This window comes from Microcaecilia unicolor, chromosome 14 (genome assembly GCF_901765095.1).
Source record: "Microcaecilia unicolor chromosome 14, aMicUni1.1, whole genome shotgun sequence".
Lineage (NCBI taxonomy): Eukaryota > Metazoa > Chordata > Amphibia > Gymnophiona > Siphonopidae > Microcaecilia > Microcaecilia unicolor.
Window position 1 is genome coordinate 52,017,152 of NC_044044.1, and position 280,546 is coordinate 52,297,697.

A 280,546-nucleotide genomic window follows, 5' to 3' on the forward strand; every position below is an offset into this window, starting at 1 on the left:
CCCCTCTCCAATCGGTTCAAAACTCTGCTGCCCGTCTCGTCTTCCGCCAGGGTCGCTTTACTCATACTACCCCTCTCCTCAAGTTGCTTCACTGGCTCCCTATCCGTTTTCGCATCCTGTTCAAACTTCTTCTACTAACCTATAAATGTACTCACTCTGCTGCTCCCCAGTATCTCTCCACACTCGTCCTTCCCTACACCCCTTCCCGTGCACTCTGTTCCCTGGTTAAATCCTTCTTATCTGTTCCCTTCTCCACTACTGCCAACTCCAGACTTCGCTCCTTCTGTCTTGCTGCGCCCTACGCCCGGAATAGACTTCCTGAGCCCCTACGTCTTGCCCCATCCTTGACCATCTTTAAATCTAGATTGAAAGCCCACCTCTTTAATATTGCTTTTGACTTGTAACCACTTGTATCCACTCGCCTTCACCTACCCTCCTCTCCTCTTTCCTCTACCCATTAATTGATTTGTTTACTTTATTTTTTGTCTACTAGATTGTAAGCTCTTTGAGCAGGGACTGTCTTTCTTCTATGTTTGTGCAGCGCTGCGTACACCTTGTAGCGCTATAGAAATGCTAAATAGTAGTAGTAGTACTTTACATAACCATAAAATATAGAGAAAAGAAAACGCAGAGGACACAATCTTCTATCTGAATGGGAGGAAAGTGAAGAGTGAAAACATAGGTTTTGATGACTTGTTTAAAGGCAAGGAGAGAGGATTGATTCTCGATGTGGAACAGTAGATCATTATAAAGTTTAGGTCCGATGTAACAGAAGGCTGTGATGGGAGGTGGAGAGATGATGTTGATTGGCTGAGGGAAGAACCAGGAGACCATTATCAGCAGAGTGCAGGCAACCAAGGGGAGAAGCAACAGCAGCAGTGACCAGGTTGTTTGGCAGCGGGAGGGAGGCAGATGCTGCTGTTGCTGTGTGGGATTTGAAAAGAGGTGAACAGCCACATCAGAGTTGGAGGTGCCTGATAGTGGATTTAGGATTTGCAGGTCTGTGGTACTACTGTATCCATGGCCACCAGAGGAGAAGTTCTGGTCTGTTTGTTCTTTTTTACCGGTTGAAAAAAAGAAAAAAAAAGTTGCAAGGACATAAGCATTTTAGATAAACATCTGGCTTTGATGTGGAAATACTGGGTGGATGTTGGCTGCACAAGGCTCTTATAGGTCAAGTCAATTGTTCTCAGTCTCCATCTGCTGGTAGACGTGCATAAACCCTTGTGTCTGGACTGCTCTAGTCTGACATGCTTTCTTGTCTCAAATGGCACATAAATAGGGAGAAGGAACAAGCTTTTACCTTCTTCCTGAAGTATAGCAAGTCTTGCATTGAGTTGAAGCCCTTCAGCAAGGTGGAATCTGGCCTCAGTCTTTGTAATGCTGCTTAGCTCAACTGATACAGTGTATATACATTGATTGAGCTATGTCTGCTATTGAAGTTCTTACGGGACAGGAATATCAGAGAGACCTTATAGGCCTTTTCATTTCAATTCTTGGTCTAAATCTTGCCTTAAATGTAAACTGTTGACCACTGTATACAAGAATGTTTTCAATAGTGATTTGAAAGTAGGTCTGTTGAAGGCTTGATCAGGAACAAAACTGTTTATTCACAGTCTAATTTTATGGAACCAACTTGGCATACTTTGCATCACTGAATCATGGTTGTTAGATTCTGACTTAATTCTAGTCGACAGGAAGATACAGCTGTGATAGGTGAACTACAAGCAAACACAGCAAAACAGGCAGGTGGGAAGAGTGATGGAAGAACAATCCATTCATCACCAAGTATATCTTTATTTTAAAAATGATCCCAACGCAGTTGAGATGAATTGCCTGCATCACAGGTCTAAACACTTCAGTGTCTGATTGATGCACTGATAACACGGTATACAGCTTGCTTTGCACCTGATAGAACCTTGAAGCATACGTGCTAGGTGGTGAAATCTATTTTTTCGTTTTACAAGACCTGTAATATTGTAATCTGCCTAATATCTTAGACAGACTATAAATAATTGAATAAAAATATAAACACAATGCTATAGGGGCAGGCATAACCATTGGAGCCATCACAGGAGAGACATGCTGTATCCAATTGTTTCACACTTCCTCTCTGCACTAAATTGGTATGATATAGAATTCAGGCGCCTACTGAGGCAGCAAGGGTCCTGAAAGGATCCTGACACCAGGTTATAACACATTGCCAGGCTTTAGAGTGTTCTTTTGCAATGTGATATGGCAGGGGCTGGGGCTGGGGCTCTTCAGCTTGGAGAAAAGACAGCTGAGGGCAGATATGAGAGAGGTCTATAAAATGAGTGGAATGGAACGGGTAGACATGAAGCGTCTGTTTACGCTTTCCAAAAATACTAGGACTAGGGGGCACGCGATGAAGCTACAAAGTAGTAAATTTAAATCGGAGAAAATTTTTCTTCACTCAACATGTAATTCAACTCTGGAATTTGTTGCCAGAAAATGTGGTAAAGATGGTTATCTTAGCAGAGTTTAAAAAAGGTTTGGATAGCTTCCTAAAGAAAAAGTCCATAGACCATTATTAAATTGGACTTGGGGAAAATCCACTATTTCTGGGATAAGCAGCATAAAATGTTTTGTACTTTTTGGGATCTTCCCAGGTCTTTGTGACTGTTGGAAACAGGATGCTGGGCTTGATGGAACTTTGGTCTGTACCAGTATGGTACTTATGTAGGTTGTGGTACAGTTACCAGATGGCCTTCAGGCTGTGGAATAGGTTGGGTTACTGTGCTTTACCCATACCACATCTGAAACTAGGGAGGCAGGATTGGAGTAGGTTGGATTATTTGACACCCCACCCCTCCCCCCACAAATCATGATGTCATATCCCTGGTTTCTGGTCCTAGTTTTGTCCTGCTGCATACTGGGACTTGTTTGTTGTTAAATTATATACCACACCAGTATCAATAACGGTGCTGGTTCATAACAATTTACACATAAAAATCATACATAAATAATTATATAATACTAGTAAAAAAGGCCTGATTCTGAAAGAAATGAAACGGGCGCTAGCAAGGTTTTCCTCGGAGTGTGTTTGTTTGAGTGTGTGTGAGAGTGACTGTGTGTGAGAGAGAGAGTGAATGTGCGAGTGTGTGTGACAGAGAGTGAGAGAGACTGGGTGCGAGTGTGTCTGTGAGAGAGAGAGTGTGTGTGTGAGATTGAGAATGTGTGCCAGGGCACCCTTCCCTCCCTCCCAGTTCCAGGGTCGTCCCCCTCCCTCCCTCAGAGTTCCAGGGTCTCCCTCCCTCCCAGTTTCAGGGTCCCCCCTCCCTCCCTCCGAGTTTCAGGCTCCCTCCCTCCCAGTTCCAGGGTCGTCCCTCCCTCCCAGTTCCAGGGTCGTCCCTCCCTTCCGCCCTCCCTCCCTCCCTTCCAGTTCCAGGCCCCCTCCCTACAAAGTTTAAAAGTCATCTTCACTTACCTTGTTGAGGTTATGGCGGCCGCCTGCAGCGGTAAAAGGTGTGCAGGCTTGGCCCTTTTCTCTCTCTCAGCTGTGGTCCCGCCCTCATTTCTTGTTTCCGCAAGGGCGGGACCACAGGTGAGAGAGAGAAAAGGGCCGAGGCTGCACGCGTTTTACCGCTGCTGGCGGCCGCTGTAACCCTGACTTGGTAAGTGAAAATGACTTTTAAACATCGGAGGGAGGGGGCCTGGAACTGGAAGGGAGGGAGGGACGATGACACCCTCCTGTTTGATGTTGTGTTGCTTTGCCTGGCAACTATGCTGCGTCCCCTTCCCTCTCAGTGTTTAGCCCTCGATGTCATAACATTATGACGCGTGGGCGGGACAGTGAGACAGATGGTTAGAGGCAGCACGAACCCTACGGACCCTAAGAACCCTTCAGTGCCACGGGAGTCAGCTTCAGAACGTTGGTTGGAAATTATTATATAGGATAATAAATACAAATAAAAATCTCATCTCTTCCTCTATGAATTTCAAACTCGGTGGCTTAATCAGAAGAAATACAAGTTTCTGCATACACTAGAGCAAAAGCAAGGCTGGTCCAGTCTGACCCTGAAGACTTTGAGCCATGTGGTAACATAGAGGGGCATAATCAAAAGGGGCGCCCAAATTTTCCTGAGGATGTCCTCGCAGGACATCCCTGCGAAGAGGCAGGGAAACCCGTATTATTGAAACAAGATGGGCGTCCATCTTTCGTTTCGATAATACGGTCGGGGATGCTCAAATCGCAAAATTTAGGTCGACCTTAGAGATGGTCGTCCCCGATTTTCAGTGTTAATGGAAACCAAGGACGCCCATCTCAGAAACAACCAAATCTAAGCCGTTTGGTCGTGGGAGGAGCCAGAATTCGTAGTGCACTGGTCCCCCTGACATGCCAGGACACCAACCGGGCACCCTAGGGGGCACTGCAGTGGACTTCATAAATTGCTCCCAGGTGCATAGCTCCCTTACTTTGGGTACTGAGCCCCCCCAACCCCCCCAAAAAAAACTCACTACCCACAACTGTACAACACTACCATAGCCCTAAGGAGTGAAGGGGGGCACCTACATGTGGGTACAGTGGGTTTCTGCTGGGAAGGGCTCACATTTACCAGCACAAGTGTAACAGGTAGGGGGCGGGATAGGCATGGGTCTGCCTGCCTGAAGTGCACTGAATCCACTAAAACTGCTCCAGGGACCTGCATACTGCTGTCAGGGAGCTGGGTATGACATTTGAGGCTGGCAAAAAATATTTAAAAAGTTTTTTTTAGGGTGGGAGGGGGTTAGTGACCACTGGGGGGAGTAAGGGGAGGTCATCCCCGATTCCCTCTGGTGGTCATCTGGTCAGTTCGGGCACCTTTTTGAGGCTTGGTCGTAAGAATAAATAGACCAAGTAAAGTCGCCCAAGTGCTCGTCAGGGACGCCCTTCTTTTTTCCATTATCGGTCGAGGACACCTATGTGTTAGGCATGCCCCAGTCCCGCCTTCGCTATGCTTCCGACATGCCCCCGTGAACTTTGGTCATCCCTGCGTCGGAAAGCAGTTGAGGACGCCCAAAATCGGCTTTCGATTATGCCGATTTTGGGCGACCCTTGGAGAAGGACGCCCATCTCCCGATTTGTGTCGAAAGATGGGCGCCCTTCTCTTTCGAAAATAAGCCTGATAGTAAATGATGGCAGGTAAAGGACCTGGGAGTCCATCCAGTCTATCCATCAAGGCAGCCAGAACCATGCCCATCACTTGTGCAGGTTACACTCGTTCATGATTAAACACTGGCATCGCAAACGGCAGGCAGCAATTTGCTTCAAGGCCAACCACATATAGGCAGTTATTTGCGATGGAGTCTTGGAAGGGTGGGTTTGCATTTTCTCTAGCAGCATAGTCACATTTATTAGAAATTCATGATTAAATCAAAAATGGTGCTAAAACATTTTGAGGGGCATAATTGAACGAAAACGCCTATCTCCATGGGCGTTTATCTCCGAGAACGGGTCCGTGAAGGGGTGGACCGAACCGTATTTTGGGAAAAAATAGACGCCCATGTTTTATTCAACAATGTGTGAGCTGGGCGTTTTTGTTTTTCAGCGATAATGGAAAATGAAAGCGCCCAGCTCAAAAACGAATAAATCCAAGACATTTATTCGTGGGAGGGGCCAGGATTCGTAGTGCACTGGTCCCCCTCACATGCCAGGACATCAACCGGGCACCCTAGGGGGCACTTTTACAAAAACAAAAAAACAGGTAAAAGAGCTCCCAGGTGCATAGCACCCTTCCCTTGTGTGTTGAGCCCCCCAAATCCCCCTCAAAACCCACCGCCCACAAGTCTACACCATTACTATAGCCCTAAGGGGTGAAGGGGGGCACCTACATGTGGGTACAGTGGGTTTGGGGGGGTTGGACGACTAATAAGCATTAAGCAGCACAATTGTAACAGGTAGGGGGGATGGGCCTGGGTCCACCTGCCTGAAGTTCACTGCACCCCCTAACAACTCCTCCAGTGACCTGCATACTGCTGCCAGGGAGCTGGGTATGACATTTGAGGGTGAAAATAAAAAGTTGTGAAACATCATTTTTTTGTGGTGGGAGGGGGTTAGTGACCACTTGGGGAGTCAGGGGAGGTCATCCCCGATTCCCTCCAGTGGTCATCTGGTCATTTAGGGCACTTTTTGGGGCCTTTTTCGTGAAAAAACAGGGTCCAGGAAAAGTGTCCTAAATTCTAGCTAAAAACGCATACTTTTTTCCCATTATCGGTGAAATGCGCCCATCTTTGTTCGGCAGATAACCACGCCCCAGTTCCGCTTTCGCCACACCTCTGACACGCCCCCATCAACTTTGTCCGCATCCGCGACGGAGTGCAGTTGAAAACGTCCAAAAATCGGCTTTCGATTATACCGCTTTATTCATTTTTGTGAGATAAACGTCCATCTCCCGATTTAGGTCGGAACTTGGGCGTTTTTCTCGTTCGATTATAAGCAGGTTTATCTACTAATCTGAACCTTAAGATGCCATCCATTCTCCCACTGATACACATAGCATCTGCACTCTTAGCATATGATAATATGCAATACTTGATCTTGGTTCAGCTTTGCCATGTTCAAGACAGATCATAGAAGTTTACCCAACTATGGGACTTGCTTTTGAAGCCCACTCTAGCTGATCCATATCTGTCTTGCCATATTTGGCAACGGTAACCTAGGCTGGGGTGATAATGTTCCCTAGCAGTGTAGTATCAAACATTCTTTATTACTATCAAATATATCAACAACCACAAATTCCTAAAACCTACAAAACTTTCATGCTCACACCACATCCACTCTACTCTCTACACATATACACATAGGAATTTGTGGTGGTTGTTATATTTGATAATAATAAAGATTTTTTGATACTTTAATGGTTGTTAATGATGAAACGTGTTTAACAGTTGATACAGCTATAGTGGAATTTATATACCCTGTTTTTGTAATTTGTTAGCAGTGTAGTATGGGAGGATGTGTATACAACACAGAGCTGTGTTTTCTTGTAATGTGTTATGGTAGGTTACATATCTGGCATAGTGATGATGTAGGATGCGTATACAGCACAGTGGTGACGATGTTCCCTTGCAGTGTGATATGGGAGGATGTGTATATGGCACAGAGATGTGTTTTCTTGTAATGTGGTACAGTGGGATGTATATTTGGCACAGAGATGTGTTTTCTTGTAATGTGGTACAGTGGGATGCATATTTGGCACAGTGATGACGATGTTCCCTTGCAGTGTGATATGGGAGGATGTGTATATGGCACAGAGATGCGTTTTCTTGTAATGTGGTACAGTGGGATGCTTATTTGGCACAGAGATGTGTTTTCTTGTAATGTGGTACAGTGGGATGCATATTTGGCACAGTGATGACGATGTTCCCTTGCAGTGTGATATGGGAGGATGTGTATATGGCACAGAGATGCGTTTTCTTGTAATGTGGTACAGTGGGATGCTTATTTGGCACAGAGATGTGTTTTCTTGTAATGTGGTACAGTGGGATGCATATTTGGCACAGTGATGACGATGTTCCCTTGCAGTGTGATATGGGAGGATGTGTATATGGCACAGAGATGTGTTTTCTTGTAATGTGGTACAGTGGGATGCTTATTTGGCACAGAGATGTGTTTTCTTGTAATGTGGTACAGTGGGATGCTTATTTGGCACAGAGATGATGTTGTTCCCTTGCAGTGTGGGTGTGCATGGTGGGCTCTGAAAATATGTTTATTGCTGCTGTGTTTCAGTTTAGTGCTTTTCTCTGGTGTGATTTTAGCCTGGTTTTTATGTGGTGGCAGTGACATAAAATCATGAGTGGATTGGAACTGGTAGATGTACTTTTGGAAAGAGTAAACAAGTGCTTCACAACAACTAGGGGACTTGCATTGAAGTTACTAAGTAGTATATTTAGAACAAATCGGAGAAAATATGTCTTCACTCAACATATAATTAAGGTCTGATTATCATAATATGGTTTACAAAAAAGGGGTTGAAGAGTTTCCTAAAAGAAAAGTCCCCTAGCGAAAATCCTCTGCTTATCTATTTTACTCTTCTGGGATTACCAAGTACTTGTGACCTAGATTGGCCACAATTGGAAACAGGGTACTGGGCATGACGCACCTTTGGTCTGTCCTAGTACATCGATAATTAATGTACTTATATGCTTAAGGGTTCTGCCAGTGCCACTGAAGGGCAGAGAAGATTATAGTTAATTGGTCGTTTATTATCTGCTCAACAATGCATGGTTAAAGGCAGCTTACAACAACGAAAGCACCACATATAAATAATTACAAGATATAGACTTTAATATAACATAGTAACATAGTAGATGACGGCAGAAAAAGACCTGCACGGTCCACCCAGTCTGCCCAACAAGATAAACTCATGTGTCATTTTTTGTGTATACCTTACCTTGATTTGTACCTGTCTTTTTCAGGGCACAGACCGTATAAGTCTGCCCAGCACTATCCCCACCTCCCAACCACCTGCCCTGCCTCCCACCACCGGCTGTGGCACAGACCGTATAAGTCTGCCCAGCACTATCCCCACCTCCCACCGCCGGCTAAGCTTCTGGGGATTAATATATTTTAACTTACTGTATGTTACAGATTAAATGCAAACCTCTTTCACCCCCTCCTCCACAGAATAAAGACATCCAAAACAGAAACATCATCTCATCCCAAATATGTTATGTTATTCCAGATCTTGTTTTCTGCCTATACCTATTCAGCTCAAGGACAGATCATCATATTTATGAAACAGCCAGGTTTTCAGTAACACTTTGTAATTTCATCTACCACCATTTTCCAGCTGAGTGAAGCCCTGCAACTCAACAATTTATCATAAGTGCCCTTATGGTGCAAATGTTCAGGCAGCTTGTAGGCATCAGCTGAATGCAGAGATGGAGGGACATTTAACATCAGTACATTGACCATATAAGCAGGTGCTAGACTAGGAATTATCTTAAACAAAGCTTAGCTTTTTTTTTTTCTTTAGTATGTCAGCTTTCTTGTAACATAGTAACATAGTAGATGACGGCAGAAAAAAGACCTGCACGGTCCATCCAGTCTGCCCAACAAGACAACTCATGTGTGCTATGTTTTGTGTATACCCTACTTTGCTTTGTACCTGTGCTCTTCAGGGCACAGACCGTATAAGTCTGCCCAGCACTATCCCCGCCTCCCAACCACCGGCTCTGGCACAGACCGTATAAGTCTGCCCAGCACTATCCCCGCCTCCCAACCTCCAGCCCCGCCTTGAGTTCTGTCCTATCATTCAGTGGTGTTCTGTTTCTATGATCTTTTTTAATTTTGTAAATCGCTGAGAGATGGGAATTCCCAGGATTAGCGATCCATCAATCTACAATTACACATAAATAATATTGTAGCTAGCATAAGAAGCCAGTGCAGTTGGACTAGACAATTTGTTTGCTGAGGTTTAGCATATGTCAACCCAGGGAAATGAAACACTTTTGCTGCTGGTAGTGCTTATCATTTTGTAGTGATTAATGAAAGTTACACAAAAGGAAATCTTCACGTTATTAGTTTGGAAAGACTGATGTTCCTATATACAAGTGTGTTGGTGGAGAACTAATGCACCGAGTCAATGTACGATGACTCTCTTTAGAGTAGACAGGCAGGGAGCCAGTGACTGGCTAATTGCAGGATATATACTGCTGGGTAATAATAATCACTCGAGCTCCGTATGCACAGGGGTACAGACGTTTTTATTACCAAGATAAGGAAGAGCTGTTACTCAATAGTTGAATGTGACTGCTCTTAACAAATATCGGATGAGGTTTGTTTTCTACAGTGGGATTTCAGTGTATTATAGATCTGCTTCCAAATATGCAGCTGGGGCTGGGTAGAAGGTAAAGGGATATACACATAAGGGCTGTGGGGACCTGTGGAGGATGAGAGGGGGCATGTGATCAGGTGAAATCTAGAGGGGGATATGGGGCTAAATGGAAATGTGGGGAACTATAAGGTATAGTGGAGAGGCTGTGAGGTTGGGTGGAAGGTAAGGGGATGTGGGATTAGGTATTATCTAAGGCAATATTTGGCCGGGGTGATACATTTCTCTGCAGTGTGGTAGTACAGAATGCATATATATAGTAGATGATGATGGTAGAAAAAGACCTGCATGGTCCATCCAGTCTGCCCAACAAGATAAACTCATATGTGCTACTTTTTGTGTATACCTTACCTTGATTTCTATCTGCCATTTTCAGCACTAGCCCCGCCTCCCAACCACCAGCCCTGCCTCCCCCCACTGGCTCTGCAACCCAATCTTGCACAGTGATTTGTTTTCTTGTAGTGTGGTATGATAGAATGCGTATACAGCACAGCAGTGATGTTCCCTTGCAGTGTGATAGTGTCGGATGCGTAGGTGGTACAGTAATGATGATGTTCCCTTGCACGTAAGGGGACAGTGGATTGGGTATTTTCTAAGGAAATATATGTGTAAGAAGGTATAGGGTTGGATGGAAGTGAGGAAAGGGGGTTGTAGTTTCATGGGTGGATGTGCCATGTGTGTTTGTAGGAAATCTGTTGGATTATGATGTCAGTAGGAAAAATGTGCGTAGGTATATTATTGTGATGGTTGAGAGCAGGTGAGGGGAAGAGGGGTTGGTGGTTGGGAGGCTAGGATAGGGGAGGGCAGACTTATACGGTCTGTACCAGAGCCGATGATGGGAGGTGGGACTGGTGGTTGGGAGGCGGGAAATACTGCTGGGCAGACTTATACGGTCTGTGCCCTGAAAAAGACAGGTACAAATTCAAGGTAAGATATACACATATGAGTTTGTCTTGGGCAGACTGGATGGACCATGCAGGTCTTTTTCTGCCGTCATCTACTATGTTACTATGAGGCATATTTTCAAAGCACTTTGGGAGGCTAAGTTCCATAGGTTTCTATGGAACTTTGGGAGGCTAAGTGCTTTGAAAATGAGCTTGCATGTTACTATGAGAACCTCTGAGGAAGCAAACAAAAACTGACTGTAGAGCAGTGATATTCTGCAAGCAGATGAGCTTGTACAGCTGGGATAAATTCTGCTTTGTGGACAGGTGCAGCCGGGTAGAGTGTGTGGGCTAATTGGTACTTTCCTGCAGTCAGCTGCTGTATTACTATGCTGTTGGGTCTAAGTATTAGATGCTGATGGTTTAGGGGGGACCATATGGTTCTGTGGTGAGATCTAAGCTGAATCGGTCCTGGGTTTGCCCTGTCACATTCAGGGAGATGGAGACCTGTTTTTTTTTTCCTTAGGGAAATTGGGAATACATTTCTACATAAAATGAGCAAAACCAAGCTTTATTCCAGTTGACCTGTGACATGGTGTCATATGCTCACCCTGTGGTGTTTGTGTCTCAGTTCTGTGTTAAAGAGAAATACCTAGTTTACCTAAATGTGAGCAAAATCCAAATAAATAAAATGCAAATCTGGATAGACTTGGGTCAAATATGGGAAGCCTAGTGGAGATGAAGGGACTATAAAAACGTAATAACCTAGAAAGTATCTTCTCGTACTGCATAACGCTCCTTTAAGTAATCAGATTAATGAAGTAATGACATGCTCAAGTTGGACAGTATGTGGGGCCTGAATAAACAGCTGAGGGATTTACTTTACCCTTTTCAGCCCGTCTGTGAAATGAAAGCAGATTAATTCAGAGAGCAAAGCGTAAGGTGTACCCACCCCATTTTAGTAATGCAACAAAAGCGGGACCCTGAAATTTTCCCAATGCCTAACCCTTTTGTAGCAGCCAGTTGTGAGTTTTGGGTCATTCTCCTTCCTTTACTCTACCCCAGGCTCTCTCAGAACTGTGTGCTTGATTTTCCTACTTTGAAATACTAACAGAATAGGTTCTTGCTGCGAGGCATGTTCCAGGGAGACAGGCGTTCAAGCTGCCCTTTCCTGGTTAGCTCCTAAGTGACTGGACTTGTGGAGTAGATCCTCTTGTCTGACTGGAATCAGGGTCTCCTTTTACTGGGGCCCCCTTTGTTTGGAGCCACCTCACATCCTCATCTTGCTTGTGGAAGAACTAGGAGTGTTTTTAGGGTAAATGTTTTGGCCAAACTGCAGGTAATTCTGTGAAAGGGCCTTGGTAGGAGCTTCTCCTATAAAGGAATGTAGGTGTCTATATTCCTTTACAGAATACTGGTGGAGTGGAACGGGTAGACGTGAATCGTTTGTTTACTCTTTCCAAAGATACTAGGACTAGGGGACACACAATGAAGCTACAAAGTAGTAAATTTAAAATGAATTGGAGAAAATATTTCTTCATTCAACGTGTAATTAAACTCTGGGATTCGTTGCCAGAGAATGTGGTAAAAGCAGTTAGCTTAGCGGGGTTTAAAAAAGGTTTGGCTAGCTTCCTAAAAAAAAGTCCATAAGCCATTATTAAGATGGACTTGGGAAAATCCATTGCTTATTTCTAGGATAAGTAGCATAAAATGTACCGTTTTGGGATCTTGCCAGGTACTTGTAACCTGGATTGGCCACTGTTGGAGACAGGAATACTCTGCTTGATGGACCGATGGACCTTCAGTGTGTCACAGTATGGCAGCTCTTATGTTCTTATACGTGTCTACAAGTTAGGTGTGAGTACTTATGCCAGCCACAGACTTAGTGCAAAGGCTCACACATAAATGTCTAACATACGCATAACTTATAGTATTCTGTAAGTTACATCCATAAGTTTGGGCTCTAACTATTCTCCGCTCATGCTCTGCCCATGTGTGTGTACACCTCCCTTGCGAGTATGCGCTATATAAGGTAAGCAAGAATTTAAAGAATAACACCTAGGTAGCATTTTGGCACTTACATGCATTTTGTGTCTGGGTTGGTTTCTCTTCTGCTGCATTGGTTTCGGGGCCTTGCTAGAAATGTTCTCCACCATCATCCTGCTTGGGTCACCATTATCAAACAGAAAAGGTGACCGTTAAGTGTTGGAAGCGGGGGGTTTATCCTGTTTGAATGTTTGAATAGAATTTAAGTTATGTTGTGCAGGGACTGTCTGTTTTGGGTTTGCGTACAGTGCTGTGGATATCTATAGCGCTACAGAAATATGTAGTAGTAGTTTCTAGGTGGCAGACTAACTCCCTCTGCACACCTGGACCCTACTGAATTAAAAGTAGTGCTCCCTCCTCCCCTGATGTACCTTGATGTAGTCTCACTCGCGGAGGTGACATGGTGTGAAGTCCCAGATTCTGCCACCAGAAGATGATCTTAAGCAAGCTCAGTCGGGCCACTCCGTTTTCTGGAGGCAGTGGGTGTGGTAAGAGCGTGCTGAAAGTAGAAAAGTATAAACACAAAGAACCTGTTTTATAAAAGCAACATAGATATTTATGTGCCTTTGGAAAAAAGACTCCTACAGTGACCCCCAGCAGTGTACAAATTTACACCTGCTCAGAAGAAGGTGTGTACAAGAACAGAAGAATAGCCATACTGGGTCAGTGGTCCATCTAGTATCCTGCTTCCTACAGTGGTCAATTCACAAAAACCCAATTAGTAGCAACATTCCATGCAACCAATCCCAGGGTAAGCAGTGGCTTTCCCCATATCCATCTCAATAACAGACTATGGACTTTTCCTCCAGGAACTTGTCCAGACCCTTTTTTAAACCCAGATATTCTAATTGTTTTTACCACATCCTCCAGCAACGAGTTCACTACTACTACTTATCATTTCTGTAGCGCTACTAGATGTACGCAGCGCTGTATACTTGAACATGAAGAGACAGTCCCTGCTCCACAGAGCTTATAATCTAATTAGGACAGACAAACAGGACAAATAAGAGATAAGGGAATTACTAAGGTGGGGATGATAAAATAAGGGTACTGAACAAGTGAGTAAGGATAGGAGTTAAAAGCAGCATCAAAAAGGTGGGCTTTTAGCCTAGATTTGAAGACGGCCAGAGACGGAGCTTTACAGACCGGCTCAGGAAGTTTATTCCAGGCATATGGTGCAGCAAGATAAAAGGAATGGATTCCTCTGGAGTTAGCGATGGAGGAGAAGGGTGCAGATAAGAGAGAGTTACCCAGTGTTTGGTTTTTTTGGCCACCGCCACACACTGAGCAGAAGATTTCAGCCTATTGTCTACAATGACACCTATATCTTTTTCTTGAGTACTGACTGCTAAGGTGGATCCCAGCATCAGGTAACTATGATTCGGATTGTTCTTCCCAATGTGCATCGCTTTGCATTTGTCCACATTAAATTTCATCTGCCATCTTCCAGTTTCCGCATGTGTTTTTACAGCTTTGAATAGTTTTGTGTCATCTGCCAAGTTAATCACCTCACTCATCGTTCTGTTTTCCAGATCATTTATAAATATGTTAAATAGCACCGGTCACAGTACAGATCCCTGTGGCACTCCACTATTCACCCTTCTCCATTGAGAAAAATGGCTATTTAACCCTGTCCTCTGTTTTCTGTCCGATAACCAATTCCTAATCCACAGAAGGACATAAGTACATATGATATTATTGGTATATTTATTTATTTATTTGTTACATTTGTATCCCACATTTTCCCACCTATTTGCAGGCTCAGTGTGGCTTACATGTTACCGTACAGGCGATCGCCAATATCGGTATGAACAAATACAGAGTGATGTTGTGGCAGAGTAGAGTTCATGTGTGACAGACACATTGGGTAATCGTAAGGAGGAAGAGTTGAGTTATGTCCTGCACGAGCTTTGGTTACGTTATGTTGCAGAGTTAGGACATTTAAGTTGGATCGTTAGGGTATGCCTTTTTGAACAGATTAGTTTTTAGTAGTTTCCGGAAGTTTAGGTGGTCATACAGCACCTGCAATCATAACATATCCTTTGAATGTGATTTAATGTTTGCATACTTAATTCCTAGCTCTCCCTGCCAATTTGGGGTCACAGACCATAAAAGTCTGCCTGGCACTGCCCAACTACTGGAGTTGCTCTCAAAGCCCACTCCAGCCTTGATCCTGATCCGTTTTTGCCATTTATGGGACTCAGACTGCAGAAGGCTGCCCGGCATTGATCTTTCTTGCCAGTCTCTGGAGCTGCTGTCAAAACTCATTCTGTTCTATTCAGAGTATTTATATCCAGTTAATATCAATAAAGAGTCTAAGCATGTTATATAAGTTTAAGCCATATACTGGAATTAATCAGATGTTTACTAAAAAGATAAGTTTTCAATCCCTTATGAAATTGTAGATAACTTGAAATCACATGAACTTGTGTAGGTATAGAGTTCCACAATTTACTGGCCTGAAAAGAAAGATCCCTAACAGATGGAAACCCCAACAACAATAGAAATGAGAATTTTCTCAACGTGCTGGATAAGCTATTAACTGTAGAAGGAGAGAAGAACAATTCCCCTGTAGTATAATAAATACAATATAGGCAATCTTAAAAACTATCCAAGCAGAAACTGGTAACCAGCTGTGAGGTCATTGAAATTGTATTTTAATTTAATTCCATCCTTTTTCTATATAGAGATCCTCTGAGTTTATCCCATGCAATCTTAAATTCCATCACCTACCCCGGGAGGACATTCCAGGCATCCACCACCCTTTCTGTGAAACAATATTTCCTGACGTTGCTCCTAAGTCTCCCACCCTGCAATCTCAACTCATGACCTCCAGTTCTACCACTTCCCTGTCTCTGAAAAAGATTACTTTGCATATTAATACCCATGGGCGTAGACTGGGGGGGCGAGGGGGGGCAATGCCCCCCCAAACAACAGTAGTAAAAAAATAAGAAAACAAGCAGGCACGCGCTCCTCTGCGTCTGCTTGGCTTCCCTGCCCCCTCTGTCTGCGTCCCGCCTTCCTCTGATGTCATTTCCTTTCGGGCGGGACGCAGACAGAGAGGGCAGGGAAGCCAAGTGGATGGAGAGGAGCGTGTCCATCTACCCCCTTCTCTTCCTCCCTCCCTCCGGCGCAGGCAGCAGTCTTTTCCAGCGTTCCTGGCAGCGGTAGCGATGTACACGCTGCCTTCGGCTCTGCCCCGAAGCCTTCTCTTCAAGTTCCTGTACCCGCATAGGTGGGAACAGGAACTTGAAGAGAAGGCTTCCGGGGCAGACCGAAGGCAGGGTGTACATCGCTACCGCTGCCAGGAACGCTGGAAAAGACTGCTGCCTGCGCCGGAGGGAGGAAGAGAGGGGGGTAGACGGAGTCACGATCTTGGACCTCGCGGGGGGGGGGGGGAGCAGAGGGAAGGAGCAAGAGATGGATGGGACTGGCAGCGTTGGGAGCAGAGGGAAGGACCAGGAGATGGATGGGACTGGGAGGGGTGGGGAGCAGAGGGAAGATGGATGGGACTGGGAGGGGTGGGGAGCAGAGGGATGGACCAGGAGATGGATGGTATTGGGACAGGTCAGGCACAGCAGAGGGAAGGAGCAGAAGATGGATGGGACGGAGGGGTGGGGAGCAGAGGGAAGGAGCAAGAGATGGATGGGACTCGGAGGGTGGGGAGCAGAGGGAAGCCTGCATAAAACAGAAGACACTGGGACCAAAGCGAATAGAAAAACTAAATGATCAGACAACAAAGGTAGATACAAGTATTTTATTCAGAATTTATTAATTGAAATATGTCAGCTTTTTGAAATGTGCATCTGTGATATTTTGCCTGTAAATTTCAATTCCTTCCTCCATATTAGCATATTCATTAGCATATGTATATATGCAAATGAATATGCTAATATGGGCTCCGCCCATCCTTTGCCCCCCCCCCCCCCCCCCCCCAAATGAAACAGTCAAACTACGCCTATGTTAATACCTTTTAAGTTTTTAAACGTTTGTATCATAACCCCCATCCCTCCTTTCCTCTAGGGTATATACAGATTCAGGTCTTCAAGTCTCGTACATCTTTTGGTACAAGCCTCATATCAATTTTGTTCCAAGACTGAATCATATAGCTGTACATATGATGTTGGCAAGGTGGCCAGTTGCCAACTGCCCTGTTTATGATGCCAGTGTTTAATCATCATGACAAAGTAGAACCTGTTCAGAGTGCCAGATGCAACTCTGACCACCTTGTCAGGCAGACTGGATGCACTATGCAGGTACTTATCTGCCAACATTTACTATGCTACTATGTAAAATATGCTTTACATGCAGAAAATGAGTGATAATATTACTCCTCCATGTCTTATGGAAATGTATGTGGATGAATAAATGAGAGATCTTTAGAAGAAGTGAGTGTCTAAATGGATCATTAGGGATGTGTTAATTCAGCCCTTTTGTGTGTCTTAATATTAAAGAAATGCCTTTTCCAAGACTCATAGCTTGACCTCTTCTTCTGCCGCCCCCACCTCCCTCTTTTTAAGTCCTTAAACAGGGTTGTCATCTTACCCAGGTCAAACAAAACAGCCGCATCCAGTCCTGGTTTTGCTCCATTACAAGCATGGAGAGAAGAGAGTTCACAGTTTCCATGAGGAGGCCCGAGAGCTAGAACGTTATGCCTCAAATCATGCCTGGATCGACCTCTGTAGGTTGCTGTGGTCAAGATGGCAGCCCTATCTTTCAGTCTCATCTCTTAGGAGTTTGGTGCAGACTCTGTATCATTTATATCATCCTCCTCTGGACTGCTTCTGCTTGGTCTATGTTACTCTGGCAGTATAACCTCCCCAGCTCAATACACTATCCTGATGGGGTTTACCAGGGATTTACAGACACATTATCACCTCCTTTCTTTCTGCTGGTTATGCCTTTGTATTTTTCCAGTTCTCCCTTTGCTTGAAGTCAAGAGGCATGATCCCGCCATGATCCTTTCTTCTGCCCTGAAATCGGCGGTACTGCCTCTTATCCTCTTTTTTCCCCTGGGGCGGAAGGGGGGGGGTCTATGTCCCAAATACATGACTCCACCATTGGACAAGTGATGAAGCACCAGGACTGACATTCAACTAATTCCTAGTAACCTCTGAAGGGTGGCCTAGCATTTGAGTACCGGCACCTTTTTTGCTAGAAAAAAACGCACTGGTAACCTGGGACCATCCTGCAAGCAGAATGTGCGTGTGGAGAAGTAAAAGGATGACATAGGGCAGTGATGGGCAACCTTTTGAGCTTGGTGTGTCAAAATTTGCCAAAAAAGCGAGCATAACTCGGGTGGTGTGTCACTTCGAGAAAAATCACTGCTACTAGGACCGCCCCCGGGCCCCCCCCCTACCCGAGATCGCTGCCCACCCGAGGTCGCTGGGCCCCCCCCTCCACCCGCTACCGGGTCCAGAACTAACCTTAAAGCCTCCTTTTACGTCGCAGCAAGCAGCAGCAGGGCAGACCTCTCCTCCTTCCTTCTGTGCTCCGCCCTCGCGGACGTTACGTCAGGCGAGGGCGGGACACGGAAGGAAGGAGTGGCCTGCCCTGCTGCTGCTTGCTGCGACGTGAAAGGAGGCTTTAAGGTTAGTTTCCGGGAGCGAGGAGGGAGGGCGGACCACACTGCGGCGGCGCCGCGTGTCATCGAAAATGGCTACGCGTGTCATAGGTTCGCCATCAGGGACATAGGGTCACCCACAAGCTCCCATGTCATAAAAAAAGCAGGTTTTTCCGTTCCTCCACCCCTGTGCATATATAGACTTGTATTTCCTGCCTCTCTTACAGATTCTTGGCAGCCCTAGGAAAGATTTCCTTCTCAGCACAGACAAATGTGTAGTTTGTTTTCCCCCTGAATAGAGTTTGCAAATGCTGTACTCATCAGGGAAATAAACATATGCCTGCCATATGTGCCACTGCACCAGTCACAAAATAAAAAGAGCTACTTCAGTCACATCTTTGTGCATAGTCAGCACAGGCTGCTCTGTGTGTCAGGTGGTGCGATGACATTTCAGTTGTTTGCAGCGAGGCGCCAGAATCTTCTTCTATATCATTTATCGTTTTGTTTATTAACACTTGTTATACTGCTCCTATTGAACACGAATCAAAATGGTTTACATAAATCATTAAAAGACACAGAAAGGAACTACAAATTATAAAATAAGAAAGTAAAAGTCACACCCACATCATGCTCCCAATTACTATAAGGTAACAGTGGAGGTGTGGCCTAGTGGTTAGAGCACCGGTTCAAATCCCGCTGCTGCTCCTTGTGATCTTGGGCAAGTCACTTAACCCTCCACTGCCTCAGGTACAAACTTAGATTGTGAGCCCTCCTGGGACAGAGAAACAGAAGCCTGCCCTTGCAGATCAGCAGTGCGGCCGTGCAGGCTTCTGTTTCTGTGAGTCTGACATCCTGCACGTATGTGCAGGACGTCAGACTCACAGAAACAGAAGCCTGCGCAGCCGCGTTGCTGATCTGCAAGGGCAGGCTTCTACATGGAATGTTGCTAATGGAGGAGTAGCCTAGTGGTTAGTGCAGTGGAACATCGAACGTTGCTACTATTTGAGATTCTAGATGGAATGTTGCTATTATTGGTGATTCTACATGGAATGTTGCTAGTGGAGGAGTGGCCTAGTGGTTAGAGCACCGGTCTTGCAATCCAGAGGTGGCCAGTTCAAATCCCGCTGCTGCTCCTTGTGATCTTGGGCAAGTCACTTAACCCTCCTTTGCCTCAGGTACAAACTTAGATTGTGAGCCCTCCTGGGACAGAGAAATATCCAATGTGCCTGAATGTAATTCATCTTGAGCTACTACTGAAAACGTTGTGATCAAAATCCAAATGAATAAATATAAAAATAGAGGTAATAGAGTGGGAATAGCTGGGAAAATAATAGAGGGAGAGTTTGCCGTGTTAAGTTCATCGGTGGAATAGAGAGAGTCCTGGAGTCCCTGCTTACTGTGTGATCTGTTAAAGACTCAAAGCAGAGCACATGGTTCCAGTGGCGTTCCTAGGGGGGGAGGGCGGTGGGTGCGGTCCGCCCTGGGTGCACGCTGCTGGGGGGGTGCCGCGTGCCTGTCCGTCGTTCGTTCCATGCTCCCTCTGCCCGGGGCAGAGGGAGCATGGAACGAACGACGGACAGGCGCGCGCGGCACCCCCCAGCGGCATGCACCCGGGCAGGGGGTTCTTTCACGGGGGGGGGGTGTCCCTTCGCTGGGGGGGGGGGGTCGCGCTGCATCCGGGGTGGGGCGCATCGGCGATCCGCCCCAGGTGTCAGCCCCCCTAGGAACGCCACTGCACGGTTCCTGTCCCTAATGAATAGCCTAATAGTTAGTGAAGTAGGCTGAGAACCTGGTGAACCAACAAAAAGGAGTAAATAGAGGAAGCCAAAAGCCGAATGATGCAAAATACTGCCAGTTAGCTTATCAGCTGTGCTGTCCTGCGTTGTATGGTTTGATGCAAATTGTATTTGTGTTACCTTTGTGTCTTGATGAAGGCTTGCCTGCTGAAACACAGCCATGTCGAGTCCTTTGATTATATGCTTGCAGTACTTTGGAAACATTAAACAAGATTTTTTTTTTTATATCATTCAGCATTTGGCTTCCTCTATTTTTGTTTCCTCACTCCTTTTTGTTTTATTTTCTACATGTTCGTAAGGATGTCTCTTAACTAAATCCATGCTGGCTGGATTTCATTATCTGTGCTTATATATATGCTCTGTAATTTTGCCCAGCACCTGACCAGGCTCACCATCTATAATTTCCTGGATCACCTCTGGAACCGTCTTTAAAAATTGCCGTTACATTAGCTACTCTCCAGTCTTCTGGTACCATGCTTGATTTTATTTATTAGGATTTATTTACTGCCTTTTGAAGGAATTCACTCAAGGCAGTATATAGTAAGAATAAATCAAACATAAGAAATAGACAATTACAGCAGTAAAAATATTGAAGTAACAATACAAAGTATGGCATAGTATACTAACAATATCAACACAGTACATAATAAAACATTTTAATAGATTTTAAAGATAAATTACATATTATTACTATACTAACAATAGCATATCTGCGTTTTAAAAAGGTTTGGACAAATTCCTGGAGGAAAAGTCCATAGTCTGCTATTGAGACAGACATGGGAAGCAACTGCTTGCCCTGGGATTTGTAGTATGGAGTGTTGCCACAATTTGGGTTTCTGCCAATTTGGGTTTCCGGAGTGGAGGAGTGGCCTAGTGGTTAGAGTGGTGGACTTTGGTCCTGGGGAACTGGGTTCGATTCCCACTGCAGGCACAGGCAGCTCCTTGTGACTCTGGGCAAGTCACTTAACCCTCCATTGCCCCAGGTACAAATAAATACCTAAGCCACATTGAGCCTGCCATGAGTGGGAAAGCGCGGGGTACAAATAAAAAAAAATATATATATAAATATACTTGTGACCTGGCCTGACCACTGTTTGGAAAACAGGATACTGGGCTACATGGACCACTGATCTGGCCCAATATGGCTACTCTTATGTTCTAGCTCTGCAAGTTTCTTTATTCAAATCTATTAGTACTTTGGATACCATCTGGTCCAGGCAATTTGCTTCTCTTTGTCAAATTGCCCCATTACATCTTTCAGATTTTCAGAGATTTGTTTCAGTTTCTCTGACTCATCAGCATTGAATACCATTTCTGGCACTAGTATCTTTCCCACATCTTCCTCCATGAAGACCAAAGCAAAGAATTCATTTAATCTTTCCGCTATTGCCTTGTCTTCCCTGAATGCCCCTTTTGCCCCTTGGTCATCTAGTGACCCAACTGATTCTTGTGTTGGCTTCTTTCTTCTAATATACCTAAAAAAGTTTTTATTATGTGTTTGCCTCCCACACAATCATTTCAGAGTCTCCAACTACAACAGCCATCCTAACCCTTCTTTCCAGGACAGAAGACACTGGAGACACATCGTCGGTGTGAGAGGATATTTGCATCCCTTGGAGGGTAGGTCCTGGCTACAGGATCACTTCCTGCCTCTCCACAGTGATGCTTTCCCTTCAGGAGACCTTTCTCCTGCATGACAGCACAGACATTGCCAGACTGGAGGAGGGACGTCTCTACTATATCCCTGTAGGCCTCCTCTATAAATCTCTCTGCCCCAGCTCTGTCAAGTCTGCTATTCTAGGCTCTAGAGCTTGGACCCTTTTCTGAGAGCAAGCATCTCTTTGCACCGACTACACACATATGACTTCTCACCAACTGGGAGACAATCAAACGTGACACTCAGGCCCAGATGCACAAAATGTAATGAGCCAGCAATGTGCTTTCTATGCTGGTTCTAGCCAGTTTAGCGAGCACAGAGTTCAGTGAGTCATGCACAAAGGGGTTCTGCAGCTCTTTTCCTATCACAGTAGCAGCCAATGAGTAGCTCTGTATGTGAGGAATGATATCACTGCGACTGAAATGACAGGGACCTGGGGAAAGGAAGAAGCGATATGGATCACGTGGGTGTTGTCTACAGACCTCCGACACAATTGGAGGAATTAGATAAAGACCTGATCGCAGATATTCAAAAGTTGGGAAGCAAGAGAGAGGTGCTGTTGCTGGGAGATTTCAATCTGCCGGATGTAGATTGGAAGGTTCAATCTGCGGAATCGGAAAGAAGTAGAGGGATCGTGGATGCTTTCCAAAGTGTTTTGCTCAGACAAATGGTGATGGAACCCACAAGGGAGGGAGCGACACTGGATCTGGTGCTCACAAATGGGGATAGCGTGTCAAATATCCGAGTGGGTGCCCACCTGGGCAGCAGTGACCATCAAACGGTTTGGTTTGATATAACAGCTAAAGTGGAGAGTGGCCACTCAAAACTCAAAGTCCTGGATTTCAAGCGTGCTGACTTTAGTAAAATGGGGGAATACCTGAGGAAGGAGATGATGGGCTGGGAGGAAGTACGAGAAGTGGAAGGACAGTGGTCCAGGCTGAAAGAAGCTATAAATAGGGCCACGAACCTTTATGTAAGGAAAGTAAATAAAAGCAAGAGAAAAAGGAAACCGATATGGTTCTCCAAGCAAGTGGTTGAGAAAATAAAGGCTAAAGAGTTGGCGTTCCAGAAATACAGAAAAACTCAAGAAAAGGAACATATGGAGGAATACCGGATGAAAATGAAAGAAGCCAAGAGAGAGATACGACTGGCAAAAGCGCAAGCAGAAGAACAAATGGCTAGAAATGTAAGGAGGGGTGACAAAAATTTCTTCAGGTATATTAGTGAAAGGAGAATGACTAAAAAGGGAATTGTGAGACTAAAAGATACTGCGAACCGGTATGTGGAAAATGATGAAGAAAAAGCAAATTTGCTAAATAGATACTTTTGTTCTGTTTTCACAGAGGAAAATCCTGGAGAAGGACCGCGATGGACTGGAAATAGTACAATTGAGAATTAAGTGGATAGAGCACCGTTCACAGAAGAAAGTGTGTATCAACAACTTGAAAAGCTAAAGGTGGACAAAGCCATGGGACTGGACGGGATCCACCCCAGGATATTGAGGGAGCTCAGAGAGGTTTTGGTGGGTCCTCTTAAAGATTTGTTTAATATATCCTTGCAGACGGGAAAGGTTCCGAGGGATTGGAGAACGGCAGAGGTGGTCCCTCTTCACAAAAGTGGTGATAGGGAAGAAGCTGGAAACTACAGGCCGGTAAGCCTCACTTCGGTTATTGGAAAAGTAATGGAAGCGATGCTGAAGGAAAGGATAGTGAATTTCCTAGAAGCCAATAAGTTGCAAGATCCGAGACAACATGGTTTTACGAAAGGGAAATCGTGCCAAACGAATCTCATTGAGTTCTTTGATTGGGTGACAGGAGAATTGAATCAGGGACGAGCTATGGACGTAATCTACTTAGATTTCAGCAAAGCTTTTGACATGGTTCCCCACAGGAGGCTCTTAAATAAACTGGAGGGGCTGAAGATAGGACCTGAAGTGGTGAACTGGATTAGGAACTGGTTGACGGACAGACGCCAGAGGGTGGTGGTGAGTGGAATTCGCTCGGAGGAGGGAAAGGTGAGTAGTGGAGTTCCTCAGGGATCGGTGCTAGGGCCGATTCTGTTCAATATATTTGTGAGTGACATTGCCGAAGGGATAGAAGGTAAAGTTTGCCTATTTGCAGATGATACTAAGATCTGTAACAGAGTGGACACCCGGGAGGGAGTGGAAAACATGAAAAAGGATCTGAGGAAGCTAGAAGAATGGTCTAAGGTTTGGCAATTAAAATTCAATGCGAAGAAATGCAAAGTGATGCACTTAGGGAATAGAAATCCACGGGAGACGTATGTGTTAGGCGGGGAGAGTCTGATAGGTACGGGCAGAGAGAGGGATCTTGGGGTGATAGTATCTGAGGATTTGAAGGCGATGAAACAGTGTGACAAGGCGGTGGCTGTAGCTAGAAGGTTGTTAGGCTGTATAGAGAGAGGTGTGACCAGCAGAAGAAAGGGGGTGTTGATGTCCCTGTATAAGTCGTTGGTGAGGCCCCACCTGGAGTATTGTGTTTAGTTTTGGAGGCCGTATCTTGTTAAGGATGTAAAAAGAATTGAAGTGGTGCAAAGAAAAGCTACGAGAATGGTATGGGATTTGCGTTACAAGACGTATGAGGAGAGACTTGCTGAACTAAACATGTATACTCTGGAGGAAAGGAGAAACAGGGGTGATATGATACAGACGTTCAAATATTTGAAAGGTATTAATCCGCAAACGAACCTTTTCCGGAGATGGGAAGGCGGTAGAACGAGAGGACATGAAATGAGATTGAAGGGGGGCAGACTCAAGAAAAATGTCAGGAAGTATTTTTTCACGGAGAGAGTAGTGGATGCTTGGAATGCCCTCCCGCGGGAGGTGGTGGAAATGAAAACGGTAACGGAATTCAAACATGCGTGCGATAAGCATAAAGGAATCCTGTGCCGAAGGAATGGATCCTCAGGAGCTTAGTCAAGATCGGGAGGCGGGGCTGGTGGTTGGGAGGCGGGGATAGTGCTGGGCAGACTTATACGGTCTGTGCCAGAGCCGGTGGTGGGAAGCGGGACTGGTGGTTGTGAGGCGGGGATAGTGTTGGACAGACTTGTACGGTCTGTGCCAGAGCCGGTGGTTGGGAGGAGGGGCTGGTGGTTGGGAGGTGAGGATAGTGCTGGGCAGACTTATACGGTCTGTGCCCTGAAGAGCACAGGTACAAATCAAAGTAGGGTATACACAAAAAGCAGCAAATATGAGTTATCTTGTTGGGCAGACTGGATGGACCGTGCAGGTCTTTTTCTGCCGTCATCTACTATGTTACTATGAGTGTAGCACTACCGCAGTTCAGAGACCCCTGCTGACATGTGGAAGCCATTTCTTGCCGCAGAAGGGTCCTGGTGCCGGGCACAGGAGACACTCCCGTGGTTAGACTGCAGTTCTATGCTGCTGCTGGGCAGGGGCAGAGCACATCTCTCCAGAAATCATAGGCTCGTAATTGTGCCACTGATAAGTTAAAAAAAAAAAGAGAAGAAGTTGTTACAAATGGCTTTCATACATGCAACTTGCATGCGTGTTTGAAAGCTGTAGCATGCACACAGAGCAGCCATTCTTAATGATTGGCTGCTCTGCACATGCACAGCTGACTGGCTTCCCTCCTACTGAGCTGCTTGCTGTTTTTGCGAGCAGCTCATTTACATTCTGTTTCTTTTGAGCATTGCTTGCTATTTCCAACTTGGTAATTTTTACCAAGGTGGAAATAGCGATAGGTACCTTATCGGGACTTTGGTGCATTTACTTCTCAGTGCAAAAGATTGGATAGCCCCTGTCTCTCTGTTGGACTGCTGCCTGCATCTTATTATTGATAATTTCTTAATTAATTTGCTAATGGAGGTGGAATATGTAAACTATATTTATATTTTAGGGCAGGGGTTCTTAACCCAGTCCTCAGGACCCTCTCTGCTAGGGTATGCTAATATTTAGTTTTTATTTTTATTATTTTTAATGTTATTAGTAGGTTCCTCTCTATGGATCTAAGTAGACTGTATTTCTAAGAGCTAATTATTGGCTGATAGAGATGCCCTAATTAAGGGGTCCTTTTACTAAGGTATGCTAACAATTAGAGCACATTACATGATAAAATGCCCATAGCAATATAATGGGCATCTTATCAGTTAGCTCACGCTAAATCCATTAACGTGCCATAGTAAATGGACCCCTAAATTTGTAGCCTCCTAATTGGAGTGGAGAAGTGGCCTAATGGTTAGTGTAGCTGGCTGTGGACCTTGGGAACTGAGTTCAATACCTGCTGCTGCCTGATGATCAGCAGTGGGTTGAGATCCGGGTGCACCAGGTTCAATTCAGCTCTGAAAGAAAAAGAGATAGGTTAGTCACTGTTCCTTGTGGCCTGGCAGGGGAGAGAGGCTGACCATATCTGCCTTCTCAGGGCAGGACAGGGAGAAACATAGGCCTTCTCATGACTCCTCATGGCTAAATGAGGAGGGAGGCAAGCCCTATGTGTCCTTGGGGCCACACAGTGAGCAAATCAGCCATCCACAGCATCTTGGAACTGGATTTGGAGGAAGACGCTAGGACATCTGCTGTTCCCCCGTTGTTGAATGAGGGGGGAGATGGACCTTCCTGTTGTTCCTAATTTTGTATTTAACAAGTTAGAATCATTTAAATAACCATGTTACATTCCTGAAAATAATGGACAGGCTACAGATCTGCCAAGTTACCCAGTTCCAGAAGTCAGACGTTTTGGCCAGTTTTGTTTTTGAACTGACCTCCCAAAGCAGTGTAGTCTCTGATTCTACTACTACTACTACTTATCATTTCTATAGCGCTACTAGATGTACGCAGCGCTGTACACTTGAACATGAAGAGACAGTCCCTGCTCGACAGAGTTTACAATCTAATTAGGACAGACAAACAGGACAAACAAGAGATAAGGGAATATTAAAACGAGGATGATAAAATAAGGGTTCTGAACAAGTGAATAAGGGTTAGGAGTTAAAAGCAGCATCAAAAAGGTGGGCTTTTAGCTTAGATTTGAAGACGGCCAGAGATGGAGCTTGACGTACCGGCTCAGGAAGTCTACTCCAGGCATATAGTGCAGCAAGATAAAAGGAATGGATTCTACCCATCAGAATTCATACTGCAGGTCCCTTAATGCACCGGGATAGCGTGGTGAAAAATCTAGGACTGGCTTAATATCTCCCTCCTGAATTGGCTAGGTTGGCAGCCCTGGGTATATATACCGCTAATTGTAAGCTAGCACTAATTGTCTGGATGACTTATATATCTGCAATGCTTTTAATCCTTTGGACTCTTGGGGTGTTGTTGGATCTGAGCAAAAAATGAGGATTTCTGATAGTCACCCACTGACTCAGAGATTTTAGCCTTCTTCAACAAAGTTAAAATCAGTCTGGCAGGTCTGTTTTTGGACTGCATTTATATCCATTCAGGAGTCAAAATCCCCTTGCCTGTTAGCTATTCCTTTTTAAGAAACAGATCCCAGGGAAGTCTATAGGCTGCATTGCCCAGGGGTCACGTCTGCTCCAGTCCCTTATCTGGATGAATTTACACACCCCAGAATTAGAGGCTAGCCTCCACCGGTGTTGATAGCTGCTCCTCTATGAAGACTGCCAGCTTGGTTACAGAGCCTAATGAATAATACAGAGCCTGCGGTTGCATCGACTGTTCCTGCGGCATACTGTGCTCCCCTGCCAGCCTGGCTTGGCGTGTGATCAGTAATCCGAGTCTGCAAAACGCAGACTGCAGAACCAAGAATCAATACTGTATGTGCAAGAGAGCTAAAAAAAAAAAAGCTTAAAGGTGCCAGTCTGCATGCTGAGGATAAGCAACAACTAGGGACTAGAGAAAAGCTATGGAAGAAGGTGATGTGATAGCTCTTATGGTGGCAGATGCAGTTAAAATTCTGGGTACAAAGAACCCAGCCACCTCCTAAAGGGAGGCTGGGCACAACCGGGCCGATGGCCTGCGACCTTAGGGAGGGTGGAGGGGGGAAGGGGCGGGGAGAGGAGGGCCCAGGGAAGAGGGAGGGGAACCAGGCAGACAAAGGGTTAAAGCAGGGAAAGGGGGGGGGGGAGGAAAGAGAATAAAAGGAAAGGAAGAAAGGGGAACCGCCCTCGGAAACCCCAGACGGCCAGGTGTAAGCAGCGCTGTCTTACCTGGTGTTTTCCATAGCGATACCGCATCGTCCGGCAGGCCGTGGGCAGCAGCGTGTCCAAGCGTGTGGGGGCGAAGTGAGCGACGCTCAGCACGCGAGAAAGCAGTCGGAGCGTACCGCGAGGCGGCCAGGGCTCAAGCAGGCAACGGCTTCTCATTTTGCGAGCAACGTGGGAGTGGTAGGTGATGGGCAGGCGACCGGGGTAGCACACGGGTACAGGCAGGGAGCGAGCGCTAATTCCAGGGGATCGCTGGGGCACAAGGAGCCTCTTTTTGCAATGTGTGGGGCGGCGGCGGTGCAGGAAAGTGAGGCAGCAGGCGAGCAGTGGCCGGCGGCCTGAGACGCGTTGCGGGCGGGGGTCCAGCTCGGCGAGGTGGCTAGCAAGATCGCCACACGGGCGGGGACGGACAGGGCAAGACCGCGCGTGCAGCAAGGCGGTTGTATGCTGGAGCTTAGCTGCTTTGCTTAACTTCATAGGGAAAAAAAGGGGGTGGGGGAATTACTTCCACAAGTCAAACTAATAAAAAATAACCAAATACCAGCAGGTTAGGAACCCTACTGGGAAGTCCACTTTCAGTGTGAGGAACCGAACCCTAGTGCAACCCAAGCCTCATCTCTGGCCATCTTCAAATCTAGGCTAAAACCCCACTTCTTCGATGCTGTTTTTAACTCCTAAAACTTCAACTGTCCCCTATTCCTGATATGTCCTGTCTGTCCTAACCCTTATCTGTTACTTGTCCTGTCTGTCTGTCATAATTAGATTGTAAGCTCTATTGAGCAGGGACTGTCTCTCCATGTTCAAGTGTGAAGCGCTGTGTACGTCCGGTAGCGCTATAGAAATAAGTAGTAGTAGTGCATCCCTAGCACCCAAGGAAGGAATGTTTGAGGGGTGTGTTAGAAGATTACTGGTGATTGATTGAACTATATAGGCTGGGATTTTAAATAGCGTAGACTATAAGAGATCCAAATGAATTTGTGATGCCCTCTCACTCCTTTTCTTTTGTTTTATTGTGTGTGTGTGTGTGTGTGTGTGTGTGTGTGTGTGTGTGGGGAGGTTTAAGATTTTTGTGAATTGCCATGTTGTTTCTACTCCTTTAACCTAGGAATAGCAATACAGGTGTGCTAGTGTCACCATCGCATATAGTGTGCACCCTCCAGCACTGAAACCAGACAACGCACTTAAGAACATAAGCATTGCCATACTGGGATAGACCGAAGGTCCATCAAACCCACTATCCTGTTTCCAACAGTGGCCAATCCAGGTCACAAAGACCTGGCAAGATCCCAGAACAGTAAAACAGATTTTATGCTGCTTATCCTAGAATATGCAGTGGACTTTTCCAAGTCCATTTTAATAATGGCTTATGGACTTTTCTTTTAGGAAATTATCCAAACCTTTTTTAAATCCTGCTAAGCTAACTGCTTTACCACATTCTCTGGTAATGAATTCCAGAGTTTAATTACTCATCAAGTGAAGAAATATTTTCTCCAATTCATTTTAAATTTACTACTTTGTAGCTTCTTTGCGTGCCCCCTGGTCCTAGTATTTTTGGAAAGTGTAAACAAGCAATTCACATCTACCTATTCCACTCCACTTAGTATTTTATAGACCTCTACCATATCTCCCCTCAGCCGTCTCTTCTCACATCCTCATCACTTTTCTTTTATTGAACTTTCCTCTGTGCCTGCTCACAAGGCTGCAAGGTGTTATACAGGAGGCAAACAGTACGCCTACACCTGAAGAGTGATCTCAAGGAAGAAGACTTTTGTAAACAGGGGATGGTTAGATTTATGCCAAAATTTTCTAAAAGAAAGGATACCTCAGAATCAGTAGAGAAGTAGCCACATTTTGAAATATCTGGGTACAGCATAAACTTATAGCAGATGTTTGTGTGGTGCCTTGATGTGGGCTATGTTATAAATTGTAAAATAAAATGATAAGCCACACATGTCCAGGCAATCTCCTTGGGCAGAAGGAGTTGGAATCTACATCCAGTAGTAGATTTACCACCCAATATTTAGTGTTATTTTACCATCCAGGAATGACTCCTGGCCAATTAAATAGAGCTTTACCGGCTATCCACGAATATTCAATGGGAGATAGCCGGTTATTTCCCACTGACAGTGCCGTAGCGAGGGCGGCTGACACCCGGGGCGGATTGCCGCTGCGCACCCCCCCGGGTGCAGCACGGTGCACCCCTCCCTCTGGGGCGCACCCTCCCCCCCCGAAATGCACCCTTACCTTGCATTGGAAAGTGGGGGCAGGCGGGAGGGCTGATCCGCCCCCAGTGCACGTCGCTGGGAGCTGCGTCGGCTCCGTTGTTCCCTGCTCTCTCTGCCCCGGAACAGGAAGTAACCTGTTCCGGGGCAGAGGGAGCAGGGAACCAGCGGAGCCGACACCCCCCCCCCCCCCCCCAGCGGCATGCACCCGGGGCGGACCACCCCACCGCCCCCCCCTTCCTACACCACTGCCCACTGAATTTTCGTGGTCAGCTTGTAGCGGATAACAGGCTGTATCGTGAATATTCAGTGCATCGCCAGCTAAGTTTGGTGGCCAAATTGGGCTGCCGAAATAGCAGACCTATCTTTGGCCATTTTACACTTAACCAGCCAGTGCAGAATATTGACTTGGCCAGTTATGTTTAAACCAGCCAAAAGTAAAACCAGATATTCAATACAAGTCACCGGAAATAGCCTGGCATTGAATATCTGGGCTCAGTGCCGAACGTGGGAGGTAGCCTGGTTAACTCCTGCAGTTTGAATATTGGGCCCTTACAGTTTGTTTGTTTTTTTAAATTTGTCAGGATTGGCAGATGTCAACAAATGTTATGGCTTATTTCAGCTATGACTTGCAAGTGCTGTTTTAGTGTCCAGATTGGGAGGACAAACTGTAGCCATGTGGTTAACAATGGACTCCTGTAGGGATTGGCCATGGCACTATCATTCTTTGACTTCTATGCAATTGACAAGCCTGACACAGTCAGATGTCTGCTGCACAGGTACCTGGTTGTGTCTCAACCGAAGCTATACTGAACAAGTGGGGAAAGTATGCAGATCATGGCTCATGGAATTCTTTCCAATCTCTCTGCTTGCATGACTGTAGTTGTGTTGTCTCCTTGCATGTCTTTGACTTAGAATGGAGAGGGGAGGAGTGAAGACTGGTGCAGGTTTTTTTGTGAGTTTTGGAGGGCTCACACTTTCCACCACAAGTGTACTAGCTACAGTAGGTTATGGGCCTGGGTCCCCTTCTCTACAATACACTGCAGTGACCACTAGGCTACTCCAGGGACCTGCTTGCTGCTGTAATAGGTCTGGCCACAACATCTGAAACTGTCATTGAGGATGGTATGTACTGTTTCATTGGAAGCGAGAAGAAAACCGAATGGAATCCCACTTGGAACGTAATAGGCCAATGACAGTGGGAAGGTGGAGAAGGCTTGAGAAGAACCAGGTACACATGATGATCATCAAAGGCAAAAACACTTGCAATAATATGCAATACCCAACATGGCGCCATGTTTCGGCACTAAGTGCCTGCCTCAGGGGTCATGAAACATTGATGTATCCAAAAACAGTGTTTGAGTGTAGCACTAGGAAATGCTTCAATAATAGTCAAATGGTCTTTAAAAAGACTTTAATGATGGCAATTCGCCAGTAGCGAACAATAGTATAAACACTTCTTACGCAATGTACTGTTTCATTCACATCTTTGGGGGAGTGGGGGGTGGAAGGGAAGGTCATTCCTTTATTCCTCCAGTGGTCATCTGGTCACTTGTGATTTAGTCATAATAAAAACAGGTCTAGACCAAAACGTCTAAAGTGTAGCCCCAGACATTTTTGTTTTGTTCCATTATGGCAGAAAAACATCCAAGTGTTAGGAACGCCCTAATGCCGCCCCAACATGCCTCCTTAAGATGTGAATGCACTGCCAACAAAATGCATAGCAAAACATTTTTAAAAAATGGGTTTTGAAAAAACATCCAAATGCAGATTTGTGCTGCTTTTTGAACATCTTTCTGCTTCGTTTTTAGCTTGTGCGCACTAACTGTGGTGCCTACACGGTTAGCGTTCACTAATGTTATGCACGCACTAAAAACAGTAGCACACCTTAGTAAACAGGGCCCTTAATGTCAATTAATGTGCAAAATAATGTTTGCTGGGAAAAATAACTCGAATTATAGGTACCTGATGTTAGGTTCACCACTGAGGAAAAGGTTTTATGTGTCATCGTGGAGAACAGGTTGAAATCTTCTGCTCAGTGTGCACTAGGTTCAAGTTTGTTTTTGAAAATTTCTTTGAAATGTGTAATTACTTTTCCTGATATTACTTATACTTTTTTTGAACCAGAACAGTTAGGAAGACTGCTGTTAGATAAGGAAGCAAAATGATTCTGGGTGGTTTATAAGATCTACAGGAGTTAATATAGTTTTAGCCAGGATTTATGGTTTACAAATTAAACTTGATTATCTTTATTGTTGTTGTATAATTTTCTCTCTTTCATTCCTGTGATGTGGGCTATATTATTTCTTATACCTGTACTTTGTACATAAGATGAATAATTGCATTTAAAAAAAAGTACCTTCCACTGCCAAAATCTTGTGCTTCAGCGCTTTATACTTTAACTGAGTTGACCTGGCCACATCAGGAAACATTAATACATTTTGACCATAAAAAAGGTAAAGATTTCTTAGGAAAATAAGAATTCAAAATTTGCATTTTTTGTTGTGCAGAATCTAAAGATACTAACAAGGTGGCACGTTTAATTGTAGTTTCCTGAGAAGACTCAAGAAACTTGGTAAAATCTAAACTATCAGGAGAGTTCAATACATCATTATCACCCTCTTGACTGGTCACCTTAGTACTTCTAGGAAGATAATTAAGAAATATAATTTCATAAGCCTCAAAAGTAAGCTGAAGAATATCCTTAATATACATTTTAAATAATTCATGAGGGGAAAGAAAATGAATTACCAGAAAATTTACTAACCTCAAATTATATGCTTGAGACATGTTTTCAAATGTCGCCATTTATAAACGGAGTGATAAACTATCCTTAGTCGAAGCAGCTCATGCAGATTGACTCACAGCAATTTGGGATTCAAATTTCTCCATTTTCTTATCCATTACTGACAACCTTGTATCTTGATCATCATATTTTACAACAGTTTCCTCAGTAAATTTACTATATAACTACAAGTTATCCTGTAAAGTCTTATCCATCCTGATGACAACTTCAAAGATATCTTTGAACAGAACGAGATAGTCTGAACTGCAGTCAGGGAAACCAAGGAATCCTTAAAAGTCTAATTACCAGAAGAAATCAGTGAAGGTATCTTTACCAAAGTAGTTTGATTGGTAACAACACCTGAAGGATCAAGAGAAGGATAATCTATAGGGGCAGAAGCCCTGGGCTCAAAACACTCCCTTGAGCTGAAGCGTTACCAGTCTCTCGCAATATGTGTTAAGGGGATGGAGTTCTACCCCCCCCGAGGAAAGTACTCTTGACAGATTTGATATCAGCTCTGCAGCAGCTCAAAGATGAAAATCCATAGGTCCTTTACTATCAGGGCCGGAGTCATCGTCTTCTCCCTTCTTTTCCTTTTCCCCATTACGATGGACCGTGCAGGTCTTTTTCTGCCGTCATCTACTATGTATAGTAACATAGTAGATGACGGCAGAAAAAGACCTGCACGGTCCAGACAGTCTGCCCAACAAGACAAACTCATATGTGTTTCTTTTTGTGTATATCTTACCTTGATTTGTAACTGTCATTTTCAGGGCACAGACCGTACAAGTCTGCCCAGCACAGCGGAGCAGAATCCCACATTCCATGCTCCTTCCCCTTTGGTCACCCTCCTTCAGACCCTTGGTCACACGCTCATGGCCGCATCCCTGATATGGATGGTAAGGGTCCTCACAATGATGTCACCATCGGGAAGTGCATCCAAGCTCATTACCTGCAGCACACACCCAGCAGTCCACAAATAATCCCATTGCAGGGACAAAGTGATATGGATAGTAAGGGTCTCACAATGATGTCACCAGCGGGCAAGGCGTCCAAGCTCAGAGTTTGCAGGACACACCCATGCACACTTCCAGCAGTCCTCCTGAGGCCATTTCTATTTGATATATTTGTGAGCAAAATTGACAAAGGGTTAGAAGGAAACGTTTGCATTTTTGTGGATGACACAAAGGTTACAAACAGAGTGGATACCCCAGAGGAAGCAGAAAACATGAGAAGAGATCTACAAACATTAGAAGAATGGTCTAAAGACTGGCAGTTGAAATTTAATGTGAAGAAGTGCAAAGTGAGGCACTTGGGATGCTGAAATCCAAAGAAAAATAAAATTATGGAACTCGCAGACAAAAATAGCTGAATGGGACAGAGTCAGCATGGGTTCAGCCAAGGGAAGTCTTGCCTCACCAATTTGCTTCATTTCTTTGAAGGCGTGAATAAACATGTGGATAAAGGTGAGTCAGTTGATGTAGTGTATCTAAATTTTCAGAAAGCTTTTGACAAAGTTCCTGAGAGACTCCTGAGAAAATTAAAAAGTCATGGGATAGGAGGCAATGTCCTTCTGTGGATTAGGAATTGGTTATTGGACTGAAAACAGAGGGTAGGATTAAATGGCCATTTTTTTCAGTGCAGGACGGTGAATAGTGGAGTACTGCAGGGATCTGTACTGGGACCGGTGCTATTTAACATATTTACAAATGATATGGAAAATGGAACGAGTGAGGTGATTAAATTTGCAGACGACACAAAACTATTCGAAGTTGTCCAAACACGTGGATTGTGAAAAATTACAGGAAGACTTTAGGAAGCTGGAAGACTGGGCATCCAAATGGCAGATGAAATTGAATGTGGACAAATGCAAAGTGATGCACATTGGAAAGAATAATCTGAATCATAGTTACCTCATGCTAGGGTCCACCTTAGGAGTTAGACAATACACTGAAATGTTCTGCCAAGTGTGCGGCGGAGACCAGAAAAGCCAACAGGATGCTAGGGATTATTAGGAAAGGGATGCAAAATAACACCAAGAATATTATAATGCCTTTGTATTGCTCCTCACCTTGAGTATTGCTTTCAATTCTGGCTGCTGTATCTCAAAAAAGATATAGCAGAATTAGAAAAGGTTCAAAGAAGAGAGACCAAAATGTTAAAGGGGATGGAATGCCTCCCATATGAGGAAAGGCTAAAGAGGTTAGGACCCTTCAGTTTGGAAAAGAGATGGTTGAGGGAGGATATGATGGAGGTAACATAGTAAATGAAATGACGGCAGATAAAGACCTGAATGGTCCATCCAGTCTGTCCAACAAGATAAACTCATTTTACATGGTATGTAATACTTTATATGTATATCCGAGTTTGACTGTAGAAGTTCGCCCTGCATCGGTTTTATTCTCCAAATACCGGCGTCACCACCCAATGTCCGCTAAGATTCCATACATCCATTCCTTCTAAACAGGATTCCTTTGTGTTTATCCCACACACGTTTGAATTCCATTACCGTTTTCATCTCCACCACCTCCTGCGGGAGTGCATTCCACTTATCTACCACCCTTTCCATGAAAAAATACTTCCTGACATTACTCCTGCGTCTCCCCCTTCAACCTCAATTCATGTCCTCTAGTTCTACCACCTTCCCGTCTCCGGAAAAGGTTCATATGCGGATTAATACCTTTCAAATATTTGAACGTCTGTATCATGTCATCCCTGTTTCTCCTTTCCTCCAAGGTATACATGTTCAGGTCGGCAAATCCCATACCATTTTTGTAGCTTTTCTTTGCACTGCTTCCAGTCTTTTTACATCTCCAAAACTGAACACAATACTCCAAGTGGGACCTCACCAATGACTTGTAGAGGGGCATCAACACCTCCTTTCTTCTGCTGGTTATACCCCTCTCTATGCAGCCTAGCATCCTTCTAGCCACGACTGTCGCCTTGTCACATTGTTTCTTTACCTTCATATCCTCGGACAACAACACCCCAAGGTTTCTCTCCTGAGTCGAGCTTACTAATCTCTTCCCTCCTATTTGGTATCTCTCTTTTGGGTTTCTACACCCCAAATGCATCACTCTGCACTTCTTGGCATTAAATTTTAACTCAGTAATACAGTCCAGAAACCTACATTCTTTCTTATTTTTAAAATATGCAAATAGTGCTCAGTGACTGGGCCACCACTCGAACTGACTGGCAGTTCTAACATGTGCCATGCCCGTCAAGCCATCATCGCACCAAAAACCTCCTCCCCTACTTCATGAGATTTTTTGAAGCAATGCTTTAAGACGACCTTTCAAATGTCTAATATTACAGTATAAACTGTCATGCATCAATCACATCTTATATGGAGATGGCCATAGGTCTCATAATGTTCGGTGGCTGCCTTGTGTAATCCGTGAAAAAAGGTGTAGTGAAAAGTGCCTTAAAACATTTTTTCATTCCCTTGTAGTTACTTGAGTTCCCATTAAATTTTAACTGCCAGACCCTCAACCATTCTTCTAACTTTCGGAGATCCCTTCTCATCGTTTCTACACCCTCCAGGGTATCCACTCTGTTGGCTATCTTTGTGTCATCTACAAAAAGGCAAACCTTTCCTTCCAACCCTTCAGCAATATCTCTCACAAATATATTAAACAAAATGGGCCCCAGCACCAACCCCTGAGGAACCCCACTGCTCACCATCCTTTCCTCCGAGCGGATTCCATTTACCACCATCCTCTGCCACCTGTCGGTCAACCATTTTTCTGTCCAGTTCACCACCTTCGGTCCTAAGTTCAGCCCTTTCAGCTTATTCACGAGTCTTCTGTGGGGGACCGTATCAAAGAGTTTGCTGAAATCCAAGTAGATTACATCTAGCGCACGGCCTTCATCCATTTTTTTTGTCACCCAGCCAAAGAAGTCAATGAGATTCGTTTGGCAGGATTTTCCTTTGGTAAAGCCATGTTACCTCGGGTCCTGTAACCCGTTATCTTATAGAAAGTTTATCCTTTCTTTCAGTAGCAACTCCATTATTTTTCCTACCACCGACATGAGACTTACCGGTCTGTAGTTTCCCACTTCTTCCGTGTCTCCACTTTTGTGAAGAGGGACTACATTCGCTCATCTCCAATCTCGCGGAACCTCTCCCGTCTCTAAAGATCTATTAAATAAATCTTTAAGAGGTCCTGCCAGGACCCCCCTGAGCTCCCTCAGTATCCTGGGATGTATCCCATCTGGTCCCATAGCTTTGTCCACCTTCAGATTCTCCAGCTGTTTATAAACTCTTTCTTCCGTAAATGGCGCAGTATCCACTCCATTCCCAAATATTCCTTCAGCAGCCAACCACGGTTCTTCACCAGGATTTTCCTCTGTGAACACCGAAGAGAAGTAATTGTTTAGCACATTCGCTTTATCCTCCTCACTTTCCACATAACTATTCTCATTATCTTTCAGTCTCGCAATTCCATTCCTATCTTTTCTCATTTCTCCAATATATCTGAAAAAGGTCTTGTCACCTCTCTTTACATCTTTAGCCATTTTTTTTCCGCTTGCACTTTTGCTAGCCGTATTTCCTTCTTCGCTTCTTTGAGTTTAATCTGATAATCTTTTCCGTGATCCTCTCGTTGCGTTCTTTTGTATTTCTTGAACAAAGCCTCTTTTGCTCTTATTTTTTCAGCTACTTGGTTGGAGAACCATATAGGCTTCAGGTTTCTCTTGGTTTTGTTTACTTTTCTCGCGTAAAGATCAGTCGCCATATTTATAGCAGCCTTTGACCACTGATGTTCCACTTCTCCTACGCCTTCCCACTTCAACAGCTCCTTTTTCAGGTATTTCCCCATTTTCTCAAAATCAGTACGTCTGAAATCCAGTACTTTTAATTTTGTGCATCCACACTCCGCCTTCGCCCTTATATCAAACCATATTGTGTGATGATCACTATTACATAGGTGGGCACACACCCAGATATTAGAAACACTTCCTCCATCCGTGAGCACTAGATTCAGCATCGACCCTTCCCTCGTGGGTTCCGTCACCATTTGTCTGAGCAAGGCACTTTGACAGGCATCCACAATCTCCCTACTTCTTTCCGATTCCGCAGACGGAACATTCCAATCCACATCAGAGAAGTTGAAATCTCCCAACAGTAGCACCTCCCCTTTCATACCAACTAGTAAAAAAGCCCCGTTTCTGATGCAAATGAAACGGGGGCTAGCAAGGTTTTCTTCAGAGTGTGCATGTGGGAGTGTGTGTCCCTGCCCTCTGCCCGCTCTCCCTCCCCCTCCCCCCTTGGAGTCCAGTCCTTCAGTGTTAAGTTTCCTGCTGTTCTGTGTTACAGAGAGTGAGGGCATCTCTCTCCCCTCCCCCTCTGAGTCCTTCACCGTTACAGAGAGAGGGATTTCGTGCTGTGCTGTTTTCCTTCACTCATGGGGAAACCGGATATCTCTGGCACTTCACACTTCCAGCTGGAGGCTTCATAGAACGTTGGTCTTGCCTTTTATATATATAGATCTTTTGAATATCCTCTATCAGATCCTTGTCTAACTTCTCTATTTGTGCCGGAGGTCTGTAGATAACCCCCGTGTGGATACAGGTTCCATCTTCTTTTTCCAGGACGATCCATAAAGCTTCTTCCTTTCCCCAGGTGCATGCTGAGTGGTGTAGAATGGGTAAAAGTGAATCGACTTTTCAATCTTTCAAAAAGTACAAAGACCAGGGGACACTCAATGAAATTACATGGAAATACTTTTAAAACAAATAGGAGGAAATATTTGTTCACTCAAAGAATAGTTAAGCTCTGGAACTCACTGCTTGATGATGAGGTAAAAGTGGTTAGCGTATCTGGGTTGAAAAAAGGTTTGGACAAGTTCCTGGAGGAAAGGTCCATAGTCTGTTATTGAGATGGACATGGAGAAAGCTCCTGCTTGCTCTGGAATGTTGGTAGTAAGTGTCTGCCAGGTACTTGTGACCTGGATTGGCCACTGTTGGAAGCAGCATACTGGGCTAGATGGACCATTGGTCTGATCCAGTATGGCTATTCTCCTGTTCTAACCAAAAAAGGCAAGAAAAGTCTTACACAGAGAAGCACAAAGGTAGCACAAGAGTGTAAGACACCAAACATAATCTCCAGTGGTCAGTTGAAAAATCTTAACTGTAAAATCAGGACGTGATACAATAAAACATCAGTCATAAAGTTAAACAGAGCAGCGTGACAGCAATCTCTAACAAATATGGCCTGGCACTGAAAATTGGGGGCTATTCTAGCCGGCAACGGTCAGCATTTTAAAAACGCTGACCACCACTGGCTGAAAATCAGGGGGTATATTTAATAGTGATTTTTGTCTACAATTTTTTCACTAAGGTGTGATCTCTACCTGCTTTAGGAATCACAGTCACATGTGCTTCAGCACATGTGATTGTGATTCTAGTGGTTTGTGGTACAAAGCATTATAAAATGCAGCCAAATATGGTCAAATTGAAAACCTATTTGTTTCGTCAAACTTTTGAGACTTAGATGCTTAATCACAGCCTGGAACGCAGGAGGTGATTTGGTGTACAGCAATGATGTTTCTCTATATTTCTATTGTTTTGCTGATTTTCTCTATTGTTTCACTCTTTGAGTTTGTAGTTCCTATCTTTCTGTTTTTGGAATACTGAAGAATTGTATACCACTCAGATAGGTTTCTCCTGAGTGCTATATTAAGTTATTAATAAACTTGAGACAACTGACGGAAGCGTTTGAAGAATTCAATAATAAAACTGTCAGGCCCAGGAGTCTTAATTGATGAGAAGATTTAATTGGTTCCAATATTTCTTGTACAAATAAGTGTTGTCAGTTTCTCCTACTTGTGTATGTAACAGCTTAACCAAAATTGTTCACAATTATTTTTATGGAGCAAAGGTTCAGATTGAAACAGAACATTATAATAATTTACAAATAGCTTTACTGTATCATCTTGAAAAGTAATGATATATATATATATTTTGTTACATTTGTACCCTGCGTTTTCCCACTCATGGCAGGCTCAATGCGGCTTACAGGGGGCAATGGAGGGTTAAGTGACTTGCCCAGAGTCACAAGGAGCTGCCTGTGCCTGAAGTGGGAATTGAACTCAGGTCCTCAGTTCCCCAGGACCAAAGTCCACCACCCTAACCACTAGGCCACTCTTCCACTTAGTATTGCATATTTAGATGCTATCACATCTTTTACCTTTAGCTTTTAAGTGCTGAGTTAGCAGTCTTCCTGCTTTATTTTCTCCAACATATTTTCCCATGTTGTAAATAAATATGTCCTGACCTGCTCTGTGACATGATTTTATTTATTTATTTAATTTTTTTGTTACATTTGTACCCCACGCTTTCCCACTCATGGCAGGCTCAATGCGGCTTACATGGGGCAATGGAGACTTGCCCAGAGTCACAAGGATGTTGATGCTCTAATGCTGTAATTTCCATTTCCAAGTTATTGAGAATAAGTGAATCTTGTTAAAGTTTCCAAGAACTATAACTCATAATTTCACCTCTCAGGGCCATTTTGTAAAGGACTTGTGTTGTCTATCTTATTGATACTGAAGAATTCACTAGTCAAAGATGACATTTCCAAGTTCTCTTTTTGATTTACAGGGCTTTTATGCAGAATGCCCCTGATTAGTTGACATCTGTCCAGAAGATACATAAGCCTTTAAGATCCCTTTGATCAGAAAGTGTACAGCTACTCCCAGAGAGGTTCATTTGACTGAAACCAGGTCCTGTTCCTTCTCAATTACTGGGCCTGAAGAGTAGAATGAGTTCCCAGTTCAGACTAGAGTGAGTACAGATGTTACAGAGTTCAAGAAACTGAAAACTTTCTTTTTCACACAGGCCTTTCCTAATTAACAGTGAAAAAACCATGGTTAGTCATAAGTTCAAACTCTGGCATCCTTATAGGAAGAAGAAAAAAGTTTTCCTTTCCTACCTATAATAGTAGCTAATTTAGCTTCTTCTTCTGGGAAGAATAGAAAGGTTTTTAGAGGCTGGAGGCAAAAGGGATAAATGACAAAAGGACATTTTAAAGGACAATTCTGTACCAGGACATCTCCGTTTAAACAACACTTGCACATGTAAAATGACAAAATGATAAAGGGGATGGAACGCCTCTCGTATGAGGAAAGGCTAGAGAGGTTAGGGCTCTTCGGCTTGGAAAAGAGACGGATGAGGGGAGATATGATTGAGTTGTACAAAATCCTGAGTGCTGTAGAATGAGTAGAAGTGAATCGATTTTTTTTTATCATTTATAATTTTTCATTTTACAAGGGTCACTTGCAAACAGTAATACAGAGATGACTGTACATTAATACAATATTAGAAGAAAACAATCTCAACTAGATAAATGAATTATATACAATCTTTTTCTTAGACCACAAAATAAATAGGGAGAGTGAAACAAGACAAGGAGATCAATTAAACAACAGTAAACCAAGAAAAAGTGGTATTAACCTGATTATCCCCAGTTATTATTTATCTAAATCATTATTCCACATTGATCATCTGGTTGGCCTCCTCAAACCCAAAACGGTGTATAGTCAATTAATTTCGTTGGAAACATACTTATTTGTCCAATATTAGTGGAAACAATACACCTGATTTCATTTTCCCCCTTTTAAAACCAGAAATTATTTAACAATACAAACACTTGAATCTCTGATCTAATTCCCACTGATTAAAGTAATCCCAGTTTCACAGGCTTCACTCCTTTTGAATTAATATACTAAAAGGAATCATTTCAGAGGAAAAAAAAACTTTAGGAGTCATACCCGGAACTCTGGGAAAACAAACAATCTCGATATTAATCATCTGTTACAATATTCATTTTATTCAAATTTTTCAGGTCCAGTAACATTTTCAAAATCTTAACCGTTTCCTTTTCCTGTAGAACTTCATTTGCTGTATCAATTTTTCATTCTCAAAGGATTCGATGAGATTATCCATGTGGCTCACTAATAAGATTATATCTGAAGCAAAATTATTTACTACCACCGTTAGGTCCTGGCGCGCCTTCCAGATGATATTCAATGTAACCTCCACGGGAGCCAAAAACTCCAAGCTGATAGCTCTTACGGGTTTAGGAGTGGCACCGCCGACATGGGTTTAGCTGTAAACAACTTCCGTTTCAGCATACACTCCTAACTCCTCCACTCCTTTGGACATGGTAGTTAAATGATTTGAGAGCGATGAAGTTGTTTCCAGGTCCAAGAGCATCGACGCTCCTTCGCCGGCTCTAATCAATGGACTCATCAACCCAGTCATCAGTGGGCAGCTCGTCGTGCAGCGGTCCCACACTTGCTGCACAGGGGACAAAACGCTGGCCATCGGCAGCTGACCCCCATTGTTCCCTTCCTCTCAGTTAAGGTAACTGCAGGTGCAAAGAGGAAATTTCAAGTAAACAAAGACAAAACTTCAGAGGACAGCTGGGCCGTTGAGCGTACGAGCTTCAGGTCACCATCTTTCCAATCTCCCTAGTTTGGGACACTCTTTGTCTGGTTTCTCCTCAGAGGCCTGTCTGATATGGATAACCCTTCAGCATAGCCCTCTGAGTCATTGAAACACGGAAGCCCCTCCATGACTACAAGGTGGTGTCCCTTCGGAGGGGTGAATCGATTTTTTTACTCATTCCAAAATCCAAATGCAAGAGGGAGTACACGTGGATAGAGCATGGTTGATGCTTCTTCTTACACATGTAATTTTATACTAGTATTTGGGCGCAGAGCTGCCATTTTAAAATAAGCTCTGATCACGCAGCATTGGGGCACCTAAGTGGAGATCCCCACTTATGGAATTGCCCCCATGATTCAATAATTGGTCTGGTTGCCTATAGTTTTCCTTTGAAGACTCATGTACAGGAAACCACCTTTATGCTGGATATCCTTATTGCTTGTCTGATGGCAGTTCCAACCCAATGAACAAATGAGAGGAGTCAAATTCAGTGCAATCCAATTTAGTTTATTGCAGTAAAGAACACCTCTACAGCAATAAACTAAAATGGATTAGATTTGATTCCTCTGGTTTGTTCATTGGGTTGGAAGTGCCATCAGACACCCTACTCCCTTGCTCTCCCCTGTGACATTTTGTTGTGGTGTCCTGGTCCCTCCACTTCAGTGGTGTTTCCTCTTTCCTTATTGCTTAAAATATCCTCAAAAAAGATCTCTTTCCTCAGCCTCCCTACCTTTAGGCTGATTCATTTGGATGGAGTATGCCAACTGAAGGTTTTCCAGGCAGAGGGGATTGCATGCCCTCTAATTCTATAACTGGTCGGAGCTTGATTTCCTTTATAGAACACTAGCTTAACATGGTAGATACGTGTGTATGTGCTTAGATGTGAGCATTTATGCCAGCCATAAGGGCTAGTGTAAATGTGTGCGCTTAAGTACCAGTGATATGTGTGTAACTTACAGGTTTCTCTAAGCTACATGCAGAGAAGGGTGACAAAAATGATAAAGGGGATGGGACGACTTCCCTATGAGGAAAGGTTAAAGAGACTAGGGCTGTTCAGCTTGGAGAAAAGACAGCTGAGGGGAGATATGATAAAGGTCTATAAAATAATGAGTGTAATGGAATGGGTAGATGTGAATCGTTTATTTACTCTTTCCAAAAATATTAGGACTAGGGGCATGCAATGAAGCTACTAAGTAGTACATTTAAAATGAATCAGAGAAAATATTTCTTCACTCAATGTGTAATTAAACTCTGGAATTCGTTGCCAGAGAATGTTGTAAAATCAGTTAGCTTAGCAGGGTTCAAAAAAGGTTTGGATAACTTCTTAAAAGTCCATAAATCACTATTAACATGGCCTTGGGGAAAATCCACTGCTTATTTCTAGGATAAGTATTCTACTGTTTTGGGATCTTGCCAGCTACATACTATAGAAGATATGCACTTAGTTACAGAATAGCACATAGGCAGAACATGAGCAAATAGAAGCATATTGTACAATCACGCGAGTATATGTTAATATGCTAAACATTTACATGTGTAACTGATATATAAATATTAGCGCCTACTGTATAGAATTACCTTGTATGCTATTAATTTTCCGTGATACAGATGTTTTGGGAAATGGTGTGGGGCAGATTAAGAGAATCACATTCAAAGATATTCCTCAGATGCTTGAAGTTTATTTTTGTAGCTAGGTATAGGGCAATATGGATGCTGTTGTAGTTGTGAGGGAGAAGAGAAAGAGGTGAACACTCCTTGGGTTGGGGAGAGGAGGGAAATAATTCAAGGCTGGAAGGGTGGGGGAAAAAGAGGGGTTTGAGGGGGAAGAGAAAGAGGTAGATACTCATGCTTGGGAGAGTTTTCTGGGATTGAGAGAAAGAGATGGAAGGGGCTGCTGGGACTCATGGATGGAGAAGAGTATAACTGAGAAGTGGGGTATATAAGACTGAAGGTTAGCCTAAGGGGCCTAATACCTATGCACCAAGCCTGAGGCCATCTTGTTTCTGCTGCATTTCTTCAGTGGATGGGGTGGGATGGGGGGAGCACTGCAGAAATTTCTACTGGCCATCCATCTCAGCTTCTCCTTCTTTTTGGCTGCTGGTGGCATGGGCTCTAGCAGCCACCCTTCCCCTTCTAACAGAAATGCTTGGTAACTGGGGTTAATGCCTTGCCCAGAACAACTGCAGTTCCAGTGCTGTAGGTTAAGCTTCTTGAGTTGCCCTAGTCCACTCCTCCTCCCTCTGTCTGCTATAAGAAAGGGAAATTAGAAGGGTTCATTCCCATGGGGGGGGGGGGGGGGGGGGGGGGGGGGATTTGGGATGAAGATTTACTTCAGACAGGACCCTAAAGGTGTATCTCTCTTGGGAAAGCAAAGGTAACCAGCATACAATCACCACACTACTCAAGGATAGTGTTCAAGGAAAAGCCTTTATTTAAAAGAAATTTGAATTGAAATTATTTCAGAATGGGGTATTTAACTCAGATGGCACACATTCACTTGTATCTGCTACTACATGGACAATTATACAGTAGCTTGACCACCTGAACCCCTATCCAGTGAGTGTCCAGGCCATTATCAGTGATCATCATCACTGCTGCCCTGAAACAATTTATTTATTAATTATTGCACTTGTCTCCCACATTTTCCCACCTAGTTGCAGGCTCAAAGACCTGTTGTGGCATTGCCACTTCAGGGTAAAAGATACAATTGTTGTTGCAAAAGATTAAGGATAACAAGAAATAGCTAAGCAAAATAGCTGTTATAGGAGGAAGATTTGCAGGATTAGTAGTGAGTCAGTAGTGAAGTGTCATAATTAGACTATGGATTCTCGTGATAGGCCTTGTTGAAGAGAGAGGTTTTCAGAGATTTGCGGAAGTTGGTTATTTCATTAATTGTTTTCAAGCTGGTTGGTAGTGCATTCCACAGCTGCGTGCTCACGTAGGAGAAGCTGGTTGTGTGAGTAAGTTTGTATTTTAATCCTTTACAGCTGGGGAAGTGTAGATTGAGGAATCTGCGGGCAGATCTTTTAGCATTTCTGGGAGGTAAGTTCACGAGATCTAGCATGTATGCCGGGGCATCTCCGTGAATGATCTTATGAACAATCGTGCGGATCTTGAACGTGGTACGTTCTTTCAGTGGGAGCCAGTGTAGTTTCTTTCTTAGGGGTTTTGCACTTTCATATTTTGTTTTTCCAAATACGAGTCTGGCTGCGGTATTCTGGGCTGTTAGAAGTTTTTTGACAGTCTGTTCTTTGCAGCCACTGTAAAGTGCGTTACAATAGTCCAGATAACTTAGTACCATTGATTGCACCAGGTTGCGAAAAACGGATCTTGGGAAATAAGGTCTTATTCTTTTGTGTTTCCACATGGAGTGGAACATCTTCTTGGTTGTGTTCTTCACGTGGTTTTCGAGTGTGAGATTTCTATCAATGGTAACGCTAAGAATTTTCAAAGTGTTTGAGACGGGGAGGGAAAAGTTGGGTGTGTTTATGGTGGTGAACTTATTTATATTATGTTGTGAGGTGAGTACAAGGCATTGTGTTTTTTCTGCGTTAAGTTTTAGCTGGAATGCGTCCGCCCAGGAGTGCATAGTTTGGAAGCTTTGTTTGATATCATTGGTGATTTCTTTTAGATCATTTTTGAACGGGATGTAAATCGTGACGTCGTCTGCATATATGTATGGGTTGAGGTTTTGATTGGCTAGTAGCTTGGCTAGTGGTGTCATCATTAGGTTGAAGAGGGTTGGTGAGAGGGTCTAGAAATATATCATTTAAGATCTCAGGGACAATATTCAAAGCAATTTAAGCGAACAGGATCCTCTCCTCCCTGCTTAAATCACGTCCCGCCACCTAAATGGGGATATTCAGTGTAACTTAACCGGAGAGTGCCAATGAATATTCCCACAGACCACCCAAACAAAAAGTGGGCTGGGCAGGTCAGGGGCGGCACTGGGGAGGAGTCCGAGATTATGCGGGTGATGGTAATATTCAGTGCTGGCACCCGCAGAGCTAAATGGTTTAATTTAAGACAGCTCAAGAGCAGCTTTCGGCCATAAAAAGCCGTCATCCAGAATGCCCCCTGCCCCCAGCTGTCAATGTAGGGTCCCCCTGGGCCTATCTGTATCTCTGGTGGTCCAGCGGTTGCTGTGGAGAGCAGGAGCGCAGCCTCCTGCTACTTGCTGTGGCTATTCAAAATGGCTGCCATTTTGACTCAGCGCTGCAAGAGGCAGGAGGGAGGGGGCAGTGCTCCTGCCCCCAATCCCGCCCTCCTGCCCCCAATGACAACCGCTGGACCATCAGGGATATGGGTAGGCCTGGGGGGCCTATCTTGATGGAGAGGGGAGTTCCAGGGGGGCTTCTTATTGCTGAGGGGAGGGATGAGTGAAGAAGGGGGCATTGGAGCATTGTTGGGGTTGGGGGCGGGAGGGGGCTGAATATCGGCTGAGCCCCCAATATTTAGTACCAGTGCCCAGACATGGTCCGGGGATAATTTAGCCGGCAGCGATCAGCGTTTAAAAAAACAGTGATTGCCGCCAGCTGAATATTGGGGGGCTTGTGCTTCCCACTGTTCACAATCAGTTGTTGCTCCAAGTTGACAAATCCCTCAGTGATTTCCTGTCATATTTCTCCACAATACCCCAGTATCCGGAGATCCTTGCTCTGAATGCTCGCTCACTGTAATTTTAATTTGAAATAGCATTTATATTATGCTTCACCCACCAAGGTCCAAAGTGAGTTACATAACCAACTCCTATTATTGCACGAATACCATATTGCAAACATATTGTACTAGATAGAAACTATGAATCTGACTGGGTGAATCAGATCCATCCTTCACCACCCGGGTGTACAGGAGATCGGTATCAGGGATTTTTCCGGGATGACTCTGGCGGTCATTTGAGACACACCTGTTCCTCCATCTAGAGCAGGGGTGTCCAACCTTGGCCTTTGCCAGGTCAGGTTTTCAGGATTTCCTCAATGAACATGCATGAGATCTATTTGCAACTAATGGAGGCAGTGCATGCAAATAGATCTCATGCATATTCCTTGGGGAAATCTTGAAAACCTGACTGGATTGTGGTCCTTAAGGGCCGAGGCTGGACAACCCTGAAGGTTTCCATCTTCTTACTCTTTTCTGGGGTTAGTTACTCTCGTCTCCTAGAAAGGACATCCTAATCCTTTCTAATCCTAGTATCATCTCTTTTTCTTCCTCATTTGCTTTCTACCACACCCAAGACAGCAACCTTGGATCATTATATAACTGCCCACATGAGCAGACAGTCTGGATCCAGAAGAGGATTAATGTGGTTGACAAACTTACTCTGACCTCAAGGCTTTCATATCTACCCAAAGATAACCATTCTCAGGCAGGAAACTTGGCAGGTCTGTGGAACCCCTCTTGATCTTGGGCTTTAGGTATGTGCTTGCCTATATATTACATCCTGCCCGGGATCCACTGAGTAGTGTCTGGTTAAAGTGAGCAAAGTGTTTGGAACTACTTAGAAGATATAGGATAGGATTGGAAGAAAGTCTAGACGTGCTGGGTAGAGTGAACAGAGTTTGGATCATCTGAGAAGAGAATGGACAGGATGAATGGAAACTGTGTTAATGGAGTTAATAAGTTTGAATGTGCCGGGTACAGGCCATATTAGGTAAGTAGAGCTTCTGGATTTGCTAGGTAAAGACCAGACTGGGTGAGCAGAGCATTTGGATCCACTAGGTAGAGATTGGACTGCGTGACCAGAACCTGGATAATTTATTAGCCAGATTGGATGAGTAGCCAGGCTGGCTCTGCTGGGTAGAAACTGGATTGGATAAGTAGAAAGTCTGGATCCACTGTGTAGAGAATCTGGATCAACTGGGTAGAGACCGGATTGGATAAGCAGAGAGTCTGTGTCCACTGTGTAGAGACTGAATTGGATAAGCAGAGAGTCTGGATCTGCTTTGTAGAGGCAGTATCCCTGGATTAGCTGAGTACATATTGTGTTCATGAACCTGTTGACCTTCAGGATGCACAACTTAGCTCACAATCTCCTTGAGCAATGGAGCCATGACAAAGTTGTTCTTATGTTGGATATGGAAAATCTGTCGTGTGCTCTCCATGGTCAGAGATCGCAGTTCGGTCAGCAGGGAGAGCAGCTTGGCATACAGAAACCTGTGTAAAGGAACCAGGAAGCAAATACAGCATTAAGACAGTCATAACATTTCAGACTGCAATGCTGGCTAGGATATTATGGTGGCTGTGATAGCCAATGCAAAGCACAGAAATGAAGCTTAAAAACAGGCATCACCTTAGATTATTATCAATTTGAAACTTTTTTTTGTTTTGCTCTCAGGAGCTAACATGCCCTTCCTTCAGAAGGGCATGTTCCTTCAGAACAGAATGCAGAAAATATCATCCTTATAATAATTCTCACCTCCAACATTCTGAGGCTGCCTGGAACCGTGGATCCCTTGGAGGTGGTCTGGAGTTGGAGTAGATAATAGTGACGTCACACAACCCACACCAGATTGGCCAGTAGAAGGGAGAGGGGCGGAGCCACAATACAGGGAGCAGCGAATCAGCACAACACGGGGAATGCACAGCAGCAGGAACAGAAGCCTCTCTCACACAGTCACTCTCACATACACTCTCTCAAACATACACACTCAGAGGAAAACCTTGCTAGCGCCCGTTTCCTTTCAAACAGAAATGGGCCTTTTTTACTAGTATTACCAGAAAATATAAGTGAACCATAAAGGGCCACATTTTGTAAATGGTGTCTAAAATCTAGACTCATCTGAAAAAAAGCGTGTAGTGCTATTCTATATAATGTGCCTAAAGTTAAGCACGTTGTATAGATCATAGCATAGGGTCAGGAAACGCGCCTACATTCATATATGGCCATTTACGCCACTGAAAACCTGGTGTAAATACCAGGCACCTAAATGTAGGTGTGTTTCCCTGAATTCTATAACAATGTACTCCTCCAATGGTCATGCCCCTTTTTAGCTATGTGTATTGGAATTTACCGTGCATCTGTTTAGCTTTCGTTGTCACCTTTTCTACTTGTTTGGCCACCTTAACATCATCGCATACAATCACACCCAAATCCCGCTCCTCTTTCACGCACAAAAGTTCTTCATCCCCTAAAGTGTACTGTTTCCTCGGGGTTTTGCAACCCAAATGCATGAATCTGCATTTTTAGTATTAAATCTAAGCTGCCAAATCCCAGCTTAAAAAGAAGCAAGTGTAAATGCCAATTATTGCTAATTAGTGATGATAATTGGTTGTTATTGGTCAATTGTCATGACTAATGGGCTTGTTACTCAATTGAGTGCTGCTTGTAATGCTACTCGCTGTGCTTTATATAGAATCCAGGGGAAAATGCATTCTAGTGAAGTCCATAGGGGAAAACAGTGTGTGACAGTGGCTGTGAAATTTTATATCTGGTACTAACCAGGGCCATAGCCAGACAGCCAATTTTGGGTGGGCCTGAGTCGAAGGTGGGTGGGCATGGAATTCATGCCCTCCCCCCGTCCCTAGCCCCCCTCTACTCTGCTCTTCATCCCTCCCTCCACCTGCAAGCCCACAATATTAAATACCTGAGCAGGAGGGGATCTACAAACCCTGCCAGCTGACGATTTCCTCCTGCTCAGACAGTTGGAACTCTTCCAAACAAGTCAGCAGCACTTTCCTTGAGCTGATGCCACGGCCAGCAGGCTGTGCATGCATGAAAACTAAGCACGTGAAGAGGGGCTGGTGTTGGTTTTAGCTCGAGGCAAGTGCTGCCAGCTGCCATTTGAAAGAGCACTGGCTGCCTGAGAAGGAGGAAATCTTCAGCTGACGGGGTTTGAGGACCTCTGCAAGCCATAGCAAGAGTGCACAATTTTGGGTGGGCCAGAGTCCAAATAGGGTGGGCCCACCCATGGCTATGCCACTGGTACTAACCACTGGCATTATTCCTGGAAATTCAATGCCAGATCATGTCCGGGCTCCAGTACTGAATTTTTCAGGTATACGCAGGTGGAGAAAACACACCGGTTAAGTGCAATATTCAGCACTTAAGTGGCTATGCTGAACTGCATAAAGATAGGACTGTGTTTTACGTTGTTATCCTAGCTGCTTAAGTGTTGAATATCGGTTAAGTGCTGACTGTGCCCCAGGAATGCCAACAAAATAGCCAGTTCTTGCTTAGATGCTAACCGGCCATTTTCAGGGACACTGTCCAGTTAAGTGCTCCTGAATAAGTTCAGTGAGCCCTGGACAAGCGATTTAAATGGTCAGAAGTCATTTAAATCACTTTGAATATCTACCCATTCGGGTCCCTGTTGAGTTCTTTCTTGTTAGTTCTGAAGTGCCTAATCATTTTCATTTCCTGAACTGTTCTGAATTTACCTGTCTATATCCAGTTTCTGATCTTCTGAACTAGTGAATCAGAACAGTTAGAGACAAAGTGTTCTCATTCTTAATGTACATCCTCCATCCTTTCCCTGCTTAGATACCCTCCAACATGTCCCAGTGTGTATTCACCCCATTAGGGGAATAGGTATAGTTTTGGTGATCACGTAAACAAGGCTCATAGAAATACAGAATATGATGGTAAATAAGAATTGAAAGATCTAGTCTCTGCCCTGTAGAATCCATCCTGTAAATCCTTCATTTTTGTGTAACAGTTCTCCAGGTCAGGTGAGAAACAGAGAAAACATTAGGCAGATAAAGATCATATGGCCTATCCAGGCTATCCGTCCATGCCATTTATTTTCCCTATCACTCCCTTAGAGATCCTATATACTTGTCCCAAGCTCTCTTGAATTCAGATGTTGTTTTCATCTCCAACACTTCCACTGGGAGGCCATTCCACAAATTCGCCACCCTTTCCATGAAGAAGTATTTCCTCAGGTTGATTCTGAATCTGTCCCCTTTCACCTTCATCCTATGTCTCCTCATTCCAGAGCTTCCTTTCAATTGAAAGAGACTTGCCTCCTATGCATTTATGACACATAGGCATTTAAATGTCTCTATCATATCTCCCACCTTTCTTCCAAAGTATACATATTTGAGATCTTTAAGTCTGTCCCCATATGCTTTATAAGGAAGACCACAAACCATTTTAGTATCTGCCCTCTGGACCGACTCCATCTTGTTTATATCTTTTTGAAGGTGTGGTCTCCAGAACTATACGCAGTATTCTAAATGAAGTCTTATACAGAGGCGTTATCACCTCGTTTTTCCTACTGGTCATTCCTCTCCCTGTGTACCCAAGCATCCTTCTAGCTTTCGCCGTCACCTTTTCTACCTGTTTGGCCACCTTAATATCATCACACACAATCACACCCAATCCCGCTCCTCTTTTATGCACAAAAGTTCTTCACCCCCTAAACTGTACTGTTCCCTCGGGGTTTTGCAACCCAAATGCATGACCCTGCATTTTTTAGCTTTAAATCTAAGCTGCCAAATTCCAGACCATTCCTCTAGTTTCACTAAGCTCTTCCTCATGTTATCTATACCATCAAGGGTGTCTACCCTATTGCAGATTTTGGTATGATCAAACCTTACCAGACAGCCTTTCAGCAATGTCACATACAATAGAAGAACCAGCCCAAGAACTGAACCTTGCAGCACACCACTGCTAACATCCTTTTCCTCGGAATGAGCTCCATTTACCACTACCCTCTGTTGCCTTCCACTCAACCAGTTCCTAACCCATTCGGTCACTTTAGGGCCCATTTATTAGTCGTCTATGTGGAACCGTGTCAAAGGCTTTGCAAAAATCTAAATACAGCACATCTAGCTCTGTCCCTCGATCCAATTCTCTGGTCACCGAGTCAAAGAAATTAATCAGATTTGTCTAACAAGATCGCCTCTAGTGAAACCATGTTGCCTTGAGTCCTGTAATCCACTGGATTACAAAAACTTTACTATTTTCTGTTTTAAAAGCGTCTCCATTAATTTACTTACCACAGAAGTCAGACTTACCATCCTGTAGTTCCCAACCTCTTCCTTATTTCTGCTTTTGTGGAGAGGGACCACGTCTGCTCTTCTCCACTCTTCCGGGACCACTGTAGACTCTAGAGAAGCATTGAAAATGCGGAGCCGCTAGAACTTCCCTACGTTCCTTCAGTACCCTCGGATGTATACCATCCGGCCCCACCGCTTTGTTCACCTTTAGTTTAGCCAGGTCGTCATGAACACAGCCCTCTGAAAATCGTTCAGGGACTACCACCCCTCCATTCCCATTTTTGTTTGTCTTCGTCAGTCCTGCTCCCGGCCCTTCAGCTGTGAAAACAGAACAGAAATATTTGTTAAGCAATTGCGCCTTATCTTTATCAACCTCTATATATTCTTCCCCTTCACCTTTGAGTTTCATAATGCCACGTTTGCATTTTCTCCTATCACTAACATATCTAAAAAATGTCTTGTCCCCCCCCACCCATTTTACCGTATTGGCTATTTTTTCTTCCATTTGCATCTTTGCTTTCCTATCAGCTTCTAGCTTTTCTAGATATTGTCGCCTGTCTTCCTCTTTCTGCGATCTCTTGTAGTTTATGAAGACTAATCTCTTGTTTCTTACCTTTCCAGCTACTAGTTTTGAGAACCAAAGCAGCCTCCTTTTTCTCTTACTTTTATTTACTTTCCTTATAAAAAGGTTTGTTACCTTTACAATAGCTCCTTTCAGTTTTGCCCACTGCTTTCCAGCTTCTTCCAGATGTTCCCATCCAGATAGTAATTCCTTGACTTAATCCCCCATCTGAACAGTTAGTTTTTTGAAGTTTAGAACCTTCACGTTTGAATGAACCATTTCCACATCTATCTTGATATTTTTTGTTAGTACAGCTTAGTAAAAGAGCAATAAAACATATCCAATTTCATAACATAAAAACAATATATCCATAAATATAATCTGTACTACATTTTATAAAATCTCTCTGCTCAGTCACAATACAAGTGTGAAAATAAATATGTTATTAGCCTGCTTCTTGAATTTAGTCAGATCAGTCAAGAGACACAACCTAAATGGTAACTTATTCCATAACAAAGGACACAAGAACATAAGAGTAGCCATACTGGGTCAGACCAGTGATCCATCTAGTCCAGCTTCCTGTTTTCCAAACAGTGGCCAAGCCAGGTCACAAGTACCTGACAGAAACCCAAATTGTGGCAACACACCATACTACAAATCCCAGGGCAAGCTGTTGCTTCCCGTGTCTGTCTCAATAGCAGGCTATGGACTTTTCCATCAGGAATTTCTCCAAACCTTTTTAAAACCCAGATACACTAACCACTGTTATCACATCCTCCGGCAAAGAGTTCCAGAGCTTAACTATTTGTTGAGTGCAAAAATATTTCCTCCTATTTGGTTTAAAAGTATTTCCATGTAACTTCCTCGAGTGTCCCCTAGTGTTTGTACTTTTGAAACGAGTAAAAAAAATTGATTTACTTCTACTCGTTCTATACCACTCAGGATTTTGTAGATCTGAATCATATCTCCCCTTATTCGTCTCTTTTCCAAGCTGAAGAGCCCTATCCTCTTTAGCCTTTCCTCATACGAGAGGAGTTCCATCCCCTTTATCATTTTAGTCGCTCTTCTTTGAATCTTTTCTAATTCCGCTATATCTTTTTTGAGATACGACGACCAGAACTGAACGCAATACTCAAGGTGTGGACGCACCACACAGCGATACAAAGGCATTATGGTATTTTCAGTCTTATTCACCATCCCTTTCCTAATAATTCCTAGCATCTTGTTTGCGTTTTTGGCCACCAATGACAGAAATTTAAAAAACCCAAAACTGCTTCTTTAGAATCAGATTAATGCAACTTAGCCAAAGAGGGTACAACAAGTTGTTGTGTACCCACCAATCTTAAGGAATGACAAATAAGTCGAGACCAGACCAATCAGAGATGTATTGATAAGTATCAAAAGCCTAAACCTAATCCTATACTGGATGGGAAGCCAATGCAATGCTTTCATTACCGAAGTAACATGATCATGGCGATCCAGCCCAACCACCAATCGTACCGTTGCATGTTGGACAATCTACAAATCCTTACAACATAATTGCATAATACCCAAATACAAGCTGTTACAGTTTTGTCAGTACTAAACTCTGAACTACTATATGTTAGGAAGCACATTATAAACCATAAAATTATACTACATTGTCAGCCTCCGACAGTGGCATAGGAAGGGGGGGGGGGGGCGGTCCGCCCCGGGTGCACACCGCTGGGGGGGGGGGTGTCGTCTCCTTTGGTTCCTTGCTCCCTCTGCCCCGGAACAGGTTACTTCCTGTTCCGGAGCAGAGAGAGCAAGGAACCAATGGAGCCGACGCAGCTCCCAGCGACGTGGACTCGGGGGTGGATCGGCCCTCCCGCCCACCCCTCGCTTCTAAAGTAAGTAACAATGCGCTCCGGGGGGGGGGGGGGGTGTGCACCAGAGGGGGGGGGGTGCAGTGCTGCACCCGGGGGGGTGCACAGCGGCGACCCGCCCTGGGTGTCAGCCGCCCTCGCTACGGCACTGGCCTCCGAGTGGCTAACTGCAACATCTCTCTGTTTCTCCCCTCTTTCCCCATGAGACTGTCATTGGAATGCTTTTATGTTTCACTTATATATTCTGATATTTCTCATCTTTTGCTCTGGTTGAAGAAGAAGGTATTGTCTTTGAAAGCTAATCAAAAAAATGTATTAAGTTAGTCTGATTGTGATAACGTGACTCCGCAGACAGGCAGGAAGCGCTCACAGACACAGGCAGACAAGCGGTAAGAGTAACAGAAGAATTCTTTATTACTGTGTTCTAATATACAAAAGCCCATTGCATCACAGCTTAGTGCAGTTCTGTCTGTGTTTATTTATTTATTGCATTTGTATCCCACATTTTCCCACCTATTTGCGGGCTCAGTGTGGCTTACAATACATTGTGAATGATGGAAATACAATTTGTTACAGTACGATTATGGCTTACATTGTGAAGAGTTATGGGAAGGCAAAGTCCAAGTCAAAATATTCTTGTTGAACCCTAAGGAAGCAGTCTTACCAGGGCCACACCCTAAACACACTGTTACCTTTCCAAACAAACTTAGTCCAACACAGGCTTGCCTTCAGCCTGGACACACAACAAATGAGTGCTCAAGGTAACCTCAGAGATTTCCTACCATGACTGTCTTTCCCACATGGACTCTGGAGATGTAGCTTGAGGGTCACTCTGCTTCCCTGAGCCTCTCCCAGGTACTATAACCCAGGGGCGTAGCCAGACCTCCAATTTCGACCCCCCCCCCCCTGCCGCCGCCAGGTACCTTTGCTGGCAGGGGTCCCCAACCCCTGCCAGCCAAAGTCTTCTTTAGCGCCGGTCTCAGGCTCGTTCGCTGATATCACCACCATGGAAACCAGAATGCGGAGTACCTCAAGGATCACAGCTCTCACCAACCCTCTTCAACTTAATGATGACACCTTTAGCCAAAACGTTATCCAATCAAGGCCTCAATCCTTTTATTTATGCAGATGATGTCACGATTTATATCCCATTTGAACATGACCCGTCAGAAATCACTAAAGAAATTAATTACAACTTTCAAATTATGAACTCATGGGCTGATGCTTTCCAACTAACCTAATCCAGATAAAACACAATGTCTCATTCTCTCATCACAACACAAGTATAAACCCACCATTATAAGTACCCCCAAAATTTCCCTTCCTGTTTGACAATCTGAAAATCCTAGGAGTCACAGTTGACCGAAATCTTACATTAGAAAACCATGCGAAAAACACAGCAAGAAAATGTTTCACTCAATGTGGACGCTCAAGAGAATAAGGCCTTTCTTCCCTAGGGAAATATTCTGCAGACTGATACAGTCAATTGCATTAAGCCAACTAGATTACTGCAATGCAATTTATGCCGGTTGCAAAGAACAAATTATTAAGAAACTCCAAACTGCACAAAACACGGCAGCCAGACTCATATTTGGCAAAACGAAATATGAAAACGCCAAACCTTTAAGAGAAAAACGACACTGGCTTCCACTAAGAAAGCACATTACGTTCAAGGTCTGCACTCTGAATCATAAGATCATACACGGTGAAGTCCCGGGATATATGTCAGACCTTATAGACCTACCAAACAGGAACTCTACTAAATCATCACGCACGTTCCTGAACCTTCACTACCCTAGCTGCAAAGAAGTGAAGTATAAATTAACATATGCATCCAGTTACGCAAATATGGAACGAATTACCTAAACCAATAAAAACAACACAGAACATGAATAAGTTCCGCAAATTATTGAAAACTAACCTATTCAGTATAGCATACTATAATAACCCATCCAAAACACCAGTTAATAAAACTTTTATATCGATTCTTCACTAAACATTAGCCTGTACTTCCGATTGTCTATACTAATTAACAAGATTGAAGTTTAATATTCCTGATTGTTTTAAGTTAATCTATCACGATTGAAGTTAATCCAATATCTTTTATTTCTGATTATGAAAATGTACATTCTTTAACTGTGTACTTAATCCTCTCTGTCTCCTTCACCTTAAACACATGTATTTCTCTTCCGGAATTGGTGATCACCATTACGGAAAATGTAAGCCACATTGAGCCTGCAAATAGGTGGGAAAATGTGGGATACAAATGCTACAAATAAATAAATAAATCTGTGAGTCCTGACTCCTGAGTGACGTCCTGCATTCACGTAATGTGCAGGACGTGCATGCAGGATGTCAGGAGTCAGGACTCGCAGAAGCAGATCAGCGAATGTGTCGGAGACCGGCGCTGAACAAGACTTTGGCTGGCGGGGGTTGGGGACCCCTGCCAGCAAAGGTACCTGGTGGCGGCGGGGGAGGGTTGGCAGCAACAAGGGGGGAGGGGGGTTGAAAGTGGCAGGGGAGGGTTGGCGGGGGGGGGGCAAAGTAGAGAGGGAGCCATGGCTTAATCTGTGGGGGCCCATGCCCCCCGTGGCCCCACCTAGCTATGCCCCTGCTGTAACCCAGCCAACTCTTTGGGAGGATTCCTTCTGTCAGTCTTTCTCCAGGAGATCTCTGCATTTGGGGTCTCACTCCTGGAGGCCTTTTGCCTCTGGGCCTCCATGGACTACTCTTTCTCAGGTCATTTAACCACCTCCCTGCCTAAGCCCCGCCCCTCTAACTCACTCTGGCTCAGTGGGCTAGCATCCTCTGCCGTAAGGTGGCTAACTGCAATATCAGTGAAGAAGTGTTCTTAGGGAAGCCTGCCACTCTACCACTCCCTCCCTCTTATTTTCTTTTCTATGTTTTGTTTTATTTGTACTTATTACCGTTAAAAGTGGACTAACATGGCTACCACACCATTAAGAATGTAAAAAACTAACACACAAAGAAGGAAAATAATCCAATCTAAAACACAGAGAGCCCCTCAGAGAAGGTTTATGGAACATCTATCTCCAAAACCTTAGAAATGACAAGACAACCCCAAGATGAAAAAAAAAAACGGTGTGAAACTGAAAAGGCCATAAAGGGAGTGGAAGGGAGAGTAGATGGCATGGATGGGCAGAGTGGATAGGCCATACGGTCTTTATCTGCCTTCATTTTTCTCTGTTTCTATGTTTTAAATAACAATTCTTTCTGGGATATGTGGAAAAGACAAAACTCCACAACAAAATCAGACAGAGCAATCCAAAATGGTAAAGTTTGGATTACCAGTACCTCTAGAAAGCTAACAAACCTGAAAATCTCACATAAGAGCAAATAGACATCGGAGAGAAATTAAATTTGCTGGAAAGAATTATTGAAGATTATCCAACAGCTCTAGACAACCCTAGAACAATGAAAAGCATGTGCCCCTGATAGAATATTAAAAGAAATGCTCAACACACCAATTTATAAATCTGCTCATTTCCATAAGACATAGAGGAGCTAATTAATCCAAATAACTCAAATAATTATAGAGGGATCTGCATCAATAGTAACATTAGCCAACTGTTTTGTAATGCACTCATCAAATGAATACTAAAATTCATAATGAACAGCATATGTCTGCATATGACCCTGTTTCCAAGCTCGGCAGTTAGCAGCAGAGTTCCTGAACCGCCAACACTGACATCCCATGCATGCTCAATTTTCAGGAAACAATCCCAAGAACAGACACAGAGCGAATTAGGATGCCTCCTCTTACCACTTACTTGTAAGAATAGCCATACTGGCGCAGACCCAAGGTCCATCTAGCCCAGTATCCTGCTTCCAACAGTGGCCAATCCAGGTCACAAGTACCTGGCAGAATCGCAAATAGTAGCAACATTCCAGAACCTCAAACAGTAAGAAGATTCCGGAATCCCAAAGAATAGCAAGATTCCATGCAGAATGTCAAACAGTATCAACATTATACCTGGGAGAAACCCAAATAGTAGCAGCATTCCATGTTACCAATCCCAGGGCAAGCAATGGCTTCCCCATGTCTGTCTCAATAGCTGACTGTGGACTTTTCCTCCAGGAACTTGTCTAACCCTTTTTTAAACCCAGATATACTAACCATTGTAACCACATCCTCTGGTAACGAGTTCCAAAGCTTAACTATTCATTGAGTAAAAAAATACTTCCTCCTATTCATTATAAAAGTATTACCATGTACACTTTTGGGATGAGGGGTAGTTTCAATCATTCTCGGACCTCTAGGACGAATTTGGCCTAGAGATGAGGGAAATTACATATTGAAGGACTCGGGGTGATCTTAGTCTATCAGGAACATTCCTTGAACGGGCTATTAATGGTGAGGGATGGGGGGAGGGAAGTTTATCTTGCCTCTATATGGCTCTTTTGCTATTTACTACCCCACTCTAGAAGTATTCTCATTGATGGAAACTGGATTTTAATTCTGCCTATGCTTCAGATTGCTGGGAGAAAGGTTTTCAGTATTTGTTTAAGGGTTCTGTAGCTAGTAATATAATTGAGAATGTTTTTTTTATCGCTGGTATTATACCCCTGAGCGGCTCTTTAGGGTCTATTCTCAGCTCTCTGACCAATGCTAGAGGGGCCTGCAAGGGCAGAGATACATTTTATCATATATGGTGGACCTGCCCTAAGGTCTGCTCTTACTGGACTGCTATCCTGGATCTGCTCTAACAGTTGCTGGACAAGCCCTATCCCTGCACGGCAGAACATTGTTTACTCCACTTTAAGCCGTCAGAGGTCACTATGGAACAGCATAAGTTGGCGGTTCATTTCTTTGTGGCACTCTCTACCACTCATACCTCAAATTCTTTGCAAGTTGGACTTTCTCTTCCAAATGTCCTAATTGACTGCCTTGAGACGGGGCCGCCGAGCTATGTTTTCCAAAATTTGGCACAGCTATGAGACATGGTAGCTTGCCTCAACCCCTGGTACTTTAGTTGACTAAGTACTGGTTTTCTTTTGGGAGGAGGGGTGGGTGGTAAGGGCTCTTGTTGGGATGTTGCTATTGTTATACTTCAGATATTGTTATGTGCTTAATTCTTTAATTAAAAAAAAAGTATTACCATGTAACTTCGTTGAGTGTCCCCTAAACTTTTCGAAAGAATAAACAATCAATTCATGTTTACCCATTCTATACCACTCAGGTTTTTGTAGACCTCTATTGTATCCTCCCTCAGCTGTCTGTTTTCCAAGTTGAAGAACCCTAACCCAGGAGCGTAGTTAGACAGCAGATTTTGGGTTGGCATCAAGTGTTCTCCCCACACACCAAAATAATATCTCAGCTGGTGGGAAAATGCTTCTCTCCACCTTGGCAGTCTGCATGCAGCAGGCATGTGCTGAAAACTGAGCATGCGAAGGTGCCAGAGTTGTGGAGAGCAGCGTTTTCGTTACCATCAGGGGGAAGTTTTCAGCTGGCGGAGCTTGGGATCCCCACCAGCTACCGCTAAACGTAAGCTACTGCCTTTAGTTTGTTTATCTCTATCTCCACCTACTGGTAGGCGGACGTAACCCACTAGTTCCTGGATTCATCTGCTGCAAGTGACAAGGAAAGAGAGTTAGCAGAAAACACATAACAAAGCAGAAAAGGGAAACTGGGACCAGCATGGTGGAAAATAAAATCTCCATACAACAACGGTAGAAAAAAGTGTTTTATTTGAATGTATTAACTATATTATATTAGTTTGGGAAATGTGCATCATGGATGTCTTTGTATTATGCTCAGTATAAGAGGAAATGCATTTCTGTTTCTATTTCTCTTACGTTGTGGTACATGACTAGTTGGACATCTTGGGGTTTCCAGTTCAATTTTTGTTTTTATTTTTCTATTTCTAATTTGTGGTCCCTTGTTCTGTATTTGGTGTTTTGTGTGTGACTGAGGTATGGTAATCTGTGGCTTCTGTGTAGAGGTCTGTAGCAGTCCCACTTGTTCTGTTTTACCAGTAGTAGGAGGTGCATTGGTATTCTAGGGCCCAGTGAACAGGGCCGGTCCAACCCAGTAAGCGAGATAAGCATGGCAGGAGGGCGCTGACCTCTGGAGGGCGCCGCCACGCCATGTTGACCCTCGCTGCTTACCTCAGCTCCCAGACCCCGACAGCAGGTTTCCTGCTCCGGTACCCGCACCGCCCTAGGGCATTTAAATCTTATATTTAAATTTACCTCCGACGTCGCAGCAGCTGCGCAGCATCAGTGAAAGCGCTGCTGCCCAACGTCTCTAGCTTTCCTTTCGCTTGTTCGTTCCCTTCTCAGTGTCCCACCCTCACAAGGAAATGAAGTCAGAAGAGGGAACGAATGAGCAAAGGGAAGGCTGGGAGACGTCGGCAGCAGCGCTTTCACTGACGCTGCACAGCTGCTGCGACGTCGGAGGTGAATTTAAACATAAGATTTAAACCTGAGAAGAGGGCGGGCAGGGGAGAGAGGAGCATTGGTCGATGGATGGGAGGGCAGGGCCCAGGGAGACAGGAGAAATTGCTAGACATGGAGGGGAGGGGAGGGAGGAGAATTGCTGGATATGGATGGATGGAGGAGGGGAGGGGAGAGAGGAGCATCGATGGACAAGGATGGACATGGATGGGAGGGCAGGGCCCATGGAGAGACGAGAAATTGCTGGACATGGAGGGGAGGGAGGAGAATTGCTGGATATGGATGGATGGAGGAGGGAAGGGGAGAGAGGAGCACTGATGGACAAGGATGGACATGGATGGGAGGGCAGGGCCCAGGGAGAGAGGAGAAATTGCTGGACATGGAGGGGAGGGCAGGGGAGAAAGAGGAGAATTGCTGGATATAGATGGATGGATGGAGAGGGGCAGCCAGGGAGAGGAGAATTGCTAGATATGGATGGACAGATGGATGGAGGGCAGGGGAGTTGCTGGACATGGGTGGATGGAGGGGAGGGCAGGGAGAGAATAGTTGGACATAGATGGAGGGGAGGGAAGGGAAGGGAAGACAGGTGTAATATTTTCAATGATGCCATGGCTAGTAAAAGGGGTGTGACTACTGTAGGGGCGGAGCCATAGTGATCCCACCCCTGGATGGGTAGGGGTGCCGACTAATAGGCTGCAGGAGGGCACCAGAAACCCTAGGACCGGCCCTGCCAGTGAATATTTGCAGTGCTGCCTATTCATAGGTAGGGTTCTTGCTGTTTGAATCATAGGATTAGTGCTACTGTTGTACGACATATTTGCTACATATATGTTAGGATTTTTTTCAGGTTTTGTATTTCACAATGTACTTGGTAGTGCAGAGATTTATTTTGCTATTGCTTGGACAGCATGAGAATCAAAATATATTTTTGTACAGTGTCTTCTATAGGGAAATGCCCTATATCTGATCTGCACGTGTAGTTTGGGGGGGGGGGGTGATGGACTTTTGTGAATGCAGATCATGTTAACATTTAACTCGTAAGAACTGCTTTACTGTGTCAGACCAAACATCTATGAGGGTCATGTATGCAGTGTGTCACAAATACGAGCTTTGTCTGACCGGTGTGCCCTTCAACTCTCGGCGGCCATTTTGAATCGCCGAGAGCCAGACTCAGACACGATGCAGCCGGGCAGCTAGCAGCAGCGCTCCGGGCAGGAAAGCGGGGGTTCCTTCGTTCCTGCCCAAGCGAACAGGTACTGCTAGACCACCAGGTATAGTGGCGTAAGGGGAGGGGAGGTGACGGGGGGAGGGAAGGTGATGAGGGGAAGAGTGTGCAACCGGGGGCGGGGCGGTACCTTGAAAGGGGCGGGGCGATGGGGCGAAAGGGGCCGGGGTGATGGGCACGTCGGCGGCGGCTGGGATTTCTTGGAAGGGGATTTCCCTACTGCTCCCCGTGCGTTCATTTGCCTTGTTTTCTTGTTCCGCCCTCGACGTCATCACGTGTGACACGAGGGCGGGGCATGAAGACATGGTGAGTGTTGTGGCTTCACCACCATGAACTTACGAACCGGTGTGTGAGTGCCTGCAGTGACGTCAGTGTCCTCAGAACGTTGAGGGTGCATTTTATTATAGTAGATGCTCTAGAGATGGGAATAACGAATGAGGTAATTAAATGTGCTGATGATACAAAGTTATTCAAAATTGTTAAAATGCAAGAGGACCTTACAAGACTGGGAGACTGGGCATCCAAATGGCAGGTGACATTTAATATAAACAAGTGCAAAGTGATGAATGTGGGAAAAAGGAACCCAAACTGCACCTATTTGATGCAAGGTCCACTTTAGGAGTCAGCGCCCAGAAAAAGGATCTAGATGTCAATCATTGATGATATGTTGAAACCCCCTGCTCAGTGAGCAGTGGCGGCTAAAAAAGCAAATAGAATGTTAGGAATTATTAGGAAAGGAATGGAAAACAAAAATGAGATGTTATAATGCCTTTGAATCACTCCATGGTGTGACCGCACCTTGAATTCTGTATGCAGTTTTGGTCACCACATCTCAAAAAAGATACAGCAGAATTAGAAAAGGTACAGAGAAGTGCAATGAAAATGATAAAGGTTATGGGGCGACTTCCCTATGAGGAAAGGTTAAAAGCTTAAGCTTGGAGAAGAGACGACTGAGGGGACATAGGATAGAGGTGTAAAAAATACTGAGTGGAGTGGAACGGGCAGACATGAATCGCTTGTTTACTCTTTCCAAAAATACAAGGACTAGGGGGCACGAATAAAAGCTACTAAGTAATAAATTTAGAACAAATCAGAGAAAATATTTCTTCACTCAACATGTAATTAACTCTGGAATTTGTTGCTAGAGAATGTGGTAAAAGCAATTAGCATAGCAGGGTTTTAAAACGGTTTAAATACTTTCCTAAAAGTCCATAAACTATTATTAAGATGGACTGGGGAAAATCTACCATTTTTTTCTAGGATAAGCGGCATAAAATTTATGTTACTCTATTTATATGTTGCCAGGTACTTGTGATCTTTTGGAAACAGGATACTGGACTTGATGGGTCTTTGGTCTGTGCCAGTATGGTAAGACTTATGTCCTTATGTTCTTAATTCCTAGACAGCACTCTTTATTTCCAGCAGGGAGACAGGGGCAGAGAAACCCCCTACCAGTATTAGTATTATTATTTTTAATGTAAAGAATAGGGGGAAGTCTAGGAAGAGGGGGAGTGGATAGTTTTATGCATATTAAGATGTAGCAGAAGGAAGAAAAGGGCTCTGATCGCCACAGTTAATGAGCTTTAGAAATATTACAATAGATGCATAACTAGTAATTTCTGTCGGATGGGAGGTTGGGGCATGATCTTTATTGCCCTGGGGCCTTGATCACTCTGTGTGCCCCTGGCTAGACGTACACCATGCCTCCATGCCTATTGTTCTAACCTTGCCCTTTTACTTCTGGATAGGCTGTTTTCATGTTTTCCTTTTCTATAATTGCCAACTAGTTACCTGGATTCCCTACACTCCAAAATGCTGCCCTCTCCTTTCTGATGTTTCACCACCAGCATTGTGGAAAATTTGAAGCTTAGTAGCTGGGAGTTAATGCAAATCAGATATTGCCAATAGGACTACTCAGTAGAGGATTTAACACTTGGGAGACGCTGCCCCCAAGCCTGGGATATAAATATTGTTAGGTCAGAGGAGGAACACCAATTATCTTAGAGTCCTGTGGAAAATACAGCTCTAGGTCTCAGAGGGGCTCAAGGGGAGGGGGAAGGGCAGAGAAGGAAGATAGGTTAGTTCTTGCAAACCAGGCTCAACTCCACTGGGCTTTCAGGATTCACAAATCTCAAGCAAAGAAAAACATCTCAGTATTTATTTATAGCAAGCTTTAAATTTACAAATGGAGAAAAAGGCTCAGTGGTTAATGAAGCTTAAACATGATTATTTTTACAAACAGTGAAAATCAAATAGCTTGCAGCTTGCATATATTCCTGGTTCAGAACCTTAAATTCACAAACCTTATGGAAAGCAGTGTAGCTAAAGCAAGTAAGCCATAACATAGTAACATAGTAGATGACGGCAGCAAAAGACCTGCATGGTCCATCCAGTCTGCCCAACAAGATAAACTCATATGTGCTACTTTTTGTGTATGCCTTGCCTTGATTTGTACTTGTCCTTTTCAGGGCACAGACCGTGTAAGTCTGCCCAACACTATCCCCGCCTCCCAACAAATTATGTGGATTGAAGACTGGAATATGGGAATTTTAAGTTCAGAACCCTGAATATCTACAAGCTAAATGATGTTTCACTATTTGTAAAAAAGATATGATTTTTTTTTGTTACATTTGTACCCCGCGCTTTCCCACTCATGGCAGGCTCAATGGGGTTTACTTCAATTCTGAGAGTAGTTGAGCTTTCACCAGGGGAAATTTGGATGATAAACACATTGGCCACTTATTTTTTTTAAATAAATTAAATGGAATTTAGTCTGACCTATGATATACTAAGAATGAACTTTCTTGTTCACACCGGAGTCTGCAAACGCATCTCCGGCACTATGTAAGCCACATTGAGCCTGCAAATAGGTGGGAAAATGTGGGATACAAATGTAACAAATATATAAATAAATAATCGCTTTTTATTTATTTATTTATTTATCATTATTTAAACAATTCTTTACAAGTCAAACACTTGAACAAGAAACACGGAAAGGTAAGTCAGCACAGATCACAAAAAAGTATTATTCCTCTTTAGATCACCATTTGAGGATGTGTTCAAAGGAAAACTCAGGAGATGAGCTTAAGAAAAAAGAAAAAGACTCGTAATGCTTAACACGTAATCCCCGTCCAATAGCATATCATAATCTCAATTTATTGGATATTACCTGTGGTCACCCTTTTTAAATCTATAAAGGCACGCAATTGCTCTGGAAGAAAAAATACATATTTTTACCCTATATATAACCTCACTAAGTCCACTCAACTATGAACGCACACCTCCTATAATTACCCTAACAACTCCCTTCCCTCTTCCCTCGCCCCTTCCTAAGCGCTACACATTACTAATTGTATCCGATATCCTGTTATGACAATGTTACCAAATCTATGTAAGCCACAGTGAGCCTGCAAAAAGGTGGGGGAATGTGGGATACAAATGCAATAAATAATAATAATATATTTAACCACACATTTACATGGATAGTTAAGATAGAAAGATGCCCCCATTGCCAAAGTTTCCATTCTCAGGGCCAAAAAGGGCTTCCTCCTTTCTTGAGTTTGTTTTGTTACATCGGGAAATATCCAAATTTTCTTGCCATAAAACAAAGTTTATAGTTTCCGAAAGGATAAGCGCTTCACCGCCTCTAGGTCTTGCTCGAATACAAATGAAACCAATAAAGTCGCTCTTTCAGACTCTTCAGATAAAGATGCTTCTAGTAAGTTAGATACATTCAATAAATCTTTCTTATTTTCTTGAGGGTTCATTTCCAAAGACTCCTCCAAAACCTTTTATTTGGTATATAATATATCCGATTTATCGGGGGAATAGTTTCCGGGGTATAGTTCAAACAATAAAAACCGTGACTACCATGGGTCTGGTGTCTCCTCTCTCTCTCTTTCCTTTGTTCTTCCCTCGCTTACCTTCATCCTTGTTGCGATACTAAGGAGATTCCCCATAAGCCTGCTCCAGGGCCTTCCCTCCTCTGCTGACTCCCGCCTTCTGATGCAACTTCCTGTTTCGTGAAACAGGAAGTTACAGCAGAAGGCAGGAGCAGGCCTATGGGGAAGACTGGAAGGTAAGGTAAGGGAGGGAAGAATAAAGGAAGGAGCAGACACAGAATACAGGCTGTTTTTTTTCTCTTTCCAAAAGTCAAGAGTAGTCTGTTTGCAACGGAAGCTACCTTAGATGAATGGAAGCAGAGTTTGGGTGAGAAATCAGGCTTAGCTGTGAGGGAGAATGATTGTGAGATTCTTTCTGACTACCATTTAGGGCATGGCATGTGGGTAATAGCACCCTCTGTAGAAGGGTAAATAATGCTGGTTGTAGAGGTCAAGCTGTAAAATTATGGTAATCAATACTAAAGTAGAAATCTATTTCCTGCATCACTTTCATGAAGGATTTGTTTTCGTTGTGAATATTACAACTATATCACATGGAACCAATAAAATCCCATTAAATTTACAACTTAATATAGTGCTTTTATTCACCATCTGTTCGCCTCTCTTCCAGAACTCATTTTAGTAAGAAACATCATGCCATTTAATACTTTTAAAGTTGTTTTGTCTATAAAACATGAAAATGTAATATGAACAGTTTGATATCATTAATAACAGTACTGAAGTTTTCCTCCCCTGTTCAGTATCCTCCTTCCCCCTTCTCCCCCCTGTGAAGAACTTCTTTAATGCATCATTCAACAATATTTATTAATTTTTTTTATTTTTGTTACATTTGTACCCCGCGCTTTCCCACTCATGGCAGGCTCAATGCGGCGGGCAATGGAGGGTTAAGTGACTTGCCCAGAGTCCCAAGGAGCTGCCTGTGCCGGGAATCAAACTCAGTTCCTCAGTTCCCCAGGACCAAAGTCCACCACCCTAACCACTAGGCCACTCCTCTCTGTACAATATTTCTGTTGTACAGTTGTACAGAATATTTTTCTTTTTATACTTTAATAAAATGATTTAAATATAAAAACCTAACCATTCGAGGCTTCTGCAGGTGGGATCAGACAGAGCTCGCGGGGACGGGGACAGAGCTCACGCGGACAGGGTGGGGATGGGGACAGAGCTCAAACTTTGTCCCTGCAACATTCTCTAGTCTGCATATCTCAGAGACAGGGAGCTGCTCTCACACTCATACACCATTCCCAGTATCCGAGCCCAGTATAGTGTATCTGCACACCTCAAAGACAGGGAGCTTCTCTCTCACTCACACTCCATTCCCAGTATCAGAGCCCACAGCAGTGTCTGCACACCTCAAAGACAGGGAGCTTCTCTCTCACTCACACTCCATTCCCAGTATTAGAACTAAGCTCTTTACCTGCTTTCATAATGAGGCCGGTTTTGATCAATGTAGCATTTCAGGGTGACAGCCATTTTTTCCTGGATTTTGTCAATTAAATCTCGCTCAGTAACTCCGGAACGGTCTAGAACAGATGAAATTAGGAATTAGGGATGAGAGAATCCTTTATCAAATTTTGGTTGCTGAGCAGGGACTGGATTTGAAAGCAGAATGACTCTTCTCTACTCAGTCCACTCCAGCATCAACTCCTCCTATTCTACCTGTACTGCAGGAGTTTAGATAGCAGAATGGCTGTCTTCTGTCTGTTTTATCTTTACGCCCTCCTCTCCTTTCTCCTACAGAATTGCTGTGAATAAGGGAACAAGGGAACCAGTGGGGGCAGTGGGAGTTTGGGTGTGAAGAAAAGGGAGTGGACCAGGCCCAGATTTTGTTATAGGCAGGGCTTTTTTTGAGGGGGGTACTGAATACCGGCACCTTTTCAATTGTCTGCTAAAATTGACCCATGGACCCCAAGTTTTAATGAAAGAGCTCAGGCTCTACACACCAATTCTGCCTTGTCATGATTCTGTGACTTGTTGCAGGGTCCTGGCTATTGTAGGGTGGGTCCCTCAGTGATCACCCCACCCCTGGAGGGTGGCCTAGCATTTGAGTAGTGGCAGTTTCCTTGCTAGGAAAAACGCACTGGTCAAGGTTGCCAGGTGGGCGGTTTAATTGGGCGGTTTTCCGCAACCCGCTGTGGGAAAGTTTTGTCCGCTGTGGGTTGCGGTTTTTTGGGCTATTTTGGAGTTTTTTTGCGGTTTTTCGGGCCGCGGGGGCAGGGCTAATGACGTTTTGGGCGGGGTTGATGATATTTTGGGCGAGGTTGATGATGTTTTGGGCGGGGTTGATGACGACGGGGGTGGAGCTGATGACGACGGGGGCGGGGTTGATGGGGGCGGGGGTGTGAACTTTTTGGGCGGGTTTGGGGACTGGGTAATTGACAACACTGGCACTGATTATAGGCAATGTAGACAACTACTGTTCTGAAGCCAAACTTAGGTGCTGGATCTTTGCCATCACCACCATATCTCAGTCTGGGACAGCAGCAGCGGTGCTGTTTCTCCTGGAAAACTGCCGGCCTGGTCCCCAGCCCCAGCAATTCTGGTTGGAAAATTCAGCACAGTACCTGTGAGTGCACTGACTGACCCTTTCTGCCCTCTCCTCCACTGAAGCTTCCTGTCACCATAGAAACCTATGTCAGGGGCATTTGGCATGGCAGACTCTGTACTGAATTTTCTCACTGGAGTTGCTGAAGCTGCAGCAGGCTGTTCAGGATATGAAAGCACCCAGCAAGGGGAAGATCTGAGCAGAAGTGATGGGGGGAGGGAGGGGGAAGGGGCACCCCCTCTAATGATTTCCAGTTGCACCTCCCCGATCCCTGTAGTCTGTAATGCCTAAACATAACCTAAATATAAACCTAAATAGAACATGCAAAACAAAACAAAGCCGTGGTGAAAAGCAAGAGGCTGCTTTTAATTTGTGCACGTTATTTATTTATTTAAATCTATTTAAACCAGGGGTGCAGCCAGAAACCCAATTTTGGGTGGGCCTGAGCCCAAAGTGGGTGGGCACAAGAACCCTGCCCCCCTACATCCAGCTTCTCTCCCTCCACTTCACCATCCCACTCCACCCCCCAATTGGGCAGCTTTCCGCAACCCGTTGCGGGCAAGTTTTGCCAGCTGTGGGCTGCGGGAATTTGTGCGGCTTTTAAAAAGCTGCGTTGCGGATTGGGCGGTTTTCTGGGGCTTCTATTGGTCCAATTTGGTCCAATAGAAGCCCCGCAGAGGCTGGGTTAATGACATCAGGGGCGGGGTTAATGACGGAGGATATGTCAGGTGCGGGGTTAAAGACATCGGAGGCAGGGTTGATGACATCAGGGGCAGGGTTTACCTTTGTGCGGGTTTTGGGCTCGTTTTGGGCGGGGAAAATTTTTTCAACCTGGCAACCCTGCCCTTCAGTGCTTCACTGGTAGCAAGCAGCAACTAATACCCACTGCTTGTGCTGGTCCATAGGTTTCCTTATGACCTGGTCCTGCCTATGAGGAAACAGGAAATTGACCCAGCACAAGCAGTGGGTATGAATCATTGCTCACCGTCGGTGAAACACCGGGGGAGGGGGGGGGATGGGGTGGAGTTAAAAGATGCCAGAATACCTACATGAAAGGGGAGGGAGAGATGCCAGGAGTTTTCAGTTAGAGGGGCTTGGGGAGCTCCACTGGCCATATCAGAAATGCACTATTTATAGGCGAACCTGAGCCCCCACAGTAGGTGGGCCTTTGCCCACCCAGGTCCACCCATGGCTGTGCTGCTGATTTAAATCATATCCTTTATTTATTTATTTATTTGTTGCATTTATATCCCACATTTTCCCACCTATTTGCAGGCTCAATGTGGCTTACATAGTACCGTGAGGCGTTAGCCACCTCCGGTGATGAAACAAATACAGAGTGACGTTGTTACAGTCACGTTAGAGAATCAAGAGAAGAAGAGTTATATAATGTTCATTGCAAGTTTTGGTTTCGTTGTGTTGCTGAGTTCAGGCACTTAAGTTGGATCAGTAGGGTATGCCTTCTCGAACAGATCGGTCTTTAGTGATTTCCGGAAGTTGAGGTGATCCTGCGTTGTCTTTATGGCTTCCGGTAATGTGTTCCATAGTTGTGTGCTTATATAGGAGAAGATTTATCTCCCCCAACTTTCTGTCTGTGCATTATTGCAATGCTTGGTGTACTTATATATTGCTATAATTCTTCTTTCATTGCTTTTTCTGCTGTGGAGCATTACTGCTGCTTGTTTTCTACCATACTCAGAAACTGGCGCTTTATGTGACTGCCTAGTTTGTTAAATACTTTGTTGGTCCTGCTTCCACAATATCTGATCAATAGAACAGCTCCTCCTATTGTTTATGTTCTCTAACCAATAGAGAAGCTCTCCTTGCTGCCTGTGCTCCCTCAGACAACTTCTGACCAATAGAGAAACTGGCACCGCTGTCTGTGCTCCCTCAGATAAACAGAGAAGCTCTGCCTGTGCCCAATTCTACAGCCTCTGTCCAGTGGAAGAGCTCTCCCATAAACACAGTTTGGGGGGGGGGGGGGGGCATGGAGGCCAAAAGTTCCCACTCTGAAGTATAAAATTGTCTAGACAACTTTACAATAGTGTGCAAGTTGTGCATGCAAGTAACAGAATGGTTGTGTACATAACTTAATGAGCTGGTAATTGATGTTAATGAGTTGGCTATAATTGCTGTTAATTGACACTAATTAGCAGTTACATATGTAACTGCCCTTAGTTGGTATTCCATAAAATGTGCGCGCAAAATCCATATTGTGTAATTGCAAGGGGGTGTGGACCTGGGATGGGGTCAGGTGCGTGCCTAGCCCTTAGGCGTGCAAGAGTATTGCTTAGAAGTAGGGTTTTGATTTTAATTATATTCTTTTATTCTGGTAGGTAAGGGATGTTTGTTCCTGTGTGAATGAAAACCTCTTGCCTATATTTTATGGAGTTCTTTTCTTATTTTTGTAATTTTTATTTATTGGAATTGTTCATCGTTCTGATTTGCTCTGTAAAAAGAGCGATTTATCAAGCCTGAATAAAACATAAATATAACTGCCTAGTTAGGCGTGAGCAATTGCATCAGTCATTCTGTTAGTGAAGGGGCTCATGCCTAAAGTTAGATGCATAATTGTGGGCTTACCCTAGTATTGTATAACGGCAGTAACATGCATAACTGCCGTTATAGAATTTGCACTTAGCATGCATTATCCCGGTGCCTAACTTTAGGTGACTTTTTGAGAATTACTCCCAAATTCTCCCAGGTGCTGATGCTGATTTGGTTCCTCTCCACTCACTGCTAATATGACTTTCCTGCTCCTTGTCCCCAGAAAAAGCATGGACGCTAAGATTATGAGCTCTCCACGCCTACCTGTGCTCCCTCCCATAATTTCTGACCAACAGAAAAGTTCTCTCAGTGTCCCATGGTCTGTTCCATAATCCCTAACCAATAGAAGAACTCTTCCTCTTGCCTGTGCTCTCTTCCATAACCCCCAACCAACAGAAGAACTCTTCCTCATGCCTACGCTCTCTCTTCCATAACCCCCGACCAATAAAAGAATTCTTCCTTTTGCCTACGCTCTCTTCCATAATCCCCAACCAACAGAAGAACTCTTCCTCTTGCCTATGCTCTCTTCCATAACCCCCAACCAACAGAAGAACTCTTCCTCATGCCTACGCTCTCTCTTCCATAACCCCCGACCAATAGAAGAATTCTTCCTTTTGCCTACGCTCTCTTCCATAACCCCCAACCAACAGAAGAACTCTTCCTCTTGCCTATGCTCTCTTCCATAAACCCCAACCAGCAGAAGAACTCTTCCTCTTGCCTGTGCTGTCTTCCATAACCCCCAACCAGCAGAAGAACTCTTCCTCATGCCTACGCTCTCTCTTCCATAACCCCCGACCAATAGAAGAATTCTTCCTTTTGCCTACGCTCTCTTCCATAATCCCCAACCAATAGAAGAACTCTTCATTTTGCCTATGCTCGCTTCCATAACCTCCAACCAATAGATGAACTCCTCCTCTTGCCTATGCTCTCTTCCATAACCAATAGAAGAACTCTTCATTTTGCCTATGCTCACTTCCATAACCTCCAACCAATAGATGAACTCCTCCTCTTGCCTATGCTCTCTTCCATAACCCCCAACCAATAGAAGAACTCTTCCTCTTGCCTGTGCTCTCTTCCATAACCCCCAACCAATAAAAGAACTCTTCCTCTTGCCTGTGCTCTCTTCCATAACCCCCAACCAATAAAAGAACTCTTCCTCTTGCCTGTGCTCTCTTCCATAACCCCCAACCAACAGAAGAACTCTTCCTCTTGCCTGTGCTCTCTTCCATAACCCCCAACCAACAGAAGAACTCTTCCTCTTGCCTGTGCTCTCTTCCATAACCCCCAACCAACAGAAGAACTCTTCCTCTTGCCTGTGCTGTCTTCCATAACCCCCAACCAACAGAAGAACTCTTCCTCTTGCCTGTGCTCTCTTCCATAACCCCCAACCAACAGAAGAACTCTTCCTCTTGCCTGTGCTCTCTTCCATAACCCCCAACCAACAGAAGAACTCTTCCTCATGCCTACGCTCTCTCTTCCATAACCCCCAACCAATAGAAGAATTCTTCCTTTTGCCTATGCTCGCTTCCATAACCTCCAACCAATAGAAGAATTCTTCCTTTTGCCTATGCTCGCTTCCATAACCTCCAACCAATAGATAGAGAGCATAGGCAAGAGGAAGAGGTCATCTATTGGTTGGAGGTTATGGAAGCGAGCATAGGCAAAATGAACCCCCAACCAATAGAAGAACTCTTCCTCTTGCCTATGCTCTCTTCCATAACCTCCAACCAATCCTTACACTTTCCATGCAGTCTGTTTTATAAAATGAAAGTTGTGATTATTTAGCAGTTTCAAATCAATTTTGAGTATGTAGGAGAATTTCCTTACCTGGTGCCCTCCCCCCTTCTTGCCTTCTCAAGCTGCCTGGATCAGACAGTATTAAGTTCTCTCTAACGTTGGGCTTCTCAGACCGTCCTGGGAACCTTCAGCTACTCGGATATTCAGGACATCCACAATCAATATACATGAGATCATTCCATATATACTGAGTCTCCAAAGCATGCAACGTGATCACTTGCATATTCATTGTGGATATCCCGACAATCCAACTAGCTGTGGGGTCCCCAAGACCTGTTTGGAAAGCCCTGACTAGGTGAGCTGTGTTAATTAACTTTGTTGTTTTCTCAAGAACAAATCAAGATTTGTACACCAAGATTTGTAACAGAGTGGACACCCCGGAGGGAGTGGAAAACATGAAAAAGGATCTGCAGAAGCTAGAAGAACGGTCTAATATTTGGCAATTAAAATTCAATGCAAAAAATGCAAAGTGATGCACTTAGGGAGTAGAAATCCACGGGAGACGTATGTGTTCAGCGGTAAGAATCTGATAAGTACAGACAGGGAGAGGGATCTTGGGGTGATAGTATCTGAGGATCTGAAGGCGATGAAACAGTGTGACAAGGCAGTGGCCGTAGCCAGAAGGTTGCTAAGATGTTTAGAGAGAGGTGTGGCCAGCAGAAGAAAGGAGGTGTTGATGCCCCTGTACAAGTGGTTGGTGAGGCCCCACCTGGAGTATTGTGTTCTGTTTTGGAGGCTGTATATTGCTAAGGATGTAAAAAGAATTGAAGCGGTGCAAAGAAAAACTACAAAAATGGTATGGGATTTGCGTTACAAGACATATGAGGAGAGACTTGCGGACCTGAACATGTATACCCTGGAGGAAAGGAGAAACAGGGGTGATATGATACAGACGTTCAAATATTTGAAAGATATTAATCTGCAAACGAACCTTTTCCGGAGATGCGAAGGCGGTAGAACGAGAGGACATGAAATGAGGTTGAAGGGGGGCCTAATGTTTTGCTTTCATTGCAGCTGCTCTGTGCTGCCCTTGTAGAAGCTGCCACACTAGGGCACTACCTTGTCTGTCTATTGGTTACATCAGCCTTGGGGGTAAACATGTATAGACAGGTTGTACATGTACAAATTTGCTGGCATATTTTGCAGGCAATTTCGTAACAGGACATTTCTGTTCCTAAAGCAGCGCTGTTTTTTTTTCCTGCAAAAGTTTTATGTCTGTTATTAAGACAGTTCACGCTATAGCTATTAAAATCGTGCTGATTGTGATCGACTGGTCTGGTGTTTGTGTGAGTGAGGAGTGCTGTGGATCATGCTCCACGAAGGCGTGTGCTAACACGCACTCACCAGGAGAGAAAAGGGCAATGGCCTCCAGCAGCACGTACTCAGCAGTATGGAGTCTCAGCTTCCGCAGTTTGATGTTAAATTTAATGGCTGGCTCCAGGTACTCCTTCTGATAACCAACTGCAAGAGTAGAACACAGGGAGGAAAGTAACATACATAGTAACATAGTAGATGACGGCAGAAAAAGACCTGCACGGTCCATCCAGTCTGCCCAACAAGATAACTCATATTTGCTGCTTTTTGTGTATACCCTACTTTGATTTGTACCTGTGCTCTTCAGGGCACAGACCGTATAAGTCTGCCCAGCACTATCCCCGCCTCCCAACCACCAGCCCCTCCTCCCAACCACCTGCTCTGGCACAGACCGTACAAGTCTGTCCAGCACTATCCCCGCCTCACAACCACCAGTCCCGCTTCCCACCACCGGCTCTGGCACAGACCGTATAAGTCTGCCCAGCACTATCCCCGCCTCCCAACCGCCAGCCCCGCCTAAAGTTAAAGCACACGAACCCCTATACATTGCATGCCAGTTTCTTCCAGATTTAATTAAAATGAACAATCATGTGCCACCCTGCATTTTTTCTCTTTGCTTCCCCCGCCCCGCCCCCCTGCACACACACTGCTGCAGCGGCATTAAAATTAATACTTTGGGCTGGTGTGGAATACCCAAGCTTCGCCAGCTGAGGCTGTTCTCTGCTCGAGCCCCCTGAGCTGTTTGAGCAGTGGGGAAATTGGTGGCACACTTCTAGCTGCTGACACCAGCATGAACTGAGCATGTGCAGGGACTCCGACATCAGCACCTGGAAGCATGCTGTGACTTCCCCACTGCTCAGATGGCAGGGGTGGGGGGGTGCTTGGGCAGAGAACATCTTCAGCTAGTGGGGCTTGAGCATCCCTACCAGCAACACCAAACATGGGTGCCACACAAACCTTCTTGGTGTTCCACATTGTGGCACATGTGCCATGGGTTGTCACCCCTGTACTAGCGCATGAAAATCTTCACCAGCATACATGGCCTCTCTCTTTACTTATTCCCATCCAGCTCTGATCAGGGAGTCATCAGCCACAGCCTCTCCTCTTAGACTTTCACATTCCTCTGTCATCAGGGCAGGGGCGTAGCCAGACCTCGCCAGGAGGGGGGGGGGCAAAGCCCGAGGTGGGGGGCACTGTTTAGCCACCCCCCCGAGCTGCCGCCGCTACATTGGACCCCCCCCTGCCGGCCTGCCAATGACCCCCTTGAACCCCCCTCCCACCATCAACTCTCCCTCACCGTCGCCGCCCGCCCTGCATCAGATACCTTGTTTGCTGGCGGGGGTCCCCGAACCCCGCCAGCCGAAGAGAGTCTTCTTCAGCGCTGGAGTAGCACCTTCGTTCATCGAAGCGCCTGGTGCAATCAGCTGTTTCTGATGCCTTAAGTCCTGCACGGGGCTACACTCACGGTGCAGGACGTAAGGCGCCAGAAACAGCTGAACGCACCAGGAACTTCGTTGAACGAAGGCGCTACTCCGGCACTGAAGAAGACTCTCTTCGGCTGGCGGGGTTCAGGGGCCCCCCGCCAGCAAACAAGGTATCTGATGCGTCGGCAGGGGGCCAGGGCCAAATCTACGGGGGCCCAGGCCCCCTCAGGCCCCACGTAGCTACGCCACTGCATCAGGGGCCCATCACACACACAGCCTCTCTGGATCTCATCCGGGAACCAATACACAGGGCCTCTCTCTTTACTACTTCCCAACCACCTGTCATCAGGGAACCGTCATCCATGGCCTCTCACCGTACTGTTTCACATCCTGCTCTCATCAGGGACCCATCACACACAGCTAGGGTTACCATTCCCCGGACATGTCCTCTTTTTGAGGGCATGTCCGGGGCGTCCGGCGGGTTTTGCCCGCACGCACGTTTGTCCGGATTTCTGGACAAACGTGCGGGAGGGCGTGCGTGCGGTTGCGCGATCCATCAGCGCCGTGGGTCTCCCCTCCCCTTCCTTACCATCTTCTCAGGTAGTCTAGTGACATCTTCGGGGCAGGAAAGAGCCCCCTCTTTCCTGCCCGGAGCGCTGCCTTGCCCATCCTCCTCGGTCTCGGCTGGGGATTCAAAATGGCCACCGAGAGTTGAAGTCTCGCGAGGCCGCTTCAACTCTCGGCGGCCATTTTGAATTCCCAGCCGAGACCGAGAAGGATGTAGGCAAGGGCAGGCAGCACTCCGGGCAGGAAAGAGGGGGCTCTTTCCTGCCCCGAAGACGTCACTAGACCACCAGGGAAGATGGTAAGGAAGGGGAGGGGAGGGGAGTATGTGATGGGGGGTGCGGGGGAGGGGACTATGTGATGGGGGAGGGGAAAGGGGGTGGAATGAGGATCTGAAAGGGGTGTGGCAGTGGGTGTGGCGGGGGTGGGGGCGTGGCATGTGTCCTCTTTTTCAGAGGACACAAAATGGTAACCCTACACACAGCGCCTCTCTGACTCTCGTCAGGCAGCCATCATTCATGGCCTCGGAGGTTGCATTTCTCCATTTTATTATTTATTTGGATGTATGCCATGAACGGTAATGAAAGAATAAACAGTTACATTTATTTACCACCCTCGCCTCCTGAATCAAACATTCATCATGGTTTCATCTATCCATTAGCAAATGTGAAAATAACTAGTCTATATTTAAAGAAGCACACTGATTGGAATATCTTTTACCTATAATAAGTCAATTTATAGTCACTACTTTAACTGTACAATACATGGGTGCATAAGCTCTTGACGAACTTGTCCAATCACACATAGCAGACTCGACACAGGCTGTGTTTCAGTGACATTGCCTGCATCAGGAGTCCTAACAAAAGCCCAGTATGCTTGTGTGTGGTGTACAGAAGGTTCGATCTCTTTATGACGCTGAAAGTGCTGTTTCTAAGATCAACTATTACAATCTCTAGGCACTGTTTGCCGCTTCCATAGCAGCAGCAGCAAAGAGCCTGTCACCTAGACTGTTTCAGCTTCATAAAGTGATCGAACCTTTCGTACACCACACACAAGCATATTTGGCTTTTGTTGCTAGGACTCCTGATGCAGGCAAAGTCACCAAAACATGGCCCGTGTCAAGTCCGCTATGTGTGATTGGACAAGTTCCTCAAGAGATTATATACTCATGTATCGATTTTGAGAATTGATGCCAATAAAAGAACTTTGTGTGAAGACATTTTTGGCTGCACTCTGGACTTTTCAGCATTCTCCCACTGTTTTCTTTGGTACAAAGATTTAATACAGATGACAGTAAAACTTGAATTCCAACCGTCATGATATATGTCACTTTTTATAGCATAAGAGACACATCTCATAGCATAACAGGCACTCAGACTCTAGGGGTCCTGATTCTGCCGTGAATACATGCATAGCCCACTGCGAGTTATGATGGCATGGTAGGTGACAGCAGAGATTAGGAGGAAGGAATAGGGTGGGAATGGGAAACTCACTCAGGATGCCATCTTCGATGGAATAGCTGATCTGGCCACACTCCCAGATGAGGGTCTGCTCATTAAAGACAGTGTTGGTCTGCAGTTGGCCCACTTCCAAGGTAGCCCCTTTCAGGAGAGCTATTTGATCGTCAATCGGCAGACTCCTTATCCCACCCCCACCCCAAAAGAAAAGACAAGACACAGGAAGCAGAATGAGAACCAATTATTGCTTCAATGATTTCTGGTTGTATCTGTGTGTTATTACTGCTGCCCCCTTTCTCGCACACATCTGCCTGTGATACCCCTTTACCGCTGTTCATCTTCTCTCTCATTTCTGTTTTATTCATGTGACCATTTCCACCCACTTGCCCTATTTTCATTCTATTTACTGCAGCCAAAATCCTTCTAGAGGTAGATGAATAAACAGAAGTGAATGAGAAAAAAGATCCCTGACTAGACGCTTTGTCAATAGACAGGAGAGTTAAGAAACTTAACCTGTTTTTTATTGCTCAGGAAGGAGGCAGCATTCACAGTGCATGGGTGGGGGGTGGGAAGCCGTAGACATTACACAGTACTGACTTGGGCTACACATGCATCTGGTTCCGGAAGAAGCCCATGATCTTTGCAGTGGTTGGGTAAGGCTGCCAACTGGATCCAGATTCATAGGACAGGGTTGATCCATTTCTTGGTTTACCCTGTTGCATGCAGGGGCTTGTATTTATTATATAAAATAATGAGTGGAGTGGAACAGGTGGATGTGAAGCGTCTGTTCATGCTTTCCAAAAATACTAGGACTAGGGGGCATGTGATGAAACTACAGTGTAGTAAATTTAAAACAAATAGGAGAAAATCTTTCTTCACCCAACGCGTAATTAAACTCTGGAATTCGTTGCTGGAGAACGTAGTGAAGGCGGTTAGCTTGGCAGAGTTTAAAAAGGGGTTGGACGGTTTCCTAAAGGACAAGTCCATAGACCGCTACTAAATGGACTTGGGAACAATCCACAATTTCCAGACTAACTTGTATAAAATGTTTGCACGTTTGGGTACTTGCCAGGTGCCCTTAACCTGGATTGGCCGCTGTCAGGGACAGGATGCTGGGCTCGATGGACCTTTGGTATTTTCCAAGTATGGCATTACTTATGTACTTATGATTTCTGCATTACAGTCCCTAAGAAAAGCAAGCACTGGGGTAATCCCAGGACTGGATCCAGTTGGCAGCCTTAGGCATGTGCTAGAGGTGAGAAGGCTTATAAATGGGTTAGCACTTTCCCCTGTAGCAGAGGTTCTCAACCCAGTCTTTGGGACACACATAGCTAGTCAGGTTTTCAGAATATCCACAATGAATATGCATCACACACCTACTATATTGGGTATCTCAATTTCAATATGGTTATAACTTCTATACATAAATCACAAGTAATGATTATGTAATCCAATAATACACTCTTTATTCATTACATAGTAACATAGTAAATGACGGCAGATAGAGACCTGTATGGTCCATCCAGTCTGCCCAACAAGATAAACTCATTTTACTTGATAATCTATACTTTATATGTATACCTGAGTTTGATTTGTCCCTGCCTTTCTCAGGGCACAGACTGTAGAAGGGTGCCCAGCATTCTTCTTGTACTAAATTCTGAAGCTAACGTTGAAGCCCCTTAAAATTTACACTCCAGACCATCCCTATCCAGTCACGATCAGGGCGTAGACCGTAGAAGTCTGCCCAGCACCGGTTTTGTTTCCCAATTACCGGTGTCGCCACCTAATCTTCACTAAGATTCCGCAGATCCATTCCTTCAAAACAGGATTCCTTTGTGTTTATCCCACACATGTTTGAATTCCATTCCCATTTTATTCATCATTCATCCCTGCTAATTTAAAAAATATTCACTCATCTCACTCAAATTACATACAGTTAACTTCTTGCTTTTTCCAATACTTTTTCTCCAACATCCTTCCTTGTGTAGATAATAATCACATTTATCAATATCAAGGGTATTATACCTAATATTCATTCCCTATTCCAAACTTTTTTATTTATTTATTTATATCCCACATTTTCCCACCTAGTTGCGGGCTCAGTGTGGATTACAATACATTGTGAATGATGGAAATACAGTTTGTGCGATTATAGGTTACATTGTGAAGAGTTATGGAAGACAAAGTCAAGTCAAAACATCTTTGGGGCATAGAAACTATGGAATGTGACATTGGGGAAATGATAGGATGATCGAATAATAGCAAGAGAGCGTTAGGGTATGACAACTTTATCTGTGGGTAGATTAATTAACCTAATTAAGCTAAATAATAAATAAATAAATAACCTAAAGTTAGATATTACACAAATTATGATCTATACATTTATAAATGTTATCCTCTTGAAACTTCAGGCTTCATGACTGTTCCCTTGAAGTGTTATCTTGGATTTTCCCCGTTAAAACAATTCAAAATCCATTGAAAAAGTAAGAAAATGCATGAGAGAAGTCTGCATGCACTACCTCCATTCTATGCAATTTTCTCTTCTGCATATTCATTGCGGATATCTTGGAAATCTGACTGGCTAGGTGTGTCCTGAGCACTGTGTTGAGAACCCCTGCCCTGTAATAATGAAAAAAGCCTCATAACGGGTGCTCCCGGTATTTGCCAGTTCTGATTGAGCTGGAGGAAGCGGGCAGATGGGAAGACGAATGAGAAAAAAGAGGGTGTTCACATTTAATTGTATGACCTGTTATTTTGTTTCAGGACAGTCAATGATTTACTGAATATTCTTGGGTCCTGATAGACTGCTGGCCTAAACCAAGGCTTCAAGCAACATTTAAACAAAAACATGAAGTGGTACTGTGATTAAATTCTATGTCAGACTTGCCAAGTTACCCAGTTCCTGGAGGGAGACACTTTGGCCAGTCCTGGTTTGAAACTTACATCTCAAAGCAGTGTGGTATTTGTAGTCCCCGATTCTACCCATTGAAATCAGTGTTGCAGGTCTCGTAATGCACCAGGATGAGGTTGGCTGAAACCCAGGACTGGCCTAAAATCTCCTGCTTGGAACTGGGTAACTTGGAAGCTCTGCTTGCTACATAGTTAAAGACAGACAGAGGAACTGACCGGAAATCGGGAATCTCTTTGGCGAACTTGACAATCTGCTGGATCATGAAAGTGCTGATGTCTGTGAAGTGTGGGAGCATGGAGAAAGCTTCTGGGGAGACGACATAGTCGGGAGACTCCTGCCCTTCCCAAAATGTCTCGGAGCAGGGTGGTGATGGGGATTCCTCGGTAAGCACTGGACTGAAGCAGGCCCTGGACTTTACAACACGTGTGAGCAGTCTGTCTGGAGGCTTAAACAACCAAACAAAAGTATATATAAGATGGAGAAGAGTGGAGGTTTGAAGTGTTGGTTAATTAGCTTACATTTTGGTTTTCTCTTTTAATTTGTTGACTGTGAATGTCAGGTTTAGGCAGTTATCTTGTTTTCAGCTTTGTCTAGAAGTCACACAATAGTGATCTTGCGCAAGGTCACATGCCTAGTAAGTGGTAGAGACTGAATTAGAACTGAGGAACCAGGATGACAAAGCAGAATGACCCTTTGCCAGTCCTGGGTTTTCAACTTACAACCTCCCAGGCATTGTGGGATTTGTAGTCCCTACTTCAACTTTGAAATCAATCCAGATACCAGAAAGCAATGAGATGAGGGTGGTCATAAATTCAGAGCTAGTCTAAAATATTCCCCTCAGAAGGGAACACCCACGTTGTGCAAGGGGAAAGTCTACAATGATTTTTAAAAATAACACACTATCAAAAATCCCCTGATAGCTCTGATTTGAAGACCTTAAGACAGATTTATAGACACTGGGCTAATTAATCCTAAAGAAAGAAGGGGCTGGTTTCAAAGAGACTGTGTCTAGAGCAGGGATAAATAACACAAGCTTGATTTGTAGGACAGGATTCTACAGCCTTATACTCTTGTGGCTGGCATTAATAAATCCTTCACGTGCTTTTAATGAGTAGCAGCCCAGGGAGTTCTGAATTCACCAGAGCAGCAGTTCAGAGGGTTGGACCCTCTATAGAGGTTTTCTGTCACCCTGTGCCTGATGGAAGACAAATTCCTTTGTGACTGGGACCCCCTAATATTGGGAAAACTGGGCATAAGTTTCTAGTTACATAGCAAAGCAGGGGTGGACTGACCATTGGAACAATAAGGTAGTGCCCGAGGATCCACAACAGTAGGGGCCTACTCTCCCTTAGCCTCCATCTAGTTTATTCATGTTTGATAGGTGGTTAGGGGCCCATGACTCTTACTACCCGGGGACCCAGATTATTGTCAATTCGCCCCATTGCAAAGCACAGGTCTTGATCTCCCGTTATTTAAAAAAAAACAAAAAACATGACAGAGATGGGCAAAGACATGTAGCAACTTTGGGCACAAACAGGACAATTCTTTAAAGTATCTTCAAACAGTTATGTGCCGATTGCATACACATATCATTGGAATAATGGCAAATATGTGAATATATGCCAAAATTCAGCCTAAACGAATTCTGTAAATAAATGCGTATCATGCAAAGTGCATGCTAGGCATTTATTTACAGCTAGGCATACACAGGGGCAGAGTCTAGGCAGAGCTCACACGCGCACATAGGTCAAGATTCTATAAATCTCGCTCAAAAATGGGCATTGGAAAAGACTGGTGTTGTGTGATTTATTATTTATTTATTTATTTATTTATTTTAAAAAATTGTATACTACCTATAACTAGGTGGCTTCCATAAAAACATCCATAGTAAAACCAAACAACAATAAATAAAACAAAAACATAGCAGCGTCACTTAACAGCAAACAGGTCAAGTCATGAGATGGGCAGAAAAATACAGTCACAAACAATTATGTTTTCAAAAGCTTTCGAAACTAGTGACGAAGCTGACCAGATAGTGCATTCCGTAAAGAGATTCTGGCTGGAACAAGAGCTGTAGCTTGTATCACTACATCATTAGAAAGCTGCCTAGCAGTCTGTGACCTCAATGCACATCTTGGTTGATAAATGTTCAAAATTTGCTTCAAATAAAATGGAGCATCATCAAATAAAACCTGATATATAATCATCAACACCTTAAATTGAATTCTTTGCTAAACAGGTAGCCAATGCAATTGTCACATGGGAAAACTTTGACATACCCACTATTACTCAAGCAGCTGCATTCTGGACCACTTGACATCCCAATATAGAAGGCATTGCAGTAGTCCAGACACACCAAAATCATTCTTTGAACTATTTATTTATTGTACTTGTATCCCACATTTTCCCACCTATTTTCAGGCTCAATGTGGCTTACAAACATCTGTTATGGCAACGCCATAACAGGGTAGTAATACAGTTGGTGTTACAAAGACATTAAAGAGAATAAGAGGATCTGGTCAAGCAGTTGTAGAGTAAAACATTCTGGATAGAGGTGTTAGGTGTTGTGTTATAGTTAATTATGTGTTCTCGTGGAAGGCCTTATTAAAGAGATAGGTTTTCAGAGCTTTGCGAAAGCTATTTAGCTCGTTTATCGTTTTCAGGTGAGTTGGTAGTGCATTCCACATCTGCGTTCTCATGTAGGAAAAGCTGGTCGCGTGTACTAGTTTGTATTTTAATCCTTTACAGCTGGGGAAGTGTAGGTTGAGAAAGGTGCGGGAAGATCGTTTAGCATTTCTGGGTGGTAGGTCCACGAGGTCTAGCATGTAGGTCGGAGCATCTCCGTAGATGATTTTATGAACACATCGAAAATCATACAAAGCGATCATAGATTTCAATTTATATACCAGATGCAAATTTTTAAAAGCCATTTGGGTTACATTAGCAACCTGAGACTTCCTCATAAGTTTACTATCCAAAATCACCCCCAGCAATTTCATCTTTCCTAACCGGAATACATATATCACCTAAACAATCTCTCTCCGGCCACTCCACCAGTTCTTCCCTACCTACCCTGAGTTGGATGCGCCGACCCGGTATTCTATAAGTATGTATGCGACGTTTTGAAATGCCCCTTCCAAGGCCATGCTCCTTTTGAGATAAACGCTATAAATGCCTTAGAGAATAGCATGCAGCCAGATACATGCACAAATTCTAATGGGTACCAATTAACATCAATAATTGGTTGTTGGCACCTAATTATTGATGGTTCGGAGCTCATTACCCAATTAATTTGCGCATGCATCTCGAAAGCATGTCCAAATTTGGGCATGCAAATCTGGGTGTCATATATAGAATCTGGGGATAAGTTATAGATAAGTTATGCACATGTGTTCGACATGTAGGGTGTACCCACTTGCACCCACTCTATGGTTGCTGTGTTTGTGCTTAAATTGTAGGTGCACATTTTCGCTGTTACACTAGTATTCTATAAAGGAAAGTAGTCACCTACATTCCATTATAGAATAAGATCCTACCAGGTGCCACCCAACTTTCAAATGATTTCTTGAGAGATTCTAGAGCAGTTTGAGTCACATCCAACCCTGTGTTGAAATGCAACAGATAGGATTAACCATTTCCTTATAGTCACACAGTCTCATGTGTCAACTGCCAGCTTCGAGCCCAGCCAAAGTCAGCTGTAGGGAGGGGAATCTGGCTCAGTTTCATCAAAGCGAAAGAAACCCAGAATCCTCTAGTAGGCTTTCCAGGTTTATAGGTTGCCTTGAAACAGAGTTTATTCAATGGTGGGTGGGGAGGGAACCATCGCACATGATGGTTTTGCATGAAACACCTTCATGTCTTTTAGGACACGGTATAAATTGGGATAGGCTGAAAATTAGATTTTAACCAAAATTAAAGAATGTACTCCTCTATTCAAGATTTGGCCTTTTCAATGGGAGAAGGGGCATTTAAAAAATAAAACAGGGGAAAATGTAAGGCCACTAGAAAACTTAATCTGACAGGGGAGGAGACCTCAGTGAGGAAAATATTATTTCTAAATATGTTTAAGAACACTTTGGAGCATCAGTCAACTCTATCGCTACCTCCATCAGATCCACTCCTACTTCCCTTCATCATCTATTCTAGAACCATCCGCATCATCGCCTCCTAACACGCTCATCCCCAGTTCCACCATCTGCTCCACTGTCATCATCTGCTCCAGGTCCATTGCCACACTGCTCACCTCTTTGTTCATTTTCACCAGTCAAAGCAGCAACCTAACCATTTCTTTACCATCTCTATCACAATTACTGCCTCTGCCAAGTCATAAAGCAATGCTCTGCTCTATATTTCTGCTGTTTGTGGGTTGAGGGTCTGAAGGCTCCTTCTATTTGCTGAAAGGTTTTTCATTTCCACCCTCACTAGGCTATGAAATGGGGTAGCAGGAGGCACATTCCTGGTAGCTGAAACTTCCCTCTATTGCATAATTACGATCCAACCCAAATATGGAGGTTTGGAAGCCTGAACAGTTCTGGTGCCTCTAAAATCCATCCTCTCATCCACACTGCCTCCACCATCTTCATGGTTACTTGTTATTTGCCTTTCACATATCTAGCTGCTAAAGTTTGTCATAGGAAATGCAATTTTTTTTCCTCCATACCATGACCTCTGCAGCAACCTAGGCCATGGCCACCAGCCCTGCTTTTGCCACATGGGGGGAGACCAGGACCGAATGACTATCTTGACTTTATGCTTCCACAGTAGAGGTTCTCAACCCAGTCCTCAGAACACACCTAGCAGTTCAGGTTTTCAGGATATCTCCAATGACTATGCATGAGCTAGATTTGCAGATAACGAAGGCAGTGCATGCAAATCTAGCCATGCATATTCATTGGGGATATCCTGAAAACCTGAATTTCTAGATGTGTCCTGAGGACTGGATTGAGAACCTCTGTCGTAGAAGCATAAAGTCAAGACAGTCATTCAATGCTGGTCTCCCCATGTGGCAAAAGCAGGGCTGGTGCAAGGGCCTTCAGCTTTGTTCCACCCCATCTAATAAACTCATAGTTAAACACAACATCACCCTTCACTGAACATTACATAATGGGCCCAATAGTCAGCTGGCGGCGATCAGCGTGTTGCTGACCACTGCCAGTGCTAAACCCAGAAATTCAATGCCGGGCCATATCTGGGGACCAGCAGTAAACTTCTGGGTATGCGGAGCCGACTAACACATAGCCAGTTAAGTGCAATATTCAGCACTTAACCAGTATGGGTTACCATAAAGATAGGACTGACTTTTATGCGGTCCTATTTATGCAGTTAACCTGGCTGGTTAAGTTCTGAATATCAGCACTTAACTGCCGCCCTCTCAGAAGCTGCTGTCCTAGGCGAATGACTCATCTAATACTTAAGCCAGCCCTGGGCAAAAGGCAACCAGATTTACTAACGTAATGCTCTAATATCAGAGTCATTGACATCATCCTCTCACCCTGAACTCGATAAACTTGGAGAAACTGGAATCGATGTTTCTGTTGTGGGCATCGACTAGGAGCTGGATCAGTTGCTGTTGCTCATCTGTTAGAGCCTCTGTCGCTGCTTGTTGTACTTTCAGGAACCGCTCCTGTTTCTTTCTGTTCCTCAGTGTCCGTCGCATCAACAGCGCCTCATCTGACATAATCACTGAGAGTAAACAAAAAGGAAGTAGGATAGTTATTTGTTTTTGATTTTTATAATGTTTGTTTATGTTTTAATTATATATGTGTTTTGTAACCTGTATAGATTTTGGTTATGCAGGCTATATATTTCTTAATTAAATTTAACAGATAATATATTTTTTGGAGGGGCTATAGGGGTAAGGTGCCAGGATCATTCATTTGTAAGTACCTTTAAATGCATCCACTCTGCAGCCTCCCATTACCTCTCCACTGTCATCTCTCCCTACATTCCTCCCCGTGAACTCCGCTCACTGGACAAATCTCTCTTGTCGTTCCCCCTTCTCCTCCACTGCTAACTCCAGGCTTCGCTCCTTTTCTCTCGTGGCACCTTATGCCTGGAATAGACTTCCTGGACCTATACGTCTAGCTCCATCTCTATCTGTTTTCAAATCTATGCTGAAAACCCACCTTTTCACTGCTGCTTTTAGCTCCTAGCCAATACTCAATTGCCCTCCCCTTGTCCCTTCCTTCCTTCCTTCTCACCCATTACTTCCCTCACCCGTAACTGTCTTGTCTGTCTGTATTATTTAGATTGTAAGCTCTTTTGAGCAGGGACTGTCTCTTTATGTCAGGTGTTCAGCGCTGCGTGCGTCTGGTAGCGCTATACAAATGCTAATAATAATAATAATAAGTACCTTGGAATTCCCCCCTCCCTTTTATGGCCCCCACAGTTCACACATTACAGTGGAAGTCCTTGGTTGGGGGGGTCACAGACCACGGCTCATTGCAGAGCTCAGGACTTGCACCCTCTATCTGCCAGTGGGTGTCAGTGTTGAGCAATGGCTAAGATGCCCTTCCCCCAGGGGCTGTGAATGCAACTTCTATGGCAGTGCCAGCCCTGGCTGACACAGGGAGCAGGCTGGTTCCTGGAATAGAGTCTGGATCTGCACAACAGATGAATCCAGCTTCTTTTTACTTCCTGATGACACTTTTCATAGAGTGATACAAACAGACCAGGAATGGATCATAAGGGACAGCTGAATCAACACACAATGTTTTGGGAATAGAAGATGACCACTGTTTGATGGCAGGCTTTCAAGTGGCAGACAATCATTTTGGAACAAATTAATATTAAAGTAATCCGATGGTATAAAACTAGTTCTCAGGTCCATAACATTTTCTAGAATTTTGGGGGTCCATACACATGAGATTACTCAAGAACACACGTGATTTTCTACAGCAAAGGTGTTGCTACCTTGTCTCCCCCCCCCCTTTTTTTTTGATCAGATCTGGATTTCCACGGTAGCAAAGGATTCTGTCAAACGTTAAGCACTCAGTCACAAAATATTGTAATGGATCCATTCTACTACTACTACTATTTATCATTTCTATAGCGCTACAAGGCATACGCAGCGCTGTACACCAGACACAAAAAGACAGTCCCCCCTCAAAGAGCTTACAATCTAGATAAGACAGGCAAACAGACAGAACAATTAAGGGTAAGGGAAAAAATAGGTGAGGATAAAGGACAGGGCAAGTGAGTATTGTTTAGGATGCCGCCAGCCATCCATGTCCAGCGACGCAGCATGTTGTACGCGCGTACAATGTGCTGCGACGTCAGACTCCGAACTGGATTCAACGAATCAGCAGCGTTACTTACAGCATGGCCACGGAGGAGTCGGAGGAAGATGAAATATGAAGACTGCGGGTCGGACCTCGGCTGGCGGGGGTTGGGGCCCCCCGCCAGCAAAGGTAAGCAGCGGGGGAGGGTTGATGGCGGGGGGGTGGAGAGTGGCAGTGGCGGCGGCGGCGGGGGGGGGGGAGGGAGGCAAAAATGTGCCCCCTCTCTCTGGATCTGGCCCCCCCCTACCGCTGGATTCCAGATACGCCCCTGGAATAAACATGGATAAGGGTGAGCCAATTGATGTAGTGTATCTAGATTTTAAGAAAGCTTTTGACAAAGAGAGACTCCTGAGAAAATTAAAGAGTCATGGAAATGAGGCAATGTTCTATTGTAGATTAGGAATTAGTTATTGGACAGAAAACGGAGGGTAGGGTTAAATGGCCATTTCTTTCAATGGAGGGGGATGAACAGGGAAGTGCCACAGGGCTCTGTACTGGGACCAGTGCTATATAACATATTTATAAATGATCTGGAAATCAGAACGACAAGTGAGGTGATTAAATTTGCAGATGACCCAAAACTATTCAAGGTTGTTAAAACACATGTGAACTGGGAAAAATTGCAGGAAGACTTTAGGAAATTGAAGACAGGACATCCAAATGACAGATACATTTTAATGTAGACAAATGCAAAGTGATGCACATTGGGAAGAATAATCTGAATCATAGTTGCCTGATGCTAGGGTCCACCTTGGGGGTCAGCACCCAAGAAACAAATCTAGGTGTTGTTTATTTATTTATTGGAATTTATTAACTGCCTTTATGAAGCATAACAACAGTAAAAGCTGCCGAATATTAACACGAATACAATAAATGAGGTAAACGAGAGCAGCAAATTAAAACAGTATTAAAAATATATACATTTAACAGCACTGAAATTCAAGTATAATACGATGTCAGCATAATACTAATGAAACATCGAATAAGCAGCGTTGTAGACAATATACTGAAATCTTCGGCCTAGTGTGCGGCTGCAGGCAAAAAGGCAAACAGGATGCTAGGAATTATTAGAAAAGAGATGGTAAAGAAGACCAAGAATATTATAATGCCTTTGTATCGCCCCATGGTGAAACCTCACCTTTATTGCATTCAGTTTTGGTCGCAGTGTCTTAAAAAAGATCTAGTGGAATTAGAAAAGATTCAAAGAAGAGCAACCAAAATGATAAAGGGGGTGGAACAACTCTCATTTGAGGAAAAGCAAAAGGGCTCTTCAGCTTGGAAAAGAGACGGCTGAGAGTGTAGAATGAATAGAAGTGAATTTATTTTTTAGTCTTTCAAAAAGTGCAAAGACCAGGGGACACTCAATGAAATTACATGGAAACACTTTTAAAACAAATAGGAGCAAATATTTTTTTCACTCAATGAATAGTAAAGGTCTGGAACTCGTTGCCAGAAGATGTGGTAACAACAGTTTGTGCATATGGGTTTAAAAATGGTTTGGACAAGCTCCTGGAGAAAAAGGCTGTTATTGCCACTGATTGCCCTGGGATTGGTAGCATGGAATCTTGCCACTATTTGGATTTCTGCCAGGTACTTGTGACCTGGATTGGCCACTGTTGGAAGCAGGTTACTGGGCTAGATGGACCATTGGTCTGACTCAGTATGGCTATTCTTATGTTCGTATGCCATCTACTCTCCATTTCACTCCCTTACAGATTGTATGTACTTGTCCCAAACTCTCTTGAATTCAGATACTGTCTTCACCTCCACCACCTCTACTGGTAGGCCATTCCACAAATTCACCACTTTTTCCATTAAGTGAAGATACATACCTGTAGCAGGTATTCTCCGAGGACAGCAGGCTGATTGTTCTCACGATTGGGTCGTTATCCGCGATGGCCCAGGAGACCAGCAAAATTTGTACAGCAGAAACAAAGAACACACCACGCATGTGCGAACGGCTTCCCGCCCATGACGCGAGCATGCCCTACTCAGTTTAATAAAAAGCAAAATAGAGAACTGGAACAACTCCAAAGGGGAGGAGGGTGGGTTTGTGAGAACAATCAGCCTACTGTCCTCAGAGAATACCTGCTACAGGTATCTATCTTCACTTTCTCCGAGGACAAGCAGGCTGCTTGTTCTCACAATTGGGGTATCCCTAGCCCCCAGGCTCACTCAAAACAAAGAACATTGGTCAATTGGGCCTTGCAACGGTGAGGACATAACAGAGATTGACCTGAAAAGAAACACAACTAAATGAGAGTGCAGCCTGGAACAGAGCAGAAAAGGGCCTAGGAGGGTGGAGTTGGATTCTAAACCCTCTAGCTTCGACTGCTCAAACCGACTGTCGCGTCGGGTATCCTGCTGAAGCAGTGGTGTAGCCAAGGGTGGGCCTGGGTGGGCCTAAAGGGGGCTGCGTCGAAAAGAAAGAAAACTTATAATCAGGAGAAAAAACTAAGAAAATAAGGAACTAAAACCACGTTTATTTTTTTTAAGTTTGAGAAAAACTAAACAAAAGAGAAGGTAGAAAAGGGGAAAAAACGGACACGCTACAATCTCCTGGGCCGATGGCAACACAGAACTCGAAAACTCCGTTTCACCACAGTCGCGAGGAAAAAAGTAACTGAGTAGGGCACGCTTGCATCGCGGGCGGGAAGACGTTCATGCATGCGTGGTGTGAGCGTTCTGGAGAGTTCTTTGTTTTTGCTGTACAAACTTTTGCCGGTCTCCTGGGCCGTCGCGGATGTCGACCCAATCATGAGAACAAGCAGCCTGCTTGTCCTCGGAGAAAGAAGTATTTCCTTAGGTTACTTCTGAGTCTATCCCTTCTCACCTTCATCCTATGTCCCCTCATTCTAGAGCTTCCTTTCTATTGAAGGAGACTTGCCTCCTATGCATGTACGCCGCATAGGTATTTAAATATCTCTATCATATTTCTTCTTTTCTGCCTTTCTTCCAAAGTATACATATTGAGATCATCCCTATTTCATCTCTCCTAGCTTTCCACTTCTTTTTTTCTCTCCTTCAATTGTCTCTCTCTGTTGCCCTCTCTTGCTCTCTATCCTCTGCATCTGTATCCCGGGAGAATCACCCAAGGCTGCTTTCTGGCTCCTGCAGTAATTATGCTCTTGTCTTATGGCAGCTAGTGCAGTCAGGTTATTGAGTTTACATGAGTGAATATAGATAATGTGTATCTGTTGTAAATCAAAGCGCCTTGGCTGCGCTGGAGCAAAATGAAGCACAAAGGAATCCATGTTTAATGGCCTCCATAAGGATGCTGGGGAGCAGCTGGATCCAGGGGACGGGCTAATGGCAGATGGAGAACAATTTTTCTACATAGACTGAAAGCACCAGGCAGGGCCGGTCAAGGCAGCTCATGTTACAGGAGTACCCCCCCCCCCCCCCGATATTCCCTTTCCAGCTTCCCCCTACATATCCCCCCATGAGGAAACAAGAGTGAGACTGTGCAAAATACGAGCTAACAGAGAAAATCATAGGGGCTCATTTTACTGAAGTTCAGTAGGTTTATCACATGTTTAATGCTAAGTAACTGCAAAGCCTTTGCTGTAAGTGCAGGGGACGTGTTCAGCATCTGCCCTGCTTTTACTGCATAGGACAAATGCTTACCATACCGCAAGGCACTACATTGCATGCACGTGCAGATAGCATGTGAGCAACCGTGCTACCTGCTCCTGCATGTAATGTGGTGCAGCAGAGCCAGGAGGCAATAAATATATAAGACTGGTGCAGCGGTGCTCCCCCCCCCCCCCACCATTGGCATCTCTCCCTCAGACCCCCTGACATACATCAGAAGCCCCCAATTGCAGCTGAAACCTCACCCCACAGCCCTGATGAGGAGAAGAAGCCCCTCTCCTTGCAGCTGTGATGAGGAAATGATGTCTCCCTTATATGGAAGGATGATAATGTAGCAAGACTACCATCAGGGATCATCAGTGCTATTTTGGATTGTGGCATCTACCCAGGCAGGAAAGGGCGATCACTGCCACCTGGAAACCACTGGACACCAATGTGGACCCCCTGGATGAGTCCCAGGAAGGGGAGGAGGAGGTGGGAGGAGGGTTGACCAAGGGGCAGGGATTCTAGGGCAGAGGGTGGGGTTTTCCTGGAGGGGAGCGGGGTTTGTAAGTCGATACGGGCTGGGTAGTTGGGAGGAGAGAGATCATCTGAGCTTCAGAGGGGGCTTCTTCTCCTTATCAGGGCATGATTTCAGCTGCAATCGAGGGCTTCTGATGTGTGACAAGGGATGCTAAGGAGGGATGCTGAACAAGGAAGAGCATCATCACAACTCTTATGCCAGCGCACTGCGCTAAGACTGCTCTTGAAGTGGCTGTAAGTTTGGCTGCATTATCAGCATTTCTGACAGCTGGCCATTCTTCCACACGCCCATGTCACGCCCAAATCCCACCCTCTCCTGTGTTAAACAGCTAACGTGGGGATTTTACCTCAGCGACTGTCTTTTTAACACAGGAGACAGTAGCGTGGGTCTGCACTACTGTTAGTCGCATGGTAAACCGCTCATTAGCTGCTTAATGCAGCCTTTTAAAAGGGTCTCAACCACTTTCTCCAAAAGAATGAACAGAAAATCTTTGTATAATGCTCAGGGAAACAAGGGAATTATTAGGCATCACTACAGCATATGCTGTATCCAGAAAACGTTGTCTGTCTTGGGAAATACTACTACTACTTATCATTTCTATAACGCTACTAATGTATGCAGCGCTGTACACTGGACATAAAGAGACAGTCCCTGCTCGAAAGAGCTTACAATCTAACTAGGACAGACAAACAGGACAAATAAGAGATAAGGGAATTACTAAGGTGGGAATGATAAAACATGGGTATTGAACAAGTCAGTAAGGGTTAGGAGTTAAAAGCGGCATCAAAAAGGTGGGCTTTTAGCCTAGATTTGAAACAGAGTTCAGCTCCAAAAGCCAGAGATTGCCTCTGTTATTTTTCTCCCCTGCACTCCGTAATTTTATTTTACTGGTATTATTTTCACTTATGTTTCCCTTTTCTTTTTTATCACAGTGTTACTTAGGCAACGCATGTAAAATTATGCCAATAAAGTTATGTGAATCTGACACTGCAAGGACCACAAGGGTCTCTCGCCACCTCTGTGCACACCGTTGCTGAGAAGCCACTAGCTGTTTCTTCCTCACTCAGCAGCAAAATGTAGCAGCAAGAGGAAGGGCTCGATATTCAAAAGGGTTTTAACCAAGGCAAGAGACAGGCTCAGTGGTCTGAATATACATAAGTACATAAGTATTGCCATACTAGGACAGACCAAAGGTCCATCAAGCCCAGCATCCTGTTTCCAACAGTGACCAATCCAGGTCACAAATACCTGGCTAGATCCCAAAAAAGTAGAAAACATTTTATGCTGCTTATCCCAGAAATAAGCAGTGGATTTTCCCCAAATCCATTTTAATAACAGTCTCTATGGACCTTTCCTTCAGGAAACCATCCAAACCTTTTTTAAACCCCTTTTATAAGCTAATCACCTTTACCACATTCTCAGGCAAGGAATTCCAGAGTTTAATTACACATTGAGTGAAGAAACATTTTTTCCGATTCGTTTTAAATTTACTGCTTTGTAACTTCATTGAATACCCCCTAGTTCTAATATTTTTGGAAACAGTAAATGGATGCTTCATGTCTACCCGTTCAACTCCACTCATTATTTTATAGACCTTTATCATATCTCCCCTCAGCCATCTTTTCTCCAAACTGAAGAGCCCTAGCCACTTTAGCCTTTCCTCATAGGGAAGTCATCCCATCCCCTTTATCATTTTCGTTGCCCTTCTCTGCACCTTTTCTAATTCCACTATCCAGCTGATTTTCGAAAGTGATCGCCGTCCATCTTCCGACACAAATCGGGAGGTGGGCGGCGATCTCCTGAATCCGCCCAAATCGGCATAATCGAAAGTTAATTTTGGGCGGCTTCAACTGCGTTCCGTCTCGGGGTCAGCAAAAGCTGAAAGGGGGCGTGTCAGCATGGTAGCGAAGGCGGGACGGGGGCGTGCGTTGAGCTGGCCGGCTTCGCCCGATAATGGAAAAAAGAAAGCCAGCCGTCAGGAGAATTTGGTCCGTTTTATTTGAACCCTTTTTTTTAGGTCCAAGTCCCAAAAAAGTACCCCAGCTGACCAGATGACCACCGGAGGGAAGCGGGGATCACCTCCCCTTACTCCCCCAGTGGTCACCACCCCCCTCCCACATACACACAAAAAAAAATCAGACATTTTTTACCAGCCTGTATGCCAGCCTCAAATGTCATACCCAGCTCCCTGACAGCAATATGCAGGTCCCTGGAGCAGTTTGTAGTGGGTGCAGTGCACTTCAGGCAGGTGGACCCAGGCCCATCCCCCCCACTTCAGCTGTTGAGGTAGGAATGTCAAGTTGACCATGATTGAAGAATCAAACCTGAGGTCTACTCCAGCTGTTGTGAATGTTTGTCCTTGTTATTTGTTAATGAATGTGGTAGAAGCCAGGTGAATGAGTAATTGTAATGCTTGAAACTGGAATAACAGGTCTGTAGGTATCACTGGTATTCTTGGCATTTGTCTTCCCATTTTGCATAACCTCCCTGCCAGTATCATTGCTTCACAGCAAAAAAAAATAAGATAGGGAAACCAAAGCACACAGTACAAAGCAACAAGTTAAAACAGCACTCCAGAACTGGGATAGTAAACAAATCTTTATTGTGAGACCTGACATGGGCCAAGTTTCGGCATCTACGCCTGCATCAGGAGTCTGCAAAATATACTCTTTAAAGAGCTATCTGGAGAAAATCGCTGTTAGAAACCGAAACCTACAATTTTTGTGGACCCTGTCAAGGGACTTCAATGGCGTCACTGTGGTGACTAACTGGGGCAGTTTGTCAGCTGCCACAGTGATGCTGTTGAGGTCCTTCGACATGGCCCAGAAAAATTGTAGTTTTTGGCTTCTAATACTGATTTTTTCCGGATAGCCTTATAAAGAGTATATTTTGCAGACCCTTGATGCAGGCATAGATACTGAAGCACGGCCCATGTCGAGTCTCACAATAAAAATTTGTTTGCTATCCCAGTTATAGAAGGCCTCTAGTATCTTTGCTTCGGTCATGTTTAATGTGGAAATGGAGCTCCTTGTTTAGAAAACCAGAGCTATTTGTTTCACAGTTACATTCATCCAATTAATACAGTGATAAGAACAGTATTTCCCATGCTTTTTCTGTCTATTTTGTTGGTAACATTTTTGGCATCATAACTTATCACGTAAGCCATTTTTTAAAATATTGGTCACGAACCACAGTTTTGTGTTATACAATAAGAGAGATGTGAAAAGGCTGGTGGACAACAGATCTACATAGATTTGTGAAGGAGTTGTATAGGGTATGGTGTGATTTGTGGTGGAGGTTTACTTGGAGGCATGGGGGTGTAACCTGGGATGAGTGTGTGGAGGGAGTGCACTATGCAAGATGCTGAGTGGAGTGGTGTGTGGGGGGAGATGTGTGATGGGTATACGGGTGTATGAGTTGTAAGTGGGGGTGGGGACATATGAGCCGACTCTGTGGGTGCTTGAGCATCCCCAATATTGAGCAAATTCCTTGTATGTGTCCAGGGAGGGGTTATTTCCACTGGGCTTAGCACCCCCAATAATTCTGAAAAGTTGGCTTCTATAGTGGGGAGCAGGGGAGGACTGGATGAAGGAGGTGTATAGGAGTGTGTGTAGTGGGGGCAGGTAAGTGGGGGTCTGAGGATGTGGTATGCTTGTGAGGGTGTGTAAGGTTGCATCAGCATGCAGGGTTCCTACTTTTGGGGTATGTGTGTGTGGATGTAGGTATGTGTTTAGCAGTGGGCCTGAGGTCGAGATATAATCAATCCAGTGACTTGAGGGGTCCTTTTACAAAGGTGCGGTAGCGTTTTTAGCGTGCTCTAAATGCTAGAAACGTCCATACGTTCTTATGGGCGTCTCTAGCATTTAGTGCAAATTTGTAAGAGGACCTCTGTTAGGAAATAACTAGTATCTATTACAGAGTTTATGTTTCTAGTTCTTAACCTTTTCAGAGATATTTCTGGACAAACTTTCAAAAATATTTGTAAGTTCATCAGACATCTGAATGTCTCTACTGTAACTCCCCTCTCTCCTGACCTTTCTCCTGGACATATATATTTAGCTCTTTAAGATTCACCTCCTAAGGCTAATGGTACAGACAGTGTCGTTTCTCTGGACTGCCTCTGCCCACTGTCACTCTGGAGTTGCATCTTCCGAAACTGTGCAAAACATTGCATATAAGGTCCCCCTTGTGCCCCATTATCCAAAAGCAAAAAGAAAGATAACCTACTGTCTTTCCTCATGCCGGCATCCAGGCACTTCTGCAGCCGGCAGGCCTGGCACTGCCTTCGCTTGGCTTTGGTGACGACACAGTTTTGGCTAAAGGGACAGGTGAAGCAGATTCTCTTACTGATGGAGCGCCTGCAAGGGAGGGATAAAAGAAAGAATTGGGGGCGGGTGGAGGGTGTTAAAAACAAACAAAAAGAAATTTAAACTCAGAAGGGTAAAATATATTTTCTGGGACCTTAAAGCCACCAGAACCTGACTTACAGGGTCAAAGTGAATGCAATGTCTTGATATATAAATCTATATAAACACCAGATAATCACACCCAAAAGCTGATTTGCAAATATGAAGTACAGTAATAGAGACTAACTTATCAGTTTGTATGTACATAGGAGCGTGATACTCTCAAAATGCCAGAACTTGTGCTGAAGAATATATCAGCAAGCAAAGAAGAAGAACCAAATCCCGCAGATGTAAGTGGCGTACAGGAAAAGCAGGGATGACAAACAAGATGAGACTGGAGTTCCAGAACACTATGGGGCCCTTTTACTAAGCCACATAAGCGTCTATGTGCGCCCAATGTGCACCAAAATGGAGTTACTGCACGGCTACCATGTGGTTCTTGCAGTAATTTCATTTTTGGCGCGCATCTGATACGCGCCGCTGAAAAACAATTTTTATTTTCTGCCACGCGCATTGGGCGCACGCCAAGTGGCATTTGGCACGCGTAGGTCATTACCTCCTGGTTACCGCGTGAGACTTTACCGCTAGGTCAATGGCTGGCAGTAAGGTATCAGATGCGCGGCTATTTTCATTTTGACGTACGTCCATTTTCGGCAAAAAGTTTAAAAAAGCACCTTTTGTAGGTATGCTGAAAAATAATTCTATGTGCACCCAAAACACGTGTCTGCATTACCGCAGGCCATTTTTCAGCACACCTTAGTAAAAGGACCCGTAAAAGCTCTAGTAGCCCAGTGGAACTTTTACATTTTGGAAGCCTAATAAAGCTTAAGGTGTTCTGGAATTCAGACTCATCTTCTTGGTCATCCCCGCTTTTCCTGCATGAAGAATATATTTAATTAATTATGTTTAATTATATGTAATTAATTCTAGAATTCATTGCCAGAGAATTTGGTAAAAGCAGTTAGCTTAGCAGGGTTTAAAAAAAGGTTTGGCTAATTTCCTAAAAGAAAAGTCCATAAGCCATTATTAAGATGGACTTGGGAAAATCCACTGCTTATTTCTAGGATAAGCAGCATAAAATCTGTTTTACTCTTTTGCGATCTTGCCTGGAACGTGTGACCTGGATTGGCCGCTGTTGACTGCAGGGTACTGGGCTTGATGAACCTTCAGCCTGTCCCAGTATGGCAACGCTTATGTTCACATTATACTGGAGGAGTAGCCTATTGGTTAGAATACCAGGCTAACAACAAATGAAGCCCAATTCAATAACCACTGCTCAGACTGCTGCATTTTGGGAAAGTCACTTAACTCTCCATTACCTCAGGTATAAACTTAGCTTCTAAACCCTCCAGGAACAGGGAAATGTACGTAGTATAAGTGAATGTAAGTCACCTTAAGCTACAACTGAAAAAGGTGTGAGCTAATTCCAAATAAATATAAACACACACTTTTCCAGTAAATGGGCCTAAGATAATAAATTTTGGAGCACAAATTGCTTTTTTGAGAGTATCACAGGAAGATGTCTACCAAGGATATTATGGAAAATTCATCATTAGGTTTCCCAGGTTGCCATAAATCTAAAGTCATTTTGAGACACCTTACTATATCGCTGCTCTGTAAAAGGGCCCCTAAGTGACATTTGCTATATTTTGCAGGTATCACTGGCTCAGATCCCTTGAGATAGCGGCAGCGTAACGGGTACCTGTTGGGATCCAGTGAGCTACAGATAAGTGTCATTTTATACTGAAGAAGTTTTTGCCAATTGACAGTCACTTTTGCTATAACATTTTTTGAAAAAAAGGGAAAAAAAGGAAAAAAAATGCTTAACCGCAATTTGAGTTAATTTGGTAAGAGGGAGGTTTTTGGTCAATGATTAGAGCGGTCACCAGTAGGTTTAGTTTTTCACCTGGTTATAATGGTTAGGGTGTTCTGACCCGGTGACATATGAGACTTTAAAATAGTGTTTAAGTGAACCTTAGGTCTACTGTGTGTTGATGTGCTATTATTCTAAATATTTATATGCACTATAGGTGTATAACTAGTGTCTGTTCTAGAATTGTCCCATTCTCAGAAGACTGTATTCGTGAGGAACTAGTTAAACCAAAAGTAGACAAAGCGATGGGGGCCTGATGGGATACATTTATTTATTTATTTATTTATTGTTCACTTATATCCCACATTTCCCCACTCATGTAGGCACAATGTGGCTTACAAACATTAAATAAAATACAGAATAGGAAAACTTAGAAGAATATACAAGGAGTATGCAGGGGGAGAAGCATCTAACAAGGCGAACTAGCAGGGTAGGAGCCAGGGAGGGTACATCAAGCAGCGGTATAAAGTGAGGAATAGGTCTTGGCAAAGAAGTAGGTCTTCAACAACTTCTTGAAGAGGGCGTGGTCCGCTTGAGTTTTAAGGTGTTGCGGGAGAGCATTCCAGTGCTTAGGACTCCAATAGCGGAAAGACGAGGCGAAGATCCTCTTGTACTTGACACCCTTACAGTTTGGGAAGTGAAGGTGGAGGAAGGAACGAGCAGCAGGGTTGGCATTCCTGGGCGGGAGGTTGATCAAGGGGTGCATATACTCCGGGGCAAACCCATAGATAATTTTATGGGTCAAGGAGCAGAGTTTAAAGGCAATGCGCTCCTGAACAGGCAGCCAGTGTAATTTGAACCGTAAGGGTTCGGCATGTGCAAAGCGTTGCTCTCTCAGGATGAGTCTCGCAGCAGTGTTCTGAACTGTTTGGAACTTTTTCAACAGAGAGGCCTGGCAGCCCGCGTAAATTCCGCTGCAATAGTCCAAGTGGGAGAAGACAAGCCAGTGGACAAGTGTGCGGAACAAATCTCTAGGAAGGAAGTATCTGATACGCCGAAGCCTCCACATGGCGTGAAACATTTTTTTGGTGACCAAGTGCACATGATTGTCCAGTTGGAGGTGTGTGTCCAGTTGCACTCCTAAAAGCCGAAGGTATATATCCGAGAGTACTCAAGGATCTTGGAGAAGTTCTGACGACTCCACTGTCTGACCTATTCAATGCTTCCTTCGAATCTGGAGTGGTCCCAGAGGACTGGAGAAGGGCGGATGTGGTCCCTCTGAACAAGAGTGGAAGTAAGGAGGAGGTTGGGAATTACAGACCTGTCAGTCTGACCTCAGTGGCGAGTAAACTAATGGAAATGCTTCTAAAGCAGAGGATTGTGAAGTTTCTCACATCAAATGGCCAGCAGGACCTGAGGCAGATCTTGTCAGACACATCTGATTGACTTCTTTGACTGCATGACCAAACAGTTGGACATGGGACAGGCACCAGATGTAGTGTACTTGGATTTCAGCAAAGCCTTTGACATGGTTCCACACAGGCGACTGAGAGTGTTTAGAAGGAATGGATCCACAGAATCTTAGCGGAGATTAGGTGGTGACTCTGGTAATTGGGAAGTAAAACCAGTGCTGGGCAGACTTCTACAGTCTTTCCCTGATCGTGACTGAATAGATATGGATGGGCTGGAGTGTAAATTTTAAGGGGTTTCGACATTAGCTTCAGAACTTTTAGTACAGGAACAGTGCTGGGCAGACTTTTACGGTCTGTGCCCTGAGAAAGGCAGGGACAAATCAAACTCGGGTATAAAGTATCACATACCATGTAAAATGAGTTTATCTTGTTGGGCAGACTGGATGGACCGTTTAGGTCTTTATCTGCCGTCATTTACTATGTTACTATATGTTACTATGAGTGCCCTCAGTATGGGACCTTGCGGAAGGACTGTCTGGTAAGGTTTGTCTCTTTGCGGATGATACCTTACTCTGTAATAGGGTGGACACCCCAGAGGGTGTGGATAGCATGAGGAAAGATCTAGTGAAGCTTGAAGAACAGTCCAATAATAGGTAACTAAGACTTAATGCCAAGAAATGCAGGGTCATGCACTTAGGTTAAAAGAATGTAAAGGAACGGTGTAGTATAGGGGTGAAGTACTTCTGTGTATGAAGGAAGAGCGAGACTTGGGGGTGATTGTGTCAGATGATCTCAAGGTGACCAAACAGGTAGAAAAGGTGACAGTCAAAGCAAGAAGGATGCTTGGGTGCATAAGGAGAGGGATGACCAGCAGGAATAAAGAGCCCCATTTAGAGCACTGTATGCAATTCTGAAGACCACACCTACAGAAAGATATAAACAGGACGGAATTGGTCCAGAGGGTGGCTACAAAATTGGTAAGCGGTATCGGTCATAAAACATATAGGGACAGGCTTATGAACCTCAACATTAATGTATGGGAGGTGAGCCTTTCTCAAATGAAGGAAATCTCTGGAATGAGAGGGCACAGGACATAAGCTTAGGAGGAATCTATGAAAATACTTTTTCACGGAAAGGGTGGTGGATGCGTGGAGGTTGTGGAGACCAGGACTGTGTCAGAATTTAAGAAAGCGTGTGACAGACCCTTCACTGGCTCCCTATCCGTTTTCGCATCCTGTTCAAACTTCTTCTACTAACCTATAAATGTATTCACTCTGCTGCTCCCCAGTATCTCTCCACACTCGTCCTTCCCTACACCCCTTCCCGTGCACTCCGCTCCATGGATAAATCCTTCTTATCTGTTCCCTTCTCCACTACTGCCAACTCCAGACTTCGCGCCTTCTGTCTCGCTGCACCCTACGCCTGGAATAAACTTCCTGAGCCCCTACGTCTTGCCCCATCCTTGGCCACCTTTAAATCTAGACTGAAAGCCCACCTCTTTAACATTGCTTTTGACTCGTAACCACTTGCCTCCACCTACCCTCCTCTCTTCCTTCCCGTTCACATTAATTGATTTGATTTGCTTACTTTATTTATTTTTTGTCTATTAGATTGTAAGCTCTTTGAGCAGGGACTGTCTTTCTTCTATGTTTGTGCAGCGCTGCATATGCCTTGTAGCGCTATAGAAATGCTAAATAGTAGTAGTAATAGTAGTAGTAGTCTTAGGAAAAGGAGGAGTTAGTAGTTACTGAGTATGAGCAGACTGGATGGGCCATTTGGCTCTTATCTGCTGTCATGTTTCTATGTTTCTACATGTAAATGTATCTGAAGTGTTCACAATATTTCCATGCACAGTAGGTGTATAACTACTAGTGTCTATTCTAGAATGGTCCTATATGTAAATTTATCTTATGTGTACTCATTGCCAATATTGTGAATATCCAGCAAGCTGTGGTGTCCCTAAGAAGGCTTGGAAGCCCTGCTCCACAACCTTGTTTTTAGTTAATTATCACAGAATGTTCCCAATTTGTGAATTTAAATTCGTATACAGAGATAACTCGTTATAGCATCACGAGCATACTGTGAAGTCACCATGGATACAACAATTGCGGTCAGGAGAGAGAGGGAAACCCGAACTGTCTAGCATCTGAAATTACCATGGCTACAAATACACAGTCAAAGCTCCTGTATTTGTCATTGCCTGCACCCTTCTCCGGCGTCCCCTCATTAGCCAACGTGAGCTGTGTCGATGGATCGGTACAGAATCTGATGACTAATGTCACTAGTGCAGGGTTCTCAAGCCAGTCCTCAGGACACATTCAGTCACACAGGTGTTCTGGATACCCGCAATGAATATGCATGTGATGCATTTCCATACAAAGGAGATAGTCTATGCAAATCTGTCTCATGCATATCCTGAAAACCTGACTGGCTGGGAGTGTCTCGAGGAGGGGGCTGAGAAACCCTGCACAAATACAAGAAATCTCGGGGCTGGTTTCAATCAAACAAGAATTTCGATCGAAATCAAGGTATTATAAAATGACAAATAATTATTCTCCGAGGACAAGCAGGCTCCATATTCTTACGTGTGGGTCGTCGTCCGCGACGGCCCAGGAGACCGGAACTTTTCTTTAGAAAAAAACAGAAGTTTTGAGAGTCTCACCCGCGCGGGCCCGAGTGCACTGCGCATACGTGAGCCGCTTCCCGCCCGCGACGTGAGCGTGACTGAACTAGTTCCTTTTTTTCCGCGATTGAGGAGAGTTGTTTTTCAGACTGCTCTCCTTCATTTTCGCTCAGGAGACCATGATTTTTTGCGTTTTACGCGCCCTTTTCTTCTTTTTTCTTCTCCTTCAAATACAAAAAAAAAAAAGTTGTTCCTTTATTTTTTAGTTTTCTGCCCGGTTGGAAGTTTCCTTTCTTTTTCCGTTGTGGCCGCATTTTTCCCTTTTTTCCTGTGCCTTTTCCTTTGGCACAATCGAGCCGTTTAATTTCGTAGACGCTATTTTTCCATCCATGACATCGAGGACTCCCAGCGGCTTCAAGCGCTGTACTCGCTGCAACCGGAGCATCTCGAGTACCGACCCCCCCACGTGTGGTGCCTTCAGTGTCTTGGACCCGATCATCTTCCGGCTGCTTGTAAGCTATGCAAGTTGATGAAAAAGAGGACCCAGGTAGCTCGAGAGGCTCAGCGTGAGCGGCTTTTCCCAGATCGGTCCGGTCCTTTGACATCGGCATCGACATCGGTACCGAGGTCGGCGGCATTGGCGATGACGTCGAGGGAAGCAGCACTGAGAGTCCAGGTAATGGCTGCCAAAAGACCACTTCGAGCTGGGAGCAGCGAGGCATCGAGCGGGTCTCCACCTGTCTCGAGGCCTACTGCTATGCAGGCCCCCAGGACCGACCTTCGTTGGACCCAGCCCCAAGGAGGTGTGAGGATTCTACGTCCTCCTCGTCAGTACCGAGGAGTGTCGATGACTGGCGTCGAGCGAAGGCGAAGAAGCACCGTCATCGATCTCCTCATGGTACCGAGAGCTCTGGGGAGCCGAGGGAGTCGGCACCCGAGAAGCGTCGGCGCCGGGAGGACCACTCACCCTCCATTCAGGAGGTGCCGATGCGTTGGTCGTCCAGCAGCCTGGTACCGGCTCTCGAGCCCCTTCAGATTCTGGCACCGACTCCTGCACCGGCCCCGCAGCCTTTTCCGATGGCAGCTCTCGATGAGCGTCTCCGGGGTGCGGGTGGGGATTGCGGCGTGGCAGCCTGGGGGGGCGGCGGCGATGACCTCGGGAGGGGGGACGGCCTTGCCCTGGGCCCGGCCCAGTCTCTCGGTGGCCCTGACATACAATTTTTGCCGCACTGAGTCTGGAGTTTAATCCTTAATGCACTTTGATTTTTTTGTCAGTTTCCCAGTAGGATTGGGATTTTTCCTGTTGCCTGGGGGAGAGAGGGGGGATCCTTGTGTGGTGCACATCGTAGGTAAACACCTGATGGTTTTTTTTTCCTTTTCCCTTTCCCGTGTAGGTCTGGGGTGCTATAAGAGTCCAAGCATTTCTGATTGTAATCGGGGTCTGGTTTTACTTTTTATTTTGTTTTATCATTCTGCTTTTTCTTGGTTTTGTGCACCTCTGTTTGGGAGGGGTAGGTTTGGGGTGAGGGTAAGGGACGGGTTTATACTTCAAACATCCTCCATTTGTGTTATCCTACATAATTGCTGTTTTGCCATAGCTTGGAGATAGGAAGGGGAGGGGAGGGTATTTCACTATGGTGAATATCTTCTGTTTTGATGTTGGTTGTTGTTATATTTTTTTCCTTAATGTAATTAGCCTATGCTGTTGTGTATTTGTAGTGTTGTTACCACCTATAAAAATCATTTAACCATAAATTCCTTTACTGTCTTTTGTGTAAATATATATCACAAAAGTTCCAAGGAAAAGAAAACGTCCACCGTTTTTGTGACAATTCTCTTCATGGGCTGATTCCAAACAATAGACCTACTCCCCACCCCCCAAAAAAACCCCGAAACAACCCAGTCCACAAAAAATTATTTCCCGCTTGACAAAAACAGTCATTACTTCTTTATAACCAAAATTCTCTCTGCAAAGAAATATGCTTGAGAAAGATTTGCCTATAATGGAGGCAGTTTGCATGTAAATCTCTCTCATGTGGGATAGCCTGAATACCTGACCCGTTGGTGGCCCTTGAGCACTTGAAGACCATTGCCGTAGCTAATTCATAACTGGTGGATGGTGAGATATTTGGGAGGAAGGGAAGGGGCAGATATTCAGTGGAACTTATCCAGGTAGTGCCATGGTGGTCCTGGGGCTGGAGCTTGGGCAGAGCTGGATAAAGTTAGGACAAAAAAAAGGCTGTCATAACTTTAAGGATAATGGTCTGAATATCACCGGTTCCCAGATAAGCAGCAACAAACTACCTGTACCTGGCCATTCAGCACTGGCCAGTATCCAGATATAACACTGAATATCTGGGTGTAACAAGTTCATGGCTGTAGAAACTCTAACTGCCAAGGGCTCAATAGTATCCCTGACATGTCTTAATCTCCTGCTTGGAGTATATAATTTGCAAAAGGAGTACAGTGATATTTTCTGTCTTAAAAGAGTGAACCAGGCTCTTTGGTACTGACGTACTAACTCACCTGAAAAAGCCCTTGCAGCCCTCACAGGTCATGACGTGGAAGTGGTAGCCACTGGCTTTGTCCCCACAGACGGTGCAAATCTTTTCCTCGCCCTCAGGCTCAGTCTCTTCGCTCTCACTGGGCACATGGCTCAGCACTGAGGTACTGCTGAAGCTGCTGTCACTGTCTTCCTCACCCAGCCTGAGCATAGCTGGCACCCAAGGCCACCCTCAAGTGGCAAAGGCCAGTCGTCAACGTCAACACGCTGCAGTAGGGAAGAAAGAAATGTGAAGCAGGGTCCAGCCTGACTCTTCAACTCACAATACAGAGAGGCTCAAGAATGGGAATGGGATCAACTAATTCTTTTTGTATGGTACGTGCAATAAATTTAATTGCAGTATCAGTGTCAAATCGTAAATTTACGAGGGTCACGGTTATGGTATACACAAGATTAGCCTACCTGAGACATTACTCCCAAGAGACAGGTATACAGAAAAAGTAGCACATAGGAGTTTATCTTGTTGGGCAGACTGGATGGACCATGCAGGTCTTTTTCTGCCGTCATCTACTATGTTACTATGTTAATCCCTTTATTGACAGCTGAAATACCAAAGGAAGATATAGACACAGCGTGAAGAGCACACACCTGTGTAAGCAGGACAGTCAAAGTCTGTTAAACATCTATTGCATGGGATAGACCTGAGCTTAAGACTCCAGATCCTACAGGGTTTAGACACCTCCTTCATTCAGCACTAGCTGATCTGTAAACTTCCAGGTCGATAGTCAAAGTGATTTAACTGGCCAGAAACGGCTCTGGCCGCTTAAATCGCCTGTTGTTTTCAGCAGCATTTAACCGGTTAGTGCCGATGAAAGATGCCCAGTTAGCCCATATCTCAAAACGAGCAATTTTAAGGATGTTCTGGGGGTGGGTTTGGCACTTGGCCACTTAAGTGCCGATATTCAGTATTTAACCAGCCAAGGTAACCACATAAATAGTCAGTTCTATCTTTATACGGTAACCTATAGCTGGTTAAGAGTTTAACCAGCTGTGCTTTAGCCGGCTCCTCAAACCTGGATATTTTTTTTTTTTGTTACATTTGTACCCGCGCTTTCCCACTCATGGCAGGCTCAATGCGGCAGGCAATGGAGGGTTAAGCGACTTGCCCAGAGTCACAAGGAGCTGCCTGTGCCAGGAATCGAACTCAGTTCCTCAGTTCCCCAGGACCAAAGTCCACCACCCTAACCACTAGGCCACTCCTCCACTCCTATTCAGTGCCGAAGTCCGGACATGACCCAGTATTGAATTTCCAGGCATAACGCCGACGGCGAGCAGTAACACGCTGAGGAGGAGATTCTATATATGGCACCTAAAAAGCATATTCTATAATCGGTGCCTAGATTTAGGGCCAGTTATAGAATATGCTTAACTCATACTGGATTTCAGTGCCTAAATCTATGCGCATCCATTTATACCAATGAAAACTTGGTTTAAATCCCTGCACATAGATTTATGTGCACTGGGCCGTATTCTATAACTAGGCGTGTAAATTTTGGAACGCCCATGAGACACCCATTTCCCCTCCCATAACCATGCCCCTTTTTGCCTGCACGCGCTAGAAGTTTGACACACATTGTTACAGAATATGTTTAACGGGTTGTGCGCCTAATTTCTAATCAGTGCCAATTAGTGTTCATTATTGCTTGCTAAGTGCTGTTATCAGTGCTCATTAGCTTATTAAGCTTGCTAAATTACGTACATTGTTATAGCATCTGTGCCGATTTCGGCACGATATATAGAATCCGGGGTAAGTGCTTCAGGCTGAATATATATTTATTTATTTATGACATTTATATCCCACATAATCCTAAACAAGTTTGGATTCAATGTGGTTAACAATAAACATTTGCAAAAAGTATACTACAATTAGTAATCGCATATCTATATATATAAAACTCACCCTCAACGTTCTGAAGACAGTGACATTACTACTACTACTACTACTATTTAGCATTTCTATAGCGCTACAAGGCATACGCAGCGCTGTACAAACATAGAAGAAAGACAGTCCCTGCTCAAAGAGCTTACAATCTAATAGACAAAAAATAAATAAAGTAAGCAAATCAAATCAATTAATGTGAACGGGAAGGAAGAGAGGAGGGTAGGTGGAGGCGAGTGGTTACAAGTGGTTACAAGTCAAAAGCAATGTTAAAGAGGTGGGTTTTCAGTCTAGATTTAAAGGTGGCCAAGGATGGGGCAAGACGTAGGGGCTCAGGAAGTTTATTCCAGGCGTAGGGTGCAGCGAGACAGAAGGCGCGAAGTCTGGAGTTGGCAGTAGTGGAGAAGGGAACAGATAAGAAGGATTTATCCATGGAGCGGAGTGCACGGGAAGGGGTGTAGGGAAGGACGAGTGTGGAGAGATACTGGGGAGCAGCAGAGTGAATACATTTATAGGTTAGTAGAAGAAGTTTGAACAGGATGCGAAAACGGATAGGGAGCCAGTGAAGGGTCTTGAGGAGAGGGGGTAGTATGAGTAAAGCGACCCTGGCGGAAGATGAGACGGGCAGCAGAGTTTTGAACCGACTGGAGAGGGGAGAGGTGACTAAGTGGGAGGCCAGCAAGAAGCAGATTGCAGTAGTCTAAACGAGAGGTGACAAGGGTGTGGATGAGGGTTTTGGTAGAGTGCTCGGAAAGAAAGGGGCGGATTTTACGGATGTTGTAAAGAAAGAAACGACAGGTCTTGGCGGTCTGCTGGATATGAGCAGAGAAGGAGAGAGAAGAGTCAAAGATGACATCAGTGAAGCCAAGCCCTGACTTCCTTCAAAAAGGTTCGAATGTTCGTGGTGGTGAAGCCACCAAAATCGCTCCGGGCCCCGCCCTCGAGGGCGGAGGAATGGCAGAACAACCAAGGGGTTGGCAGGGAGGGGGGGGGGGAAATTGCTACAGGCCCCGCCCTCGAGGGCGGAGCAATGGCAGAACAACCAAGGGGTTGGCAGGGAGGCAGGGAGGTGGGGAGGCGGGGGGGGGTGGGAAATCGCTACGGGCCCCGCCCTCGCTTCAAACGTCATGACGTTGAGGGCGGAGCAATGCCACAACAATGAAGGGGTTGGCAAGGGGGGGTGTTGCCGACGAAAACCTTGCTAGCGCCCGTTTCATTTGCTCAGAAACGGGCCTCTTTGACTAGTGTAGTAATAATACAATACACAAACTTCATTACTATTGAATAACAAGAGCAGAGTTCCAAGCATGCCAGGGAGCTAAAAATTACAAGTGTGAGTAAGGGATTTACTAGATAAAGATGCTTTCAACAGCTTCTGAAATAAGAGGTAATCGGTAACGTATCAATGGATTAGGCAGAGAATTCCATATCTTCGTACCTCGATAGGTAAAGCCTGCATTATGAATAGATTTATAATGAAGCTTCTTACAACTTGGGTAATGAAGGAAGAGATAGTCCCTAGATGTAGGAAAAGCATTTTGTAAAGGCAATTCTATCAGGTTTTGCATGTAGCAAGGTAATAAACCATACTAAATTTGATCAACAAGTAATCCAAGAATTTATTGGAATCCAATGTAATTTAGCCTTGGTATAATGAGGAACTCTGCAAACAAGATGGGCAGCAGTGTTCTTGGCTAAAGAGTACTTTAAACCCCAGGAACAAGCCCCCTCAACCCCTCCACCCTAGGTAGGCTAGGGTCTACCTGTATCCCAGATGGTCCTAGATGGGGTGTTGGGGGCAGAAGAGAAACCCCCTTGCTCCTGCCCCGGCCTCTGAAAATGCCGCGAGCTACTGCGAGAGGTCACAACAGCCATTTACAGAGGTCAGCTGCAAGGGGTAGGAAGCAAAGGGGCTTCACTCCTGTCCCCATTACATTAAAAATTTTATAGCCCACTACAACCAACAAGTTCTAAGTGGATGACATCAAGAAAAGGAGCATACTCTAGATGATTATACAAAATAATTAAGGAATTTAGAAACCAAGATACTACATAAATAGATTAGGGGACATATTTTTTGAAAGCAATTTCCGAAACTCAAAATAATGTTCCTTATGTCTTAGGAAAGATGGGAGAGAGTTCCAGCTAGAAGCCGCTTGGTAAGTTACTGTAGTGAAGATTTTAAGAAATGCCAAGCCTTTACTTTACGAACAGTAGGAAAATCTAGCAGAAAAAGATGTTTATTAGCTCTCCCGTTGTTCCTATTAATGCCTCCCACTAGAACCACCGGGAATACAGGTAGACCTGGTCCTTAGAGGGGAGGGGGAAGACTCATTCCTGGGGGGGGGGGGGGGGGGACTTTGATTCTCACAGGCTGGGGGGAGGGGTTGGAAAGGGGGAATTTTTTGGAGGCCGGGAGGGGAATCGAGGCTTTCTTAACGGTGAAATATAGTTATGTTGGTTCTGGCCAATAGGCTCTGGCAGCCATCTTCACCAAATTTAGTCGCCAATATTCAGAGCCGGTGCCCAGACATGGCCCAGCATTGAATACTGGGGGCTAATCTAACCGATGACGGTAAGTGTTTAAAAAAACACTGAATGCCACCAGCTGAAATTGGCCGGACAGTGTTGTTGCTTAGCAGGGCAGTATAGCATTCTATACATTACACATATATATGGGCGCCCTGTCCCAGTGGCGTACCAAGGGGGGGCGGTGGGGGTGGTCCACCCCGGGTACACGCCGCTGGGGGGTGCCGCGGCGCGCGCCTGCTCTGAGTTTGCTAAACTTCGTCACTCGTTCGCTGCAGCTCCCTCTGCCCCGGAACAGAGGGAGCTGCAGCGAAGCGAAGTTTAGCGAACTCGGAGCAGGCGCGCGCCGCGGCACCCCCTCCCCCAGCAGCGTGCACCCGGGGGGGTGTCATTTCGCCGGAGGGGGGCGAAGGTGTCATGTAGCGGGGGGATGTGCTGCACCCGGGGGGGGGGGGGGGGCCAGGAACGCCACTGCCCTGTCCACCCATGTGTACACCAGCCTGCAAAATGCATGCTATTGGAAACATGCGTGTAGTTACAGAGCAGCTTAGGTGCATTTTTGGCATGTACACATACACAGGGCCAGATTCTATAAATGGTGTCAAAATTTGGCACTAGTAATACTTTTAAAACAAATAGGAGGAAACATTTTTTCACTCAAAGAATAGTTAAGCTCTGGAACTCGCTGCTGGAGGATGTGGTAACAGCGGTTCACATATCTGGGTTTAAAAAAGATTTGGACAAGTTCCTGGAGGAAAGGTCCATAGTCTGCTACTCATACAGACTTGGGGAAGCCATACCTGTCCTGGGATTGGTAGCATGGAATTTTGCTACTGTTTGGGTTTCTGCCAGGTACTTGTGACCTGGATTGGCCACTGTTGGAAGCAGGAAAAAAGAGGTGATAGTCTCTGGTGAAGCCCCATTTAGCGTACTGCATGCAATTTGGAGACTGCACCTATAGAAAGATATAAACAGGATGGAGTCAGTCCAGAGGGTGGCTACAAAATTGGTAAGCGATCTCTGTCATAAAACATATGGGGACAGGCTTATGAACCTCAACATGTATACACTGGAAGGCGGGAGAGAGTGGATATGAGAGAGATGTTTAAATACCTCAGTGGCATCAAAGTACAGGAGGTGAGCCTTTTTCAAATGAAGGAAAGCTCTGGAATGAGGGCATAGGAAGAAGTTGAGAGGAAATACGCTTAGGAGGAATCTAAGAAAATACTCCTTCATGGAAAGGGTGGTGGATGTGTGGAATGGAGGTAGTGGAGACGAAGACTGTGTCAGAATTTAAGGAAGCATGGGACAGGCATGTGGAATCCCTTAGGAAAAGGAGGAGTTAGTGGTTACTGAGGATGGGCCATTTAGCCTTTATCTGCCATCTATGTTTCTAGAAGGTCCATTGGTCTGACCCAGTATGGCTATTCTTATGTTCACTCAACGCTATTCTCTAAAGAGCACTTCCTGATGGGTACACTTAATAGAATAGCGTTGAGTGCCGAATTCGGTGCTCAACTTTGGGCGTGAGGACTGATGCCAGCTGAAACCTGATCTAATTCTTGGCACACAAATTGAGCGTGGATCCCTGCTCCAATAATTATATCATTAGGGCCCATCAACTAATTATTTTGGGCACCAATCTGGGATCCATGCCCAAATTTGGATGCCCTTTATAGAATCCGAGGGGGGGTATATGTTAGCATGCTAAACATTTATGCACATAACAAGTGCATAAATGTTAGTTTCCTATTTTATAAAATTACTCTTAGGGCGTGAGAAACAACCTGCCCATATCTCCCACCCACTCTGCTTTTTCTTAGCCCAGTACACTCATAACAAAACATGATCCTGTATCCCAGTTGTCGTAGATGGGGCAGGGGCATAGCCAGACAACAGATTTTGGGTGGGCCTAGGCAAGAATTGGGTGGGCACCAAGTGTTCTCCCCCCCCCCCTCCAAAAAAAAAATCTCAGCTGGTGGGAAAACGCTTCTTTCCACCTTGGAAGCAGGAATGCACTGAAAACTGACCATGCTAAGGTGCCGGTGTCGTGGAGAGTAGCGTTTTTGTTACCATCAGGGGGAAATCTTCAGCTGGTGGAGCTTGGAATTACCACCAGTTACCACTAAACATGTGCTACTGTTGGGTGGGCCTCAGTCATAAATGGGTGGGCCCTGGCCCACCCAAGCCCACCTGTGGCTACGCCACTGAGATGGGGACAGTTTCATCCAGAAACTGCAGAAGAGAGCATGAGAGGCAAGGAGATCTTTTCTATTGGTCAGAGTCTGTGGGAGGGAGCACAGACAGCGTAGAGAGCTCTTTCATTGGTCAGAGTCTGTGGGAGGGAGCACAGGCAGCGTAGAGAGCTCTTCTGTAGGTCTGAAGCTGTGGGAGGGAGCACAGTAAGTTGTCAGAGCTTGTCTACTGGCCAGAGGTTGTGGGAGGGAGCAAAATCAGTTGGAAATACGCTGGCAGAGATTGAGTTCTTCTATTGGTCAGAAGGTGTGGGAGAGATTACAGGCAGTGGAGAAAGCTCTTCTATTAATCTGAAGCTGTGAGGTGGAGCTCAGTGAATTGGAAGAACTCAACTATTAGTTAGAGAATGACACGAGGACAAAGTTTGTCCCCGTCCCATCCCCGTGGGTTCTGTGTCTGTCCCAACCCCATCCCTGTCGTCCCCGCGGACCCTGTCTTCATGCCCGCAGGCTCTGTCCTCATCTGCAAAAGCCTCGAACACTTATGATTTTTATATTTAAATCTTTTTATTAAAGTATAAAAAGGAACAATATGCTGTGCAACTGTTGTTTATAAATCACAAATAGAAAACAATAATAACAACGAGCAACTATAATAACCCCACAACCACCACCCTCTACCCCAATAATAGCTGACTTCTACTACCCCAAGGAATCCTAATCCACCCTGTTAAAATGCCCAGGGGTACAAAATGCAACCCGCTCTGTATGCCCTTGCGGGAAAGAAATATTTATTCATTATTTATTGCATTTGTATCCCACATTTTCCCACCTCTTTGCAGGCTCAATGTGGCTTACAATAATGGAAATATATAATGAAATAGACATTTAGTATTATGGAAAGAACTTGGATAGCATGATAATGAAAAAGCATGATATTAGTATAACAAGGAAGTATTATAAGACAGTACTGGATATGTATGGAGGAGTTCACATTTGTCCTGTTATGAATTTTTAATCTGTGGATGAATAAGTCATCAACAATCTCAGGATTCAGTCTAGCTCTCCTGTCTTCCACAGTCCTTCCTGCAATAGAAGATGTCCTCTCAGAAGATGTGCTGGTAGCAGGAATGTTCAGGATCCCTCATGCACATTTTGCCAGTTGTGGCCAGCATGTTTGCTTGTTTTTCCCAAAAAATCAGAATATCGTCGTCTGCATCACTCAAACATAAATAACAGTCCAGTTCATTAACAGGCTTCAAAGTAGAGAATGACACGGGGATAACGTTTGTCCCCATCCAGTGCCGCCGAGAGACTGAGCCGGGCCCAGGGCAAGGCTGCCACTGGGCCCCCCCCCCCAGGATCGTCACCCCCGATTGCTGCTGCTGCCCACCTGCCGCAACTGTTAAGTACCTTGGTTGGCAGGGATCCCAAGGCCCAACCAGCAGAAGAGATCGTCCTCCAGTGCTCATCTTCGTTGTGCTGTGTGGCCTTCCCCTGCAGCTGCTTTTCCCCTCAGGCTGTCTGCCCTCTCTCTGTCTTCTATCTAGTATCTGCTATCTCTGCCCCTTCCATCCGCCATCTGCCCCTGTCTACCCTCTCTCTCTCTCCCCTTTCCAACCACTGTCTGCTCTCTCTCTCCCTTCCATCCAGAGTTTACCCCCTCTCTCTGCTCCTTCCATCCATCATTGCCCTCCCTCTCCCATCCATCCAGGGTCTGCCCTCCCTCTCTTTCCCTTCCATCCAGGATCTGTCCTCTCTCTCTCTCTCTCTCTCTCTTTCTCTACCCCTTTCTTTTCAGCCCCCAGTTCCAGCTTCATTATCCCACCAGTCCCCAGTTTCAGCCCCTGCCCTTTTTTCCTACCACCAGTCCTGAGATTCAGCCCCAGCCACTTCTCCCTGTCCCCTTTTCAGCCCACAGTTCCAGTACTAGCCCCCTTATCCCACCTACTTTCCTTTTCAGCCCCCAGTTCAAGTCCCCTTCTTCCATCTGTCTTGCATTACGACCCCTCTTTTTAGCCCCAGCCCCATTAACTCATCTGCCCCCCTCTTCAGCCCCAGACCCATCCTCCAACCTGCCCCTGCCCCAGGCATGGCCCCCATTCTCCCTCCTGCCCCTTCTCAGACCCCAGTTCCAGCTCCAGCCCCCTTCTCCCATCTGAGCCCCGCCTCCAGTCTCCACCTGCCTACCCTCAGCTCCCTCGAAAGCCCTCTTCTGTCTGCCACCCGGCCCCCTGCATTTAAAAAATATATATCTCAATCGGCAGCGCAGCACCAGCATGCAGTGCTTGCGTGAAGGAAGCAGATCGACTCGGGCCCAGCCTTCCCTGTGTCCCGCCCTTGTGGAAAAGGGAAGTTACATCAGAGGAGGGCGGGACACAATGAGGGAAAGCCGGACCCAAGGCGATCTGCTTCTTTCATGAGGACGCAAGGTGCTGCCGATTGAGAGATTTTTTTTTTAAAAATACAGGGGCAGATCGTCGTTGCTCCGAGCAGAAGAGGGACCCCGGGCCCGGGGAATTTTGCCCCCCTGCCCCCCTCTCGGTGGCCCTGTCCCCATCTCCACGGGCTCTGTCCCCATCCTGCCCTGTCCCTGCAGGATCTGTCCCCATCCCATCCCCTCAGGGTCTGTTCCTGCCCCCTCCCATGTGCTCTGTCCCCATCCCCTCCTGTGGGCTCTGTCCCCATCCCCAGTTACCGTGGGTCCCTGTCCTCGTGCCATTCTCTAGTCAGAGGCTGTGGGAGAGAGCAGGGGTAGTGGGGAGAGCTGTACTATTGGTTACAGGTTGTAGGAAGGAACACAGACAGTGGGGAGGGTTTTTCTAATGGAGCTGAACAAGAATTTAATTGTAATAAGTAGAGGAGTTTTGGTACAAGACTAGCCTCATAATCCATTTGCACAGGGAGCTTGTTTGGAACCAGCAGGGCTAATGATCTGATTCCGACACGAAGTGAGCTTGTCCCAACCTATATATCTGAGCCAGACTCTCAGCACTAGCACACAGGGAGTGGCAGCTTGACCATTTGATCCTTTAAATGTCCATTTCCCTCTCCCTTCTCAAACCTGAAACCTTCAGCTGCTCTCTCTGATTCCTGACTCTTTTTCTTGGCCTGTCTGTTCTTTACTGTCTCTTTCCTTCTCTTGTTCTCCCCGGTATATAACATGTAAACCACTTCGATTGCATCACAGAAAGGCAGTATATCAAATGCATTACCCTTCCTTATCGGCCTGTCTCTGTTTTGTTCTACTGTCTCTCTGTTCCCGTGGTCTCCTTCTTCCTTTCCTTGTATTTTTTTTTCTCTTCCCTCTCTCCTCCGCTTTCTGTTCATAGCCTTATAAAAAATCCTGTTGCTTAGTAGGAAAAGAAACATAACCTATTTTCTACAACCTTTTCCCTGGGTGCTCCCTCCATGATTAATTTCTCGCTTTTCCTCACTCCTCCCTCACAGCACTAGTCGGGTTGGATGAGGTACTCACCCTCGCACCAATTAGCAGCAGACGCAGTCGTGCCCACAGTGCCCCACCGCCTCTGGATCTCCAGAAAAGAAACACTCCCCCGCAATGCCCCGCCACATCTAGGTCTTCAGAAAAGAAACACTGTGTGTAGACCTGACCTTACTTCCAAAAACTTTCAGTCCCTGGTATTTAGGGTGGCAAGTGGCAGGTATGGGCGTGCTCACATAAAAAAGGTCCCTGTAATTACACTTGCACCATAAGTAACTTTCACTGGTTTGGTGTGTGTGTTTTTTAATGATATATTTTGAAAGCATATGGAATTTGAACTTTGGACTTTCTGGTTCAGTGGAGAGGAAACAGCTGACGGGTGGGAAGGGAGGTATGTGGGAACTGAACAAACAAGAAAGAAAAGGGCTCTCGTGCTTTGGTTTTGACAGGGGAAGGTTGTGGAGAAGAGAAACCTTCCCAAACACACCCGAGGCCCCCACAGCTAGTCTGGTGTTTCAGCTATCCACAATGAACATGTATGAGATAAATTTGTATATACCGGGAGGCAGTTCTGGTCACTGCATCTCAAAAAAGATATAGTAAAATTAGAAAAGGTACAGAGAAGAGCAACAAAAATGATAAAGGGGATGGGGCAACTTCCCTATGAGGAAAACCTAAAGTGCTGGAGCTCTTCAGCTTGGTGAAGAGAGAGCTGAGAGGAGATATGATAAAGATCTATAAACTACTGGTAGATGTGAATCACTTGTTCACTCTTTTCAAAAATACTAAGTCTAGGGGGCACGCAATAAAGCCACTAAGTAGTAAATTTAAAACAAACAGGAGAAAATATTTCTTCACTCAACGTGTAATTAAACTCTGGAATTTATCAGAGAATGTGGTAAAAGAAGTTAGCTCAGCAGGGTTTAAAAAAGGTTTGGATAATTTCCTAAAAGAAAAGTCCATAAGCCATTATTAACATGGACTTGGGAAAATCCACTTCATATTCTAGGATAAGCAACCTAAAATCTGTTGTACTGTTCTGGAATCATGCCAGGTACTTGTGACCTGAATTGGCCGCTGCTAGAAACAGAATACTGGGTTTGATGGACCTTCTGTCAGTCCCAGTAAGACAAAACTTATGTTCTTATGAGTCTGATACTGAACCACAGTAGGCAGCATTCAGTCACCATGGTTCAAATGGAACCAGATATTTATCACTAGTACCTGGATATTGGCTAGCACTATGGTTTCAGCGCCATTCATAGTAAATATCATGAAAACCTGACTGCAGAGATTCCAAGTTACTCAGTTCCAGGCTGGAGATTTTGGGTCAGGCCTGGTTTTGACCCTACACCTCAAAGCAGTGTGGGATTTCTAGTGCCTGATCTTGCCCATTGAAATCAGTTATGAAGGTCCCATAATGCACCAGCATAGGGTGGTCAGAAATCCAGGATTGTCCCAAAATTTCCAGTGTGGAACTGGGTAACTTTTTTTTGTTTTGATTTGCCCCGAGTCACTAGGAGCTGCCTGTGCCTGAAGTGGGAATTGAACTCCGTTCCTCAGGACCAAAGTCCACCACCCTAACCACTAGGCCACTCCTGCATCTCTGCAACTGACTGTGAGATCCCCAGGACAGGTTCTGGAAGTAAGCCCTGGGGCTTCCTTCAGGAGGGTTCTGCTAGCCAATTGGGGCCCAGATCAAGCCACAAGAAACCAGTTCTTTTGTGCAGCCCTTTCTGATTGGATAAAAATAAAGTTCATCTCAGAACTCAGCCACATGAGATGCATCAGTGCTCTTAGGGATCCATGCATCCTCTCTGATTATAACAGCAGGTGATAAGGAGGTTGGCTCACTAGATGGCTCCATGCTAGAAACGACAGGTTGATCCAATCCTTGGTTTTCACCCTTTCTATCTCTTGGCTTCCATTTTTTTTTTTTGGGGGGGGGGGGGGGGGGCGGGGACTATAAGTCAAATGATTTATTGGGGGAAGGAAGACTGGTGAAAGCCAGGTCTGGATTATCTCATCCACTTCATATGCTATGGTGTAACCCTGAAAGAAACCGCCAAGAACATATCTATTAACTGAATCCAAGGGTAACTGGGGGAAAACACTAGAATGCCTGTATTTCTTTAAAAGGGGAAACCTAATATGAAAAGCCATAGTGAGCCAGACCTAGTCCCTTCTTGTAACTTTCATGTGCGTGTGTGAGTAAATGTGTCTTACCACTGCCAAGTTACCTGGTTTCAGGAGGGAGATTTTAGACCAGTCCAGGATTACTGACTGCCCATCCTGATGCATCATGAGACATGCAGTGCTGATTTCAATGGGTAGAATCAGGACTGCTTTGGGATCTCAGTTTTATCAATAGAAATCAAACAAAATAAAACATGGAAAAGAAAATAAGATGATACCTTTTTTATTGGACATAACTTAATACATTTCTTGATTAGCTTCCGAAGGTTGCCCTTCTTCGTCAGATCGGAAATAAGCAAATGTGCTAGCTGACAGTGTATATAAGTGAAAACATTCAAGCATTACTATGACAGTAAAATAGATACTATTGGAGATTCTACATGGAATGTTGCTACTATTGGAGATTCTACATGGAATGTTGCTATTCCACTAGCAACATTCCATGTAGAAGCCTGCGCGGCCACATTGGTGATCTACAAGGGCCGACTTCTACATGGAATGTTGCTAGTGGAATAGCAACATTCCATGTAGAATCTATAGAAATCAAACAAAATAAAACATGGAAAAGAAAATAAGATGATACCTTTTTTATTGGACATAACTTAATACATTTCTTGATTAGCTTCCGAAGGTTTCCCTTCTTCGTCAGATCGGAAATAAGCAAATGTGCTAGCTGACAGTGTATATAAGTGAAAACATTCAAGCATTACTATGACAGTAAAATAGATACTATTGGAAATTCTACATGGAATGTTGCTACTATTGGAGATTCTACATGGAATGTTGCTATTCCACTAGCAACATTCCATGTAGAAGCCTGCGCGGCCACATTGGTGATCTACAAGGGCCGACTTCTACATGGAATGTTGCTAGTGGAATAGCAACATTCCATGTAGAATCTATAGAAATCAAACAAAATAAAACATGGAAAAGAAAATAAGATGATACCTTTTTTATTGGACATAACTTAATACATTTCTTGATTAGCTTTCGAAGGTTGCCCTTCTTCCTCAGATCGGAAATAAGCAAATGTGCTAGCTGACAGTGTATATAAGTGAAAACATTCAAGCATTACTATGACAGTAAAATAGATACTATTGGAGATTCTACATGGAATGTTGCTACTATTGGAGATTCTACATGGAATGTTGCTATTCCACTAGCAACATTCCATGTAGAAGCCTGCGCGGCCACATTGGTGATCTACAAGGGCCGACTTCTACATGGAATGTTGCTAGTGGAATAGCAACATTCCATGTAGAATCTATAGAAATCAAACAAAATAAAACATGGAAAAGAAAATAAGATGATACCTTTTTTATTGGACATAACTTAATACATTTCTTGATTAGCTTTCGAAGGTTGCCCTTCTTCGTCAGATCGGAAATAAGCAAATGTGCTAGCTGACAGTGTATATAAGTGAAAACATTCAAGCATTACTATGACAGTAAAATAGATACTATTGGAGATTCTACATGGAATGTTGCTACTATTGGAGATTCTACATGGAATGTTGCTATTCCACTAGCAACATTCCATGTAGAAGCCTGCGCGGCCACATTGGTGATCTACAAGGGCCGACTTCTACATGGAATGTTGCTAGTGGAATAGCAACATTCCATGTAGAATCTATAGAAATCAAACAAAATAAAACATGGAAAAGAAAATAAGATGATACCTTTTTTATTGGACATAACTTAATACATTTCTTGATTAGCTTCCGAAGGTTGCCCTTCTTCGTCAGATCGGAAATAAGCAAATGTGCTAGCTGACAGTGTATATAAGTGAAAACATTCAAGCATTACTATGACAGTAAAATAGATACTATTGGAGATTCTACATGGAATGTTGCTACTATTGGAGATTCTACATGGAATGTTGCTATTCCACTAGCAACATTCCATGTAGAAGCCTGCGCGGCCACATTGGTGATCTACAAGGGCCGACTTCTACATGGAATGTTGCTAGTGGAATAGCAACATTCCATGTAGAATCTATAGAAATCAAACAAAATAAAACATGGAAAAGAAAATAAGATGATACCTTTTTTATTGGACATAACTTAATACATTTCTTGATTAGCTTTCGAAGGTTGCCCTTCTTCCTCAGATCGGAAATAAGCAAATGTGCTAGCTGACAGTGTATATAAGTGAAAACATTCAAGCATTACTATGACAGTAAAATAGATACTATTGGAGATTCTACATGGAATGTTGCTACTATTGGAGATTCTACATGGAATGTTGCTATTCCACTAGCAACATTCCATGTAGAAGCCTGCGCGGCCACATTGGTGATCTACAAGGGCCGACTTCTACATGGAATGTTGCTAGTGGAATAGCAACATTCCATGTAGAATCTATAGAAATCAAACAAAATAAAACATGGAAAAGAAAATAAGATGATACCTTTTTTATTGGACATAACTTAATACATTTCTTGATTAGCTTTCGAAGGTTGCCCTTCTTCGTCAGATCGGAAATAAGCAAATGTGCTAGCTGACAGTGTATATAAGTGAAAACATTCAAGCATTACTATGACAGTAAAATAGATACTATTGGAGATTCTACATGGAATGTTGCTACTATTGGAGATTCTACATGGAATGTTGCTATTCCACTAGCAACATTCCATGTAGAAGCCTGCGCGGCCACATTGGTGATCTACAAGGGCCGACTTCTACATGGAATGTTGCTAGTGGAATAGCAACATTCCATGTAGAATCTATAGAAATCAAACAAAATAAAACATGGAAAAGAAAATAAGATGATACCTTTTTTATTGGACATAACTTAATACATTTCTTGATTAGCTTCCGAAGGTTTCCCTTCTTCGTCAGATCGGAAATAAGCAAATGTGCTAGCTGACAGTGTATATAAGTGAAAACATTCAAGCATTACTATGACAGTAAAATAGATACTATTGGAGATTCTACATGGAATGTTGCTACTATTGGAGATTCTACATGGAATGTTGCTATTCCACTAGCAACATTCCATGTAGAAGCCTGCGCGGCCACATTGGTGATCTACAAGGGCCGACTTCTACATGGAATGTTGCTAGTGGAATAGCAACATTCCATGTAGAATCTATAGAAATCAAACAAAATAAAACATGGAAAAGAAAATAAGATGATACCTTTTTTATTGGACATAACTTAATACATTTCTTGATTAGCTTTCGAAGGTTGCCCTTCTTCGTCAGATCGGAAATAAGCAAATGTGCTAGCTGACAGTGTATATAAGTGAAAACATTCAAGCATTACTATGACAGTAAAATAGATACTATTGGAGATTCTACATGGAATGTTGCTATTCCACTAGCAACATTCCTTGTAGAAGGCTGCGCAGGCTTCTGTTTCTGTGAGTCTGACGTCCTGCACGTACGTGCAGGACGTCAGACTCACAGAAGCAGAAGCCTGCGCGGCCACATTGGTGATCTACAAGGGCCGACTTCTACATGGAATGTTGCTAGTGGAATAGCAACATTCCATGTAGAATCTATAGAAATCAAACAAAATAAAACATGGAAAAGAAAATAAGATGATTCCTTTTATATTGGACATAACTTAATACATTTCTTGATTAGCTTTCGAAGGTTGCCCTTCTTCGTCAGATCGGAAATAAGCAAATGTGCTAGCTGACAGTGTATATAAGTGAAAACATTCAAGCATTGGATAGACCATATGGATCTCAGTTTAAAACAGCAGTTCTGAACCCAGTCCTTGGGACACATCTAGCCAGTCAGGTTTTCAGGATCCCCACAATGAATATGCATGAGATAAATTTGCATGCAGTGTCCCCATTGTATGCTAATCTATCTCATGCATATTTATTGAGCATATCTTGAAAACCTTACTGGATGGGTGTGTCCTGATACCATATGGCTCCAGAAAAAGGAGGACGGATTGAGCCAGCCGGGTTTTACTTCCATTGCTTTCAATGGAAGTAATTGAGCCAGCCGGGTTTTACTTCCATTGCTTTCAATGGAAAGCAATGGAAGTAAAACCCGGCTGGCTCAATCCGTCCTCCTTTTTCTGGAGCCATATGGTAACCCAGACTGGGAGGGAAAGAAAACTTGGAGCAGAGTCTGAAGGATTGACAGGGTGTTTAGTGTTTCCTAGGAACATAACCTGGTTCCTGCTAGGTACTTGTGACCTGGATTGGCCACTGTTGGAAGCAGGATACTGGGCTAAATGGACCATTGATCTGAACTAGTATGTTCTTAGAGGGTGAAGCTTCTAGTTTCCCTAAACTCCTACCTGCCAATCAAGAGAAGGAGGAGCCACAAAGGAAGGGGTTTGAGAACTCCTGAGTAGAAAGGAGAGAGCTAAAGAAGCAGAGAGGAAAACTCCGGGAGAGAGAAGGAACCAGAGGAAAGATCTCGCTCACAGCAACTGGCCAGCAGGAGTAAATGGGCTACCCAACCCAGTGCAAAGAAAACTCTAACGTGAAGGCTGATGTAAGGAGTTGTGGGTGCTAGTAGCCAGCAGGAGTAAGCAGGTTTCCTAACCTGGGACACGGAGGACCCCAAACAGGATGCTGGACCAGGAAGCTGGGGGAAGGCTTAAGCCCTTGGAAGGAAGTGAAGCCTAGCTGTTCAGCCCACATGCCTAAGCTCTGAAAGCCAGGGCTGTATTTCTTTATGTTTGAAATGTGTGGAGAAGAAAAATGAGGAACTGCACAGACTGTTATGAGGACTTTGTGTTTATTGTTTGGAAACTACAGTGAGAATATATCTGCCAAAGCTGAAGCTGTGTTCATTGTTTGGAAACTGCAGAGAGAATATATCTGTCAAAGATAAAGCTGTGTTTGTTGTTTGGAAACTGCAGAGAGAACATATCTGCCAAAAGTGAAGGCTGTGTTTTGTTTGAGAACTATAATAGTGCTTCTTGACGTATTTCTAAGAACTGTTCCATGTTATTGTGTCTGGGAGGGGGAGAAACCTAGAGAAAGAGAGCTAAGCCATGCTAGATTCCCCCATCCCCATGACACCCTGTATAAGACTCTGGTGAGACCTCATTTAGAATATTGTATACAACTTTGGAGACCGCACCTTCAGAAAGATAAAAACAGGATGGAGTTGGTCCAGAGGATGGCTACTAAAATGGTCAGTGGTCTTTGTCATACAGCATATTGGTACAGAGTTAAGGATCTCAATATGTATTCTTTGGAAGAAAGGTGGAAGAGGGGTGAGGACATATGACAGACATTTAAATAACTATGCAGGATAAATGCACAAGAGGTGTGTCTCTTTCAATTATCAGAAAGAACAGTACAAAGGGCTCTCAAGCATGGTACAGATGTGCTTTATTAAAGACCTGACATGGGTGTGTTTCAGCGGCACTGCACCTGTGTCAGGAGTCTGTCTACCAAGTCTATTCAAGCAGAATAAAATGCAACTTGACTCTGAAGAACAGATCCTGACGAAGCTCTGGAACAAGGGGGGAATGGGATAAAGATGAAAGGGGACAGAGTCAGAAGTAACCTGAGGAAATACTTCTTCATGGAAAGGATGGTGAATTTGTGGAAGGCCTCTCAGTTGAAGTGGTGGAAATGAAAACAGTATCTGAATTCAAGAGAACTTGGGACAAGTACATAGGATCTCTAAGGGAGTGGTAGGGAGAATAGATGGGCAGACTGGATAGACCATATGGTCTTTATCTACCTACATTTTTCTCTGTTTTTATATTAAATTGGTGTTTTGGTGCTAATTGGCACCAATTAGCAGTTGTGTGTCCTTAGTTACTATTCTATAAATTTCCCTGCTTCTAGAGGGGTGTGGATGTGGGAAGGCGTGGGTGGGTCAGGAGCGGGCCTAGGAGTTAAGCCTGCAGGTTCAAACCTCCGCATACAGTTCAAACTCCTTTTATTGACTTATAAGTGCATTCACTCTGCAGCTCCTCAGTACCTCTCCATTCTCATCTCTCCCTACACTCCTCCCCAGGAACTTCATTCACTGGGTAAATCTCTCTTATCTGCACCCTTCTCCTCCACTCCAGACTCCGTTCCTTTTATCTTGCTGCACCATATTCCTGGAATAGATTTCCTGAGCCAGTACCTCAAGCTCCATCTCTGACCGTCTTCAAATCTAAGCTAAAAGCCCACCTTTTTGATGCTGCTTTTAACTCCTAACCCTTATTCAGTTGTTCAGAACCCTTATTTTATCATCCTCACTTTACAATTCCCTTATCTCTTGTTTGTCCTGTTTGTCTGTCCTAATTAGATTGTAAGCTCAGTGGAGCAGGGACTGTCTCTTCATGTTCAAGTGTACAGCGCTGTGTACATCTACTAGCACTATAGAAATGATAAGTAGTAGTAGTAGGTTATAGAATTTATTATATATTTTAAAGTGTTTACGTCCCGCCCCATCTCCAAATCTGAACAGGTTAAAACAACACAAGCACAATAAAATAGACTATTTTTTTTAATGTATGTGATGGTTAACATAAATATGAAATTTGAGTATACTGTCAATATTCTCATCTAGGGAAAGCTTGTGCTTTGAGTAGTTTTCTGAAAGTCAAATAGCTGCCAACAGTTAGGCGGATCACTTCCACCAACCTTTGACAAGACAAAAGTGCTTGCTTCTAAAGCTAAGCGTTTAACCATATAAGGGTCCTAGATGCAATTAAACCCCCTCAGCTTTATCCATAAACCTCCGTCATACTCATTATAATCCTTTCCGTTTTCGCCTCAGCGGTGTTCATAGCCAACCCTCGTTCAATGTTGGAAATGCATAATTGCACCCAGTTCTTCATAGGCGATTAATATCGCAATGATTTCATCAACTTTTTTAATTTAAATATTTTAAATATATTATAATTTCCTCCTTAGAGTACTTATCTTAACAGATAATCGGACCGGGGGTTCTGAAATGTCCGACATGCATGTTTCGCCAGCTAGGCTGTGTCAAGGACTGCCCCCTTTGCCGTTTTCAGTGCCAGCCTTGCAATGTTTACTCATGGGATTCCCCCTGCTTCTAAAGCTAGGCATGAAACTGTGGACTTACTCTAGTATTCAATAATGACAGTTCCACGTGGAATATCCGTTGCAGAATTCGCACTTAGCCTTGGATTCTGTATATCGCACATAGATTTCTGTGCGAAAATCTAAGCATATTCCATAACAATGCGCATAACCTAATTGGTTAACAAGCCAATCAGCTCTGTTCATTGGATGGTAACAAGCAATTATCAGCACTAATTGGTATTAATTAGAACCTAGGTGCAGAATTCACTAAGCGCATTCTATAGCATGGTGTGTGTAAATTCTAATGCGTGTCATCAAAAAGGGGGCAGGTCATGGGCGTTCCGAAAGGTTAGGTGCACAGTTAAAGAATATACCTGCGCTGCGCCTAACTTAGGTGCTGGTATTTACACCAGGTTTTACTTGGCGTAATTCCTCATGACTAAATATAGTCATGGGGATCGGCGTTAGCGTATTCTATAAACCGCACAGGCATCCTATATAATAATTCCAACGTTCCAACGTTCTGTCTTGCTGCCTGGGACTGTGGCTCCTTCTGAGTTAGTCTGCTAGGCTCCGTAGATCAGGCTGACATCACCGTAGCCATTATGATGTCAACTTCAGAACCCGGGAAAACGGGAAAAAAAACCATGCCTCACAGCTGATCCATGTCCAGAGGAGGATTGCTGGACATGGGTGGCTGGAGGGGGGGCAGGGGAGAGAGGAGGTTCGCTGGACATGGGTGGCTGCAGGGGAGCTGAAGAAAACCTTGCTAGCACCCGTTTCATTTGTGTCAGAAGCGGGCCTTTTTTTACTAGTTTTATATAATAGGCACCATATATAGAATCTAGTCCTTAGCATGCATCATCCCTGCACCTACATTGTGACACTCTTTCTTTAATCTACCCTAGTTGTCTGGAATCATCCACCTCAAATCATGAGACCAGTCAGTCTAGGTCCTGTTAGATGGTACCACTTGCCGAGTTAATGACGATAAATCCACAACAGGGAAAATGACCAAGACTTAAAATCCCTCAGGCTCCACAGTAAAGTCCTCTGACAGGCATCACAGTATTAACAGTTCCTCCTCACACCCTGAATTCATTTTCTGACAAAACACCACTGAAATAAAGCCAGCACTTACTTCTCTGTCACACTGAAGGCGTTTCTTTCTGGTGTCCCTTTAGTCCTCCTAGAGGCTCCTCCAGAAAGACAGGCCATTGGGATTTGAGTCTTGAATTCTCTTCTTCCATAAGGAAGGCTTGCACAGACCTGTTTGTACGCACCGAGTTGCTCCTCTCTCCTATGGGGAATAGGAAAATCAATAGCCAACCTCAGCCATTTTTGCCGCAAATTTCATCCCTTACATCCAAGATACATTACCCATAACATCCTTGTAGCCTAAAAGCACAAGCCCCTAATTCAACCCTACTGCTCAACAAAGTAGATATCATATCCAGGAGAGATACAGATTAAGGGGCCCTTTTACTAAGGTGCGCCGAAAAATGGGCTACGCCACTGTAGGCGCATATTTTGGGCATGCACAGATCTATTTTTCAGCGCGCCTGTAAAAAAGGCCTTTAAAATTTTTTTTGCTGAAAATGGACATGTCGCAAAATAAAAATTGGCACGCGTCCATTTTGGGTCTGAGACCTTACCGCCAGCCATTGACTTAGTGGTAAGGTCTCACGCGTTAACCGTGCGATAATCATCTACGCACGTAGCATGACGATTACCGCCCGGTTTCTGCCGTGCGCCAGAAAATAAAAATTATTTTCTGGCATGTGTAGCGGACGCGCGTCAAAAAATGAAATTACCACAAGGGCCACGTGGTAGCCGGGCAGTAACTCCAAATTGACGCACGTTGGGTGCGCGTAGGCTTTGTAAAAGGGCCCCTAAGTATAAGTAGATCTTAAGGTTACTCACATAGCTGTAATGTGGTGGTTCTCAACCAAGTCTCAGGACCCCCAAAAGAGAGTTCAGTTTTCAGGGCATCTACAATGAATATGCATAAGATTTGCCTGCATTGCATCCAAATTTATCTCCGATGTATTCATTGTAGATTTCCCTATGCTCAAAAGGTCTGTTAACTCTTTCTTAAGTGATTTCATTATCTTATTTTCCTACCAGACAGCTTTAATTTGAAATCTCTGCTAACAGTTATCAAATCGGAGACAGATTATCTTGGGTTTAGAAGAAAACTGAAAACACACTTTTTTTAAAGGAATAATTCTGGAATTTGAATATATTCTCTGTTTTTTTTTCTTCCCAGTTTATCTCCCCAGTGATAATTACAGAATATGAGAGTAGTATTGTATTGCATTGCATTGAAAATCCGACTGGCCGGGGGTGTCTTGAGGACGGGGGTTCAGAATCCCTGTTCTGATTGTCACACTTTTGGAACCAGGGTCACAATGACATTGCAGTATAATGAACAGTTTCTAGTGAGCAAGGGCTAACACAATAGCAAATGTCCTTGCTTTTTTTTTTTCTTTCTGTAGAATAGTATTTTTTTTTAAAAAAAGCATTCGGTCATTAGTGGAAAAGTACTGGTTCCTCAGGAGGGGGTCAATGTTCTCCCTCCCTCCTCCCACATCTCCAGTTTCAGGCAATATAATTCCCTCTCAGTCAATATTCTTCCCCTCAGCCTTGGGGAAAAAACTCAGTTTCCATCCCTAACTTCCCTGGTGTCATCCAGTATCTGCTGTGAACACACAGAAAGAAGGTAAGCAACCTGCATATACATAATTACATTACTCTAACTGTAACCCTTGCCAGTCTGCAGTGGTCCTGTCAGGTAATGCTGACTTGCAGGGTTATTCTTGCTGTATGCGGTACTGAAGGTGGGGGGGAGGGAGGAGGACATTGGCAAATTAATCCACACTCTCCACTCTTTACTAGATCTTAATAATACAGTCCAGGCCAGAAATGGGGATCTGAACCAAAAGTTTATTCAAAGATAACCTTCAAGCAAAAAGGACAAACTTACAACATTACTAAACTCAGAGAGTGAAAAATTACATCATAGTAACATAGTAAAACTTTAACTGACGGCAAATAAAGACCTGCATGGTCCATCCAGTCTGCCCAACAAGATAAACTCATTTTACATGGTTTGTGATACTTTATATGTATATCCAAGTTTGATTTGTCCTTGATATTCTCAGGGCACAGACCGTAGAAGTCTGCCCACCATTGTTCTGAAACTAACATCGAAGTCCCTTAAAATGTACTCTCCAGCCCATCCATATCTATTCAATCACGATCAGGGCGTAGACCGCAGAAGTCTGCCCTGCACTGGTTTTGCTTCCCAATTACCGGTGTTGCCACCCAATCTCTGCTAAGATTCTGTGGATCCATTCCTTCTAAACAGGATTCCTTTCTGTTTATCACATGCATGTTTGAATTCCATTACCGTTTTCATCTCCACCAACTCCTGCGGGAGGGCATTCCATGTATCCACCACCCTTTCTGTAAAAAAATACTTCCTGACATTACTCCTGAGTCTGCCCCCCTTCAACCTCAATTCATGTCCTCTAGTTCTACCGCCTTCCTGTCTCTGGAAAAGGTTTGTTTGCAGATTAATACCTTTCAAATATTTGAACGTCTGTATCATGTCACCTCTGTTTCTCCTTTCCTCCAAGGTCTGCATGCTTAGGTCGGCAAGTCTCTCCTCGTATGGTTTGCAACGCAAATCCCATACCAGTTTTGTTGCTTTTCTTTGCACCGCTTCCAATCTTTTTACATCTTTAGCAAGATATGACCTCCAAAACTGAACACAGTACTCCAAGTGGAGTCTCATCAATGACTTGTAGAGGGGCATCAACACCTCCTTTCTTCTGCTGGTTATACTCCTCTCTATGCAGCCTAGCATCCTTCTGGCCATGGCCGTCGCTCAGATCCTCGGACACTAACACCTCACGGTCTCTCTCTGGAGTCGAGTTTACTAATCTCTTCCCTCCTATTCGGTACCTCTCTTTCGGGTTTCTGCACCCCAAGTGTATCACTCTGCACTTACTACTACTACTACTTATCACTTCTTGGCATTAAATTTTAACTGCAAGACCCTCGACCATTCTTCTAACATTTAGAGATCCCTTCTCATTGTTTCTACTCCCTCCAGGGTATCCACTCTATTGGCTATCTTCGTGTCATCCGCAAAAAGGCAAACAGTCACTAAATTCTCCCAGGACTTTCTAACTCCCAGAAGACTCCTCTTTCACTCATAGGCATCACTACAGGGAGGGGGGAGTTAGATGCCAGGCAGTATAGACACAGAAGAGATATGATAGATTATGATGGGGAAGGAAGATGTTGGCTTAGGGGAGTGAGGAAGAGAAAGGAGATGTTGGACAGAGTGGGGTAGGGAGGGAATTGAGGACATTGAGGAAGGGACTAGGGGCACAAAGAGGGATGCTGGACCATGTGAGGAATAGAAAGACAGAGGGAAAATGCCAAACTTGCAATGAGGTGTAGAAAGATAGAGGGGAGATGATGAGAGGGGTAAGGAGATAGAGGCAAGATGCTGAACAGGGAAAGATGCTGGGTGGAGGGGTGGAGAGATGAGAGATGTTGGACAAAAGTTGGGAAGGGGAGCTGGAAGGATGGAAAAAAAAGGAATATTTATTTGTTGCATTTGTATCCCACATTTCCCCACCTCTTTGCAGGCTCAATGTGGCTTACAATACATCATGAATAATGAGAATACATGAGAAAGTATATAATTAGTAATAACAGAAGGATTTGGGGTAACATGATAATGATAAAACATGATCGTATTTTAGCAAGCAATCATAGTAAGAAATAGTGAAGAATTATATAAGAATTATATAGAAAATGTGCATTTAGTAAGAGCGAAAAACATGGTAATGGTTTGGCAAGCAAATATTGTAAGGGCAGTTCTGGATATGTGTACAGGAGTTCATATTTGTTGATCCTTGTTGTATGCCTTGTTGAAGAGATGGGTCTTCAGTAAACTTCGGAAGTTAGCTTGTTCGTAGGTCGTTTTTACGTTTCGCGGCAGCGCATTCCAGAATTGTGTGCTCAGGTATGCTTGCTCAGGGGGAGAAGGGGAAGATGGTGGACATGGGGACAGTAGGATGACAAAGGAAGATGCTACATCAAGATGGGGAAGAGAGGGGATAGTGGAACTGGATGGGGCAGATGCTGGCTTAGAGGATGGGGAAGAGAGGGAAGATGCTAGATTGTGTAGGGAGGAAAAGGGACAAGGGATATAGAAACATAGAAGGGGATTGTAGGGTGGCAGGAAATACTGGACATGAGATGAGTAGGAAGATAGAGAGGAGAGGCTTGGCATGGGAGAAATTAAGATGACATATAGAAATGATTTGTAGTAGTAGTTGTAGTAAGGAGAAGATGCTGGACATTGGAAGGGAGTTTGAGAGAGGGATGCTGGACATGAGGGCAATAGTGAGAAAGGGGAGATGCTGACAGAGGAAGAGAATAACAGAGGGAGACTGGGCATGCTGGAAGGGGGTGGAAAGAGAGAGTTGAGATGCTGGGCACAGAAGAGAAAGAGGAGCGAAGACTGAGGAAATTCTGCAAAGAGAGAGGTGAGTATTAGCAAAAAAACAAACAAACAAACATGGGAATCATAGGATGGAGTGATGAAAAGCTATAGGTAGATGCAGTAAAAAGAGGAATCTGGAAGATATAGTAAGAATGAATGAAATCTGAGTGGATAGAGAGACAGAATAATAAATGAAGAAAGCTGAAAGGAAAAGATTGAAATAAGAGATGGATGTAGGAGAGGACGTGAAGAAGACTGGAAAGGAGAGAAGAAGTACAGATAACCTTGGAAAAAGAGTTAAGAAAAGATAGAGGAAAGCAGAAACTAGAGACTAGGACAAACATGAATAAAATAGCCAAACAACAAAGGTAGAATAAAGAATTTTATTTTTAATATAGTGAACGGAAAGTATCAGTTTTACAGTAAGCATTTACACGTGCTTTCTTTGTATTTTGCAGCGTGCATGTTTCAGTTTAATTTTTGTCAACACATTTCTATCCTAGGTTTCTGGTCACTTATTTGGTACTTGGCAAGGGTCTATTCGTGTTCAGTATGTATGAATGAGGTCAGGTATGCTGTTAGCATAGAGTTTCTATGCAAGGATCTGTAGTAATCCAGCTTGTTCTTTTTACCTATTGATATTGATGTTTTGTTACATTTGTACCCTGCGCTTTCCCACTCATGGCAGGCTCAATGTGGCTTACATGGGGCAATGGAGGGTTAAGTGACTTGCCCAGAGTCACAAGGAGCTGCCTGTGCCTGAAGCTGAATCGAACTCACTTCCTCAGTTCCCCAGGACCAAAGTCCACCACCCTAACCACTAGACCACTCCTCCACTTTTGCTACTATTTGAGATTCTACATGGAATGTTGCTATTCCACTAGCAACATTCCATGTAGACGTCGGCCCTTGCAGATCACTAATGTGGTCGCGCAGGCTTCTGCTTCTGTGAGTCTGACGTCCTGCACGTACGTGCAGGACGTCAGACTCACAGAAACAGAAGCCTGCGCAGCCTTCTACATGGAATGTTGCTAGTGGAATAGCAAAATTCCATGTAGAATCTCCAATAGTAGCAACATTCCATGTAGAATCTCCAATAGTATCTATTTTATTTTTGTTACATTTGTCCATGTACGTTTGTTACACTTGTCCATGTACGGACGTCAGACTCACAGAAACAGAAGCCTGCGGAATAGCAACATTCCATGTAGAATCTCCAATAGTAGCAACATTCCATGTAGAATCTCCAGTAGTATCTATTTTATTTTTGTTACATTTGTACCCCGCACTTTCCCACTCATGGCAGGCTCAATGCAGCTTACATGGGGCAATGGAGGGTTAAGTGACTTGCCCAGAGTCACAAGGAGCTGCCTGTGCCTGAAGTGGGAATCGAACTCAGTTCCCCAGGACCAAAGTCCACCTCCCTAACCACTAGGCCACTCCTCCACTCTAGGGCCTGGTGCAATATTTATAGTACTTCCTTTTCCTGCTGCGTCTTACTTCTTAAGTCAGTGCTGTTATGGTATTGTAGATTTGCCCTATAGATCATGAGTGATTTTTGTAAGGTTTGTATTGCAGGGTCTTGACAATATGTCTAGTAAAGGAGATGGTTTATGTTGCTGCTACTGAGATTACTGCAAAATCAGAATTCTTTTTGTATGGTGAGCTCTCTTGTAAATGTCCTGTTTATGCTATGCACCCATTGTGGGAGGAGGGGCCATGAGGGATTCTGTGAATGCAAAAAATATGTATTTACATTAACAACTTGATGATCCAATGTACAGTGTCAAGCAGTCAGTATTGTTTATATTAGAGTCCCAGGTTACATAATTAAGCTGTTATTATTTTTGTAAATATAACCAGTGATTGCAAATATTTTTTTCCTAATTATATAGCAGGAGGATTTAAGTTAATTTTGTAGAGTGGGATATCTGGTCCTGGATCCAGAAGCGGAGCCAGGTTGAAGGTGCGGGGGGAGCGAGAGCGGCACGAAAGTGGACTTCTGCCGGCTCCAGCGTGCATTTTAAATGCAACACGTTGAGTAAAAAATAGGTGCCGGTGCCAACAGAGGTCCGCTTGGGGGAGCGGCCGCTCCCCTGGTACTCCCCCGCTGCCCCTAGCTACGCCACTGCCTGGACCCCCTTCTCTAGAATGTACTGCACTGACCACTAGGCTACTGCAGGGACCTGCTTGCTGCTCTAATAGAACTGGCCATAACATCTGAGGCTGTCTTAGAGACTGGTATGTACTGTTTTCTTTTACATCATTGGGGGATTGGGGTGGGATCAGTGACCAGTGGTCATCTGGTCATTTAGAGCACAGGCGCCGACTCCGTGGGTGCCGTGGGTGCTCGAGCACCCCCAATATTTCACCCACCGGAAGTTCATTCACCCACCGGAAGTTCGTTCCCTCCCTCCCTCCTCCCATCAAGTTCCAGGCCCCCTCCCTCCAAATTTTAAAAGTCATCTATTTTACCTCGTCGGGTTTAGGGCAGCAGCAGCGGTAAAAGGCATGCAGGCTCAGCCCTTCTCTCTCTCTCTCAGCTCTGGTCCCGCCCTCATTTCCTGTTCCTGTAAGGGCAGGACCAAAGCTGAGAGAAGGGAAAACAACTAAGCACCGAGCCGAGCCTGCATGCCTTTTACCGCTGCTGCCCTGCTAACCCCGACAAGGTAAGATAGATGACTTTTAAAATTCGGAGGGAGGGGGCCTGGAACTCTGAGGGAGGGGGGACCCTAGAACTGGGAGGGAGGGAGGAGGGAAGGACCCTGGAACTGGGGGGGAGGGGGGACCCTGGAACGTGGAGGGAGGGGGACGGGGGAATGCACCACCTGTAAAAAAAAAAAATTCAGCACCCCCAATCATTTTGAAAAGTTGGCTCCTATGATTTAGAGCACCCTTTTCTGACTTAGTCATGCTAAAAACAGGTCTGCATCAAAATGTTGAAACTGTAGTCCTGGATGTTTTTTGTTTTGTTCCATTATGGCAGGAAAACATTCAGGTGTTAGGCACGTCCTAATCCCACCCCTGACATGCCCCTGACAACCCCCTTGTGTTTGAGATGCACTGCAGACGAATTGCATAGATAGACATCTGCAGTGGCGTTCCTGGCCTGGATGGCACCCGGGGCGGAGCACTGATGCGCCCCCCCCCCCACTAGATGACACCCCCCCCCCCCAGTGCACGCCGCTGGGGGGGGGTGCCACGGCGCGCGCCTGCTCCTCCGAGTTCGCTAAACTTCATTCGTTCGCTGCAGCTCCCTCTGCCCCGGAACAGGAAGTAACCTGTTCCGGGGCAGAGGGAGCTGCAGCGAACGAACGAAGTTTAGCAAACTCGGAGGAGCAGGCGTGCGCCGCGGCACCCCCCAGCGGCGTTCCCCTGGGCGGACCGCCCCCACCGCCCCCCCCCCTTGGTGCGCCACTGGACATCTGCAAAATAGGTTTTGAAAATTCCAATTTAGACGTTTTGAACAGAAATACATCCAGATGTTTTTCTGTTTCAGAAATGAGTCCCAAAGTGCCTCATTGGAAGGAGTCCTGTGGCAGTGGAAGGAGTCTGTGCAACTGTTCCTGAGATGATACCACAATTTGAATAATATTTTTACATGGTAAGTTGTATGGGGACAGCTCATAGCTTCAGTGTTAGGGACTGTGGCATATGTTACCAGACTGGAGTTTCAGGGTTTATAGTGAGATTCAGAGCTGCCGAGTTACCCAGTTCCAGGAGGGAGATTTCTTTTTGTCCAGCCCTGATTTTAAACTTACATCTCAAGGCGATGTGGGATTTATAGTCCCTGATTCTGTGTATGGAAATTGTATTTTATTTATTCGTTATTGTATCCCACAATTATCCAAAATCGAGTTTCGGTATAATGTGGCTTACATTTAACAATTAGTAGAAATTACAGAGATGTATTACAATTACAAAGTGGTTTGGAACATTGTCATTACAAATCAATTATGGAACATCAGTACCATGCCTTATTAGCCTTCTTGAAAAGGTAGGTTTTTAGTTATTTTCTAAACTGAAGATAATTTGTGAAATAAGTGCTGTAGGTGCCATATTGCATCTCAATAAGGTTGTCAGAAATCTAGGACTGGCCTTTAATCTCCCTTCTCGAACTGAGAAACTTGGAAGCTGTGAATGTGTTTTATACTTATTTAAAGGTGTGGGGGGAGATGATTATAATGTATGGGAATATCAGTTTGGCTTGCCTCCCAGTTGCCATTCCATATATTTTTGTCTAGAGACACCTCTGCTTTCACTCTCTGTCTTGACTATCTCTCAGAGCTGGACTGAACTCAGATATGGTCACAGATGCAGCTCCTTCTAGCTGCCTGGCCTTCCTGGCTCAAATTCAGGGGAAATCACCTGTATCCTCTCCTCCGGGATCAGTGGCTAACTGTTGCTGTCTTGTACGCCACAGATGCTTAATTTCCAGAGCTGCCAATTACCCATTCCAGGAGGGACACTTTTTGGCTGGTCCTGGATTTCTGCCAACCTCATCCTGGTGCATTATGGTACCTGCAGAACTGATTTCAATGGATAGAATTATTGAGTACGAATACTACACTGCTTTCCCTCCTGGAATGGGTAACTTGGCAGCTTTGAATTTCTCTCTCCTCCTGAAGAGTACAAATGTGCTGGTGTAGTTAACCAAGGCAAGCTTTCAGGGAAGTGCAGAGGCCTAAACAACCCTGTCACCTCTCACTAATTCTCTGCTCCTTCTGGTACAATAGCTGGGCTAGCCAAAGTCACGTTTTCCCCTTAGTAGAACAAGTAGAGGTCTCTGCCATCCAGATCCTTAGAGGTCTGTACATAACTGAGCAGTGGCGTTCCTAGGGGGGGGCGGTGGGTGCGATCTGCCCCGGGTGCTTGCCGCTGGGGGGGGTGCCACTCGTGCCTGTTCTCCGTTGTTCCATGCTTCTTCTCTGCCCGGTGGGGGGGGTCCTTCGCGGGGGGTCCTTTCGCCGGGGGTGGGTCCGTGCTGCATCGGGGGGGGGGGGGGCGGGGCGCATCAGTGATCCACCCCGGGTGCCAGCCATCCAGGAACGCCACTGTAACTGAGCTAGATTAAGCTGCTTCCTGCCTCTGTCATAGTCTAACCAATTTAATGAGGAATGAGCTTTCAAGGACCAGAGTAGAGTCCACTTTGTCAGACGCATGAAGTGAAGTTTACAGAAATGCCAAGATACCCAGTTCCAGGCTGGAGATTTTGGGACAGACATGGTTTTAAACTTACATCCCAAAGTAGTGTGGAATTTGTTGTACCTGATACCTCTCCCATTGAAATCAGTACTGCAAGTCCCATAATGAACCTGGACAGGGCTGCCGAAAGAAGGGAAGCAGGTGTAAACACCCGTCCCCGTGGGACTCGCAGCATAAAGAGTGTGTCCCAGGATGCCAGATGTTAATATTTGTAGTCGAACCGAGCGTTTAAGATCACACCGCCGTGAGCGGGGGAAGAGTGTACATTTAACTCAACTTCCACTCTCACACACACAAGGTACAGGAGTAAAAGTTGAATCAATTTCAGTTTTTTTTCTTTACTTTATAAAATCAAATATAAGCATGAAGTTTTACTTTTTTTTATTTTCCCATAACACAATCTGGTAAGTATTTAACCTTCTTCTTTGTGATTTAAGAATATATTTTTTTAACATTTAAACATAAATCTTCTATATGCCCTTATAGTTATTTACTAATGTGTATTTTTTTTATTCCTCAGAGTTACTCCAGAAACCCTAGCAAAAAGACAACCATCAGATAAGTATACATACAGATATATATCTAACATTAGAGCGTATCAATTTTCTTTGTAAATTTGTAACTTTCTTGCTGGTCATAAGAATTTGATTATTTGTGGGGGTTTTTTATTCACAGAGTTCACCTTAGAAAACCAAGCAATGTTCAGGTAAGTATCCAGCTTATAATCGAATGAGAAAAACGCCCAAGTTCCGACCTAAATCGGGAGATGGACGTTTATCTCACAAAAACGAATAAAGCGGTATAATCGAAAGCTGATTTTTGGACGTTTTCAACTGCACTCCGTCGCGGATGCGGACAAAGTTTATGGGGGCGTGCCAGAGGTGTGGCGAAGGCGGAACTGGGGCGTGGTTATCTGCCGAACAAAGATGGGCGCATTTCACTGATAATGGGAAGAAAGTATGCGTTTTTAGCTAGAATTTAGGACACTTTTCCTGGACCCTGTTTTTTCACGAATAAGGCCCCAAAAAGTGCCCTAAATGACCAGATGACCACTGGAGGGAATCGGGGATGACCTCCCCTGACTCCCCCAGTGGTCACTAACCCCCTCCCACCACAAAAAAATGATGTTTCACACATTTTTATTTTCACCCTCAAATGTCATACCCAGCTCCCTGGCAGCAGTATGCAGGTCACTTGAGGAGTTGTTAGGGGGTGCAGTGGACTTCAGGCAGGTGGACCCAGGCCCATCCCCCCCTACCTGTTACAATTGTGCTGCTTAATGCTTATTAGTCGTCCAACCCCCCCAAACCCACTGTACCCACATGTAGGTGCCCCCCTTCACCCCTTAGGGCTATAGTAATGGTGTAGACTTGTGGGCAGTGGGTTTTGAGGGGGATTTGGGGGGCTCAACACACAAGGGAAGGGTGCTATGCACCTGGGAGCTCTTTGACCTTTTTATTTGTTTTTGTAAAAGTGCCCCCTAGGGTGCCCGGTTGGTGTCCTGGCATGTGAGGGGGACCAGTGCACTACGAATCCTGGCCCCTCCCACGAACAAATGCCTTGGATTTATTCGTTTTTGAGCTGGGCGCTTTCATTTTCCATTATCACTGAAAAACAAAAACGCCCAGCTCACACATTGTTGAATAAAACATGGGCGTCTATTTTTTTCGAAAATACGTTTCGGTCCGCCCCTTCACTGACCCGTTCTCGGAGATAAACGCCCATGGAGATAGGCGTTTTCGTTCAATTATGCCCCTCTATATCAGCTTAACTTTTCTGGCACACCATTACTTACCTGTAGCAGAACAGGTAATTGTCCAGATGAATACAAAAGCGCAGAATTCTTTCTTGCGAGGGGGCCCAAAGGAGCTTTCAGATAGTGCTTTGCAACTTCCTCTTCCTCCTCCTAGTAGTCTTCTTCCTAAACCTCCCTTAATCAAACCAAATTTGAAGGAAAACCCTATCTCCCTATCACTGTTCATAAAACTCCAATAAGTGACATTAAGGGATTATTAAAACATTGTGGCCAATTATACAAATTAAAACAAAATGAATTAAAATATTCCCTTTCTTCCAGGCCTACTGCTTTACATTTATTTCCCTGTGGGCAAAAAACACACACAGAAGCTGTCACGCTGGCACTTTACCAACACCCTAGCACTCTTACCTCTTCTCTCACAAACTTTCACCAAAAATCTCCAAGTCACCCACACTCCAGTAATTTAATCTCACCCCCCTAACCAGCCAGATCACCTTTAACAATGCTTTACATCATTTCTACCCACTCTGCCTTGCACATCAGCCCAATCCATACAAACTCTTTTAGAACTGCTGTCTTTTACCAGTGTGGGTACCAACACTGATCACAGGATCACTGTTTCCCTGTTTAACACAATAGAAATCAAACAAAATAAAACATGGAAAAGAAAATAAGATGATACCTTTTTTATTGGACATAACTGAATACATTTCTTGATTAGCTTTCAAAGGTTGCCCTTCTTCGTCAGATTGGAAATAAGCAAATGTGGTAGATGACAGTATATATAAGTGAAACATCAAAGCATTTCAGTGATAGTCTAACAGGGTGGGGGTGGATAGGTGAGAGGAGGGTGACAAACAGAGCAATACAACTTTATGGTTTATAATAGGCTAGAAAACCCAGATCCTTGTTTAGTCCTGTCTGTTGGGTGTCAAAATAGTCAATCATTCTGACTTCAAAGGTCTTACGTTCCTGTATTGTTTTAAAGTTACTTTTCAGGATTCTTACTATGAAATCACTGGTACAGTGTTCTGGTTTTCTAAAGTGCTGCCCCACAGGGGTGGAATCCTGGCTGGCACTGGCATTCTTCATGTGATGTCTATGTAAATTATTCAATTTACATAGACATCACATGAAGAATGTCAGTGATGTCTTCACTTCATACGTCTGACTATCACTGAAATGCTTTGATGTTCCCATGCGTATCTCCTATCCACCCCCACTCTGTTAGACTGTCACTGACGAAGAAGGGCAACCTTCGAAAGCTAATCAAGAAATGTATTAAGTTATGTCCAATAAAAAAAGGTATCATCTTATTTTCTTTTCCATGTTTTATTTCTATTGATTACCTTTAAAAGTGGACTAACACGGCTACCACACCTGTTTAACACAAAACTTTCCCTTCAAATACTTCCTAACTGCTTACTCCTTTCCCCCTGCCACACATCCTCTCTCCTCAGCTGTTCCTGCCCTCACACACAGCAACCGACAAAGAAGCTTGAACACCTGATGTCTCCTGGCCAAGGAAATGCCCAGCTCTCCCCAAGAACATTCAGCATGGCCAGTAATAGCCAAAACGGTAACCCGAGAGCCCAGGTAAGATTATTTTAAAAATAATAAATATATATATTAACCCTAAGGGTTACACGGGGGCAAGATTCCCCAGGCCTGGCCTCCAAGGAGGGCCCGGTGCTAGAAGGTTCTGTCTTTCTCCTACTCCTGTGTGTCGGGACCCAGGCGATTGCATTAACGCGATAACCCAGGTCCCGGCACACAGGAGCAGGAGAGTGACAGACCGAAGGAAGAGAAGACGCAGGAAGGTAAGGGGGCGGGGGCTGCTGCAGTGACCTAGCCCGCCCTGGGCCCGGCTCTGTCTCTCGGCGGCCCTGAACCTTGATAGGGTGGTCAGAAATCCATGACTGCCCAAAATATCCAGCATGGAACTGAGTAACTTGATGTCTCTGACTTTAGGCCGTAGATACTGTGAAAAGGCCCTTGTCATGGTGTAGAAGGAGAGTCAGCACTGTCTACATCTAGCAGTGCTATAGAAATGATAAGTAGTAGTAGAGTCCAGCCCCATGGCCCTAATTCTCGCTTTACTACAAAGTAATCTGCGAAAAGGGAGGTTTGCCTTTATTGAAATGGAACTACAAGTCCCATAAGGCAGTGGGCTCTGACATCAGCCAAGTCATGCTGGGAGGAACCTGGGGAAAGCACACAGGCCGAGCTGTAGTTATTATTATTATTTATTGCACTTGTATCCCACATTTTCCCACCTATTTGCAGGCTCAATGTGGCTTACACAAACCTTTTATGGCGTTGCCATTCCAGGGTAGAAGATACAATTGGTGTTACAAAAGATCATGGATAACAATAAGAACTGGAGAAATAGTTATATAAAAAGAAGGCACAGCCGCACTAATTAAGCATGCTCTGATGTGCTGACAGCACCTGATGGCTGCAGCAGTAATGAACTCTTAGGTCACTGATGGAGAGAGCAGCTTTGAATTTAAGCATTTTCCCCGTCAGGTAAAAAGCAAGCTTCTTTTTTTTTTATGTTCACTGAAACAGAACAATGCAATGTGGTTTATGTGCCTGGTTTCCCTGACGCAGCGGTGAAGTCATTCAAGAGGGTATGCACGCAACCATTTTGAACACTGAAGTTAAGTGTGCAAGTTTGTCGAACACTGACGTTTAGGTTTCAGTTTTGATTATGAAGAGTTTTGCTTGAATAGTTTAGAAGATTGAAAGAGTTTTGAGGAATTAAATTAAAAAAACAGAAGATTTTTATGCTGATGATTGACTCCCGCATGAGCGCTGGTTTAAAAGTGCCGTTTGAGCTTCTGAGGCTTTTCCTTCTGTTTTTACAATACCAGCTAAGAGTATAGGGCCTGATATTCAGACCATGGGAATTAGCCCAGCTGACTCCTGCAGTTGGCGTTGAGCCAGGATATTCAATACTGGGACATTTCCGGTGACTGGAATTTCAAATCTGGTTTATTTTTGGTTGGTTTGAAGTTAACTGGCCAAACCGATATTCATAACTGACTGGTTAAGTTGGAACCGGCCAAAGATATTCCACCTATTGACGTGGCCATATTTGGCCGCCAAACACAGCTGGTCAGATGCTGAATATCGGTGCTGACCACCTATAACATGTGACATAGCCAGTCATCCAGATAGCCAGCTATTTCATGCTGAACATTAGCGCTTAGCGGGCTAAATGCCATTTAAATGGCCAGGTGACATTCGTGGTCGGTTAACACAATTATAGTGAAGTGTTATTGTTGTGAAACAGAGCTTCATTGGTTGCCAGTTGAATTTCAAATCGATCATAATTTTTTTTTTGTGCCTTACACTTGACTGCATGGAAATCTTCTCGTTTTTGTTCTGCACTGATACTGGGGTTTCCATCCGTCAGACATGTTCACTTTAACAGTTTGGCCTAGTGGTTAGAGCACTGGTCTTGCAATCCAGAGGTGGCCGGTTCAAATCCCACTGCTGCTCCTTGTGATCTTGGGCAAGTCACTTATCCCTCTGTTGCCTCAGGTACAAACCTAGATTGTGAGCCCTCCTGGGACAGAGAAATATCCAGTGTACCCGAAAGTAACTCACCTTGTGCTACTACTGAAAAAGGTGTGAGCAAAATCTAAATAAATATCAATCTAACAAAATTTGGAACTCTATTCAGTGGAGGCAGACCATGCAAATCTCTCTCATATAAATAGTCATTGTGGATATCCTAAAAGCCTGACTGGCTGGGGTGCCTCCAGGACTGGGAACCACTGGACTAGCGCATAGTGCCGGGATCTGTGCCGTGCTTTGGACATGAGGATTTACACCAACTGAAACCTGGTGAAGGTGAAGATCCTCATGCTTAAATTCTATAATACTGCGCGCATCGTTATTCAACGCTGCTGACCCGCCCATGCTCCTCCCATGGCCCCACACCCTCTTCAGTTGTGCGCTGAGATTTATGTGTGCTTCTGTATAGAATACCTCTTATTAAGATGCACATGTAAATCCAAAGGGTAGCCAATTAATGCCAATAATTGATTGCACCCAATTATTGGCGCTAATTGACTTGTAACTCAATTAAATTGCGCACATAAATTAGGTGCACACCCAAATTTGCACAAGCAGTTTTGAGCGCCATATATAGAATCGAGGCGTAAGTACTTCCGTGTTAACCAGAAGCACCGGGCATTAATGTGAATGTTAACGCACAACTGGCAATAGAACATACTGGAAATGCCTTTAATTGGTCCTGTGTTAAAATTGCAGGCACCATGCAGTAAAGGAGACTTCTGAGAGTTGATATAATCAATGTGGGGTTCCACAGGGATCGCTGTTATCTCCTGTTCTTTTTAATGTTTACTTGCATTCGTTAGGATTTGTTTTCGAAAAGTTGAGAGTCTACCTTTTCAGCTATGCTGACAATATTACGATTATGGCTCCCACCACCTTTTCAGTTATCTCGCACTTAAGAGTTATTGCAAAACATCTTAGAAGAAATAGAACACTGGATGCAGTCACTGGAAATGTCCCAGTAATGAATATCCGTTTGGATACAGAAAGTGAAAGTGCCTTGGTGCTTTGTAGCTTTTACTATATGAGACGTGGGGTAAGGAATAATATATTGTAGAGGAATATATTAGAGTTATTCCCCAAGTTTTCCATGTCATCACTGTGACCACTGACGCAGGTGCTAGTCACCGAAACACGGCCCTTGTTGGGTCTTTTTGTCAAGGCTCATTCATTAAAGAACTGTGTTGCATTTTTAAAGGCCCGTGGTGCTGTTTTTTTGTTTGGACTTTAGTTTGTACTTCGTTCCCTCTCTTTTGTTATATCGCAGTGTTTGGGAGTGAAATATGTTGTTTTTTTTGTACTGGAACCAGGGGCGTAGCCAGACCTTACGGTGGGAGAGGGCCAGAACCTAAGGTTGGGGGCACATTTTGAGTGCCGCCCCACCGCCACCACCCTCCCCCCACCATCACGCCTCGCTTTAACTCACCTCCCCCACACCTCACACCTCCTCACACCCCCGTTGCCTCGCAAATACCTTTGCTGGCGGGGGTCCCCAACCCCCGCCAGCCGAAGCCTTCTTCAGCGCCGTCTCTGGCGCAGCTGCGTTCCTGCCCTGCTCTTCTTGCTCCTCCTGTCGAAGCGTCAGCGTGCACAGGACAGGAGGAGCAAGAAGAGCAGGGCAGGACCGTGGCTGTGCCAGAGACGGCGCTGAAGAAGGCTTCGGCTGGTGGGGGTTGGGGACCCCCACCAGCCAAACCGGAGGCCCGGACATAATTTGCGGGGGCCCAGGCCCCCGTGGCCCCCCATGGCTACACCCCTGACTGGAACAGCTTAGAGCCTTTATAGACCTGAAGAGAGTGACTAGTAAAGTAATATCTGCTTAATCGGTTATTTACGATTATATTGCTGTGGTAAAATTTAGGCTTGGGCCTTACTTAATTCTAATGTATACCTAATTTGATCTCCTTGTCTTATTAGCCACTCTCCCGATATTGTGGTTTAAGGAAGAGATAATACGTTCTTTATTTTTCTTCTTTTTCTTTATTGTAATAATTTTTTCAGAAGTATTCTCCCTAAGTTTCATGTAACAAGTGGATACTCGTGTATTATGACTGAAATAATAATAAAAAGAGAAAAACAGTTTGACAGTGTATCTTGTTATTATTGTGAAGCGCCATTGGCTCCCTGTGCAACCAGCATTCTTGTTAAATTTTCTTGTTTTGTGTGTAAAATTATAAATGGCTTATCCCCACTTAATTTTTTTTTATTTTTAAAGATTTCACAGCTATTCCAAGAATAAATCTTGATACAGAAAAAGAAAAATAAAGCAAAAACTTTTGCATTTAGAAATTGTAACAAGGAAAATATATATTATCCAATCTTAGTCCACTATTACGAAGGGGAACAGGACACAATACTCAGGAAAAGATACCAGTCACTAATCAAAATTAGAGACATGAAAGGAGAATCACAGGAATAAATCAAAACAGATTACAGTGTAGATGGCAATACCGCTCCTGGATTTGGAGATGGAGTTACTACTATCTTAGATTCCAGAAAGGAACTCAAATGCGAAGGATTTAAAAAAAAAACATATTTCACTGACTTCAGTTTCACTACACACTTGCATGGAAAATTCAACCAAAAAAGACCGCCCAATTGAAAAACACGAGGGAGAAGTTTAAGGAAACATTGGGTTGCTCTAGATACATCAGGAAATATTCTAATCTTATAATTCAAAAAGGTCTCTTCCCTGTGACGAAAAAAATTGTGTTAATATCCAGTCTCTATCAGGTTGTAGTACAAATGTCACAATTAGTGTTTATTTATTTCTTTATTGCATTTGTATCCCACATTTTCCCACCTCTTTGCAGGCTCAATGTGGCTTACAATGTTGTATACAGAGTAGCTTAATCAAAATAGAACAAATAGGTATAAGTATTAAACAGTGCTTATAATAGGTAGTTGGGAATGTCATAAAGAATATCGTAAGCGAGAGTTAGATAAGCAGATATAAGCAATAACAGTGCAGATAGTAGATGAGGTAGTGAGATAATACATTTATAGTTGAGAATCTAGTTGATATGCCTTGTTGAAGAGGTGGGTCTTCAGGGATTTGCGAAAGTTAGTTGGTTCGTAAGTAAGTAGTTTTTACGTTGCGGGGCAGTGCATTCCATAACTGTGTACTTATGTAAGAAAAGTTTGATGCATGCGTTAGTTCGTATTTTAGGCCTTTACAACTGGGAAAGTGAAGATTAAGGAATGTGCGGGATGATCTTTTAGCGTTCCTGGGTGGTAGGTCTACCAGGTCTAACATGTAGGCCGAGGCATCTCCATGAATGATTTTATGAACTAGAGAGCATACCTTGAACGCGATGCGTTCTTTAAGTGGAAGCCAGTGTAATTTTTCCCTTAGGGGTTTAGCACTTTCATATCTTGTTTTTCCAAATATGAGTCTTGCTGCGGTATTCTGGGCGGTTTGAAGTTTCTAGATGACTTGTTCTTTACACCCAGCATAGAGTGCATTGCAGTAATCTAAGTGACTAAGCACTGTAGACTGTACCAGGTTACGAAAGATGGTTCTTGGGAAGAAAGGTTGTACTCTTTTTAGTTTCCACATTGAGTAGAACATCTTCTTCGTTGTATTTTTTGCATGCGTTTCGAGAATAAGATGTCGGTCGATGGTGACTCCAAGAATTTTCAGGGTTTCCGAGACGGGAAGGGATAATTTTGGAATGTTTATGGTGTTGCTGGTTTTAAACCCAAATTGTCGTCCTCAAGTGTTTGCATAAGATTTAAAGTCTCAAAAACAGCTTCGGCTCCTTCAGCTACTCAGTTATTTTTTTTTATTATAGGGCTGCAAATAGTACATTTTTGAAACCGGCGGATAAGCTTGTTCCGGTATTTTTAGTATTTCAGATATATACCTTTAAAAGGTAATTAGGTGCCACAGAAACTTGTCTTGGAAAGTTTATCTTTACTATTAATTTCAATTTTTTCCTCCACTATTGTAAATTTCTTTTCCAGTTTAGAGACCTTTTACATAGTAACATAGTAGATGACGGCAGAAAAGACCTGCACGGTCCATCCAGTCTGCCCAACAAGATAAACTCACATGTGCTACTTTTTGTGTATACCTTACCTTGATTTGTACCTGTCCTTTTCAGGGCACAGACCGTATAAGTCTGCCCAGCACTATTTCCGCCTCCCAACCACCAGCCCCGCCTCCCACCACCGGCTCTGGCACAGACCATATAAGTCTGCCCAGCACCATCCCCGCCTCCCACCACCGGCTCTGCCACCCAATCTTGGCTAAGCTCCTTAGGATCCATTCCTTCTGAACAGGATTCCTTTATGTTTATCCCACGCATGTTTGAATTCCGTTACTGTTTTCGTTTCCACCACTTCCCGCGGGAGGGCATTCCAAGCGTCAGTCGTTGTCAGACAGAGGGCAGGAAGGAGGTGCGGTCAGAGGCTCTGAGGAAAGGGAGCCAGGCCTGGTCCCTTCCCCAGCTATGCGGAGGGGGCCTGGGGAGAGAGGCCCAGGAAACTCCCAGGCTATGGGGCCTACAAGGCCGAAGGATCTGAAGGCCCGGCGGAGTAGCTCTCAGCCAGTCCCTCCTCCAGCACGAAGGGAGCGTAGTCCCCGGGACCGTAAAGCGCCCAGGGCCAGGGAGGATTGTGGATCTGATGCCTCCTCCATGACCCAGCGGCGTCCAGGTAAGGAGCCTGAAGATCATGGGGGAGGAAGGAGGAAGGTTGAGGCCCTAAAGGTGCAGACCCAGAAGGAGCAAGGACAAGAAGGAATGGAGGTGGGGCAGGAGGCCCAGTTGGGATTTGAGGCAGCCGGCAGTGAAGAAGAGTGGTCAGAAGAAGGGGAGGAGGCCGGTGAGTGGGAGAATATGGACCCAGGACAGTGTGCCAGAGAAACGGTGGAGCGGGTGAGGCACATCAAGTCTCTGGAGAAGGAAATAGAGGAGCTGGGGAAACGGTTGAAAATGACTAAAGCCATGAGTAGGCTGGCCCCAGCAGAGCATGGTCAAAAGTATAAGACTGAAGAAAAGCGCTTAACAAAGTTGCTGAAACAGAAGGAAAAAAGAATTGCTTGTTTAAAAACAGGCTCTGCAAATCCCTTGAGGGAGGTTTATGAGAATCAAGAGAGGATGCAGGCTGGTACATCTAAAACTATGAGCCAGGAGGTTTTCTCCCCAGCACAGGAATCTACCAGTTTAAGCTCAGGAACATTGTTTCACAAAAGGCAGTTGGTAACAGAGATTGTACAAAGTCCAAACAGTCAAAGTACATTGCAAACTATGAAAGCCCTGATGAGCCCAAGGGAAGAGGGAGTACTCAGGTTGGATACAGCTCCAGGAGAAGGGGGAGGGGCGGATTGTTTGGCCTCAGGTATTCCGGTAGAACAGAAAGGAAAAGACACAAAGTTACAACACTTTCATATTATTGAAACGGATGGAGACAGGTTTTCCACCCAGGACACTTTTTCAGTACCCACTAGTGGGGAAGAAGAACAGGGTGTGGAAAAAAGTATTGAACTTACCTGTGTGGAGAGATTGCAAGAGAAGCAAAAACCAGCAGGCTTCCAACTGCAGGAGCACTCCAAAGGTGCTCTGATTGAGGCAGCAGTTTCTGGTGATCAATTATCATCAGCTGTGCAGCTTGGCTCAGAGCAGGTCTGCCCGCGAGGTCAGGACGGACAGGAGGAAGAATCAGGAGAGATCTCTGTTCAATCTGCAGCCAAGTTTGCAGGGGACCTGCTAGGGTATGGTGCCCAGGACATAGAGAATCAGCAGGAGAAAGAGGAACTGGAACAGGAGTTGCATGGAATGGAGCAGGACATTGGACCAATTGCTCAGACCAGAGTAAGCTCTGAAAGTGCACTAATTTTTAAAGCTCCTGATGTCCCAGTTGAAGGTCTGGGTTTGAACTGGTTGAGGGGGGGCTGTGTGCGAGGGGAGGGTGGGGGGCGGGGGGAGGGTCTTGGTCAAGAGAGGGGTATGCTTTCTTGTCGGAAGGTGGGGGAGGGGGATGTGGGGAGCCGGGATTCGGAGGAAGGGAAGAAGGGTAGGGGAGAAGTGAGGGGGGCGGGGGAGGGGCAGGGTGCTCTTTCCTTTGCGGCGGTGGTGAGGGGGGAGGGGGGAGGGGAGATGGGGGGGCGGCCAGTGTCTGTGGAGGGATCAAGGGGGAAAGGGGGGGAAGGGAGAGGGGCGGGGCAAATCCCCAAACGAAGGAATGTGGTGCAGATTAGATGGGTGGGGGAGGGGGCTATGCCTTCTCGGGAGACGGTTTTGAGGATGGTCATGGGCCTGGGGTTTGTGCCGGAGGACTTCTATGCCTGTATTCACCCAGTTAATTTGCCTGAGTACGATGTTAGTTTTCTAACGCAGAGGGGTATGGAAATCTTTTGGGAGAGGTATGAGGGGGTGAAAGGAAGGGGGGATTGGAGCAATTATGTGGTTATTCCTATTAGTAGACCTGACTTGGTGCAAGTCACTGTATTGGTACGAAACGAGTCCATTTCAGGGGCAGACCTGGCCTACTGGTTACAGCGGCATGCGGATTTGAGAACCCCGTTATCCAAACTCCCGGATCCAAGTAGGGTGTGGGCAGGGGGGTGGGGGGCTTGGGTTAAGCTAAGACAGGAAGGGCAAGTGGTCAAGCACATTCCTTCTGCGGCTTTTATTGGCCGGGACAGGATTCTCTGTTTTTACAAGGGACAGCCACGGCAGTGTTTCCGTTGCGGATCCTTTCGCCATTATAGTATGTCTTGCCCAGTACAACAGTGTGTAAAGTGCGGGAGTAAGGAGCACTATACAGAAAATTGTTCCTCTATCCGTTGCAATTTGTGCGGGGGTCTGGGGCATGCCTTTAGAGACTGCCCGAGGGCGCGTCATAATAGGAGGGATGAGGGCAGGGGGAATATGATTCGGGGAGAGGGGCAGGATCTAGGTCAGGGTTCTGGGGGTCTGGGGGTTGGGAGGGCTTGGGAGGAAGGGGGAGGAGAGGGAGGTTTGGGGGTACAGGGGAGGGGTGGTTTGCAGGGGGAAGAGGAGGGTTTACAGTTAGAGGAGGGCGGGGGTCTAGAGACTAGAGGGGGACAGGAGGAGGAGGGAAAGGGAGAGTGGGTTCAAGTGTCAAAATTAAAGAAACGGAAGGTTTCAAAGGGAAAGGGTTTGACATTACAGGGGTTGCCTGGGGTGGGGCAGGGGGGTAATCGATTTCAGATTTTGGAAGAAGAGGATGGGGGGGCAGAGATACAGGGGAAGGGGGATGATGGGGAGAAGGGACCTCAGGAAGAGGGAGGAGGGGAGAGGAGTCGGGGAAAGGTCAAGGGGGAAAGGAGTCAAGGTAGGAAGGGAAGGGGTACCCATGACGAGGAGGGGGGGATGGAAGTGGAAGATGTTGAGGTTGGGGAGGAGGAGGGGGTTCCGGTAGGGAAGGGAGGGGGGGGGGGTAAGAGGAGGATGGGGCAGGGGGTGGTTAGCCAGGAGCAAGCTCAAGGGGACGGTAATGTAGAGGTAGGAAAGGAGGGGGAGGGGGTGCAGAGGGGAGAGGTTCAAGAGGGGAAGGTTGCAGGGGGGGATTCCGTAGGGTTTAAAAAAGAAGAAAGGGAGGAAGAAAGGTATGAGGGAGGGGGGAGGGGAAGGTTGGGATCAGGATACAGGGATACGGGACTGGGCGGCAGAGATAGGGGATAATGGAGAGGAGGATTACATTCTGGGTAGCAGGTTGCCACAGAGAGTAGATAGTATGCAAAGGAAGGAGGAGAGTGAGGAGTTGCATGAGTCCTAATGGGGGGTATGGCAGGGCTTCTTCTGACGTTCGCCACCCTAAATGTGGCGAGTGTGGCTTCCCAGAGAGCTCAGTGTTTGGCCTATGAGTGCTTTTCTCAGGTTAAGGCCGATTGTTTTCTGCTTCAGGAAACGCGTTTGCAGAACCTGGAGCAGCTGAGAAGGGCGCGCAGGGATTGGAGATGGGGACCCTCGGTGTGGGGGCTGGCAGGGGAACGATATGGGGGAGTGGGGATTTTATTTAAGACACATAAGGTGGAAATTCAGCGTGTGATGGAACTCGGGGTGGGGAGGTGTTTAGTGGTAGACGTATTATGGCAGGGTATGGCGTTGCGAATTATTAATCTTTATGGGCCGCAGACTAGGAAGGAGCGCAGTTTGTTATTAGGGAAGATCAGGCCTTACTTGTTTACTGCACGCCAGGTAATTTGGGGGGGAGATTTTAATTTAATTCTTAGGAAACAGGATAGTGGGGGTACTAAGGTACAGGTGACATATGATGGGGTGCGCTTGCTCGGGATCATGAAAGAGGGGGGGCTGATAGATGTTCACATAGAACATTTCCCAGATGAGGATGGATTCACGTTTAGCAGGGGGAGATGTAGGAGCCGAATTGATCGGTTTTTGGTTCGTAGAGGGGTATGCCAGCGGGGGCCTCGCCTGCTGGACGTGGATTTTTCCGACCATAAACTGCTTCTTGTGGAAGTAGGGGGGTCGGCGGCTCATAGGATAGGTAGGGGGTTGTGGAGGATGAATTTAAGATGGGTCCAGGATGAGGAGGCTTAAAAGAAATATTTGAATTTTTTAGAAGACCAGTTATCCTTACGGGGGATCTTTCCCTCCAGAGGAGAATGGTGGGAGGTGGTGAAAAAACGGACGCGTTTCCTTTTCATGGGACAGGCACGGAGGAGGGGAAGGGAAAGGACACGTTTGGGGATGGCCTTGAAGCAAAGGAAGGATTATTTGATTTCCAAGGGAGGGAGGAAAGAGGATATCCAAGAATTACAGTCTCTGTTAGAGAAGACTCAATACGATCGGTATTCCTCTTTAGTTTATGAGAGGGACTTTGGTAAATTGATTAGCCCAGATCCCTTCGTTTGTTGTAGGGAAAGAAGAGAGCATAGGGTGGTGGAGGGTTTTAGGGATACTAGGGGGGTGATGCAGGATTCCAAAGAGGGAATATTGAAGGTGGTGGAAGAGCACTTCAGGGGTTTTTTTTTCGGATCAGCACTTGGATGGGGGGAGGATGGATCAGTATGTGGAAGGACTCGGGGGTGGGGAATTGGGGGTCTCATCTCCAGGCCCTTTCGTGCCCCTGGACACTGCAGGAGGTTGAGGAGGCTATAGGGGCCCTGAGAAAGAGGACATCTCCGGGGGCCGGACGGGCTGCCGGCAGAATTCTATCATACGTTTCGCAGGCACCTGGCTCCGATTTTATTGGATCTCTGGGAAGAGGCACGTCAGAGGGGGTCTCTTCCAAAATCCTTGTTGGAGTCTGCATTGATTTTGTTAAGTAAGGGCAAAGATCCGCAGCTGTTAACTAACTGGAGGCCTATTGCGCTACTAAACTGTGATCGTAAGATCTTTGCGCAGATGCTCTTCAAGCGTATGCGGCAATTCTCGTGGGACTTGTTGGCAGCCTCACAGGCTTGTGGGGTGCCGGGTAGAGGGGTGCTGGAGGCTGCGGCATGGGTGAGGGAAGGTTTAGAGCGGAGTCGGGAGGAGGGGTCAGGGTGGCTGATGGTGGCGCTTGACCAAGAAAAAGCCTTTGACAGGGTCCAATGGGGATTCCTCTGGCGGGTTTTAGAGTATTACGGGTTCCCTAGGGATTGGGTGGCACAATTACGGTTGTTATATTCTCATGCACATGCATTTCCATTGATCAATGGGTGGAAAGGGGGGGAATTTGAGCTGACGGCAGGGGTTCGGCAAGGGTGCCCTTTAAGCCCTTTGCTGTATGCATTTTCTATAGACCCTTTTATTAGGCGTCTGGAGCAGGGTGGGGTGGGAGGATTGAGGGGGGTGGAGGTAAGCACGGGAGAACAGTTGCGGGTGGTGGCATACGCAGACGATATTACTGTGTGGGTGGCAAACAAAGCAGAAGGGGATAAACTTTTGGAGTTCATCCACGATTTCGCAGGGGATACAGGGTCACGGGTGAATATCCACAAATGCAACAGTTTGTGGTTAGGGCCAGTAGGGGAGCAGTTTGAATTAGGACGGGGTTTCCCGGGGGTGGTGGATAGAATGAGGGTTTTGGGGATTTACTTTGAGATAGGAGATTATGCTAAATTCAACTGGGACCGTTGTCTTCAGGAAGCAAAGGGGCGGGTGGACAGGTGGAAGAGGTGGAAAATGTCCATGGAAGATCGGGTGAAACTCATCAAGACCCATTTGGTGCCCCTCTTTTTGTTCATCAGCTACATTTGTTTGGTACCTGAAAAGTGCTATGCCTCGTTGTATAGCATTTTCTTCCAGCTGCTGTGGGGCAATCGGTTGAATCCAGTCAAACGAAACACCACATATCTATCTAGGAAGGAGGGGGGGGGTAGGGATGATCAATCCGGTTTTGTTTTTTAGTTCTTTGTTTGTGCACTTTAATCTAGGGAGAGCGGTGGGTCAGGCTCCTCCAGGGTGGGCGAGTAGTGTGCTGGGGTGGTGGGAGAGGGTTTGGGTGGGGTGGAGGAGAGGGGAGAGGGTAGGGGTATTGCGGAAAGGGGCTCCGGAAAGGGTAGGGTACTATAAAACGTTAGTAAAATTAGTTCGGGTCTGGGGGATTCTAGTGGGGGAGATTAGGGATGGGAAGAGAGGAATCTGGGTGGAGAGAGTGCGCTCCCAGATGTTCTCGTCCCCTCTGGTACTTAGGGATGCTCCCGGGGAAGTGCTGAGGCAAGGGCTACGGAATATCAATTCGGAGAGGATTCCGGCTAAATATCGGGACATTGCCTGGCTGTCCCTACACGGCAAATTATATGTCAGAGAGAATCTGAGAGATAGGAAGATCCAGGACAGGAATTGTCCAAGGGGGGAATGTGTGGGGAAGTTAGAAACCATGGACCACTTTTTGAAGGACTGTCCCTTTTCCCGGGGGGTGGGTGACAGGGTTTCTGCTCTCCTCCAGATCCCCACGTTCCGTTCCTATACGTATGCGGACTGGGTGTATGGATATCGATTCAAGAGAGGTCAGCTGGATCCGGGGACGGGGTTCTTGATTTCGCTCATTCTCCGGTTCTGTCTTTGGATGGCTCGTTGCCGGGTATCCCTGCACCAAGAAGATCGATCCATTGAACAGGTCAGTTGGGATGTGGTGCGGGCTGTACAGCAAGTGGCGCAATGGGAAAGAGTGGAGAGGGATTCACAGATGGTGTCCTTGTGGTGGAAGCATGTGAGGTTAAAGGCCTTATGATTATAGTTACTGTGATGTTGTGTTGGTTGTAATTTTAGGGGGGGAATAAGGGGGGGAAAAGGGAGGGGGAGGGGTGTATATATGTATAGGGGCAGAAGGGATTGTTTTGGTGATAGAATGGTTTGTGTTAGGCATGTGAATATTGGTATTTATATGATTTCTGGATTTTTGTTATTCGTTGCTGTAAATAAAGAAATCTCCAAGCATCCACTACTCTCTCCGTGAAAAAATACTTCCTGACATTTTTCTTGAGTCTGCCCCCCTTCAGTTTCATTTCATGTCCTCTCGTTCTACTGCCTTCGCATCTCCGGAAAAGGTTCATTTGCAGATTAATACCTTTCAGATATTTGAACGTCTGTATCATTTTCAAGAGGAATTTGAACTTGTTGAAAAACAGACATCAATTTTTGAGAAAAGGATGTCTCTAGACCCAAAAGGGCCCTCCCATATAGCATCCAACGTTCTAGTTGAAGGTTTGCTTGGAAGAAAAGACTTACTTAGTGAAATGGATTCAGTCAGAGAGTCTCCAGGTAGTTTCATCTCCATCTCCACAGTTGTCTTGCCAGCAGCGCCGATGCCATGCTGTACCACACCCATCCACTCAGGAGTGTTCGGCAGTCCATTGCTCGAGTCTGGCCCCGCTGAAGGAAATGCTACCGCCTCTTCGGACCGTAGAAGTCCTTGCTCAGACAATCTTTGCTCGACTTCAGGCATTGGCGGCGGATTCCTAATCTCAGGACTGAAAGATGTATAGGCTTCAAGCTGGGGGAGCAGTTCACCTCTTACCGTTCCCCCTCGCAGTGAAGATTCAAGACGTCCTGAATTTCCTGGAGCAGCAAAGCGATCCATGGGCCCCACTATAGGTAAGACAGGTATAGCGGTGCTTATACGCTGTCTGCCTCTCCGTTGAGGCATACAGTAAGCACAATATAATACTTAAAGTGTGAGTCCAGAAGCAACTTCACTGCGCTCCCTTCAAGCTGCCATCTTGTTCCTTCAGCCATTCCTATTTATTGAACCATCTTGTTTTTGCTAACAAAACAAGAGTTACCAGAATTTCAGAACTTTTCACCTTTCCTTCTATAAAAATTATGAGAAGAACTAGACTAATAGACTCTCTTTTTTCATATCAAGTAGTTCATTTGGATAAGGCTATTAAGGATATCTTGATGTCCGAAATCTCTTATAACCAATTCCACAAACAGATCAAAACTTACCTATTTAGAAAATTTGTGCTAAATAATGTTAAATAGAAAATGTAGCTTAGAGATATTCTGTTTTTGCTAGGTTACATTTTGTTATCCCTGGAAATGTCCGGTCTTCTTTAATGTGTGATCCGCATTGAACCGAAAGGTATATGGTGGAATATAAATGTTTTGTTAATGTTATCGTTAATGTCTTGGGTTAAGCTTCAGTAAATTCAGATTTAGGGGTCCTTTTACCAAGCTACGGTAAAAAAGGCCCTGGGGTAGCGGTAGGGGCCGTTTTTCCTGCACGCCAGGGCCCTTTGTACCGCAGCGGGTAAAAAGACCCTCCCCCCCAAAATGGCCATGCGGTAAGATTACTTTTACCGCTTGGCCATGTGGTGAGGAGCACTTACTGCCACTCATTGAGGTAGTGGTCAGGGCTCTGGCAGAAACTGGGTTAGCGCCACAGTAAAATTTCCCAAAAGATTTTCCAGCGCGCCGGAAATGGTGCACACTTGAACCGGAACTATCGCCAGTGGCCTCTTAGTGAGATTTATTTATTTATTTATTTATTTATTTATTGCATTTGTATCCCACATTTTCCCACCTATTTGCAGGTTCAGTGTGGCTTACAATACATTGTGAGTCATGGAATTACATTGGTTACAATATGGTTATGGGTTATATTGAGAAGAGTTATGGGAAGACAGTCGAAGTCATACATGTTTTGGGAAAACAAGTCAAAGTCAAACATAGTTTGGGAATGGAACAGTAGAATGTAACAATGGGGAAGTGATCGGCGATAGAACAATGGCGAGAGAACATTAGGGTATAACAGTTCCATCTGTGGGTAGGGTTTTAAGTGTGGTGAGATTAAGGGGAAGAGAGATCAGAAGAGAGTGTATTGCCCTATCTCTGTTAGTGCGTAAGGACTTCATATGTTTTGATTCTTGCCATAGCTTTTCTCGAAGAGGTGAGTTTTCAATAGTTTGCGGAAGTGGGTTAATTCATAAATCATTTTCAGGTTGCGTGGTAGTGTATTCCAGAATTTCGTGCTTGTGTAAGAGAAGGTTGAGGCATGCAGTGCTTTGTATTTTATGCCTTTGCACTTAGGGAAGTGGAGATTGAGGAAAGTTCGGGATGATCTTTTGGCATTTCTGGGTGGCAGGTCTATTAAGTCAGACATGTATGCAGGGGCCTCACCATGAATGATCTTGTGGACCAAGGTACATACTTTAAAGGTGATACGTTCTCTGAGTGGGAGCCAGTGCAGTTTCTCACGTAAGGGTTTTGCACTTTCGTATTTTGGTTTTCCGAAGATGAGTCTGGCTGCTGTATTCTGGGCTGTTTGAAGTTTCCTCAGTATTTGTTCTTTGCAGCCTGCGTATAGTGAGTTGCAGTAGTCCAGATGACTGAGTACGAGTGATTGCACTAGGCTGCGGAAGACAGATCTTGGAAAGAATGGTTTTATTCTTTTAGTAAACAGGATCCTTAGTTCATTGTGATGGAGGTGCTACGACTTTGCTGTTGGAGCTTTGTAAGGGATTGTGATTTTTCTGTCGAAATATGGTAAGAAAGCTAAAATTTGGTCATTGCCTTTTCCTCACCATTTTTTTCAATAAAAAGGATTCTGCCTAATTATATTATTATTATACAGTATTGCCTCTGATGTATGACTGCAGTTGAGAGTCTTTGTTACTGTGTCCTTTTTTCAGATATGAGTTTCATCTATTTTTATTGATTTTAGATTGTTCCTGTAGTTGAATTAAGACTCTTAAGCAGTCAGGCGTGAAATAGATAGTGTTATCTCTCTGTTTTCTTTGACACTGGCACTCTGCGCACCCCGGTGGTGTGAGGTATCTAAAACATTGGTGGTTCTATTCAATTAGAATCTTTATATAAAAACTAGTAAAAAAGGCCCGTTTCTGACCGAAATGAAACGGGCGCTAGCAAGGTTTTCCTCGGAGAGTGTGTGTTTGAGGGAGCGTGTATGTCAGAGAGAGAATGAGAGAGAGACAGAGTGTGTGTGTGTTTGTGTGAGAGAGAGAGTGTGTGAGAGACAGAGTGTCTGTGTGTGTGAGACTGTGTGTGTGTGACAGAGAGATAGAGTGTGATAGACAGAGAGTGTGTCAGAGAGAGTGTATGTGAGAGACAGTGAGTGAGTGTGTGCCCCCCTCTCACAGGTCCCCCACCCCCACCTCTCTGGTCTCAGGACACCTCCCTACCTCCCTCTCCCCTGCCCCCCCTCCAGCCATCCATGTCCAGCGACCCTCCCCTCCCTCTGCCCCCCCTCCAGCCATCCATGTCCAGCGACCCTCCCCTCCTCCTCCTCCCCCTCCAGCCACCCATGTCCAGCGTCCCTCCCCTCCTCCTCCCCCTGCCCCCCCTCCAGCCACCCATGTCCAGCGACTCTCCTCTCCCCCCTGCCCCCCTCCTCCAGCCACCCATGTCCAGTGACCCTCCCCTCCCCTTCCCCTCCGGCGCATCAAACCCCCTCGCCACTCGCAGCTGCCACTGGTAACGCTGTCCAGCCGCTGCTGCTTCTCCTGTTGAGCAGCAGCGACCGCTACGAAAAGAAAAAAAGCCATAAATGTTTTCAAACCTCAAACGCAGCACCGTAGGCAGCCATCAGGCATTGGCTGTCGGCTCTGCAGCCGCTCCTCCTCTCGTCTCTCACGTTGATGTGCTCCTCCGGGGTCTTACTCCAGGGGCAGTGACGTGGAGGCGAGAGGAGGAGCGGCTGCAGAGCCGACAGCCAATGCGTGATGGCTGTCTACAGTGCCGCGTTTGAGGTTTGAAAACATTTATTGCTTTTTTTCTTTTCGTAGTGGCCGCTGCTGCTCAACAGGAGAAGTAGCAGCGGCCGGACAGCGTTACCAGTGGCAGCTGCAAGTGGCGAGGGGGTTGATGTGCTTCGGGGGGGGGGGGGAGGTGTTTGATGTGCTTGGGGGGGGAAGGGGGTGTTTGATGTGCCGGGGGGGGGCTTGGGTGATGCGCCGAGGGGGTGTTTGAGTGGCACACTCACAGCTGATTCCCAGGCAGGGGGAGGAGTAGGGAAACACGCGGAGCAACTTGCTCTGCGTGTTTCCCTACTCCTCCCCCTGCCTGGGAATCAGCTGTGAGTGACGTCAGCCTGGCTACGGAGCCTAGCTCAGCAACTCCAGGAGCCACGGACACAGGCAGCTACTTTAGAATGTTGGAGGTGAGAATTATTATATAGGATGTTGTCAAATGTTTCAGATACGAATATATTGAATTTTTCACTATTTTTCACTGATATGGTTATTGTGCCTTTTAAAAAAATTGATTCAGACCCTATGAGAGTGATCAGCAGATGGACAGTACAGTTTAGTGCAGGGGTGGGCAAACTCCATCCTCGAGGGCCAGAACCCAGTCGGGTTTTCAGAATTTCCCCAATGAATGTGCATGAGATCTATTTGCATGCACTGCCTCCATTGTATGCAAATAGATTCATGAATATTCATTGGGGAAATCCTGAAAACCCGACTGGGTTGTGGCCCTTGGGACCAAGGTTGCCCACCCCTAGTCTAGTGTGTCACCTCTTTTTGGAGCAAGACATTGTTACACTATCAGGCTCATTTTCAAAGCACTTAGCCTCCCAAAGTTCCATAGAAACCTATGGAACTTAGCCTCCCAAAGTGCTTTGAAAATATGCCTCAATGTATGATGATTAGAACATAAGAATTGCCATATTGGATCAGACCAAAGGTCCATCTAGGCCAGCACTGTGTGTCCAATTGGGCAGCTCTGGTCACAAGTACTATCTACTCATCTAGCAAGACCCCTGACACAAGTGTTTTGTGCTGAAACACGGCCCATGTCAGGTCTATGAGTAAAGGACCAGTGTTTATCTCAACCTTGAGGGACCTTGGTGCTGTTTTTATTTGCAGCAAATCTAGAAGCTCCTAATATCATCCTAGCCATTGCATTCTGAGCTACTTGTAGTGCATGAAGTCTAGAATTAGCAATTTCAAGATATAAAGCATTTAATTAATCAAGCTTTCCAAAAATACTTGGACTAGGGGGCATGCGATGAAACTACAGTGTAGTAAATTTAAAACAAATCGGAGAAAATCTTTCTTCACCCAAAGTGTAATTAAACTCTGGAATTCGTTGCCGGAGAAAGTGGTGAAGGCGGTTAGCTTAGCAGAGTTTAAAAAGGGGTTGGACGGTTTCCTAAAGGACAAGTCCATAAACCGCTACTAAATGGACTTGGAAAAAATCCACGATTCTGGGAATAACATGTATAGAATGTTTGTACGTTTGGGAAGCTTGCCAGGTGCCCTTGACCTGGATTGGCCGCTGTTGTGGACAGGATGCTGGGCTCGATGGACCCTTGGTCTTTTCCCAGTGTGGCATTACTTATGTACTTATGACAGCACCATACTTTGTAGTACAGTTCTAAAGTTACTCACAGGTAACATTGGTCTCAGTTTAGAAAGTAAATGCAACTGAAAAGATGAGGACTTCACCACCTTTAATATTTGATCTTTCATTGTCAGCTGTGAATCGAATATTACTCCCGGCTGATTTGTGATTTAATTGGCAGCCTTGTTTCTGCCACAAACACTGTCTCTAACTTCAATCATTCCTGATTTTTTTTTTTTTTTGCAATAAGCATGTGCTCTCTCTTAAGTTGGTTCAAAGCTAGTCTATTCTCTTCCATCCATGAACCTACTTCTCTTTCATATAAAACGTCACCATTGCAACCTGGCTTTTACCGGAAAAAACCCCCAAGCTTCATATCATCCTCCTACATATGATAATGTACTCCCAATCGCTCAAGGATCTGCCCTAAGGATGCCATATAGATGTTAAACAGCAATGCCGAAAGAGAAGATCCTTGTTGGACTCCCTTTTTCACTGGACCAATAGGGGATATTATTCCCCCACTCTGTATTTGCATACTGTAACCTTTTAATAATGATGCAAATCAGTGCAGTGGAGGTTGTGCATGCAGATCTCTCTCATGAATATTCATTGTGGATATCCTGAAAACCTGACTGGTTGGGAAGCCCCTAGGACAGGTTTGAGAACCATTGCTCTAGTGAAAGCTGTGGAAACTCTCTTTTTTTTTTTTTCAAAGTTAAAAGGCTGCTTCTCCCAACCTAGCTGCTCTTACCTTAAAGAGTCCTAGGCAGAAGTAACTCAGCGAAATCCGCTGGAATTGGGAGGATGGAGGGGGGAGAGGGACCCAGACACCTGGGTGTAACACCCCCCCCCCCCCGAGGCTGTAAAAAGACTCCCCCGCGGATCTCAGCCTCTAACAAATTAGGATACAACCAGATGCACAGAGGGAGAAAACACAGACATTTATAAAATAGAAATAAATACTAACTAAGAGACTAAAGAGCTCACTACCTTCCAACTGAGATTACTGGAGCATTCTATGTTAGACAGGGGCTCTTATTGGCTCTCACTCAAGAGTCACAGTTCTCAGTCTCCACTTGCTAGAAGGCGTGCACAATCCATCAGTCTCAATCTGGGCCGGTCCGGAGGGACGCTAAGGAAACATATTCTATATACCATACCTACATCTAAGTGCTGCTTACAGAACACACTTAGGCAGAAATGCAGGTACAAAGGGGGCGTGTCTTGCAGTTGGCTGGCATACTGAGCACTTCTATACCGTAGACAGACTCAGGTGTTATTCCACTTCTGTGTATCTAGGACAGAGCAGTTTCTGCCTGATGTTGGGTGTACTAACTCTACTTCTTACTCCTATCTGCTTTTAACTGCCCCAAAATTAGGTACATTTTTATAAAAAGGATACACAAAGTAGATAAACCCTTAGTCCCCAAGTGTTGCAATTCATTACCATGTTAGGTCGGGTCCAAAAAGAACTTCTTGGACTATGCGCGGTCAGTGGGCTCCTGGGTTATCTTCATTCCTCTCCCGTAGCCATAGAAACTGGTACTCCACCAAGCAAAATGCCGGGGGTAAGCCACCCAGGTAATTGCAGAAGGACAGGAGCTGTTGAGGTGCAGGGATCCTTTCACTGGTGCTGTGTGTGGTGTCCGCTTCTCTCAAATGTCCCCTCCCATGTCTATCTTCTCATTGCTTGTTTGTACCCAAACTTGAAAAGCTGGCATGGAGAAAAACAGGATTGCAAGCTCCCAGCACACCTGAAGAATGAGGTTGGACCGGTGTGACCTGCCTCATGAGAGTGCTGGAACACCAGCTTGCTTATTTCAGCTGACATTGGTTATCAATAGAAATCAAACAAAATAAAACATGGAAAAGAAAATAAGATGATACCTTTTTTATTGGACATAACTTAATACATTTCTTGATTAGCTTTCGAAGGTTGCCCTTCTTCGTCAGATCGGAAATAAGCAAATGAGGTAGCAGATAGTATATATGAGAGAAACATCAAAGCATTACTTTGACAGAGTGGGAGGGTGGGGGTATGCATGGGGACATCAAAGCATTTCATTGATATTCTAACAGGATGGGTGTTGGTAGGTGAGAGGAGGGTAATAAACAGAGAAATACAGCTTTATGTTTTATAATGAGTTAGAAAACCCAGATCCTTATTAAGTCCTGTTTGTTAGGTGTCAAAATATTCAATCATTCTTATTTCAAAGGTCTTATGTTCCTGTATTATTTTAAAATTACCTTTCAGTATTCTTACTGTGAAATCACTGGTGCAGTGTTCTGGTCTTGTAAAGTGTTGGCCCACAGGGGTGGGGGCTTGACTGGCACCGGCTATTTTCATGTGATGTCTGTGCAGATTGAATCTTATCTTAAGCATCTGGCCTGTTAGAACACCCATCCTGACGAAGAAGGGCAACCTTCGAAAGCTAATCAAGAAATGTATGAAGTTATGTCCAATAAAAAAGGTATCATCTTATTTTCTTTTCCATGTTTTATTTAGAGTGGACTAACACGGCTACCACACCTCTCTACTTAAGCTGCCATTGGTAAACTGTGACAGAAATGCCTCCTACCTCTCATGCCGTACTTCAAAGTAGTGTGCTTGCTGTGGTAGTCCAGTTTAAAGTTAATACATAGAAATAAAACAAAAAGGGAAAATAAAATGATACTTGTCTTATAGGACTAACTTAGTTTAGTTTTTGAGTAGTTTCTTCTATTAGAGTGTCGATTTTCTTTTCATATTAATATCAGTAGTTCGATGTGGGACTTTGTTTGATAGTACTCAAGTAACAAAAAGAGAGAGGGGAGCTCGCTTGATACGCCTATAATCACCAAAATAACATACAAAGCAAGCTTTGTATGTTATTTTGGTGTTTAATAGTACTCACAAATATTCACGTTGTAGGGGAAACCATCTGAGATGAACTGAACCAAGATCGGAGACATCATTGAATTCATGGACAGTTGCTGACAGATCTGCCTGGCATAAAGGAATCCTTCATATGCTCATCTTCCAATGTGATATATATCATTCAATGTAAAAAGTGTGACTTGGGGTGCTATATTGGAGAAACAAGCCAGATGCTAAAGAAAAGATTTAATTTACATAGACATCATATGAAAAATGCCAGTGCCGACCAGGATGTCACCTCTGTGGGGCAGCACTTTACAAAACCAGAACACTGTACCAATGATTTTATGGTGAGAATAATAAAAGGAAACTTTAAGACCATACAGGAATGTAAGATCTTTGATGTCAGAATGATTGATTAAATATTTTGACACCCACCAGACAGGACTTAACAATGTTCTGGGTTTTCTAGCCCATTATAAACCATAAATTTCTACTGCTTTGTCACCCTCTTATCACCATGTATATCTCCCTGTCCCTCATCCACCCAGCTCTCCCTGTCTCTCATCTAACCCACCCCACCCCACCCCACCCCACCCCACCCTCATCCTGTGAGACTGTCACTGAAATGCTTTGATGTTTCACTGATGTTTATCAACATTTGCTTATTTCTGATCTGATGAAGAAGGGCTACCTTTGAATGCTAATCAAAAAAATGTACTAAGTTAGTCCAATAAAAAAGGTATCATCTTATTTTCTTCTCTATGTTTTCTTTTCTTTTATTTATTTCTAGAATTCGAAAGCCAGTAATCAAAGGGGTCCACAGGTCAGTCAGTTTTTCAGGATATCCTATATAATAATTTGCACCTCCGTCTGGATGCCTGGGTTCATAACACAGTTCCCATTGGTCTGCCCTGGGGATGATGTCACAGGGTGGACCAATGAGAAGTGAGAGGGAAGGGAACCCAGCACCAGCCACCGGAGGTGAGTAAAGAATCACCCCCCCCCCCCCGAGTTCCATGACCACCTCCCTCCCTCCCTCCCTCCTTCTACTCCCGTCCGACGGCCCCAATCCCGTCTGAGTTCCATGCCCCTCCTCTCCTCCGATTTCTACCGCCCAGCGCCTCCCTCCCTCTCTCTCTCTGTGGCCTCCGAGTGCAAGCAGGATGTGTGCAGCTGCCCCTGCCCTTTCAGCTATGCCTCTGGTCCCGCCCTCATTTCCTGTTTGCGGAAGGGTGGGACCAGAGGCACAGCTGAAACAGAAGCAACAACGAAGGCAGTCTGAAACGGCATCTGTGCGTGCTGGACTTCACTGTTGCAGGCCGAGCAGGAGGTAAAAGGTTTTAAAGAACAGCCGGCACTTACGAAGGGCAGGGGCAGCAGCACACGCCACAGACAGAGAGGGAGGGAGCCACGGGGTTGTGGAACTCGGACTACAGTGGGTGCATGGAACTTGGAGGGCACGTGACGAGAGGGGGGGAGGGGGTCTTGGGACGAGAGAGATGGGGGAGGGGAGGTCCTGGAAGTCGAACAGGAGGTGGGGGCCTGTAACTCCAACCGGAGGTGGGGTCCTGCAACTGTAAGGGGAGGGGGGTCCTGGAAGTTGAACAGGAGGTGGGGGCCTGTAACTCCAACGGGAGGTGGGGTCCTGCAACAGTAAGGGGAGGGGGGTCCTGAAACTCGAAGGGGAGGGGCGCCTGGAACGCGGAGGACAGGGAGGGAGGAAGGTAGGGGGCATGGAACTCTGAGGGGAATGGGGCTCGAACTCAGAGGACAGAGAGGGACGGATGAACGGGGGTGTGGAACTCCAAAGACAGGGGTGCAGAGAACTCCCGGGGGGGAGGGGGGTTGGGGGGAGAAGGAGGGAGCCCTTGCTAGTGCCCATTTCATTTCACACAGAAACGGGCCTCTTTTACTAGTCCCTAATGAATATGCATGAGAGAGATTTGCATACAATGGAGGTGATAGGCATGCAAATCTTCCTTGCATATTCATTAGGGATATCCTGAAAACTCAACTGGCTTGTGGATCCCTAGGACAGGTTTGAGTACCCCTGTTTTAGGGAAAGGTTGGGGGTGAGGGAGGTGTTAAAAATGGAGAGAGATGGATGGGGTGATCCGAAGGTGACAGAGCAGTATAATTTTATGGTTGATAATATGCAGATCACTTTTTTATTTGGGTGAAGATAGAAATAAAAGGAGGTCATCTGTCAGTAGTCGATAACGTCTCAAAATTTTCCAGTTAGAAAATAAACTGGGATAAATTGGAAGCCGTGTCCATGAATTCAATGATGTTAATCTCAGATGGTCTCCCCTACAACTTAAATATTTGGGAGTACTGTTAAACAGGACCCACATCGAACTATTGATATTAATATGAAAACAATTGACACTCTAATAGAAGAAACTATTCAAAAATGATCACTGATTAATATTTCATGGTGGGGTAGGGTAGAAATGAATGACATTTGAGACTCAGGTATCTCTTCTTAATAACATCTTGTCACACTCCTCACCTGGTTCAGGAAACCGCTAGAGTCCTGCAGTATTCCACGCCTACAGTCTTGTGAGACTTTATTTTCTGGTTGCTGCACTTCCCTTTTGTAGTCATGGATGGGGTGCTGTCAGATGATCTCACTTCCTGGCTAAGGAATATTTAAAGAAGTGCTCTACGCTCCACCAGTGCTTTGGCAACAGGCTTCTAGAGTTGTGCTTTTCCAGTGTTCGTTGCCTGGCCAGTTCCTGCTTCCAGCCTTGCTGTTCCAGCTACTCCCTGGCCTCAACTCTGTCAGGCCAGCCCCAAGGGCTCTTTTAAGAGCCATTACAAGGCTGTTCCTTTCATATGCCAGCCAGTCCTCCCAAGGACTCTTTTAAGAGCCAACCTCTAGACCGTCCCTGCGTGTTCCATCCAGTCTGCTAGGCACTGCCTAGTCCTTTCCTTCAGCCAGTCTGAGTCAGATCCTGCCTTCTCCAGTTGCTGGCCTGTGCCAGGCAGCTCTGTCAGCAACTGTCGATGAGGGCCTGCGTAGCACTTATGCCGCACAGGTAGAGCCAAGCTCGTCACAGCCCAAGGGTTCACCTTCCCCAACCAGGACAGTTTGCCGAAGCCATGAGCTCAGCTGACAAGCTACCACTTCAGTTCCTCCAAGGCCTAGCCCAGGTGGTCCAACAACAGCAGGCGAGATGCTATCAAGGGTGCACATCCTTAATAGAACTGCATTTAGCGCTGATCTTTTTCAGTTCCCATTATTTATTTATTTTGATTTTGCTCACACCTTTTTCAGTAGTAGCTCAAGGTGAGTTACATTCAGGTACGCTGGAAATTTCTCTGTCCCAGGAGGGCTCACAATCTAAGTTTGTACCTGAGGCAATGGAGGGTTAAGTGATTTGCCCAAGATCACAAGGAGCAGCAGTGGGATTTGAACCGGCCACCTCTGGATTGCAAGACCGGTGCTCTAACCACTAGGCCACTCCTCTACTAGCAACATTCCATGTAGAATCACCAATAATAGCAACATTCCATCTAGAATCTCCAATAGTAGCAACATTCCAGGTTCCACTGCACTAACCACTAGGCTACTCCTCCATTAGGAGCATTCCATTAGGAGCATTCCATGTAGAAGCCTGCCCTTGCAGATCAGCAACACGGTCGCGCAGGACGTCAGACTCACAGAAACAGAAGCCTGCGCGGCCGCACTGCTGATCTGCAAGGGCAGGCTTCTGTTTCTCTGTCCCAGGAGGGCTCACAATCTTAAGTTTGAGCGCCATTTATAGAATCTGGCCCTGTATATATAGGGGACAATATTCAAACCACTGGAGTTAGCTGGGCTGACTCCCACGGTCGGCACTCAGCCCTGATATTCAATGCCGGGCCGTTTCCAATTTATTTTTGGCCGGTTTCAACTTAACGGGCCGAGTCAATATTCAGCGTTGGCCAGTTAAGTTGAAACTGGCCAAACATAGGCCTGCTATTTCGGCGGTCAAACATTTCGCTGGCAGTGCACCGAATATTAGCGGATAGTCAGTTATCCGCTAAGCGCTGACTGTGAATATTCAGCAGGAGATCACCAGCTATCTACCACTGAATATTCACGGATAACCGGTTAAGTGCTATTTAATTGGCCTGGACCCATTTCTGGTTGGTTAAATAGCACTGCATATGGGGTAGATCATCTTTTACCTCTGTAACAGCAATGGAATGTATAGGGACTTCATTCTTCTTTACTTTATTTTATTTTGGGCTTATAATTTACTTTACGTCTTGTATTAAGTTTTATTTGTTATTAAAATATATTGGTCTAATTGTATATACTTACTGTTAAATTTCAACTAAAATATTTGAACTGTAATATGATAGGAAACCCAGATTTTGATGTCTTGTTGGTGTCAAAATGTTTCATCATCTTTTGCTCATATCATCCTGACCCGAGCAAGAAGGTTCTGGCCTTTGAAAGCTTATTACATAAGTACATAAGTAATGCCATACTGGGAAAAGACCAAGGGTCCATCGAGCCCAGCATCTTGTCCACGACAGCGGCCAATCCAGGCCAAGGGCACCTGGCAAGCTTCCCAAACGTACAAACATTCTATACATGTTATTCCTGGAATTTTGGATTTTTCCAAGTCCGTTTAGTAGCGGTTTATGGACTTGTCCTTTAGGAAACCGTCCAACCCCTTTTTAAACTCTGCTAAGCTAACCGCCTTCACCACATTTTCCGGCAATGAATTCCAGAGTTTAATTACACGTTGGGTGAAGAAAAATTTTCTCCGATTTGTTTTAAATTTACTACACTGTAGTTTCATCGCATGCCCCCTAGTCCTAGTATTTTTGGAAAGCGTGAACAGACGCTTCACATCCACCTGTTCCACTCCACTCATTATTTTATATACCTCTATCATGTCTCCCCTCAGCCGTCTCTTCTCCAAGCTGAATAGCCCTAGCCTCCTTAGTCTTTCTTCATAGGGAAGTCGTCCCATCCCTGCTATCATTTTAGTCGCCCTTCGCTGCACCTTTTCCAATTCTACTATATCTTTCTTGAGATGCGGCGACCAGAATTGAACACAATACTCAAGGTGCGGTCGCACCATGGAGTGATACAAAGGCATTATAACATCCTCACACCTGTTTTCCATACCTTTCCTAATAATACCCAACATTCTATTCGCTTTCCTAGCCGCAGCAGCACACTGAGCAGAAGGTTTCAGCGTGTTATCGACGACGACACCCAGATCCCTTTCTTGGTCCGTAACTCCTAACGTGGAAACTTGCATGACGTAGCTGTAATTCGGGTTCTTTTTTCCCACATGCATCACCTTGCACTTGCACTATTAAAAATAGTATTGTTTTAGTCCAATAAAAAAAGATGTGTTTTTATTTTCCTTTCTTTGTTTTGTTTTACTTGTATTGCAGTGGTTCCCAAACCTGGTCCTAGCGGCACCCCAGCCAGTCAAGTTTTCAGGATATCCACAATGAATGTTCATGAAAGAGATTTGCATGCATTGCCTTCACTGCATGCAAATCACTTTCATGAATATTCATTGTCAATATTTAGGAACCATTGTTGTATTATATATCTGTACTTACATGTGGCAAGGAAAGTCCGTTTGTCAGACAGAGACCGGGGGGGGGGGGGGGGGGGGGGTGCTGGATATGTGTCCAAGTGAAATGATTTTATTGCAGACTGGGTGTCCCTCCCTCCCTCTCTCCCAACCAGCTACCAACAGGTCTCACCTAGGGTTTAGACCAGAGGTTTGCAACCCAGCCCTCAGGGTCCCCTGGCCAGTAGGGTTTTCAGGATATCCTGAATGTTATGTCTCTGCCTCGGTGGCATGCTCTCATTCAGCTCGCCCCCTAGTGGTCAGACCTGTTGGGTGCAATGGACTGTCTGTTTGTGGCTTTCCCGGTTTCAGAAGTCATGCTGGTCCGGTCCGGATTTTCTAGCCTGCCAGTTGGTCTTGAGACTTTTTGGAACTGAGCTGTTTCTGTACCAGGTATACTCCCTGGCTATTGGCCTTCATTAACCTCCTGGAAGCTTCCCTAGTTTGCCTTGCAACAGAGGTCTTTAGAGGTGTTTCTTCTGCGAGTGTTTGTTGCTGTGCTCCCTTTGCTACTCTCAGTATTCTGCTTTTGGAACTTTGCCTGGACTTGGACTTAGACTTAGACTTTGCTTGCCGCCTGCCTTTGGAACTTTTGCCTGGATCTGACTTTGCTTTTGCTCGCTGCTTGCCTTTTGAACTTTTGTCTGGACCTGACTACTGCTTTTGCTTGCCGCCTGCATAGAGACTTATGCCTGGATCTGACTTTGCTTTTGCTTGCCGCCTGCATAGAGACTTCTGCTTGGACCTGACTTTGCTTTTGTTTGCCGCCTGCCTTTTGAACTTTTGCCTGGACCTGACTTCTGCTTCGTCTTGCTGCCTGCCTAAGAGACCTTGCCAAATCCAGATACGTCTGCTCTGCCTGTGCTGGTGTGGGGTGAGTGTTCCTCCTGCCGCTGCCGTCCCTCGGCAGTGGCCCAAGGGCTCACTATCCAGTGTTTTGTGTGAAACGTGACACTGAATGAGTATGCATGAGAGATATTTGCATGTAATGGAGGGAATGAATGCTAATATGTATATTCATTGTGGATATCCTGAAAACCCTTCCAGAGGGAACATATAGTCAATGCTCTCCAGGCAGTTTCAGCCGATCCCACCACTGCCACAAATTGTCAACTGTTATCCTCTGGCTTTGCTCCTCCTGATCAGAAGTCAGTTTACAGTTCTTGATTTAGCATCTGCTACTCAAACAAGAGACCAGTCCATGATCCACAGTTGTACTCCAACAGAAGGTCAGCACCATCATCTAGTATCCATCACCAGCAGATGAACCAAGAAGAGAGCACTCACTCTCCAACACTTTAGGCTCACCAGCTGTAGGGTCTTTATAGTTAGGGTGAATCCATGATCTCCAGCAGTCAACCCCCTTCTGGGCCGGTAAAGCCCTGTGCATATGCTCATGTCTCTCCTAGTTCAGTTACTGGGTATTCTTCTCTCACTCCCAGCACTCATGGAATTTTATATGAATAGAATCCAGAAAGGTTTGGCCCCCTGCCCTTGCCACCTCCCACATAGCCTTCCCTGACAAGCTACAACCTCCCATGCAGGTTCCCAATGTCTTTGCCCTAACTGTGTGAGTGGTCCAAATATCCAAGTTGTCATTCTATAAGACCACTAGTTCTAGTATGTCTCTTTGGTTTGGATCCTTGCCATCCTGTGATGGTACATACACTCTGTCATAGGTTCACACTCCTGTCTTCATTGGGGCCCCTGATGTGCCCTAGTCTACTTCTTTTTCTTCAGTACATACTCTGTTGTCTTCTTCACGTGCTCCCTCATATGCCCCTGTCTAGTTTTTCCCCTTTGGTGCACACTCTCTTGTCCCCTTCCTCTCCTCCACTTGACCCTATGCAGCAATGGGAAAAAGTTTACTGGGTTCTTATGAGGGGCTGTAGGCTCAGAGGAGCTGTGACAGCACTACCTTTCCACAAAAGCTTCTTGTTACTAAGGAAACCCATGCCTTAGGCCCTGTGCTAAATTCTTTCCACTGCTGCTGTTGCAGGCTGGACCAGAAGAGAGCAGGGGAGGGCACAAGATGTGCATGGTGCCATCTGGATCCTCACCAGTATGCTTCAGACTCTGGGCTAGTGCCAGAGATGGAATCAGCATACCTGGAAATGTTTTTGTGCTTTCTGTTGTATATATTTGTGTGTGTGTGTGTGTTGGGTGGTGGGGGGAGGAGCAAGGAATGTGTATCAACGTTCTCTTTTCAACTCCCCACACTCTTCCTCCACTCCAGTAATCCAAACAATCTCTCTTAAATGTATACACAATCTTTCTTTCTCTCCCCTTTTTCCCCTTCAGGGATGATCCCAGTACTCATCTCTTTCTCTGACCCCAGCACTCTCCTCCTCTCTGCACCCCAACTTGTACTCCTGGGAGTCTCCATCGTCTTCCCCCATTCTGTCCTCAGCCAAGTCCCAAGTCCTGAGATCACAGATGGCAGTCTGAATTGGGTCTGTTCCAGCCTCTCCCCTCCTATTTCTCCTCACCATGGAGTGTCTGTTCCAGCCTCACCTCTCCCATCCTATGTGCACAAGATAGGAGGGAGTGAAGCTGGACCAGACACTATAGAGCACAATACAGTTGCTCTATTCCTTTCTCCAGCTCCTCCCCTCTTATTCTTTCTATGTACCCCAGGGAAAGGGGGGGGGGGGGGGGCGGTGTAGTAAGCAGTTTGCAAGTCTGGGAATTAGATGGAATCTATCCTGCTTATTTTCGAAAGAGAAGGGTGCCCATCTTCCGAAACCCACTGTACCCTCATGTAGGTGCCCCCCTTCACCCATAAGGGCTATGGTAGTGGTGTACAGTTGTGGGGAGTGGGTTTTGGGGGGGATTTGGGGGGGCTCAGCACCCAAGGGAAGGGAGCTATATACCTGGGAGCAATTAATGAAGTCCACTGCAGTGCCCCCTAGGGTGCCCGGTTGGTGTCCTGGCATGTGAGGGGGACCAGTGCACTACAAATGCTGGCTCCTCCCACGACCAAATGGCTTGGATTTGGCCGGATTTGAGATGGCTGGCCTCGGTTTCCATTATCGGCGAAAACCGAGGCCTGCCATCTCTAAGTCCGGCGATCTCAACATTTAGGTCGACCATCTCTAAGGTTGACCTCAATGTTGAGATTTAGCCAGCCCCAACCGTATTATCGAAACGAAAGATGGCCACCCATCTTGTTCGATAATACGGTTGACTCCGCCCCTTCCCGGAGCTGTCCCCGGAGATGGCTGCCCCCATTCGATTATGCTCCTCCACGTTGTTTATATCTAAACCCTGCTCTGCAAATGCCATTCAACTCAGTCCTCCATCATATGCCGTCTTCCCCTGCCTTTCCTGCACAGGTATACATGTTTGTGTTTTTATAGAGAAAACTGCATCATTTTGAAAAATGCTTCTAATCCACAAGGAACTGAATCTGTAACCTTATTCAGAGTCAACCCAGCTATCCTTTGCGCTTTCAGTAGAACCTGGGAATCCCTCAAAAGGTGTTGACATTATGCGGAATGTGTCAGAGAGAACCCCAAAGCAGCCTTACAGTAGCCTAAATAAAGACCCAAAAAAAATGCATCAAAGACAGAGGGAGGTGAGGAGAGAAGAGGGTGGAACCGTAGAAAGAATAAGAAGAAAGGGACACAGAGAAACAGAAAAAGGAGAGCAAGAGAAGGGAGAGACTAAAGAAAAGATCATGAAACGAAGAAAGCAGAGAAAGAGACAAGGGGAGGGAGAGAGAGAGAGAGAGAGAGAGAACATCATAGAAATAAAGGGACATAACAGAGACGGCAGAAGTGGAAAAAGCCTGGCAGGTCTCAGTGTATTTCTGTTAAACAACCCTGCAGTCCCTCAGTCCTCCCCACCCCCATGCTGTCAGGCAGCTTATAAGTGAGGTTAATTAAGTGCTCTCTGAAAGCAGGCTTCACTTATTGGAGTGGAAAAAGTGGAGTATCACATACAAGACAGCTCAGCAGCATATCACTAGCCTACACTATAAGAAAAGGTAAAAAGCAGGGGGGGGGGGGGGGGCTGGGATTTGCTGGGCTGCAAATTTCTAGGGCCAGAATTCTCTTTCTTTGTCACATTCAGGCATCCTCAAGCGCTGGTACAATATGAAGCATTCCCTCGTCATTATTAGATCTTTGTCGGCCTCCTTGCTTTATTTCCAAAAGATCTGGCTAAAAATAACACGTTGAACTTTGGAGATGAGAGAGAGAGAGAATCAAATGAAGTAGTGCATGTACTGGGAAGGCAGTTCGGAGAACAGGAACAGTCAGTGATGATCTACCAGAAAATGGTTGTATATGTATCTTTCTGATTGACAGTGATTATTTTCTAGTCATAAGAATATAAGAACAGCCTTACTGGGTCAGACCAGTATCCTGCTTCCAACAGTGGCCAATCCAGGTCACAAGTACCTGGCAGAAACCCAATTAGTAGCAACATTCCATGCTACCAATCCCAGGGCAAGCAGTACTGTACAGAATTACAGTGCAAGTTTTAGCTGCTTCCTGATTGGTTCAGCCCCAGGGGGAAGCGGTCTCAGCCATTGCTCTATATGGCGACATCTAGTGCTTGGACTTAAAATCTGAGTTAACAGGTTCTGGAGCTAGCCATAGTTTGTGGCCATTGGCCCATGACTATTGCTGAGATACCTGGATAGGATTAAGAGGAGAATGTGAAAACAATACCTGGGTTGTCGTGAATCAAGGTTTGTACCCTAAAGATGCAGAAGGAAACTTCTGGGGGGAGAAGGAAATAAAAATATAGAAAATGATGGGATAATAACCAGATGCTCTTCCACTCTCTGTTCTTTCTCTTTTTCTGATCCACTGTCCCAACACTGTCTTATCTCTGGCTTTGCATTATAAATTCTTCATACCAAGAAATCCTCTGAGCTTATCCCAGACTTTCTTGCGTTCTAGTAATGTTTTTCCCCAAACAAACACTCTTGGCAGGGGCGGACTGACCATTCGGGCAACCGGGCAGTGCCAAGAGGCACACACTACTACCTCCCCGATCCTACCTTGAAGGGCCATGGTGGTCTAGTGGCTTCTGCAGTGGGGGGAGGGGGAGGAAAGAACAACACTCTTTCCTGCCTGCTACCTCTATTCAGCCCGGCGCTTCCAAGTTTGAAAAATGTCTGCTGAGACTCCCGCAAGACTACTGTGGGAAGTCTTGACTGCCATTTTGAAAACACTGCAGGCACCTGCAGAATAGCAGTAGTGGGCAGGAAAGAGTGGGGTTCTTTCCTGCCCCCTGAAGAAGCCATTATATCACCAGGGCCCTTCAAATTAGGACCGAGAAGGGCCCACTGAGGCTTGGAGGACTGTGGTGTGTGGGAGGGGGCAGCGCAATGATGTGGGGGGGAGGCCCAGATCACCCTCACTGCCCAGGGGCCCTGATCACTCTCATTCCGCCCCTGATTCTTGGGAAAAATACTTTCCATTTCCCCACTCCTTTTCTGTGAAAAAATATTAGGTGCCTCCTAATTACCCCCAGTTCTTAGCAAATCAGACTCTGTCTGCTCTTCTACCCATAGACATACAGTGGGAGTAAAGCCTTAGTAAATCAAACCCTTGGTGTTTCAAGCGTGGCAGGGTGTTGCTCCTGGAGCCTTAGTGCTCAGCTTGCGGTCTTATTATCCTCGGGCATTACGGTCTCAAAACCAGAATTTATTGGTTGTTCCATCTTTTCATCAGGTACGTTTGGAGGAAGTGCGTAATCAGGTTTTTAAAAAAATTGCTGGTCCTCGTTTGTGGATTTCTTTACCATTGGTTGTGCATCAGTCGGTATCCGTTTCACAGTTCAAGAAATGGCTAAAGACCTGGCTATTTTCTAGGGCATTTGGCTGTTGGGGGTTCAGTTTTTAGAGTTTGTGCATTGTTTGTGTTTTTTAATGAATGTTTTATTGTACCTCACCTAGATTTATTTATTTATTGCATTTATATCCCACATTTTCCCACCTCTTTGCAGGCTCAATGTGGCTTACAAATACCGTAGTGGCGATCACCATTTCCGGAATAAGAAACACAGAAGAATGTTCCAATCAGAGTATATAGAGTACACAGTAAATTAGAATAAAATCGGTATGTTTGGATAGGTGGGTTATAAATGTAATAAATAAATCAGACCATTTGCTCTTCTGCTTATATAGAGGGAGTAAAGCCTTAGTAAATCCAAGTCTTTGTTTGCTCTAATACCACAGATATAGAATTAGAGTGAAGCCTTAACAAAACAACAGCAGAAATTTACAATCAGCAGGTTAAAAGCTAGTAAATGCGACCAAAAATAATCTGGATTACATAAAGAAACCAAAAAGGTCCTAAGTGATCAGACTGATGGGTTAGCTGTCCAGTGACTTATATTGGTCAGTCTAGAGGTTTGAAAACTTAAAATGTCCTCTGTGGTCTCTTGGCTTCTTCAAGAAACTTAATACAATATTGTCCTATGAAGTGTGCTCATTACACCCACAATCACAAACAAGATGTCTCTGGTCCAGTGGCGTAGCCAAGGGTGGGCCCAGGCCCACCCACTTTGGGCTCAGGCCCACCCAATAGCAGCAGCACACCTATGAAGTGGCTGGCAGGGATCCCCAAGCCCTACCAGCCAAATATTCCCAACAGCTGTCCCTCCTGCATACCTTGTAAATAGCAGATCTTCGCCTGCAGTGAGCAGCGACTGATACATGCTGTTTGCACAGGTCCTACAGTCTTCCCTCTGATATGTTCCCGTCTATGCAGAAACAGGAAGTTGCATCAGAGGGAAGGCTGTGGGACCAACATGAGCAGTGTGTATTAGTTGCTGCTAGCTGCTGGTGAAAATCTTCTACTTAAAAGGTATGCGGGGGAGGAGGGATGCTTGAAAGACCATATGGCATGCAGGCAAGAGAGGGATAGACCAAATCACTCGTGGGACAGGGCGGAGTTCTTCTGCCCACCCATGTTGGGCCCAGGCCCACCCAAAATTGGGTGCCTGGCTACGCCCCTGCTCTGGTCATGTGAATTCAGAATAGAAGTGGAAGTGAGGTAGACCTCAAATGATTTTTAGAAGACTATGTCTGTGAGGAGCCTGCTAAACTAAAATTAGACAAAGCGATGGGGCAGGATGAGCTATATCCCAGGTTACTGAATGAACTCTGGGGAAATTCTGGTGGTTCCTCTGTCTGATCTTTTCAACACTTCTTTAGTTAGAAGTGGATGGAGAAGACTGGAGATGAGTAATGAGGTACCGTTGGAAGTTACAGTCTGACCTCTGATGAGTAAATAGCATTTACGTAGGCTGCAAAGATCAAATCATAAGAAAACTACAGACAGCACAAAACACGGCTGCCAGACTCCTTCAGAAAAACACGCTTCGAAAGTGCGAAACCCCTTCTAAGAATCTTACATTGGCTTCCTATTAATGCTCGCATAACTTTCAAAATAGTCCACAGAATCATCTACAGACTCGCGCCAGATTACAAGACGGAACTTATCGATCTACCGATAAGAAATGTGACGAGAACATCAAGAACCTACCTAACCCTTCACTACCCCAATTGCAAAGGTATAAAATACAAATCTTCACATGCCACCAGCCCTCTCATTTATAGGCACACAACTTTGGAACTCACTACCCAAAGACCTGAAACTCACAAAAAACTACCTAAAATTCAGAAAAAACCTGAAAACACATCTTTTCAAGAAGTCTTTCCCCCCTAGATCTGCCTAATCCCACACCACCATACATCACGAAAAGTTCAGAAATGGAAAACAATAATAGTAACCTCTCTCACAATATGCTAATATATCAACCTAAGCGTTTATTGTACTTCTTTATTATGTACTAGGCTTCTACAGATCTACATTTTGTAACCGCCTTTTTAGCAATATGTAAGCCACATTGAACCTGCCATATGGTGGGAAAATGTGGGATACAAATGCAATAAATAAATAAAGAGAATTTTTGTTAAAATCTGAATATTGTTGCTAACCAGTTAAGTACAGGCTTTGCCCACAGATCACCCCTTCGCTAACTGGACAGTGCAGAGAGGAGAAGAGTGAAAGTGTACTTAGAGTGGTTGTTTTGTCCAGTGTTTATACAAAAGGTTTTTTTTTTTAACCATGTTGTTTTATGAATGTTAAGATCTAAAATCATGTGATAGAGGAGCAGGAGGGATAATTACTACTACTACTACTACTATTTAGCATTTCTATAGCACTACAAGGCGTACGCAGCGCTGCACAAACATAGAAGAAAGACAGTCCCTGCTCAAAGAGCTTACAATCTAATAGACAAAAAATAAATAAAGTAAGCACATCAAATCAATTAATGTGAACGGGAAGGAAGAGAGGAGGGTAGGTGGAGGCGAGTGGTTACAAGTGGTTACGAGTCAAAAGCAATGTTAAAGAGGTGGTGATTTTAGCGGGTACACTTGGGAGAGAGACATAAGGAAAGCTTTCTTCAGAAAAGATTGATTAGGTGCTTAGAGCAGCCCTTTAGGAGAGGTGGTGGAGACAAAACCAGTAATGGAATTAAAGCCCAGGATAAGCATAAAGGATTTCTAGTGGCAACGAGGGAAGCAGTGGTAAAGGAAAGTTGAAGATCAGCTGGGGTCTATGGCATCCGAACAACCAATGAACACCTACCCTTCCGAAAGCTGCTGAAAACTTACCTCTTCAAACAAGCCTACCCAAACAACCCAACTTAACTCTCGAACCCAATCCATACCACTAACACTACCCATACTCCAATCCTATCCCCCACGTCTCTTCCACTGTCCTACTCTATACAACTGGACTTTCACTGTGATACTTTGTAATATACTGTGCTATCTCTATGATACCTTGTACCGAACCTTGTAAGCCGCACTGAACCTGCTATCGAGCGGGAAAGAGCGGGGTATAAATGCTATAAATAAAAATAGAGGACAGCACAGTTTCTAGAATCCATTGGGTTATAGGATCTGAGGAAGCATGGTTTTATCAGAAGTAGGTTTTGTCAAACCAATTTGATCACTTGTTTTGACTGGGTGACAAGAGAGTTGGCTGGGACAAGAGTATCAAATACGGTATACTTAGATTTCAGCAAAGCTTTTAACACAGTTCCACATAGGCGACCTATAAAGAAACTGAACAACCTTGGTATGGCGCTACAGGGACTGAATGAGTTGAAAACTAGTTGATTGGGAGGTAACAAAGTGTAGTGGTAAATGGAGTTCATTCTGAAGATAAGGGCATTGCCAGCGGTGAGCCAGAGGGATTGGTCCTTGGGCTGGTCCTTTTCAGGGTTTTTGTAAGCAATATTGTGTAAGGGCTATGGCAAAGGTTTATCTCTTGTGAATGATGCCAAAATCTGCAAAAGGGTAGACACCCTGGAAGACGTGAGTAACTTGAAGAGGGATCTAGGGAAGCTTGAAGTATAGTCTAAAAGTTGGTAGCTAAGATTTAATTCTAAAAAAACACAGGGTCATACATTTGGGCTACAAAAACCCAAGGAAGCTGTACAGTACAGAGGGTGAAGTACTTCTGTGCACAAAAGAAGAGCAGGAATTTGTTGCCAGAGAATGTGGTAAAGGCAGTTAGCTTAGCGGGGTTTAAAAAAGGTTTGGCTAGCTTCCTAAAGGAAAAGTCCTCTGCTTATTTCTGGGATAAGCAGCATAAAATATTTTGTCCTTTTTTGGGATCTTGCCAGGTATTTGTGACCTGGATTGGCCACTGTTGGAAACAGGATGCTGGGCTTCATGGACCTTTGGTCTGTTCCAGTATGGTAATACTTATGTACTTATGTAGGACATGTAGGTGATCATATCTGATGATTTTAAGGTGGCCAAACAGGTAGAAAAGGTGAAAGCAAAAGTCATAAAGGTGCTTGTGCTCAAAGGGAGAGGAATGGCCAGCAAGAAAAAGGAGGTGATGGTGCTTCTGTATAAGTCTCTGGTCAGATATCACTTCAAATATTGTGTACAATTCTGGAGACTGCACTTTCAGAAGAATATAAGCTGGATGGAATCAGTCCAGAGATAGAAGAGGAGAGAGACATTTAAATACATCCATACCATAAATGCACAGCAACTCTTTCAGCTGAAAGGAAGCTCTGAAATGAGGATCATAGGATGAGAACGAGAGACTCAGGAGTAATGTAATGAAATATTTATTTATGGAAAAGATGATGGATGTGTGTAACAGTCTCCCAGGGGAAGTCATGAAATTTAGGACAGTATCTGAATTCAAGATAACATGGGAAAAGCACAGAAGATCTCTGAGGGAGGGGGAGGAATTGAAGAGCTTAGCAATTGATGTGGATGGGCAGACTCAGACTGCATAGACTGTGTGGTCTTTATCTGCTATAATTTTCTCTGTTTCAGCAGATACGTCACACAGACCAGCTAAATCATATTTGGCTAGCAGGTTTCCCAGACAGCAACCTTTACCCATTTCTCATTCTGACACCTTGGCACTCACTAAATTACCTTCTCCCTCCTCCATATGAGCCCCTCCTCCTCATATAGTTCACAGAACTATCCTGCACTGGATACTCAATCTCCATTGAACAATGATACTCCACTGTCAATTACAGCGTCTTTGTGAATATCGGCCATCACTTTGCTCTGCAGATAACCACCCACTAGAAGTGCCCTTATTTTTCTAAGTTAGATTTGAAGGGTACCACATTACTATATTCTATGTATCAGGCCCCTCACTTTGGAATACTCCACTGCTTAGACTATGCTGTAATAGTAATCTTGGGTCCGATATTCAAAACTATTTAACCTGCCAGGAATGGCCCCTGGCCTGTTAAATAGTGTTTTAGTGCCTAACCACGGATATTCAGTGGGAGATAGCCGGTTATCTCCTGCTGAATATCTGTGGTTAGCTGCTAGTTGCTATCTAGCTATATCACTCGACATAGCCGGTTAGACAGGGATATTCAGCTATGCTCAGGCCTATTTTTAACCATTAAGTACTTAACCAGTTTGCGATGAATATCGGTTTAACTGGTTAAGTTGCTGTGGTCAAAAATGAAACCGGATATTCAATACCGGGTACCAGAAATGGCCTGGCATTGAATATCCGGGAGCCTAGTGGTTAGTGCAGTGGACTTTGATCCTGGAGATCTGGGTTCGATTCCCACTGTAGCTCCTTGTGACCTTGGGCAAGTCACTTAAACCCTCCATTGCCCCAGGTACCAAAACATAGATTGTGAGCCCTCTAGGGCCAGAAAAAGTACCTGCATATAGTTTGTGCAGCACTGTGTACATCTGGTAGCACTATAGTAATGATTAGTAATAGTAGTAACACCGGCAGCGCAAAAGCACTGCCTGCCGCCAGCTGAATATCAGAGAGTTGGTTCTCTTCAAAAATAGTTAAAAGCTTCTTTATGTAGAAGGACCTTCTACCAACTTGCCTTAACTGCTCGGTTGCTCACTGTGTGTCCTGTTTATTCGATGATTATCTTCGGCGTTATTTAATGCCTGTTGACTGTATGTGATGGATATCTTATTTTGATATTTTATTGGATGTTATATCATGGATTTTAATTGTGTATTTTTTATTGCTACCTGCCTAGAATAACAGTGCAGGCTATACATTTTTAGGAATGTAAAATAAAAAATACCCCTGTACCTCCTCCTCCAGATTTCATAACTATCAGGAGATAATCTGAAGCCACCAGAGAGACAGGAGATTCCAGAGACACATGCTATAAGTACACAAGTGCATAAGCGTCACCATGCTAGGACAGACCGAAGGTCCATCAAGCCTACTCTCCTGTTTCTAACAATGACCAAACCAGGACCCCTACTCCCTCTTTGACTTCAGAACTGGACCCTTGCTTGAGCTTACTGGAGAAGAGATCAGTCAGCTCTTGGACCCAGCTGAAGAGAACCATAAGTACATAAGTATTGCCATACTGGGAAAGACCAAAGGTCCATGAAGTCCAGCATCCTGTTTCCAACAGTGGCCAATCCAGGTCACAGATACCTAGCAAGATCCCCCCCAAAAAGTACAAAACATTCTATACTGCTTATCCCAGAAATAGTGGATTTTCCCCAAGTCCATTTAATAATGGTCTATGGACTTTTCCTTTAGTTAGCCGTCCAAACCTTTTTAAAACTCCGCTAAGCTAACCGCCTTTACCACATTCTCTGACAATGAATTCCAGAGTTTAATTACACGTTGAGCGAACAAACATTTTCTCCGATTCGTTTTCAATTTACTACTTTGTAGCTTCATCGCATGCCTCCTAGTCCTAGTATTTTTGGAAAGCGTAAACAGATGCTTCACATCTACCCATTCAACTTCACTCATTATTTCATAGACCTCCATCAAATCTCCTCTCAGCCACCTTTTCTCCAAGCTGAAGAGCCCTAGCCGCTTTAGCCTTTCCTCATAGGGAAGTCATCTCATCCCTTTTATCATTTTCGTCGCTCCTCTTCACCTTTTCTAATTCCACTATATCTTTTTTGAGATGCGGCGACCAGAATTGAACACAATATTCGAGGTGCGGTCGCACCATGGAGCGATACAAAGGCATTATAACATCCTCATTTTTGTTTTCCATTCCTTTCCTAATAATACCTAACATTCTTTCCTTTTCATCACCAGCAGATGAATCCAGAAACTGATGGGTTGTATCCGCCTACCAGCAGGTGGAGATAGAGAACACTGAAACAAAGCAGTGACTGGATGTCCAGCTCCTTGCATCTTCTGTATATCTCTATCTCCCAGAAGGTATGGACGGATTCCTTTCAGCTCCTGGATTCTGCTTGGGGAGGCTCCTCGGCTTTTGCCAGTTGAGCAGGAGGTGTGAGGCTGTTGGTACCCAATTTGAGGGCATACTTGGTCTCCAGGTCCCTGCCTTACTCCATGTCTCCCTTCCTCCCAGCTGCTATTCTGCTGCCTATCTGCCGTTAACTTTCCTCACAGAATTAAAAAAACAAACAAAACCTCAGAGTTTGAAGAAGATTGAGCAGGCAATTTTGCTGGGGCTGTTTTCTAATTTGGCAGTACCTGCAGTCTGACCCGAAATTTTCTGAGTCTGAGTATGTGTCTGAGTGACTTGGATCTTTCTGGGAGGGTTCCCCGCTGTTTCTGCTCTGTTCGGGGTAAGTTTCTTTTTGGTGCGAAGATGCCATTTTGGTTTCAGGGACGATGGTGGCGGAGGCTGTTAAACGTTGCTCCCGCTGCGGTAAACGCAGAACCGCAGTGGGGCTATGCAGCACGAACTGCCTGGACGCTTTGTGAGTGCAGGGGGGTGCCTGGGGTCTCACCTGAGCTGGCGAGGGAGGCTCGAACCTCTGTAGTTTCAGGCTTGGGGGCAGAGAGACAGGGTGAGTGCTTCTCCCCTGAATTTATTTTGTTGCTGCATAGGGCGTTTCTTTTAAAAAGAGCCCTGCCTGAATTTTTCTTTTCAGTCAGGGGATGCTTCTGGGGCGGAGGTTCCAGTTCCATCTAGTCTTCTAATGTCTTCTGCCTCCGCGCTCGCGTCTGATTCTAAACGCAGGCGGGTGTCTGCCCTGTCTGAGGTCTCCTCCTTGCCATCTCATTCTTCTCCCCATTCTGTTTTTGGGGAGTCTGTGGGGTCTGGTAGGCCTTCAAGGATTGAGGATTTAGAGGAAGCTTCTGCTTTGCCGCAGGAGTTAGATGATCCTAAAACGGTGTGTATTTTCCACCGTGATGAGCTTCCGTCACTCATTTCTGATGCTTTACAGGCTGTCAGTATTGAGGATCCTGAAGTGGATACTGCTTCTTCCTTTAATCCTAAAATGGCAAGTACTAGAAAGCCGTCTTGGGCTTTCCCAGTCCATGACTCCATTCAAGAGCTTATCTTGGCTCAGTGGTCTGAGCCAGATGGCACTTTGAAAGTGGCTAGGGCTATGTTTCACCTTTACCCTGTCCCAGAGTCTCATTTGTCTCTTTTTGGGATGCCTAAGGTGGACTTGCTGGTGACTGTGGTTACTAAGAAGACTACTCTCCCTGTGGAGGGAGGGGTTGCCTTGAAGGACATGCAAGACCGGCGTTTGGAGTTCTCCTTAAAACGTTCTTTTGAGGTCTCGGCCTTGGCTTTGTGGGCTGCTATTTGTAGTTTCTATGCAGCCCGCGCTTCTCTATCTTGGCTGCAGCAGGCGGTTAAGCAGCCTGCTGAGGGTGCTGTTCCTCTTTCTGAGCTTGCACATCAAATAGTGTCGACTTTAGCTTTTTTGGTGGTTGCACTTTATGATTTAGTCAGAGCATCTGCTAAGCAGATGTCTTTGGCGGTCTCAGCTCGGCGGCTCCTTTGGCTTCGTCATTGGGCGGCTGACATGGCCTCGAAGCAGCGTTTGGTGAGGTTGCCTTTTCAGGGCAATCTTTTATTTGGGGAAGATTTGGAGAAGATTGTTAAAGACCTGGGGGATTCTAAATACCATCATCTGCTGGAGGACAGGCCGAGGTCATCTTCTAAGTCCGCTGCCTTCTCCTCCGCCTCCTCATCTGCTAGGCCTTGCTTTCATGAGGTCCAGAGATACCGTCCTGGGCGGTCTTCGGGTTTCTCACAACGCTCCCGTTTCCAACACAAAAATTCCTTTCGGTCTGACAAGCGTTCTGCAGCATCCGGTCAGCGTCAAGGAGTCCAGGGACGGGCGTCGCAATGGTGGGGCACTGGTCCACTCCTCGGTGCCAACTGTAGGAGGTCGTTTGTCCCTTTTTCTTGGGGAGTGGGCCAAAGTTACGTCAGATCAATGGGTTCTCAATTTGATCAGAGACGGATACCAGTTAGAGTTTGCTACTCTGGTTGGAGACGCCTTTTTGGAGTCCCACTGCGGCACGGCTGTCAAGCGAGCAGCAGTCAGAGACACGCTGCAGTCTCTGCTAGATCTTGGGGCGGTAGTTCCTGTTCCTCCCGACGAACGCTTCTGTGGTCGCTATTCAATTTATTTTGTTGTGCCTCGCAAGGGTGGGTCCTACAGGCCTATTCTCGACTTGTGCAGAGTCAACGAGGCTCTCAGGGTGCATCATTTCCATATGGAAACCTTGCATTCGGTCATTGCAGCGGTGCAACCAGGAGAGTTCCTCACTTTGCTCGACCTCAAGGAGGTGTATTTACATATCCCGATTTGGCCTCCCCATCAGCGGTTTCTGAGATTTGCGGTGTTAGGCCACCATTTTCAGTTTCACGCCTTGCCGTTTGGTCTGGCCACAGCTCCTCGCACCTTTTCCAAGGTCATGGTAGTTATGGCCACTTTCCTCTGGAGGGAGGGTGTCAGAGTTCACCCTTATCTCAACGATTGGCTCATCTGGGCGGATTCGGGGACAGAGAGCCGACTTGCAACAGCCAGAGGCATTTCTTGTCTGCAAGCTCTGGGTTGGGTGGTGAATTTCTCCAAAAGTCAGTTGACCCCCTCGCAGTCTCTCGAGTATTTGGGGGTACGTTTTGACACGGCATTGGGGTTCGTCTTTCTTCCCCACAGCAGGCGTCTCAGGCTTCAGAGTCAGATTCGGCTTCTTTTGCAAGTGTTGCGCCCTCGGGCTTGGGATTATGTTCAGCTTCTGGAGTTGATGACTGCCACCCTGGCGATGGCTCCCTGGGCAAGGGCACATATGCGTCCGCTGCAGCGCTCACTGCTCTCTCGGTGGCCCGCGATCTCTCTGGAGTACTACTACTACTACTATTTAGCATTTCTATAGCGCTACAAGGTGTACGCAGCGCTCCACAAACATAGAAGAAAGACAGTCCCTGCTCAAAGAGCTTACAATCTAATAGACAAAAAATAAAGTAAGCAAATCAAATCAATTAATGTGATCGGGAAGGAAGAGAGGAGGGTAGGTGGAGGCGAGTGGTTACGAGTCAAAAGCAATGTTAAAGAGGTGGGCTTTCAGTCTAGATTTAAAGGTGGCCAAGGATGGGGCAAGACGTAGGGGCTCAGGAAGTTTATTCCAGGCGTAGGGTGCAGCGAGACAGAAGGCACGAAGTCTGGAGTTGGCAGTAGTGGAGAAGGGGACAGATAAGTACCAACGCAGACTTCTGTGGCTTCCGGCGGCCAAGCGCAGCATGGCTTGGTGGCTTTCCAGCAACAAGTTGCGCTGGGGGATGCCGTTGGCGCACCTGCTTTGGCGCCTTGTGATTACGGATGCCACTTTAGCGGGGTGGGGGGCTCATTGTCTCGGACACTATGCTCAGGGTCTGTGGTCGACCTCAGAGGTGTGGTGGTCCATCAATTGCTTGGAGTTGAGAGCGGTTTTCCTAGCCCTTCTGGCCTTCTGCAAGATTCTGGAGGGTCAGTCTGTTCAGGTTCTTTCGGACAACACCACGATGGTGACTTACATCAACCGTCGGGGAGGCACTCAGTGCAGAGCTCTAGCGACGGAGGCGGCCCAGATTCTCGACTGATCCGAGCGCCATCTGCTTCTGTTATCGGTGGCTCATATTGCCGGTCAAGACAACGTGCAGGCCGATTTCCTCAGCAGACATCAGGTCGACCCGGCAGAGGAAGTTTTTCTTCAGATTTGTGCCAAATGGGGCACTCCGCGGTTAGGTCTCATGGTGTCAGGATCGAACGCCAAGGTTGATCAATTTTTCAGCAGAAGAAGAGATTCTTGCTCGGCAGGGATGGGTACTCTCTCTCAACCGTGGCCTCTAGATCTCCTTTATGTGTTTCCTCCTTGGCCCTTAATAGGCTGGGTTCTTCTTCGCATTCATCTCCATCACGGAAGAGTGATTCTGGTGGCTCCAGTTTGGCCGAGGCGCCCGTGGTATGCGGATCTCCAGCGAATGTTGGTGGCAACTCCGTTTCGATTGCCTCTTCTGCCGGGTCTGTTACATCAGGGGCCAGTGGCTATGGAAGATCCCTCCTGCTTGGTCTTACGGCCTGGCTATTGAGAGGGCAAAGTTAAGAAAAAAGGGTTATTCTAACAAGGTTATTGCTACTCTTTTGCAGGCTCGCAAGCGTTCCACTTCTGCTGCCTATGCGCGTGTTTGGCGCACCTTTGAGGCATGGTGTGCTAAGGGATCTTCTTCGCTGATGTTCGCTTCCATCTCGCAGTTGTTGGACTTTCTTCAGGATGGCTTACAGAAGGGTTCCCTTCGGGTTCAAGTGGCCGTGTTGGCTTGTTTTCGTGGGAGAGTGGCCGGTTTTTCTCTAGCTGCTCATCTGGATATTGTCCGGTTTCTAAGGGGGGCTTTACATCTTCGCCCTCCTCTATGGGCGCCGTGTCCATCTTGTGTCATCAGCAAATTTAATTACCTCACTTCCATATCTAGGTCATTTATAAATATGTTAAAAAGCAGCGTTCCCAGCACAGACCCCTGGGGAACCCCACTAACTACTCTTCTCCATTAAGAATAATTACCATTTAACCCAACTCTCTGTTTTCTATCTTTTAACCAGTTTTTAATCCACAATAGAACACTACCTCCTATCCCATGACTCTCCAATTTCCTCTGGAGTCTTTCATGAGGTACTTTGTCAAACGCCTTCTGAAAATCCAGATACACAATATCAACCGGCTCACCGTTATCCACATGTTTGTTCACCCCTTCAAAGAAATGTAATAATAGATTGGGGAGGCAAGATTTCCCTTCACTAAATCCATGTTGACTTTGTCTCATTAATTCATGCTTTTGAATATGCTCTGTAATTTTGTTCTTTATAATAGTCTCTACCATTTTGCCCGGCATTGACGTCAGACTCACCGGTCTGTAATTTCCTAGATCTCCTCTGGAACCTTTTTTTAAAAATTGGCGTTACATTGGCCACCCTCCAATCTTCCGGTACCAATTGGTCCCAGCCTCATTACTAGATTCCCAACAGTGGTAGGATCAAACATCATTTCTCTGACGTCCAATGACCTCAGGGTCAGTCCTCTGGGCCATAAACCCAATGGGAGACTGGGAATCACAACTCAGAACACACACTTACACAACAATAATTCCCTCTTCCCCCACCCTGCATAAAAGGAGAAACATTAATTTCTGTCTGCATTTATTATAATTAATGCACATGTTCATTCTCTAACAAAATAAAACTGTGACTCAGCAAAACCATTTCAATCCTTTGAATATATTTATTTATTATTTATTATTGTACACCGCCTAGAACTATTTTGGTTAAGGAGAATACAAATGTCAAAATTAATTTAAATTAAATTAAATTATTCTGTAATAGTAGGAAACCAAATCATTAAAAAACAGCTTTAAGGAGGGTTAGACTTGTAATTCCTTATTTTCTGAACCCTGCACGTCATCATCGCCTCTCTCCCTATGCACTTTCTCTGTGCAGAGATAGGGTCTGTGTCTCTCAGTGCTCAGGGCTGGGATCACAGTCTCCCTGTACTCAAGGCTGGGTTTGAGGGTCTCCTGATGGCCAGGGCTGAGTCTGGGATCTCCCTGTGCTCAGAGTTAGGATCTGGTTCTCCCAGTGCTCAGGGCTGAGATCAGGGTTTCCCTGGAATTGGGGCAGAGATCAGGACCTTCCTGTGCTCATGGCTGGAATTGGGGTCTCCCTGTGCTCAGGACTGGGATCAGGGACTCCCTGCTTTCAGGCTCAGAGCAGGGTCTCCCTGTTCTTAGGGCTGAAATCAGGGTCTCCCTATGCTCACGGCTGGGATCAGGGTCTCCCTGTGCTCACAGTTGAGATCTGGGTCTCCCTTTGCTCACAACTAGAATTGGGGTCTTCCTGTGCTCAGGACTGGGATCGGGGTCTCCTTGTGCTCATGATTGGGATCAGTCTCTTCCTGTTCTTCAGACTGAAATCAGGGTCTCCTTGTGTTCAGGCTGGGGTCAGGGTCTTGTAGGGTTAATAACCCTGCCACTATAACTAGAGTATTACAAAGATTGTCCATACAATGCTGTGAAGCTGCCCCTACAGTGCCTATGCAGTAAGAAAGCAAAGACTTTGGCTATATTTTAAACATCCCCAAGCCTGCTAAAGAAGATATCTGTGACCCTATTAACATTGCAAAATACAGAAGAATGTGGATCATGTAGAAGGCTCTCAGACACACTGACCCCAAGTCTGCTTAGAACCCTGAATTCCAAGAAATGCATCCAGATTGACATCAAAAGACATTATGGTGGTTTTTCAAGCCATAACATACAGGGCACAGCCAATTACCTATCACAAAGTGGTCCCTCAATCATCGAAGACAACACTGATGCCAAAATAATGTGAAAGGCACCTGCCTATCACTATAAGGGTTTATCTTTGCTATTCTTATTTCATCATCTCACCTGAGCACTTCGTATCAATATCACATCGACCAGCCAATGCTGGAACACCTACAGCTGTTCCCAAGGGAAAAGAAACTCGCAGGTGGTATGAGTGTAATCACTTCCTTCGGGTAACGAATTGAAATCATGCAATTGTGTCGCGGTGTGTGTTCATTCCAATATCCGACAGTGGTCAATTTAAAGCTACAGTTCTAATTTTATTCTGCTGCAATATATATGTCACTTATTTCCAGATTATTTCTGACTTTATACATTTAAATAGCTCTTATTCTTCATGTAAATACATACATACATAAGTGCAATAAGTATTGCCATGCTGGGTCAGACCAATGGTCCATCAAGCCCAGCATCCTGCTTCCAACATTGGCCAATCCAGGTCACAAGTACCTGGCAAGATCCTCAAACAGTACATGTTTCTATTATTACCAGTTTTGTGTTGTTTATCAGCAAAAGGAGTCAGAACTCAGATCTACCAAGTAGGAAGTGTGATTTCAATACAATAATTCCAAAGTGCTTTACAAAATTTGATTTGCACATCTGTCTACCACTAGGTGGTGAATTACTGGTTTACCCCTACAGTCTCCCTGTGCTCAGGGCTGGGATCTGGAGTCTCCCTGTGCTCAGAATTGGGATTGGAGCCCCCCTCTGCTCAGGGCTGGGATCAGGGACTCCCTGTGCTTAGGATTGGGATCCCTCTGTGGTCAGGACTGGGAGGATCTCCTTGTGCTCAGGGCTGGGGGTTCACAATCTCCCATTGTTCAGGGCTTCCTTGTGCTCTGGCCTGGGATCGGGGTCTCCCTGTGTTTAGGATTGGGAATGGGAGTATGGATCTCCTTGTGCTAAGGGCTGAGGGTTCACAGTCTCCCATTGTTCAGAGCTGACATCAGGGCCTCCTTGTGCCCCGGCCTGGGCTCGGGGTCTCCCTGTGCTCAGTGCTGGGATTGGAATCTCAGGGTCTCCCTATGCTCAGGGCTGCCTCTGGATTCTCTCTTCTCTCTAGATCCCTGTTTACTCTCGCTTTCTGGAGCTACCTCTCTCTGCTCTGCCTTTTTTGGAAACAATGCAGCAAACGCTGGAGCCGGTTGCAGTAGGCTGCCCGCAGCTGTCACTCAGCCCGTCCGAGCTCCGGCTCCAGGGAGATGCTATAAAGGGAGAGAGAGCAAAGGAGGAAAGCGAGAGCTGGATTGAAGGAGAGAGAGAGAGTCTGCACTCAGGGAAAGTCAGAGAAAAAGGATCAGACACCTGAGAAGGAGATCGGAGCCTCCGTGACCTGCACAGCAATTAGAGCCTGGCACCATGAGTGAGGTGAGGGTTGGGGTTTTCTTTTTTGATTTGTGGTCCTCCTGGGTTGTTATCCCTTCCCCAGTGCTCACCCTGGTAAGGTTACTCAAGGATGAATAACGGGGATCTGACGGGTTTGAGATGCAAAGCACCTAGTAAAATGGGAAGGGGGTAACTTAAACTGAAAACATGTTAACGGAGGGAAAAGATTAGGAAAGAGAGAGAGGGGGGGGAGGCTGATTTTTCAGAAATCTGCAGAGGTAATGGGATAACTGGTTCGACTCCCTGACTTTACACTTTTTACCCCAAAGCATTTTGACTTCCTTGTATCACTTGAACAGGAGCTGCATGTGCCCAAAGTTAATTCAGCTTGTTATATTTGCTCTCAATTTAAATCTAAAGTTTGAAGGAAAGAAAAATGGGGGAAAGATCAAGCAGTAACTTGGTGAGAAGGGTGGAGGAAGGTGAGACAGATTCTGCTAAAATCAGTTGCCTGGGTCAAGACTTTGGTGATGGGGCCAAAGTCCTACAATTATAAAATGTGGAATTTTTTAAATTTTGCTTTTTGTTGTTGTTTTCCCTTTGGTGGTGGCAGTGGGATTGGGAAAAGGGGCTTGCTGATGGGAATAATGGGAGAGGAGAACAGGGGACAGAGGGACTGGGATAGAGAAGTATGTGTGTGGGGGGAGGGGGCATCAGAAAAAAAATGATTTTTACAGCTGCAGCCTCAGTAAAAGAATTGGTCCAAAACCCAGATACTAATTTCATGAACATTTCAGTGGACATGATGCAACCAGATTTCTGTACTACAGTACAGTCTCGATTATCCAACCTTCGCTGATCTGACCATCTGGCATATCCAACAGACCCCCCGGTGATGTCATGTGGCATCTCTTTCCATTTCCGAACCCTGGATCCCACTTTTACCAGCATTTTGAGCTGGGACCCTGCTTTTACTGCCTTTGTTTCTGCATTGTTTGAGGAGTTCCCATTGTTTTCCATATTATCTGACTTTTCATTTATCCAATAACAGGTTGGTCCCGTTTAGTTTGGATAATTGAGACTTTACTGTATATGATTCTTGTCTTTCAGTATTTTATTTATTTACATCAGCAATAGAGGGATAAAATGAAAGGCCCCAAAATATTTCTTGAATCTAAAAGGATTGGGAGGGGAGGTCTGTATCTGATGTGGCCATCGTTCTCAGTGCTGGTGCCCATGCCCCCCTACCCACCCACCCACCCACCCACCAGGCTCTGCCTGCTCCACAGTGGAAAAGCTGCATTAGCTATGTGGTCTCAAAAGCTGATGTGAATCGTCCTTTCTGGGTAATTCTTGTGTGGCCCCATAAGAAGTGGGATAGTATTGGATGCCAAGTTCTGTCTCTTTATTTTTGCATTAATTGAACAGCAAAGAGCCGGTGAGTATCTTGAAAGGACCGAAAGCTATGTTTTATGGATTTTTCTATGGCAATAAGTGGAAGAGAATAGGGAATGCCAGGAGATGCAGGATAGGAATTCTTTCCCTAAGAGACTTATCTCAATAGGACACTAAAGGAAGCCTCAGATCTTTAGAGCACAGGAAATGTATGTGCTAAGACTTAAAAGCTAAGTCAAACTTGGCGGTGAGGAAAAGGGTAGGAGACTGGATAGAAATAAGCAATGAACCTCAGCTCAGACTCTGGACTACCAATTTCCTATCTATGTTCCCTAAAAAGTATATCCTCCTGAACTGGATGCACTATGCCGGGTGAGGTCTCAACAGAGACCTGTACAGAGACATTATCACCTTTCCCCCCCCCCCCCCCCACTGGTAGTTACTCCCTCTATACATCCCAGCATCCCTCTGACTGTCCATCACCTTGATGTACTATTAGCAGATATGATCCCTCAAAAGTGTCTGTCTAGCTTTGTGCATATCAGCATCTCACCCATCATGTACCACTCCCTTGGATATCTGCATACTGGGTATATGACCCTGCATTTGGTAGGCATTGAAACTTGACTGTCAAGCACTCAAGTGTTCAGGGTTTCTCAGTCTACTCTCTCAGCAGCATCCTCGCTCTTGCAGAAATTTGTATTCTCTGCAAAAAGGCAATCATTTGCAGATCCTTTGCAGTACCCTTTGTAAAGCTATGGAACTGAACTGACTCTTGAGGCACCCTACTAATCACCCTCCTCTCCAATCAGTGTCATTTATCACTCTCCTCTGTTGTAGGAAGAGATTATACTGTTCAAGGATAAAAGCTTATTGAAACATTTTAGTTTTTCATTCATGTATGAAAACAGACAGTAAAAGTGAATTTTGTGTGTCAGGAGAAAGTTGGCTTCAGAGGTGAGGAGGAAGGATAGTAAAGGCACTTTAGCAGCAGAGCTATGGGTCGGGGTCTCCTTGTGCTCAGAGCTAGGGGTGTTCCTACGCTCAGATGTGGATCCAGGTCTCTCTCTGCTTCTCTCTGTTTCCAGTTTCTGACATCCTTTCAGCCTATGCAGTGCTGCCTTCCTGTCACACCTTCCTTCACCTGCTCAGAGGAAGGATCTAATGGACACAGACTTCAAATAAAAACAAGGCCCAGCACCTCAAAATGATGGGAATGGGCAACAAAGCAGGGCTTACTTACTAAAGGGTGTTTATTGCATGGCGGAAGGTGACAGTAATGTTCTGAAGTTTTCTTTATGAAGAATGATTTAATATATGTAAGTGTATTTGAATGCATAGCTCAACAGGAGCAGGTCACTTCTGTTCAGCACCATTCTCTGGACAGCTCCTGTGACAGACAGACAAACAAACCATATTGTAAACAGCACCATCCTAAATTTCTCATACATTTTTAACAGAACACACACAGTTCTTACCAATGTTTCAGTCCTACATGCGTTTTCTTTATTACAGCAGACAGAAAGGGCTTCAGGAGGTCTATAAAATCCTGACTGGTGTTGAACAGGTAAAAGTGAATCAATTTTTCACTCTTTTAAAAAGTACAAAGACCAATGGACACTCAATGAAATTACAGGGAAATACTTTTAAAACAAATAGGATGATTTTTTTCCCACTCAAACAATAGTTAAGCTCTCAAACTTGCTTATGGAGGATGTGGTAATAGCGGTCAGCTACCTAGGTTTAAAAAGGTTTGGACAAGTTTCTGGAGGAAAAGTCCATAGTCTGTTATTGAGATGGACATGGGGAAGCCACTGCTTGCCCTGGAATTGGTAGCATGGAATGTTACTATTAATTGGGTTTCTGTCAGGTACCTGTGACCTGGATTGGCCCCTGTTGGAAGCAGGATACTGGACTAGATGGACCACTGGTCTGACCCAGTATTGCTATTCTTATGCTCTTATGCAGTGGCATTCCTAGGGGGGCTGACACCTGGGGCGGATCGCCGATGCACCCTGCCCCCCGGGTGCAGCACCCCCCGGAACAGCGTGACGCCCCCCTGGCAAAAGAACCCCCGATCCCCGGTGAAAGACCCCCCGGGTGCACGCCGCTGGGTGCCACGCGCCTGCCGGCTCTTTGTTTTCATGCTCCCTCTGCCCTGGAACAGGAAGTAACCTGTTCCAGGGCAAAGGGAGCATGAAAATGAAGAGCTGACAGGTGCGCGGCACCCCCCCAGCAGCATGCACCTGGGGCGGACCGCCCCCACCGCCCCCCCTTGGTACGCCACTGCTCTTATGTTCCGTCTCTTTAAAGTGCAGGGCTCCATAAACATGGGAGGCTTCTCAGTTATCCTTTACTTCCCATCCCAAGCGGGCTGCCTGTAGAAAGGCTGTGGAGGCCATATTGGTGCTGACGAAGGCATAAGACAAGCAAGGAGGAGCCTTATAAGTGAGGAGGGCTGAATAGGGTGTCCTTTAGTGCAGTGGCTACAGAAGATGGGTTGAAACTGGATGGACCTGTGGGTCTTTAGTTGTCAGCTGATTCTGTGTTTCTGACTGTGATGAGGGCCCTGTGTTGAAATTCTGGAGTGATTTCTCTTTACAGAGTCTGACTGATAGGTTTGTCTGCAAGCTTCAGGCTCCAGGTCTTCAGTGACAGGCTGAGCCAGGCCTGGTTTTACCTCCACTGCCGCTGGGACTTGAAGTTCCAAAATCTCAAACAAAGCTTGGTCTGACACCTATCAAGTGACCTTATAGATTAATTTTCTACAACACTTATGTGGCTTTTCTTTACTTTAAGTCTTAGAATCATTGTGCTTTTTATTGTACTGCACTCATATCCTGGATCACCCTTCTGACCTCAGTTTGGTTAGAATTCTCTTTTTAAAAACAATTTAAGATTGTATTGGACCCCACTTTTGTTTAATAAGGCTTTTGATTCAGTGTGGCAACAAATTAGACTACTAGTTAATGTTTGAAATCTAGTTCTGCTGTAACAGATTCATGGAATGGTTAGTATTTCTTGCCTTTTCAAGTTTCCCTTTCCTAATAAATAAATGGTGTTCTTTCTATTCTGTTTTAGTCTGTACGCTGCCTTGTTAACATGGTCAGGAAAGGCGATATAGTAAATTCAATAAACCATAAACCCTTTCACCTCCCCCCCACCTGGCCTAACAGCTGGGGTCTGTTTCACAGTTGGAGAAAGCCTGATCCATTTGTGAAACCTTCATGCCAGGGCTTCCCAAACCATACCGGCCGGGGCTGCAGTGTGTGCAAGTTGAGATCCTGAAAACGCAACTGTGAGGTCTCCAGGAGAAGTTCTGAAACCACAGCTCCATACAATACAAAAACAAAGCAGACAAAAAAATTGCAGGGAGGGGGAAAAAAAGACAACGTGCTAAGTAGTCCGAAAATTTTGAAATGTACACTTTTACTTTTTCCTAATGTTTTTCCTGGAGCTCTTGTTGGCCTGAGAGCTGGTGTTATTTCAAGAAGGCTGCACACCTCACTTTCAAACACAACTGGAACCTGCAAAGATTTGCTCCTTCCTGCTGGCTGGATGTGTTAGTGACCAGATGCTCACTGACTCAGAATACAGGCTGTCCCCTTTGCAAAAGCTTCATCAAACACCACCATGATGGGGGGGGGGAAAGCAACTTTAGTTGGGCAGATACAGGAAATTCTGGGGGGAGCTTTTTCCTCTCTGCTAGGCTGGAGGGAGCTCTAAATATTTCAAGGTCAACACTGCTGATGAAGGATGCTCACAAGATCTACAAATGTGCGATAAATGTAACATTTCTTGGGTCAGGACGGAGTGGTTTTTTCAGGCTGTGCCCGTTCTTGTTCGTAAAACGTTTTCGAAAAGGACACCGTCAAATGTATTTGCTGTAATAATTTTCTAGGATAAATAATAGGTATGGGGTCAGTAGGGGGAGGGGGCTTCCACTTTGCTTCAACGGGGAAAAAGAAACGTGTTCAAAAATGTTCCAGAGATAAAAGGTCAGGAATCTGTCATGACTTGGCAGAAAATGTAGTAGATATAATTTGGAACAGAAGAGCCATTATTGTAACCAGATACCCTTTCTCTGTGCTAGACTGACAGAAAAGTGGGTGTACCTAATCTTAGTGTGTGGGGTTCTCCGATGAATCCATGAGAGCACTCCTGTAGCTGAGATAGCGAAAGGAAGCCAGGGGTGTCCTGCTTGGAACCTGAAGACCCCTTGCTGGACTACTTGCCACTTAGGAATGTGAAATGCTTCTACCAGAACTGTCTTAGTTATCTGGTGTTATAATGCCTGTCAGGTTACAGCTATAACTAATTATCATTATTCTCACAAGGGCAAATGTATTATTCTATGTATGGCCAGATTTTTAAAAAACAGGACAACCGTGTGTCCTGATTATGTGCAGCAAGACATAGGTCAGTTCCTTAAAAAGCAGGTTTCTTGGCTTGTGATAATATCAAGGGCTTCGTAGCCAACAGGTACCAGTGTGTGTGTGTGGAAGGTCATTTGTTTTACTTGTAGAGCGACCTGGCAGTGCTCTTCTGCTAATTCGTGCTGGAATCTGGTGCCCCGTCTTTGTGTGCACTCCCTGTGCATTTCCCCCCTTATTTATATCACTGGCTTTCCGCAAAACATGTCCCATTGAGTCCTTTGCAATGACCTCCCTGGAATCACATTGCCTGGCAGTGGCTCCCCTCAGAATCCTACAACCATGAACCCTTACTCTGACCATTAACATGTCACTTTTCTCCCCCCCCCCCCCCACCGTGGCTCTGAACATTGTCTTCATAGCACCAGCCAAAACGTGTGTGTGTGTGTGTGTGTTGCTCCCCTCTCTAGCTTGTGTATTCTGAACACTGACAATGCTGTCACCATGTCACCAACAAATATGAATGTGTTTTGATTCTGTTCAGCATGCAGATCCAGAGCGATGCAGCTGCTTTGCAGATCTGGCTTTGGGGGAGGAGGTTGCTGCTGGCCCATGGCCAGCCATAGGAGAGCTTCAGCCCGACACATGTTTCTGCAGTTCTGTGGCAATGCGATGGTACACTGGGATTTAAAAGCCGAGTCCATCAGGCAGAGCTGTCAATGTGCACAGGTGGAAGCGCTGTAACAGTTACCACTTGTAAGCTATTATGCACCTCTCCCCCAATATGCTTCATTCTTAACCACTGTAACCCCATAGGCCAGGATAATTGCCTGATCCACACCTGTACCCAGCACAGCTGGAGATGGCTGCAGTGAGAGAGAGAGAGAGAGGGAGGGGGGGGGGGGGGAGAGAGTTGCTTGAGCAAACTTGGCATTTCCCCGAGTCTCTGACCAATATGTACATGGTATGTGAGGCTAAGTAACTGGAACGGAGACAGGAAAAATTTCCATTCACATTTCTAAATTTATTTTGGTGATTATTTGAGCTTGTGAAACTCAAGATTAGAGACAGGCAGGAGTGGAGGAGTGGCCTAGTGGTTAGGGTGGTGGACTCTGGTCCTGGGGAACTGAGTTTGATTCCCACTTCAGGCACAGGCAGCTCCTTGTGACTCTGGGCAAGTCACTTAACCCTCCATTGCCCCATGTAAGCCGCATTGAGCCTGCCATGAGTGGGAAAGCGCGGGGTACAAATGTAACAAATAAATAAATAAATACACAGGGTTCTGTGTTAAGTTCTGCATTTCTGAGGCTCTGTCAGTGCACCTCATTCCTGCCCTGCCTCACAGATGGTGCCCTACCTGGTTTGGGGAGGTCAGGCCTCCCCAAAAACTTGCCCGAGAGCCCTGACCACCAGTGATGCTCCTGAAGTATTTCTGGGAATAGGTGAAGGAGTAGAAGGCAGATTTGGGGTGCTAAGTAAGGTGAAGTTGACTTAACAGCTGATGGTGTATCTTACCTATCACCCAAGAGCACAGCTGCTGACTCTGACCCTTGTGGTTGTGGCAGCATGTGGTGATGGGGGCTGTGGCAGGAACATAACATAAGCGTTGCCATACTGGAACAGACCGAAGGTCCATCAAGACTAGTATCCTGTTTCCAACAGTAGCCAACCCAGGTCACAAGTACCTGACAAGATCTCAAAAGAGTAAAACAGATTTTATGCTGCTTATCCTAGAAATAAGCAGTGGATTTTCCCCAAGTCCATCTTAATAATGGCTTATGGACTTTTCTTGAGCCAAACCATTTTTAAACCCTGCTAAGCTAACTGCTTTTACCACATTCTCTGGTTTCCAGAGTTTAATTACAGATAGAGTGAAGAAATATTTTCTCCAATTTGTTTTAAATGTACTACTTAGTAGCTTCATTGTGTGCCCCCTAGTCCTAGTATTTTTTTTAATTTACCAGAAGTCTTTATTAGTCACATCAAAATTCCAGTACAATGGATACTACTCATTCAATAACAACTTACTTCTAACATTAGAAATCTAACAAAGTAGCCTCTACGAGGACTCCAGGCAAATACCTCTACGCACCTTAACAACAACAAGAATTTAGATTCCAATGAGAGCTCAAGACTTGACCCCATTTTTAAAAAGATTTTATAAAATCCAAACCCCATCTCCCCCCACCCCCACCCATCCCCTACCCAAACTCCCACCTCTAAGCCTCCCCCCCCCCGCATGCGTAACGTTTCAAAAAGGGCTTCCATATTGCCTCCCATTTCGCCTCCGTGTGGCCTCGAACTGCTCGAACCCTCTCCATTTCACAGATGAACCAGAGTTTATTTAGTCATTTCGTCAAAGGTGGGACCGCCCTGGATTTCCAATGCCCAGCGAGCACTACTCTCGCCGCCACCATTGCTTGCCTGACTAGCAACGCCTGCGCCTCAGTAAGGCCTGGAGGTTTCTTAGTGAATATAAAAAACTCAGGGGACCACTTACTAGGTCTTTGGATCCAATGCTGCAACCTACATTGTATGGCTTTCCAATATGCCCTGATTTTAATGCAGACCCACCAAATATGCCCTATCGTACCCTTTTGACCACAGCCACGCCAACACTCTGATGAAATTCCAGGAAACATATGATGACGCCTAGCCGGAGTCAAATACCATTGGTAGAGCACTTTTACCACATTCTCCTGAAATGGTACAAAAATAGAGATTTTAGACCAATTATTCTCAAAAAGGGACCAATCGCCTTCATCTATAACCACCCCTAGTTCCTTGTGCCACCTCTCCCTATGATCATGATTGGGACCCAATTGGCCACGCAAAAAGGAATACAAACATGTGATAAGACCCCTTGTAGTTTTGGAATCCACGCAGAGGTCCTCCAGGAACGTATTCTCCCTCCCTATAGTAGCCCAAATGTCCTTTGAGGTAAGAAAATGCCGCAACTGAGAGTATGCAAACAACTCATTAGACCCCAAGAGACCAAACCCAGAGACCCCCACTGATAAAAAGGCCCCGGAGAGACACCAGGAATAAAGAGTGGGTTGTTCGCTATCGCGACAACTTGGATAACACTGCTTCCGGCCTATCGAATAGTCCATCCCAATAAAATAATGTGGAATAGATCGAAGGACACAAACCCATTTCCAAAGACCGATGCATACTTGGAAACCACATCATTGCCTGAAGTGGACGAGAACCAACCTCAGCTTCCTCTAACTTCGCCCATAACTTATGTGATTGATCATGATACCACTCAAAAGCCGCTCACGCTTGAGCCACCCTATAATACCACACAACATTCGGGATACCAAGACCCCCCCCCCTTCCTCCAATCCTTATATAATAAAGCTCTTGGCAATCGAGGACGCTTATTAGCCCAAATAAATCGAACCAATTTATTTTGCACTCCCGAGAGGAACCCCTAGATACCATAATTGGAAGAACTTGGAAGAGGTACATCAAACGTAGCATGATATTCATCTTCAATACTGCAATTCTACCCAGCCAAGACAAATCGGTCATATCCCACTTCTCTAAGTCCCTGTAGATAGCCCTCAAAAGGGGTGGATAATTAGCTAAAAACAACTCAGATATATTATGGGTAATCGTGACCCCCAAATAGGCTATGCCCTTCGTTATCCATTTAAAAGAGAAAGACTCCTGAAGTGACTCCAAGACCGGACGGGTGATGCCAGTCGCTAGAGCCTCTGACTCACATTTAACTTGAAACCTGAAACTGCTGAGTATAACAACAGTCCTTTCATCAGGTTAGGTAGTGAAATTAATGGTTTTGTCAAAGATAGAAGCACATCGTCTGCAAAAAGTGCTAGCTTATATTCCCTGTTACCAACCTGAATACCTGTTATGTCCGGATCTGACCAAATGTACATTGCAAGGGGCTCCATAACCAAAGCAAACAACAATGGCGATAAAGGGCATCCCTGTCGAGTGCCATGGGACAAAGAAAACATCGTTGAATTACCCCCATTTACCCGAACACATGCCCTTGGTGCAGTATATAAAGCCTTTATCCATTTACAAAAACCTGATCCAATTCTGAAACGATCCAACACTTGAAACATGAAAGGCCAATGTACTCTGTCAAATGCCTTTTCAGCATCTAATTCCAGTAAACAAACAGGAAGATTCCATTTCTTTGAAATGTGAATCAAATTAATCATTCGGCGAACATTGTCCATAGCTTGTCTATGAGGAATAAAGCACGTCTGATCTGAGTGAATCAACTGAGGCATAACTTTTGCAAGACGGTTGATCAAAACCTTTGCCAAAATTTTTATATCCGCATTTAATATCAAGATGGGACGATAAGAAGCACAAACAGTCGTATCCTAGCCCGGTTTGGAGATAACCGCTATCCAAGCCTCCATCATAGAAGAAGAGAACTCACTTTCCCTTAAGATCTCATTAATAATCTCAACCAAAATGGGAGCCAATTCCCCCTGAAATGTCTTGTAAAAGTCATTAGGTAGCCCGTCCAGACCCGGTGACTTCCCGGTTGGGAGAGCCTTTATCACCCCCAAAACCTCTTCTACTGTTACACGCCCCTCTAACGCTTCCCTCTGCGCGATTGTGAGAGTAGGGAAAGAGCATGCCGACAGAAATTTCTGTGTCGCGTCTGGATCTAAACAGGTGTCCGAGGTGTAGAGAGATTGGTAAAAAGACTGAAACTTTTCCCGTATCTGCTTTGATTTAGTTACCATCCTACCTTTTCCCTTCTCTTAATTTAAGAATAGTCCTATCAACCCTAGACTGCTTCAATTTAACTGCCAAGGCCCTACTCGGCTTATTACTAAAGACAAAGTGTGAGTACCTCTGCTGCTCTTGAAGGAACTTCAACTGGTCCGAGTAGATCTGGTCCAGCCTCAAACGAAGCGCCTGAATTTCCCTCAAGGTCTTAACAGAGTGAGAAGATTTATGTTCTTCTGATAAATGATTCAATTGTGTTAAACACTGAGCCACCTCAGCCCTTGCTTCCTAGCTCTAAAACTAGCCTTTTGAAGGAAGAAACCCTTCGATACCGCCTTTAACGTGTCCCAGACAACTCCCAAAGAGGGCACTGAGTCAACATTAAGCTCTAAGTAATTTTTAAGAACCTTTCTGTACCCTGCTAGGATTTCTTCTTCTTTTAGTAGAGGAGTGTGGTAGCCATGTTAGTCCACTCTTAAGGTTATCAATAGAAATCAAACAAAATAAAACATGGAAAAGAAAATAAGATGATACCTTTTTTATTGGACATAACTTAATACATTCCCATATCAAGAAATGTATTAAGTTATGTCCAATAAAAAAGGTATCATCTTATTTTCTTTTCCATGTTTTATTTTGTTTGATTTCTTCTTTTAGCAAAGTGGTATTTAAAGACCATCTTCTCTCCCTCTCCTCTCCACTAAGTGAAGGGAGACCAACCCAAATTGGTGCGTGATCCGAGATGGTCGGAGTACCAATATCTGATGACTATCCTCCATGGGTCAAAGATACATCCACAAAAATATAATCAATACGGGAATAAGTATTGTGAGAATGGGAGTAAAATAAATAATCCTGAACCCCCGGGTGGGAAACCCTCCACACGTCAGTTATACCCAGGTCCCCAACAAACTTGGCCAAAGATTGGGAAGGCGTAACATCCACTCCCAAAGGCGAACCAGATCTGTCCAACGCTGGATGCATTGTAGCATTGAAGTCCCCCCTTATTATAAATTTCCCCTGAGGGCAGGTAAGAAAATGTCCCACCAATTTAGTCAGGAATCCCTCCTGCGCTTCATTTGGACCATAGATCGAAGCCATTGTTACCCCCACTTCTCCGAATAGCACACTTAGTAGCAAAAATCGCCCATCCCTATCACGCTTTACTCTCACCACTTGAAACTGTAGCAATGAATGAAGCATTATAGCCACCCCCTGTTTCTTTGACCCATCTAGTGCAGATGCACAAAAAACATATGGGTATTGAGGATATGATAAAAAGTTTTCATGCTCTCTTTTCAAACGTGTCTCCTGGAGAAATACCACCTGAGGTTGAAAATGTGTTAGTTCTTTAAACAACTTCTGGCGTTTCTGCGGCGAGTTTAGACCCTTCACATTATAAGACAAAAATTTTAGGTCACTCATCATAACAAGACTCTGTCTGGCAAACACAAATTCCACGCTTCACATCTTGGGAGCACCCCCGCATCCCCAACCCCTTGCCACACAGCCGCACATAAACCCCCCTCACCCCCCCACTCGACATCTATCACCAGGCTAGTTTCCCCCCCTTGACATTCGTATTCCCCATCTAACCCCGCCTGGGAATACAGAAAGAAGCACATCACCCAAGTCCCAACAGCACCCAGTCCACGCACCCGCCACCCCCCCACCTGACACATATACACCCCCTTCCCACCTTACAAACTTACACCCATCCTTCCTCTCTAAGACCTCCCACATATGACCTAAAATTACTCGTAATTATTACAAGATAAGTAACGGTCAACTTCCTAGATAAATCAAAATTACTTTGAAAACTGCTTCTACTTTACTTAGTTAGTAGTCCACTAAATTTTTCAAGTGTCAATCCCAGCTTTCTTGGCTTTCCCCTCCACTCGCTTCCAACGCTGAACTTTTGCCCTGACACTCTGGATCGGATCAACCACTGGTGCTGCTGCAGAGGTCACTCCTGTATCCTGCAAAGTCTTCCACACCTCCGCAAGCGTACGATGCCGGTGCTACTTCCCCCTGCAGTAGAACACAGCGCGAAGGGGAAAGCCCATCTATAGGGGATCTGCTGAGCTAAAACCTCCAATGTGGGCTTCATTGCCCGCCGCTGATTTAAAGTATACTGAGACAAGTCTTGATATATTGTAATCCTGGCTTCATTGTATTCCAGCACAGGCGTCTGGCGCGCCTTATGCATTATTTCTTCCTTGACAGGAAAAGCGGCAATGCGCACAATTATGTCTCGCAGTCTATTAGCAGCTGGTTTTCCAAGCGCCCGATGCGGCCTCTCTATTACCATCTCCTCAGTACCCAGCAATTTGCCACAGATCACTTTTGCTATGGTAGAGACATCTTCCTTGTCCCCCACCTCAGGAACACCCCGCAGTCGGAGATTGTTCCTTCTCCCACGGTTTTCTAGATCGTCCATCTTGTATTGTAGGTCATCAAAAGCAGCAGTAATCTTATTTAAGCGCGATTCTGTGCTACTCAAAATGTCTTCGTGGCCCTCGACACGAGTCTCTAACTCTTCAACAAGACCTCCCAGCTCCCGGAGGTCCACACTAATGACGTCGATGCGATCTAATATTTCTTCTTTGGAGACTTTAATATATTCCCGTATGTCCGCCAACGTTTGAACCAAGTCCTTGGGAAAAGCCTGTACTTGCCCCGCGGAACCGACCTCCGCCGATGACATAGCTGAATCCGAGTCTGATTGTGCAGGGGAAACGTGGCAGCGCGGAGCCTTACCAGATGACTTGGCCGGCTGCCTCACGTTTTCCTTCCTTGCCACCGACATTTGCCCGATTCTTGCTGCTTAAACGAGACGGCGAACCCGCTGTGAGCTCAAACAGGGATAAACCCCCACTCTTCAAATCGGATGGAGGCTGATGCAACAGAGCTATGAAACTAGGCAGCCATTAGGCAGCGTGACGTCACTTCATCTCCTAGTCCTAGTATTTTTCGAAAGAGTAAAGGACTAGGGGGTATTTAAATTCTTGAAATATAGTAGGGAACAAAACAGCACTTTTCAAAAATGGAGAGGCTATAGAACTAAGGGCAAGATGCACTAAAGACTCGTTAAAGCCCTTTCCTTACCGATTCCCTTAGTGAATCGGTAATGAACGGGAATGCATCAAGGAATAGGAATGCAAATGAGCTGCTCGTTGTAGCTCACTTGCATTCTCTATTCTGCCGTTAAACAGTCGGCCAGTTGGCCGGTGGAGCATGCGCAGAGCAGCCAAGCGTTATGCTGGCTGCTCTGCGCATGCCAAACACGCCTCCCTGTGCCGCCCGAAGACGCCGCGCTGCTCACCCACTCCGATGTGGCTCGACAGAGGACAGTGCAGTTGAGGACGTCCATCCAAAAAAAACATCCATTTTGGCCGTCATTCCCTCCTGCAATAATAAAAACGTCTTTTTTGGCAGTGGCTCACTCAGCTGAGAGACCTGGAAGTCTCTGAGCCAATCACAGCGCGTTTAGCTCGGCTAAACGTGTTGTGATTGGCTCAGGGACTTCTAGGTCTCAGTAGACTGCACCGGGCATCAGTTATAACCTAAAGAGACAGAGGGGAGATAACATGCCTGGAGATGCAGGTACAACCCAGCACAGGCTGGTCTTTATTGGGATTTATTAACCACCCTTTGTGAAAAGATTCACCCAAAGTGGTGATCAGTAGATACAGCTCAGCATAAATCTGCTGTCATTTCCTATGTTACTTTTTCTGATTTCTCTCCACTTCAGTGCCTGCACACCTTTATCCCTCCAAAGGCCTTTTCACTTTTCTCTTTCCTTCTAATGCCTGTTCATCCCCCTACTACCAATTTCTGCTTCACCATTTACAATCTGCAGTTCCAAGCCAACCTGATCTAGCCTTTCTTCCCCTTATTTATCCCCATCACCTGGTCCTCCCTGCAGTGGCGATCCTAACCAGCAAGACACCCGGGGAGGATCGCCGATGCGCCCCCCCCCCCCGGTGAAATGACACCCCCCCCCGGTGCACACCGCTGGGGGGTGCCGCGGCGCGCGCCTGTCAGCTGAGTTCGCTAACTTCGCTGCAGCTCCCTCTGCCCCGGCCGGAACAGGAAGTAACCTGTTCCGGGACAGAGGGAGCTGCAGCGAAGTTAGCGAACTCAGCTGACAGGCGCGCGCCGCGGCACCCCCCAGCGGTGTGCACCCGGGGCGGACCGCCCCCACCGCCCCCCCTTGGTACGCCACTGCCTCCCTGTCATTTTTCTCTGCATCTTCTCTCAATGTCCTTCTATGCTCCCTCTCGCCTCATCGCCTTCCCTCTTTCACTTTCATCTTCTCTGCATCCTCTTTTATCAGCTGCCCTGCTCTTTCTTTCCCCTTCTCCTCTGCAGCTCCCTGTGACCCTTAGTCACTTAGCCCTCCATTGCCCCAGGTACAATATATAACTTTGATTGTTAGCCCATTAGGGACAGTGCAAAATACCTGTAATAGAAATTGTAAACCGCATAGTCGCCTCAGGGATCACTTGCAGCATACCAAGTGCTGAAAATAAATACAAATAAATCAATTCTCTTTTTATCACCTTCCCTGCTCTTTTTCTCCTCTCTCCCCATCACCTTCTCTGCTCTTTCTCTCCCCTGTCATCTTCTCTGTGTCCTCATTTTTTAAATCACTTGTTCTGCATCCTTTCTCCTTTTTCTTATCTCTACTTTCTCTCTCCTTCATCTTTGCTGGCTCTCTCCCTCCTGCCCTCTGTACAATACCAGAGGCCTGAGGCAGTGTTGAGAACCGGCTGTCTGGTAACAATACTTATTCTCCATCATGCTTCCTGTGACCCTCGCAACCCCACACAGATTACTTTGCCTTTGATGAAAAAATATTGTATACCCCCTAGTGGTGGAGTGGGTAATTACGACAAACAAATGAATAGATAAAAATAGATAGAAATCTCACGGTTTCAAGTAGGGTTCCCAAATAAGCTCCACACAGCCAAGGGATTTGACAAGAAAAATATTAAATATTTTATTAAATAGTAAAATAAATAGAAACACTTGGATATGCTTCTTTAAGTTAGTACCAATTGTTAATTTTGATGGTATTAAATAGCGATAGCACAAGGTGTTAAATACTTCGCAATAAATTACAAAGGCAATAAGGTATTCAAATTTACAATAAAAATGACCAAGACCCCAATCCAACTTCTGTGATAATGCAAAACATCTCAAACATGTGCACAAACTCAATTGTTACTTTGCTTCTTCACTACCTCTGCTACTAAAACTCGGTCACTCTACAATAAATACTTCAAGGATAAATATTCACAGTTAATGTAATTTCAGTTCTGTTCCCCAGGGACCAGGCCCTTTGTCCCCGTCTAAATTTTCTCTTACAAGTTTCAACAGATTCACATACGCCCAGGTTTCCATCAGATAAGTGTGTTACAGTGAGTGTTTTTTCTTTTAGGGATCAATTTGTGTGCACACCGTGATATTACCGGTATATCAGTTCTTTGCTAGCATCGCCACTGTCTTGCATTGGGTACCTTGGTCGTCTCCACGTCCAAGTTTCCTCGGTTGGCGTGGTCAACTCACCGGCTCAGGAACTTCAGGGTACCTACTATCCTAACTCGAAAGAACTCAAAAAAGTAAAACCCTGTCTCCCTGTACTCAGTGTGTGTGCCCCCTAGACTCAGTAATTTTCTTTGGAAAAGAGACTTGTGGACTAACTAAATTTAAAAAAAAAAAAAAAAAAGATAAGTGAGGGAAATTTCTATCTACCCCTCCCAAACCATACCCCTTTTTCTTTTATTGTTTCCCTTTTTACCCATTCTACAGCCACTACTCGAACTGATGGACTATTAAACAAACCCCCCTAAAGGCAGGCCCCTAACTGCAGGCACTCACAGGGCTTGAGGCTTAGGCTGGACAGCTCCTTACCCAGCTGGTCCTAAGAAACAAGATGGCAAGCGATCCGCAAAATCCAACGTGGAGACAAACAAAGCAGATCAATCAGTATTATGGTTCAAAACTTAATTTTCAGAGATTCGCCCGACACAGACTGTGTTTCGCCCACAAGGGCTGCGTCAGGGGCTCTACAAAAGCAAATAAAATCAAATACAATTAAAAACATATATATTTGTATAATACTATATCATAAAACATTAATAATGAAAAAGAAACCATATCAGATATATAAAATCAATCAAACACTTGGAAGGAGAAATCAAATATCGTCGAGGAAATAAACATAAATACTTGCATAAACCTATGTACAAATTTAAATAACACAAGACATAACCATAAATTCTCTGTTATGCATATGATAATTATCTGAAATAGAGATAACTGATTTAGATAGCATAAGAACAATAGTCCAAACAATAATTAGCATAATGAAATATCATATATACTTACATATATAAAGAATCGGACTCACAACAATTATAACAAAATACCTCATACAATTTTATCACTCAATAAAACTCACAAAAAGAATTATATGGCAATATATATTTATAATACATTTAAAATGTCAGTTATAATTATATATATACAAAAAAGGTAAAATAGAATATTAAAAGGACCAAAATAAATCATAAGATTCAACAAGACAACGGCCACACAGAAATGATTCTATGGCAATACTTATTTAAAATGTCATTTGTTATCAGTTATCTCTTTCAGAAAAGAATGGCATATATGTTGGATGAATACCTTAATAGGAGAAATCTATTACTATAATGTTACTTGAAAACATACATAATCAAAATAATAAAAACACAGATAACTCACAATAGTCCAAGCAGGACATGAGATTGAAACGTAAAAAACCAGCAGGGTGCTTTCCTCAATCAAGGTGAGGACACTGCAAACAAATTGCAAAAAGTAAGAAAAAAGGAAAAACTTTCCATATGCTACTTGGAGACTTATTAAAGGAAGATTTAACTTTAAAAAAAAAAAAATATATATATATATATAAATAATTTTTTTTTTAAAGTCTCCACTACTCGAACTGATGGACTATTAAACAAAACCCCCTAAAGGCAGGCCCCTAACTGCAGGCACTCACAGGGCTCAGTGTTTAGGCTGGACAGCTCCTTACCCAGGGCAGGCTTTCTTAGGTGCGGGCACTCAAACTGGCACACTCATACACTGGATTCTCCTGCAGGCACGCACTCATGCTGGCAGCCACTCCAAAACCAGTTTCTTTGCAGTCTGGGCACTCGGGGGGGGGGGGGGGGGGGGGAGTTGTCTCTCTCTCTCTCTCTCTCTCTATCTCTCTTTGTGGGGATTCTTTACAGGACAGGCAGTCACATGACCGGCCTTCCCCTCTCTGGACAGGCAAACACACACACATGGAGGGATGCACAGGGCGGACTTCTCGGGGATTCAGGGCCTTTACCATGCTGCACCCTATTCAGCTCTGCACTGCTCTCAACATGTCCCCGCTCCTCAGTGTGGTCCCTCTTTCTTCCTTGTTTTGCTCTCTGTCTGGGGCTGGCCTCTGTTGCTATTGCTACAGTTTGTCATGTACCTGCCACGTGCTGCTGGTCGGTGGGATGCGCCGCTCTTCCGGGTTCATGACAGCAGGCTCCAGGTGGCTGCGGGCTTCCAGGTGTGCCATGTCTTCAGCTCCGTCGCGATGCTTCCTGGGCCTGGGTGGGCAATGCTTCCTTTGCGCTGGCGGACTCCGAGTGCCTCTTCCTGCCTCTGCGGCATCTTCAGGGCGGGCCTAGCATGGGCTATAGGATGTTCCCTGTGACGCCAGTAGGGAAGCCCTCCTGCTGACTTCATTCACTGTCCTTTTAAAAACAGCCCTTGCTGTCACTCGGGGCTGCAGCAACGGCCTCAGACACCCTGGTCCTGTGAGTTGCTTTTGGTTTGCTGTTTCCCGTGCCTGCCTTGACCTTACCTGGACCTGGACCTCTTCTCTTGCCGCCTGCCTTGACCTTTGCCTGGACCTGGACCTCTACTTTTGCCGCCTGCCTTGACCTTCGCCTGGACCTTGACCTTCTCTTTCTGCCTGCCTTGACATTCGCCTGGACATGGACCTCTTTTCTTTCTGGCTGCCTTGACCTTCGCTTGAACCTGGACCTCCTCTCTCACTGCCTTTCTTGACCTGCATCTGGACCTGAACCTCTTCTCTTGCCACCTGCCTTAACCCACACCTTGATCCAGACCTCCTCTGCTAGACACCTGCCCTGGCCCACGCAGAGACCTATACCTTCTCAGCCTGTTGGCCTTACCTTCAAGACCAACTGGCCGCCTGAACCTGGGGGCTCAACCCTTGAGGAACGATGGTTGGTTAGGTGAAGATCTCAGGGTCTTGTCGGCTGTGTGTCTCCATTATCAGGGGACCACCCAAGGGCTCACCATCCCAGAGCATGACAGATTGCTGTAGCCATGATCTCGGCCGATAAGCCCACTCTTCCGGACCTGGCTTACACCTTCCAACAGCAGCAGATGCAGTTGTAGCAACTCTTGGGGGTTCTCCAGGATGTGTGCTTTCGGATGTCAGCCTTGTGGGCCGCCACACAGTCAGCTATACGTACTCCAGCCTGGGCCACACCACCACCACCTGTGCCAGTGATCCAAGCTCCGTATTGTATATATATGGCCGTCCTTGCTCTCAATAAAATACAGGTCAATGGCTCAGGCTAAAGAGCTAGGCCTCTACAAGCAAATGGCTCATAATAAGAGCTAGGCTTCTCTTAAAAATCCAAAGTCATCTACATTTTTCTGTAGCACAAGCTGAACTGAGTTCTCAGGGAGCTGGCACGGGAGGGGGTCCTTTGCTCTTATAAATATGCCTGGGACTGGCATCGGTGAAGAGTCATGAAAGATGTTTTGGGTTAATGAAAGTAGATAAAGGGGTAGATGTAGGTAGTTAGAGAGTACTCAGAGGGAGGGGGGGAGCTGAGAATAGCTGAGAAGAGCAGAGTGACCGATGAAGTCATCTTGCCAGCTGTGCTTTGCACCCCTTTTGTGTATAGTTAGAACCTGGGACCCAATGAAGTCACCCTTATCAGTTCCTTATCAACTGATAAGGGATAGCAAGTTCTGCTGACAAAGCTGGATCCCATTGGAATCCATTGGGTTAAGATAGTATAAAGGAAGCACCCCAAGAGGTGTAAGACGCAGACGCAGATACAGAGGGAGATGCAGAGGCAGATGCAGATGCTGATGGAGGAGAGAGACAGAGTACCACCGAGAGCTGATGTGTCATGTGATTCTATTCCACTGTATGATTGACTGAATTGCTGGTATCCTCATTATTGGGTAATGTATCAATGCTAATTAATACTAATAAACTATATCTCTTTAACTAATTAAAACTGGGTTCCTCTTTAATTACAGACTTAGCTACGGCTGAATCTGTACCGAACTGCCATGAGCAGATTCAAGGTTGGGAAAGCTAGATATTTGAAGGGCATATGTAACTTTGCCTAGAGAGATGAGACGGGCCACTGCTTCCGCTGCCTGATTAGCAAAGGCAGATTCTGAGAAAATAAACAGTATCCACCATGGTAATCTGGGAGCCTGCTGTGGCTTTCTTAATCAGTACCAGATCTATTTTGAGCTACAACCAGGTACTTTTTCTACAGAACAAATTAAGGTAGCCTACATAATCTCCCTATTGACCAGCCAGCCCTCACTTGGGCTTCGCCTATCTGGGAGCAACAGGATCCAGTCCTTACGGATTTGTCTGCCTTCTTAAAATGATTTTGACTAGGGTTTGATGAGCTAGGTTGTTCCTTTTCAGTGGCTAGTGATCTCCTTCACCTTCAGCAGGGTTCACTCATGGTTGGAGCTTATGCTATTCGCTTTTGTACCCTGGCCCTGGCTAGGAATTAGGAAGCCTTGGTGGCGAACTTTTGGAAAGGTTTGGCAGGTCATATGAAGGATGAGCTAGCCAGGCAAGAGATTCCCACCACCCTGGACAACTTAATCACCCTACGTACCAGAATAGATATTCGATTCCAAGAGCAGGCTCAAAAAAGGAGCTCTCTCCATCGGTCATCATGTTTGGCTCCTTGATTTCATCATCCCCTGGTTAACCCTGGCCAGTAGTCGCCAGCCAGTGACAGTCCCGAAGAACCCATGGGATGCTACCATCTTTCTACTGAAAAGCGAAACCGCTGACGCACCGGTAATCCCTGTCTCCATTGTGGAGAGGCTAGACACTTTGCCTCAAAGTGCCCACACAAAGAGGGAAACCGGCTGCCAGAACCTGGGGGCTCAACCCTCGGGGAATGATGGTTGGTTAGGTGATGGAGTCTTCTCAGCTGTGTGTCTCCATTATCAGGGGACCACCCAATGGCTCACCATCCCACAGCGTGACACAGCTCCTCTTCCCGGCCACAGCTCACCTGCTTCCCTGCTGCTCGGCTCCTGCCCCAGGCTCGCTCTAGACCTCCTTCTCTTCCTCCTTTCTCCTGTCTGCTTTGGTGCCCAGCCCCTCACTCGACTCGCCAGTTCTCTCTGTTCTTTCAGGGCTCATCAGCGGGTCCTTCTCGTTCAGCCTGCATCATACTCCTGTTCAGAATTGATCCTCTTCTGCAGCTGCTTCTTCTTGCCTGGACTTGCCCTTCTCTGCCTCTGTTTGCAGCACGCTCCTGCCTGGACTTGATATTCTTTCTTCTCTCTTCTTGTAGCATGCCTGCAACTTCCTCTCTGTGCCCGGGCTTGCCCTACTTCTTCCCAGCTTGCCTCTGGGCTTGTTGTTCTTTCTAGCTGCGCCACCCCTTCTGTCCCATGTGGATTAGCTTGAACTTCGCACCAATCCATGGATCAGGCTGCCTCCCGCCTCCCTATTGGCTATCTGCCTCCAAGTCCCCCATGGGCCTCCTTCCGATTGGCCCAGGCTCCTCAGCACCCGATTGATGCTGTGGCTGTGTCCTGGGCCAGCCCCCTTCTTCTCTCTTTCCTGCTCTATCTATCTCCCTCTCTATCCTTCCCCTGCAGGGGAAGTGCAGCTGCAGCACTTCTGAGCTAGCAGGGGGGTTGCTGGCCCTGCTCTTCTGTCTTTAACATGCACACTGCTGCCCTGTCTACTCCTCCCCCCTCCTGTGACTCGGAGCCTCCAGACCTGCCAAGTCTCCCACATTCAGCGGGAGACTCCTGCTTTGGCGGGTCATCTCCCGCCAAAGCGGGAAAGTCTTCTGCTGAGATGATCCGCTGCTGCTTCTCTGTGAGCAGCTGCAACAAAAGAAGAAAAAGAAGCGCGGGGCTGCAGCAACCTTCAGGCATGCGCTGTCTGCTCTGCCATCCTCTGCCCATGCTGACGTCAATTTTCCGTTCCAGGGGCAGAGGGCCAGCAGAGCCAACAGCGCATGCCTGAAGGCTGCTGCGGCCTGGTGCTTCTTTTTCTTCTTTTGCTGCGGCTGCTCACAGAGAAGTAGCGGCAGCATGTAGAAGGGATGCAGCTGAGCAACCTGGCTGGTCCCAGAAGATAGCAGCTGCTTGGGTGCCTGGGGAGCTAGGGTACGGGGAAACAATAAATGCTGGGGTGGAGGATAATAGAACAAAAGATATTGTTTGGAAGGGGAGGAGGAAGAAAGAGTGTGTCAGTGTGTATGTTGCATGGGGGAGAGAGATCAAAGATGTTGGATGGGGACAGAGAAAGAGGAGACACTGGATGAAAGGAGGAAGAGAGAGGAGGGTGAAAGGAGGGAGACACTGGGCAAGAAGGGGGAGAGCGAGGGGAGATGTTGGATGGAAGGGAGAGAGAGAGAAAGGGGACATTCTGGATGGAGGGGAGAGGGAAGAAGCTGGATGGAAAGAAAGAAGGGTACGCTGGATAGAGGAGGGGTACAGAGAGAGAAATGAATGGAAAGATGGGGGGAAAAAGAGGGGACATGGAAAAGGGCAGGGTAGAGACAAGCTGTTGGGGAAAAGGAAGGGGCGCAAAGGGGAGACCCTGGCTGGTCAGATGGAGAGAGAAAGAGGTGAAATGCTGGATGACAGTAGGGAGAGAAAGAGGAAAAATGCTGGAAGTAGGGGACAGAAAGAGGGAAGACACTGGATTGAAGAGTAGGAGGGAAAGAGGGAAGATACTGGATGGAAGGATAGGGAGCGAAAGAGGAGATGCTGGATGGAAGGATTCAGAGAGAAAGGAGGGAGACACTGGAAAGATGGGAAGAGAAAGAGGGGAGATGCTGGATTGAAATGGGGAGAGGATAAAGTTAGTGAAAGACTGGAGAATAAGTGGAAGAGGCATGGGGAGAACAAAAGTGAAGAAAAGATGAAAAGTTAAAGGTAGATGAAGTAAAAAGAGGGAAATTAAAGAGTGGATAGTAAGAATGAATTAAATCTGAACAGGGAGAGAGGCAGAAAAATAAATTGAAGACAACAAAGAAAAGAAGAGAAAAATGACAAATGGACAGGAAAGCCTAGCAAGAGAGTTAAGAGAAGATGAAGGAAAGCAGAATCAAGAGACTGGGACCAACACAATTAGAAAAAGTAAATGGCCAGAAAACAAAAGTACAGAAAATAATTTTATTTTTAATTTAGGATAAAGTAATGTGGTAGTTGCATTAGTAAAGGTAATAAATGCAAATAAAACACAAAATATAAAATAAGGTGATACCGTCACTGATTTTAAAACATTTTTGATTAGCCTTCAGAGACCAGCATTTCCTTCCTCAGGTCAGGAGAGGATACCTTAATAGCATTATACTGTCCTGACCTGACCTGAGGCAGGAGGTTTTGGTCTCTGAAAGCTAATTGAAAAGGGTATTAGATTAAATAAAATATTTTCTGAAATGGCTGTGGGATTGAGGTGTGCCATGGGGGGTGGAGCCATGTAGAATGGGTGAGGCCAAGATAGAGTGGGGCGGGGCTGGGGCATGTACTAAAATCTCCCTCTCAAAAATTGGGACCCCCTTGCCAGCTCTGCGGAGTGCTACCACAAATCACGGTTCATGGCACTTCCGGGTTTGTGGGGGTAGCTGGCCCATCTCTGTCTTTACTGCAGCATCGTTCAGTGCCATAGCCCTACTGGCTACCCTTTCTGCTTCTCTGCTCCCTCCTTTCCATTGACAAGGAGCACAGCCGTGAACTGCGGGTAGGAGCTGGCTCAGCCCTTCATCTTCACTATAGTACCAGGTGGGGGTACCATGGCTTGCTCTGCTGCCCTGCCTGCTTCTATCTCCTTCACTCCCTCCCCCCAAGACTCGGAGCGCTGCCATGAATTGCGGCACTTCCGGGTTTGCGGGGGTTGTCTGGCTGGAGTGTGCCTCCTCACCGCAGTACCATGGGGTGCCGCGGCTCAGCCTACTGCCCCCTTCACCTCTGAGGGCCCTCTCCCCAACTTCCTCGTCTGGTGCAAGATGCCCCCCCCCCCCCCCATCTTGGGGAAAGGAGGGACGAAAAAGTTTTTTTTTTCTATATTTACAATATCTCAGAACAGTGAAGATTTGATTCGCCCAGGCACTCAGACCACCTCTGCTATTTAATTTTACTGCTTGATTGTCTGGGTTTATCTTCATGCCTTTCAAAGCAGATTTCAGTTTAGCTTTTATCAGACTGTCTGACAAGAAATGAAAAACAAGTTTCAGAGATCTGAAATCTGATCATTTTCTAAACCTCTGATTTCTCCTCTGTGACAGGTATTCTGCAAAGAATTTAAACTTTAATATCAGGTTAATAAAAGTTCTCTGAGCCCATCCCCTGAGCCCTCCAGTCCTAGAGGTAACAGGTAGAGAATGACATGGGGACAGGTAACCGCGAGGGCGGGGACAGAGTCCGCAGGGATGGGGCGGAAACGGAACCTGAGGGGACGGAACAGGGACAGATCCCACGGGGATGGGGCAGGGGTGGGGACAAAGCCCATGGGGTGGGGACAAACTTTGTCCCCGTGTCATTCTCTGCTTTGAAGCCTGTTAATGAACTAGACAGTTATTTATGTTTGAGTGATGTAGACAACGATATTTTGATTTTGGGGGGAAAAAAACAAGCAAACACTAGCCACAAGTGGCAAAATCTGCATGGGAGATCCTGTACATTCCTGCTACCAGCATATCTTCTGAGAAGACATCTTCTATTGCAGGAAGGTCTGTGGAAGACAGGAGAGCTAGACTGAATCTTGAGATTGTTGTTGGCTTATTCATCCACAGATTAAAAAATCATAACAGTGCTTCACAGGACATATTTCTCCCCTGTTAGGGCATACAGAACAGGTTGTATTTTGTAACCCTGAACATTTTAATAGGGTGGAATAGGATTCCTTGGAGTAGTACAAGTCAACTATTGTTGGGGTTGGAAGGGTAGAGGGTGTTGGGGGGTTATTATAGTTGCTTATTGTTATTATTGTTTTCTATTTGTGATATATAAACAACAGTTGCACAGCATAGTGTTCCTTTTTGTACTATAATAAAAAGATTTAAATATAAAATCATAAGTGTTTGAGGCTTCTGCAGATGAGGACAGAGCCTGCAGGGGCGGGACAGGGATGGAGACAGAACCTGCGGGGATGGGATGCAGACAGAGACAGAACCCATGGGGATGGGGCGAGGATGGGGGCAAACTTTGTCCCCGTGTCATTCTTTAGTAACAGGCTCTGTATCCCTGCGCCCATCCCCTGAGCCTTCCAGTCCTAGAGGTGACAGGCTGTGTATCCCTGCGTCCATCCCCTGAACCCTCAGGTCCCAAAGCTGGACCCTCCTTGCTGGAAGTTGCCCTGTCATTTGTCTCCATTACTAGCTGTATTTTTCCTTGTCATATTTCAGAGAAGGACCTGAAATGATCTTGTGATTTGTAACTGTAGTTCCCACTGCAGTTCCTGCACAGCCTCCTAATCGGAGAATGGCATCATACCACAAACGGAGGGGGAGGAGGGTTGCTCTATTAAAATTCATTCAGAGAAATTCCTGCGGCATCTCTGGCTAATATCTATCATAGTATACTGTCGTTCAGTCTGGAAGGATTAGACCAGGTATACCAATGGAGCTACAGAGCTATGATGAGCAGTCCTGCCCCCCCCCCCCCCCCCCCCCCCCCCCCGGATATGCAGCATACTAGTACTGCAGTGCAGTCCTGGTGCATTTCCGGCATGCTGCTTATAGCAGAGAGACACTCCATCTGCACTCTCCTGCTTAAAATAGACATCTCTCTATTAAGGCTTTACTGCTTTCAGAGATATCTCCGTAGCACCCCATTACAGGCATCAGAGACTCCTTCACCAGCATCCTAATGCTTACATTCCTTCAGCACTCTACTGATTATAAAAACATCTTTCTCAGCACCCTATTACTGACAACTGCGACTCTCTATTAACACTCTAAGGTTTACAATAGAGACATCGTCACCAGCGCTATAATACTTACAACAGGAACATTTCCATCAGCGCTGTACACTGCGTATAGAGACATCTTCCTCAGGACACTATTACTGACACTTCGATCTACAGTCTAATGCTTAGAGACATCTTCACTAGCACTCTAACACTTACAACAGAGACAATTAGTGATATAACCATGTGTTTCTGAAGCTGGTTCTGGAGTAGAGAGTTGCACAGGGACAGAAATCTTACCCATCCCTGCCCGTCCGTCCGTGCTGGAATCTTACCCATCCCCGCAAGAATTTAACCCATCCCTACCCATCCCCGCAAGACCCATTCCAGTCAGCTCTCTCAGTCTCTCTCTGGATTTGAGCCACAGCACTGCAGGCAAGGAAGGAACAGAAGTTGGAACTTGGAACGCTCTGGTGCGCACACGTAAGATTTGTCTCTGATTCACTGGCACTGTGTGCTGAGAGCAGTGGCGATCCTTGGCTGCCACCCGGGGTGGATCGCCACTGCAGCCCCCCCCCACCAGGTGCAGCAGTGTCCCCCCCAGCTGCAGCATGACCCCCCCCCCCCCCCGGCGCATCGACACCCCTGCCCCCCCCCCAGGTGCATTCTTACCTGCTGGGAGCAGCAAGCGGCTGCTTTCTGCACCTTTCCTGTGGCATGCACCCGGGGCGGACCGCCCCCACCGCCCCGCCCTCGGTACGCCATTGGCTGAGAGGTCGCCACGTGCACACGCCAGTAGGTCAGGTGACATCTGATGCTCGTGCCTGTGTCAGAGCTGAGTTCTACACATCAGCCCAGGAGCAAAGAGGATTAATAGTAACATAGTAAGTGACGGCAAATAAAGACCTGAGCGGTCTATTCAGTCTGCCCAATAGTCACACTCATTATCTTCATGATTAAATCAATGAGTGTGATATTATATACTTGATTATGTTCTTTCTTTGGTGTTTCTGGGACAGAGACCATAGAAGTCTATCCGGCCCTTGCCTTATGTTCCAACTGCTGGAGCCGGCGTCGAAGCCCACTCTAATCTATTCATCTTATTTGTGGGAAACAGACCGTAAAAGTCTGTCCTGCACTGTCCTCATGTTCCAGCCACTGAATTTGCTGTCTAAGCTCTTTCCAGCCCATCCTAAACCAGATTGCCATATATTAGACACAGACCATACAAGTCTTCCCAGTATGGGCCCTATTTAATCACAGCCAGAGTCGCCATCTAAGTGTCACTTGACGCATCCACACACTTGCAGCCATGTAAGTTTAGGTTTTTTATAACTTCCATTTTCTAATTAGAGATCCTCTTTGTTCACCCCACGCCTTTTTGAATTCCTTCATCATTTGTGTCTCTACCACCTCCTTAATGGAAGACTTTCTGCATTTGTGCTGTTAAAGCAAGGAGGAGGAGGAGGAGACAGCACTCAAAGAACTTGGTACTTTGTAGATGAGAGGCTGACGCAGGTGTAGCTTACACATCCATGGGAACCCTGCAGAAATTGTTTCCATCTCCACGGGAATCCTATGGAAACTGCTTCCTTCCCCACAGGAACCCCGCGGGATTCTCGTGAACCCCATTCCCGTGCAGGCCTCTATTCTGGAGCATACGCCTTGTAGCACTATAGAAATGCTAAATAGTAGTAGTAGTAGCACCCCCTGGCTAATCTGCTATTAAAATAGCCACAGTAAATTTGCAGTAGAGGCACTGCATGAAGCCGTATCTCATGTATATCTCCAGATTTGACTACGGTGGAGTTTCTCAAACTTCTCTTGGGAACCTCATCACCAATGAAGTTTTAAGGCTATCCACAGTGAATATGTAGTAGAAATGTACTCATGTTGGAAACCCAGTATATGTAAATTGATCTTATACATATTCATTGCATATATCCTGAAATTTGAATGACTAGGGATCCCATTGGAAATATAATTCTATGATAGAGTAGAGATGACGTTGGGAAGGGGGAGGGGGTGTAAGCAGATAGTTACCCTTGTTCCAGTAGGGCAAACTGACTGATCATCACGAAAGCAGAACTTCAGGGCACCTGACATGGTTCACTGACCCTGCAACAGATACACCTCCATCAGTGTTTTTTGTACTAGAGAAAAGTCTCTATCGGTAGTCTAGTCTTCATGGCTGAAAAAACTCTTGCCAGCTGTCTAACAGTTATAAGAACATAACACAGGCCGTGCTAGGTCCATCGAGCATCTGCGTCATGAAGAAATATCTGGTGAATCCCAAAGATTAGATCCATTCCTTGCTGCCTACTTGCAGGGATAAGTGATGGCTTTCTCCAAGTCTTCCTGGCTAATAAGGTTTTATAGACATTTCCTCCTGGAGAAGCAGTCTAATTCTTACAACAGAAACATCTCCATGGGGGCTCTGATTCTCACAATAATTGGGGGGGGGGGGGCGGGGGAGAAGGGGGCTGTGCAGCTGATTTCCTCATGGTCAGACAGCGACTGTTGCAAGGGATAAGAGGGGAGGGGGTGAAGCAAAGCAGAGTCATGCTGATCTATAAGACTGCTCTTTTCATGGCATATATAACCAGGGCTTTTTTGAGGGGGTACTTGGGGGGTACTTAGTACCGGCACCTTTTCCATTGCCTGCTAAAATTGACCCAGGGATCCCAAATTTTAATGAAAGAGCTCAGGCTCTACACACCAATTCTGCCTTGTTATAGATTCTGTGACTGGTTGCAGGAGGCCTGGCTATTGTGGGGTGGGTCCCACAGTGATCACCCCACCCCTGAAGGGTGACCTAGCATTTGAGTACCGGCACCTTTTTTGCTAGACAAAACGCACTGTATATAACTAGGGTTGTCATCTGATCCAGTCCAACTCTGACAAGCTGATCCAGTCCTGGTTTTGCCGCCATTGCATCTCTTGTAGGAAAGGCAGGAAGTGCAAGTCTATAGATGTCATGGCAGAAAACCAGGTCTGTCTCTTGAGGCTGACCTAGGCCAGGTGACAATCCTAGATATAAGCTGTCTCCAGCAGAGATTACCCAGGATGGACATTTTGGAATAGTAGTGGCTTAGCAAGGGGGGGGGGGGGGGGCGGGAGGGGCGGTCCGCTCCAGGTGTCAGCTCGGGGATGGGGTGCTCCCTGCCAGCTCCCCCCCCCCCCGGGTGCAGCACGATGACCCCCCCAACCCAGTGCCTACCCTCCTCAGCTCCCTCCAACCAGCTCCCGCACCCTACCTTTAAAGAAATTTCGGAAGCCGTGGAGAGGCGAGGCGCAGCGCCTCACGCCTGCATGTAAAAGAAGCGTGGATCGTCATCGGGCCTTCCCTCACGCTGTCTGTCCCGCCCTCCGCTGACGCAACTTCCAATTTCCGCAAGGGCAGGACAGACAGCGTGAGGGAAGGCCCGATGACGATCCACGCTTCTTTTACTTTTGCCTCAGGCACTTCCATCCTGGGATGTACTGGGCAGGGTCAGTTTGCCAAATAAGGGAATTTTCCCCTTATTTGGTATGGACAGAGATTATCAAATAAGGGAAAAATTCTTTTATATGGCAGATTGACCCCATGGTGCACCACTTGCTAAGAACGGAAGAACTGAAATGAGACTTGCAAAAATTCCATGTGCTAAAACTATCTGTGAGGCTCATACTTAGGCGCTGAAGAATAAGCACTTCCGTTCTTGTCTGGGCATGCGCACAAGAGCTGTGCTTACTGCAAAACCTTTGTGCGCATGTGTCAGGCCTGTTCCTCCCTCCACTTCCTGTTTAATAGCATGATTTAACCGTGCATAAAATTTAAATACAGTTTGCTTTGAGCATCTCTGAGCTAGTTTTTTTGTATTACTGTTGCATCGTGGGGCCATCTGCATGCGGCTTTGAGCATCCACCCTTGAATTATCTATGTAATAGCACATGTTCTGTTATCTTTAGCTTTGTGTGTTGCTCACACATCTCTGTCTTGCCTACGATATACACATGCAAATGCCACATTTGTTTCTTCTTTTGATGAGGCAGTAAGCTGTTGAGAAAGGTATTCCATGTTGTTGCTTCCTGGCTATGTGCTAACAAGTTACTGTTCAGTGTAGTTAAAGCAGAAATTATGGTGATATTACAAAAAAGATCACCTTATGTGATCAGGAGATTGCTATTGTTCAGCAGACTGGGATACACCATTAATTTGTAATTGTCCTTCAAGCTACAAATGAAGAACAGTGTTTAGGGATGTTTTCTTCAGACTGTGTCTGTCTGTTCAGGAAGCTGAAGTCTGTGTTGTTGGCGTTGCCTGAGAACTTTTGAACTGTTTTGCAATGTATGATTATGTCTACATTGGACTGTGGTAATTCCTTGTATGTAGGTCTTCTCCAAGAGAGAATAAAACCTCTTCAAATTGTTCAAAACAGTGCAGCTTGACTGTTACCTAAGATTCCTCGTATCATCATCTTACCCCAGCTGTTAAACAGTCGTATTGGCTGCTCTTGATAATCTATAAAGTACTGAAGTAGGGTGCTCCCTATTGCGTAACAGATGTGTTAAAAGTCTACAGGCCATCCCCTCAATGTGGAAGATTCATTTTGAGGAAATTTGGAATAGTACGTTTTCAATTGCAGGTACACAAGAATGGAATCATCTTTCAGACTCTTTGAGGCTTTTGCCGGAGTCAATTGTGTTTACAGACATTTAAAGTCAGTACAGTTTGCCAGTATGCTTAGAAACATGAACAAGACAAGGAGTGGGAATGTTTCACGGGTGAATAACAGCGAAGAAGAGTAAGGTCCAAATAAATGTAGAGGCCAAGATATAAAAGGAAGTCTATTTATTTATAAGTTGTAACAGTCAAATAGAAAGTCATTAAATACAACGTGACTTGACACGGCCTGCTGTGCAGTCAGAAATGGAAATCCATATAACCACAATCGGGAATGAACTTCCGAGGGGTGTGACAAGACGGCGGACTGAACGTGGTTGGCGTTACCTGGTCCAAGAGAGGCTGAGTGCTGTTTTTCCTCTTTAATGTTTTCCTTCTCCGCTTATTTGGAGATTTTCCGATGCAGTAAATGGAAGGGGAGTTTGAGAGTTCCACTGCTGCTGACCCAAACTTCCTCCCCTGCACGGCAAACCCTTGACCGGTTCGCCACCAGCATGGCCCAATCTGGATCCGGAGGTTTGGGCCATTCTGCGAGTACAAGTGAGAAAGTGCCCTCACTCCTGAGACTGGATACATCTTTGTCACCTCTGGCGGTCTTACCACCACCGTGTTCTGCTGAAGCCCGTGTTGAGGCTAGGGTTTCCCTGAAGGCAGAAGTCGCAGGTGCAGAGTCTCCAGGTGGCGAAGCTAGACCCAATTTCCTGAATGCAGAGTTAAGGGATGGAAGACCTTTGGATTCATAGAATCCCAGAGTAGTAACCTTGGAGCGTTTTTCAGAGTCTCCAAGCAAGAGACTTTGCTCCTTGTAAGTAAAGTGGATGAATTATCCTTATCTTTGGAAAATACTAAGCAAGAACATAAAACTCATATAGAACAAACCAGTACTGATATTAAAAGCACAGCATCAGTTACAGTTAAATATAATGTGCTGATTTATCGCAAATTGGAACAAATTGAGAACTTTAACGGGAGGTTGAATTTGTGAATTCTGAATTTTCCCAAAGCTGTGGGGATGTCACCTGTGGTCTTCTTCAAGTATTTAATGGAGATTTTACAGTTTACCTCAAACGTTATACCTCCTTTGAATAAAGTATATTATTTGCCCATTTCCTCCAGGACTACATGGACCTCCCCCCCACCCCCACCCCGAAAACGTGGAAGGTGCAGCCCAGGTCCTAGATGGGGGTAATGGTCTGCAGAATTTATCAGCAGTATTAGAAGATTCATTGTCTGAGGTGCAGGATCGTGCCATACTTTGGTCTCCTTTGTTTTTGAGCAGGACTTAAACGCTGTTGATTAAATGGTTTTTTATTTGTAATTCTCAAAAACTTTTCTGTGGTCAGAGGGTGTGGGCCTATCCTAATGTGGCTAAGTCCACTCAGGATAGGCGAACTTGAGAGAAGATATGCACAGTTTGGGTGCCTCATTTTTGCTCGCTTACCCATGCGAAGTATTGTGAAGTACTTGGGTTTAAAATATGTTGGGGGGGGGGGGGGGTTTGAGCCACAGCAACTGAAGGTCTTCATAGAAGTAAAGATCGCCAGGGGAACTTAATTTTGTAGAGGCCATGAAGAAGTATTTGGAGCCTAGTTCAGTTAGGGCCTTTACCTTATTTTCTACTTTTTCTTCCCATTGACTTATCGTGCACCTCCCCCCCCCCCCCCCCACCCCATTTTCATATTTGTGGTCTAAGAAAGAATTTTTGCTACCTCTTATGTTGCTTATTGTTCTTGTTTCTTTCTGAGTTTCTTGAGCAATTATGTACTTGTAATTGATATATATAAATAAAATTTAAAACCCTCCCACAATTGGGTCAAGATACCTGAGTTGGCAGGGGTCCCCAAGCCCCACCTGCAGAAACGCTCCTCCACATAGACCCTGAGTGTAAAAAGCGCTTTCGCTAGGGGGCTTGGGGACCCCCACCAGCTCAGGTATCTTCACCCAATTGTGGTTTTTGGATGTCCATTTCTAACTGCACAGCCTTTTCGTATTTTGTAGACTCCTGATGCAGGCATTTTTGCCGAAACATGGCCGTTTCAAGACATATTTTATACACTGACTTTCTATTTGACTGATGCAAAATAGACTTCCTTTTTGGACCTCAGTCTTTTCTTCACATTTAGAAACATACATAAGTACATAAGTAGTGCCATACTGGGAAAGACCAAAGGTCCATCTAGCCCAGCATCCTGTCACCGACAGTGGCCAATCCAGGTCAAGGGCACCTGGCACGCTCCCCAAACGTAAAAACATTCCAGACAAGTTATACCTAAAAATGCGGAATTTTTCCAAGTCCATTTAATAGCGGTCTATGGACTTGTCCTTTAGGAATCTATCTAACCCCTTTTTAAACTCCGTCAAGCTAACCGCCCGTACCACGTTCTCCGGCAACGAATTCCAGAGTCTAATTACACGTTGGGTGAAGAAAAATTTTCTCCGATTCGTTTTAAATTTACCACACTGTAGCTTCAACTCATGCCCTCTAGTCCTAGTATTTTTGGATAGCGTGAACAGTCGCTTCACATCCACCCGATCCATTCCATTCATTATTTTACTGTAGGAAGGGTGTAGCTGATGATGATGGGAGTTTGTTTTATAGTGTCATGTATTTATGTATTTTATTTTATGTATGTTACCTGTTGTCACCCACTTTGGAATAAGGAGGCTATAAATAGAATAAACAAATACATAAACATTTACACGTGGACATGTTTTCTAAAGTAATGGCCTTAAAGACGCCAATCCTCTAACTAGCTGAAATTCCATAAACGATCTCTTTTAAATTAACCTTCTGCTCAGTGTGCTGCTGCGGCTAGGAAAGCGAATAGAATGTTGGGTATTATTAGGAAAGGTATGGAAAACAGGTGTGAGGATGTTATAATGCCGTTGTATCGCTCCATGGTGCGACCGCACCTTGAATATTGTGTTCAATTCTGGTCGCCGCATCTCAAGAAAGATATAGTAGAATTGGAAAAGGTGCAGCGAAGGGCGACTAAAATGATAGCGGGGATGGGACGACTTCCCTATGAAGAAAGACTAAGGAGGCTAGGGCTTTTCAGCTTGGAGATGAGACGGCTGAGGGGAGACATGATAGAGGTATATAAAATAATGAGTGGAGCGGAACAGGTGGATGTGAAGCGTCTGTTCACGCTTTCTAAAAATACTAGGACTAGGGGGCATGCGATGAAACTACAGTGTAGTAAATTTAAAACAAATCGGAGAAAATTTTTCTTCATCCAACGTGTAATTAAACTCTGGAATTCGTTGCCGGAGAATGTGGTGAAGGCGGTTAGCTTAGCAGAGTTTAAAAAGGGGTTGGACAGTTTCCTAAAGGACAAGTCCATAAACCGCTACTAAACGGACTTGGAAAAATCCAAAATTCCAGGAATAACATGTATAGAATGTTTGTACATTTGGGAAGCTTGCCAGGTGCCCTTGGCCTGGATTGGCCGCTGTCGTGGACAGGATGCTGGGCTCGATGGACCCTTGGTCTTTTCCCAGTGTGGCATTACTTATGTACTTATGTACTGGGTGCATATGCCAGTGGATGACTTGTAGCTATTTTGAGTAAGAGTCTTCATTTTTGTTCTGTGATGTGAGATGAGAAACAAGACACCCTGTTCTTTTTCAGAAGAGTGGGTTTGCCATATGGCACTTCGGAACCTGATGTTCTTGCCAGCCTGACTCCATGTGAGACCCTACTCCCTGCCTGATTTTGTTAACACGTGACCAGAGATACCAAATTACCTAGTTCCAGGCTGGAGATTTTTTGGAACAGTCCTGGATTTCTGTCCACCCCATCTTGGTGCATTTTGAGAATTGCACAACTGATTTCAATGGACAGGATCAGGCACTACAAATCACACACTGCTTTTGAGATGTAAGTTTAAAAATCTCCAGCCTGGGACTGGGTAATAGGGTTGACAAAAAGATCCAAATTTGCCCGACAGGCATTCTTGGGCTTACCCACTGCTTGCATGGACTTGTGGTTCTGATTTCCCAATGGATTCCTTTAGAAAAGCAAGGCTATAAGTATGCAGGTTTGAGAAACACTGTTTTAAACTTGTAAGCTCAAAATCAGGACTGCAGAGCTGCCAAGTTACCCATTTCAGGAAGGAGACTTTTTGGCCGGTCCTGGATTTCTGCCAACTTCATCTTGGTGCATTATGGGACCTGCAGCACTGATTTCAATGGCTAGAATTATGGACTACAATTACTACACTGCTTTGGGATGTAAGTTTAAAATCAGGACTGGCCAAAAAGTCTCCCTCCTGGAATGAGATAACTTGACATCACTGTCTCTGCTTGAGAGTGTTTATACCTCCTCTCAGTAGTTACAGACCTTTTAGCAATGCACAGAGATGCCAAGTTACCCAGTTTCAGGCCGGAGACTTTGGGCCCATCCTGGTTTTGAGCTTACATCTCAAAGCAGTGTGGGATTTGTAGTGCCCGATCCTGCCCGTTGAAATCAGTGCTGTAGGTCCCATAATGCACCAGGATGGGGTAGTCAGAAATCCAGGACTGTTCCAAAATCTCTAGCCTGGAACTGGGTAATGCGACATCTATGAATGCAGTCCAAATATTTAGCCTCCTGGTGTCCCCCATGAAGGACATTTTTGATGGAACAGATATTAAGTTACTGTACTTCTTGTGCAGGGGTAAAGGAGAAGGGAGGGCCTGTTCTTGTCTGCCACTTTGTCAATGGAACCACTGCAGTGTTTTTGTGGTGTCTTGAAAACTACAGGCCAGGCCTGATGTATTAAGGGATTTGCAAATGAGGGGGCATATGACAAAGTTAAGAGGGAATAGGCTTAGGAGTTACCTAAGGAAGTATTATTTCACAGAAAGGGTGGTGGAGGCGTGGAATGGCCTCCCAGTGGAGGTGGTGGAGTCTAGGACTGTTCCAGAATTTAAAAAGGCATGGGATAAGCACGTGGGATCGCTTAGGAACAGGTAGAATTGGGGGTTACAGAGGATGGGCAGACTCGATGGGTCATTTGGCCTTTATCTGCCGTCATGTTTCTATGTTACGGGACCTGCAGTGTTGATTTCAATGGGTAGAATCAGGGACTACAAATCCAACACTCTTTGGGATGTAACTTCAAAACCAGGACTCATTAAACTTCTCTCTCCTGGAACTGGGACACTTGGCAGCACTGCATGGTATCACTGCATTGCAGTCACATTGACAAAAAGATAAAATAAACTGGTAAGAAACACAAAGAAAAAAGAAGAGAAAGATAAAAGATGAGGAAGGCAGCAGGAGAGAGGGGAGAGATGTGTGTTACCTCAAACCACTTTTCTTGTGCTGCTAATGAGAGCATTCTGGGGGGGGGGGGGGGGGCAGACATTCCTGTGCTATCAGACAACCTTCTCTCTGAGGAGGGCTCTGCATGCAAATCCTTGTCTGTTTACTTCACAGAGCTGACAACCAAACAGCAGCAGTGATCCGAGGAAGGACAAACACAGCAAGAGTTTATCCAAATGTCAACTTTAATGGAAACAGGACCCAACCTAGGACCCAACCTGACCAAGTTTCGGAAAAACCTTCATCGGGGTCACAGAGGTTTCCACAATACATTCACATTCAATGCATGTACTGGTGGTTGCTGACTTTTGGAATTGGACCAGAGCTTTTTCTATGCAGGTATTGCAGTACATGCATTGAATCTGTGAATGTATTGTGGACACCTATATAACCCCTGATAAGATATAATACAGCCAGAGACCCCCACTGGAATTGTGGAGGGCTGAAGGGGGCTGAACCTTAAAGCTCAGGCCATATAGACGACACCCTGGTAAAGTCAACAATGTTATGGCTTGTATGACTAGGAGCTTGCTGGAAAAGCATGGCCTAGTTTTTAGCCCGGATTGAGGCCTAAATGATCTAAATTAGAAAAGTTGGCCAGAGAAATATGAAACAAAATGGAAGATCAGAAAACAAAATGGAAACTCTAAAGTGTCAGTTACAAAGTGGATTTTCCCCAATTTCCCCATTTGAGTTAGAAAAATGTTGTCTTTCTGAAGTATCTGCAGGTGCAAGGAAATAGTTGAGAAAGAGTTTCCGGTTAAGCAAGATTGTGGTCAGCTAGTTTGAAGTAAACAAGTGTAACATTGGAATAAATGGGTCCCATTAGTTAGAATGGGGCTAGGAGGGTATAAAAGACAGAGAGATTTTGGGCGTGTCAGAAGACCTTTCGAAGTGCTAGATGAGATGCTGCCCGTCTGTCCACCCATCTGCCTGTATACCTGATCCTGCAGTATTATTGTGGTAAGCTATAATAAAGCTTATTATTCTTGCAACCTGTTCCCTCACTCTTTCCTATAGAATATTTAGAAACTTAGTTAAACTCTTGGGGTAAAAATGGTTAGTGAGATAATGCCTGATCGCACACATACCGGTTGGGAGTCAGATAAGCGCCTTCAGAGGAACCTCTCTGGTAGATGGCTAGTTTGCCAACCTACCACAGAGGGTCTTCATGGGTCCACCCAACCCTAATTAAAAACACCCCTGACGAAGGTTTTTCCGAAACTTGGCCAGTTTGGGTCCTGTTTCCATTAAAGTTGACATTTGGATAAACTCTTACTGTGTTTGTCCTTCCTTGGATCGCTGCTGCTGTTTGGTTGCCTGTTCTGCTTCTGCAGAAGACTGTCTCCTGTTTGTTTCTACTTCACAGAGCTGCCAAGTTACCCATTCCAGGAGGGAGACTTTTTGGCCAGTCCTGTTTTTAAACTTACACCCCAAAGCAGTGTAGTATAACTTCCAGTCCTTGATTCTATCCATTGAAATCAGTGCTGCAGGTCCTATAATAAACCAGAATGAGGTTGGCACAAATCCAGGACTGCCCAAAAAGTCTCCCTCCTGGAATGGCTAACTTGGAAGTTGAACTAAACCTCAACACAAGGGGGAGATCCCTTCAAATTAGTCAATCTACACAAATCTACCACACCAGAGATACTCTTCTCAGGGTCTAACTTGCAAAATAATTAAGAAGCGTGAGGAGGAAAAAAAAGCCTCCAGAAGCTCCCAGCATCATTTAGCTGCAGGAGCAGGACTGCTTCATCATTGGCTTAAAAAAACCCTCCTACTTTAGTGTTGTAACACCTCTTAATATTGAGCCAAAACAGATTTATATTGGACCAGAACAGTTTTGTATTGTTTTCACTCACTATCTAATGCACAGAAAAATATATATTACTGTGACGTTCAGTTTTCACTTAGCTTCTTCTTTTCCTCGAATAGAGACCGTGACGGTCTTCTTTCCCGACAGGTCCTGGCACCTCTCTCCCTCCTTGCCCCCCCCCCTCGATATACCACCTCTCTCCCTCCATGTTTAACCCTCCCCATCACGATGCCTTGGTGGTCTAGGGTACTAGGTAGGGCAGCAAAAATCCCCAGTTGGTTCTGAGGCTGCAACTTCTTGCTGTAATCTCCTGAGAGTTTACGGCCACCATTTGGAACCATGGAGCCAGCAAAGGAAGCAGCGATTGGGCAGTAGTTCCCAAACGTTCTCAGTTCGGGGTGCCCCTAAGCTACACATTTCATCTCAGGTCCCCCTCCCCCACCCCAGGCCTCACTTTGCTGGCGGGGATGCCCAATGCTTGTGCTCCATGCTGCCTGCCCAGCGAGCACATCAACGGCAGGCTTCAGCCACCAACACTGGCACTCCCACTCACGCTCAGCTCAACATGGACTGTGCAGGCGCAGGAATTCCTGTGTCGATGGCTGAAGCCTGCCTCTGATTTGCTCACTGTTCAGGCAGCATGGAGCTCAGGCCTTGGGCAGTAGACCTCTTCAGCTGGCAGGGTTTGGGCATCCCCGCCAGCCAGCTCCAATTTTGGAGGGGGTCTTAAAATATGTTGCAAAATGGCATGTTTAGACAAAAATATTTGGGGTGGAAAGAGGGAGACAAGTTAGGAATGGGGTAAGACAAGCCAAAGTGACATTTCCATACATCATAATAATAACCCCCTCCCCCATACATCTTTAAATAATCTATAAAAGACACTATAAGAGAGTCACAAGGGTCTTCTATTCATAAAGGATCCCACCAGCTAGTTTCAGTCTTTTCCTTTTTATTTTTCCTTTCACTCTCTGCTTTCTAATTTTTCTTTCTATTATCCATTCTGGTTCTTTTTGCCTTGCTGCTTTCTTTCTTCTTTTGTTCATGACTTTCCTGTACATAAGAACATAAGAACAGCCATACTGGGTTAGATCAATGGTCAATGTAGCCCATTATCCTGTTTCCAACAGTGGCCAAGCCAGGTCACAAGTACCTGGCAGAAACCCAAATAATGGCAACATTCCATGCTACCAATCCCAGGGCAAGCAGTTGCTTCCCATGTCTGTCTCAAAAGCAGACTGTGGACTTTTTCTCCAGGAACCTGTCCAAACCATTTTTAAACCCACATATGCTAACCGCTGTTAGTACATCCTCCAGCAAAGAGAGTCAGAGCTTAGGTATTCGTTGGGTGAAAAAATATTTCCTCCTATTTGTTTTAAAAGTGTTTCCACGTAACTTCCTTGAGTGTCCCCTAGTCTTTGTACTTTTGGAACGAGTAAAAAATCGATTCACTTCTACTCGTTCAACACCACTCAGAATTTTGTAGACCTAAATCATATCTCCCTTCATCCGTCTCTTTTCCAAGCTGAAGAGCACTAACCTCTTACCCTTTCCTCACACGAGAGGAGATCCATCTCTTTTATCATTTTGGTCGCTTTTCTTTGAACCTTTTCTAATTCTGCTATATCTTTTTTGAGATACGGTGACCAGAACTGAATGCAGTACTCAAGGTAAGGTCACACCATGGAGCAATACAGAGGCATTGCAGTATTTTTGGTCTTATTTACCATCCCTTTCTTAATAATTCCTAGCATCCTCTTTGCTTTTTTGGCCGCCACCACACACTAAGCAGAAGGTTTGAGCATATTATCTCCAGTGGCACTTAAATCTTTTTCATGGGTACTGACCCCCAAGGTAGACCCTAGCTTCCGGTAACTATGATTCGGATTATTCCTTCCAATGTACATCACTTTGCATTTGTCCACATTAAACAGTAGTAGTAGTAGATGACCAGGAGTAAATGGGGAACTCAGGGAGGAAAAAATCATAACAGGAAAAAAGTAATTAATTAATTGCTTGTACTCACTCTGCTGCTCCCCAGTATCTCTCCACACTCGTCCTTCCCTACACCCCTTCCCGTGCATTCCGCTCCATGGATAAATCCTTCTTATCTGTTCCCTTCTCCACTACTGCCAACTCCAGACTTCGCGCCTTCTGTCTCACTGCACCCTACGCCTGGAATAAACTTCCTGAGCCCCTACGTCTTGCCCCATCCTTGGCCACCTTTAAATCTAGACTGAAAGCCCACCTCTTTAACATTGCTTTTGACTCGTAACCACTTATATCCACTCGCCTCCACCTACCCTCCTCTCCTCTTTCCTCTACACATTAATTGATTTGCTTGCTTTATTTTTTGTCTATTAGATTGTAAGCTCTTTGAGCAGGGACTGTCCTTCCCCATGTTTAAACTTGTACAGCGCTGCGTAACCCTGGCAGCGCTATAGAAATGCTAAGTAGTAGTAGTAGTAGTTAAAGATTTTGTTGTTTTGTAAAACTTTTCCTTGAAGTGAAGGGGGAGTTATTTGTTATATTAGGTGTGGGATAGGGTGTTTGTTTTGTTAAATGTGTTTTTTTTTTGTAGTTGCTCAGATGGCTGGATGGACGGGCTATAAATGTGTTAAATAAATAAATAAATTCTAAAACTCTGGCTTGCTACAGCTTTTCAGTGACAGTCCCTGGGGAACCAGAGATAAAGGAGCTACAGCCCAGCTCCCACCTATTATTTATTGGGATTTATTAACTTCCTTTATCAAGAGATTCACCCAAGGCGGTGTATAGTCTATATATAAATATCTCCAAGGTTGGTTTCTCAGGGAGGGTTGTCAAAGGAGTGAGGAGCCAGTAAACCTGAATGGAAATATTTATTTTATTTTTACTTCTAAAGTGCCCTCAGAGGAAAGATCCTTCTCCAGGGCCCGATTTCCATGCTTCGCTGGCTTTGTCTGTAAACTCATACGCAGGAGGGAGATGTGTTATGGTCCCAGTGTTGTGAAATTTCCATTCCCTCATAATACTCTCCGGTGTATTTTGCAGAGATCACTGAATACTGGAGCAACATAATGTGTATTCCTAGGTTACGAAGAACACCTCTGTTTTCCCTCCCCCCTCAGTGAGGCCTGAACTTACCCCCTTCCTTTCCCCACTGCTGCGTCACTGTGTCCTCAGAGTGTTGCATCCATTGAGTTCCATTCAAGTCTGTTCAGAAGGAAAGGGACCCGGGAATGAGACTTTTTTTTTTTTTATCTTAATGGGACTCGATATACCGCTTTTCTACAGTTTTTGCAACCACATCCAAAGCGATTTATCTGGGGCAACGGAGGGTTAAGTGACTTTACCCATTGTCACAAGGAGCTGCAGCGGGAATCGATCCCAGTTCCCCAGCACCGAAGTCCGCTGCATTAACCGCTAGGGTACCACTCCACTTCTCTTGGTACAAGTATATGACATCATAGAGAGTGAATTTCAGGGATGGGTAGTAGTAGATAGAGAAAAAGTAGCAAGAGAGTCCCCGATAGCAATCAGAAATTTTAATTTCCATCATGTGTGTTTTTTGTTCAAATTTATGAAGCTCTGGCACTGCCACTTCACCCAAGTCAACCAAAAGAAGCTGATCCAGTTTGGATTCTGACCACGTTGCATGCAGGGAGTTGTACTGCTCATTTCCCTAAGCAAAATAGGAACTCTCTGGCCATGTGTGCTATGGGCCAAGGCCAGGTTGATTTGGGTGAGGTGCTAGCTCAGTTACAGGGTTTGTTTTTTATGACTTTTATGCGTTGCATGTGCTTGTGTTTCTGTTTTGATTGCATCCTCTGCTGCCCGTCTCGTCTTCCGCCAGGGTCGCTTTACTCATACTACCCCTCTCCTCAAGACCCTTCACTGGCTCCCTATCCGTTTTCGCATCCTGTTCAAACTTCTTCTACTAACCTATAAATGTACTCACTCTGCTGCTCCCCAGTATCTCTCCACACTCGTCCATCCCTACACCCCTTCCCGTGCACTCCGCTCCATGGATAAATCCTTCTTATCTGTTCCCTTCTCCACTACTGCCAACTCCAGACTTCGCGCCTTCTGTCTCGCTGCACCCTACGCCTGGAATAAACTTCCTGAGCCCCTACGTCTTGCCCCATCCTTGGCCACCTTTAAATCTAGACTGAAAGCCCACCTCTTTAACATTGCTTTTGACTCGTAACCACTTGTAACCACTCGCCTCCACCTACCCTCCTCTCTTCCTTCCCGTTCACATTAATTGATTTGATTTGCTTACTTTATTTATTTTTTGTCTATTAGATTGTAAGCTCTTTGAGCAGGGACTGTCTTTCTTCTATGTTTGTGCAGCGCTGCGTACGCCTTGTAGCGCTATAGAAATGCTAAATAGTAGTAGTAGTAGCTCTCCCTGGGGGCGACCATGTTTGGGAGATGGCCAAAACTGACAACCCGGAGACTGGCATTATGCGCCTTTGTGTGACGTAATTAGTGGCATCTTCCAGCATGGACCAAACACAGGCAGGCTGGCACAGGGTGGTGAGCCTGGTCCTGTGGATGCCCTGTTATCAGCGGGGAAGATCTTTCTCATTGCTGCCTGGATCAGAATCACAGGCATCCCTTTTCCTCACCTTGGCTCCCTGACAGCCACCTAGGCACGTGCTCTCACAGGCAACACATTGACTTGTTCAGAATGGACTGAAAACCCCAAAAGTTTCCTTCATGATGGTCTCTCTCCGTGCCACAGAAGAACATGGGCACAGTGAGGACACCCAGCTGGTTTTGCTGTTCCTTTTGAATGGCAGATTTGGCTTTTCCTTCCTCACTGCAATCCACCTGTAAGTCCCGTGAAACCACTCTTTGTTAAAGCAGTACGTTTTCTAAAGAAGAATCTGTATGCATTCAGAGCTATCAACTTACCTAATTCCAGAACCCTGCACTTTTCACAACCTATCCTGCTGCATTATAGGACTAAAAATATTTTTAATAAATAAATCCTATGCGCCTTCATTCCTGAGACTCCTTTCAGTTGATAGACTTGCCTCCTGTGCATTTTATGCCATGAAGCTATTTAAATGTCTCTATTATATCTCCCCTCTCCCTCCTTTAAGACTGTCCCCATATACTTTCCCCCAAATTCTCTATAGGGCGCAGTGAGTTATGAGCCCATCAATGATGACCATTGACCGATAACAACCAATTATCATCACTAATTGGCAATAATTGAAATGTACACATACTTCTCTTTAGGCGTATTCTAAAAAGAAGCGCGCTTAAATTCTAACGTACGTAGCGAAAAGGGGACATGGCCGTGAGAGGAGTGTACTTGAATTTACGCGTACCTTTATAGAATTTGGGGGAACACGCCTACATTTAGACGTGGGAATTTACTCCAGGTTTTCAGTGGTGTAAAGTTCCTCGGTCCTATGCGCTATTCTATATTTTGGGCGCGTTATATAGAATAGCATTAGGTGCTTTAATTAGACTTGTCTAGATTTTAGATGCCATTTACAGAATCTGGATGTTTTTGACCATTTTAGTAGCCACCCTCTGGACCGACTCCATCCTGTTTATATCTTTTTGAAGGTGTGGTCTCCAGAATTGTACACAATATTCTAAATGAGGTTGCACTAGAGTCTTACCCCCTTTTTCCTACTGGCCATTCCTCTCCCTGTCTAGCCAAGCATCCTTCTGGCTTTTGCCTCTACCCTTGTGACTCCTCCCACTCTATCCCCCTTCCTCTCCTCTGTTCCTTTCTTTCCCCCTTGTCTCTCTTCTCCTTCCTTTGCCCTTTCCCCTTCTCCTCCTTTCTTGTCCATACTATTTCCCCCTCCACTTCCACTGCCTTCCTCCTCACCCTTGTTCTTTCTTTCCTTAGTCTCCAGTTCCTGTCCTTTCTTTCCTGCTGCCTTCTCTTCTCTCGTTCCTGCTCCCTTCCTGACTTATTGATGCTGCCACTGAATGTGTCCACAATCGCTCTGCCTGTTCAGACTTTAATGCACTAATTTGATCCCTGTGGATTAAACAAAAAAGAGAGCTCACTGGCTTAACAGCATTTTCTCCAGTTATTAGAAGTATATAGGTTTTATGATTGAGTATTATGGGGTAGGGATTGTTGCCATAGCAACAAGTGCAGACTTCATATTATTAAAAAATATAAAATTGGGCTCATGGTTCTGCTCGTGGACAGCATCGTTGCTTAAGCTTGGAGCTCCCTCTCTCCTACCTAGATCAGACTCGTAGAAAATCGCCCCTATTTGTGTCCCATTTTACTGCAAACCTATTCTTCTACTCTTACCTTATATAATGAAGAGTGCGAAAGCTGACGCGCAATTCAATCTGGCCTCTGGTCTCAAGAGACAAAAATCTGACTTGCTAACTCCGGATAAGACTAACGGCTCTCAATCTTCTGGAGCCACTGAAGACATGGTACTGTCTGAACTTAAAATCTATTAAAGACGTCCTTTACTCTCATGTAGAATTATCCCGAGATATGAGAAAAGAGATCGAAGAGATACTACTACTACTACTACTACTATTTAGCATTTCTATAGCGCTACAAGGCATACGCAGCGCTGTACAAACATAGAAGAAAGACAGTCCCTGCTCAAAGAGCTTACAATCTAATAGACAAAAAATAAATAAAGTAAGCAAATCAAATCAATTAATGTGAACGGGAAGGAAGAGAGGAGGGTAGGTGGAGGCGAGTGGTTACAAGTGGTTACGAGTCAAAAGCAATGTTAAAGAGGTGGGTTTTCAGTCTAGATTTAAAGGTGGCCAAGGATGGGGCAAGACGTAGGGGCTCAGGAAGTTTATTCCAGGCGTAGGGTGCAGTGAGACAGAAGGCGCGAAGTCTGGAGTTGGCAGTAGTGGAGAAGGGAACAGATAAGAAGGATTTATCCATGGAGCGGAGTGCACGGGAAGGGGTGTAGGGAAGGACGAGTGTGGAGAGATACTGGGGAGCAGCAGAGTGAATACATTTATAGGTTAGTAGAAGAAGTTTGAACAGGATGCGAAAACGGATAGGGAGCCAGTGAAGCGATTTGAGGAGAGGGGTAGTATGAGTAAAGCGACCCTGGCGGAAGATGAGACGGGCAGCAGAGTTTTGAACCGACTGGAGAGGGGAGAGGTGACTAAGTGGGAGGCCAGCAAGAAGCAAAATTGCAGTAGTCTAAACGAGAGGTGACAAGGGTGTGGATGAGGGTTTTGGTAGAGTGCTCGGAAAGAAAGGGGCGGATTTTACGGATGTTGTAAAGAAAGAAACGACAGGTCTTGGCGGTCTGCTGGTTATGAGCAGAGAAGGAGAGAGAAGAGTCAAAGATGACCCCAAGGTTTCGAGCTGAGGAGACAGGGAGAATGAGAGAGCCATCAACAGAAATAGAAAACGGGGGGAGCGGGGAGGTGGGTTTGGGAGGGAAAATGAGAAGCTCGGTTTTGGTCATATTTAATTTCAGGTGGCGTTGAGACATCCAGACAGCAATGTCAGACAAGCACGCTGAAACTTTGGTTTGGATGCAAGGTGAGATATCAGGGGTAGAAAGGTAGATTTGGGAGTCATCAGCATAGAGATGGTAGGAAAAGATACATGCTGAAAGTGCTGCTTCTCAATTATATGCTGAGGGAAAAACATACATCTAAGATGGAAACCGTATTGCCCCAAATCGAAACTAATACTGATGCCTTTAAAGGCCTAAGGGAAGGTTTTGAAGATTTAGCGAATAGATCTTTTAGAAACAACTTACGAATATTGGGTTTACCTGAAGGAGCAGAGAACCAGAACACGATAACCTTTTGATAGAATGGTTGCCTAGTTTTTTTCAATATTGATTTCAACCCAGCTTTAGAAATTGAAAGGGCCCACTGCTCATCATCGTGCCAATTATCCAATGCACCACATCCCAGATAAACTTTTTTTTATACCAAGGCAGGAAAACACTTATTTTGCAAAACTTAACAAAAACTACCACTATGAAAAGAAAAGCTTTTCTTGCTCTTAACTCTTGGCTTACATAAGTACAGAAGTATTGCCATGCTGGGACAGACTGAAGGTCCATCAAGCCCAGCATCCTGTTTCCAACAGTGGTCAATCCATGTCACAAGTACCTGGCAGGATCCCAAAACAGTACAATACATTTTATATTGCTTATTTTAGAAATAAGCAGTGGAATTTCCCCAAGTCCATTTTAATAATGGTCTATGGACTTTTCCTTTAGGAAGCCAACCAAACCTTTTTTTAAACCCTGCTAAGCTAACCACTTTGACTACATTATCCGGAAACGAATTCCAGACTTTAATTACACGTTGAGTGAAGAAATATTTTCTCTGATTTGTTTTAAGTTTACTACTTTGTAGCTTCATTGCGTGCCCCCAGCCCTAGTATTTTTGGAAAGAGTAAACGAGCGATTCACGTCTACCCATTACACTACACTTATTATTTTATAGACCTTATAGCTTGATGTATCCTTAAAGAATGAAAATTACTTACAACAATCGTACTACGAACTACAGTGATCCTAAAGTTCTCCATGATTGGATCATTCAAATGAAAATGGGATGAATACTCATATATAAATAATCTAGTTATTATCTCCTTACATGACATGAGATTTTAGGTTCTCTTTCTTGAACCAAATGTGAGAACTACATTCATTTTCAGGGCGACCAGTACTTGATATTCTTAATATACAAGTAACATGTTATTCAATTACTTAGGCTGATGGTTTTCATATTTATATGATGCACCTTGTAGTACTTTACTATCTGGATTATTTAAAATGTCATGTGTAATATGAGTTAATGTATTGTTCTACTGCATAATACACATTGACCCCAATATTCAGACTGTGGGAGATAGCCGGGCTGTCTCCCGCAGTTTGCTCTGAACCTAGATATTCAATGCCGGACTTGGGAAACACTGTGTTAGTGCATTCAGCAGCTTTACTACTACTACTACTATTAAACATTTCTATAGCGCTACTAGACTTACGCAGCGCTGTACAAATCAACATGAAAATACAGTCCCTGCTCAACAGAGCTTACAATCTAAATTGGACAGACGAACAGACAGCTAGGGGTGGTTGAGTAAGAGAGTCATGGTTAGGAGTCGAAAGCAGTAGCAAAGAGGTGGGCTTTAAGCCTAGACTTGAAGACAGCCAGAGACTGAGCCTGACGTACTGGTTCAGGGAGTCTATTCCAGGCATAGGGAGCAGCTTTACACTGAAACCCATGAATCATGAGAATAGTATGCCACCAAAAGGTGATATAAACAGGGGCATTTTCACTATGACGTCTAAGTTGGACTTTGGATGTTTTGCGCTAACCCCCAAATTCTATATAGCATGACTAAAAATTTGTTGAACTTTAGGGGAGATCTCATCTCAAAAATGTTGAATCACCGGCATGACCAAAAACGTATGCCCCAAAGTGGATGTGAAGTGTCTGTTCACGCTTTCCAAAAATACTAGGACTAGGGGGCATGAAACTACAGTGTAGTAAATTTAAAACAAATCGGAGAAAATCTTTCTTCACCCAACGCGTAATTAAACTCTGGAATTCGTTGCCGGAGAACGTGGTGAAGGCGGTTAACTTGGCAGAGTTTAAAAAGGGGTTAGACGGTTTCCTAAAGGACAAGCCCATAAACCACTACTAAATGGACTTGGGAAAAATCCACAATTCCGGGAATAGCATGTATAGAATGTTTGTACGTTTGGGAAGCTTGCCAGGTGCCCTTGGCCTGGATTGGCCGCTGTCGTGGACAGGATGCTGGGCTCGATGAACCCTTGGTCTTTTCCCAGTGTGGCATTACTTATGTACTTATAAAGTAGCATCTTCTGTACATTTGAGGCAATGCCAGTACGGCGTTATGCCCATCAGAGATGTTCTATGTCGTGGTGATACATAAGCTCGGTAGATGAACTTATCCCATTTACTCCTTGTTCATTTGACCCATCATATACCTCCTTTGTTGATTCCGATACTACAGATTGTATTCTCTTGATAGTATGTAAGCCGCATTGAGCCTGCGATGAGCGGGAGAGCGCAGGGTACAAATGTAATAAATAAATAAATATATATATTACCGCTCTCGATATGTGGTAGAAGTAAATTTTATTAAAGATTTGCATAGCAAGTGTTGTAGGAGGTCTGCCGATTTAAGCAACTCCCAAATCGCTAGTCCAAGCCTCAGCTTGTTTTTGAAAGTTCAAAGGAGGCAGGTCTGCTCACAGACCCTTAAAATAAAAGCAGATACTTGGGGTTTTTTTCTTCCCCCAACCGGAAACCTCCTCCATGTTCTCTGACATGTCTTCATTCAATGCCGCCAAGGGGAATGAGGATGTCTAGTGCCTCATCGGCATGAATACCAAAATCCCCGTGCGAGCAAGCTGAAAATCATCACAAAGTTATTGTGTTCATATTTAAGTTGAATCAGAGATATAAGAACTTCATGTGTAGTTGTTTCATAATGTAATCTTCTAACTGAAGTAGATGTTTAGATTCTTGTGTTTTCTTTCAACCCCGTCAAATTTCTTTAGCCTATATATCAACTGAGCAATGGCATTCTGGATAAGATGGAGGTTATTCATTAACTTAGGTGACAAACCCAAATATAGAATATTACAAAAGTCCACACGACAGAGAATTAATGGCTGGACCAATAAAGCAAGGTGGATTGACCAAAATAAGCCCTCACCAAGCTTAGCTATCTTATTCACTTTGAATAGTGACCTTAATTTGTAGCTAATTACTAAGCTGTGGTAAAAGTGGCCCTACTATGCCCTTACATGGGGTTTTCCTGTGTGCTAAGGTCATTTTTACTGCAGCTGTAAAAATGGCCGATTTTCTATTTTTTTGTATTAACGGCCGTGTGCTAATTTAGCGTATGTCCATTAAACAAATGACCGTGTCAGCACTTACCAACACCTGTTTTGTAGGAGGTGAGGGCTCATGTGGTAATCCTGCACTAACCAGTTAATTCGTGGTAATGTGGATGCGCTAACAGGAATGCCAGCAATGTCTTTAAAAACATAAACAGACCTAGGCTGGCCGACTAGATCTAGATTCGCCCAATTGTGGCGTACCAAGGGGGGGGGGGCGGTGGGGGCGGTCCGCCCCGGGTGCACGCCGCTGGGGGGGTGCCGCGCGCCGGTCAGCGTCATTCGTTTCCATGCTCCCTCTGCCCTGGAACAGGAAGTAACCTGTTCCGGGGCAGAGGGAGCGTGGAAACGAACGACGCTGACTGGTGCGTTGCACCCCCCCAGCGGCGTGCACCCGGGGGGGGTTCTTTCGCTGGGGTGAGGGGGTGTCCTTTTGCCAGGGGGGGGTCAAGCTGCACCATGGGGGGGGGCGCTGCACCCGGGCGGCGGGGCGCATCGGCGATCTGCTCCGGGTGTCAGCCCCTCTAGGAACGCCACTGTCGCCCAACAGGGTTGATCCAGTCCTGGCCTTACTCCACTGCACGCAGGGATCTATGGTTCTGATTTCCCCATCCCACTCCCTAACAAAAGCCAGGTTACAAGTCCCTGCATGCATTGGGGTAAGCCAAGGACTGGATCAACCCTGTCGGGTGAATCTGGATCTAGTTAGCAACCTTAAACAGCACTAATGTGGTCAGTGCTTTTCATTAATCAGCCTCATCAAAGTTTGATGGTCTTTCACTAATTTCATTGAGCAGGCTTCATCCCCAGGTGTCTCTTGAATTTCCTGTGATTTAATTAACTATTTGCATAAAGCTCTAAGCCAGCTCCCGCTGTCCAAGGCTTTCAGCATGACTGGGCCTCTTCAGACACTGAGGTTGCCAGGCCTGCACATTTGTTTCTTCAGACAGGGCCTGGTTTTCTCCTCTTGTGTTTCTGTTAATTCTTTTCTCTGTTTCTTCATTCTGTCAGGTGGAGAAGGATGGGAGGGGGATGCTGTGTTTTTCGTTGAGAACTTATAGTCCTATTACCTTACTGGTTGCCTGCTATACTCCTCATGTGGTACTCCCCCACCCCCAATACTACAGTATAAGAATAGCACTTTTTTGATGGGTGGGCTGTCGTGTTCACAGAAACATCATAAGTACATAAGTATTGCCATACTGGGAAGGACCAAAGGTCCATCAAGCCCAGCATCCTGATTCCAACAGTGGCCAATCCAGGTCACAAATACCTGGGAAGATCCCAAAAAAGTACAAAACATTTTATACTGCTTATCCCAGAAATAGTGGATTTTTCCCAAGTCCATTGAATAATGGTCTATGGATTTTTCATTTAGGAAGCTGTCCAAACCTTTTTTAAACTCTGCTAAGCTAACCGCCTTTATCACATTCTCTGGCAACAAATTCCAGAGTTTAATTACATGTTGAGTGAAGAAATATTTTCTCTGATTCGTTTTAAATTTACTATATTGTAGCTTCATCGCATGCCCCCTAGTATTTTTGGAAAGCGTAAACAGACGCTTCACAGCTACCTGTTCAACTCCACTCATTATTTTATAGACCTCTGTCATATCTCCTCTCAGCTGCCTTTTCTCCAAGCTGAAGAGCCCTAGCCACTTTAGCCTTTCCTCATAGGGAAGTCGTCCCATTCCTTTATCATTTTCGTCGCCCTTTTCTGCACCTTTTCTAATTCCACTATATCTTTTTTGAGATGCGATGACCAGAATTGAACACAATATTTGAGGTGCGGTCGCACCATGGAGCGATACAAAGGCATTATAATATCCTCATTTTTGTTTTCCATTCCTTTCCTAATAATACTTAACATTCTATTTGCTTTCTTAGCCGCAGCAGCACACTGAGCAAAAGGTTTCAACGTATCATCAACGACGACACCTAGATCTCTTTCTTGGTCCGTGAGTCCTAATGTGGAACCTTGCATGACGTAGCTATAATTCAGGTTCCTCTTTCCCACATGCATCACTTTGCACTTGCTCACATTAAACGTCATCTGCTATTTAGGCGTCCAGTCTCCCAGTCTAGTAAGGTCCTCTTGTAATTTTTCACAATCCTTCTGCGGCACTATCTAAAACCCTATCTAGGTGACGCGTGAGGTGCACCACCTTCGCACCAAGCAGGCAAGTCACCAGGCGATCCTCACGTCCACCAGTCACCCAGCTATCTATATGCCTAATGATCGAATCACCAACTATAACAGCTGTCCTAACCCTTCCCTCCCGGGCAGTACTTGGAAACATATCCTCGGTGCGAGAGGATAGTACATCCCCTGGTGGGCAGGTCCTGGCTACAGGAATACTTCCTACTTCACCAGGGTGATGCTCTCCTTCTAGGAGATCTCCCTCCTCCATGGTAGCACAGGGGCTACCAGACTGGAGGTGGGACTTCTCTACAACATCCCTGTAGGTCTCCTCTATGTACCTCTCTGTCTCCCTCAGCTCCACCAAGTCTGCTACTCTAGCCTCAAGAGAACGGACACGTTCTTTGAGAGCTAGGAGCTCTTTGCATCGGGCACACACATATGACATCTCACCAACTGGGAGATAATCATACATGTGACGCTCAATGCAAAAGACTGGATACTACCCCTCTTGCTGCTGGACTGCTGACTCCATCTTAGTATTTTTGAGTTTTTCAATAATTTAAAACTTGCTAAAGTATTAAGGATATTAGTCCAATATAAAAGTGTCTTTTAGTTTATATAGTATATTGTATCATTTATTTAGTGTTTCCTTCTTAGGTTGTAATTAAATGTATTTAAAACTCTGTAAGAGCACTCCTTGCTTGTTACCCTAATTACAATAACTATAAATAAAGAGTTGTCCTAGGGGTGGGTGGGAAGACTAAACTAGATCCTGCAGTGCCTGCTAGATTCTACCTGTTAATGCTGTGGTACAAAGTTTTTAAAACTAAGTGGAAAAGACTATGGCGATTAGTTGATAAAATTTGCTTTTTATATTTTTATTTTGCCTATCACTAAACTACAATTCCTCCTTTAAACCCCAATCTTTAAGTTCCCAAAGCACAAAGCAAAATAGTGTTCACTTACCAGAGAAATGTCCTCTTCTCTTGGAACTTCTCAGAAAAAAAGTTCAGTGGGACCTTTCCTCTTTATACAGTTTTGAATCTAAGGGGCCTTTTTTAAACAGGCTCTTTGAAACTGACTCAGCAACCTATGCAAGTATTCTACTTCCGCACACCTTAATTAACACTTAATTGAAGTCGCTAGCTGTGCTACCTCTCCAGCAGCCAAGGAACAGAAAATTTCAGTTTAAAACTATGGGGAAAGGGTTTGTATACCACGGTAACTAGTTAATAATGCTTGGTTTTTTTCTCTCTCTCTCTCTCTCTCTTTTTATTCCCCCCTTAATATTAAACTAGGTCCTGCTTGCTTTTCCCTCTCTCTCTCTCTCTCTCTTTTTATTCCCCCTTAATACTAAACTAGATCCTGCAGTGCCTGCTAGATTCTATCTGTTAATACTGTGGTTCAAAGTTTTTAAAACTAAATGGAAAAGTCTATGGCGATTAGTTGATAAAATTTGCTTTTTATATTTTTATTTTGTCTATCGCTAACCTACAATTCCTCCTTTAAACCCCAATCTTTAAGTTCCCAAAGCACAAAGCAAAATAGTCTCCCCCTTTTAACTGCTCTGGTTCTGAAAAACCTAAGGAAGAACTTACAAAATGAAAGGGGGAGGAGTAACCTGTACGAAGTGGCAGGTACCCTGGCCGCCTTTCTTGACAGGCAGAATGTGCCATGGTGGTCTTTATCTGCCATCATTTACATGTTCCCATGTAAAATGCTGCTCTGTCTTCCCTTCCCTCCATCCTTTCCTTATTCACTGTGGCCCCTTCTGCTTCTCAGATGGGCATTTCACAGGCAGATGATGGAGTGAGCTTTGCATGCTGGGCTATGTTTCATGAGATGGCGCTACGGTGATAAGCATCGCTCGCCCGTGAGATGCTCAGAGCCTGCCAAGGCTTTAACTGCAGCAATTCGTCTTGCGGAAAAATAAATTGACTGTAGCTTCAGAAGAATTAGCGCTCCGGGGCACAGTATGGATGTGAGGGAGAGAGGGAGCGAGACAGACAGGCCGAGAGAGGAAGAGAGGAGACTGAGGTCTATGGTTAATAAAACAAAGCAAAAACAACTCTATAGCATGGAACAGAATTGTAACAGAAACCCGGCACCTTCAGTTCTGTAAACAAACACTGTACGTCCTCAGAACAAACCCCTCAATGACAATGCAGAGCAGAATTACAACACTTCCCCTGACTACTCGCAATACAGTACAAAAAAAGAATTGTTATTTCAGTTACAGGGACTCAAACTTCCTCCCCTACCAGGTACTCTACAGCAGTGCCGTAGCGAGGGCGGCTGACACCCGGGGCGGTTTGCCGCTGCACACCCCCCCCGGGTGAAGCATGCACGCACCCCCCCGGAGCGCGCACCCTCCCCCCCGAGCGCATTCTTACCAAAGGGGACAGGCGGGAGGACCGCTCCGCCTCGAGTGCACGTCGCTGGGAGTTGCGTCGACTCCGCTGGTTCTCTGCTCTCTCTGCCCCGGAACAGGAAGTAACCTGTTCTGGGGCAGAGAGAGAGAGCAGTGAACCAGTGGAGCCGACACCCCCCCCAGCGGCGTGCACCTGGGGCGGACCGCCCCACCGCCCCCCTTCCTACGCCACTGCTCTAGAGCCGATGCAGAAAGCAACCGCGGGGTACTGCAGATTGAGGGTAAAAGGGGGCCTGTGTTTTTTATGTGTGCTGAGTCCCCCTTTTACCTAAGTGGGAATAATGCTGTCTTTTTGAGGAAAAAAAATGGCCGTGAAACACTTACTGCGTGGCCATTTCTGCCACTCACTCAAATTGCAGTAGGGGCTCCTACGCTAACCCGGTGCTGCCCGATTCCCGCCAAGTAAGCCCTGGCGCTTCAAAAATAGAAGATATTTTTGTAGCACCGGAAATGGCGCATGCTTGGGGTGGGAACTACCACCGGGCTCCTGTGGTAGTTCCAGATTGGCGCGTGGTAAGCCCACGGTGGGCTTACTGAAGCTTGGTAAAAGGGCCCCTGAATGCGGGTTTTACATGCCAAGCAATGCAGAGGTCTTCTGCATGATCATTAACTCGCGTAGAAGACACAGCTGCAAAATGTATGCTGATGAGCTAATTTAGGCATTCCGTGCATTCACTGTGTCCCGCCCTCGAGGGAGGGCCCGAAGGGAGGCAATCTGCCGCCTTCATATGGAGGTGAGGCGCTGCCGATTTGAATGCAGGGGGCCCGGTCACGGTGGCGGACGGAGGGGGGCTATCAACGGAGCCGAGGGTGGGCAGGTGAGGCCAGAGACTACAGCGCCGGCAGCCCCCAGGAGAAGGAAGGCGACAGTGGTAGGGATTTGGGGGGTGGCGGCCTGGCCCTGGGCCCGGCTCAGTCTGTCAGTGGCCCTGGGCAGCGCCATCTTGTATTTTTGACCTGAACTACTTAGGAGCATCATGAGACTGTGACATTGCAACTACACCAGTTCCACAGACAAAACCAACTTCCTGCCCCTAAAGGTTGGCACATAGGAGTGGCCTGTAGAAAGAAAGTTCTCAGAAGTCAGCTCTTGTATAAAACAATTGCTTCTAGAGATAAGAAATCAGGAAATAATTTGGTCTGTTGACCAAAGGAGTAGTATCAATCAAATAACTTGTCAAAATTAAATTTAAGAAGCTTGTTGCTAGTGTTATTGAGAGCTACTAAGTTACTCACTTTGCGGAGACTTTTTGTCCAGTCCTAAACTTACATCCCAAAGCATTGTGGTCTTTGAAGTCCCTGACTGTACCCATTGAAATTAATGCTGCAGGTTCTATAATACATTAGGTTGGAGTTGCCAGAAATCCAGGACTGGCTTAAAAACTCCTTCCTGTAACTGGGTAACTTGACAGCTCTGGGAGGATTGTGAAAAATTACAAGAGGACCTTACGAGACTGGGAGACTGGGCGTCTAAATGGCAGATGACGTTTAATGTGAGTAAGTGCAAAGTGATGCATGTGGGAAAGAGGAACCCGAATTATAGCTATGTCATGCAAGGTTCCACGTTAGGAGTCACGGACCAAGAAAGGGATCTAGGTGTCGTCGTTGATGATACATTGAAACCTTCTGCTCAGTGTGCTGCTGTGGCTAAGAAAGCAAATAGAATGTTAGGTATTATTAGGAAAGGAATGGAAAACAAAAATGAGGATGTTATAATGCCTTTGTATCGCTCCATGGTGCAACCGCACCTCGAATATTGTGTTCAATTCTGGTCGCCGCATCTCAAAAAAGATATAGTGGAATTAGAAAAGGTGCAGAGAAGGGAAACAAAAATGATAAAGGGGAAGGGACGACTTCCCTATGAGGAAAGGCTAAAGCAGCTGGGGCTCTTCAGCTTGGAGAAAAGGCAGCTGAGGGGAGATATGATAGAGGTCTATAAAATAATGAGTGGAGTTGAACGGGTAGATGTGAAGCGTCTGGGATAAACAGTATAAAATGTTTTGTAGATTTTTGGGATCTTGCCAGGTATTTGTGACCTGGATTGGCCACTGTTGGAAACAGGATGCTGGGCTCGATGGACCTTTGGTCTTTCCCAGTATGGCAATACTTATGTACTTATGGTTACTAAATTGTTAGAAACAGGAGCAGCATCTGGAAGTGATACCCCTTCTAGAGAAGGTCCAGCGTCAGACATGACACATAGTGAAAAACTCTTCAAGGATTTGTGGCTATGGGTGTGTTGCAAGAAGCAAAGGAGTAGCCTAATGGTTAGAGCAGTAGCCCGGGACCTGGAAGAGCCCAAGTTCAAATCCCAGTGCTTTTTGTGGCTTTCAGCAAGCCACTGTGTGCCTTAGGAGAAGGCAATGGCAAATAACTCCTGTATTGTGCCAAGAAAACCACAAGGGGGGGGGGGGGGGATATCCCTTATTGGGTGGTCACCAGGAGTCAAATCTGACTTGAGGGCACATCAGATTCAGGTGTGTTGTGATGTGGCATGTCCAGAAACCTGCTGGATGTCCTTTAACCCACTGGTTTTCAACCCAGCCCTCAGGGACCACCTGTTATGTTTTCAGGATATCCATAATGAATATGCATGAGATAGATTTGCAGGCACGGCTTTCTTAGTATCCAAATCTCTCGCATGCATATTCATAGTGGATTGAGAACTGGGTTGAAAACCACTGCTTTAACTCATAGATGCCATACAAACTTTATAGTGGAGGTGTAGCCTGATGGAGTGCCTCTTACCCCATGTCTCAGGGCACACCCAGCCTGTCAAGCTTTCAGGATATACATGAGATGGGAGAAAAATACAGAGTATGCAAATCTTCCTCATTCCCTGCTACTAGGGTGCTGGCAGATACACCAGGGTCTGGGGCAGCAAATCAAGGAGAGGACCCAGCTGGCACCATTCAGTTTTGCCAAGGAGGCTCCTTGTGAAACTGTGCCCTGCTTCTGACCCCAAAAAGCGACCCTGTCTTTAAGTTTCAAGTTTATGCCCCTGTCTGCTTAGAACTATGTTCTGTGGATCGGATAGCAAGGAAAGGTATCCATGTTGCGCATCCTAGGTTAGAGTTCCGAAGGGCATCTTCCTAGTTACCCTTTTCCCTCTTTCCTTTTCCATTTTTCCTTCATTTACTTTCTCTTGACTAATTAATCCCTTTAGACAGATTGCTGCTTCTCATTGACCTCCTTGGCGCAAAGACCTTTGCATCTTCAAATGAAGACTCAAATCGTAAGCCTGAAATTTGGGGATGAGGAAGCCCCCCACCGCCTAACCTTTATCTTCCATCTGCTGTCAGAATTAACTCATCTGAGTCTGCGAGACCTCCATCCTCTTCCCTCCCACTGAATAAAGCATGAAGCCCCTGTCTCCAGCACACACACAGTGCCGGGAGCTGCGGGGGGGGGGGGGGGGGGGGGGTCCAGGCAGAGGATGTCAGTGCAGAGCACTTTAAATTCCAGCTGATCTCCTAATTCCAGGCAGCAGAGATTTCCTTTCCAGTTGCTGTGGGGTGGCAAGGGAGCTTTGTGTTTCCATACTGAGAGCTGCAGGTTTGCACACATCTGTCCTCTGTCAAAGGACAAAATCTTTCTGCAAAGCAGGCTGCACATTTAAGCCTGTGTTACACAGAAACCCAGGGATTCTTTTCTTCCTGTGAAATGTGAGCCCCCTTTCAGTACAGATTGTTATCCTCTGTGCAAGGGCAAAGCTTTTCTTAATAGGCTGGAGGAGTCTCATATAGACCAGCCTCTTTTGATTTCCTTCCTCTCCTCTTCTTAGATAAGGATGAGGAGGACTGGGATGGATTTTGCAAGTGCAGATGGGCAAAAGCTTTTGCTTAGACAGTGTGGCTTCCAGTTTTCTATCATTCTTCAGCCAGAACCATTTCTAACTGATGTGGCATTTCACCTGCTGTGAAGTCACCGGGGGAGCAAGGGGTGAGATGTGCTGAGGTGCTTATGGAAGAACTCATCCTATGGCCACACTGTACCAACTATCACCAGCCATCCATAATCCTGCCACAGCAAGGCCCAAAATTTGCCGTTATGGACAGTGCCAAACTGCAGAGAAGTACTGGACTATTCCAGGATTGCAGGTAGCTTAATGAGCCAGCATCCCAATTCAGACCATAATTATTGAATCATAGATTGAGGACCCTCAAGGGACCATCTAGTTAAGTGGTTGTCACACCTGTCCTTGGGGCCCACCAGCCAATTGGGCTTCCAGAATATCTGCATTGAATATGCATGACAGAGATTTGCATGCCTACTAATTCCCTTATATGCAAATCTCTCATGCATATTCATTAGGAGGATCCTCAGGAGCTTAACCGAGATTGGATAGCAGAGCCGGTAGTGGGAGGCGGGGCTGGAGGTTGGGAGGAGGGGATAGTGTGGGGCAGACTTATACGGTCTGTGCCAGAGCCGGTGGTGGGAGGCGGGGATAGTGCTGGGCAGACTTATACGGTCTATGCCAGAGCCGGTGGTTGGGAGGCGGGGCTAGTGCTGGGCAGACTTATACGGTCTGTGCCATGAAGAGCACAGGTACAAATCAAAGTAGGGTATACACAAAAGTAGCACACATGAGTTGTCTTGTTGGGCAGACTGGATGGACCGTGCAGGTCTTTTTCTGCCGTCATCTACTATGTTACTATGTTACTATGTATATTAGGAGTATCCCAAAAACCTAACCTGTTAGCGGCCCTCAAGAACTAGGAGTGAAGATCAAGTTCCTAGCCAGTCTAGTTTTCAGGATAAACACTATGAATATGCATGAGAAAGATATTATAGCAACTAAGGCAGTGCATACAATTATATATCATGAATATTCATTATGGATGGTCAAGAAGTCCTGGCAGAAGGTACGCGCCAACTTCTTAAGGAAGCAGCGCAAGGAGGAGGGGAGCCGCAGCACTGTATTTATTTGGCTGATGGGGCTTCGGCATCCCTGCCAACAAAGGTAAAGGGGTGCAGCAGTTCTAGAGGGGGCCCGAACCTAAAGTTGGGGAAGCAAGGCTCCCCCTGTGGCTATGTCACCGCTTCTTAGCAAGAAGCTCTCACCAGCTCTGCTCCCTTCACTGACAGCCCCTCTGTGTTGGGAGCCTTCTAAGATTCCTCTTTGGTTAGGGCTGGCCCAACCATCAGGCAAACTAGTCAGTGACCTAGGGCGGGAGCAGCAAACAGCATTTGTCCTAACAACCACACAACATCAAAGATCCATCAGCACAAATAGCCTGTATTTTTATAAAATGTTTGTATGGGACTAGGACTAGCTACAAAGCAGTACATTTAAAACAAATCAGCGAAAATATTTCTTCACTCAATTAATCAATCTCTGGAATTCACTGCCAGAGAATATGGTAAAAGCAGTTAGCTTAGCAGGGTTTAAAAAAGGTTTGGCTAACTTCCTAAAAGAAAAGTCCATAAGCCATTATTAAGATGGACTTGGGGAAAATCCACTTCTTATTTCTAGGATAAGCAGCATAAAATGTATTTTACTGTTTTGGGATCTTGCCAGGTACTTGTAACCTGGATTGACCACTGTTGGAAACAGGATGCTGGGCTTGATGGACTTTCGGTCTGTCCCAGTATGGCGATGCTTATGTTTTTTTTGTTGTTATGTTCTTATGATTATTGCGTTTAATTATCAAAGTTTTTTTTTTGGAGGGGGGGTAGCTGCTGGCTAAGGGCCTGACAGTTAATTGAGGAGGGGTGAAAGGGTGTAAGGCTGAAGGTTTGCCTAGGGCAATGGTTCCCAAACCTGGTCCTGGAGGCACCCCAGCCAATCAGGTTTTCAAGACATCCACAAAGAATATTCATGAGAGAAGTTTGCATGCAGTGAGACAGTGCGCGGATTTTGGAACACCCATCACCCATGCTTCTCCCATAGTCATGCCCTCTTTGGGTTGCACACTATGGGATTTGGGTGCCCAGTATTAGAGAATGCTGCATAGCTAGATGCATGCAGAAATCCTAATTGATGTCAATAATTGGTTGCTGTTGATGGTTATTAGTTTCTTAGCCATTTAAATTGTTCGCATCTTGGAAGCACACCCAAATTTGAGTGCTATGTATAGAATCTGGTGGAATGTTAAAGTTTCTCGTACTGCTGGATGAACATGTCTTTAGAAGCTGTGGCTGTTTCTCCTTGCTCACAGACACCATCATTTCAAAATTATTGGGGTTGCCACAATGCAAATTACCCCTTTCTGGACGCAGTAAAGATGCTTACTCGATATTGGGGCTGTTCAGCACCCTCAGAGTTGGCTCTTTTGTCCTTGCTCATGACTTGAGTGGGTAGTTCTCCAGTGCACATCTGACAGGCAGCTTTATGGATTTTATTTTGATTTTAGCCCATCTGTGTGAGGTCTCACACCAAGCCACATTTTGCCTTCAGAACACTTTGTCGTCCCCTCCTGTTCCCATCCCACACTCTGCTGTATTAATCACTACCTTCTCTTTCTGTTTTCAGCTCCGTGCAAACAGCGAATCTCCCTCCCAGAACCAGATGCCTGACAGCCAAGACAAAGGTGAGAGCCTGGGGGGTAGGACAGTGCAGACCGGGCTTGTTTCCAAAGCTGCCCCTCCTCCCAGCTGAGGACATGGGGATCTCTCTAGTGTCCACGGTCTGTCTGTATGGCTCATGTGGGGTTATTCAAAGGTTTATAAGATTTGCTGCTTATTGGGAGAATTTCCGTGGACCACATTGTAAAGAGCAACAAAGGGTCCTACTTTATAGGGTTGCACACATTGCTTCCAAGTTACCCATTCCAGGAGGGAGACTTTTTGGCCGGTCCTGGTTTTAAATTTATATCCCAAAGCAGGCAGGGCTGGTGGTTGGGAGGTGGGGATAGTGCTGGGCAGACTTGTACGGTCTTTGTCAGAGCCGGTGGTGGGAGGCAGGGATAGTGCTGGGCAGACTTATACGGTCTGTGCCAGAGCCGGTGGTGGGAGGCGGGGCTGGTGGTTGGGAGGCGGGGATAGTGCTGGGCAGACTTATACGGTCTGTACCAGAGGCGGAGGTTGGGAGGCGGGGCTGGTGGTTGGGAGGCGGGGATAGTGCTGGGCAGACTTATACGGTCTGTGTCCTGAAGAACACAGGTACAAATCAAAGTAGGGTATACACAAAAAGTAGCACATATGAGTTATCTTGTTGGGCAGACTGGATGGACTGTGCAGGTCTTTTTCTGCCGTCATCTACTATGTTACTATGTTAAGTGTTGTATTGGTAGCCCATGATTCAATCCATTGAAATCAGTGCTGCAGGATGAGGTTGGCAGACATCCAGGACCGGCCAAAAAAAGTCTCCCTCCTGGAATGGGTAACTTGGTAGCTCAGTGCACATTACGTGCATGATGTGTGTGTGCTAACAGAGATTTTCTTATTATCTATATAGCAAGTCAGATTCAGACTGCAGCCTCCTTCCAAGTGGGAACATTAATGAGTATTTGCTGCTCAGTTTTTGGGCACATAAATGCAGCCAAGGATGGAACAAGCTGCCTTCCAAATAGCAGCTGGAGAATGTGATGTTTGTGTGGGAGGGAGTCTAAGTAACCTGAGTGGCAGAGCTGGGGATTAGAATTGAGGTACAAGGATACAGTGACTGGTTCAGGGTCATACTAGCAATGAGTAGCATCTGCGTCTCCCTCTCTGAGGTCACAGCCTCTGTTGTCCCCTTCTTCCATCCTGGGGTCCCTCCTCCCTGGGATCATGCCATATGCTCTCCTGCCTCCATGTGATCATACAATATATGCACGGGGCACGGGGGGGGGGGGGGGGGGGTTGGTTATAGCTACTTGAAATAAAACTTCAGGTTATCTGCAGCATCAGAAACCTGGAGAAATGTTGGGACACACGCCCAATGCCCTGTTTGGATTGTTAGATCAGGTCTTTCACTCCCCAAATCAGGCAGAGCTGGGGATGTCAGAAAGGCAGCGTTCAGCATTCATAGCACTTTCCCAGAGGGATAGGGAGCGAGGGACATCAATCAAACTAGTCCCGGTGGCTTGATTTAGAATTCATGCTACCAAGATCTGGTTGGACTGTTGCTGAAATGACAAGACAAGGAATGGGAAAGGGGGGAGGGAGGTGCAAAAGAAGGCTCGGGGTAAAGTGTGCGCTTTTATTCCTGGCCACAAACCTTCCTCCCCCCCCCCCCCTCGCCAACAGGGCTAGATTTCTAGTTAGCCATAGTAGGCACATGCCTAAGGACATCTGGGTCCACGGAGCATGCCACCCTCTGTTGACCAGAAGTGATACCTTACAAATGCCACATCTGGTGGAGAAAGGAGAGAAGAAATTGACATTCCAGCCTCGTCCTGGCTTTATATATTTCTCCTTTTCTCAATCTTTCTTCTATACCAGCGATACTGTCTTCACATCTATTGATTTCCTTTATGATTCTCAGTGTCCTGTAAGTGTGAATTGGAAATATTTTACACATTGTGGGGGGGTTAATTCTATAACTGTGTGGCTAGATATAGACACTGAGAGGGATCATGATAGAAGCATTTTCCATTAAGGAAAGCAAGTGCCTACTTGCCTTATAGAATACTGGTATATATGTGAGTATGCAGCCATAGAGCGCTGAAATCTAAGCGTATTCCATAACAGCGTGTGTAAATTAATTGGTTTATCAAGCTAGTCAGCATTGATAACGGCACTTAACAAGCAATAATGAGCACTAATTGGCAATAATTAGAATTTACATGCATAATTTGCTAAGCGTATTCAGTAACGTACTGCGCCTAAATTCTAATGCGCACAGTTCAAAACAGGTGTGGTCATGGGCAGAGAGATGGTCGTTTCATGGGCATTCCAAAATGTATGTGCATTGTTATAGAATATGGCTCTCTGCGCCTACATCTATGCGCCAGGATTTGTGCCGCGGTTTCATTGGTGTAAATGGAAGCACATAGATTTAGGACAGTGATGGGCAACCTTTTGAGCTTGGTGTGTCAAAATTCGCGAAAAAACCGAGCATAACTCAGGTGGTGTGTCACTTCGAGAAAAATCTACTAGGACCGCCCCCGGGCCCCCCCTACCCGAGATCGCTGCCCACCCGAGGTCGCTGGTCCCCCCCCCTCCACCTGCTACCGGGCCCAGAACTAACCTTAAAGCCTCCTTTCACGTCGCAGCAAGCAGCAGCAGGGCAGACCTCTCCTCCTTCCTTCTGTGCTCTGCCCTCGCGGACGTTACGTCAGGCGAGGGCGGGACACGGAAGGAAGGAGTGGCCTGCCCTGCTGCTGCTTGCTGCGACGTGAAAGGAGGCTTTAAGGTTAGTTTCCGGGAGCGAGGAGGGAGGGCGGACCACACTGTGGCGGCGCCGCGTGTCATCAAAAATGGCTACGCGTGTCAGTGCTGACACGCGTGTCATAGGTTCGCCATCAGGGATTTAGGAACTAGGACATCAACTATGAGTATTCTATATATCAAGGACAATCAGCAGTAGGGGTTCAACTGCCCCTCTATGGCCGGAGCAGGATTCTTTTTCATAGGCAAGAAAGATGGGTCGCTGGGCTGTGCATCAACTACAGAGCTTGAATGAGACTACCGTGAAAAACAAATATCCTCTACAACTCATCTCTGAACTCTTTGACTGACTTCAAGATGCTTGTGTCTTCACCAACTAGATCTATGAGGAGCATATAACCTCATCCAGATCCGGGAGGGGGATGAGTGGAAAGCAGCCTTCAGCACCAGACATGAACACAACGAATATCTTGTTATGCCCTTTAGCCTTGCCAGTGCTCCCGCTGTTTTCTAGAACTTCATTAACAATATATTCCGAGATCTATTTGTCTATCTCAATGACACCCTGATCTTCTCCTGTTCGTTGGAACTACATAGGCAGCATGGCAAGATGGTGCTCCACCGTCTGCGCCTGAATCAACTATTCACCTAATTACAAAAATGGGTTTTTGAATGCTCCAAATTACCCTTTTTTTGGGTACATCATCTCTGTTCAGGGGTTGCGAATGGACCCAGCCGAGCTGTCTGCTATTCTTAACTGGCCTCAACATTTGGACCGCCAAAATCTCCAGAGACTTCTGGGCTTTGAAAGCTATTACTGGCCATTCATCCTGAATTACTCTACTATTGCAGCACCTCTGACAGCTTTCACCTGGAAGGAGGCAAATCCCCGGGACTGGCCACCCCCAGGATCACAACCCTGGATCAGGCAATCATATTTATACCCCCCTCATCCACACACACAACTGTACTATTTATGGGCTGATATTCAGCTCCCAGCAGTCAGTGATCTTGAAGACATTAACACTACAGGAAGAATATGACCCAGACCAGGCCTAATCTGCCAGGCTTTGGTTGGCCACTGGTGTGGAGGAATAGCCTAATGGCCTGAGAATCAGAGGAACTGAGGTTTATTCCCACTGCAGGTCAAGACACTTAACCCTCCATTGCCCCAGGTACAAATAAGTACCTGTATATAATATTTAAACCGTCTTGATTGTAATTGTAGAAATGCAGTATATCAAATCCCATCCCCCTTTCCCACTGGAAGTTATCTGGATGCCACTGATATTCAGTCCAGTGCCTGGATAAGTTTTATCCAGAGGCTTACCCGGTTAGCCATCTGAAAATTGCCACTAACCAGATAAATCACGGACCATCCCAGACTCCGTCTCTGGACCCCATTATTAACTAGATAGTACCATGGTGGTCTCCCCAGATATTGAATCTGGGGATCCCATAGGGTTACCAGATGGTATTGAGCCAGTGTGGGTTTTACGTTCATTGAAAGCAATGGAAGTAAAATCTGGACTGACCAGGGCCGGTCCTAGGGTCTCTGGTGCCCCCCTGCAGACGATGAGTTGGCACCCGCATGCCCCCCCCCTCCGGCACCCGCGCCCCCCCCCCCAGCATCTCCTTTCTCTCTTCTCCCACCCTGCCCCTGTCCAGCGATTCTCCTTCACCCGAATCGCCCCCATCCCCCGCCGCCCTTGGTGCTTTAAATCTTTAATTTACCTCCGTTCCAGCAGCCGCGTCATTTGAAAGCCTTGCCTCGTCTCTAGCCTTCCCTCCCTTCGTGAGTTCGTTCCGTAGTCCCGCCCTCGAGGAAATGATGTCAGAAGGCGGGACTGCGGAACGAACTCACGAAGGGAGGGAAGGCTAGAGAAGGCTTTCAAATGATGCGGCTGCTGGAACGGAGGTAAATTAAAGATTTAAAGCACCAAGGGTGGCACGGTATGAAGGCGCAGCGCCGCAGCGGCGCCCTTGAAGGCAGACGCCCCCCTGCGGTGCTTACCCCGCTTACTGGGTTTGACCAACCCTGGGACTGACTCAATGTGTCCTCCCTGATATGGAGCCATCTGGTAACCCATTCGCAGAGCCAGTGCAAAACAACCAGGCAGGATGTTTAATTTATATTCAGCATTTTCTGCAACACCACCCAAGGTGCATTCCTCCTTTACATCTGTGCTGCATGCATAGGAGCCGGATCTAGAGCTGCCAGTGGGTGCTGAGCACCTCAATATTTAGCAAGATCCTTTCATTGTGACTGTCCCAATCATTTTGAAATGTTGGCACCTATAGTAAGCAACACATGAAGCTCCAGAGGCACATCCCAAAGCTCTGCCCCCTGCATGGCTTCTCTGCTTATCCTACCCTTGTCACAGCTCTGTCACCCATCCTCCCAACAAAGAAGCATTTTCTCATGTTTCTACAGCTCCCCGTTCCTGAAGGTCCCCTTGCTTGGGTGACGTCAATCCCCCCACTGCATAAACTGTCAAATGTTTGTTAATTGCCAGTGCCGTAGCGAGGGCAGCTGACACCCGGGGCGGGTCACCGCTGCGCACCCCCCCTCCGGGTGCAGCACGGTACCCCCTCTGGAGCGCGCACATCCCCCCCCCGGAGCGCACATTCCCCCCCTTTGAGTGCATACTTACAGCGCCGGAGAGCGGCGAGGGACGGGCGGGGGGGGGGGGGGCCGATCTACCCCGACTGCACGTTGCTGGGAGCTGCGTCGGCTCCGCTGGTTCCCTGCTCTCTCTGCCCCGGAACAGGAAGTAACCTGTTCCGGCCTGTTCCAGGGCAGAGAGAGCAGTGAACCAGCGGAGCCGGCACCCCCCCAGCGGCGTGCACCCGGGGCGGACTGCCCCACCGCCCCCCCTTCCTACGCCACTGTTAATTGCTACTATGTTCCCTCTATCCCCTCCCCCTCCAGTGAGACTAAATGTTTCTTGTAGGGCTTGTGTGTTTCATTCTCCTCTTTTGAGCCACTTAATATAATGGGGTTTCCCCTTAGCACATAAAAGTCTATAAAAGAAACCCAGGAAACGGGGTGGGTGGAACTTAGAAACTGGGGAAACGGAGTGGATGGGACAAGAATAAGTCTATGGAAGAGAATCAGATAATAGGCATGGGTGGATATGGGGCAGAGCGGTCAGCATTTAAAACAAAGTCTCCTATCCGTCTATCACAGATGTTGACCCTTGAACTGTTATTGCCAGGCTGCCCATGCTTGTATTAATTGGGCTGATGTCAATACTGTCAGAGGTTGCAAACACCCCCTTACACAATCTGATTGACTGAGACTTCCATTTTCATGTTATTTTTTCAGACCAGTGTCATGGCTTTTTCTCTTACCCTGTCGGGGCATCAATAATTCAGAACTGCTTCTGCCGTCTTTGTGCCTGGGAGAAGGAGGTTCTGGTGCTACCCGCTACCTCCCGCTGGGATAATCTCAGCTACACACCCTGAGAATGCAGGCGGGCAAGATCCACACAGGAAGATGGGGGGCATTAGATGAATAGGGGGAGGGGGGTTATCAGCCCAGGCACATGCTGCACTGCCAATGCCATTCTGGCTTTCTTGTGAAACTTATCCTGTCCAGTGGATTCTGTTTCTTCAGCTTTCTAAGGCTGTGAAAATTAAAAAAAAAACAAAAAAACCCCAATGTGTGGTGATAAGGGCTCCCTTGAAAGGGCCGCACGGCAAGTGCTTTACTTGCCACGCGGCCATTTCCAGCAGGAGAGACGTCCCTTTTACCTGCTGCGGTAAAAGGGGGCCTCGGCACACGTGAAAACCACATGCCGATACCAGTGCAGACCCCCTTTTGCCGCAGATTGATAAAAGGGGTCCTTAGTCATGTCTGAAAAGTTTAATAAGTTTAAATTTAATAGGGACGATATACCGCTTTTACTTCGTAGAGGTCAAAGTGGTGTACAATTTTCATTATAAACATAACAGGAGAAGAATCTCCAAATTCAGACAGGAAAGGAACTCAATCAAAGAGGTTCACAATCATCCATAAAATATTAATAGATTAAAAATTAAGATCATAATGAGGATTGATTAATATGTTGATTAAGAAAGATTTTTATAAGATACTTCATGAAATTTATAACTATTTTTCATTTGAGCAATTCAAGACATTAGTAGAGGCCCTTATATTGACCTTTTTCCCTATTCGGATTTTGGATGTTTTTTGCAAAACGTCCAAAGTCAGATTAGACGTCATATCGAAAATGCCCCTCTTATTGTATTTCTATGCATATACTGTCAAATTCTATATATCGCGCCTAAATCTAAGTGTATTCCATAACAATGCACGTAACTTAATTGGCTGAACAAGCCAATCAGCATTTTAAACAGCTCTTAACTTACAATAATGAGCACTAATTGGCAATAATTAGAATTTACGCGCATAACTAGCTAAGCGTATGCTGTAACTCACTGCGCCTAAATTCTAATGCGCACATCCAAAAAGGGGCGTGGTTATGGGCAGAAAAAATGAGCATTTCATGGGAGTTCCCAAATTTATACTTGCTGTTATAGAATATGGCCCAGTTCATGCAAATCTACGCGCAGTGATTTATGCCGTATTTTCGTTGGTGTAAATTGGTAGCAGGGAATGTTGCTACTATTTGGGTTTCTGCCAGGTACAATGTTGCTATTCTTTGAGATTCTGCATGGAATCTTGCTATTCTTTGGGATTCCGGAATCTTGTTACTCGTTCAGGTTCTGGAATGTTGCTACTATTTGGGATTCTGCCAGGTACTTGTGACCTGGATTGGCCACTGTTGGAAACGGGATACTGGGCTAGATGGACCATGTGTCTGACCCAGTATGGCTGTTCTTATGTTAGTTTTAGGTGCAGGGCTGTTGGCTAAGCATCAAACATATAAACGGCGAGTGACCGATTCACTCGCAAATACGCAGTAGAGACTTCCCTCTCTGTCCCGCCCCCGCGTCAATGCGTGATGACGGAGGGGTGGGGGTGGGACAGAGAGGGAAACTGCGTCGCCGAGGTTGCTACCGCTCCCCCCCCCCCACTCGGAGTCGCCGCCGCCACCCCTCCACCCGGCATGGGTCCTCTCTTCCCTTCTGAACTTACACATCCATTCGCCAAATGCAGCAACGCACATCAGTTGAGCTGCCCTTCCTTCTCTGCCTGTGTCCCGCCCTCTCTGACATTACATCACAGGAGGGCGGGGCCACAGACAGAGAAGGAAGGGCCCACGGCAGCTGAGCTGATGTGCGTTGCTGCGTTCGGCAAATGGATGTGTAAGTTCAGAAGCGAAGAGAGGGCCCGGGCCGGGTGGAGGGGGGGCGGCGCCGGCGGTGACTCCGAGGGGGGGGGAGCGGTGGTGACCTCGTGGGAGGGGGGGGGAGGGGAAGGAAAACCCCAATACCAGCCCGTTTTTACGGGCTCAATGGCTAGTATTCTACATATCACACCTAAATCTTATAGAAAACGCTTAGGGGAAAACAATTACTGCGCGGATTTTCCAGGCGCCATATGTAGAATCTGCCACATAATGTGCCCTTGTGTATAACGCACACATGCATTCAATCATCTATTTTTCAAGGGATGGGACCCACTCTATGAAATGCTCTGCCTGTTGATTTGTGTAAATTGGAGTCTTATCTTACATTTGGAAAACAGCTTAAGGCTTTTTTATTTCAAGAGCCATTCGGGTAAACCAGTTTGACATCTGTGATATTTGTATTAAAGAGATATGAGAAATTATGGACTCTCATATGTTATTGTCTCAACATAAATGTTTTTATCGTTAGTATCGGGCATATGATATTGTAATCTGCTGGGAGCTGTAGACTATGCAGAATATAAATGTTTTAAATAAATAAAATAAATGCATGTAATGTACATTAATTGCCTGTCCACTATCCTAACTGTAAAGGGCTAAAATATAAAACCACATACACGACCAGTTTCTTATACATCTGCACGCAGTTATGGAACGCATTACTGAAGGCCATAAAAACAATGCAAGACCTAACCAACTTCCGAAAGCTACTGAAAACAGATCTTTTCAAGATGGCATACCATAAACATCCATCTTGAATACTAAATAATAATATTATACATGATTTATACAAAACTGACCTTTTATCGCATGACTGCTTAAACCCTTTCTATTATTGATCAAGCACTACCACTTTAAACCTTACGTCGAATAGGGTCTCTCTAGAGCCGATGACCTAATGTATATTACAATCCAATTTATTACTCAGGAACCTTCATGCAATACCAAAATGTATTCTTCCTTACCATGTATGTATACACATGGTATATATATATTCCATGATTTGTTCCATATATATCATGTTCCATATATGTTACCAAATATGTATGCACCTAAACGCATTACCATTTGTAATTCTGTTACCCGGAAATGGCAACCGCCATTACGGCAAATGTAAGTCACATTGAGCCTGCAAATTGGTGGGAAAATGTGGAAATATATATATATATATATATGCACACACATATAGGGCCAGGTTCTATATATGGCATTTGAAAACTCTGCGCGGAATATATTTACGCCTAAGTGTATTATGTAAGTGGCACCTATATTTAGGCACAGTATATAGAATATGCTTAGTTGCATCCACTCACACCAAGGAAAATGTGTCGTAAATGCCCGTGCATAGATTTAAGGGCACTGGGGCATATTCTGTAAAAGTGCGTGAAAATTTTGGAACACCCACAAAACGCCCATTTCCCCCCACCCTTTTCTGGCTCCATGCATTAGAATTTAGGCACTCTGCGTTACAGAATTCGCTTAGCGAGTTGTGCGCATAAATTCTAATTATGGCCAATTAGTGCTCATTATTGCTCGTTAAGACCTGTTATCAATGCTGATTAGCTTGTTAAGCCAATTAAGTTATGCGCATTGTGATAGAATACGCTTGGATTTCAGCATGAAATATAGAATCCAGGGATAATGTGCGTTATACCAGTTTATTTTTACAAGACATGCTAATTGCAAAATTAACATGCTAAACCCATTTGTAATGCAGCAGTATTGAGGCCACTTTAAATAGAGATGTTTTTGCAGGTCCCATGCTAATTTTTCCACTAGTGCATGGGACTTGCAAAAAAAAAAAAAAAAAATTAACAAAGAAGCGCTTATTGCCTCCTTTAGGGGGCGCTGAGTGCCTTCACGATGTCAGTATTATCCAGTTAACATGCACGAAAATGAGAATGCGCCAGCTAGAGTGGAGAGGAGGAGTGGCCAATGGTTAGAGCATCAGTCTTGATCTCCAGAGGTGGTCAGTTTTAAATCTCACTTTGCTCCTTGTGATCTTGGGCAGGTCACTTAACCCTCCACTGCCTCAGGTACAAACTTACATTGTGAGCTGTCCAGGGACAGGGAAATACCTTGAGCTACTACTGAAAACGGCGTGCGAAACCTAAATAGATAATGCTTCCAAGCTTACTCCCTGCTCATGACATGCCCCCTCCCAAAAAATGTTTTTTAAAAATTCAATAGTATGTAATTAGCATGTGCTGACAGGGAAATCACTGCAAAACACTTTAGTGTGTTTTGCATTAAGCCTTTTTTCCTGCATTAAGCACACATTAGTGCTTAGGGACCCTTTTAGTAAACTGTACTAAAGGGTTGGTTTGTCAGTGGTGTACCAAGGGGGGGAGGTGGGGGCGGTCCGCCCTGGGTGCACGCTGCTAGGGGGGGTGCCGCGCGCCTGTCGGCTCCGCTCGTTCCGTGCTCCCTCTGCCCCGGAACAAGTTACTTCCTGTTCCGGGGCAGAGGGAGCATGGAACGAGTGAAGCCGACAGGCACGCGGCACCACCCCAGGAGGTAAAAATGCGCCGGGGGGGGGGTGTCCTTTCGCCGGGGGGGGGAGGGCGCATCGGCGATCCGCCCCAGGTGTCAGCCACCCTAGGAACGCCACTGTGGTTCATGGCAGCAGGCTTGCCGTGCGCCAATCTGGAACTACTGCTGGGCTACCTCAGGAGCCTGGCGATGGTTCCCATCCCCAGCACATGCCATTTCCAGGGCTACAAACATGTTTCTTATTTTTGTAGCGCTGCCAGGTTAGAGCTGGAGCCTTTACTGCCACCTCGAAGGGTGGTGGTAAGTGCTGCCCCCCGAAATGGTCATGTGGCAAGTGGTTCACCTGCTACATGTGAGAAAGAAAAGACGGCCTTTTATCCTCAGAGTGTGTCAAAACCATGTGCTGAAGCTAACGCAGGCCCCCTTTTAGCGCAGTTCAGTAAAAGGACCCCTAAGTTTGTACCTGGAGTAATGAAGGGTTAAATGACTTGCCTGAAATCACAAAGAGCAGCAGCATTTCAAGCAGGTTTCTCTGGTTGTCAGCACAGTGCTCTAACCACTAGGGCCCTTATTTGCTCCAACTGGAAGCCCCTGAAAATAGTGCACATTATTAATGAATTGAAATGAAAATTAAAAAAAAAAACCCTCCCACAATGAACACAAGAAAATATATAAAATAAAAAATGTTTGCCTGCAGATTCCTATATCACTGGTTCATTTGACTTGTGTCCCTAGCACTTAGTTCTATCGCTGTTTGGATTATTGTGGGGTACTTTTTCTAAGGTGCACCGAAAAGTGGCCTGCACTGGTGTAGACACGTTTATTGGACGCGCGCAGGCTCATTTTTCAGCGCAGTTGCAAAAAAGGCCCTTTTTGGGGGGCTGAAAATGGACATGCGGTAAAATAAAAATTGGCATGTGTCCATTTTGACCCTGAGACCTTACCACTATCCATTGACTTTGCAGTAAGGTATCACGCGTTAACCGGGTGGTAATCATCAGTGTGCGTAGAATGCTGATTATTACTGGTTAACGCTGTGTGCCGAAAATTTTCCGGTGCGCGTAAAAAATGAAATTATCACCCAGGCCATATGGTAGCTGGGTGGTAGCTCTGAATTGGTATGCATTGGGCACATGTAGGCGCCTATGCGGCTTAGTGAAAGGGCCCCTGTGTATCCTTGTGCTTGTATATGAAAGAGATAGATGTACTGTCTCTCAGCTAAAAAGGGAATCTTACACGATTAGGTACCAGGAGGCCTGGTATACAACTCTTTTGTTTCTTGTGCAGGAAAAGGAATTGAGACAGTGAAGGCAGAAGTGGAAGAGGAGATTGACATCGACCTCAACGCGCCTGAGACAGAGAAAGCTGCACTTGCCATCCAGAACAAGTTCCGTCGCTTCCAGAAACGGAAACAGGACCCCAGCCCTTGAGCTCCGACACCCCTCCTCCTCCATCACCCCTGAGCCCACCCTGAAACACTTCTCTTATTTCCTTCTTTTCACTGAGGGTCTAAAGGTTAGAATATTGAGGTAGATCGTGCACCACAAATTGGATTTATGTCTGGGACATCTCATCCAGAGAACTTTTTTCTGGAGACCGTTACCCCAGGAAAGTGTCTATCCCAGTTTGGAGCAAGTTATGACCCTGTTTAGGTCTGGGTCCACAAAGTTTCTTCCTTGTACATTATAAATACTCAGTGCATGGTTATTTGTTCTGTCTGTTCTAGTGGCCATATCTTATTTCCTAGCATTGTGACATCTCCAAGTAGTGATGTCATCATACCCAAAAAGCCATGGAGGAGTGATGATGTCACAGGTAGAAATGTTTCAAGACTTAGTCTCAATCCCCACCTGTTTATCTCAAAAGCACCAGCAGCCAATTGGAAGCTGGGATATACAAACAAGTTTCTGATTGCTGGCTAGTGCCCTCAGCACGATAAGCACCATAAGGGAATAGAAGGCAGCCCCAGTGACATACAGAAGGTAAAAACGATATCTCAGACCCTTAAAAAAGGGGTTTAGAGTGGGGAGGGGCATGGTGGAGAAGGCACTGGTAGAGGTAATAAAAAGAGATAGAGGAACCACTGAGGGAACACAGAGGGATAGGGGAGGCCCTACAGACACTGTTGAGGAGAGGAACAAGTAAAGGGCAGAAGGGAATACAGACACATTGTTCAATAGTTGATTTAACTAAAGGAAGTGGGATGGGGTGATGGGGTGGGTGGTGGCCCAATCATCTGTTTTCCCCACCTACCCTCAACATCTAGGGATCTGGGGGGGGGGGGGGCGCAAGGGGAGGAGGCTGGTTCATTGGCCCCTCCAACCAAAAAGGTATTCCCTTGCCTTTGGATTTAACAAAGAAATTTAAGGCTCACTAAAATCCAGAATAATCCCAAGAGGGGCAAAATGGTAGAGGTTTGGGCTGGCTGACTAATCTATCGTTTCAGTCTTGGAAATCGGGCTGGGAATGTCACTACGACAATATCCACTGTCACTGGAGAGGGAGCCCTGGATGTCACTCTGCATTGAACATGATTGTAGATCAATGCTAAAATTGTTAGCTCTGTGCTGGAATGTCCCACCAGTAATCCCAAGGTAATATTTAACATATGGGAGAAACCCCCTCACCCCTACCCACCATCTTTACATCTGTTTCCAACTGAATGAAGTAGCGTGGTTGCAGTATTAGTATTTGAATTCACTAAATAAATATTAATAAATAAAAAATTATTAAATATAAGGTGATATTTTTTTAGTGGACCAACAACACATTTCTTGATTATCTTCTGGGAGCTAAAAACCCCTTCCCCAGATCAGGATAGATTGAGCAAAAGACGACAACATACCAGAAAATTTAAATGAATCACAGAAAACTTCCAATGATGTTCTGAACGGGAAAGGGACAGGAGGGATGGAGAGATGGATGGGTGAACAGAAAGTGACAGGCTCCAGAATTTTATGGTTCACAATGTGCTAGAAAGCCCAGATCTTTGTTAAGCCCTTTCTTGTCCAATTATTATATCATTTTAACTTCAAAAGTCTCAAATTAATGACACGTATCAATTCATAGAGACATGAGATCAGATGCCACAGCAAACCAAGGTGACACCGCACCTCTGTGGGGAGCATTTTCAGGACCAGAGCACTGAATTTCTGATCAGAGTACTGAAAGGGAACATTAAAACAAACCAGGAGACTTTTGAACTTAAAATGATCAGATATTTTGAAATAACAAGAAAAGATTTAAAGAGCTGAGCTTCCTAACACACTCTGTCACTTTCTTATCATCCACCTCTTTCTTCTTTCCTTCCCTCCAGCTTCCTCACTCCCCATTTCCCTTTCCATTCTTCCTCTATTTCAGATTATGATGGGAATGCTTCCCATGATTCACTTACATTTTCTGATAATGTTTTGCTCATTCTGTCCTGACCTGAGGAAGGAGATTTTAAGCTTCCAAAAGCTAGTTAAGAAATATATGAATTTTAGTCCAATAAAAGGTATCACATTATATTCTTTTATTAAAGTGGGGTTTTTTTTTTTAACCTCTACTTCTTCAGTTTTCCAATGCATTTTGGGAATGAATGTGAAATATTCAACTACAAATCCCAGAATGCCAGAGATGGACAGTAGTTAAGAACTGATCCTGCCCTTCAAAATGCTGATGACAAGATAGCTCCAGATCATCAGGGATAGGGTAGGCCAATCCTGGTATTACTTCGCATCTATGGACTTGTAAAACAGCAGGGGAGGGGAAAGAAAAGCATATACAATCAGGGCTGTCTCAGCATGTCCTTGGTGGCCTAGAGCCTGTCATACAGTCACCAGACAGATGCAGAACTAGAACAGACCTCTTTCGGGGGGGGGGGGGGGGGGGGGGGCTCCCAGCTTTATGTGTCATGGTTTCTGCTGCTGTGCTTTTTGCCCCCTGGAGATCCAGCATTGCAACCTTTTAAAAGATCAGGATAGGAAAGAAAAAAAACAAGAAAAACCCAAGCCTCTCCTTGGTAATGAAAGTTATTGGTGCTATTCTGAAAGCATGAAACCTTAAACTAGACTTTGAACAGGGTTAATTATCTCATCGTTGGCGAGGCCCTTTCACTGTAGTAATGACTATAATTTGTTTTGTTAATTAGAGGGTTGGCTGGGCGAAAAGAGACTGTGGGTGTGAAATGACAAAACTGTCCTTAAATTCCCTGACTCATGCACTCATTACTCAGTTTGTTGACTGTGTTAATGTGGAGATCCAGGAGTAGAACCCAGGACCCTGGCTCAAATCCTACTTCTTACACCAACTTAAATTGTAAACTCTTTTAGGGAAGGGACTTACTGGATGGGCACCTAAGAATGATCCACAAAAGTGCAAGGGAAGAGGTGCCAAGGCCTGTCCCACAAGCAAGTGGTTCACACCTCACTCAGGATAGGTTGATCCAGTTCTGGTTTTGCCCCATGAAGATCAAGTTCCTGCTTTTCTTCTGGGGAAACAGATCTACAAGTTCCTGCATGCAATGGGTCAAACCCAGGCCTGGCCAAATGGATGTTGGTAAGGTTGCAGCCCTCGCTGAAGCAGAGCAGCCAAGTTACCCAGTTCCCGGAGGAAGACACATTGGTCAGCCCTGGTTTTGAACTCACATTGTGAAATTTGCAGCTCCTGATTCTACCCTTTGATTTCAATTCAGTAGGTCCCATAATGCAGCAGGACTGGGCCAAAATCTCCTTCCTGGAGCTGGGTAGTTTGGAAGCTCTGCTGAAAATTAGAGGGAATAGGAACCGTAAGATTTCTCTGATAATAGAAAATGCAGAAGCCTTTTGGCTGACTCTGTTTATGGAGGACAAACTGTTAACTAATATATTTCTGGGGGGGGGGGGGGGGGGGGGGGTGGAAGAAATAGTTTCTCCTAGGAGAGAAGCCAGACAAAATGGTCCTCACAGTTTTCCATGACTAGGACCTTAGCTGAATGGGGTTGGTGCCACCTTGTGGCCACTTTGCTTCAGCTCCTCTGTACTGTCTGTTCCTTTTTCTATGTACAGAAAATGGTTGAATGTATACACATCTGTGCAAAGCAATGGATTGCCAGCCAGTCCTCAAGGCCTCAGCTGTTACTGCTGTACATTCCCTAAGCTGTCCTAAGTAGGCAGCCAGTTACCACAATAAAATACAAAACAAAACAAAAAAAACTGAGCAAAATTAAGTCTTTCATTTACGAACCTGATTGATTTGGCCTTTACATACAACATACTCACCCCCTGCCTGGACAGATCAGGAAGGTAGAGCTTGATGCCTCAGAGGTTTAAATACCAATAAGTAAAGGAGGTTTAGAAAGGAATGTGAATATTTCTGAAGGGCAAAGCACTTTTTAAGAAGCAGCTAGGCAGTTGACTTGGGTTGTGAACCTGACCACCCCCCCCAAACACACACACACAAATCCAGAAATTCAGTGTGTTGCCCTGAATATCTGCTTCTTTTAAATAAATGTCCATAACTTGGCTAATTCTGTTTAGGTTTATCAATGGGCCAGTTTTAGTTAGAGGTGGATTTCCATGCTTCCACATATCCAACATATACCTGTGTGATGTGTATTTTTAGTGTATTTCTTATTTGGAAAGCCTGAGGGTCTCTCAGACAGAACCATCAGGATCCAAAAGAAAACAATGTTTTAATGGAAGTGGTTACTGCCTTCTGCCTTGTGCAGGGATCATGCTATCATTTGAACAAGACAGGGCATTCAAGAAAGCCTAGGAAAGCACAGAGGATTTTACAAAGAAGACGGGGAAGGTGAAAGATCAACAGGGGTCTAATCTGCCTTTGCATTCGGTTCTAGTTATCACATGAGAGGAATAGGATGGTGTCAAACTGTTCTGTTTCCTTTTGGACACGAAAAGAATGGGCCAGCTCCTGAGAGAAATGATCCTATGCCAGGCCATGCAGACCATGTATGTTATCCCCTCCTTCCCTGGCTTTCTAGGGAAAGAACCTGCTTAGTACAGTCGCTACCACAGTACGACCCTGATTCCTGGTGTCTTAGCTTCCATTACAATGCATTCTGGTAGTTGTAGTCCCCCTGTTCTTTTTGCAAAACACACTGCTACCAAGTCATGGTGCTGGGTGCTAATTGTCAGACTCTGTTCCATAAGCTTTGGGGCCCCTGCAACTACAGCTTATCATTTGTATAGTGCTACTAAATGTATGCAGTGCTGTACATTGGACATGAAGAGACAGTTCCTGCTCGACAGAGCTTACAATCTAATTAGGACAGACAAACAGGACAAATAAGGGATAAGGGAATTACTAAGGTGGGAATGATAAAACATGGGTACTGAACAAGTGAGTAAGGGTTAGGAGTTAAAAGCAGCATCAAAAAGGTGGGCTTTTAGCCTAGATTTGAAGGTGGTCAGAGATGGAGCGTGACGTACTGGCTCAGGAAGCCCATTCCAGGCATGTGGTGCAGCAAGATAAAAGGAACGGAGTCTCGAGTTAGCGTTGGAGGAGAAGGGTGCAGATAAGAGAGATTTACCCAGTGAACGGTGTTCCGGGGGAGGAATGTAGGGAGAGATATGAGTGCAGAGGTACTGAGCAGCTGCAGAGTGAATGCACTTGTAGGTCAATAAGAGGAGTTTGAACTGTATGCAGAAACGGATAGGGAGCCAATGGAGTAACTTGAGGAGAGGGATAATATGAGCATAGTGACACTGACAGAATATAAGTCATGCAGCAGAATTTTGAACAGATTGAAGAGGAGAGAGATGGCTAAGTGGGAGACCTGTGAGAAGCAGGTTGCAATAGTCTAAGCGAGAGGTGATAAGAGTGTGGATGAGGGCTCAGAAAGGAAAGGACGAATTTTGGTGATATTATAGAGAAAGAAATGACAGGTTTTAGCAGTCTACTGAATATGTGCAGAGAAGGAGAGAGGGGAGTCGAAGATGACCCCAAGGTTACGAGCTGATGAGACAGGGAGAACAAGAGTGTTATCCACAGAAATAGAGAATGGGGGACGAGGAGAGGTTGGTTTAGGGGGAAAGATGAGAAGCTCAGCCTTGGTCATGTTTAGTTTCAGATGGTGCTGAGACATCCAGGCAGCAATGTCAGATAGGCAGCCTGGACTCCTGCTGAAATTTCTGGTGTGGAGAGGTAGATCTGGGAGTCATCGTTATAAAAGTGACACTGAAAACCATGGGATGAGATCAGAGTACCAAGGGAAGAAGTATAGATGGAGAAAAGAAGAAGTTCCAGGATAGATTCCTGAGGTACACCAACAGTGGGATAGAAGTGGAGGAGGATCCACCAGAGTATACAGTAAAAGTACAATGGGAGAGATAAGAAGAAAACCAGGAAAGAACAGAGCCCTGAAATCCAAGTGAGGACAGCTTATCAAGGAGTAGGCGGTGATCAACAGTATCAAAAGCAGCAGATAGACCCAGAAGGATGTGGATAGAATAAAGATCTTTGGATCTGGCCAGAAACAGGTCATTGGAGACTTTATCAAGGGCTGATTCAGTTGAATGTAGAGGGTGAAAGCCAGATTGAAGTGGATCAAAAATAGCTTGAGATGAAAGAAAGTCAAGACAACAGCAGTGAACTGCACATTCAAGTACCTCAGGACTCCTGGAACTTCTTTAAAGTACCAGCATACATTACTGTGGGGGTTGGGAGGCCCGACATTTCATTCAGGTCAATGTTCACATGCTAATTCAGTTGTTTTTTTTGATCAGCCAGTTGAATTCTGGGATTCTTTTATGGCTTCTTTTTGTTTGACTAGAAGGTACTGGGATGGCCAATTCAGTCAACCTAGGGTGAGTTTTAACTCAATATGACTGAGACATATGCATAAATGCCAAGTTACTCAGTTCATCGCTATTCATCGCTAACGAGTCTTTAGGAAGTCTGGTTTTGAACTTGTATCCCAAAGCTGTGTGGAATTTCTAATGCCTGCTGCAGCTCACTGAAATCAGTGCTGCAAGTCCCATAATGCACCAGGACTGTCCCAAAATCTCCAATCTAGAACTGGATACTTTGGCATCTCTACAATCACCTCTCTTCCCTTCTGGCTAAAGCAAGGAGGGTTGATAGGCAGGGCCGCTGAGAGGGGGGGGGGGCAGGGGGGACAAAATTCTCTGGGCCCGGGCCTCCAAGGGGGGCCCTGTGCCAGGGTCAGGCCGCCGGTGCTGCAGTCCCCGGTCTCACCTGCCCTCACGGAAACCAGAAGTTACATCAGACAAGGGTGGGACACAGTGAGGGAGGGCCCGAAGGGAGGTGATCTGCCTTTCCAAACGGAGCTCAGCTGAGGCGCTGCCGATTTTAATGCAGGGGGCCCGGTAGCGGACGGAGCCAAGAAGGGCAGGCAGGTGAGACCAGGGACTGTGGCAGCGAGGGCGTCGGCGGGGGGCTGGCCTTGCCCCGGGCCCGGCTTAGTCTCTTGGCGGTCCTGTAAACAGGAGACAGCGTGATGTTGCAAAGCTGAAGTCAGTCCACCCAAGGAGGTTTTCATTCTCCCCAATATAGCCATAGCCATCGCCATCTTGGTATACCCAAAACAATGTAATTGATAGGGCGACAAGCTCTGCCTACAGGCTTCAGGCCAGAAAATGGGCCAAGCACACTCCTGCCATCTCCTGTTCATTAAACTTCCTTGGGCTAAAGAACCCTGTTAGTGCATTCACAGCCATTCATTCTTGTATTTCTGTTTCACTAGAAAAACACTTTCAAAAACATTTTAGGTACGGTCACTCAGTTTGTAGCCACATCTTGTCTGGTGCATTATGGGATGTGAGTTCCTATAGACTGTGCAGCCAGGATAGGTAGAGAGGGGTGTAAGGTTAGGACTGAGCATATGAAATTATAAATATAACATTAAAGGTGAAAGAAAAAAAGAAAAACAATGAAAGGATAGAAACACAGAAAATGTCTTCTGGTATAAAGAAAGACATTTAAAGAAACATTTTGGCTTCATCTCTGCCTTTAATTGTCCTTCTCCTACTGTGACCAAAATTAGTGAAACCTCAGACTGATAAATGAAGTGGAACTGTTAGAACCAGGCTTACTTCATGGCTTACTTCAGGCTTACTTATTGCAAATATAGCTCATGTATATTCATTAGGGATATGCTGAAAACCTGTCTAGGGCCTGAAGACCAGTTGGAGACAGACCTTCAGAATTCAGGACTGTGGACCTCCACCTCCTTTCTCCCTGTCTTATAAACCCACCATTCCTCTCTCCCTAAATGGACATATGTAAAACCTTTCATGCCTCCCTGTCCTTATTCCACTCAAGGCTCAGGTGCACTAGGAAATCACCTTGAATTTGATTCTGGGATAATGCTGGAAGCTTCAGAGATCTTGGTTGGGAGCATCTCAGTGCTTTGAATGCTGGTTGAGCCCATTGATCATGGGTGTCAAACCTTGGTTCTCGAGGGTTGGAATCCAGTCGGGTTTTCAGGATTTCCCCAATAAATATGCATGAGATCTATTTGCATTCACTGCCTCCATTCTATGCAAATAGAGCTCATGAATATTCATTGTGGAAACCCTGAAAACCCGACCTGGTAAGGGCCAAGGTTGGACACCCCTGGTTTAGATGCTTTCTTGGAATTTGACTCTTTTGGCATGTTTAAACAATAAAAATGATGATTAAAAAAGGAGCCCATTGCGTCCACTTATTTCTGCCCTGGAGGGTGGAAGGAGGGGGAGTCTTTGGCTGGAGCTGGCTGGCCCACCTTCTACAGACTTGTGTACACTGATGACCTTTATCTTGCTGTGAGGCACAAGATACAACCCAGTGTCATAAGACTTGAGAGCTCATGGGATATTGTGTATTGCAAATGCCACAGTGCATCACTCTTGTAAACACACAGAAGTTTTATGGCTTTCACAGGAGATGTACACAGGGCAACTCCTGGGCTTCACTTAACAGGAAACAATTGAAGAAAGCATGCATAGCATCATTCATAGAATTCTTTCAATCCATGTATGTGTGTAGTTGTGTTGCTTCTGTGTGTCACTGACTTACAAGAGAGAAGCAAGGGGGCATCTTAATGGTGCTGTATCAAACTATCAGATGTTACTGACAAGACTTCAAAAGATGTATTTTACAATTTAACAACAGAGGGCCAGATGCACAAAACCTAACGAGCCCACAACTTGCGTTTTAAACTGGTTCCAGCCAGTTTAAAACGCAAGTAGTTTACCCGGGGCATGCACTAAGGGCATTTTCCCTGCCACGGTAGCAGGCAACGAAAACGGAATGCAAATGATTCAAAAGCTATTATAATGAGCTGCACTACCGTTGCAGCCCATTATAATGAGATGCACTACCGTTTTTCCGATTCCCTTACCATAGGAACCCTAACGGGAGGTCTGCACCTCTCGTTAGGGCTCCTGTGAGGGAATCGGAAAGGAAAAGGTCCCCCCAAAAAAGGTAAAAAAGAAAAAAAAAAAAGCAGGGAGCGCATGTAAGGGGCGTCCTTTAAGGACGTACTCTCCCTGCGCTTGTGAGAGATGTTTTTTTTCGCAGTTTTTTGCTCTGCCGGTGCTCGTGTGTTTTTCCCCCTTCTATTTTGTCTTCGCCGCGCCACTTACCCCTCCACAGCAAAATTTTTCTATTTTTCTGGTTGCCGGAGAATCGGGACGTCCCTTTAGATTAGGCTCCTCTTCCTGGTCTCTTCAGCCAATCAGAGCGCGTTTCGCTGACAACAGCCAGCTAAGCCCGCTTTGATTGGCTGAAGAGACCAGGAAGAGGAGCCTAATCAAAAGGGACGTCCCGATTCTCCGACCCAGGTACCGAAGGAATAGAGAATGCAAGTGAGCTACAACGAGTAGCTCATTTGCATTCCCTATCGTTGATGCATTCCCGTTCCCTACCGATTCGCTATGGAATCCGTAGGGAACGGGAATTACCGACGTCTTTAGTGCATCTTGCTCAGAGTGTCATTGCTCCACCACAACAGCAGGTATTAGTTGCCAGTTCATGTAGCAACCATTAAGGAAGCTGTACTGTTCAGTCAGTGGGCTTCATAGTAGAATTTACAACAAAGAAAATTAAATACACATCTGAGTCACCAAAGGCAGCCCATGAGGGATGAAAGGGTATGGCATCATTGAGGGGATGGGAGTGGGGTGGGGATTTGCATAGTGGGGAAAGCATGCAGAGGATCCTCATGGCATTGTTTCCAATCCCTGTGCAAGCGTGTATCTGTGTATCAGCTCTGTGTGTGTCTGTGAGCAAGAGACAAGAGAACAGGGGGCAGATAGTTTGAAAGAAGAGATTCCCTAATATGTTTCACTGTATCAAAGTTTCTACGCCACAGAAGCTGGTACTGTTTCTCCAAAGGAAATGCATTCCATTTGTACGGAGAGCTCTTATTTCTTCATTCTGGCCCATTTTCAAAGTCTTTTCACCTGTTTTCCCCCTATATCATTACATTTTTGGAGGGTTATTTTGCCCTCAGAAAGACAGACCTTCTCAACTCCTTCTGCATAGTTTCTGCCCAACATCTGTTGGATTAGAAAGAATAGAAGCACAGCAAAATGAAGGAGAGCTCTGGAATGAGGGGGCGTACAACAAAGTTAAGAGGGAATAGGCTTAGGAGTAACCTAAGGAAGTATTATTTCACAGAAAGGGTGGTGGAGGCGTGGAATGGCCTCCCGGTGGAGGTGGTGGAGTCGAGGACTGTTCATGGGATAAGCATGTGGGATCACTTAGGAACAGGAAGAATTAGGGGTTACAGAGGATGGGCAGACTGGATGGTCATATGGCCTTTATCTGCCGTCATATTTCTATGTTTCTATTCCACCAATGCCTAAGAGCCAACCTCATCAGTGATGTCACAATGGCTCAATTGTCCCATTCTTGGCTTACTTTCTCCCCCCTTAGTGTGAAGAGTTTCAGTCTCTGGTAACCAGAGCTCATATTGTGATGTCATAATGGGAATAGGCTTAGGAGTAACCTAAGGAAGTATTATTTCACAGAAAGGGTGGTGGAGGCGTGGAATGGCCTCCCGGTGGAGGTGGTGGAGTTGAGGACAGTTCCAGAATTTAAAAAGGCATGGGATAAGCAGGTGGGATCGCTTAGGAACAGGTAGAATTAGGGGTTACAGAGGATGGGCAGACTGGATGGGTCATGTGGCCTTTATCTGCCATCATGTTTCTATGTTAAAATAATAATAATAATAATAATTTGTTGGAACATCATATTGCAGATAGTTAAAGAGCTCACTAGGTGTTGCTATTCTATAACTGTACATATAGGACTCAATTCTGTAACTGGGTGCTAAAAGAAATGCATGCTGTTAGTCTATAAATGATGCTCAAAGTTGAGCACCATTTATAGAATAGCGCTTAGCACCGGGGTCCACGCCCAATTTTAGCTACGAGGATTTACACCAACTGAACCCTGGTGTAACCCCTGCACCTAAATTAGGCGTTGATCCCCTGAATTCTATAACACTGTATACAAATCCAAAAATGCTCCTGACCCGCCCCAGCCCCGCCCCTGTTCAGATCCATGCAGAAAATTTACGTGCACACTTTTATAGAATAGCGACTATAAAGATGCACATATAAATTCCAATTATTGCCCATTAGCGCCAATAATGGATTGTTACCACCCAATTATCTGTGCTAATTGGCTTGTTAAGCAATTAAATTGCACGCACAATTTTGAAAGAGGGGGGATAATGCTTTTATTTTATTGCAGTATTTTGTCTTTGCTTATTGTTTTTAGATAATGTCTGTTCCTGCTCCCTCCCATTATGCTCCGGTTCCTAGAAGTTTCTCTCACTATTTTCCGCCACTGCCTGACACCTTTCCTTCTCATCTTACTCTTTCATCCTAGATCAGTAATTCCCCAAACTGGTCCTGCCTGGTTAGCCCCGGACAACAGGAGCCATTTCTGGCCATTTACATCTCTTTCATAGTAAATGACAGCAGGTAAAGATCTGTGTGGCCCATCCTGTCTGCCCATCAAGGTGGCCAGAGTTGTACCTGCTGCTCCCTGCAGATTACAAATCTCTATGCCCTGTTTAAAGTATGAAAGGCATTCAATTTTGTTTTGATTCCACCTTTATCTTTGTATTTATATCACATGTTTTTGAATACTGTCACCATTCTTTGTCCTCACAACTTCCACTGGGAGGTTATTTCAGGCATCCACCACCCTCTCCATGAAAAGGTGTTTCCTAATGTTACTCCTACCACACAATCCAGCTTATAATTGAAAGAGAAAAACGCCTATATTGCAACCCAAATCGGGAGATAGACGTTTATCTCACAAAAATGAATAAAGCGGTATAATCGAAAGCCAAATTTGGACGTTTTCAACTGCACTCCGTCGCGGATGCGGACAAAGTTGATGGGGGCGTGTCGAAGGCGTGGTGAAGGCGGAACTGGGGCGTGGTTATCAGGCGATCAGAGATGGGCGCCTTTCGCCGATAATGGAAGAAAAATATGCGTTTTAGCGAGAATTTAGGGCACTTTTCCTGGACCCTGTTTTTCCACGAATAAGGCCCCAAAAAGTGCCCTAAATGACCAGATGACCACTGGAGGGAATTGGGGATGACCTCCCCTGACTCCCCCAGTGGTCACAAACCCCCTCCCACCACAAAATAAGCAGTTTCACAACTTTTTATTTTCACCCTCAAATGTCATACCCACCTCCCTGGCAGCAGTATGCAGGTCACTGGAGCAGTTATTAGGGGGTGCAGTGGACTTCAGACAGGCGGACCCAGGCCCATCCCCCCCCCACCTGTTACACTTGTGCTGGTAAATGGGAGCCCTCCGAACCGCCCCCCAAACCCACTATACCCACATGTAGGTGCCCCCCTTCACCCCTTAGGGCTATAGTAATGGTGTAGACTTGTGGGCGGTGGGTTTTGAGGGGGATTTGGGGGGCTCAACACCCAAGGGTAGGGTGCTATGCACCTGGGAGCTCTTTTACCTTTTTTTTTGTTTTTGTAAAAGTGCCCCCTAGGGTGCCCGGTTGGTGTCCTGGCATGTGAGGGGGACCAGTGCAGTACGACTCCTGGCCCCTCCCACGAACAAATGCCTTGGATTTATTCGTTTTTGAGCTGGGCGCTTTCATTTTCCATTATCACTGAAAAACAAAATCGCCCAGCTCACAAATTCTTGAATAAAACATGGACGTCTATTTTTTTCGAAAATACGGTTTGGTCCGCCCCTTCACGGACCCGTTCTCGGAGATAAACGCCCATGGAGATAGACGTTTTTGTTCAATTATGCCCCTCAATGTCTGCATCAAGTCTCTTCTTTGATACGAGCAGTTGTTAACAATAAAACAAAAAACCCACCCTCCTCAATTTATAACTGAGAAACGAACAATAACGTGATAAATATGAGAGAGGAAAAATATAAGAGTTAACTATGAGAGAAGAAATATAAATTATGTGTCCTGTGTCGTTTCCTGTCACTGACAAATGAAACCAAGCAGGATTTGATTTGCCAGCGAGATCCACCCTCCTTTCCTCCTCCCCCCCCCCAACCCCGATCCAGGTTCAGAAAATAAAATCATAACAGTCCAGTCCCTCATGTTAGTGTGAAGGCTTAAACAAAACAACATAACTTTCGATAAGACCTGCCCTACCCCACACTCTTTTCGGTTTTCAACAAATCTGAGTCCAACTGGGACGGATGGCTCCATTAATTTTTTTCAACATATCTAGTTCTGCTTCTACCCCAGTGGTCTTACTACTACTACTACTACTACTACTATAAATCACTTCTATAGCGCTACCAGTCGTACGCAGCGCTTTACAATTGAACATGAAGAAAGACAGTCCCTGCTCAAAAGAGCTTACACTCTAAATCAGGACAAACAGACAGGACCAAAAAGGAGAAGGGAAGGACAGACAGAAGGACACATAAGGATAAGATAAAAGTGACAAGTCAGGAGTGGAAAGCAGCATCAAACAGGTAGGCCTTTAGCCCAGATTTGAAGGCAGCCAGGGATGGAGCTAGACATAATGGCTCAGGAAGCCTATTCCAGGCGTAAGGTGCGGCGAGATAGTGGTCTTCACTAATAGTTAAGCTGGGTCCACTTTGGATTCTAATGAGTTGAAGAAGAGCCGCAAAATATTTTCCTATGCAGGTTCATGACACTGCCGACCAGTGTGCATCAGTAACGTCCGTCCCACCGGCCCACCTTCAAGCTTCATTGGGGGTATCCTCAAGGTTGTGAGCATTTCCAAATTTATCTGTTGAGAAATGCCTTGTCCCTTCAAGCTTGCAGCTCTTCCCCCCAACCACTTCCCCCTTTCTGTCCTGAGCCTGGGTAGAGAGGCAGAGTAGCAGAAACCCAGAAAGACAATGGGGGCCACCCCAGAGGTCTCTAGGGGCTGCCGTTGGCCCCCAGGCCTTGCATTGAAGAACACTTTTCTACCCCATTGCAGGTTTTCATTTCATTTTATTATTGTTTTGATTGAGAGAGGACGGACAGGGAAGATAAAGATGAGCAGCTGGAAAATGTTCATTTTGTGTGATTTTTCCATGCCTTTTACAGAAATGTTTTTCTTACTCCTCATTCTCCTTCATCCCCTCTACACCCCACCTTGTGACCTTTGCTCCTCTTACCCATCCCCTTCTCCACTACCAGATGATGTCTCTCTCTGACCATATTCAAGTTTCACCTGAAAGAAGGCTGCTTTTAAATCTCAAACCCTGCCTCTCCCTGAACCTTGCCCTGCTGATCATTGCTTTAATAAATACATTCCAGAAACCTCTTATTGTCTATGTCTTTTGATGAGACTATAAGCGCCACGGAGCAGGAAGTTTCTTGTGTGTGTTTATAGTAATGAGTAGTAGGCGGAGATGGTAACCATCTGTGTTTGTAATCCAATCTGTGATTTGCTGTACATTCAGACACATCATTGGTAGTTTACTCTTTCCAAAAATACTAGGACTAGGGGGCATGCGATGAAGCTACAAAGTAGTAAATTTAAAATGAATCAGAGAAAATGTTTCTTCACTCAACGTGTAATTCAACTCTGGAATTCATTGCCAGAAAATGTGGTAAAGGCAGTTAGCTTAGCAGAGTTTAAAAAAGGTTTGGACACCTTCCTAAAGGAAAAGTCCATAGACCATTATTAAATTGGACTTGGGGAAAATCCACTATTTCTGGGATAAGCAGTATAAAATGTTTTGTACTTTTTGGGGATATTGCCAGGATTGGCCAATGTTGGAAATAGGACACTAGACTTAATGGACCTTTGGTCTGTCCCAGCATAGCAATACTTATGTAATTTTTTTTTGTTACATTTGTACCCCGCGCTTTCCCACTCATGGCAGGCTCAATGCGGCTTACATGGGGCAATGGAGGGTTAAGTGACTTGCCCAGAGTCACAAGGAGCTGCCTGTGCCTGAAGTGGGAATTGAACTCAGTTCCTCAGGACCAAAGTCCACCACCCTAACCACTAGGCCACTCCTCTGCACCAACATGATAAAGGGGCCAGAGTTCTGGAAAACTCATCACACCTGTATGAAAAAGTCTCACCTACTTCTTGTTTGTTGACCTTTATTCTTAAACGAAACAACAAGCTGATTCCTTTGTCATCAGCACAAGATTACTTATCTTCCGTGCCAGGAAAATTCAGTTGTTTTCTCCTGTGGGCATAGACAGTCATGTAAAAAGAAGGCAGTCAAACTGGTCTGAAAGTTCAGTGATGTGTGCTATAGCAGGGTCTGGATTCGATTCCTGAGCTTGGTTTTGATTCTTCAGACAGGCCATTGCTATGCGGTGGTGCTGGATCTGAGAACTTCGTAAAGGAGGAGCCTCATGGTTAGAGCTGTAGGCAGAGAACAAGAGAAACCACAGTTTAAAAATTCTGCTTCTCCCCTGACCTAAGACATTTTGCCCTCCATTACCTCAGCTACCAGCTTAGTCTGTAAGCTCTCTGGGGGAGGGACCTACCTACTGTACCCGAATGAAACTAGTTTTTGAGCTCAAATTCAGAAAGGTGAGTAATTAAATCCAAAATGGAAAAGCGTGCATCAGAAACAAAAGGGGAGGTGGAAATATTTCTTTAAAATTGTGTACAATAATCCATTGCTTTGTAAACGAATCTGAAACAGAGCTTGGTCTTAACACTAGGATCAATCCTTTAAAGGTAGTGCCACGAAGGCTGTTGCCAGTGTAGAGAACTCTAAGGTTCTGCTGTGATTAAATGGCAGAGACCTCTAGTGGCTCCACTAGAGTATTGCATTGCGACCTTCTGAAACGGGGAAGATTTTCTACATAAGTGACCTCACTGAGAGGGAAATCTGAAATGGTATAAATACTCAGTTCAAGAGTGCTAACTGTCTTTGGTTAGCTAAGCCATTGTGGCACTAGGAACAGATACTTCTCCCTGAAAATGTGCTCTGGGTTACAGCACCAGCACACCACTGCCTTTAAGGAGAGAAAGTGACAGAAAGGAGAAGCTTTGCAGTAACTAGAAGGTGAGGGGAACCCTGGTCCTGGAAAAGAAGAGAGCAGGAATCAGTGGATGTCCCTGGGATCTGAAGCAAAGAGAGCCAGGCTCCACTGCATCTGAGTCCAGTATTCTGCTCCAGAAAGTATTTGTGGGGAGAAGAACGGCTCTCCTGAATCAGAGACATCCTAGCAGTAAAAGGACAGTGTCTGTCATATTCTTTATGTTTGTATTCTGCAAATTATTTTGCCTTTTAATTGACTCTTAAAGACTTTTGGTTCAGAGCAAACCTTGGCCTGGCCTGAGTTACTGGAAGTGAAGGGTTGAAGTATGTGCATTTGGTGCCTGAAATCCTAAAAGCCCTAGTGATATCTCTCTGACATTGTGATCCCAGTTTGCCATACAGCAGAAAATAGCAGCTGTAAGGGTTCCCCAGCCCAGGTAAGGGTTACACCAAGGCTGGGATAATGAAAGGTTTGTGTCTCTGATAAGTGGTTCACCTAGACATAACATTTTAGTACCTGGGAAAATCCATGTTAAGATTCACAGACCTGGAGAGCCTGGCTGACCATTCACAGCTGGTATTGGTGCAGGCACAGAAGAAACATCTGGACCTAAACTCCTAGTACACAAGACAAAAACATCACAGACGTTCTGAACAAATTAAAAACCATCAGGCAGCCCCTTCCTGGCACTCTCCTGGTCACAATAGATATAGAATCACTATACATCAGTGGCGTAGCAAGGGGGGGGGGGGGGGGCGGTCCGCCCCGGGTGTCAGCTCAGGGGGGGTGCTTCCTGCCAGCTCCCCCCCCTCGGTGAATCGACACCCCCCCCCCCCCGACCAACTCCTGCATCCTACCTTTAAAAAGAATATCGGGAAGCGAGGCGCAGCGCCTTGCGCCTGCCCTGCACGTAAAAGAAATGTGGACCGTCGGGTCTTCCCTCGCTCTATCTGTCCCGCCCTCTGCTGACACAACTTCCTATTTCCGCAAGGGCGGGACAGACAGAGCGAGGGAAGACCCGAGGGTCCACATTTCTTTACGTGCAGGGCAGGCGTGAGGCGCTGCGCCGCTCCTCGCGTCCTGATATTCTTTTTAAAGGTAGAGTGCAGGAGCTGGTCAGGGGGGGAGGGGGGTGTCATCTTGCTGCACCCAGGGAGGGTGCAACGGCGAACCGCCCCGCCCCGGGTGGCAGCCCCCCCTGCTACGCCACTGCTATACATCAAATTCAAAGAAGTAGAGGTAGAATAATGGTGCTCCCACAAAAAGATAAGAGAGAAGTGCCATAGTAACATAGTAGATGACGGCAGAAAAAGACCTGCACGGTCCATCCAGTCTGCCCAACAAGACAACTCATGTGTGCTACTTTTGTGTATACCCTACTTTGATTTGTACCTGTGCTCTTCAGGGCACAGACCGTATAAGTCTGCCCAGCACTATCCCTGCCTCCCAACCACCAGCCCCGTCTCCCGATCTTGACTAAGCTCCTTAGGATCCATTCCTTCTGCACAGAATTCCTTTATGTTTATCCCACGCATGTTTGAATTCCGTTACCGTTTTCATTTCCACCACCTCCCGCGGGAGGGCATTCCAAGCATCCACTACTCTCTCCATGAGAAAATACTTCCTGACATTTTTCTTGGAGAAGTGCCATGATGGAATGTTGTTCATTGGAAAAAAAAGGGAATTGTGGACTTGACTTCCAAGAGGGATGATTTCTGTCAGCTATGGCTGCCCTTGTGGAACTCTTTGATTCCGGTCGCACGAAGTAGAACAATCAACAGGCCAAATTGGGCCAAACAACAAAACTTCACTATGAGGCGTAAAAATTAACACAAACATGTGCGGCATTTTTTTTTTTTTTACTTTCTCCTCAGTGAAGTTTGCTGATATTGAACCTTGAATCTTTGCTGCGGCTACTGTGCCAGCTATCTGTTGAGCTCTTTTAGATCTGTGACTTCTGAAACAGGTGTTTTTTTTGCAGAAACCGAACTCTGGGTTGAGTCCATCTGAAAAGTTTGTGGTTCTTTGTACGCCTCATGGTGAAACTTTGTTGTTTGGCCTAGTTTAGCCTGTTAATAAACTGATGTATACTTTCTTTCTTTGATCCTCTGCTGTTCTCCTCATCATTTTGTGGGAATTCCTTTGGTCCACCTCTACTTCTTTTGATTTGTTTGACTTAAGTGCCTCTCCACATGTCCAAATTTGGTCGCGCCCATTCAGACCATGTTTTACTTGGTGTAAATCCCGGTGCCTAAATTAGGCGCAGAGTGGGTGTATTCTATAACAATGCGCATAGATTTTAGAAATGCCCACATCCTGCCCATGGCCACACCCCCTTTTCAATTATGCGACTTAGAATTTATGCGCACCACGTTACAGAATATACACTTGCTGAGTTGTGCGTGTAAATCTTAATGCCTATTAGTGCTGATAATTGCTTGTTAACATCTAATTGACAGCGCAGATAAACTAGTTAATCCATTATGTCACATATATTGTACAATACGCTTTGATTTCTATGTGGAAATTTGGACGCCATATATGGAATTTGGGGGTAAGTGTCCAGGTTTAGCGCATAACTGAGACCGTATAAAAGTAATGGTAAGATGTACAGTCCAAATCCAACATATTATATTCACAACATAGAAAATAAAATAATTTCTTGTACCTTTTTGTTGTCCGGTCATTTTATTTTTAAATCATATTGTTCCCAGTCTCTGGTTTCTGCTTCCCTCTGTCTTCTCTTAATTCACTCGCCAGGGTCTCCTGTCCATTTGACACTTCTTCTTTCTCCATGTCCATCTCCCATCTCTGTTTCCCTATATTTCCTTCTCCAATATCTCCCCTGTGTTCAAATCCCAACATCCATCATCATTCCTCTATGCTCCCCATGCCCAGCTTCTCCCCCTTGTCTGGTATCTCTCCTCTGTGTCCATATATCCCTCTCTTCAGTGTCCAGCATTGTATCTCTATTCCACATCCCCCTTCCTCTCCCCATGTCAGGCATTGCCTCTCTGTGCCCATATGCCATCCCCATACAGCACCTCACATTTGTGTCCCTGTCCCCATGCTCACATTTAATGCCCATCATCTCCCTTCTCTATCTATACACCTCCCTATGTCCCCTTTCTCCCTCCTCCACACCAATGTGTCCCTCTCCCCTCTGATCCCACCCCAACCAGCTTCTCTTCCTCTCTCTTCCCTTCCCCTTATGCATCGGCTCTTTCTCCCACTGTGGCCTCAGCATTTGACCCCCTCTTCCTTTATCCGCTTGTCCAGCATCTCTCTCCCTTCCCTCTAACCCCTCCCACTCTCATATGTCCGCACCACTATTTCCATTTTGAAAAGTCTTTTTTACTGGTGGTGTTATAAGGAGGCCTCGGCAGCAAATCCATGTGCCGATGCCATCACAGGGTTCCTTTTACTTCCACTTGGTAAAAGGACCCCTTACTGCATACTAACAAATCAGTGTGCATTAAGTGTCATACAGCCTATAGGTACAACAATGGGCCAAACGGCATTTAGCACATGCTAAATCTGTTAGTGCATCTTATTTTATTATTATTTTTATTTATTTATTACACTTGTATCCCACATTTTCCCACCTATTTGCAGGCTCAATGTGGCTTACAAAGATCTGTTATGGCATTACAGGGTAATAGATACAATTGGTGTTACATAGAGATCAAGGATGTCATAAAAGAATTAGCAAACAGTTATAGAAGGACGTGGGGAAAGGGGCTGCAGATACTTTAAGCCAGGGGTTTCGCATTCAGATCTTTCCAGCTGAGCCGTAGCTGGTTGGATTTTCAGATATCCACAATAAGGGCCAGATTCTAAATGTGGCCCTTAAAAAATCTGCATGGAAAACATTTCCACTTAAGCGTATTCTATAAGCAGTAAATTGACCCCCATAGTAATTTATTTTCTTTTAATGGGGTGATTTAAACCACTGGCATTCAGGGATAACATTTATGTTAACCATCGTTAAGAAACAAGTAAGTCTAAAAAGGGAAGCCACATGAAGTGTGGAGTACATAAGTAATGCCACACTGGGAAAAGACCAAGGGTCCATCGAGCCCAGCATCCTGTCCACGACAGCGGCCAATCCAGGCCAAGGGCACCTGGCAAGCTTCCCAAACGTACAAACATTCTATACATGTTATTCCTGGAATTGTGGCTTTTTCCCAAGTCCATTTAGTAGCGGTTTATGGACTTGTCCTTTAGGAAACCGTCTAACCCCCTTTTAAACTCTGCCAAGCTAACCGCCTTCACCACGTTCTCCGGCAACGAATTCCAGAGTTTAATACGCTTTGGGTGAAGAAATTTTCTCCGATTTGTTTTAAATTTACTACACTGTAGTTTTTTTCGCATGCCCCCTAGTCCTAGTATTTTTGGAAAGCGTGAACAGACGCTTCACATCCACCTGTTCCACTCCACTCATTATAGAGAGAAAAGGAGAAGAGTGGGGAAAGATAGGCTCTTTCCAATCAATAGGGGAGACGTATATTTGAAAAAAGTATAATATTTATTGTAACAGGTTGACTCAACACAGCCATGTTTCGGCGCCGTAGCGCCTTCTTCAGGAGTCTACAAAGCCAAATATAAAACAATAACATAAATATACTATAAATTGTGAACACCAATAATCGTAAAAGAATATTATAGATATATTAACGTAAAAGACATCTATAAAAGCATAGATTATAATTGAGGAAAAAGCATCAAATAAATTGTAAATACAAAAATGCATGAAATGTTCTCAAAAGGAAACATAAATTAGCAAAATTAAGAACATGGATAAGACAAAACCAGGTGTGGGTTGCAGATGAAGACTTAAAATCTTAAAATGCGCAGAGAGATAAGAATTGATGACACATCAATATCATATATAAACTTTAAATAAGAAATTTTTTTAAAAACGGGGAAAACTATAAATGAAACACAGTGACATGGTTAAACATGGCGTGAGGAGTGGCCTAGTGGTTAGGGTGGTGGACATTGGTCCTGGGGAACTGAGGAACTGAGTTCGATTCCCGGCACAGGCAGCTCCTTGTGACTCTGGGCAAGTCACTTAACCCTCCATTGCCCCATGTAAGCCGCATTGAGCCTGCCATGAGTGGGAAAGGCAGGGTACAAATGTAACAAAAATAAAATAGATACTATTGGAGATTCTACATGAATGTGCTATTCCACTAGCAACATTCCACGTAGAAGGCTGCGCAGGCTTCTGTTTCTGTGAGTCTGACGTCCTGCACATATGTGCAGGACGTCAGACTCGCAGAAGCCTGCGCGGCCACATTGGTGATCTGCAAGGGCCGACCAGGGCGGTGGACTTTGGTCCTGAGGAACTGAGTTTGATTCCCACTTCAGGCACAGGCAGCTCCTTGTGACTCTGGGCAAGTCACTTAACCCTCCATTGCCCCATGGAAGCCGCATTGAGCCTGCCATGAGTGGGAAAGCGTGGGGTATAAATGTAATAAAATAAACATCAAAGAACAAGAAAAAATTAGGAGGTCTGCGACCAAGAAAAAATACCTTTCAACAGGTTAGTGGGGGCTGATATTCAGATTGTAGGAGGGAGCCCGGCTAACTACTACTACTACTATTTAGCATTTCTATAGCGCTACAAGGCATACGCAGCGCTGCACAAACATAGAAGAAAGACAGTCCCTGCTCAAAGAGCTTACAATCTAATAGACAAGAAAAAAAGTAAGCAAATCAATTAATGTGAACGGGAAGGAAGAGAGGAGGGTAGGTGGAGGCAAGTGGTTACGAGTCAAAAGCAATGTTAAAGAGGTGGGCTTTCAGTCTAGATTTAAAGGTGGCCAAGGATGGGGCAAGACGTAGGGGCTCAGGAAGTTTATTCCAGGCGTAGGGTGCAGCGAGACAGAAGGCGCGACGTCTGGAGTTGGCAGTAGTGGAGAAGGGAACAGATAAGAAGGATTTATCCATGGAGTGGAGTGCACGGGAAGGGGTGTAGGGATGGACGAGTGTGGAGAGATACTGGGGAGCAGCAGAGTGAGTACATTTATAGGTTAGTAGAAGAAGTTTGAACAGGATGTGAAAACGGATAGGGAGCCAGTGAAGCGACTTGAGGAGAGGGGTAGTATAACTCCTATGGTCAGCGGTCAGCCCGGATATTCAATGCTGGGCTGATTCCGGTGACTAACATTGAATATCCGGTTTATTTTTGGGCGGTGTAAACTTAACCATCTATGGTAGCAAAGTGAGATAGCCGGTTAAATTTAAACAGGTCAAAGAAATTTCAGCTATTTACGTGGCCTGATGTGACTGCTTACAATAGCCGGCTATGCGTTTAATATTCGGGGATAGCCGGCTATATTGTGTGATATAGCCGGTTATCTTCTAGCCGGAAATCTATAGGATTTACGCCACATTTTTGTTGGTGTAAATGGATGTGCATAGTTTTAGGCTCTAAGATATCGACTAAGTGTATTCTATATACCACAGCTAAATCTAGGACCCTCATGGCGAACCTATGACACGCGTGTCAGCACTGACATGCGTAGCCATTTTCGATGACATGCGGCGCCGCCGCAGTGTGGTCCGCCCTCCCTCCTCGCTCCCGGAAACTAACCTTAAAGCCTCCTTTCACGTCGCAGCAAGCAGCAGCAGGACAGAGCACAGAAGGAAGGAGGAGAGGTCTGCCCTGCTGCTGCTTGCTGCAACGTGAAAGGAGGCTTTAAGGTTAGTTCCGGGCCCGGTAGCGGGTGGCGGGGGGGCCCGGCGACCTCGGGTGGGCAGCGATCTCAGGTAGGGGGGGGCCCGGGGGCGGTCCTAGTAGCAGTGATTTTTCTTGAAGTGACACACCACCCGAGTTATGCTCGGTTTTTTGGTGAATTTTGACACACCAAGCTCAAAAGGTTGCCCATCACTGATCTAGGCGATGCTTATAGAATACGCTTAAGTGGAAATGTTTTCCATGCAGATTTTTTAAGGGCCACATTTAGAATCTGGCCCTTATTGTGGATATCTGAAAATCCAACCAGCTACTGCTCAGCTGGAAAGATCTGAATGCGAAACCCCTGGCTTAAAGTATCTGCAGCCCCTTTCCCCACGCTTAAATCTGTTGGAATTCACAACCTTTTTTCTGTTGCTATTTGCTATTCTAAAAAAAAAAATTGATAAAACTGTTTGAACTGGGTTTTACAACCTCCCC

General features: G+C 45.2%; 2 protein-coding genes across 5 annotated transcripts; one reads left to right on the top strand and one right to left on the bottom strand.

The window, feature by feature from the left end:
* Positions 1-47,387: 47,387 nt before the first annotated feature.
* NR1I3 (nuclear receptor subfamily 1 group I member 3) lies at positions 47,388-158,731 on the bottom strand. Of its 4 annotated transcripts, none has more exons than XM_030188353.1 (10): positions 158,520-158,731; positions 125,405-125,563; positions 105,012-105,255; positions 96,459-96,589; positions 86,326-86,516; positions 81,050-81,279; positions 77,960-78,105; positions 74,509-74,625; positions 67,693-67,798; positions 47,388-48,536 (listed from the first exon to the last, which is right to left on the bottom strand). In XM_030188353.1, exons 3-10 carry the CDS (start codon positions 105,197-105,199, stop codon positions 48,401-48,403), a joined length of 1,245 nt encoding a protein of 414 aa, XP_030044213.1. In that variant the 5' UTR covers positions 105,200-105,255; positions 125,405-125,563; positions 158,520-158,731; the 3' UTR covers positions 47,388-48,400. The 4 variants fall into 4 exon arrangements, with proteins under 4 accessions (XP_030044213.1, XP_030044214.1, XP_030044212.1 ...); XM_030188354.1 differs by lacking the exons at positions 125,405-125,563; positions 158,520-158,731 and adding exons at positions 114,867-114,997; positions 115,130-115,354; XM_030188352.1 differs by lacking the exons at positions 125,405-125,563; positions 158,520-158,731 and adding an exon at positions 115,130-115,354.
* A 27,148-nt stretch (positions 158,732-185,879) lies between these two features.
* PCP4L1 (Purkinje cell protein 4 like 1) lies at positions 185,880-258,148 on the top strand. The gene is made up of 3 exons (XM_030188356.1): positions 185,880-186,004; positions 245,361-245,418; positions 257,239-258,148. Exons 1-3 carry the CDS (start codon positions 185,996-185,998, stop codon positions 257,379-257,381), a joined length of 210 nt encoding a protein of 69 aa, XP_030044216.1. The 5' UTR covers positions 185,880-185,995; the 3' UTR covers positions 257,382-258,148.
* The last annotated feature ends 22,398 nt before the right edge of the window (positions 258,149-280,546 follow it).

Excerpts from the sequence above, each read along its gene's own strand:
- NR1I3 (XM_030188353.1), bottom strand. The coding sequence starts at position 105,199 with ATGCTCAGGCTGGGTGAGGAAGACAGTGACAGCAGCTTCAGCAGTACC. Across the intron at positions 96,590-105,011 it reads GGCTGCAAGGGCTTTTTCAG|GCGCTCCATCAGTAAGAGAA; the intron begins GTGAGTTAGTAC and ends CCTCCCTTGCAG. Across the intron at positions 67,799-74,508 it reads CATTGCCCTTTTCTCTCCTG|ACCGTTCCGGAGTTACTGAG; the intron begins GTGAGTGCGTGT and ends CATCTGTTCTAG.
- PCP4L1 (XM_030188356.1), top strand. Across the intron at positions 245,419-257,238 it reads GCCTGACAGCCAAGACAAAG|GAAAAGGAATTGAGACAGTG; the intron begins GTGAGAGCCTGG and ends TTTCTTGTGCAG.